We start from the raw sequence: 288,358 nt of genomic DNA on the forward strand, positions 1-288,358 counted from the left end.
AAAATTCCAAATAAACGCTCACGTTCTGGCCTTCTTTCTACTGGGGAAAAAAAATGGGATGTATTAAAAATGCTAGACATGACAAGATGTACTAACAGGTGCTTGGGTAAACCTTAGATTTCCTTCCATGATTTATTTCTACCAGCTAATGTGCCAATATTGCTGGAATTCAGCACAAAGTAGCCAAATTTGGACGAACAGAAGAAGCTACACAGAAGGAACAACGCTGGCTAGGAAGCTGGGCGATAGGAGAAGGACAGAGGTTATGAAATATCTTCCATATGAAGTGTGTGAACGTGTGTGTTCATGTATGGTGGCAGAGAGGAGCTGAGTTCTGTTTTTCCAGAGCTATAACCAAAGTGTATTCGCTCTCCTTGCGTGAGATCCTGTAACACTATAAGGTATAAATAGGTCTTGCAAAGTTAAGCAATATCAATGCATTCTCCCTAGCAGAACTGAGATAAAAATAACTTGGGTTTTGTGAAAAGGGAGGGAAGCTAATAAAAAATTTTAAAAACAAACAAACAATCTCTTTAGATGGTGACAAGAGTTGAAGAAGCTGAGGCTGATCGTGCAACCATGAACGCTTCAGCCTTCTCAGAATAGAAGCCTGCGCCTTCCCACTGAAAGTCCATTTGATGCAATGCAAATGGCAGCATTTCACTTTTGCAACTCCCCATTACTCCGAATGAAACTGAAGCTGCTTTGACCTTACTCTTTTAAACCTGAGCCTGAATGGAAAAGCAAATATTTTAAGAAATTGGCTGAAGGCTGACGGAGTTGGGAGCAGTAAACCGTGCTGGTGTAGCTCAGGGGGTGGGAACGTTTGCTTGCACACGTTACATACCATCACTTGTGTTTACATTATCTCCCATCTCTTTCCTTGAAATCCCTCCTGAGTCCCTGCACAGGTAAGACTGCCTGAGCACTCTCAGCGTGCCAACACTCTGTGGCACGGCGGTGTCACTCCCCAAAGGGATGCTTGTCCAAGGCATGGCTTTTGACAGTGGCATCTAAAACGAGAACCCTGTTGTGATTGCAAGTTCCAGCATCCTTTTGGTACCCCTTCCTACCACTCTGGGTACTCACCAGCTGTGTCGGGCGGAAAGCAGTGGATGCCATCAAGCTGCAGAGTAAAATAATTTCCCTTTACTTGGTGACAAGATCTTTGACTGGCACGGGGTTAAGCTGAGGAGATAATGAGTGGCTTTAGAAAAGGAGCTGAAGATACCACAGGTTCACAAATGACATTTTAATCAAGCCTTGAGAAATTTGCTAATTACATTCAACTGCACTTATAGGAAAAACAGGCGTTGTCAGGATTTTGTCGAGACAAGCACAAAATCTTTTTGGGTACACCACTGTTTATTATGAATACCTCAGTGTCATATTATCCAGGAAAGACACAGTGGGAAATCCTAGCAAAAGTCATATTTGCCGTTTTCTTTCCAACTTCACTTTGGAGTAAATTTGGTCACCAGTTTATTCTTCTTTTTTTCCCTTGCAGTATGTCTTTTCTATATTTAAGTATGTATAATGGATCTGCTAAAAAACATCAGAGACCATTAAGCCAGAGAAGCATGAAATCAAGTAGAAATTATTATTTTAATTCTATGCACTTGTGCATAACAGTATGAACATGGTGCCAAATAAACATTCATCAGGACCCCAGCTAGTACTCAAGACAGTAATCTGATTTTCAGTTTGGAAGCAGGAAATACATGCCTGCATACATTTCAAGAGAAATTTAGCTGCAAAAAACAGCTTGTACGTATTCTGACAGGCAAAAGAAAATGTCAATTACTCAATAGTAATTTTATTGTTAAAAAACTCTTCAAATGGCAGCACTGGGGCTTGACAGACAAGTACCAATCTGTAAACTTTGTTAATCATGGGTGTGATAAAGAAACAGAAGCTCGGTGTTCATTAACTTTGCTTGATCCTGCCTCATCATGAGCAGGTTCAGAGTCCCAATCTCACGTGTAATTTCTAAAGGGAATCTCCCGTTTAACTTGGTCTAGTTTGTGGCAGAGATCGTTGCTGAGTTACAGGCACAGGAAAACAAATGCCCTGATATGTACCATGTTCTGTACAGATGTTCTGCCTTGCATTGAACCTGCAGGAGTGGCAAATGTGGGGTAGGATACCAGACAGATGGAAAGTCTATTTAACTGGTGATGGACAACTGACCAAAGAGGAAGATTCTTTCCCCCTAGACCTGCTTAAGACTTGAAATTTCTGTTTTGGGATAACACAGAAGTTATGAGACACAGATGTTATCTAACTAGGAAATATAATGTTATCCTCTGTACCAGGACTAATCCTAAACTTGCTATAGGTGCATGTTATAGAAGAGTTTAGTCAAAAATTTTGAATAAGTTTTTCAGTCAACAGCTCTGATTTGCCACCATTCTCTGATTCTCCTGTTAATTAAGGTATCATGCTCAGGGCTTTGGCACACAATGAAGTCACCTTGTACCGTTTACCTTCCAGCAGCGTTGGTGGGCAGGCTCTAAGCCCTGCCATAACACAAATACAAGTCCATGTAATCTTTCTGTATAAAAGGCCAAGCTAATTTGAAATACCTGATTTGCCAGAAGCTAAGACAAGACATGCGGATAGTTGCCACAGGTCAGCTGTGCTTTCTTCTTTGTGTGTGTTGCTCTTAAGAAAGGTGCTTATTTAATACATTCACACTTCTGGGGGAAAAAAAAGTTACTCACCACTTGGATTCACTTGCTTTATGATGTAGCCACTGGAGCCATTGGCTGCTGTGAACACACAAACTCTGAATAGCCCTGTTTTGCAAAGCAATATGTAAATACACTATCAGGGGCATGTCCTGACTATAGGCTTTGTAGTCTACCAATATAGTACAAAGGACTGATTTGTTTAAGATTCAGACGTATGCCTGACTTCTTGCACTGTGTGCATCCTGTTCAACCCCAGTGATTTTGCTCTGCGTGTAAAATGAAATGTATTCATAAATGTGGAGAGACTGATGTTTACAGCAGTGATCACATGACAGGGAAGAAGCAAAAGATGCTTGACTCAATAATGATATGAAGACTTGAGGTCTTGTCTTCGGTGTCGTAGGGAGACGGGAACTGAAACATGTTAAACCCTCTCCCAGTTCCTTCACCATAAAACTGGTCTCTTCACTTGGCAATACGAAGCAACTTCTCAGACAATACTCATGAAACTTATACCGAGGTAAGAAGTGAAGTGTTTTCTCCTTCTGCTTCACCAAATACCCAGGAATAACAGTTTACTTACAGTTTAAACATTCAAGTGATTTTCAAGCTACAGAGTTTTTTACCAACAGCTGCCTCAATTATCCTAAAAATGTTCAAATGTGATCTGTAAAAGGAGTCCTTGCCTCAAAACAGAAACTTCTTGTACACTGAGCTAAGAATAGGTGAACATGCCTGTATGCTTTCTTAGCCCTGTCACATTGTGTTTGCAAGACATATCCATGAATAATAATTCTCACAGTAGAAATGGAATATATTAATCACAATTAGTCTTTTTTAAGTGCTGCTTCCTTGTCTCCATGGCCCACTCCGCCACTCTTGCTTTCTTTTATGGAGCAGCTTACAGAGCAACATGAGTTTCTTTGTGAAAATTCCTGGACTGCAAACATAGCTGATTTTAGCACTTAGGTGGCACTGAGGCTGAGCTGACGGACCTGGATGTGCCAGGCTGTGACTGCAGGGCTCGCGCTGCGTGGTCTGTCTGTGCAAAGGAGGAATTCCCTCTGCAGGGTTTTAGGGAGACGACCTCCAGTAGTAATGGATACGGGGCTGCTACTGCCTGGCTTATACTCCATCAATTCATTTTAAAGAAAGACCTCTTTTACAGGAAAAGAACTATGGTACTTTTAGAAAGATAAATAGACTAATGCTTATTACAAGCTAATATAGCTATTTCCTATCTGTTACAGTGTTTGAATGCCGTCACTAAAATGCAGGTCAGGGAGAAGGAAAGGGACCCGTGCTTTCTGGACAGGGATTGAAACCCAGGGGAAAAGGGCATTCCCCGAGGGTTTTAAGGGAACCTGCTGAGGAGAGTCTAATCTGGCCTCCCTGAATCCCAGCTTGGTGTTTGAGGCACTTAGCAATCTTTCTTCACTAGTCTCACTGCAACTTAAAAGGGCTCAGAGCACATGGGTAATTCCTGGGTATGTCAGCAACCCACTTACAGCTATTAATAAATTCAGTAGACAAAAGGTGGCAGAAGGTGGGAAAACAGAGTAGGCTATCAAAGTTCAGGTTTATAGAATAATGTCATGGCTTAACCCCAGCCAGCAGCTCAGCCCCACACAGACGCTGACTCACTTCCCACTGGTGGGATGGGGGAGAGAATCGGAAGGGTAAAGGTGAGAAAACTTGTGGGTTGAGATAAAGACAGTTTCATAGGCAAAGAAAAAGCCGCGTGCAAGCAAGCAAAGCAAACCCAGGAATTAGTTCCCCATGTCCCAGGGGCAGGCAGGTGTTCAGCCATCTCCAGGACAGCAGGGCTCCAGCACACGTAACAGTGATTTGGGAAGACAAACGCCATCAGTCCAAATGTGACCCCCTTCCTTCTTCTTCCCCAGCTTTATCTGCTGAGCATGATGTCCTATGGTCTGGAATATCCCTGGGATCAGTTGGGATCAGCTGTCCCAGCTGTGTCCCCTCCCAACTCCTTGTGCCCCCCCAGCCTCCTCGCTGGTGGGGTGGGCTGAGGAGCAGAAAAGCCCTTGGCTCTAGGTAAGCACTGCTCAGCAATAGCTAAAACATTCCTGAATTATCAACACTGTTCCAGCGCAAATCCAAAAGGTAGTCCCATACCAGCTACTGTGAAGAAATTAACTCTATCCGAGCCAAAACCAGCACAAGTAAGAAAATAAATAGTGAAAGCAACTGAAAAGGACAAAGTCCTCTCAAGTATTCTATGTCACTTGAGTATGATCTTGATGAGCATCCTTGAAGAGCAGAAGCTAGTCTAACAGGGAGAAAACTATAGCCTCTTCCTTCCCAGATAAATAATCCGATGTAGTAGATGACACATTATAACTGAAAGCTGAATATTTCAGCAGCTCCTCTTCCCGCTTTCCAGTGGTAGGTTCGTTTAATGGTCATAGTTTAATTCCATCAGACTAGAACTGCACTGGGCCATTCCCCTTCAGTGATAAGTGGAGAATAGTTCTCGTAGTTTCAGTGTAAAATGCAAAGTAAAGCATCACAGCCCACATGCTGCTTTTCAGCATGGAAATAAGTGGCTGTAAGAAAAGGATGAAACAATCTTTCCCTGCTTCCCTTGCTTTTCTGGCTTCTTGATGTTGTCTGTGCTGCCCTTTGCTCTGTCATCTCTCTCCCTGGCTCTCAGAAGAAGGAGGATACAGTGGCATACTAAAGAGCTGAAGGCAGTTAATGAATAACAAAATGGAGAGTGCACTTTCACAGACTCCGTAATTTCAGAAAATGCCTTACAGAAGTGTAAGGCATCTGAAATCCCCAAAGTTTCAATGGGGAAAAAGAGGCACATCTCTTCTCAGTTTGCACTGTGTGAGAAGGAGCTATGAATGCAGGAGGGTCTCCTGCCGGCATGACAGTGGTGACATCTTCCACAGCCCTCTGAGGAACAGCTTTCACCCCTGCTGTTTTGCTTTTAAGGCTACTTGGGTCATTTGGGACAGTTCCAGCCTTGGCCCTGCAACCCTTATGGTTTAGGTTCCTGACCCTGAGAGGAAGCCATAGCCCAGACCCCTACATCCAACCTCCTCACGCTGCGCATGGGAAGGCCAAAATACCTCAGCAAAACGAGCCAGAATATCCACAGCTGTGTGGAAAATCACCTGGAGTGGCTTCCTAGAGCTTCAAACCCCAAAGTCACCCAGGCCCTTCCCGCATCTCCATTCCTGACGCCTGCTCTGCCTGGGACTGCTTCTGCCGGCAGAGCAGCCAGCCTCCTGCCTCACCTCCTGCTGGATGAGCTGACCCACAAGAACTCTGGTCTCTAAACTAATAGGAATACTATAAATGTACCCTATTCTTCACTGCAGAAATTTGCTGATCCTGTATCTGTTTAGGTGATTGCCATCCATCAGATTTGCTTCAGAACCATGAATCTGCAAAATACACAACAAACTCATAGTCTAACTTAAATGCAAGTCATACAAGAGATAATAGTGTATGTGATTACCATCAAAAACACCAGGTAGGACATGGAATAGGGACTACTGGTAGTATGTTTAAAAATGTTGCATGATTTGAAGCATAATAAGGAAGAACTATGTAGAAAGCTTATTTGGAACAAGATAAGGAAAGAAACGTACAATATTGCCTTTTATTAATTTCTGGTAAGACTCCGGAATTTTTCTCAGCGCCATTCTTCTAAATAACAGGCTATATCACTCATTTGATGTGTACCGTACTCTCAGTGCTGTGTTGAAATCTTTCCCCTAAGACAGACAAGGCTTGATGCTGCAGGTGCTCTCTGAGCTCCCCTTGCCCCTGCTCACGGCCGGTGGTGGGTAGGAGAACGTACCCTTTTGCTCACCAGTACCCCAACCTAACAGAGGCAGTTTCTAGCAAAAGGAGTGTTTAGCTGATCAGATCAGAGACCACACAAATATCAAAAGAACCCGTACGCGAGCCAGAGGGGCACATTTCCAAAGACAAACCTGAAAGACAGAAGAAAGCAACTGTATGGATTAATTTAATACATTTCATGTGGGAGAAGACATCTCCGTGTGGCTTTGGTCCAACACGCCCCAGTTAAACCACCTGCAAGTTAGTCCTCACAGACAATATGCAGCAAGACTACAGCCTCCACAGTGTTGCTTTAATATGGAAGTGGAAAAGAAGAATATTCTGCAATTGTGTAAGCCTCTTCCCTGGCAGGGAGCTGGCTCGGGAGCCAACTGCTCCCAGCTTCACTGTTTCTCCTCTTGCAACGCGTTTCTTAGCCACTGGAATACCCTGTGACACCTGCACACCTCGCACCTCTGCACACACACTACAAAATTTTCATTTGATCTGTCAGGTAAGGAGCTTTGGGCTGGTCATAGGACAGCAATGCAGCTAACCATTCTGTCACTTAACTCCAGCAGCTTTTTCCATGTAATATTAGCATAGGTTTGGAAAAGAACTGACTGTGCATGAATTAGTGTCTCCGGATTCGTATGCCTGGAATGTATTATCTTCCTGGCACCGTTTGCTGTCTCTTGCAGAAGAGGATGGCAGAGACGAGAGGAAAAGTAAAGCAATAAAAAATTTCAAAGTCTCTAATTTATTTGGAGCTTTTCATACAGTTTCAGACAATAGCGAGTAGCCTTTAGTTCCTCCTGGGTTGCTATGGATTAGGAGTCTTTTAGTACTACCTCCTTAATCCTGGTGCTTATTAACACCCAGCTGGCCAGGGAAAAACAATGGAAGAGATGTTTTGGGGGTGATTGCTAGGATTTAAGATCTTTTGAACTGACTGTAAACTTCATTTTAGCCCTAATGTAACAAAGCCGTCAAAGTGAAGTATTGATTAAACTGCAACACTAGGCGGGCTGGAAAACTCAGTTTCAAGGTAAATCTCTGGCTATTTTTCACGGCAAACAAGACCTCCCTGACAGCACGCTGCCTCCCGTCAAGGGGCTGGTGACATGCCCAACCTTTGCTGCAGAAATCTTGTGGGCTGGCAGCAGCGGGAGAGCTGATGGCAGCCGGGGACCAGGCTGCATGCTATCTGCTGAGTGTTACCGGCTTAATTACAGTAAATGTCTGTGTTTGTTTACATGCTGAGATTTTTTTTTCCCCCTTTCTGCTGTTTTTCCTTTCTCTTCCACATCGCTGGCACCAGCTCCACTTCACTTCTAAATGTCTTTCCCCTGGATGATTCAGATTGCAATCTCTTTTGCTGGTTGTTTTTGTTGTGACCTCTTAATTTCCTGAATTTCTGACACATTATTTATTTCTTGTTGACATCTTGGAAAGAACAAAACAATAAAGAAAACAACAGAGAATGATGCTGGAGCTACATTTGTCTGTTGGTCTTCCTCTTCAGCCCCTAGTGCTCTTTGCAAAGGAGAACAGTATTATTCCCATTTGACGCCTTTCCCCCACCTCAGTTTTTGTATTTGGATTTCCTCTCCGTGACCTTGGAATTACTCAGCAGGCAGTACTGAGAGTTATACCTACAGTAACAAAAACCTCTTCTGCCTAACAACCTATTAGAAGAGGGCTAAAAATCTCTGCAAAATAACATTGTAGATTTCAAGTATTTATTTGGTTTTAACAGTTTTTATAATCTTCGAGATTATATTAACATGCAGGGGGTGAGCAGAGAGGTTCTGAAGTTTTTCTTCAAAAAAAGGAATCTTCAATTTCTTGCTTCTCTCCCTTGAACAAAAGCTAGTTTAATTTTTCTAAACGCAGAAGGAGTAGCTTGTGTGAATCTCCAGCGAGGAGTTGGGCACTGAAGTGATGAATTCCACCACGGTCCTTTGAAAACCCCAACTGCAGTGCTCAGCTCAGCCCTGTATGATTTGTCTTCACTAGGGCTTTTTAAAAGATATAATCTAAAGACATATGAGTAGATAAGAAGGGTGATTGATTGCAATGTTATTACTAATAATACTTTATGTTAAATTGCACTTTTTTTATCTGCCCTATGTCATTGTATGCTCCTGTTCATAAATTTTAAATCCATCTTTACATTTCATAGAGAATTTTAAATAGTCTGGTTCAGTAGTAAAATCTATTGAACAAAATTTAATCTATTGTGATCTTTCAGGTATAACACACTAAAAATTGTTTAACGTGATAACAAGGCTGTGCTGCAAGAAAACTTATTTAGAATATACAGAAGCAGCACAATCTCTGTGAATACTGGCTACTTTAATACCTAATTAAATTAGTTCATTTCTAATTTAAACATATTTCTGTCGTTACTTTTTCCCCTACTGACGTTACAAATGCTACATTCTTATCTCACCTAGTTTTTCTAATTTAATATGGATTTATTCTTCAGCAGTTCTTACATGATAACTGATCAACTAATTTCAAATTCTACTCAAGAAAGGCACATAAACAGGCATTAAAAACCACAGCTAACATTGTGAGATGGCAGTGAAAATTGTAATGGTGGAAACATAAATTCAGCCTAATTTTATTGTAATTCTACAGGAATACTTTTTTCAAAACATTGCATCAATTTCCAAATCCATTTGTTATTCATTATATCAGAGGATAATGAAACCATTTAATACACTATAGCCTGTCATATGTACTTCTCTTGGTATTTCATTTTAATTTAGCCGTACTTAGTAGACACTTAACTGATTGTCATTCTTAAATTTAATAGGCAAAATCTATCTTTATCTTGTTCTTTTCTATAGATTAATATTAATCTTACTCTAAGATAAGTTTCTACCATTAAAACAAAAAGGTTTTCTTGAAAAAATATTCTTGTCTAGCAGAATTATTTAGACCATGTGCTTGCTTGCTGGAAAAGGGCTGAAAATTTACTAAGTCCTCCAGCCTCCTGGAAAGGTATAGCTTGATAGAAGACAAAATGAGATGGACAAAATTAGCTCAAAGAAATGGGGTTATCCAGACCACCCTAAGACTGAGTTAAGATAACTGGTGGAAAAGAGAAGAGGGTCAGAAAAGAATGGAATAAAACTGGTGGCTTGGACACCAGGACTCATTAGATGACAAAATAAAGGCAATATTGAGGTTTCCACCCATTGCATCCTTGGAGCTTCCTTAGAAGTGAGGCTTTTGGCTGAGGATTAGAAAGGTGAACTGCAAGAAAAAAGCTGCATTTAAAAAGGACACTTGGAGATCACTAACTTCTGCGCTCGGTGTCAAACACCGAGGTGGTCTCTCGGCTGCCTTCTGCAGTGTGGGAGATGCAGGCACCGAAGCCTACCTCCAGAGCAGCCACAGCTGGCCACCAGCAAACACCAGCTGCGGAACCGTGCTCTAAAACCAGCGTTCTGCTCCAGATATTTCTATCCATACAGAATTTTTAATCCTTTTACTCTGGGTGCCTAATGGTTATAACTAGAGAAAACCAGCTTTGCATTTCAGAGCCTCTGAAAATACAGATGTTAACCCCCAGAGCATCCCCAATATCAGAGGGAGAGCTTTGGCCAGAGGATAACGTGTAAAGAGGGAAAACGCCAGTATTTCCCCTATCCTACCTCACCTCCTGACTATGAAAGAACCATCCAGAACTTCCATTTGAAGATGTCAACAACTTCAAGGTATTTTAAGAAGCTCCGAGATTTGCAGCTGAAGATTTGCATAGAATGACTTGCTTCCAGGCTCTGATTGTCAACATTAAAGCAGTTCTGGGTGAGAACTGAGGTGAAACTCTCGACACTTCTTCAGCGAGATTTGGGGATCGCAGGGTGAGAACCAGGGACGAGTGGACTGTCCCCAGACCTTGGCATGGCCATACGGTTCCTCACCCGGGCTGGAGAGGGGACCTGCAGAGGGACCTCACGAGGACACCGTCTGCGGGGCATGGAGGATGAACCATGGGATTTGTGTCAACTCTGCTTCATGCGTCCTTTTCTTTTTTTTGTCTGATTTCTTCTTTCTTATCTCTTCCTCTTTACCTTCTGTTTATTAAGAGCCTGGCTTAATCAACCCAGACTACATCTTTTGCAACGCTGCTGTGAGCCTGTGACCGATGAGACAGCTAAAAGCAATGCCTTGAACAGCCCGGTGCTACTACAAGTTTGCCAAATCTTGTAGTGGCTGATAAGAGTGTGCTCTGTGCTTGAGTTCCTCCAGCTGCTATTGTGAATTTTTAAATGAGTTTAGGAACGGTGGGGGAGTTCCAGGAGGCTGGGAAAAGCAAATGTTGTTCCAGTATTTAAAAGAGTAAAATGAGATGACCCTAGTAATTACAGGTTTGTCAGATTGATACTGGTCCTGGAATGGCTGATGTAGAACTCGATTAATAAAGGATTAACGGTAGAAATCTAATTAATGCCAATCAACGTGGGCTTAGGGAAAGCAGATCCTGTCAAAATTACTTTTTTGTGAATGAGATTACAAATTTTGTTGATAACCATAATAATGTTCATGTAATAGCCTTCTGTAAAGCGTTTGACTTGGTACTGCATGACACTGATTAAAAAAAATAGAGATACACAAAATAAATAGTTCACATAAAATGGATTAAAAATTGGCTGACAGGGCTCAGACTAATTCTAAGAAGTGATCTTTATTAGCTATGTATTTCTTCTTCTGATGACTCCATGAATTTCTTATCCCTTTGTTATTTTAGGCATCTTATTTATGATTTCAAAGGAAAAATTGTTGTTACCGAGCAAGCCTGCAAATCATAGTATCACAGAATAGAACGGTTTGGGTTGGAAGGGACCTTAAAGACCATCAAGCTCCAACCCCCTGCCATGGTCAGTGACACCTTCCACCGGACCAGGTTGCTCAAAGCCCCATCCATCCTGGCCTTGAACACTGCCAGGGATGGGGCAGCCACAGCTTCTCTGGGCAACCTGTTCCTGTGCCTCACCACCCTCGCAGGGAAGAATTTACTCCTTGTATCTAATCTAAGTAGACCTTCTTTCAGTTTAAAGCCATTACCCCTTGTCCTATCACTACCTGCCCCTGTAAAAAGTCCCTCTCCAGGTTTCTTGTAACCCCCCTTTAGATACTGGCAGGCTGCTCTAAGGTCTCCCCGGAGCCTTCTCTTCTCCAGCCTGAACAACCCCAACTCTCAGCCTGTCCTCATAGGAGAGGTGCTCCAGCCCTCTGATCATCTTCGTGGCCCTCCCCTGGACTCGCTCCAACAGGTCCACGTCCTCCTACTGTTGGGGGACCCAGATCTGGATGCAGTACTGCAGGTGGGGTCTCACCAGAGCGGAGTAGAGGGGCAGAATCAGATCCCTCAACCTGCTGTCACACTTCTTTTGATGCAGCCCGGGATGCGGTTGGCTTTCCGGGATGCAAAACGACTGTGGGTTTTGAAGAATGCTTAAAAAGAGGAGGACGAATCACCAATACAAAACTATATGGACTACCTCTTTGCATCCAGATTAAGAAACAGGCATCAACCATATGTAAAATCACACCTAGGAACAATGAAACTTCACTGATGTCAGGCTCGGCTCTGGGAAACAGTTTTTTTCTGAGAAAGCCATTAGGGATCATGGTGGCTAACCAAGCTGAACATGAGCTTCTGACATAGTAATGGGTAAGATTATGCTCCATACACCTTTTTTTTGTTTAATATAGATGACCACACCATGTTACTAACATAAATTACATTAATATATTAGCCAACCCCATCAGTGTTGCATTCCACCCTGGCTAATAAATGTCAGACCCTTGGCAGGGCTCCAGCTTGGGTTACACGTTCATAGTACGCTTGCTCTTATCTAACCCAGGGCTCTGTCTCCATCTTGTTCACGCGGTTCTGCTGAATCCCTTGTACCAGAGTTCATGATTGCTCACCCGCTGGGAGAATGGTGTGAGCTAATATTTTGGGGAGAAGAGACAGATTTCTACTATGAGATCAGTGATGTATGGACCAGGAAAACTCAAATGGGAATTAAGGGGCTGGTCTGCCCTAAGGGGCACTAAAGCAGCTAATAGTGTCATGCCCAGTTCTTGAATTCGCAGATGGGAAGGATGGGAGTAGTGAAAGGACCTCAAGGACGACTTGTGAAAAGATTTGGGATAGCTTGTCTCGATTAGATTAAACTCCTATAACCTCCAGCATGTCCATCAGTCCCATCTTATCTATGATTTATTGTAGCTGTAAATCCTTTAGTCTGTTCTGCAAGCTGATGACAGCCCTTATAGGAAGAGTGGGTTGCGAGCATTTTAACTTCATATTTGGCCAGTGGAAGCTCCATAAAAAGAAATATGTAGTCCTTAAAATGGAAAAGTTTGGACCGTCATGCAAGAAATCATTAAAGTTTTAATCACTCACTGTGAACAGGGAAGGCAGATATAAGAAGTACATTCTTCTAGTTTAGTAGTGGTTAGGAGTTTAAATCACTCTAGAAATATCGTCAATGCTTGTAGTTAAGGTGATTAACTGTTGGAGAATAGGTTGTGGCTGATTCTCTGTCAAATTTGAGACTGCAAGTTTTCCCGGATGATCTGCTCTAGTTCTCTCAAGAATTAATTCAGGAGAGTCTCATGGCCTGTGTTAGGCAAAGCACTGTAAATGCCCTCCAGCCTTTCAATCTGGGTCTGAAGTCAGGTTGCAGAAGAAAATCCATACCAAGTAGAGAAGCTATATTTGTGATGTGTCCTGTTTATTGGTTTCAGTGGGGCTTTAGGATGTTGGGGTTGTATTTGCTATGTTTATATTTACTGTTCTCATCTGTAGCCTTGAATTCTTTTACCTCCAAGATTTAGGTTCAGTAGCAAACAGTTCCAGATCATCTTAACTATCTTCTCATTTCCTCCAAAAGATTAATTATTAGCCTGTATTAAAAAAAAAAAAAAAGGCAGCAAACGGTGAGTTGTCTTTATAAATATCTCTTGAGCCCGAGATAAAGGAGATAAGGCTGTTAGGACACCTGATGTGTAGACCAATTAACGGATACTTTCCATTCATATGTTCTAATACAACATTTCTTCAGTATTTTAATAATCCTTAGGCATATGTTTGAGGTGGTTATTGCAATGAGATTAAGTCTGAGGTCCTTGAAACCCCCAATGATCTTTTACTTTTTGTGAGACAGTATTGTATTCTAATAATGTTAAAACCTTTTAATTCAGTGAAATAAATTTACTCAGAAATTAGTACAACAGAACTGTCACTTATCCTTTACCTGCAAGAGAGGAAATTAAAGCTGACTTTCCAGAGGATCTTACAGTAATGCTGGAGCTCTTTTGAAACTTTGGTCAAAAATATCATAGAGGCAGCTTAACTTTCTCTCAAGGATTTAAATCTCAGATTATATTGAATTGTTCCATAATAAAACATAAATAAATGAAAGTAGAGGATGAAAATCTGGCCTTGTTATAGTAAATAGGAGTTTCAGTATGTTCAGCACTATTTTACTCCCCATCCAGTGTGGGGGCATGCGTGAGATGCACTTAGAAAACCTTGGGGCTTGCAGAGGTGTTAGATGACTCGTTTTTGCAGAAATCCTATAGCTGCTGACTTTCCTTTAATAATGTCCTCTGTCTCGTGGCTACGTGATATCCCGCTCTCCAGCAGGACTCTTTATCAACAGATAGGCCTCAAGATTCTTGATAAAAGAACTGATTCCAAAGTACTTTCCATTAACACTGCAATTAAAATTTAGCAGACCAGAAGTATTAGAATAAAAAGCCAACTTTTGGTGTTGTTTAAGTTGGAGGGATCAAGTGGGAAAGCTCTAGCATAAGGTCTGAGAGACATTATATAGGAAATGGAAGTTTGGGCATTGCACTTTGAAAACTGTATCTCTCCTGAGGGTGGCTGATATTGAAGGAAAAGAATTTAGAAGAATGTGGCTCAAGTGATAAAATCCACATACCAAACTGCAAATTATTGCCTGTTTTCATTATTCACATTATGATTCCCAAAACACCATTTTTCTTGCTGCTTTAATTATTTTCTCCATCAACTCTTCTAAAGGTTCATTTGAGGCTTGTGAACCTAAGAAACTTTTTTAATAAAAAAAATAAATAATCAGAGAGCAAGATTGTTTTGCAGGACTGAGTCTCTCAGGTATTTCAAGCACCAGTGATAAACTCTACAAGTCCATCTGCAGCAAATGTGAATTTAGCCTGAGTCCAGGATAAGCACTAAACCCATCTGGAATTTGGTATAAAAACTGACAGTCGACTGAAACTAAGGTTGAACTCTCATTTTGGAATATCCTGCGTGTGAGAATCCATGTACCTTCAAACGGGAGTTCCTGATGGGACACAAGCAATGCTTCCTACTGCAAGAGCCGTGCTTGGAACCTGCCAGCACTTCTACAGCTGCAGATTAGAGAGTGGCCATCATCCCTTCCCGTGAATATGTTCCGATTTCTTTGGAGCCGAGTCATGCAATCCCTCTTGATTTCAATAGAAGTTGTGTGGCTGAAATTAATGTCAATAGGGGATATGCACAGGCATCGCGGGGAGAATAGACTTCATAGTGTGCTAATTAAAAAATATTCCCCTAAAGTACCTTTCCCTAGAACCCCACCCTTATAACCAATTTACTCTGCAGAATGATTAGCATACTAATAGCATTCCCTCCAGTTCACAAATAGGACTCCAGCTGAGAATACCCATTAAATGTAAAGTTATATAACCTGTGAGGTGCAATACAGGAAGTAAAACTTGTTAAAGGCTTCCTTTAGCATGAGTTCACTTTGCTACAGCTTTCTGCTTTTCAGTTTTATTTTTGAATATTCACGTAATAATAATTTCCAGGTGGAGAGTGCTCAATTCAATAACTGAGGGACTTCCATCATGCACTTCCTTCCTAAATTCATTTTTTAGTTTCTTTTAGACTTCTTTGTCTCTTTACCTGATTCTCCTTTACTCTTTCTTGCTTTTGTTTTAAAGTCTTCCCCTTCCCTTCTCTCTATGTTGTTATCTTTACTTTTCCTATTTTCTCACGACATCAAAGTGTCTATGTCATTATTCATCCCTTACAAGGAGCCATACTCTTTTGCTTCAGCGGGTTTCAGCACGGACTCAGTCCTGGAAGTGATTTCAACAGAGTGCTGAGAAATAAACTTAAAAAAGAGTAGGGCTCTGTGAAATTTCACTATCAGTGCTGCTTCCCAGGGAACTCCTACATTTTCTAATTGTTTTCCACACAAAACAAGAACCATTCATGAGAAATAAACTTCCATTTAAAAGAAAAAAGAAAGAAAAAAAAATAGAAGAAATGTCATTACCAGAACTGTGACATAGTTTGGCTCCAAACAATAAATATTTTGATATAGATGTTCTCCAATAACTTTCAAGCTACAGTTTTCCTGGATCCTGGTTTTATTCTCTATGGCTCAACTGGGATATCAGTAGCATCAGGATTTCACTCCAGGTTTCTCTTAGGAGCAGGACTGAGAAGAGTAGCTGTGCTACAAGAACAGGCATCTGTTTTGGAGGTTGTAGATGAGGCCCTCGGTCATGCCCCCTTTTTCAGTCACTAAGCTGATCACGAGGAGATGAAACGCTCAACATGGCCATCTCTGCAGCAGGCCAACCCATCCTGCCCTTGACAGCGAACCTCCAAGGGTCCAGACATTATCAACGCCTTGGCACACACAAGTGGAAAAGCAAAAAATGTTAGTACAAAATAAAAGAAGTATCTTGGGGAAGCATCACAATCTCTGAGAGCAAAACAGAATGGGACCACGTGAATAACATCTCTTCCAAAACCCCTGCCGGAGAATGACCTGATCTTTTTCCATAAGCTACTGTGATAGTTCTCCCTAGCAAAGCCATGGCTGTGAAAGTGGTTAAATGGGAGCTGGACGTGAGGAGGCAAGGCTCAACAAGAAACCACTTCTGTTTTTTCACATATAAGCTAGCTAGATAAGACAGGACTGTCCCAGGAAGTATGACAAGCTAAAGGATTATTTTCAGGCCAAGCCATGAAGCATAAATCAGGGATGATTAAAAAGCCTAACGTTCAGAAAGTAAGACATTTCCTTCCTTCAGGCATGAGGTAAAGGGAATCTATATTTAAAAATAAGTATGCAAACAGATATTTTTGTTAAATGGGTTTAAATTGTTCTAACTGATGTGAGGGCTGCGGCTTCCTTTGACAAGGACAGTGGAGACATGTCAGACTAAGGCAGAAATGTTGGTAGGGACCATCTAATAACCGGCTCACTGACGTGATGGCAATATCTTATTACTTGTGGTGAATAACAGTGTCAAAATACCTGCTTGCTGAATAATATAAATAGCATGGACTTACAAAATTCAAAATAGACTCAGGTTTGAAAATCCTTTTTTTTCTGCCAGGATCCCAAACACTTATAATCCTTTCCTCTTGATGCAGCACTGCTTTGAAAAACCTATGCGGCACTGTCTCTTGCCGTGGGGGCTAATATAGAAATAATCTACCTGTAATTAAAAAAGATAGATATCTTCCAGCTCAAAGATTACAGCTCATTACTTTCCTTGGTCTCATGTGAAAAGTAGTCTCATCTATCTTGTCAAAAAATGTAATCCAGGAGTCTTGCCCATTTGAAAAGCATAAAGGTTTTACAGGAGGACACTCAATAGGAAAAAGAGCTTGTGTTTGATAAGAGAGAGAGGGAGAGAAAGTTATGGCCTTCAATATGCCCTCACATTATGAGCAACCAGCCACGGCTCAGACTGATTGCGAGGAAGCAGATGACTGTGATTGCTTTGCCGTTAGTTCAATCCATGTTGTTCTGCAGAATATTTTAATAGCTGATATGATTTGTTGTGACTTTAATGCAAGCAAAAGTAGCAGCTGAAGCGAATTCAGGACTATGTGTCTGAACGGCTGCTGCATCCTTTGCTATGCTAACTCCTTGATTGAAAGAGCCATGTGGAGAGCAAGGGACGGGGAGGATCCTTCTTCACGGAAAACGGGTGGCACAGCACTTCTTTAATGTGCTGTAAGTGGAGAGTAGGAGCAACATGTCATTTTGCCAAGATAGCCTGGAAGAGCTCACTGTGGGCATCTTGTGTTTAAGGGATGTTGTGGTGAGTCACCCAAATTGCTTTAGTGTCTCATGAAATTGCGTCTTGTTGCAATTGCTAGCGAGACATGCAGGCAGGTTGTTCTGGAAGTTACCTAGTGCTTCTAGTTATCTAATACTTCCCGAAAGTATAGAACTGTTATTGATGGATTATTGAGAAGTTTAAAATATGAAATTCCAAACCAGAGATGGCTAATGAACATTTCAGTGCACACTCTATTTTACAATCTGTGGGTTAACTGTGGTTTCTAAACCAAACATCCACAAACTACTTGACATATGCTTCATCCATTGTGCATAGCCCCATTTAAAACAACAAAAAAAAACCATGCATGAAATGCTAGATAGTAAAGCAATCATAGGGGAAAAAACTCATCTTGGTCTGGCTCCCACGACACAGTTCATGTACTGGCAGTCTATTTTAAGTAAACACACACTGAAAGTTACTATGAAGGGCAGGGCAAAAAAGGTAAATCCTTTGACAGCTAAGGAGTGGAATCAAGTCCTCAAAATGGTGAAGATAAAGTAAAAGAGTCAAAATAAAAAATAAGAGAGAGTCAGACCTCAGTCAATCAGTTAATGGGAAAGATGTGTCCCTGAGGAAATCTGGGGAGTGGAAATAAGAATCTGTTACTAGAATATAGCAGGAGAGAGTAAAAAAAACTAAGAAAAACTTGCCTATTCTTTTACATGTTGAGGCAACTGTAAAATTTTTTTTGGTTAGCTTGTGCAACTCTGATCTGTTACTCCCGTGTGCCAGTCTTCTCCTCGCCCTTGCTGTGCTATACTGACATATCGCATTGTGCTTCGCATAATTGGAGCTATTTGAGCCTATTTTGAGCATCTTTAGCAAAGCAGAATATATGGGAAAATAAAGCAAGTACTGCTAAGGGAAGAACAGTTTCACATGAGATGCTCAAGAATTATATCCCTGTTAAGGTCTTGTGTAAGCTAGGGCAAAAGGTTGCAGTAGAATATGTGAAGCGAACCTACTGGAAACGTCTCCTGGGCACAAGGTACTTTAACGTGAACAGCTTAACACACATAAAAAGCTGTGTGCTCCTTAAACTGTTACCAGTCTTTAAATCTTGGGCTAGATAGTGCCCGAGTGGTCAATTCTTAAGCGTACAGCTTGGTAGCCTCTAATGTGGGAGTGCAGAACGTGTGTTAAAATGCAGATTGCAGATCCCCCTGCTTTCAGTGAAGACTATAGCAAGGTGTCTTTTTAACTTCTGATCTCAGCAGTATCTGTTCTCCATTCAGCAGAACACTTAGGGATGTGGTTTAGAAGGAATTAGAAAAATGGAAGACTTATTAGGGAAACCGATCTGTTATTAAGGTCTGTTTATACGTAATGAAAAGGGATAAAGTGACCAGACACTGAGTGAGCAGCATAGCTGAACTAAGGATGTTAAATGAATTTCCACAAAAATCTTGGTGAGACTCTTTGAAATACGCTATATTTAAGTGTATTTTACTTATATAAGTAACTGCTGCCTATTAACCCTATAAAGAAATGTCCCACAAGAAGATGAAGTAAAAACCCAAGATTTTTAGATCTCCCAAATATTTAGCCCAATTTTTAATAATTGCTTGCATCTGCAACAATTGTGGTGTTTTGGCCTTGAGTTTCCTACTAAGATGAAGTTGCAAACATGTAAAAAACATTATTTGTGGTGAAAAATATGGACATAGACTGTATAATGAAATGCAACATACATAGTGTAGGTAAAATAAAAAACCTGAAGCTGGTACAAAACAAGAAGTGAGAGTGGAAACTCTTACTGTTCTTTCACCTAATGATAAAATCTTTGCTGTGGAGCTCTAAAGTCATACTGAGATCAGGGGTTTGAACATCTTAATTCCTTACCGACTACCTGATCCAAAATGTTTTAATTCAGTAAAAGGCTTTCCATCAGCATCAACTTTCAATCTAGAATGAAAAGGCCCAAGATGTGAGTTTGAAATGCAGCCAGTTAGGCTTCCTAACTTGTTGTCATGCCAAGTTGAACATATTTTAGGGGAAAAAAAAGGCTCAAATGCTGTTTTCAATTCTATTTTATCCTTTACACTTCAAAGAGGTTCAATTAGATGTCCATTATGGTAGCAAACAATATGCCATTTTATCTATTGAGAACTTGACATATTTCATATGTTACCTTTTACCAACAATCAGAAGAATTCCATTTATTTATTTGTTGCTTAATTTCTTTTTCAGAAATTAACATATAATAATTAGTACTGCTCCTTCGTACCAAGTAAAACATTTTCTGTGCCAAGGTATTTCTGCTTTGTACTCTAATTAGAGAAAATTTGACTTGAACAAGAAGATAAGCAATCAATGTACTAAGTAGAGGAGCAGCTGTTATCAATATCCTATGTTTTCAAATAGATGGGGAAGCACAAGATGCCAGTGAGGTGATTACAGTGAATGGTTGCACAAGTGCACAATCTTTTGAGCTTTGTTGGTAGAGTGGGAAAGGTGACCTCTCTGGAAGATTCGATGCAGTTTTGTGGGTATTTGTACGCAGATCCTTCCAGGCTCGACAAAGATCCCCGGAGAAGGTATGTGATGTTGGCTGGGAAACACTGTGCCTTGGCAACCCCTCTCCTCTCCAGTCCTTGTTTATGAATTAACAGTGGAGTCTTTTTTTGGGGGGGAAAAAAAGGATTGTGAAGTAATGATTCAAAATAATGTGAAAGAACCCTTGCTGTTGCATAAAACATTTGTATTAAATTTGGAATGTGTGTGACTTGTTTGGCAGCGAGCATGGCAACACAGGATGCGGTTCTTTCCAAATCAGTTGGTGAGTCTCAGCTGTGGATAAGAAATTAAATGATGTCTTGAGGTGTTCTAAGTAAAAGCAAGTTTTCCTACTCATTACAAATACACTGCCTTAAAGCATACGTTATGAATCTTGTGTAACAGTATACATAAACTCTTTAAATGTTGGTAGTCTGTGAATCCATGGAAATCATGAAGAATTGTACAGAGATTCTTGCCTGCTTTCCCATAAAGGCAGTGATAGATGTGGTCTGGAAAATATTGCTGCTGAGCAATGCTTGTTCATAGACAGTCTCTTCTAACCAGGGTTTATCTAGTTTAAAAAAAAAAAAGGTAAATAATTTAAAATAATCCAGCGCAGGGATTTGCTAATTCACACTAAAAGTTTCTACACCTCCCATAACACTGTGAAACAAACCAAAGGGGAACTTAAACTGTCCTTAACTTATTATGTCTTTAAAGATATTTAAAGTTTTTGATTAAACATGAAAAAATAAATCAGCCCCACATTGCTACATTCATGAAGGTTATGTCCTGCACCCACAGAGTATAATGACTTTGCCCTACTGTAGACTGTCTTATTTTCTCTCATTTTCTTTTCCTAGTGATATTTTTTTCACCATTCAGAATCCCAGCCAGTTCACTTTCTTTCTCACCTTTACACTTGAAAATAAGATTTATGAATATTTGAAGCAACAAATTTTTAGTTTCCTTGGTGTATCCCGCCTCCCCTCTGTCTTTTGTGAATTTGATTATTACTGATCAGATAGGTATCATGCAGATGGAGAAATAAAAAGGTGGATTTTTTTTCTTTTGAGGATTCCCTAGGAAGGTCATAGTCTTTGAAATGTTATTGTTTGCTTCTAAGGGGGAAAGTGGGTGAGTTATCTGGGTAGCTGGTATGGATGTGGCTTGTTTCTATTTTTTTGCACTTTCAGAATGGGCAAACTATTTCTAAAATTTATGAAAGTGAGAGGAAGTGGTGACTATTTCAATAGTGCATTGAATATATAGCTGTGCCTATAACCAAACAGAGCTGAAGATTTGCAAGGAGATGCTCCATATAGTCTGCCCTGCTGATTGTGTTTTCATATGGTATTCTAGTCAGGCAAGTTAGTGTAGTAACCTGTTTGAATATGTAAACTAGCCTAGACTAATATATACTTTTTACATAATTATAGATCACAAAGGCTTATTTTTTTTGTCTTGAAAGACCATTGAGGTATGCTAGCATAGGTACGTGGCACTCCTAGCAGGATATTAGGATATGAAAGACAAAATGCCACCAACCGAAAAATGTCAAAATTCTATTAACAACATGTGACATCAGTCTGATGGAAACCATCATCTGTATTAGAGCAGATGGCATTGTTTTTCAAGACGCAATTAATATTTCACTGGTTTTTTGTATAGGCATAAAAGAGAAGGCTGTATTGTCTCTGTAAGATTTCATTTTTCTCTTGCGTCTGTTTTTCTTGGATTTGGCTGCTTTCATATTTCAGTGTACAATTTTGAGGCAAACAAAGTCTATAAACTGCATATGGAAGTAGTGATAAAAAATAAGCATGCTGTTTGCAGAGAATAATCCCTGCTGAATTATCGCCATATACCTTTGATTAGCAAGGCAGGCTCTGCTGGGATGAAATATGTGGAAAGTACTGTAATGTTGCATAGAGGGATGGGGATACGTGTGACACTTTTCAGACTTCTTCCCAGTTAAATATCCTTAAGTGCAAGATTATATCACTGCACCAGAAAACAGCAAGTCTTCATACGAAGAACACAAAGTCCGTGATTAATGATTATTTTGGACCAGATTGTGGATGGCTGAAAAACTTCTGCTCCTCCCCTCCCTCCTCCCTCTACACCCTCCTCCTCCCACTCCTGACTCCTGCCTCAGTTCTGTTACTAATTGTTAACAAGAATAATTAACTCCCTCGTACTTTTTCAAGTAGCCAAGTGATTTGCAAGGCGTTTGCTTGGGGTTGGCTTGATGCTTTTTTGGTATGGCTGCCAAAATGGAGGGAGAAAAAAAAAAAAGGTCATTTTGCCTACTGGCAGTTGGAGAGTTTAGCCAAAACCAGGCACAACTTCAGTAAGGCAAGAAGGATTTTTATTCAGGGGGTTTTTTGGGTTTTTTTAATTCATGAATCTTCTCTCCCACTGCATAAGCCCTGAATACAAATTTGTTTTATTGGCCATTTCACAGCTGTTGATTAAAATAGTTCATTACAAAACTGCAAATGTGCTTATTTGGAGGAGTTTCACTCAAAAGAATAGTCCAGTTTTCCCCCAAGTCAAATCCTGACAACAGATAGGGAATTAAATGACTCAGTGGTCAATTAAAATAACACATATGCAAAGTTTTTTCCAATGTAAAGACAGGGGAAGGAAGCAAACGAAAGGAGTGGTTAAAAGGTTAATTAAAGGTCAACTTGTGTCTTATAAAACATCAGGCACAGAAAAAAAAAGCAACAAAAAGCTTACAGAATAAAATAATAGCATAAAATTGATGATAAAAAGAAAAGAAGAAAAAGAAAGGAAGCTTGCAGTAGATATTAATATGAATAATAAAACATGTTTCAAATGCATGTGGAAGAAGAAACTAATAAAGTAGAGAGCCAGGCCTCCAGGAGACAGCAAAACAAATTTATTGACTGAGGAAGCAGCCCTTGATAAATAATTAAAGAAATTATTTGCTTCATTGTTCTCTGGGGAGCTCAAGGGACAGATGCTGGCAGATGCTATGTATCTTCATGGATGCTGAAGGCAGTGTGTCACGGAGGGCTTCCAGTATCCGTAGGGTGGAAGCGATGGAGTTGCAGCCAGGCACAACTTTTTGTAGTACTTGTGCGGGAATGGAAAGATGTACACAGAGAAAAAGAGGGAATGGGGGATATATATGTACATAAACTGAGGCTTTTTTCCTAGACTTCTGGCTGTGGCGCTCAGACATGGACACTGTTGAAGTAATACAGTCCAAGCCATTAAGTCAGACAAGTCAATTTGAAGCTTATGTCTCAGAGAAAAAATCCTTTCTTCATTTGTGGGAGCTAACAAGCAGAAACATGAAAAATAAAATCCTTGAGGACTGAAGCAGCTAGTAGTTTTTATCTGAATTAATAGCTTGGGGTAAAAGCAAGGATCCTTCATAGCCCTTCTTGACCTGCTAACTTTGAATTAAACTACATTTTGCTGTCACTGTGATTTAACTTTCTGCTCGTTGCCTCATGATTTAAGAATACACCTTTTCCCTGCTGAAAATACAGCTCATGAGAGGAACTTGGGTTTCAGCTCAGTTGCTTAACATGTTGATAGCAAAGTCTACACTATACTGACTTTTCTTACTTTTTGGGGAGTACTTGTTAAAAGACAATCTATTATATTCTAGTCTAAAAAGCCTTTGAAAGACAGGAAATAATGTACTGCTTGCAGAACTGGGGTTTTGAGATGTATTGAATTTGCTGTGTAAATGCACAGCCTTATTAGCTCCAAAAGAGAAATAGAAGGAGAGAGATTTTCATTGACAAATGATATCTTGGGTCATGAGTCAAGGGTGTCTTTAAGAACATATCTAACTTGAAGCACAGGAGTCGTTCCTGGGAAGAAATATTATACTTTCCTGAAAAGAAACCTCATTGTCTGCACGTCAGTCTGCAGAAAGACATGGAATTGGCACAGGAGGAAGAGATAAATTTAAGGGAAGGGTAAAGATTTTATTCTGTCCTTGTATGAAAATGTTAGAGTCTTCCTTTGCTCTTCAACCCTGCCTCCTCCTGGATCTCCTTTCTCTCAAAATCCACTTGCATTACTGCAGTTACGCCTGATGGGAAAACTATGGTATTATATCAGACAGTCAAGATCAGCCGTGCTAAACCATCAACAGAGAGGACATACAATGGTTTATGTGTCTCCCAGTATCTCTTCTTGTCTGTCCACACTCGTACACAGACAGAATGCATAAATTCAGTGTGGACCAAATAAATAGCTTTCACTACTGAAGGGTGAGCACGCAACTCATGAGTGGTGGAGCACGGCACCGAGATGAGCCAGGCATGTGTGCTCTTCTTCAGCAGTGGAAAATAAATTGATTCTGAACCTTTCACTGTGTCTGCTGTATTTCCCACTTCATCTGTCTGACAGTTTGTATTTCATCCAACAATGGGGACGTTCACCTCCCCGGGACTGTGCAACAGATCACGTAAAATCACGGTCACCCGTAAGCAAACTCTTCTGCTGCCTCAGATGTTCCTCCAACCCCAAGGAATCCCCAGGAGGCTTTTGTTCTCCATTTCACCTGCAAAACCTGCACTTTGTGTTAAGTCCTCCGGCCTGTGTCACTGTCACCAGTCCAAGCGGGGAAGCTGGTGACCCAGGGCTGGGAAGCATGAGTGGAAAAGGGAGCTGGTGCAACCCAAACAAAGCGAGATAGGCTGACATGGGAGATGTTTATGACTGGTAACGCACTTTGCAACCCTGGCAATCTACTGGGTTAGAGCACTAGCTATACCGGGAATAAAATATGTAGTGTAAAAGAGCCTTCTTGGACTGTGCTGCAATATCAGCGATACTGAAGATACACTATAAATCTCACTGAAGACCAACTAGAACACAATTGTTTCTTTTTTCAAAGATGCAATGTTTCACTGTTTGCTTTCATATCTTTCCGAGATGAAAGACAGACAAATCCAGCTCCTTTGGAAATGCCCTTTGTCACAGGAAGCTGAAGATGCCACCGTAGAGGAGAGGGTCAAGCCCTGGATGTTTTGCCTGAAGCAAACAAGATTGGACAGGACAAAAGTCCACCAGGGACACACCAACAAAACGGCTTGAGATGATAAAGAAATGAAAAATATTGGTGTTGTTTTTTTGAAAAAAAAAAGAAAAACCAACAAAACACATGTAATCTGAATTCTTGGAGCCTTGTAGAAGTTGCCAGCCTCAGGAGCCCACTGAGGTGGAGAAGCTTCCATCCCACTTCCACACCTCACTTACCACCCCCCTGTAATCAAGGGAACAGAAACTCTCCAGGAGCCTAATGAACCCTGAGGAGCCTTTCTCCTTCTCATTGACTTCTCACCAGTGAAGCTGGGTGAGTTAAACATCCCTCCTCCCTATGCTGTTCCATTTCATTTTCTTCTTTCTTATGTCTAATCCAACTCAATATCTACTATTTAATTTTAACAAGACAGTATAATGTTTCCTTTCAAAAATATCATTTTCTTTCGCAGCGCTTCATTACAAGATCTGAATTACTCGATCCCTTCCTTTTGTCTCTTTTGCTTGTTTTAGCCTCTTCCTTCCTCTCCTGTATTGATACTGGACAATAAAAAAACATACAAATACTTTTAAAAAACCTCACTCTTTCCATTTGTGCCTCACCCAGGGCAGTGCAGCTTTTCACTCCTGCTCATGTGAAGTGTCCAGATGTCACCTGAAAAAATCAAAAATATGAAGAAGAAGCTGTACAGCTACATTTAAGGCATTTTTTTAAACCGGTGAGCTGTGGGCCCAGAAAAACTGTAAACAACTGTACTGAAATTCTGCTGTTGCTGGCTTTGCTTTAAAACTGTAGATATTCGGGAGATTTTTCCACTCTGTCACTGAGCTGTTCAGCTACTCTAGTGACAAGCTCAGTAGGAAAAAAGCTCTGCAGCTAGATAGATGAGATGGAAATGTTGGCATCATTGCACTGTATTAAACAAGCTCTATGATTACACTCGCTAGAGTTCCTCTTTGAATTTAATGGAAAACTTTATATTGATGGAATGCCTGATTAATAGGGATTTATAATAGAAGCTCTGTTAATGTGGAAAGCATATAAATCTCATATATCTGTTTCTATTGCCCGTCTTTACTAGATTATTTTCATTTGGTTCAGGAGTTAACTCCAGTAGGAAACAACTTTTGTGAACAAAAATCCAATGGCCGTACCAAGAATGCAGCACCACAATTTGCCACTTTGTTAAATAGTTACTTAAAAAGCCCTTCAGATTAATTGCAGCTGCAGGAAAAAATCAGATTAAAACACATGTTTGTTCTCGGCTTTGGGAGGCTTCAGATTTAGCAGCTTCACTAATAGGTTACGGTGATAAAGGGTTTCTTCCTGACATTAATGCAGTACCCTGTCTCAACCTGAGTCTCTAAAGCCAGCTCAGGACGTGACACGGTATAAATTGTTTGAATCCTTAAGTCTTTTTCATGCTTTTTTTGCCCCCACAGCTTTTGTTATTGTAGAGCCATCCACGGATTTACGCTGGCATGAAACTGGTGTAAGAGGGTAGAAAATCAGGCCATTGTTTTGTGTCTGGACTCCTCCAGTTTTGCGTTTCCTCGGTCCCTCCTGGCCCCAGGAGCAGTGCTGGGATAGACCTGGGACCAGTTTGGACGGCTCCTGCTGCGGGGACACCTCGCGAGTCCTCAGTGCCCAAGCAAGCCAAGGTTGCTTGGGACCATCACTTTTTTACTTGGGGTAGATGGACGTTAGGGGCTCCTGATTTAATTAACATTCAAATCTAGTACTTGCACCTGAGGTACTTGATATATAGAAAGTCAATTCACCAGCCAGTATACATGAGCTATTTCATTTTCCAGCCATTTCTGCCTTCTAGATCTTAGATTCAATCTGATTTTATAAGGCTTATTGGAGCTTCTCTGCTTCATGCCAGATGAGGGCCAGATCCATACATATCTGAAAATACGGCTGATAGAATTCGAATGAAAAAAAATCAAACCCAAATTAATCAAGTTTTCAATTTCCAATTAATTACATATTTTATTGATAGGAACAGAAGGAATCCACATTCCTGTTAAAGCTTTTTGGTCTGGCATATTGGGGTATTGATCAAAGTTGCTGAGAGAAATGGTTGCCTTTGTGGGAGATTGCCTGAATAAAGATTTCAGTACTGGGCTCTCCAGCACTTAAAATGTTTCATTACTCAAGATCCTGGAGTATGAAGATTCTTGCAGCGGATGTGTTTTGCACTGAAATGTAATTGAAACATATATCCTGGGCAAGAGATGCCTTAGACTATGCTGAAATAAATACATTACATGGTAGACAGAGTTCATATTGAAATAGGTAAATGGCTTGCCTATTAAAACATGACATATTAAATCAGGTACCTCATTGTGAAGCCAGAATTCTAGGCAGTGCATTGCCATAAATTTATTTAAAAAAGACAATTTTGCACTGCAAAATTTAAAGCCAAAGTCTTACTTACATCAGATACAATGTTTGGAGCACAGTAAGACAGCATTGTCAAAGTGGAATCCTTCCAAATTGTTCCTCGATTAGGGTTTGCTTCCATGTCACTTGTTTAGTCAGACTGTTTTGCATGTGCAGCACATAAGGATAGTTGCAGCGTAAGAGGAAAAAGGTGTGACATGGAAAAGAAAGAAAGAAGGAAATGAATTTCTGAGTTTCACTCCTGAAAATATCTATAAATTGTATTTTGGCATTTGGGCTAGTTCTTAGAAACCTCTGTTTACTCAACTTTTCCTTTTCTGCAGATTAGTGCATAGCAGAAAACAAGTGTAGGACAATTACTCCAAATATTAAAAGTTTTTGCACTTAGTATAGGCACAAAAGAGATGGTGCTAATTTAAAAATTCAGCTCTCATCTTTATCTCAAATGCTGATGTCTTAAATTCTTCCAGTACAAATCCAGTCACTTTTCTTGCTCTAGTTTTAAAGGGTATATATAAGTGTCTAAATTAATATCCATTATTTCTTTTAAGTACTACTTAAGCAAGGTTGAGAGCAGTCTGAGGCAAACGCTTGAGTAAAATGGGTGTGTCCGTGTCAGTTAAAGTTAGTGTGTTTGCAAAGAGACGAAGGAGCATGCTGATTTATTCACATATATATCACAACAATCTTTTCTTTTCTTTTTCCATTACTAGATAGTGGTGCAGTGCAATATTTTGTATGTCAAAATAAGAAAATGTTCTATCCACATTCCCTTCCCCAGGGTTTGAGTCTGCCTGTCAACCAACCAGAAGACAGAGCTGATAATGGTAGAGATGCAGCAGAATTCCCTTCCCTGAAAATAACTGCATATGAATTCTTCATAGGAACAGTCCTCAAAATACCTGCAGGCTGGGACCTTGGTCCAGCACAGTACTTAGCAGCATGTCTTTGACTTCAGGTTCTACCTTCGTTTCACTACTCTCACCCATTTAAAAGAAGAAAAAGTAGTTTTCTTTCCTTTCTAAAATGCATTGAAATGCAGCCCCTGAAATTTCAAGCACAGATGATTTTTATCTATGCTGCTGGAGAAAAAAAGAGGCAGTGTTTTTCTTTACGGCTGGGGTTTTTTTCCCCTCCGCTTTGGCTTTGGCATGCAAATGATGTCCCAGCTGGATGAGCAGGCCAGCGAGGTCATTGGACCCCTGATCCCTGCTCACGCTGGCTGCGACTCCTGCGTCACCACCGCGGTTCCTCCCCAACGTGCCTTGCAGGGAAAGACTTTATGCTATAGGGCTAGTATTACTTCTCTGCAATCACAGACAAGAACGTTTTATTTTAATTAAAGACTCTATTTGAAAAAGAGTATTATAGTTTCCTCGGCTTGAACAACAGCAAAGCCACCGTAAATCCTCAGACAGATGGTAGACTGATGTAGAGAAGTGTTTGGAGACCCTCACTGGAAAGAGAGTGCAGCGCTTTTTGTGCCTTCCCTTCTGACCAATGAATCACAGCAACTGGGATCTGGATTTGTGAGCAAAACAGTGCGTGTTTGACCCAAAGTTTTGTGATTGACTTCTCCCAGCTGTTTGCTTGGGTCCTGCATAATAAGACAGATGCCAGTTGTTATGGAGAGAAATTTACGGTACTTGAAAAAAGAATATGAATCACAAAAGCCAGCGTTTAGATCTGTTATTTATGTCCCCCAGTGGGAGCTATTTCCCTCGGAGCTCTGCAGGTGGGACTCGATAGCAAGGTGAGTTTGGGATGGTGTGACAAGAGGAGCACCTTCTGTCATCTCTCGTGCATTTGGACAGCCCTCCTCTTTACCACATAAAGAAGTACGCTACCGGAGTTAAAAGGCAAGGTGGATTAAATGTGGAGAGTTGGACTGCTGATGGCAGCCCTGCAACAGATATAGTGACTACGGGCTGCAGACTCTATCTGAGTAATTGCAGAGTTCCCAAAGAGCGGTAATTAATAAAGATGATGAGTCAACATGGATCCTTTATGTTTTGTCTTTCTTTCCACAGGCCGGCAAGAATGACATAATGAACCATTAAATAATATCCATATCCCAGGACAGATTTGCTATTGAGGCATATTATCATAGCTCCACCGTAAATATTGGTTCTGTGTCAGTAGGAGCTTCTTATGCTGTCTTACAGGCTCACATTTCTCACGCCTGTCTAAGAGCAGGCTCTATTTCAGTGATGAACGAGGAAATTGTGATGGTAAACAAGTCTTTGATCTAGCAGAAAAAAAGATATTAAAAAGATTTTGCTGAAGTGGGGCTAATTCAAATTTGAACATTTCTAGCCATTAAAATAACTTATCTTGGAATTAAATGGACTTTCTGCTCTGTGATACCCTTGAACCAAAAGCAGTCGACTTCAAGAAAGTACAGCCAAAGAGTATGTATGGGCTTGATGAACAAATTACTGAGTAAAGCTGTTCAGCCCACATTATCCAATGTGATAGGCAGTGATTGTAGTGGTTTGATCTAAAGATCAGGGGGTTCTTTGTTCTCATGTATATTCCATAGTTTAGAAATTAGTTTTGGAGATGCTCAAATATTGTGTTCTGAATAAACAGCAACTGGTTGTTCCTATGCTGAAAATGTTATGGAGAGACTAAGAACTGGTTTTATCCCATTTTCAGTATCTAGAGAGAATATGCACAACAGTTAAGAAGAAAATGGTGATCTATGTAAGAGAAATGATGGAAGCTTTCTCCTGGGAAGGAGAATGGAAGAAAAATATGAAAAGAAAATGGAAAAGAAACAGTAATAGCTAGCTCAATAGTATGAGAGAATATTTTGCTGGTTTTAATGATTTTAAATTTTACTGTCGTTTCATGCCTGAAGAGTCTTGAATGTTTCGTTGCTGAACTCAGTTTTGCATTTCATCATTAATGTTGAAGGATAATTCCACTGTCTTTACTTTGTAAAGAGGATGAAGAAAAACTCTCTAGCTCCTGCTGGCTGGAAATCAATGACAGTTTTACCACTGATTTCACTGGAAGCAGGATCAAAGTTTATAATCATTTTTGTTGCTTTTATGGTTAATAAATATTATTTATTGCTGCAGTAGCGCTGCAGTAAGATCCCTAAAATAAGCTGTGAGATAGGAAAGGTAACATTGCCTTGCTCCCCCTAAGAAGTTGTAATAACAAGAGACAGGAGAGACAAGAAGGTAAAGTGGGATTTTGATGCAGGTAACCATAATGATGATGATTACGGACAAAAAAAAAAAGACAAAGACAGCCCTTGCTTGCCTGTTGCTGCCAGTGCCTAATACCTCAGAGATATCATTCAAAAAGAACAGTCCACTGGTATAAAATATATAGATGTTGTAATATAGTGTCAGGATTGCATGAGTAAGACTGAGTAATCTGCTGTCTGTCTGGTTCTAGCCCCTAAGTTAAAACTTACTGTCTGCTTTAACTTGCACATCGAATTTTTTTTTCCCTAGGCTTGCTGGAAGCATTATACATGCAACTCATGTCACTGGTCTGGCTCTGGGTTTTCTTTTCCTTCTACTGCATCATCTCTCATATTCTAGGGAAGATTATTTTGAGGTCCAAAACACATGACAGAAATCGTCTTCTGCTTCCTCCAGTCAGAATAAGTGCCATCCTCTAGCACTAACATGTATTCACTGCTTAAGCTTCTGGTTTTTTCCTCTACAAACTGGTGGAAATACCTGGGGGAGGTAAAGCAGCTCTGTAATAATCAAGGTTGCTCGGAGACATAGTGGTCGACCAGCCAGAGCTCCCTTCTGGGATCTGTCTCTACTGCTCCTAATGTCCCCCGACAGAAACATCGCTTTCCGTCTCTGTCTTTTTATTATTCAGTGGGCATCTTTTCAGGTACGAAATGCAAAGGGAATGCGTTGCTAGGTTGTAACTCATTTTCAGACCCAAATATCTGGTTTTAACCACGTATCGGCAAGATCTCTACACTTTTGCATGTACATGCTATGCAGATGTTAGACATTTTACTGTCTGTAGTGCATATTTAAAATCCCCTATTAAGTCCATAGCCAGAAGGACAGGCTGTCAACAGTTGAACTAATCGAACTTTCAGCTTTCACTGACATTTCTCTGAAGTTTGGGTCACCTTCATTTTAGATCAGGATTTAAGAGTTCTTTCCTATCCTGAATATAGCTCTGTTTAATTGCAAGTTGTGGCTGTTTGAAGTGGTTGGGAAATTATTTATGCCTGATAGCTGGGATTTCCTAAGAAGCGTAAGAAAGTTTGGCATTAAAATCTAATCAGACTTTAACAGAAACCAGGTACTTCAACACAATGAATAGTTCAAACTTACAGAAAATCCTACGGACTACAAACTAGGCTAACAGCTACCAAATGTGTGCACAGAGAGTTCTGCATCCTTCTGCAGATGCCATTGAAAAGATTGAGGTTGTTTTCCAAAATACACAGTGGAGGAAAACAAGCATATAAACATAATAATGGCAGTCTATGAAAAAATATAGCAAGGGAAATTTCTTTTCACTTTATTCCCAGCAAATGGGGAGAGTGTCAGTAGCTTTTTCCTCAACCCTCCAAGACTGAATTTTGCAGGGCTTTTTTCAAAATGTTCCATTCTTTGGTCCTAAAGGAATTCTTAATCAAGCAAAAATGACACTTGGATTTACAGCTTCTTCCCCCCTCCTCTTCCTACCCTGCTTGCTCTTCTTCCTCTTTCTGGATAACACCAAATTTATTCTGAGAAGCCTCAGAGAAAGGACTATGTCTGGTATTGGGATTTTTGTGGGGTTTCATACAGCATCCGTTTTCTGAGAGTGTTAAGGAAGTACCAGCAAGTTTGATGGCATCCACAGGCAAGACGTATATAAAAATTACTCAAAATGGATATGCTGATGTTGATGGCAATCATTTTGAATAGAAAAACTAAGGTCAGTGAAATAACTCAGCAGAATGGCTGCAATTTTTTATTACCCTCACAGTAAGGTATAATCTTAATTTCAAATGTGAAAGAACATATAGCAGTTAATGGTAAGGGTCTAATTCTTGCTCCATTAGTTTTACCTCACTGAGTTAACAGAAATCAGCTGATAATTTACCTTGTGATTCAGAGGCAGATATTCCCAATCTCTATCAATGTAAATGAGAGGACAATCAGGCTAAAAGTCTGGGGTTTTTTTCAGTAAATTGTTTCTACAACTATGATATACGTTTTCATTAATTGTGCTTGGAAGAAGAGCTCATGTGATAAAACATTCCTAGGGAGCCTTACTTACCTGTTCATCTTTTCAGGGTTTGAAAAATAGTCCCCTTCTATTTTCAAACAATATGCAGTAGTTCAATGTCACAGACAAATGTGCACTGCAATATTTAGACTTAAATTATAACATCCTGGAGTCCTAAATGGGGAGGAACATCCAGCGTGCTTCTGATTCATTTGAGGTATGATCTGAGTGCATCTATGCTGAATTTCTGATGAGTCTATACCCCTTCCAGGATACATGTATTTACAGGAGGTTGCATTAAGCCTTCAAACAGATTTTGTCTAAATCTTTGAATGGGTATTTTGATAGCCACTTAGGTGCTCCTGAAGAGCGAGTTGATGCTTTGGAGTAACCTAATCTGAAGCCAAAGAGAACTTACAGTACCAAATCTCCATCTGGTATAAATCAGTCGGGCTGCACGTAATTATCGTGATTTGTGCCAGCTCAAGACCCAGCATCCGAGTTTGAAATGCGAAGAACAAGAGCCTGGTCTGGTTGCGGGGGCTGCAGACCCTGACCGCGTAAATCCACGGAGCGGTCTGACCCCCACGGCCCGGGACGTCGCATCTGCTGAGCCTGCAGCGGGGCACGGTCCTGCCAACCCGGGGGAACCAGCCGAAACGAGTCCTCGGAACCGTGCTATTGCCATCGGCCTGGCGGGGAGTGCTCCAAACTGGGCGTCGGGAGCTGGGAGCTGGGCTCTTGCTGCTTCTGCCCTGGACCCCCTCACCGTCCCCGCCGCCCTTTTCACTCTTCTGCCGCTGTCTGGTCGGCTCCAATGAGCCTCCCGTGCACCCTTCTCAAATCTCTTCGTTGTCTTTTTCTACTTTTAAATTGATGGCTCATTTTTACTTGCTTCCCGAGGATAGGGAAAGTATCCTTTTCCTGACATACAGAATATCTGGTACTCCTTTAAACTCCTTTCTAGAGCATGCTCTCAAAGCCTGCCCTTCTGAATGCAGCACGGAACTGCGAGAGAAGGAAAAAGTGTGGAGGAAAGTGCTGAAAACTAATAGCCTGCGTTTGGGAAGATCTTGCAGGTACACGCCCTTGGTTTTTCCCCTCTATTATTGTTTTTTTCCCCTTATTATAGCAAGTCCAATGTTGCTGTTGCTGAATATAACTAACTTGGCATCCACTAATTGGTCTCCAAAATAACAAATGATTTTTTTTATAGACAACAACTTGTATAGACTTTGTAACTGCTAAACCTGAATGCACCGACTCATCAGAAAGATTGGAATTATATATGTTCATTGCAGAATCCTTAAACGCCTGCTTCCAGTTTCACTCCAAATGTGCATCTTCAAGTGCTATATTCCGCTTACATAGTACAAATATACAGTATCGCAAAAGGATGTTTATTTCCACAGTCCCTGGTCTGCAAACACTTACAGATACGTTCAAGTTCAGATCTATGACTACTCCCACTGGTTTGTAAAATTAAGCACGCGCATAAACGCTACCAACATCAGAGCCTTAATTTGTGTTCCTTTGAACTGGCAAGGGGCCCATCTTCTACGTAGCTTTAATTCCACTAGACAGTCTCTGTGCTCAGAGAAACACACTTTAAAAATGGAGTGTCTGTATTAACAAGCACTTCCATGAGCAATGAAACTAATGAAGCCTGCTTTCATATGGTTTTGTCTCTTGTAGTTGGATTCTCTGGTGCCTAATAAAGTGAGAACTCCATCAGAAGTTTTCCACACAAAGGAGGCATTCAAAACATCTCCTTCCTGTATAGGAGGAAAGGGACGGGACAAATGAAAGCATTTTGCCTCTTTTTTTCCCCCCTGTTTTCAATACAAAAGCAGTGTGTGTGCCTAACGCAGACTTTTCGTTTCTATTTTTGCAGAACTTGGAGAAATATCTTATTTTTGAGATGGATACACAATCACTAAAAATTGGTTAAAATTGGTCATGGAGCTCAAAAGCTATATGAGGGAGGACAGGACAGCGAGATGAGGTAGCTTCAATAGGTTTGGGGGTTTTTAGGCAAACGGGATTATAGTTTTAAAATTCTTGTCCGATTTCAAGGTGTATTAGGATGACAAAGGCATACGTGAAGAAAAGACCAATTTTCATTACAGTATCAGTAGTTTATATTTCTCTTCTAAGACAGGTGCAAGCAAAGTAAATAATTAATGGCCTCCAGTAAGTATTGTATGTAGTAGATATCATATAGTTACCAAGTATTCTTTGAGTCATACAAAACTGAACCCTGATGCCTGTTTTGTGGACAACCTGGGCTTCTCAGTCCCTTTCTCTGGTTTGTCTTATGGGGAGAACCATATAGAATGAAAAACCATAATTACAGAAAGCTGGGTAGGCATTTTCTAATGCAGAGTGCCCACATCAGTTGAGATTTCTGTTTCAAAATGCTCAGCAATAAGGCAGGACTGTTTGAGTTTGAGAAATGCTATTAGGCATATTCAATATTAACATCTCGGGCTCCAGCAGGAAACCTACAATTGATAAATAGACACTTCATTTGAACTTGGCACAACCTTCAGTCAGCTTTGCATAACTCTGGATGGTATTACAGATTGCGAACAGAGTAGAATACATTAAAGACAGACCAGGTGATATCAATTCAACAACTTGCTAATTTGAACATAAAATATTTCCCCACATATATGGGAGTAGGTTTAATTCAGGGATAAGTACAACACTTGGAGGTTCCATTATGTTTAGAGAGGCAATCGAAATGTAACCAAAAATCTCCCAGAAAAATATTTTGAGCTTGTTTCTCCCCTTTCTGTAATATACATTAATAACATATTTCAAAATTTTCCACTGTTTCTTAGCTGCTGCTTTACTTGCAAGGATTCAAATGTCTCAGAAAAGTCCTCTCCTTGTATGATTTGAAATATATTAAGTATTTTACTGGTATAAATCAATTAGGGCTTAACCCAAAGGCCACAGAAATCTTCCAGGATGTATTTTAAAATTTATATTATTATTTAATATGCATATTTTAATACTAATGGAAAGGCATCTGAGAGAAACTAATAGGAATTAATAGTTTAGATATAATTTCAAAACCCTGGATTGAGGTACTCTCTTAAATCAGAATCTTAATGCTAAGCTGTTATTTTGTATCAAACCCAAGACTGGTGACTATAGTGTACTGCGCCCAGTATTCTTTCTGTATCATGAAAGCATCAGTCTCAGCCCAGCAATTTTTCTTCTTTGTGAAAAATGCTCATATCTGGATCTCACCTGCCTCTTTAATATTAAGATATTACCCATCTGAAAAACTAGATTCATATCAAGTTATAGCATATGGAAAAAGTGAAGGGGAAGGAGAGGAATACACATGTCAGTTAATAGATGCAGAGAGGAGAGGTTATAGAAGGTGATGTTATCTATTAAAAGAACAAAGGAGGAGTGATATCCCTGAAAAGGCTGATGGAAAATCAATTCCATAACATGCCATTAGTCTGTTAATATCAGACAACTTAAGCCTGGAATCCTTGCTGTGGACATAATGCAATATTCAACATTTGGAATACGCCCTATACAGAAAGTAAATCAACCGACCTTTTTTTTTTCTTTTACCCCCCAAAGGGAACAGCTATAGGAATTAGGTGCTTTTGAGCCCACATAGCCCGTGTTTCAGACAAGCAAGGAAGTGGCAAAGGGAGGATTTCATAGCAGAAAGATCTGTTGGTCTATCAACAGATATTCAAATAAAGCTGGGAGCAGAGTTTTTCCCGATATGGGGGATTGTAAATCTTTGAGTGTTAGTGAAAGAATTTTCTGGGTGGAAGAAATAAATCCTTCCAGACCTCCATAAACCATGCAAAAGAGGCTTCTACCACTACACACTTGCTGTTAAATTTACAGTTTTAACAGGGCTTAATATAATCTATGGATGATGGTGGCTATAACCGAAAACTAAGTCAGTGCTTGGTAGCAGATGGGCACTGCTGTGCCTTGGCTGCACAGAAAGAGGACCCCACGCTCTCCTGTACCCCAGTGGGCAGTGACGGAGAAGAAGACCCCAAACCACCACGGCAGAATGACAACTGCTGCTACACAGTGACCCCAGAACCCCCAAATCAGAAACTGCAGGTAAGTCCCAGTTTGAATCACGCTGCCTATTTACAGCCGTGTCCCGACAAACCAGCTGAAAGACCTGGCTCCTTCCCGCGGGTCTTCCCAGTAAGCACATTTTTAACACAACCTGTGGCTTTTGAACCCAGGACGCCTTGATTTCATCTCTCCCCGCCACCCCCGCGTCTCGCTGGGTATTGCAGTAACTTTCATTTTTCCATCCTTCCCCGCGTCTCTCTGGAAAGGCAATTCATTTCCTAACGACGAATAATGGCTCTCAGAGTCCCAGCACACGCCAGCTGCTTGCAAAAATAGTCAAAATCTTGACAAGTGCTCACCAAAATGGATGAAAGGTAATGCATCTTCTTTACGACAGAGATTAACATTCAATGTATCCCACATATGCATATTTTCAAAAAGTTTAATGTATGCGGTATCTCTATATGACCCTTTCAAATACTTTTGCATGGAGCTGGACAGTATGCATGGTTTTTCCTTATGGTAAGCAAATTCTACGGATTTCCCAGTAGAGCAGCAAATTGTTCTTAACATATCTTGCTGAGTCTCTGGAAAAAAAGTGGGTAGTTTCTTAAGCTCCTCATGTTTTAGCCAGAATTTTAAGTTACACTAGCAGCCAGATAGGGCCTTACCTGCAAGTTTCTCTTTCTTTCTGGAGAAAGGGAAAAGTAATTATGTTTTAATGGCAAAAAAGAATATTATTTTCATATGTATTATAAGTTCACGGAGGCTCTCTGGCAGGAGCCAGGATAGAGTGCATGGGAAAGGTCTGCCACAACTCCAAGGGGAGTCCATCAGGGTCTGTTTTTATTAAGTTTAACACCAACTATATTTCTTATGGAGTTATTTTCCTCTCCAAGGATAATTTGTCAGAATCAGACAGGCTATTCATTTCTCCCCGCTTGTAAATACCCGGTGTGTGCTCCATCACCAGCACACTCTTCTGAAGTACAGGGGGACTCATAAAAACAAGCAAAGGTCTCATTAATAACTAAACCCTATTGGACTTTTTTGTTTTCCATACTAACGTTTAGAAATAGAATTATTGGCTCCCTCTTTATTTGTCATGCAATGCATTTTCATGCTCAGTCATCCACTTTGTACCACTTAATACCCTAATTCTGGATTACAGAACTAGAATATTAGGCACTATACACTCTTTACAGCAACCTCCTCCAGCTTCTGGATCCTTAGTGATGCTCTGAAAAAGCCTAGCACTTGGCTTTCATTTTCTGTATCTAGATGAGTTTTACTTCCCAAGGGGTTTAGGCAACAGATTCTGGGGATGCCAAATGTTCCCTGCCCTCCAAGCAGGAATTAATTCGCTCTTTAATTAAACAGATAAATAACAAACACATCTACCGCTGCGGCGTTTTACCTCTCATAGTCGTGGCTGTCAGCTTTCTGTCAGCATCTCGCGTTTAAAAACAACGTGCTTTCTCTGCTGACATGAGCCCACTGAGCTCCTCTCTTTTAATAGACTTCCAGTGACTTATGTTAGTCCAGACTGTGGCTGAACAAATTAATTGGTCCTTAGTTTGATGTAATACATGAGGTGAAATGCTGGTTTGGGATGAATAAGGAACATTAGTGAATGGTAGATTTTTTTAAAAGTCTTTATCATTCAGTATAATTTGTTTTTACTGTTAATAAAAGGATAGCTTAGTCGTCATCTACAGAAGGCAAAGCTTAACAAAATTCTTTTCCCCCAGAATTCACTGAAAACATACAACTAAGCCTCTATAATTCAGCTTGCAAGATAGAGCAACATTTTCCAAGGCTTCAATCCTGAAAAACACTTGTCCTTTCCTAGCTTTATATAATGAATTGTTTTCACTAGGAATGAAATGCTTGTCTCCATCAAAAGGATAAATTCCCTTCACTTTCACTGAGACTAATATTCACCCCAATCTGCAAAGGGATGGTAAAAGCGTGTGCAGGGTGTACATCTTCCAGATATCAGCCTAAACCGAGAGGACGCAAGGTCTAGATCTGCAGATCATTGCTCTTATGATTAAAACAAACATGTGAGCAAGATTTTTTAAGACAAAGGTGTTAATTTGGACTATACCTATGTGAACATAAGCTTAAATGTATGGGATCAAATAACTCAAATTTTTATCCAAGACTTACTTTTAGTTTCCCACTATCTTAATCCAAACAATATTGCAGTGTTAGCACTTACCTACCCACTCTGTCCCCACTGGAAATGGGGAGTAATTTTTGAGACAATCTTTTGAGAGAAAAAAAAATATTAAAATCCTCTGTACACAACATATCCTTCAGAAATACTGCTGAGTGCAAGACCGTAAGACAGTTTGGAAGCCAGGAGGTTAATCTGGTTTGTAGACATAGTCATGTGCTGGGACAGTAGGAATAAAGCTGATTAGAGAACCTTAACTGGCTACTATCTTAATTATGAGGGAGATTTGCCATTGACTCGAGTGTCCTTTGAATGCCGCTCTAAATTTATGATACAACACTGGCTATAAATGATACAAAACTAAACTGTCATAACATAAGTTTGATTTGAATACCCCGATCCTTTTGTTTGCTGATAAAGCTCTAGGTAAACTGTAGCACTGAGGAAATAAATAATAAATTATGACAATTAATAATTGATTACATTTCTTGGTCTCACCATTTCCCATTCAGTGACCTACCTGGCCTCCTCTAAGACTACAAAGATTACCCGCCAGCAAATGTCTTTTAATGGTTGCTTTTACCTCTTGTTTACTAGTATTGTTGACCTCATTCACATCCTATAATGTAATTTTAATGGTGACTTTGTAATCAAGGAGCGTGTGTCAGAGAGGACTGTAGCTAAGATTCCGAGCAACTCCGAAGCCTACAAAGCAGGCTTGCCTGAGTACATCCCTTTTCCCTCACACGAGGGGTACAAGTGGATTTAATATTAGCTAAAGCGCTAAACATGTTAAGCATCTAGAGTCTATTGATTACAATGGAATTCAGAGATACAAACGCGCTCTGAAAATTTTACCCATATGTGCCCCAAAAGGGGTTTACAGGAGGGGACTTATTCTGCTGCTGCGATGGGCACGAGGAAGGTACGGGAGAAGGCACCCGGGTTTTACAACCGCCAAGTCTGGATCTGCCCATAGGAACTGGCTGAGGCACACAGCCCAAATAACTCTGGCACAAGGGATTGACTTTACGGTGCTTTTTGGAGGCTGGCTGGGGGCAGATGATGCCCGATGTCACCACCTCTTCGCTGTGAAGTCAGCCCTAAACATTTTCTAAGCAAACCTGAAGTGACAGGCTGTACTATACAACAAATCAGTACTTGCTGTCATCCGGCCGTGGGGATTTGCATCTGAACAGAGAAGCCCTAAAGCTGAATCAAAACCTATCTTTCTTGCTTTGAACTCTGTGTGTTCAATTAAAGTTTTACTTTCAAAGCACAGGTTAAAAGGCTATTGTTTGGATATTCTTTTTTTTTCCCCCACTATGCACATGCTCTGCATAGTAGCCACTACCAACAGCAGTGAAAAACAAAGAAAACTTAGGACTCTGAGTAGTAATCTAAACATCAGGGTTTGTGTCATTCACAAATTGATAATAGGAACAATAATCTCAACTGTAAATTCAATTATTTGTGTTGTATTGATAGTTACTGTCATATACACCTAGGATGGGCAATGTTATCTATATGGGAATTTCCGGAAGAAAGTTGATAAGTAGTGAAGATTTGAACAAGAAAACCTTATGTCCATTTTCTTTTAAAAAGTTTACAAAATTATCTCCAAAGTCAGTGCACTGCAGCAATAAACTATTCTGAAATTAAATGATAGTCACCAAGAGAGAAATCTGGAATAAACACTACCCAGAAAGTGATTCAGTATTTGCAACAAAATTACATTTGTGAATTTATTTTTGCTGCTAAAAACTATTATGCTTGACAACTTGCTGTGGTTCTAATAAAAATACAGTTAAGGGAAATTTATGAGAATACAAATACTGTACACATTAGCAAGCTGAAGCAAACTTTCTTTTGAAAGGACTTGTGTATTCACATAGATATGTGTGTATATACATTGCTCATGTGACCCACATGCATCCATGCATATCTAATTATGATAACTTATACATATATATATATATCCTGAACTTCTGCAGAGTTGGCAACAATCCTTTGCAAATGCAAAAGTCCATGGATTTTAGCAACTTTCAGTGCTACTCATTGGATTTCTCTGGTCAGAGAAAATGAGAAATCAGGGGAAGGAGGCACCAGGGAGAAAATTACCCAAAGCCATGTTGTAGCATCGAGAAAAACATTAACAAAGCTGGCAAAAATTAGCAGAAATTGTTTCCAAATCCAACTGGCATCAGAGGCTTGGCAGAGCAAAGCTCAAGTTGATGTATGCAGGGGTTTCCATGTTAATCAACTCAATATAACCTTCAGCAATGTCTATTTCCATAGATATGTAAACAACTGTCTGGGAAATGGTATTGGTATTTTGGGAAGTGAGAAAATATCCCTAGTACTTAACCCCAGGGAAGGAGCAGCCAGGGTGAAATAGGAGGATGCTAAAATCAGGAAGGTCAGCGTTTTCTTAGCAAAGGAACGTCTGAAATATAGTCGTAGCTCCCAGGTCATACCAATAGCAGCATCCACTTCTGCAATGCCTTGTAGGCTTTGCTGCAGATCTTCTAATAAGAACTTTTGTGATTTAAGCTATTGAACTGCTGGCAATTAAAGTGAGTCAAAGTGAAAGCAGCCATTTCCTTCTGCTACTTATCATGCTGACCATTACTGTCTCATGCTTCCTTGGTAAATTTGGCTGAATCCATCCCTGTGTCTGCCTGTGTTGAATGGTTTTCCATTTTCTAGCACAGTGCAAATGAACAGTAACAAAGAAAACTGAGCAACGGGAGCATCACCATCTCTGGTAAGAAGGGGACAATGATCTTTACCCTTTAAGAACCTGCTCAGCCATTAGCAGGGTAAAATTGCCTTGTTCTCTTGGGAGTTCAGCTACCAGTAACTTCTAGAGCTTTCTAGCTCAGCCTGCTCAAACCTGATAAAACAAGCAGTTTTCCCTCTCAGGAGGAGATCTCCAGGAGGCCCTGTAATTCTCAGGGACCACAGTCTGCTCTTGGAGACCTGCTCTGGTCCTTCAGCGATGTGATCTAGCACACTGTGACAAGCAGTTGGGAATGCCATGCACAAAATCTCAGCAATTTAATTACAATCAAATTAGTTATTTAATCAAGATATCAGCTTGAAACAGAAAAAAAGTCTGTTTTTTCCTCTTCCTTCCCACACCTCAAGAATCAACTGATGAATACATAAAGTAACAAGGTGATAATAGCTGTTAGTTCCTGCTGTGCAGAAGCTTCGTTAAGCTTTTGCTGAACTCTGTTGGTATATCCCTTCATGCCATCCATCAACAGATAGCTTGAATCTGGTCTAGCTATTGATCAACCTGTTACTCTGATAGCTGAGCTAGTCAAAATCCCATATATTCATTCTCACCATTCCCCAGCAAAGGAAAGAAGTGCTTTTCTACCTTTTTCAGAGACTAGTTAGCTTCAGAATCTAAACTAGTTACCTGAATAACATCGGAGATGCAAGTGAAAACAGTGTTTTGAGGTCTCATGAGAAGTTTATGATCAAAAGGGGAAGAAACAAGATTTTTCTGGTCCCAGACCTGCGTCCTAACCAACAACCTATTCTTCCCTCTGACTCAGAAGGACAAAGTTTTAGCAGGAAGACAAAGCAATTCTTCTTTTTTTTTCAGTCTTAGGGTCATAAATCACTGAAGCATTTGGGAATGAACCACTAACCCAAACAAAATTCAACATTGTATTTTTGATAACTTTGTGGCTAAAGAAGCTGAGCTGCGACTCAGATATAGAACAAACTCCCCCTGACTCACACCATTCAGCTAATGCCTGTCCTCTACTTGCCTTCAGAGTCCCCAGAGGAAAGCCTTCTTCCCTTTTTCTCTAATCATCTCTGACGTGTAGTCAGCCAAGTGATCTGTGCAACCATGTCAGGGGTATTCTGAATTAGCCTCTTCACACACAGAGAAAAACAGATGGAGAAGCAAACACCTTGCTGCCCTGAGCAGTGGGTTATCATTTATGCCTGTGCTCAGTACGTACAAAATGCTGCCCTTCTGAGGCAGGTGTATTATTAAACACAGTTTTCACAGGTGCAAATGATTATACAAGGCACAAAGGAGGGGCTGCACGAGCAGCTGAATCTGCTCCTGCTTGCTGTAGCACAAAGAAGGTGGAGGGAATACTTGTTTTCTGCTTGACTTTATTATCTAAATTGCTTTATCAGGTGAACCAAAACACAAAGGAGAGAAAAAAATGGAACAGGTCAAACCGATTGATTTTTTTTCTTCACTCTTTCTCACCAAAGTGAAACACCCAGATGACTTCACTTGTGTGACATGCTTTGGAGGGCTAACATTCACAGTCCTGCTCCAGGAAGAATAACTGCTCTTCTTCCCTCTCCTGTGTCTCTACTTAAGCGATAGTTCATGCAGAATAAAGTGAAACAAATTTTCCATTTCTTTTCCTCTCTGAAGAAATTTAAACCTGATCTCACCTCTGAAAAGATTGCCCTAACCACCATCACCTGTGTGTCTCCAGGGCTCCCCACTCTGCTCCTCCTCTTGATGATTAGGCAAATGTAGACCACAAGGGCAGTAAGAACCAGGTGTTTTACTCTTGGTGGGGAAGCCGGCTGTACTTAAGAGAGATGAAGAGAAAGTTGCCTGACTACCAGCTTGCTAGGCTTCTACCTGGCATTGCTTTGGGAGAGAGTCCTTTTGTTTTGTTGTTTGGGGGTTTTTAAGAGCATCTAAGTGGGCTGCTACTCCAACTCCATCTTCTTCAATGGCAGCATCTGTAATTTCTCTTTCCTATTGATAGTACTTGTAGCCCATTTGCCTTATTCCACTCCTGCTCGCCTACTTTCTATCCTTACCATCTTAAGGTAATACCTTGGCTTAACACAGAGGCTGCGTGCATTTGAGTGGAGACTGCAGGCAGCAGGAGCTGACGTAGGTTTGCCTAAATGCCCTAGGGTTAAGGAGAACTGAGAAATGGTAATGTGGAAATGAGAAGAAGAACTGAACCGAGAGATGAAGATGGGTGGTTTTAAGGTGAGTGATGGTGCTGCCAAGCCCTGTGGCAGATGAACAGTGTCCTTCAGCTCCTTGGGGCATAAGTCATTGAGACAGAACAAGGGACTGGGTTAAAGAGCCTGAGTTACACGCTCCGCCTTTGAAGAAGCGGTCACAGATGCATCTGCATAAGCTCATGTGTCCAGCAAAATGCAGAGGCAGCTCTGAAACCGTGAGTCTGACTGCAGCAGTCCAGTTCTCTTGGGGTTTTTTTGGTGTTTTTTGTATTTTTGGCCTTGTTTCAATAACTAGCTGCACTGTGAGCTCCATTGATCTCAGGAACAATTTGCAACCAGATTAAATCTCTGCTAATGTAATTGGTGTAAATGCAAGCCTGGCCTAGCGTGTGTTGAAGGAAACGTGCTCAGCAGTGCTGCGTGTGGGCTGCTGGAGAGCACCCGGAGGAAGAAACATCTGTGCAGCTGTGAGCCACATCTGGGGCATGTGGAGGTGGGAGCTGCCACTGTTGTGTTTGGCTTCTTCCCTCACCTGCTGGAAGATGTTAAATATCTTGCTTTTGGTTTTGTCTTATAGCTCTTATACTGTTATGGCTTTTCTTTTCATTTTGTGTCACCTTTATGCCTGCCTTGACCGCGGTGAAGGGTATTGAACAATGATAGCGCACAGAGGGCTTCCAGAAGCACAGGTGGATGACTTCTGCTAAGCTGAGGAGAATTTTAATTAGTGTTTCTTTGTGATATTTCTGGTACTGTCTATGTAAATCTGACTGTTGAATCACACTGAGATCTCTCTGTGGCAACAGGGAACTCTGATCTTATGAGCACAAGATGTAAAAAGAGACACAGCAGAGCAAAAATCAGTTGTTTAGTATTGGGGTTTTTCCTGGCTCTCTGGAAAGAGAAAGATAAGCCCTACTTTGCTGTGTCACAGCGGGGTAGGAAGGAGTGGTCACAGAAGACAGAAGCTGTGCAGTTTCTGTCCGGCAGGAACGCTTCCCACGTGTCCCCTGGAAGGTGCTACTGGGGAGGAGAGCTAATCATGTCCTGAAAAATAGCCTAAGTTGCATTATCTGATCTTATCTTTAAAAAAAAAATATGTTTTTTAAAAGTCTAGTTCTGTGGTCCTCAGCTACTCAGTAAATTCTGTCATCTTTCCTTGGTTTTATGTATCGTGTATAGGCTTAAAAAAAAAAGTTATTACACTGCCACTACAGCAGTCACGGGCAGCATGAGAGCAGAAAGTGTGCAAGCTCTTTGTCTCATAGAAAAGAGCGGCAATACTTGGAGGACGTGAGGGAGGCATCTACATGTGCAGAGCTGCGCTATTCCCTTTCTCTTTTTCCTCCCTCTCGTCTCTTCACCTTCTGTTCAATCCTGAGCTCTCTTACTTGAGCAGAAGGCCCCCACGCAGTCGTTTCCAAACGCAGTAGCAGGGGTGGTGACTGTGCATTCGTGTGAGGAGCTGCAAAGCCCTGAGATGAACCCTTGCTCAGCTTTGTGCATGGTGTCTGCATTTGTTTCTAACTACAAATCCAGGAGTTCTCTGTTGTTAATCCTCTGGGACTTTAACCTGTGTTCTCTTAAAATTTGACTTTCAACCTCAGCTCGTGTTTTTGCTTATTAACAACATGATTATGGCTGTTTCTGCCTTTTTATTTAATTCATTTCTGTCCCCTGGAGTAGTCTTCCAGCATAGTTTGCAATGCAGAAAAAAAGCTTTGTTCACATCATAATCTCCTGTACAAATAGCACATTTCCAGTGCAGGGATGTCCAACCCAGCTCTCCAGCGCAGTGGCCCTGTGCACTACCAGAGGGGTAGCTATGAAACATCTACATCTGGTTTAACTGACAAGATTAATCCTCTGCTTCAGTCTAGCGTTGCATTTCATTTGAAAAATATCATCCAGATTTCCATACTATGCAAAAAAGCTTCACTTGATTGTATGTAAGTATACTAGACTGTATGTATGTATATTTTCTAAATATAGTGACTATTTTGTATGAACTGCTAGTAACTCCATCAGATAACTTTCCTGTGATAACCTCTAGCATAGGTGTTTTGCTTGAGTAGCAATGTGAGTAAGTATAGTGATGGATAAAATCAAAACATTATCAACCATTTATGAAGTTATCTGGAAAACCTTTGTTGTGGGGATGGGACGATGAGGATAGGCATCTGTATTATACATGTCACACCGTGAGGGCCTTCAGTGTGGGGGCTCTATGTGCTGGTACAAGGTAAATAACGTGGTTATTGGATTGAGAATGCAGGACCAGTTGGCCCAATGTTACTAGATTCTGTATGGGAACTCATTCAGTGCAGGTCTTCTCCCTTGCACTCATTTCAAGGGCACTGTTAGGAAATCTTCTCTTTATCCAAAACCAGAAAACATTACCTAGGAGTCGAAGACAGTTATGGGTCATATTAGCTGGCCATACTATGGGGACACAGGCTCTCCACGTGGAAAAATCTTTCACAGCAGACTGTTCAAGGAATATGGATAAGACATGTGGATGTTCTCCACATGTCCATTACCTTATGTGATATGTTAAATATTTGCTGCAGTATATTTGGCATTTTTTGCAAGTTTCCCCATATATCTTACAATTCAATATTTCCATTGGCTGGATGTTCACTGTAAACACATTAATCACCCTGAATTCTTCCCAGATCCAGTTGCAGGATATACACTATTCTGTAGAATTAATGTGTATTCAGATACAGAAGTGAAAAAAAGTAAGAACATTTAACTTTGATTAATTAAACTGTATTAATTTAACAGATGGTGTGTTCTGACACCCACCAGGCGTAGGCTTAGATTTGTGATACTTTAAAGAGGGATCACTGCCTCCATCTTGATATAAATTTTGAATCTCTAAACAGTCCACAGATGTTCAACTCGGCTTTTTTTTTCCATTTTGTTTTGTCTTCAACTTATGGTTGGTAAGGACTGATTCAGGCCTGGGACTTGCAGAGGTTTGACACTACTGCCTTATACACCTGAATCCTTGGTAAGGAACCACTATCTCATTGTATGCAAACAAATCTTGATCATTAAGTATCAACACAGAAGGATTTAGTGGTGAATCTCGTTTCTACTAGTAATGTACTAATTAGTGTAGGGAACCCCGGCTATACTTTGGTTATTTTGAGAGGAACCTTCTGAGAGTTCACATAGATTTCTTATTACAAAATTAATTTAGAAAGAAGCAAGACTTTATGTTTACAGTCTTTCTAGAGGGACTTTCATAACAGATGTTTTCTTCTTGCTGCTCACTTTGACTAACACCTATGCTTGTACACTGAAACACTGTGGGGTAAATCATATTTTACATTTAGGTATATGCTTCTGATTATGTCTGATACAGAAACAGATGGTGTCAGACTTCTCTAGGGTGCACTAATATCCCTTGTTTCTGATGACCTGTGCAACACTAAAAAATGAGCAGATTTTATTTAAGTCTCTCTCTCCTACTTTTCCCACTGCTGAAGCATCATCTAGTCAACGCCTATAATTACAGACTGTTAGGACTAGGCTTAGGCAGCCTGAAACCTGCCAAAACACTTATGATCTCCAGGAAGCAGAGTCTGCTCTTTGTTATTAGTCCTGATTGTAATGACTTGCATGGAGTAGATTTCATTGGTAAGATTTCTCTCACACACACACATACACCCTTCCTGTTCCATCAGGTTTCTAGAGGTTTTTTAGTATTTCTGTTTTGGCACAGAATTGGGACTAGCACTAGCTTGTGAGCACGTGTATTAGGTTACCTTGTAGGTTACCCAGTGTCGTGCTCTTCTACCACAGGTTTTCTGCTTGTCAGAAAAGATGTCGCCAAAATTGGCAGTTTATGTTACTCATCTATAATCGCTATTAACCTGAGTGCTCTGGGGAATCCAAGGCTCATAAGATGGCAGGTTCCTTGCACATTTACCATCCACCTTTGAGTAATGGATTCATTAACCACTTGTGTGTATTTGATAGAAAAACAAAGCAATGAAATAATGGTACGCTAGGGAGAATGTAAGGATAAAGCAATACACTTGCTTAAAACCATGGATTTGTAGTAAAGAACGATGTTATACATAGCAAAAATGCATTGGGGACCCTCGTGAGCTAGTACTCGTAAGCTTGTAAACTCACCTGGGTTTCCCGTGCCCGATCCTGCGGCACCTTCCCGCAGCCCCTGCTCGAGGGGCCGGTGTGACCTGCTCCTCCAGTTGCCCAGGATGGCATGTCTCAGCCTTCTTCACTTGCCATCTGCCTCTTACCTTTCTCATCCTGATGATGGGGGCACCTGGTGACAGTCCATGAACACCCTTTCCTCGTGGAGAAACATCTATTATCCCCTTTAATTAGTCCATTTCTGGCTTTAGGCTCCAGGCTGCTTCCCCTTTCTTTTCAGTCTCTTAAAACTCAGTGGCACTACTCAATACTTCTCATGATATATAAGTTATAAGCAGTACTAGCTTCTTTCAAGATTTATGACATTTAGCTTGCTTTGAGCTCTTCACAGAATTTACAAATGACATATAAACACAACAAAACTGATTTGTGAGCTGGGTCGTGCAATGCTCTACGCATGCTTTTTTTATATTTAGGAGAACCCTTGAGGGCCCCCTTTTGTACGCAGGAAAGCTGCTGAAATTCCGACTAACCCTGGCCCCCAGAGTTGCTTAGTAACTCTGAGTGGTTTCGCAGGCACAGCTTCCAAGTACCAACCTCGAAGTCAAGAACAGCCAAACCGTACCTCTAAAGCAACACACAGCTCTCAAATCGCTTCGGCTCAGTACCTTACAATAAAGTAGCAAATGTCACTTCTGAATTTCAGCCAATATTTATTTTGCGATTTATGTCCTGAAATGAATACGTACACACGTATATATCCAGCAAAGAGGGTGTTTACTTGTTTTCGCTTATGTTACTTTGGAAGGCATGTTGTGGAACTAAAAGCATTACCCTTATAAGCTGGAATTACAGTGGGGCAATGGGATTTGAGTGTATTAACATAGGCTAGATTCATAGAATAGGGTAGGGGAAAAAAAATTAATCATTTTAGAATTTGGTGATTTCTTCCTGGTACCTTCAAAGGTTAAACTTAAAGGAAGAAAGGGAAAAATGCCAACGTGGCAACACTGGTGGGAACAGAGGAAAAAGCTACAACAGAGGAAAGGCAAAAGAGAAAATGGACGGTGCTTAGCTTTTGTCAGAACTGGAATTAGCATCTGACGCAGATCTCATGTAAGTGAGAAAGGATCTCTCTGTAGGATTACTTAAAATTATTAGGATTAATTATCTGAAATGAGTAAGAAATTGTTGTGTAATGAAAACTCAGTGATGTACTTACTGGCTTAAAATTTTAGGCAGGTGAGGCAACAACACTGCTGAAGGTAGTTAGTCAGGAAGACCATAATAGAAATAATTCCAATTTTTTTGTGCATTTGTTGCTAAATAAAGACAGAAAATGGGAGCTAATAATTCAGACAACTCTATTGGGTAAGCTTGGGAATTGTGTCATTTCTTAACTAAACTCCTCCCATGCAGACAGCTAAATCACTCTGCATGGTTGCCAAAATCTGACAGCACCACATTGCTGTTCCTACTTTAAAATGCATCTTTTGCTGGATGTTAGACTGACAGGGATGCTATGAAGGCACTGCAAGGGGGAGAAATTAAACTATAAAGCCAAAATTCAACTTTTTAAGTATGCTATCTTGCATTATATACTTGTTTGAGCTAAAAAAAAAAGTATGTTTGAACCACATCAGTGTGTTTCTATTTTTTTATGAGGAAAGCTTTAAGAAATTTTTTTAATTATTTTTTTTTTTTTGTAGGAACCAAATTATTGATTCAGTAGGTGTCCTTTGTGCCAAAAGTGACCATTCACCACCAAGGGATGCAGGACAGGACTAAGCAGCCTTAGTCATGTGTAGGTATTTCTCTTGTCAGCATTCTCAGGTTACACTGCTCAAAGCAGTGCTGGGGAAAGCCAGGAGCTCCCTAAGGCAGCTGAACTCTGCAGAAGGTGGTGATACAGTACTATAGCTTCTTATGTTGCTTTGGATTTATAAAGAACGCAAACTGTGTCCCCCAGTTATGTGCACTGATCTTTAACAAGGACTGCGCTAAGGGTCTACGGCTATATATCAGTTTTTCAATATTAGTTAGATACGTCATATCTTGATGAATGAGAACTGTCAGAGCACTCGGTTGTTGGGTTGGAGTTTGTTGTTTGGTTTTCTCTGGGGTTTTTTAAAACAGCAAAAAGCAAGTTGAATGCTTCAGTCTCTATGCTATGGCAGCACAGTTTTAAACTAGGGAGATTTCGTCATTGTATCGCTACACAAAAGCACAGTCTGAGCAGCTCTCTTAGTACAGCTATTATTTTGTTTCTGATATTTACATGGCATGGCTATGAAAGCCCATAAAACTTGCAAAATACAGATATAAAACCCTCGATTGCTTGGAGCCCAAGCCAAGTTCCTATTTGGGTAATTGCATTCTGTCTATTTAAAATTCACATGTCAATTTTCAGTTTGATATCCATTGGACTCTTCTTCACTTTCTTGTACTAAACCATCTGCGCGCTTTTAGACAGTTACTGCCGTTTATCTTCCAGGTAGTTGCATTTCAGTCCCTGACGCGGGGGCTGGACGAGAGATGTCCAGGCTGCTTCAATGCCATCAGCAGTTAAAGTGGCTCCTCAACTGCCCGATGAAGACTACCTCGAGCCAGCTCTGCTCCTGCTGCCGCCCCGGCTGGGTACCAGCAGCTGCCCCTCTTCACCCGGGGGTCACCTCTGCCTCTGCAAAGTGACCTGATCTCTGCCAGTTCCACCACGAGAAATGGCTGAGATTTTTTTTTTTTGGCATCAACTCCCTTTAGAAACATGGCCTGGAAGGAGCCTTGTGCATTTTAAACTAAACTCTGCGCCTTGCTATGTTGGCAACTATAGCTTATAAAATTATGCTGTCCCATCCTAAGCCGTGGTAGGTTGTATTGCTCCCATTACTCCAATTGAAACGTTGTTCCAGACTCTTACTGTTTTAGTGGTGCAAACTGACCTCGGAAGGCCTGAAATGGCAATCAGCTTGCTTGCTTTTGGACTGCCTCCACCTCTGTATTTTAATATTCCAAGAGAATACGCTTAACACGGATATGAACTTTGCTGCAAAAGCAACGCATGGCTGAAAGGTCCCAAACAGCCTGGCGGAAAGGTCCCTGAATACTCGGTGGGGGAAGGGAAAAGAAAAGATATATTTTTCCCTTTTTTCCTGAACTTTCTGTGAAGCAGTCCAGTAAATGCTTTCTACCAGCTCCAGATAATTCATTACATGAAGGAGAAAAGTAAGATATAACCTCTATTTCTTGCTGAATATATTGCTGATGAACAGTTGCTGAAAAGCTCTGATGTACGATTACAGGGAGAAAGTCCTGGAGCCAACTGTAATTAAAGTTCTTTTGACATTATGGTAAATCCTTAGTAGTAGTGTTTTATTTCAGCCTTCTTTTACTTGCATGCCTGTAATGCCCGCTGGGTATGGGGGAGGAACCCTCCCATGTAAACTCTCTTGTATAATCTCCCTTTTTGTAATTAGCATGAGTCAACAATACTTGTAAGAATCTGCTCAAGCCACTCGATGCATGCTTAACTTTGTTTGTGCTGTCATCACTCAGAGTCCTTTTTAAACAGAAGATAATTATCAAGAAAACAAATACAGCTACATACCAAGATGCTGTGCCCTTGTTCCATTTGGCCATCTGAAAGCTGTGTCTGTAGTTTGTCTAACCATCGAGATTTCTGCTGTAAAACGTGGTCACCTCCCCGTTCTGCCTCTCCAACAGCTTTCCTTGTGTTGGATGAGTTGCCCTTAGTAGAGGTCTTTCTCCTTTAGCTACAGAGATAACCAAATTCTTTGATTAAAGCTAGCTGAGATGTACAATATAGTCAATAAGGATGTAATTCATCAAATGTAAGCCTCATTTATGTTTAAAATTTGCTGCAAATATTCTCTATTAGTAGTCTGTGTCTAGCAATACAAGTGCTGTAGTGTTTAAAGCTTTTGGTGCATGTAGTTTACTGGGTTTTAAGCTGCCCTTTTTTTTTTTGAAGTTGTAAACTGAGGAGAGAAAACTGTGCACCCCATTCACTCAGATAAGAAATTTAGAATCGTAGTCCAAAAAGAGGACCACATATCATCTTAATAATAATGGGTATGACATTTTCAGTGTTGTCTTCTCTATGATACCTATTTACCTTGCAATAAATCTTGGTTCTTAAATATTAACAGTGGGTATAAATACTGAAGATTTGCAGGCACTGAAATACCTGCAAAAACAAGTTACTAAGTGACATTCAGAGCACACTGTCAACTCCTCTTTCCAGGCCAGATAATTGTTTCCCACTTTTATAGCATTTGTAAAAATAAAGAAGTAAATATATATGAAAGAAACATGTAGTAAGATGGGAAAAATAGGAAGCAGCTCAGATAAAACTGCTGGTAGCAGATTTAGCAACCTGTTTCCTTCTGAAGGAAGTTCTTGTGCTCCCAAGAGCAGAGTTCAAAATAGGTGTTGCACCTTGGGACATAGAGCAGAGCAGTTCAGTGTGAGGAATTAGGGCCAACTGTCTCAAACACTGTTTCAACTGCTTGAATTTGTATTTCTTTAATTCTTGGATTACTGTGATATATACAACATACTAACGCTTCTATAGAATTAAAAATGTATTCAAAGGTTGCCTGTAATGTCTTGAGCTGGTGGCCCTGATGGAGCAGCTGCCCTATGCCAGAATATACTCTGTCCTGTTGTGAACAAACTAGAACCGGACAGAAAAATACCATAAGCTTTTTTTTCTGGAAGAAAATAAAATCATGAAATTGTCCCTGAATTTTTGTTTTATTTAGTTGAGGTCCATTTAAAAAAAAAAAAAAAACCAAAACAAAAAACACAAAACAAACCGATTAATGGCTACAGAATAGCTCATTTAAGCCCAGGCAAGCCAAGAAATACATGGATGAAGAGAAAATAAAGATTGGATTATTGTATGAACATTGCTTTTCAGCAAGGTAAAAGTGTAGTTAACAATGCTATTGCTAACTATCTGAAGGCTCATTTTGTGCCTTTTGCTGTGAACAAAACCCTCGAAAGGCAATTCAAAAGCCTGATATAGGAGACAATCATATCATAATTTCATCTGTAGGCTCAGTTAATGGCTTGTGATGATTGTATGTATTTCCACAGTGATGAGGATGTTTGTGTAGCGTATACAGCCATCACAAACCCCAGGCTGGAAGCGGATTGGCTTCCAGTTCCAAAACTGTAACTTTTATTTGCTGAGTTGGCAAGAGGGATAGCATTTGCAAAACCTGACCTGTCTTCGAAAACAGTCTCATGGCTGATGTGCACTGTTGGGAGCCTGAGTACAGCTCAGGAAGAATGAAAAGAACGTATTTGATGTCACTGGCACATTGGATCAAATTCTGTAAGGTTTAAATGCTGTTACCACTTTTTAATGAGATTATTTCGCTAGAGAAATATAAATAAAGAGAACAATCTGAAATATTTTGTCTGCCAAGGAACTAAGAAAAAGAGGAATGACTTATTAACTAATTTTGGTTATTTCTCAGTATTCAAAAAACATGCCAAAAAAATCTTAAAAATGAAAGCATCAACAAGATGTTGAAAACATATGTTTTCAATACGCTATATCTGAAAACTTTTCAGAGCCTGGATGCTTTTAGGTAGGTTAAAATACTGTGGAAGATAGTTATCCTGAGCTCTCCATAAAACAAAGGCCATTGAAATGGAAACACACCATCAGTAGCAATCAGTGATTTTCCAAATAGATTTGGATTGGAGCAAAAATGGTGCAAATATCTAAACTACACCAGACGTTTCTGGATAACTCTAACCTAATGGGGATGAATAACTGCAATGATAGGTAAGCACAAACATACTTTGAAAAACTTCACTTTAATTTGCTTATTTTGGCAAGTAAAATATAGTAATGGAACAAGTGTGTGCTCATCCCTTACTCAAAGTTAGCATTTCTTTCATTAAAATGTGGCATCTTATCTTCACACAGCAGTCAGGGCTTTCCTCCCATCTCCTTTTTTATGAAGCTGTTCTTTCATATATAGCTTTGAATTATTCCCTCTTTCACCATCAGAGTGGAGGTAATGAAATATGTCAAAAAGATGACTGGAGCCCAACAGGTCCTAACATAAGTTCTTTTGCTTCGCCATAGCAATATAACTTGAATACTGAAGAAACTTTCTTTTTTAAAGAAGATCTTTATTTTATTAAGAGGAGGAGTAGAGGATCAGATATCCCTTGATACTGTCAGTGCTCAATCCCATTGAATAGACCCTACAGACTTCTCTAATTATTCACAAAACATTTTGAGCAGATGTCCACAAAATGAATTATCTGCTGTCTGCCAAAAACTACTTCTGGCAGGCAGTGTATCAGGTAAATAAAACGAGAGGTTGAAAATATGAATAAAACATGAATACAACAGCTTAGGGCATTTTGATCCTCATAAATTCAGAAGCACCAATTGCATCTATAGGGGTGCAGAAGGTAGGGTAGGGCTACCATATGAAAATATGTTGAAAGGAGTCAACTTTGGAGGGAAATCTCAAGCATTTTCTCATGTTAGTGGTACCATCACTGTGCCAACTAACAGAAAACACTTTAGGGTATGGGATGGCAGCAGTTTTCAGCATCTACCACTGGAGACAGAGAATCTGGACTTCTAGCATCAGTCTGAGCCTTGTAAGTCATACGGGCCCGCATCTTGGATTCTTAAATTTAGCAGAAGTTGCAAATACCCGTAAGTCTTGCTGTTCTGCTACTGGCAAGGACATGCCTATATAATTTAGCATTAGTTTGAGAGTCCAATGAAAAATATTTGATCTCTTGCCCTTCCTACTAGGAATGTGCATGATGCTTTCCTAATTAAGGCAGGCTGTTCTACACCATTAAGATCATGAAAACATAGCCCCTACAAAAAGGCTGAACATGGCAATTAGTAAATTTGCAAATAGAAATCCTATTCAAGAAGTGAATTTTAGGTTTTGAAACAATCAGCCTGATGTTAGCACATATAGCCTGAGATCATATTTTTAAAAACCAGCTGTATGGCATTGTTTCAGGCAGTTTGATACAGAATCAAACCACAGAAAACTTCAATTATTCGAGAGGAAGGAAGTTCCCAAAGACTTTGTATCAAGTTAAGGTGTACTATATTCTGTACTCTTTCACTGAATAATAAAAACTTTATAGTACTTTAGGAACATGTATTGTCCTACATCCATACCAAAATTTTATCATGTTGGACAAAATGCACTCGTTTGCTGTTTCAGAGAAAGAACCCGTGAAGTGGGAATATTAGCAAGGATGGTAAATCTAAGAAGATCAAGAAATATGAATGAATAATTTTGGCATATGGAAAATGTTGCCACATAAGTGGTAGAAGAAAAGATGGGAGGACAGAATGATTTGAAAATTATGATTAAAAGAAATGAATGGGTAGGTAACTTCATAAATAATGGACCAGATTTATTCATGGTGGTTTCATTAAAAGTGATGATAAATTAATGCCAAGCAGAAGTCTGCTGCTTTGCAATAGTTTTGACCTATTCAGTGGAACCATTGTAGTTACTAATTCATACAGGATTATACATAATTGGGACGCCCAATTATAACAGTTGAGTTTCAGAAATGACAATGTTCTCTTTCCTTCAGGGATCTGTAATTTATTCCATTACCTTGAATTTGCGTTATGTAATATGCCAAAATAAAATTTGCAAATGTTCTCTAGTCCTGCTATCTTTGGTTCATACTGTATATGTGAAGGAAACATGTTGAGAGGATTAAAAATATGGGAAAGAATTACCATTTTAATACATTTGACTCCTCCATGAGGAGACAATAGAAGGTTTTCAGCCTCAGTAAATCTACTTTAATATATGTAAAGAGTTCTGAAAAAATTATTCTGTCCCATTGTCTTCATGAAAGCAATAGCAGCGTGGCCTGTGCTAGAAGGGCCAAGATCAGTTTATTTACCAAAGAAAGCCGATGGTTTATTTTGTTTTGCAGGGACAGCTTCCCTTACCATGTTTTATTCCATCAAAATATTTCCTTACTGCATTAATTCATGTGAAGTCTTATGCATAAACTGCTAGCCAAAGTATCTACACTTTCAAAAGTTTGGCTGATGCCGTGTTTCCATGCACTTTGAAATTTCCAACATGGAAGCCAATCTTAAATTTGGCTAATGTTTTTTTCTTTTTACATGTTGACTCTTGAAGCTGCGGAGATATTAGGATATTAAGTGTTTGAAGAAAGAATAATCTATTTATACAGAATCAATAAAGCGTTGCCACGGGAAACCTGAAGCTCTCAAAAGGAGGCTTCCTAGAATAGAGGATTTTCCAGGGGAGAGAATGGCTCATACACGTTTGGTTCTTTCTGACTGTTGCTGTCTCTTTGCCTTCATTCATGTGGTTCTCAGCCCTGCCTGCTTCAAGGGAGGAATTCTCCTCATGTAGATCACCAAGCGCCAGAAAGTGGAAAAATTACTTGCTAGAATGTCACGTGAATGGATAAAGGAGAGCTGTGTGGGCAGCACCGCAACTATCCAACTTATGGGAAAAGATGTGTAGAGGGGTTGCCTTTGGAGGAACTTCAAGTATGCTGAAGAATTTTGTATCGGGGTATGCTAGCTATGGGGTTACACAGCTAGCTTAAAGGGCAGAAAAGATGATGATATGGTTAGCTTGCTGGAACTCAGAGGAGAAAGACTGTTTTTTCTCATAGCTTTGTTTTCAGGATAACATTGCACACATTATTTCGTTTGTGCTTGGATGGTCTCAGCTATACAATGTGCATGAAAGTACGTTTATACATTTTTCCAGGGGTTGAGGAGGATATTAATATCTGTAATATGTGACAGTATTGTCTTCTGTTGCTACAGCAAACAGTTTGCCGTCAGCCTCTAAAAAATAACTGATGATAAATTGGAGCACTTTCCTATCGAATCACGCAGGATGTTTCATATGGGGTCAGCAAGCCTTGAGGCACCTAAGCGATACAATAAGTAGTTTTGTTCTAACCCTTTCTGTCTTCCTACAAAAGCAACATAGCTAGATTGTAAGCCCAGTGCAAGGACATGGTTTGTGCTACTGTGCATTTTGTGTAATACGAACTGAAGGTGCCAGTCGCGATGTCGCTGGCTCACTACTCTTGCTGCCTCTGAATTCAGTTTACAAAGAAATGAATTGGAACAAAGCCAAAGATAACCCTGAATGTCAGAAACGGTCTCTTTAAAGCGATTCTGGATGCACAGGCAGCCAAAGAAGTTCAGTCCCTCTTCAAAGTCATGATGCAAGTATTGTAATGCAGATTACATCGATTTGCTACCAGTTACTGACAGCTAGCAGGAATCTCCTAAAGATTCTCCACAGTACCCATAGAATAAAAAGCTCTCTGCACGAAAAGGAAGCTGTGTTTTCATGCAGATGATCCATCACAAAAATAGTATCAATGTTATCATATATGTAAGGCAAAATTCAATTTTGTATAATATATTTTATGACTATGACAGGATTCAGCTTATAGCATAAACAATACTTACGTTTAAGCACATAAGTAATTGCACTGACTCAAATGCATGCTTAAGTACTTGCTGGTTATTTTTTAGTAATTAATTTATTTCAGAGAGGCAACAGAAACACTGACTTGCAATATACCGACAGTAAGTTTGCTGTGGTTCCGAACTATCCTTGTGCAGAACTGGGATGGAGGTGTATGATGAATGAGAGTTGACAAGATTCTACAATAAATACTTGAAATACCAAAGCAATGACTACTGAAGCATAAAAGAAGTACTGTACCGGGCCATAATTCAAACCAGCATTCCATTTACAAATGTAATAAGAGTAATAGAAAATATTAACTTTCATAGGAAATTACAGTTTGTGTGCATAAGTGCATGTTTTTATGAAGTTCAGTTTCCTACAGGCTTTATGTTTCTGCATCAAAGTTACCAGCATAATTTTAGATTGCAGCTCCATTCAGTAATGTTAGGGCACTCTGTATACAGCGCTCACAAGGACTGCTTCCCACCGGGGACTCAGTTTTTACAAAGATGTCTATGTGTTTCAAGCTTAACCATAATACGAGCACTGTAAACTGCAGTGTGTGCTCATACCTTTTATTTGCCTGGAAAGGCACCCGCGAGCCTTTGGGACTGCGCCTGAGCAATGGCCATAGTCTTATACACAGATTTGCATACAGGAGGGATGTTCTCCAAAATCTGGTTCTGTACAGAGGAGGTGGAAGTGATTTAGATACAATTCGCTGTTTATCCAATGCCATAAAATATGCTCTGTCTTCTCTAGCTCCTCGTTATATGAGGACTAAGTGATGCAACGTGCAGCCTTCCTACAAACAGCGCACTTCGCTGCTGGGAAGAATTGCCTGAGTGGCAAAAGATGCTTCACTTTTTGAAGCTACAGATACAAGTTCAATGAGTGCTCATCACTAGGATCCGTTTCTTTCCTGTTACAGTGGATACAAATGGATATGAGTTTAAAAGATTTGCCAGCAATCACGGCTGAGACTAAAATGTGTGTCTTCCGAGTCCCTGGACAATACTGCAGCTCTTGTGGTTTTCTTCCTCCCTGATGAAACCTCACAGCCTAATAACCCTATCTCAAAAAAACCCAAGTGAACAAACAAACAAAAAAACCCTGAAATGAAAACAAAAGCAGTAAAGAAATCACATTATTCAACTGAAGTTTAATGCAAAATAAAAAAATAAAATGTGATTAAGAAGGGAAAAGGAAGAAATCTAAATCATTGTTCTGCTTCTTCCTTCCTCTTCAGGAACTTCTGCGTAATGTCTGAGTTCCACAGAGTTGTTTAAAATAACCATCATTAAAAAGTTGCTATCACATCTCTGACAGCTTTATTTTTTTGTGCTCATAGCCTATCAAAGTGAGAGCAAAACACTATGAGAAATCTCCTTTGTTTCCAGTTGCAGATCTGGGAGCAGAAAGTAGAGCTTGCTACAGCTGTAATTGCTGCCTTGGATTTCAACTGGCCACTTTCTAGCATTATTCACAAGACAGCTTTATTGCATTTTGAGATCTGATTATTAACTGTCACAAAAGCCTCGGTACCAAGAAGGAGGAGTGACATCCCCAAAGCTAAACACGGAGAAGCTGTCATCTAGGAGATGACATAGTTCTGATGTTCAAATATCACAGCTGTTTCTAGTGCCACCGCGGTGGTCTCTGGTCGCAGTATCGCTAAGAGATGTCAGAGACTTGACTGGTGCCGAAATGGAGGCGTGTGGCACCCAGGTGCCCGTACCGGCAAGGTGAAAGCATGTGTTTTCTCCGAGTCGTTTTAACTAGCTGTTGGCAGAAGAAATGTTACGGTTGCGTTTTACGTCTGATTTGAGTACGTGGAATAAAAGGAAGCCACAGGAGGAAGAGCTCTGCTTTATGAAGCAACCTGTAGCAATGTGCATTGTGGCACTTTGTCAGTGATGAGGACTGTTTTGCCTTATACCACGTAGCCCAGTTAGGACCACAAAAATTACCAGTGCTACTTGTTGAAACAGCTTGGTATTTCCTCGGATTTCCAAATTATTTTGTACAACTCTCCCATTTTATAATTTTTCATATTGCAAGAAGTCTTTGACTATCCAATGTTTTCTAATTTTCGTTAAAAATATTCAAATAATCTTTTTTTAATGCATCCACTTTTAAAAATTGCATATAAACCTAATAATTGTGATGTGGCTTAACTCCACTGAAAAGAGTGGGCACAAAAAAAAAATTAAGGTGACCAACTTAAAGCTCTCTATTCCACATAGAAGGCTTTCTTCAGTGTTTGTTCCTTGTACCATTTGTAATAGGCATTCCTTTTTTTTTTTTTCTGACAAATAACTACTGAGATAATGACTCAGAGAACAATTTTCAACTTTCTGAGTGGCAAAGACATTACAACAGGATTGGGTTCTCTAGCCTAACTGAAAGAAAGAATAATTTTTCCTCTACATTTTGCTGCCATTTTGCTCCATTGTAAATTATTCCATGTACTCCAGGTAAGCTCCACATAGCTAATCTGTTTTTCAAAATACATAGGTCTGAGTCTGTAAGGCTTCTGGCTCTGGAACACTATAGACTCCAGATGTGCTTCTGTGTGCAGAGCACTTGCATGACTTAAAATCCAAACAGGAGGTCCCTAATGCGATGGACCACATCTACAATTCTAATAGAGCTGTTCACTGTAATAGATTGGGGGAAATGAGGTAAAACATTATCACTAATCTTTGTGCTAACTGCATTAACTCTCAGGATATATTTATAAAGGCAAGGGAGGATATTACCAAAAAGATTTATCCAACAGTGAAGGGTTTTTTCCCCATTAACTAACTTCTAAGTTTCAAAGTTCTTGCAGTTTAATTGGGGATCTAAAGTGGAATCTAGGAGAAATAATGATGACTACACAAGCAATATGCTACTTTTTAGCACAGAATACAACTACTGTTTTGGGCTTGTAATTTAACCAACACAAAGAGAGAAAATTCAAATAAAATCAACTTTCACTGGCAAATGTGAAAAAGATAATAAGGAAATTTTGAACAAGCTATCAAAGGTTTAATCTGAATGCTATTGAGAAGAGCATAAATAAATGAAGCAAGAACAGATAGCCAACTAAAACCAAGTAGCCTTATAGAAGGTTAGGGGTTGTTTTTTCCAAGGAAAAGAAAGAATTTAATGTCTGAAATCAAAGTTAGACTCAATCAATACATTCAGGGCTCTTGAGAAATTTTGAAAATAGTTTCCTACTTGTAGTGATTTAGGGCAGTCAGGCATGTAAAAAGATTGAATCGGTTGTGAGAAATCAATGACCTTCCCCCCCCTAAGATTCCTACTGAAATGAAAACTTGCCAATTACAATGGGAGTTTTGATAAGGCCAGCAGGAGAAGGATGTTCCAGACTCCAAGAAACAGCATGTGAAATGTAGCATCTATTATTTCTTGTGTCATTAGGGTGTGAGACAGAGGCCTGCTGAACATCTTATCTTAAAACTCCAGAATACCTCTCCTGTGGCAGATTAGCAGTGGTGGTACAAAGCAAATAAGCGGAGCTTATGCATGCATGTGATAATCACTCTCCATCTACTGGCGACGTCTGCAGACATTTACCTCTCTGCTCAGCAGGTAACTGCAATGCTACTTCATTGCAGCCTTTCAAATCTCTTGCCAAAACTCCCTTTGGACGTAATGCGACAAAAAATATGACAATGGGTAAGTTTGCTTATGCTCTGAAACCACCATTTAACACGAGGATCGCTATTTTCTTACTCTTTCACCACGATGGTCTGCCTTTTGTTGCGCTAAGGGCTACGGGTACTGGTCCCCGTGGTTGTGTCTACACCAGCAGGCAGGGCAGATGAACAGGAGCAGGTCCGTAGCTGGTGTGGGGGATGTTTCTGGGGCTTTTTACTGCAAAACAGGGCCGGTCTCGTCCCATGGGCTGAATGCCTATTTCCTGATGGGGTGCATTAGGTGTGCTCTTGCGGGGCCATTTTCCAGTTTATTTTCATCTGAGAGGAACCAATTCGTGCAGTGCGAGAGTGCTCCGCGATGTGAAACGAGGCATGATATGGGGGGCAACGCGGGGATTCGCTTTGGTCAGCGCAGAAGGTAGGGACTGGCTCACAGGGTGGAAAGCACCAGGGTGGTCAGGTCAAAACAAGGAATGCAACGTACTGTAACACTGCACAGCCCTTTCCCAACCCTCCCCTCCTCTTCCACTGCCCTCTTCTTTCCAATTTGGAAATTTCAATTTGGGGCAGCATCCTTCCTTGGCTTGCTGCTATGGGCCACCTGCCAAAATATCTCTTGTAGGGATATGAAGAGCAACCAAGGTGTTGCAAGGCTGGGGACAAAGCTACGGGACCTCAACATAACCAGAGGTAGAGTGGACCCCCCCAGAAAACTGATTGCTGTGGCTTTGTGCAAGCACTTAGTAATTCCTCCTAAAGGGAAAGTGTATTCCCTCTTTCTCTTGCCTTCCAAGAGCAGTGTTTCAGAGAAAAGCCAAACAGCTGTGCTTACAGGATCTCACAGAGATTCCTAAAAGCTGATAATAAGGTTTGACAGTCATGTCATAATTGTTAACAATGGTATTGGAGATATGCCAACAACCTCACACTCTCTCACTGCTTCTCTGGGTGAGAGGAATTGCTCTATGGCTGTAAGTCTGCAAACCAAATTTGACATAAAGGGACGTTTCGTACAAGAGGAAATACAAAGCAATGTATTGTATTGTGCCAGATTACACAATAGCCTCGAAGGAGAAAGTAATGAAAGAGAAGAGACTACAGTGACACCACATTAATATTTGCTATTTCTGCTCTCTGTGCATTCAAACACATTGTGTAGTTAAAGCTTTCAGGAGCCCGATGGGACAGCCTGGTGTAAAGGTTTGGCGGTGGGCGTTTGGTATGGGCTGCTTGCTTACTGCTGGTAAAGCCAGGAGGGATTGATTCAAGTTTCCTGCTGAGATCTTACCCTATGAAAAGCCATTGCCTGTTCTCTGTTGCCAGCATACCATACAGAGAAAAGTTTCTAAAAATGTAATTTGGAGCTCCTTGCACTCCTCTCCTGTACAGCTATTTGTCCTGGTTAACATGCACCCAATAATGTAACTGTCAGAATAAATCACAGCAAATGATACTTTTCCATATGGGTGTCACGAATTTCAAAGCTCAAGGTTCTGGGATTTTTTCAGGCCAATGCAGAGGGCTAGTTCCTTCTGAAATTTGTTGACCCTCAGACAGCCATAACTCTTAGCAACCTTCACTGCAAAAGGAATCAAAATACAAATCAACACTATAAAAAGTGACATATGAGAACTATGTCCTTTTTGCCTGTGTTTGTAATTCCTTTTCAATGGCTCTATTAGAACTCATATAAGCAAACTCATGCAGATTTCTGCACGATCTGTTAATGATTATAGACTGTTGTTTACCTTATCATGGAAGCTGTCAATAGACCTAGTTAATGAGGTTTTTTTTTCTTGTCATGCGAATTTTAATTAACAGTTTATTAACTCACAATCCAATTCCCCAGAGGTCTCGGTAGAATTCAGGAAGATATATTATGCATATGCTCATGCTTTCTCCTAAATTTAGATAATTTCTGGTCCAGAATTATTACATCAATTTCACAGTGCTGCAGATACAGTTCTGACCACTCCAATTATCTGTCTACTCCAGAATATAGCAACCGTAACTTCAAACCATCATAAAGAAGTTTATTAATTTAGCTCCGCTGAGCGCCAACCATTTTACTGCAGTGCAACAGAAAGCTCTCTGCCACGTAAGAAACCTTTAGCTATTTTCCCTCTCAGCTTGGCTTTCTAAAAGGACTTTCTAAAATTTGCAAGGATGAACAGTGGGGCCAATTCAGAATCTGCATAGAAGCTTCCCTAAATCCCTGCAAGAACAAACAAGTGTTTAAGGCAAGAAGCTGCTATTTTCTGAGCCTCAGAAAAGTGAGGGTTGGCTAGGGACTGCAGCAGCACTACCGCTCTCTCTTTCTCATAATTTCTAAGGGCTGCGAATTTGTTTACACACTTACTGGTGTGTGCTGTTTCCCCTTGAGCAAGTATTTGCTGGTGACTCTGATAGCAATAGCTGAATATAAACTTCTGAGTTCACTCTTAACCATATTCTTCCCAAGATTTCTCACAGTCTTGATACCTTGAACATTGGATTCACCTGGATTTTGGTCAAACTGGTGTTGGTTGGACTTAAACTGACGGTTGTGCTGTGGGATCATATGGTCGGCTGGGATGCCCGACAGCCCTGGCAGGAAGGATCAGAGGCGCGGTAAAAAGAGATACCACAAAATAGAGAAATGCTAGTATCTAGTGACCAGCCTATCACGGAGTCCTCCTCCGTGGAGGAGCTGGGGAGCACTGACCTGAGCTGCTGCGGGTCCAAACCTGAGTAGGGGGAAGGAAGGGGAGAGGGAGCCACTAGCCCAGACAAAACGAGGTGCCCACCCCAGGAGAGCAAACGCCAGAGGCAGGGAGAGCTCCCCCAGGGTCGGTCAGCCTGGGACTGCAACACCTGGTTGTATGTAACTGGACCGATGTGCCTCCAGCACGGTTCTCGCTCTCCATCTTTCATATGCCAGAAAATCCCACAGGGATTTCCTCTGGCAGAAAGGCTCGGGTCTGGAATGCAAATATTCTCTTTCAGCAGGATTGCTTTGTCTGCAGCAAGAATGTTATTTTTCTATGGTCGGGATAGATTCTTTACTTACCAAAGTAATGAAGTAAAACAAAATTCCCTGAGATCATGGTAAGTCTGGCTGCTGCAGCAAACCCAGCTATTAAAAGTAAGCCTGCTTTGCAACTCCGATGTCCACTAGTTCTTTCAGATGTAAGGGTTCTGATGTGCTCTTTGAAAATGTTAGTTGTCATGAGTATTACGATACAATTATACCGATCGCTTGTCATTTTACATTACTGCTGGTCAAATATCTGAAACCCCAAATTCAAAGTCTGTCTCTGAATTACAGAAGACAGCTGCCAAAACCGGCGGCTTAAATATCATAACTTCATCAGCTGTGCCTCAGCCTACAGCAGATGCCAAGCCCGGAGGAAGCGCTCCCGCGGAGTCAGGCAGGAACGCTACAGCCAGCGTCGCGCTTTGGGGAGCTGTGGATCTCCCGAATACGTCCCGCTGAGGGTGCAGAGCCCTGTATAGTGAATGTGGACTAACTGGGAGCAGGTTTGGTTTTCTTTACCGTTTTGAGAAGTCATGCCCAAACCCCCAGCAGTCAGTGGAACCGACGATGAAAATCACTGACCTAGATTATCTGCTGAACGGGTGGAGGAGAAAAAAGGGCAACTCCTGTGCATCGCTCCCAACACAGCCAAAACTGACTTTAGGGAGACGTGTACATTGCCCAGGGCAAAGGCCACCCTCCATTTCACAGGAATATCAAACGTATTTTGAGGAGTCAGAAGGTCTTTTGCTGCACTGAAAATGAACTGTTGCAGTTCACGGGCTGATACTAGTGCAGATGTTCGAGGTTATGCAAGTGTAAAGATAGATTCCTGATCTTTAGGCAAAATACTCGTGACAAGGCAAAATGGAAACTGGGGAAAAAAATACAGCTTTTCTCAAGTGTAATAAGGAACCAATGTGAAGTAACCATTTGAAAACTGCTTCAAAGCCACTTAAGTCAATGAGAGTTTCCATTTTCCACTCATTTCAGTAGGCTTTTAATCAGGCCAATAAAGCAGAGACAAAAACAGACTGATGGAAATTAGAGAGGTGTGATCAAAACGTATGTATCCATTTGGAAATGGGATACAAAATGGACTTTTTACTTTATGCAATGTTTAACGTTCATGCTTTAGAAGACACTTATTTAGAACAACAGTCAGACTTTCTTTGGCAGAGAACAGAATAATCTAATAGGCTTTGCAGACTTCCATGGAATGCGAACTATAAAATACATCACCTATAAATTAAGGTTCAAAAGGTGACACAGAATCAGATTATTAAATAACAGCACCTTTCCCTAAGTTAACTGTTACAGTAAAATTTATTGCCAATCCGGCTACAACATCTGCACTACTAAAGGACTTGTTAAAGAAAAATGAAACTTGTCTTTCTGTCAAAGTCTGGAGAGGCTTAAACAGAAATTAATATCCGTAAGAAATCCTGGAACATTTTTGAAAAATTATCTGGCTGGCAATACCTGCTGCTTTCCAGAGAAAAAACCAATGTTTTAAAAGGCGTATTTCACAGTGCAGCTAAAACTTGCTCCACAGAAATGATGGTGCTTTGACACAATTACTTTCAAATTTTGTTACTGTTGTTAAGGTAAATTTATGCTAATCACACCTATTTCTAACAAAACAAATCTGAAACATTCTCTACGGAAACAGACCACAGGCTCTTGTATTCTCACAGAACATCACACATGTTGATGCTAAATATAAGGGGTATGGATGATCATGCAAAACGCTGTTCTTATGTGCAAGTTCAAGGTGACAATTCAAGACGGCTCTCTTTGGATCCGAAATTCTCTCTCCAGTACACGTTCTGGAGGAATACTGCCAGAGTAGGAATACTGCAGTTGAGATGATCTGCAAATGCACACATGGTGCCTAAACACTAATAATTTGAAAAATCAACCATGAAAATGGAGAAAGAGATACTGAAATACTGTACGTGCTCTTCTCTCTTGCTGTCTGTGAGGAAAAAATGTGTTTGTGTCTGTGCGTGGCAAATTTGTAATAGTGATTTCTGTGTAGCTATTTGTTTTTCAGAGCATCATTTTCCACGTGCCATCTAAAGACAAAAAACTTCCCTGCAAGTCTCAAAGACAAAGGTGTAGCCTTTATGAAACCATCTAGATTTTCATTTCAACGCTGACATAGAGGAAACATCTAAATTGCACATTATTCACAGTGGAAGCTACAGCAACAAGACAAACTAATTGTCCTTAATTCTCAACCCAGTGTGAATTTATTTATTTCCTTAATTTATTCATTTCCTCATTTTAAAATACAAAACCCAAACATTTTTCAGATTGCGAGGTTTATATTTGTTGACCACACAAAGTGAATAGCCAAATCCAAAAGTCCTTCAAGTAATGAAAAGATTAAGTTGGTTAAAATTCTGTGTATGATGTCTTAATTTTCACTTCCCAAATTTTAAATGAAATCACAAAGAAATTGCTCTTTAACCAGCCTGGCACCTGTTCAAGAAGATACCTTGGCTAGATAGGCTTAAAAGTATTTAAATTCCCATCTTGACATTTAACCACTAGCCTATTTTTTTCAATAAAATATCCAGCTGCTTACAGTTAAACATGCTAATGGCTTTTCTTTTCAAATTCTGGAATCCTCCAGTTCCTTTTAATTACCAGATTATAAGAGATTAGTAGTACCAAGACATTTAGTCACTTGATGGCATGCTGCTTCTCTTTTTATCACAGATATCTGATGCCTATAGTTTCTACTATTTGTGATAATAGACCATGGAAAAGAAAATAACCTATACTCTTAAATTTTTAAATCTGAATTCACTATTCTTCTCTGAAGGCACCTCACAGAGAACAGGGGTCTCTGGGCTGTTTTTCATTAGCCAGCAGGAGGCATGCATTTGATTACCAAGCAACATTAGACTTGCTAAGGCAGATGCCAGAATTCCTGGCTCAGGGTACGATGACAGCACTGCGTACACTGCTTGAAAACTTTAGCTTAAAATCGCAAGGCACAGAGAAGAGAACGTCAGTTATAAGGGAGCAGTCAACGGTGCGACAGGGCCAGGGATAGTTAAGTGCTCAGATGCCGAATTCATGACCTAGAAAAATAAACTTTGATTAGCCAGTAGTTGGTGGAGACCCAGAAACCAGGAAGGTGAGCATTCTGTTATTCAATGAAATCATTTCGTGAATTGTAAAAGATACAGGGAATAGATGGCATGAACTTCGCCAACAATGTACAGAGCACTCTTCATTCCTGTTCAATCAAACTGCGAGAAATTCATTCAAAGCATTTAAGGATCGTCAGGACTGCGAACAATGATTTCTGTTCATAATGCTTTGGTTGTTATGACACCTTCTGGCTGTGGATTTCAGCTAATTAGCAGTAATTACTTTATCCAGAGCATCTTTAGCTCTGGAGTGACTTCACATCTTTGAGGCCAGTTGGTTCAACAGTAAAGGTACCACCACCCAATTATCCCACAAGCACTTCTGCACATGGCAAGATCCAGTTCCGCTGTGCCCATAAGGACTGATGTCTCCGGGATCTTTTCTTCCCGGCATACGGACACGGGCAGAATGGAGGTGCTTCGTGGCTCTGGGATTTCAAACTTGCACAGTCTTCCAAGTGCCAGTAATGTAAGTCCCTCATGCATATTTGATTGCTGCCTTGGGTGGTAATATCCCTGCCTTTAATGTATGTGCACATTGTGCAGTTGCTGTGGGAACTGTAACTTTGAGGTTTCACGATTTAAAAAAAGAAATAATGTATTTATAGACTTTATTTATTTTGCTTATGAATCAACATGTTAATATTGATGCAATGGAAGAAGAAAGGAAAACAAACTTCTAAACAGAAAGCACAACATCAAACACTGATCTGTTTATTTTTCTCTTCTGCAAAGTTCCCATAACAGGCAAAACCGCAGCAACAGAAAGGGGAAAAATTATGAAACAAGAATCAGACAAAAGAGGAAGAAAGCAAGCTGCAGATAGCTGAGTAGTTGAATTAAGTTGTTGAGAGATCAAGTTTTACCAGTCGTAGATTACAAAGAGCTAGAAGATGCTGTGACGCGCTGCGGGCTCTTGCCGGGGGGGTCCCAGGTAGCTGCCCCAGGCACTTTGAAGCTCACCTAAGGCACCAGGTCAATTCAAGAGGCTGCTCTGGTAACGGCAACAGCGGTTTCTATGTTCAGCCATTGGGTTTTGGGCGGTCACAAAATGGGGAAGTCTGGGTTTGCTTGTAGGTTATAGGGTTGTCTGAGCTCCCTTGAGGGGTACGTGCTCTGAGGAGCCGACCCAGCATCTCCATCCCAGCCCAGCACTTCCCTCGTTGACCCTGGGAGCGTGGCTGATGGTGGAGGTGGTGCAATTACAGCTTCACCAGAGTGCAAGATAAAATCACAGATGTATTATCAAGGAGATGCGGCTGACGTTGGAGGTGGTGCAATTACAGCTTCACCAGAGTGCAAGATAAAATCACAGATATATTATTAAGGAGATAAGGAGAAAGGAGTCATCTCATAGGTGGCCCTATGGGGGGAGTCTGTTACTGGAAGTGAGATGCTTCTGTGGCCAAGCCGGCCAAGTAGAGCGCTGTGGTTAATTTACTGAGCCAGGTGACTGCAGAGAAGGATCCAGCATCGTCCCTCTCCACCTCTTAGAGCATGAGTGAGGTTTGGCCAGGCCAGTTTAGCGTTTCCCTCTCAGATGCGCTTTTTCTGCATTTGCATGGCATGAAGTATGGCCGCAGCAAATGCTTGATTTCAGTGAAATGCGAAAAGAAAGGAAACTTCTTTCCCTTCGTGGTTCCCGGTGGGCTGGGTGTGTGCCGGAGTGAAGGAGCCGGGCAGACGGCTGGGGAAGCAGCTCTTGGTGTGCGGATGAAGCGGCATGAATATGTATGAGACTCTAACGGGCTCACACCCGTAACCACGGTGCCTAAAGACCTAGGCGCCCCAGCTAATTGTTGCAACCGATTAACAAGTTGGAGTCCGCTACGTCCATGCTGTCCCATGCAGCTCGTTACAGGAGCAAGGAGCGAACTCGTCTGCAAAAGCTGCCTGGAGTTGGGGAGCGTTTGGGGTCCCCAGGCTCAGGGGTAGAGAAGGTCACAGCCAGGCTGGCATCATCCCCTGCTCTCCTTACTGTGGGACAGAGCCGTGCTGGGGCAGGCAGGGCTCCCCTGGTACCCCGGGGGCTGGCTGGCATTGCTCTTGGTCCTGGTGGTTTTATGCAGCAGCCCGAGCAAGTCTGAGTCTAATTCACTTTTCTCGCGTTTAATGCATGTGTCGGGGCAGCGTTCGCCGTGAGCGCCCAGGAGATGACTGGTGGTCCGAGCTGCCGCTTCGCAGGCAGCACAGAGCACATTAGACCTGGCAGCTGCCAATTATTTGTGGCATTTGAACAGACGTACCTCTTCACCACCTTTCCCTCTGCTCCGCCTTTCCTGAACGTGGGCTTGCTGGGTTTTTAACTGCACGGCCGCAGCGGTTTTCTGTGCCTCCTGTTCCCGTTTTATCCGCTTCTCCTTTTTTTTGACTTCAGTTAAAACTTTCCCTGTAGTTTCATGCAAAACATAATGAAGTTGTCTATCTGCAGCATTTCTATCCATCTTGCGTGAGTGTTGCGGCAGAGTTTGTGGGTACCTGTGGCATGTTGCAGTTTTCCCCTTTTTTTCCCCCACCATTTAAAATCCCTCTATCTGCGTCTTTGATTGTGTTCCCTTCTGCTTAGTCCTCCTGTTTTCTCCTCTGGGCCATTCTCCTTTGCTTTATCCCCTCATACTGCTCCGTCTTTCCCTTTGAGCACATTTGAACTCCATGGAAATGGAACTGGGTTTTGTCTCTGAGTTAATTATGTGATACATAAAAAAATATTCTGCTTTCCACTGATTCAGCAAAGATACATAGTAGATTTTTAACCTGGAATATTAAAGGATTTTTTTTTTTTAAGAAAGATTTTGCCATAAAGCTAAATACATTTAAAACACATAGCAATTCAAAGCAATAGTCATGCCTGAGATACTAATATTTACTTTTATTATAACACAGTTCTGTACAGAGAAGTTGGCAGAAAGAATTGTGTTGTAAGCACAAGAGTCTATCCTCTGCTTTCATGTATGATTACAGCTGATTTTGGTAGCATAGTTTTCTCTGGCAATGAAGCACTTAATAGTGGACTGAGATTTCTGAAAGGCTGACCCCATGCTATTTGTACCTACTTCATTTCCAGATGCAGTTACTAACGAATAAAGCCAGTTATAGGGTATATTATAACTTAATTCTCTGATTAATGACTTCGCTTCTGCTGGTAAATAAACTCCCTTTCCACTACAGAGGGACAATGTTGGAGCCAAAGGAAGGGGCAAGAGTATGTTGGCCTCTTCATCTGTTGATTATTAAGTTTTCTAGAAGGTAATTATTTTTCTTCTTCTGGGATCAATATAGTCTGGTGTCCATTTAATCTGTAGTCTGTAACTACAACATTTTATAAAAGGTGAAAAATGAGGAACCTGAAATGTTCCTACTAGGCTAAAAGAAAAGTGTGGGGCTGACTTTCAGTCTGTCACTATTCTCCACATGGATGCTACAGCTACTTTAGATAAGAACATTATTGCCACTGTGTTGAATGGATTTTATATGATGGTATAAATATGTCAATTAGTATTTCAATTAGCATCCATGACTAATCCTACCCACGCTGGGAAGTTGCAGTGTGCAAGTTTCTTACCAAAGGGTATGTTTTTGTTTCTTTGTTATTCAAGTGTAATGCCAGTTGACAACTTCAATAGTGGGGGATAGGACAGAAAATTATAAGCTTTCTTTTCAATGGAAGGTGAAGGATTGGCTAGAAGCATTTTAGCAGAGGGTGAGGTCTTAATTCTACCGTATTATATGAAATTCTATATTCTACTTCACATTATGCATCAACTCCTACAGACTTTCTTTTAAATAGTTGAATGCCCCAAAGTTTCTATGAGCTTTGTAAGGGATTTTGTCATAGAGCTTTGTTCTTATACTCTCTAGCTGATAGTATAGCTCCTCAAAAGGCTCATAAAAATAAAGTTATTCTTAACTGTGTTAACATACCATCCACACCATCACGTTCATCTACGGCAAGGCTATTTTGTACTGCCTTAACAGTGTAAATGGTCCTTTTTATTAAAAAAAAATAATAAAAAATCTGTAAGCAAATAAGGTGCTAAGATTTAATGTTGAAAATAATCTAGCCTTCAAATGTGACTAAAGCATACTAAAAAAAAAAAACCACAAAATTTGATTTTGGCAATCTGTTTTGATACATCATCTGGAAAGAAGGCATTTTTCTCTTTTTTCATTATTTCCTTTATGCCAGTAGAGGGCACAACTGTTTAAATCTCATTCATTTCATACACAGCATGCCATAATAAAGGCAATTTAAAAATTCATAAGAAAAAAATAATATACATCTATTTCCAATAATGAACATTTTGTGGACTTTGACTGCATTATCCAGGAACTGCTAATAGCAAAGAGAAGGCTATTTAAATTATTTTGCATTCCAGAACCGCAAGAGTGTTTTGTGTTGCTGTAGAGTTCACTATCAGAAAGCAATATTTTGGGCAATGGGATCAAGGGAACAAAAGATAAAGAGGTGGTAGTGCATGATTAGAATAAAATAAATAATAATGTAAAACTAAAAAACATTAATTAGCTGCTTTTAAATAGTAGGGATTGGAAGGTTTGGGATTTTTTTAATTCAGATTTTACACATAAACTTCGTAAACTTTATGTAAAAAAAACACCTCTGCAATGGGAAACCAAATCTTGGGGTAATTTTTCCTTGTATTATTCCATCTGACATCCATGTAATGGGAATGAGAGAGGACTGACTCAGTATAAACCATGGGCTTGAAAATGACAAAACAACAGTTCTACTTGTCATGCATATTTTATGATAATTTCATTCAGTGTTTATTTCTGGAAAGGCTTTGAAAAATCCTCAATTCAATAGATTAATAGCTTACCTGAAGTTGTAAAGGAAAAATTAATTAACAGGAGAAGTATCCAGTAGGACAAAGTTTAACAAAATACAGAAAAAATCAGTAACTTATTTTCTTCCACTTTCTGACCAACGTCTGTAAATTTTTGAAGATAGCTATGTGCAAGATTTCAGTGAGCAGAGAACCTAATATTGGATTTATTCTAACCCTGAAGTTAGAGATGTTATCTTCTAGCCAACCAGTACATTGCCGTCAAAAAAACTTTGACAAAATTATTGAAGAATGTGGGAAACTGCCAGCCATGGACAGAATCATTTTTGTGATAAGGTCACAAGAAGGATCAACATAGCTAAAGGTATCAAGACCCCACCAAACCATCCTAAGGAAGGTTCTGGCTGAATCATTCAGCCTGATGCCAGGAACTGAGCCAGAGACCCTTGGCTCTGCAGTGAGCTTAGAAGGGATAATAAGAATAATATATAGCCGGAGAGTGAGTAATGCATGTACTAGAAAAGAGCTAGCTTTAGCAGGGACTGTGCAAACTTTTCAAAGTAATTTTTTGAGTTTGTGAACCTTTTCCCTTCACAATATAAAAACGATTCCTTTTGTCTTGTCACTTGTTTTTGCTGATGTGCTGCAGATGAAGAGCAGATTTCCTAGTGCATGCAGTTACTCTTACAATATTCTGTGTAGCTAACCGAGCAGCAGGGTAAGTTAGAGTTAGCAACAGCATCCTTAATAAATGCGATTTCCAACATCTCCAAATTCCCTCAATCTTCAGATGTCTTTACAAGATAGAGCTACAATGACTTTCCAAATGTTAGCTTGAAAACAGTAAGAAACAGCTGTCTGGGCATCTCTTCCCTCCTGGAAATGCTTCTTATCAGTACAGTGACTGGCTTCAGCAGCAGGGTAGTCAGTCCTCCAGCCCCTCAGGATCAGCAGAGCATCCTCCTCTACCAGCTCCTTACAGACCCTGGGAAATGGGGACCAGCTGGGAAGATGAAGGAACAGTCAAGAAATGGCTTTACTCAGAGAGTCATGGACTACGGGAATGGTCTCCCTCTATCTGAAAGCAGCTCTCTGCTTACAGAGGGGATCTTGTCCAATTTCATAAGAATCATTCCTTTAGTTTCAAGCCATAAAATCCCATGTGCCCTGCAGGACTTTCTCCTTAAAAAACCATAATGGCTTACACCCTTTTTACTATTCCCTAACATTCACATTATAGAACATTTCATTTGAAATAAATAAAATTGTAAAGCATTGAAGGTAAAACAACTGGCAATTTGAAAAAAAAGATATAATTGTTGCTGATTAAAGCGTGTGACTTCCATTTGTATTTGGAGGTTGTTAGTTGCATGGCAATGCTGTCCTTAAGGATTTCCTACACGATTCCCACAATTTGGAGGGGGGGATTGGTAGTCTGTAATATTAGCACCCTGAATGCTCCCAGCATCTTCCTTTTTATTTTAGAATTCTCTAAAGATTTTAAAATTTGCTTTCAATTTGTTAAGCTCTACAGCTGCCCTCATGTTGAGATGCAGTAATGTTTTGGTTGGAGGTCACTGACATACTGTTTTCCTTATTGTTTCTATTCAAAGTGCATTTGCACAGGGTCATTTGTATTCATTACAGACACGGAGTTTTCCCATCAGGGTATTTCTAGATCTCAGAATTATTAGTACTTGATTTAGGACAGTATTCTTAACCTAGACAGGAATTAAAGCATATGTTTTCATAGAGACAAACATAAATACTGGCTGAAATACTTCACCAAATTTAAGCTCTTGGGGCACTTTTTTGTCTTGTTTATCTTTCAGGTATGCTGTTTTTCATTTTGTTTCTTCATAGGTCAGTGTTATTTATGTTCATTGTTTTATCTGGCTGCATCTAATCCTACTGACAAAGTTTAGGATTAAATGCACTTACCTTTTTTTTTCCCTGAGACATGTTTGGGATGCCTAAGCTAACTCATGAATGAAACTGCATTATATTAAAACCTGAACCTACTTCATCATATTAAAATTTAAAATGTCAGATGATTTTTAAAGTTCTACATCTAGAACTACGTTGCTGGAGCACCACTCCATGGATGCATGGAGGATGCTGTGTAAGAAATACTAGCTGATGGTTGATATGATGAAGATAGTTCCTAATATTTGCGTGTTGTGACTGCCATGAATTTCCCCCTCTAGAACTGAAAGCTTTGGAGATGACTAAAATTCAGCATCGCATTTGGAAACAGATATTGTACCATTGCAGAAATAACTTTAAAAATATGGATTCTTTTAAGTTCTTTTGAGTAGAATGAAAAATCACTGTCAGGCTAAGGAGAAGGGAAGGAGTAGCAGCCTGCTGTTTCCTCTACTCCCCCTTAGCATGATAGTGACAGTGATCACATTTCAGAGTGCTTTTAAGGAGTATTTGTTTGCTGGTCAAAAATTTACTGACCGCATCTTTACTGGCAATGGCTGCCTACGCTTGGGTTTCTGTCTGCTAACCCTTAACAGCAAACTCACAGTCATGGTTTGGATGCATTTATCCCCTGGGTGTGTTCACCTCTTCAAAAGTCAGTCTGAGCCCAGGAGAGGAGTCATTTCTCACCCTGAGAGAGCCCTCGTGCCGTGTGAGAGCTCCTCTGTACTCTAAACAAAGTATCTCATTTCTCTAATAAACTAAGCTGAGTTTTTGGTAGAATTAAAACCTCTAATCTAGAAAATGTTCTATATTTAGTAAACTGTTGAACAGTACATCAGGCAATTTGTTTGAACAAAGGGTGGCAGGAATATAATTTTGTATTTAATTCTATTTGATTAGGAAAGTCACACAGCCCATCATTTAGCTTTCAGGACAGCTATAAAACGTCTTTGCCTTCCGCTGAATTGCTAGCCAGGCCTCCAGGCATCAGGCTTGTTTCTGCTTAGCACTTCAGCTCAAGGTTGCCAGTTAATAGGTAATGATAAGAACCAATCCATTGCATTTTAATAGATATGACAAAATCAGGCACAAGTACTGCGAAAATAATTTGATATATAGGGAAGTAATCGTATTTTAATGCTTAGTAGCTGCAGATGTTCAGATTACTGTAATGCTATTAAAATGAGTATCTATTAATACGCAAATATTTCAATGACACAAAAAAGCAGTGCCAAACAAAAACCTGAAATAAAAACAAAAGTAAAATTGCCTGTTTATTGAAATTAGCCTTCAATCACTTACTCATTTCTAGTAGGCGAAAGGCTGTACATCTGAAAATACCATGCTCTCACCCTGTTCTCCCTCCCATAGTTCATAGATTGCTTTTATGCCTCCATCTACCTGTATGTGAAATCATTTCACCATTTTAATTTTCTCTCTCTGTGATTTCAAGATATTGTATATCAGTTTGCACTCACTGGGCACTTAACCTTCCTATTATCATTTTCTTTCTGTATCATGCTCCCCGGTACAATTGCACATAACTCACTTTTTTTTATCGGTTTTGTATTAGTCACTGTGGTCTGATGTAGGTCCTGCCTGCATTAAGGAAATTTGCATCCATATAACACCACCGCTGTGGTTATTACAGCGGCGTAAACCTTTAATGCATATAGTCTGTGTCAGGGCAAAGTGAGGCTTTCAGTGCTGCAGTTTAATCCAGTCACATAATTAATTTCCTTAATACAGACTGGTCCTCTCATTAGGCTCCCCCTCCCAGTCCTTCCTTCTTGCTGCTCCAAACACCGGTTACACTCTCCATTTGTTAGCACGAGCAGGAGCTCATGGAGACAATGAAATGGAAATTTTAAGATGCTGGTGATTTAATCAATCACATTTAATGCGAAAAGAAGTGTTAACATTGACTTCTGTGAAACTGGACTAGACCATTGCTGGATGCTTCTATAAACACTATCCTTTTTAACATAATGCCTCCTAGGCCTACGGAGAGCAGGACTGTACAAAAATGGTGACAAAATAGAGATGGCCATGGGCATGAGGAGCATGTCTGATATAGGTGTCAGCGTTGGGAACAGCAACGATGCGAGACGACTGTGGACCAAGCAGAAGAGTGAATGCAGCTTATCTCCTGACACCGCCACAGTAGGGAGTCTCCCTGCACTTTGAAGAACTGGCATGCTATCTTGTGATATACATATTCAAAATACCATTTAGTTACCACATTTGACCTCGGTCTTGAAAGAAATGCATAATCTATTAACTGTGCCTGCAGATCAAGGCCTCAGATAAGTTGATATCAATATTGGCTTAAGGAGAGAAGCATGTCTTAAAAATTAGAAAGATTACATTTACATTAAACACTTATCTTTAAATAAGATTCCCATAAGTATTACTGGAAAAAGTACATTTTCTACTCATTTAACTGCATCCTAAGCATCATCTATTTTGTCCGTATATTTTCATCGTTGACATTATTATGCCTGAAAGTGTGATTGGAAAAGGTGGGCTACTACAACCCACACATAGAAAGACAGAAAACTATATTTTCAACCATGGTTGTTTGGGGTTTTTTTAATATTCTACTGTCCAGTGGCTGTTTCAGATTAAATTAATTGATTTATCTACCTCCAAAGAAACTGATAGCAGTGATTGTCCGTGGTAAGACCAGGATAATGGTCCATCAGGTCCCATTGACTATATCCCATTCTGACAATGTCCTAGAGGTCTTTTGCAAAACAAATTCAGTTTAAGCCTGAGGTGAGTTAGTTGGTATTTCTGCCAGTGGTAAGAGAAAGTCTTCAAAAGCCAAAGCATCTAGGAGATAAGCAATGACTGATTTTCCTGGAGGAAATTATGGTGGATCTGAGTCTACTTGTTACTGGTGGCTAAATTCCCATCTAAAATTTGAAAAAAACAAGGATTGTCAAAACAGACAGTGACAACGGCAGTGCACAGAACAGTTATACAGGCAATCCATGTGCTGAAAATGTGAACATGGCAAGAGAAATATTACTTGAAAGTAGACAGAGCAATTATGGCAGTTGGCAGAGATTTGGGGGGGGGGGGTATAGTTAATGGGAGCAAGCGCTCAGCTGATAGTTTAGGTCTACACCAGCTGGCATCAGGATGGACAGGGTTAAGTTGGGTCTTCCAACTAATTTATTTATTAATTGGGAAGTTTAAATATCATATTCATTTACCTGCTTACACCCATGCTCATAAATTAAAGTAAGTTTTTTTCCATTTAATCTTTAGGAAGCATTAATTAGACAACACTAGAGTAGAAGCATCCTTGTTCTTCTCATATAATTTCCGAGACATGTCGGCAGTGATGTTTGAATGACAAGTGGAAATGAAAAAAATCATTAAGCTGGAAGTAGTGCGAGACTTGCAATTAAGTTATTATTGAACATGTATATTATTATAGTTGGTCCAGAAGCCCCAGATGGCAGAAGGGCATCGTAGTATCAGGTACTGTGTGAAAACATGCCATCTAGCCTCAGAGAATTTACCATCTACAAATTGATTATCTTCAGTTAAGTATACGGTGATACTGCATGTTTGCTGTGTTTTCTGAAATGAATACAGGAAAAGCACTTAAACCCCCACTGTTTCTACATGCCTGGGTTGCTATAAAAAAACTGAGGGAAAGAGTGCTTTTTGTCCCTTTTTACTTGTCATCTCAAAGATTAGAGTCATCTTTTAACCTCAAAAGCTCATGAAGTGCCTCTCTGACAAACTTAAAAAAGCATCTTTTACATGGTGTAACTTGATACCTATGATAGGATTTTGAAGTCCTTGACTTAACTGAAACTGAAAAAAATGTATTAGTTGGCCAGAGTAGTCAAAATGTGGGGCTGGGCTGGAGGTGACAAAGGACACCAGGGAAGGCAACCTGCAGAATGCATTTTAAAAATTTTAACAGCGCCTGTGGTCAGTCAAGCATAAAAATACAGGCTATCCTTCTCGTGCTGGTCTTGCACAGCTAAAGCTAATATTTCCAAGTGGAGAACTATGCCATAGGTCCATGACCTTGTCAGCTCTCATAAGCCCAAGTGAATCAGCTGTAGCGAATATGTGAACGGCAGACCTCTGAGGAAGCCAAATCTGCATTTTGGGCTTCACTCCTGGGTCCGTGCTCAGTCAATGCCCCGCAGAGGTGTCCACAGCCACTGTGCTCCTACCTGTGCTAGAGTTTTCTGTAAAACTAAGGCTTGACCCAAGTCCTAATACAAGATTTTGTGTAATAATAACAAAAGTTAATATTATTTTCCAGGCAAAAGCCCAAAATGAAGTTTTAGACATGTGATGGAGTTACCACGCTGTAATACATCACCTGAGCTGCAGTAACAGGCTGAATGCACGCTCCTGCTCCGTGCCAAAGCTGAGCTGAACCATATTAGTATGAGTATCAGTGCTTAGCTCATCAACAGTAACTCGTTAAATCACAGTTATTCTATCACCTCTACAAGTCCTATGTGATCGCACTCTGCCAATTAAAAATGCATCTTGTTTTTCTGAGGTAATTTATTTTTTGACATCCCTTCCTCAGACCAGTGCCACATTTCATTGCAGAAGTGACTACACTTCAGGGCTGGACATTCCGTAATTATCGACTCACACACGCATAGAAAAGCAAAGATGTCTCTTCAGGTCAGGGCTCCTACACTTAGTCTGGGTCAACAGATGCTGTGTCGAGTTTCTACTAGTCCCCAGAGGAGATGCCACCGTTTCCCAGCCGGCACATTTCGATAATTCACCGCAAAAACAGACAGAAAGGGAAACAGAGGTGGCAGCAACTTAAATCTTACTTGTCGAAGAAGCAAACTGTTTTCTTCTTGTCCTTCCTCCCCGTGCCCGGAGAGCTATGCATCACCGCCCCTGTCCGAGAGTCCTCTGTGCAGCAGAGGACACTCACCAAGTCCTTCTCCTCTCTTGCCATCGATGGCTTCCTCGCGGCCGCCAAGCCAAATCCATCCCTCGCGCAGCGGGTGAAGCGGAGTAGGCTAATGTGCACTTTATCGTAATGTATACTTCGCTGGGCTTTGGGATCCTGAAAGATAATAGAGGTTTCAGGAAACTTATTACTATTTTGTTATATAACCTGCCGGAGAAAGGGACTTATAGGAATTCTGCTCAGCCTTAATTACAGCACCACGGCTATAATACTGTGATCAGCTGGAGCCAGATTCAATAAAATCTCCATCCGGCTCCCGCACAAGAGAGACCTACGTGAACTCGATTCTTTTCCTGGGCTTCCAGCCCAGAAATTAGATGGAGTTTTTATTTAAGCTCTTCCCTGTCAACTTTCTTCGTCCAACACCGAGCCCGCTCAGCCTGACCAGGAGAGGGGCAGCCCGACCCGCCACCCCCTCGCTGCAGCACCGCGTTTTACCCCATTTTTTTATCCCCCCCCCCCCCCCCCCCCATTCCCGCCTCAGGCAGCGCGCCCACTTCACGCCGCCCCGGGGTGAATTCTGACTGGGCTTTCCCGGGCCTCTGAGGGAAACCGCCGCCGCCCTCCCCCTCCGCTCCCTGCCGCCACCAAGCCGCCTCAGCCCCGGCGCCGCCGGCTCCCTCAGGACCTGCCCCGGCTGGGCTGGGCCGGGCCGGGCTCGGCACGGCCCCCGGGCGGTGGGAGTGGGTGGGTAGGCGGGCGGGAGGCCGCTCCGTGCCCGCCCCGCCCCGCCGCCTGAAGCGCGGCGTTTCCCACCCCCCCAAAGCTCCAGAAGAAGGGAGCCGCAGGATTACGGCGGGTGGTTCGGCGGGGAAGGGTTCTGTGGCGAGGCTCGTGTTGGGCGGCGGGGGCGAAGCGGCTCACGGCTTGAGGTGGGGGCAACTTCGGGGAAGAAAGTTGGGTTGGGTGGGTCGGCGGTACTGCCGCCCCGGCGGGGTCGCGGCTGAGGGGAGCTCTGTGGTGAAGGGCTTCCCGCCAGAGCCGAGCCCAGCCGCCCGGCTCCCCTCAGCCCTCCCGCGCCGCGACCCGCGGGAGGGAAGGAAGGAAGGAAGGAGGGAAGGAACCGCGGCCACCGCCGTGTGTGGGGCCGCCTCCCGGGCGCCCAAGTTGGCGTCGCGGCGGGGAGAAGCGGGGCCGGGGTTGGGGGGGAGCGGGGCTGCGCCCCGGGCGCTGGCGGCGGCGAGCGCGGGGGAAGCGGCTCCAGCTGGGATCGCAGCCGGCATCGGCAGGCAGCTGAAGGGTGTTAGTTTAAATGCCACGGGGGGGGTGTCCCTGCCCGCTTTGGGGGAAAGAGCGGGGCTTGGCGTGCTGCCTCGCTGAACGCATCTCCGGTCCAGTGCAGAAAATAAGGCTCTTCCAGGTAAGGTCTAGCACGGGCGCTTCGTACGTGTTCCTGCACCACCGGTGCAAACGCACCGCTGCTATTCGCCTGCTTGATTTTTTTTTTTTTTTTCCCCCTACTAATTGCATTAGCGAGGCACCTCTCCTTCCTGCGTGCGCGGCGGGGAGCCGCTGTCCGACTTTTCTCCCCCCCCTCCTGCTGCCTCTCCTCCTCGGTTGCGAACGCTCCGCGAAACGTCCTTGGTGCCGGAGCCGCTTTCGGAGGGGTGGGAAAGCGGCCGAGGGCTGCGGGGATGGGCGCTGCTGGGGTCTGCCTGCTCGGCCTGGCCCGGCTGCACTGGGGCGTAAAAACTACTAAAAATCCGAATATTTGTATGCTTTTTTAATTTTCTTCCCCCTCCCCGGAAAATTTTTAAAGTGAGCCTGGAGTTACTCAAGTCCTAAAGCTGTGCTTCTCTGGCTTTGCTTTTAATTAACTACTAATAATTGTCTCAAATTTAAGAACGTGAGTACGTCAGCTTTTTCTTCTCTCTCTCTCTCTGGTGTCGGTGGGGATGCTAGCAAGTTGGTTTATAAAAAAACCAAACAAACAGCCCCCCCCCCCGCCACTCCAGTGAAGTCTTTTTGAAAAGCTTTTTCTTTTTCCTCTTGAATAATCATTTAGCACTTTCTGTGCGTCATTCGGGATCGTTCAGTTTCGACTAAATTCTGACAAAACCAGAACTTGCCCATCAGACGAGGGGGAAAAGATTGAGCTAGATGTGAAGTTTCTGTGGTATCTCTCTCGGGGTAGTGGGTGGTAATGTGGCTCGGCACAGCCGATGGCTCTGCTCTCCCTCTGTTCCTGTCGCTCTCTGCAATAGCCTCTCTGCAGGTTTTGTCTGCTCTGGTGTTGGTTCTTCAACTAGTGATTTGCCTCCTCTTTTGGAACTCTTTGATTTTTATTTATGATTCATACCTTACTGGGTCTGAGCTGCTGATGTCCCCAGTATCACAATGTGACCTTGTTGTCAATTAAGTATGGTGCCTGGCTGCGATTAACCTAAATCCAAGCACCATTTTGTTGTATGCGTCGGAGAGAGATCAGTCCATTTCTGATGTGAAATGATCCAGCAATAGCCTTGGGTGCTAACTGGTTAGTCATGATTACCTTACTGATGACATTCACACACACACACACACAAAATCACTAGCATACTGATTTTTAGCTGTCCTCAAAGTGCTTGTTTTATACAAGGGGAAATAATGTCAGTATTTTTATTACAAGTGCAAAAATGTAAAAATAAAAATCAAGACCTTATGAAGGATGAGCAAACTCTCCAAACTATTGACTGCGGTATTTTGCAAGAGAAACTTGAACTATAGCTTAAGCTGCGTGCCAAGTTTGTTCTTCAGTGATGTAATTATTTAGTCTAGATGGAAAGTTATGAACAAATTATTAAAATTAGTAATGGAAGTGCTAAACTAACTTTGAAGCATTCGAAATGTATTGCTACTCCTTGTGGAATTATTCCAGAAAGTTATTTATTATGCAAGAGACTTTCCATACTAATCTGACAAATGAATTTGTGAAAGCATTTGAAGAAAATGGTTTAGTGAAGGTGTATAATTCTTCCTAAAAATGCTGCTGACTTGTTGGGGCTGCAATTTAAAGGCATATTGATGCCCTGAGATTTTTCCCTGTGCTTTGAGCTCTCTGTCCTGCTACACAGGCACTTCTCTTACTCAGCAGGGCTCCTACGGGCTTTATAGTGTTTTTTTACTTCTCTGTATTACTCTTACTGTTGCCTTGCACTGGGAATGATCTACAGGCTTTGAGCTGAAAGCGTTGGTGTTTTCTGCGTATGTAAAGCAGTAGGAGGTGCCACTCGGGTCCGTGTTGTCAGAGCAGAGGATCTGCAAGTTGGCACTGGCATTTGCTATGGGATTTTTCCAGAGTTGGTTTTGCGGATGGTTGCTTAATGAATAGAACATCAGGTAGGGGTTGCCTAATTAATCTGCAACTTGGTGCCTTTTATGTTAAGGGAAGTAGAAATACTAGATTTTTTTGAAAGCCTGTGGGGTTCGGAGCTGCTGCGGAGCAGTGGCAAGCTCTGGCCCTGCACGTAATTCCTGTTGCTCTGGCAGTCATTCAGCTCCCATGCTGGTGACCTTAGTTAGGGTCTTGCACTGAAATCTGTGCATGTATCCAGTTGGCTGCACGCTTTGCAAATCCCTGGGCTTGGGGACTTAGATGTGTGAGTTATGGACCTACCAAAACAACTCGTTCTTTAAATTCCTAAAGAGCGAGTTGCTGTAGCTATGTAGTGATGCCATATTTTCATGTTACTTTTCTGTAATGTTTGTATTGGAGTTTCCCTCCGCAAATAAACATTTCCAACCACTCGTGCGGGGGGATGGTTTGGGGATTTTTTTATGAGCAAGACTCACTGTCTTTCATTCTGTGCCACATCTATATGTTCTTGTGGTATTGTAATGGGAAATTTCTGCAAATAGGTTCAATCTTTTTGCGTTTCTTCCTGGAAGAGACTGATTCTTACAAGTGACATAAGCCAGTAGTTTTACATGAGCATAAGTGATTATCAGGGTTTACTTTGATACTGGAAGACACAGATTAACTGCAATCTGTAAACAAGACTTTTCATGCATTTGAAATGATGAAAGGCACGGTGGTGTGGTGCTGCTGTCTGATGAGCCAGCAAGCCTACAGAGAGAGGGAAGAAGTTGTTAGTGAAGAGGAATGACTATGGCTGGTGGTGAGTATCCCTCCTGAGTACAAAGACGATTTTGGATGACTTGAGAAATGATTACAAGATGGGGCTTGATTTACTAGAAAATGCAAGGAAAATGGGAAGTCTGTTAATCTGTAAAGTTGTTTTTTGAGTGCATTAGTTTTTGTCCTTCTTGGTGCTGGCTTTGGCAGCTAGGTCTGTCTTGTTCTGATATCAAATATGTAACCTTCTAGTTCATATTTGGAAAATAGTGAACACTAGATTACAGTCAGCTGAGATGCATGGATTAAAGTTGAACACTACTGAAGTTAGAAGTGATAGGAAATGACTTACTCAAGGGACTTCAGTGATGAATGCGTTGCTTAAGCTCATGTTGTACGTGGGTGATGTCAAGATGGATTAAATGGCAAGATACTTTGAAATCGACTTTTGTTTAAAGAAGTTTAGAAACATTGTTTTGAGTCTTCAAAACTGTGCCACAGAAGCTGTCTCTGGAAATGGAGGAGCAGAAGACTTGCCTTGATGCTCATGCTCTGAAATGGTTACTCTGTTGCTGCTATCCTTGACAAAACATATCTGCAGTGACAATAAGTCCTTTCCTAGGTCTTTTTTGTTTTGCAGCTCTACAGCTTAAGTTTCCCTCAGAGGCAGCCTCTTTTAGCCAAATCACGAAAAGATCAGTCAGTGATTATCCCAATTAAAAACAATTAAAATGCAGAAACATGAAGTTGATAGAGTTGCAGTCTTCTCTTATCGTAATGTCTCCACCTTTGATTTAGTGAAGCTATTTAGAGTCATAGCTCTAACTTCTCAATGTAGATTTGAATATTCACATTTTATAGCATGTGGTGTAGGAGAATGCATTAGAGGAAAAAACTGAAGAATCATCAGTGATACCTTGTAATGTGCCTTAAGAGAGGAAGGAATTAGGTAAAGGCTGCAGGTTTGCATAAACTGAGAAGTACTTTCCCATTTACAGGTACTGATTCAGTGCTCAAAAGGCCACATTGTTCTCATGTGCATTGAGACAGAGGAAGAACAGATCAAAGTTGATGGCCTTTTAAATGAAAGTGTATCCAGGAGGGTACTGTTTGGATAACAGAAATTGGGGGGTGGGGAGGGGAGAGCTTTGACCACTGTCAGCTTAAATTTACTGTACATGGGTTTTGGTGGTTTTTAGTGTGCTGTCTAATACAAAGAAAAGAGGAGCTAATACAGAATGAAGGGAAGTGGCAGGAGTTCAAAAAATCTTAAGGATTCTCAGTCCCATACTTGGTTGAATGAAGAGAGAAGGTGGTCAGCTGGTGAAAAAAAGCAGATAGTTGGGTTTTTTTTGTCAGGCGAAAATATGCATGTTGAAATTTGGTCTGAGAAAAGATCAATTAAAATACAGCTCAGAATGTATATAGAATTGGCTTTATTTGAAAGAGCAGTTAGTTTTATACTCTTAAAGTTTCACTTTTTAAATGTAATAAATATTAATATTATTCCTTAAAATCAATGATACTTTCCTTTTGCATAGCTGATACAGGATTTTTTGCCAAACTACAAATTTTAAGTATTTTTCTCTTGAAAAATATATCTGTTGATCAATGTAAAGAATAATTAACTGGCAAAGTTGCTGCGTTTCCAGCTGAGTGAAACAGCAGTCAGAGCTACTGAAGTTGTGCTCAGCCCTGAACAATCACATCTGCAGCCTACTCATGCTCTCCTGGAGAAACTTCCATAGTGAGAATGGACGGTATTTGAAACCAGGACATGTATTTTAGTATTTTGTTAATCCTGATTGCACACAGGAGAAGCTTTGTGTTTGCAGCGTTTGACTGTGAATCATGAAGCATTTAAAATACGTACTGCAGAGCTACCAATATGGTGGGCCCCCAGAAAACGAGACACAGCGACATGAGCTGTAAAAGGATTTTGAACAAGTGCTTCAGATAATAGGAAGAGAAAACCAGAGATGACCAGATTGTCTGGGAGGTTTTTATTGATCAGTCAGTTATTGGGTGCTGGAAAATACAAGAATAAACCTCATTTTTTTTCCATGAGAGAGTTATACTGCTAACTCACACCCCAATGCACCAAACTTGGGCCAGCATTTCTTCTAACTGTGTTGCTCTGAGGTACTTTCACAGCAATAGGTTAGATTTTTTTTTTTCCTCCTTAAATAGTGGAAGTAAGCAAGCTGTTGTCAGAGAGGCTAATTCCAGACAGGCTGACATTTATGGTTATGAAGAGCATGCTTTTGAAATTTAACAGTTGAGTGAATTATCTTTCTTTTCCTGAGCTGTTATCTGCTTTATATCTTGTATCTGGAATTCTTGTAGCTGAACTCAAACACTGAACTCCCCCCCCCCCAACAACCCAACATCCAAACCCAAAACCCAACAACAAACCCCACCCCAAACCCAAACAAAAACTAAACATGACACATACCCCCCAAAAAAAACCAAACCCAAAACTGGTCCCTCAACATCAGATAACTTACTGTGCAATGCTAGTATGACTTTAGATGTATATGTATACAGGTGGGTGAAGCAACAGTGCAAAAAGATAGTGGAAGTTGTTTTCATTTCAAGGCTTATTCCTTCTGGTGTGCTGCTGTGATGGGCAGAGGGCAGGCATGAGGGTCTCTGTAATACAGTGCATATTATTTAAATTTCTGCCCTGCAGTTTGAGGGGGAAACACGCATTACAATAACAAGGAGTTAATAAATGTGAGTGTGAAGGAGCTTATAAAATCTTTGCGCAAGTGAAACCTGACTTAAAAGACAGTGCCACCAACCTCCCTGTCATCCAGGGGGACCATGTGCTGCCTAATATGTTGCAGTTCCAGCAGGCAAGGATGGAGCAAGACTCCTGTGCTGCACCTCTACCCAGGTGTGTGTCTGGTGGTGGCAGGTGTCTCTGCTTTTCTGATTGCAGCTTGTTTGCAGCAAAAGTCCAGAATGATTAAACTGGTCCAGCTGTTAAAAATTAGTTCCTCCATACTGTGTTTGAATGACAAAAACTAAAGCATTTTTTTACCATAGTAAGTCACTTGTGTAGTGCAGTGCCAGGGAAGCTGAGGAGTGAAGACCTGTTGTGCTCAAGTGAGGTGCGGTGGATGCAGCAAAAGAAGCACCAGAGGCGTTGGATATGGGCAGGTTTCATATCTTATTACTGTAGATCTATTCCTGTATGCTGTTTCTTTGCTTTTGAGATGTATAGTTGAGGAAAGGCGTGCTTGTACATTCAATTGTAATGGAGAAGTGAGAAATCTTGAATTTTGCTGTAGTTTTAAAACAGTAGTTTGAGCTTCATTGAAAATTGATGGTTAAACCCAGATTACTTTGCCATCTACATTTTAATCCAAGCAGTAATGGCCCACCCTGGCATTCATTGTTTTAAAAAATGCTCTTCTCCCTATTCCTGTCTTTTATGTACTGGGAAAAAAAAAAAATCATACTATTTCTCTAGCACTCCTGAAATCACAGTGCCATGTTTGTAATTTGGGGAGTGTGTTTCAGTTCAATAGGCCTTGACAATTCTGAAGAGTGTTATCGCTCAACATATTTAGGTCTTCTATGAAATTCAAAATATAATAAATTACAGCTGTTTGTAGCTGTAAACCTCTCTTTGGAGTAAATTGGTGGGGAAAATCAACGGGTTTTCCACAGTCTGGCTTAATGTAAAGCATGGCCAGCATCCCTTTTGCTTGTACTGAGGTCAGGACAATCATTTTTAGTGTATTGCGCTACTTGACTACATAAGGAGCAATCCTGTCTAATCCAATCCAGAGCAGGTCAGTAAATGATAAATTTTGTTTAGCTTGCAAGCATACTGATTTTCACAGTTCATTTACAGAAGAATCATGCATCTCTGCGTTTGAAGACGCTCCATTTGTTGAAGTCAGTGTCTCTTAGCATTCCCAGTAAAATGTGTGAGATGAAAAATACTGTTTTAATGGCATATTATTGTGGAGATATTTTACATGGAGAAACTGGGAAATCGGACTCGTATGGCTGATGCAGAAACCATCATTTACTTTTCCTGAATATAATCGAATGTTTTGACTTCATCCTAGCTTCTTAAGGCTTATTGCAGTCACCTGCATGTGTGTCTGTCTGTCCTGCGTATCTGTCTGTCCTGCTGGTTGAGGATAGTCTGTTTCTAAAACCATGAAAACAGGGTCTTTGCTACCACCTAAGCACTTAGTGGTGCCCTCACTGAGGGGGAGAGAAGCATCAGGGTGAGCTTGATGCTTATTAGATGTTGGAGCAGGTAGTAACCCTTGGTGGCCCTGATCTTGTAGGTGCAGGATAGCAACACTCTCCTGGGTGGTGGGGTGGTGTGTTGGTAGAACATATATGTGCACGATCATGTGCAGTTTTTACATCAAAAACTCATGACTGAAATGTCAGTGTTTACTGTGATGACTTTTTTTCTTTATTTAAATGGTAACTTTTTTGGTGCTTGTTGCTACAAGTGTAGTGCAGGTCCTTGTGTGTGTGAAGCTGAGGTTATGAGTGGGAGGAAAGTTCTCTTCAGCATCCTGGATTATTTAACATCTTAGGCAAGTATGGTGATGTAGGTTGTAAATGACAATAAAAAGAAAAGGCTGTATATGCATGTATGTTTTACTAGGGTAATTTATAAAGCAGAGTATGGGTTGATAGCATTTCTGCTAGGTCACTGTCTGACCACCAGTACCTCTTTCCCGCTGAAGTGCATTACACACTGGGGACATGCTGCTGGACAATTAAATAATAACAGTAAAATGTTCATTGCACTTTTTAAAAACAAATGCTCTGAAGAAACCGAGCATGGTAATCGAGCTATTAGAATATATGCTATCAAATATGTGCATGCACTTTTGAGTCCTCCCCTTCCATTATTAAGATTAGTAGAAGACCCTTTATATTCTCACCTTTACTATTTCAAATCTGAGCGTCCAAATGCCGTGGAAAGTAGTGGTGAACATTAACTTAGTCCTTCAAAAGTGTTAAGGAAAAATACATTTATCTTTCAGGTTAGTCTGAGTTTTCTGTGTGCAGTTAAATTTTGTTGCAGGAAATTATATTGTTCATTGCAATAAGACAGACCAGAGGGTGTTTTTTAATAATTCTAAATAATTGCTGCAATCGATATACAGTTTTAAAACAGCAGGATTTATAAATGTAATGGTATGAGTACTGTAGGATAATGATTATATAGGTAATTATTGCATATTATTGAAATGCCTTCAAACCTGCAGTGGGATTTTTCTGGCATTTCCACAGTTACAGGAGAGAGCTGTGTTAAGTAAGGATCTTCCCTAACTCGTGTTCGCAGTGGTTGTCTCCTTGACCATATGTTTCTGTTTGGAAGCTTACAGTTAGCTGGTGAGGAGGATTTCTCTGGGCTGTGACATAGTTCGAGCCCTGGAGTAGAAGCTTAGCAGTGATGCCAGGAGGAAACCTCACTTCTGCAGGTGGGGCAGGATCTTGGGGCTGTAGTAGGTGCATTTCTTTCTTGCTGTGAAGCAATTAAATCACATTGTACAGTTTCTTATTGTTGCTTACCTTGCAGAAACTAGGGCTTTCTTAAAACATGTTCATTAAAGAGGTCAGTACTGTACTAACTATTAGCATTTATTGAGGTGGTGGAACAGGACTTTGTTCCAACAATGCTTTGGCTTTTAAGTCCTTCCATCCACTCTTCTCTATCCCATCTCCTCTAAAATTTGGTCGCTTTGAATACTCGAGGAGGTGATAGTTGCAGAGAAACCAGAAGTGTATGAGAAGGAACAGCTGGTGCTCTTTGTTTCTTCTCCTGCTGCCAACCATGGCTGGTGAGAATAGCGAGTCAAGGGCATGGTCATGGAAGGGAGGCTGTTCTGGTGACAGCTGCCCTTCATCACAGGCTTTTGACTGCCCTGAACATCCAGAATGATGTAAAAAGAGTCCATTGCCAATCCACCATGGTGTTGGGATGCCCCGTTTCAAGACAGGTGCTCAAATCTGCTTGGGCAGAGTTGAGACTGAAGGGAAGGAGCAGAGCTGAATTCAGGCTGGAATCAGCCTTTTAATTTTCGTGGTGTGGGTTTTTTTGTTGTGGTTTTTATTTTTTTTTTTTTTTTAAGACTGGAGTATATGCCTGAATAATTGGTAGGCCACCGTTCCCATTTTGAATTACAAGGGCACATTATTATAAATACTTGCCCTTGAAACATATTTGAACTTATTAAGCACTAGTAATTTCTCTGTCACTTTGATCTGTACTGAATTTAAGTTTCACTTCATTGGTCCATACTGTGGAGCTGTTAACGATACCAGTTGTTTCCTTTTAACCTTGGGGTTTAGGAATCTATTGCCTTAGAGTTATTAAAAGGCAATTGGAAACATTTGCATTGAAAACATTTGTGCTGTGTCACAGGGGGATATATTTAAACATTGATTGATTGAAGTTACAACAAGAGAGTAGCCTTGCCACCTTTGAAAGTTGCCTGTTAAATAAGCCTTAGTTTTGAGCATTAGTACCGGCTTCTGGACCATTCAGGTCTGCATCTGGCTTTTTAGGAAAACTCCTAATATTTTTGTACATGAATTGGCATTTGTTACACACTAGTGCTGGCTCTAGCTCTTTCATTTCCATCTGTCATAGTTTTTGCTTGTGTTGACTAAATACATTGAGTGTGTTTTTTAACTGTGCAGGTAAACGTATGAAAATGAGTATCTGCTTTGGGTAGCCTAGGTGGAAAGGGTAGGTTTTGTAACTTTTCACTCCTTTCTTTTGTGTGAGGGCGCATGTAAATATGTGAATCAAATCACTTGTTACCATAATGGCTTGTAAAGAGTAATAAGTGTAATTTATTCAGGGTTTCTAAGTGCTTTCATGTAACTGTCCTTCCAATGAAGCTGAAACCACAAGATACAAGGAGCTGAAGCTTTCCCCGAGACCATGGATCAAGTCAGTAGGTAAATATTAATATCAGGTTATCTTTTCCAAACATGCTTTCCTATGTCTGAATCTTACAAGCTGGACGCTGTATATAGTAGTTTAAATCAATGGCAAATGCTGCTGAGCAATATACCTCCAGAAAGTTTAGTGGAAGCCCCATTGAAGGCTGTTAGTAGTAAGTTGATCAACTTATAGCAGAAGAGAGGGAATCAACAGCTAAATTAAGACAGACTCCTAACTTGATTGTTTTCATGTTTGTTGTCCCAGTCATGAGCAGAAGTACTTGCCTTAGGAAGTAATGTGTGGATTAACTGGTAGATAAAGTTTAAATTTTATGGAAGCTCTGGTAAAAGTCATACAGAGTATTATCTCTGTGCTTGATTGTGTCATTCCTTGTGTTTTCTTCTGTGGCCAACATCTTTTTAGTTTATGTAATTGGAAAACACTAAAAGTTAAAGGCAATGAGTTGGATATTTTGGGATCTTCGGGGAGACAATTTGCAAAGTACCCCAGTCCAGCTCTTCAGGTAGATACATGTGTTGAAAGGAAAGGATGACTGCCTACTGCTCTAAGTTTGGGTTACGATTGGGGTAATATTTGCTACTCCTTAAAAATGAGATCCTGAATATTAAGTTGACTGTAACTACTGGAGTGGGGGTGAGTACCAGTGAATGGAAATGGGGGAGAAGTCTGTGTTGCTGTGTTTACGAATGAAGTGAATGCTTAAAAGAGGAAATAAATGAGCAAATACGAAGAACTAAATACTGAAAATCCCTTTAAATGTTGAGTACTGAAATATGCAGAGATGTTTGCAACGTGTACATTGGCTGTATGGGGTTGGTAAATGTTTATCTTGTAGTCTGTGTAATGCTACTTATGGCAGATTACTTCAAACACGTGAAGGTCTCCTGCAATGATGGCTAAATTCTTAACCCTTCTTTTAAAAGAACTCACATGTAGCTTGCAAACTTTGAAGAGCTGTTTGGTCGTTATTTCATCTCTGCAGATGGGGAGACTTGAGGAGGTGAAGGAGGATGCCCATGATCAGTGGTGTAGTCAGGGGTGTTGTAAATTCCTGAGGTTCACTGCAACTTGTCACCCATCCTGCCTCCCAGGGGAACAAGGGGAAAATGGTGTGTTAATTACTCTCGTGATTATGAGTCGATATCTGTAGGTGGAACAGGGACCACCGCAGCACTTCATTTTAGTGCCAACTCTCTTCTACCCTCTTTCCCAAGAGCCTCTTATCCTCTGGCCAGACATGTCTAGTCACCCGGCAGGACATCCGTGCTTCCCTAGGGATGGAGGAGGAGCTGAGGAGGGTGGCCAGGGGAGGCTCTTGGGTCTCCTCTGAGGGAGAGGTGCGACACGATGCTGCTGAGCCTCTCTGCTGAACCATATGCTGGGATTTTTCTTTTTTTTTTTTTTTTTTTTTTTTTTTTTAAATAAAGCCTGGAATATTGAAATGGAGAAGCGTTTGATTCTTCACTTTAAGTGAATTGATTTCTTTGCTTTATCTGTTCTGTAACCTGATTTAAACCAGACAAACTAAACCAACTTTAACAGGGAGAGGTTTTATGTTTATCAGCCATATGGTGTACTGGGTTTTTAATGTATCAGTTTCTAGCTCTCAATTTTATCTTTAGAATTTTTCTTGCCTCTTTTTTTCCATTAAATTCGGAAGCAAGCTGCTGAGGTCAGGAGGTTGCAGATGATGCTGCCATATTAAAAAGGGGAGGGGGAGGAGTTTACAGTAGAAATGAGTTTTACCTGAAAATTTGTAAATTCATTAGTTGAGGCTGAGTTATGGTGGGAAATAAGCATTGCTACATGTGTCTTGGAGTTTTTGCCACTTCCAAGCAATGCTCAAGATGTAAGTTTTTAAGTCTCCTTTATGTGCAGTCGTTGGTTTACAGGATAAAAAGCAAAGCTAAAGCTTGCAGAAGAGAAGGAGGGTAAACAAAACTAATTTAGCAGCCAGGAAGGAAGGAAATAGGGTTAAGAATAGAGGTAATTTAAATAAATTGTTTAATCCCTTCTAGGTTTGAAAGACTTTGAGATAATGAGTAAAAACTTAGAGATGCCTAAGCGACTTGGCTGTTTCTGAGCTATAATCCATGAGTTAAGGGAGACATACAGAGGATCAAGTCACCTATCCCCTTAATAACCCTTTAATTTAGCCTGCATCAACTCTTTGACTTTGTTCACTGCAGGTCTGACAAATGGCTGTGCTGGCATCACCTAAGGAGTGAGTAAGTAGGCAAGGGTACAGGCTAAATCAGCATTGCTGCTGAAAAAGCATCCATGTAACTGAACCCTCAAATTTTGAAGTAAGTCTTTTGGGGGAAAACCAGAACTCTAGTTCCTAAGGTTTGTAGTCCTTCATGTGAGGTCTTCAACTGTGCGGTCTCTAGCATCTGTTGGAGCATTTAAGCGTACGTTTTTAGCAATGTGTACTTCCTCTGGGTAAAGATTTATTGATTCTACAGAGGTATTCTAGGTATTCGTTAGGTTTGTGTGCATGTCATTAGTGGTGTATGAAAAGCCTCTCTATGTATACTGAATATATGTATATATTCTACATGTATACTGAAGTTTTTTACACCAGAGAAAATATATGTTTTGTTGTTGTGGACTAAAGATCTCAGCATTCATACCGAAAGAAGATAGATGTATATATGTTTACTTGACCGAACGGCTCCCTGTTAAAACTGGTAGAAGGTGGCTGGCTAAATTCATGCTGAAAACTTTTTTTCTTTTTCTTCCACTAGGGTTGGGTTGGGTGACAGTTCATCCGGGCCTGTACTGGGACCAGTGCTGAAGCCTGCAGAAGCTGTGGAGCCTGGTGCTGCTGTATGCAGCCCTGATGAGCTCTGTTGCCATCGTTGCACAGCTGCAATGGAAGTGCACTTAAATGTCGTCTTCTTGATAGGATGAAGGGCAGCAGCTGCTCATGTGTAACACTTCACCCATTCTTGAACATTTACTTGTTCGTCTACTCTTGACTAAGCAAGAGTTAGCTTTTGTTCCAGAAGTAGCTAAATTAATGTAAACAGGATTTATTTTCCTCTTCTCCCCCTGCTTTTGAGGGTCTGTCTTCTCACATAGCACTATTCCTCTTGTTGCTTGTCTCGCATCTTTCCTGTTCTAAAAGCTCTGTTGAAATTACAGTGGAAAAAGTGATGAAGCCTTACAGAGAACTAGCAAATGATTTGTGGAATCAAATACAGTTACTGAAGTAGTTGCATATATAGGGTAGTTTTCCTTTTATAAGTTTAGCTTAATCTGTTTATAGATCTTGCAGTTTATCAATTTCTCACTGTAATTGTTGTAACTATTGGATTTTGAATCTAATGTTGACTATCTTTGCTATTGTTTTGCTAAAGAAACTAAAAATCTGTGTGGCTCTGGTAAGGAGCTATGTTTCTAATGCTTTAAAAGCTGTAGTTTAGTCTATTTGAGCATCCTTTTTCCTTGATAAGCTTAAAATGCAAACAGAACAGGTGTTATGTCTAACCATGCTATCCGTCCGTGACTGTTCCATGAAGTAGGGTTTCTTCCTTTCTCCTTTGGAGAATAACAAAAGATTGTGGGTTTTGCTTGGCATTTTGTTTTGTAATAAGTTCTTCCCTGCAGTGTAACTGTGGTTCACACACCAAAATCCAGATACTGGAAAGTTTCAGTATTTCATCAAGTGCACTTGTAGACCAGAAAGCCCTTCTGCAGATCTGTCCTTCTACAAAACAGCTGAAATAAGTGAATCTTCATCAAGAAACACACCATCTTCTTCAAAAGCACAGCCCTCAGGAGCTGCTGGTTGGAGAGGCAACTGGTCCCAGCCTCTCCGAGAGCTGGCCCCTATGCGTCTGCTGTGGGGAGTGCTGTGCCCTGACCTGGTGTTTGACGCCGCTGTTGTGTTTCCTCTGGAAGTGGTGATGGTGGCATTTGGTGCCTCTCCATAAGGCACTGGGGTCCAGAAAAGGATCATGGACTTCTCTTAGCTTTTTCCATGTTTCTTTTCAACAGCTTCCAAGAGGAGCGTAGTGTCTCTTTCATGTTCATTATTCATTCATTCAAGTCCCAGCTTTGATGCAATTTAATCTAGACTGTTGTAAGACTCTAAGCTTTTGACTTTGTCCCTATCCCGTCCCAAGAATATTCTTGACTGGGTCCATTGTGCGTTGGTTGGTTTCAGATGAAAAATCCGAACAACTTATTGTTAAAACTGTCCTCTGACTAGAGTAACTGCAGTATTTATACTCATTTCTACAAGTATTTCCAGATGACTGCAAAGCAGCTTCTTAGTAGTCAGGCTCCACTTAGAAACTGTGCAACAATCTCTTGCTCATACTGCCAAAGCTCAGAAGCTGGGCTTACTGTGCAGATGTCCCATATAATGCAGGGGAAACATCAAGGAAAATGAGTATGGCATTTACCTCCTCTACTAAACTGTACCTAGCTTTTAGTGGGTGGGTGGCTTGGGAAGGCGGAGGGGAAGGGGGCTTGGTTTTCTTGGCTTATTTCATTGGTAAGAGGGCAGAATGACAGTACTCAAGAGCCATCTGTCCCAAGTGTAACTTAACTTGAAAACTGTTTTGATATCACTTGCTGAATGTACTCCAGAGTTAAGAAAGTTGCATAAGCTTCTTATCTGAAGCTAAGCAGCTTAAGGAAGTTGCAAAGCTCCACCACCTCGCGCTTCCTGCTGTTGAGCTATTTTAACATAAAATCTTCTCTTCCCCCAGCATCTGAACATCCTAATGTTACAGATTTTGATAACTTGCATAGTTAACTGCTCATGCCTTCATGTTATCCTGAAAGAACAAAAAGCTCCCAGACCTTTCACATAGTTGTGATTTCAGAAAAAAAAAAATAAAAAATCAGAAAAAAAATTGGTAAAACATGTGAAACTGATAGAAAACAGTAGTAAGGTTAGGTGAGATTAAACCTGAAGTTTTCTCCCGTCTGCTTTCATTCTTAGATGGACTCTTGATCGCTTAATGCAGAGTAGGCATGAGTTCTGGTCTGAGTCATTTGATCCCCTTAACTCCTCCTCAGGTATCTGCTGCGTTTCTGGGAACCTCGGATACTGTCATGGTAGAAGTTTCCAGCTGCTCCCTGAAGCTTTTTACACTGTAGCGTGAAAAGAATTGCACGTAAGCCTCAAACATACAAATCACTAATAACATAGATGTAATTTCCCTTTTGTGTCCAAGGATGCTCTCTTTCCAGCAGATAACAGTCTACAGTGACATTTTTAAGAGAACCAGGCTTGGAATTTGTAGCTGATGCGTACAACATCATCCGGAAGGGGAAAACCATGTTTTATCTCTGTAGGTATCTTAGCAAAATAAGCAGAAGAAAATAATCTCCTTTATCCTTATGACCCTTTACAATACTGTAACAAAAGGAATCTTCTCCCAGCCCTTGGTTCACTGCAGCAGGGAGGGAAGAATCAGCATTTCCACCATGCTTTGAGAAAAATTTGAAGTGCATCAATCTGGGGAATAAGCACTGCAGACAGTTAACTGTCTGCAATTCTAATTTAGATATTACCTCAAATTCTGAATTTGTAAGGATTCAAATTTTTCCTTTCTGAAAGACTCAGTGACTTGTCCAATAAGCCTAGTTAAGGTCATAATGAACATACCATTCTTGGATTAATCTATCCCTATACTTCCTGGGAAGTAGTATTACATAGTGATGTGAATTAGCTAAATGGCACATGTGAAAAGTTTTTTGAGAGAGATACAAACGGGTATTGCAGCAGAGAGCTGTTCTTTTGTTGTGTTTTTTTTTTTTTAATTTGCACAAAAGAAATGTTAATGTTGCAGTGAGGCAACATGAATTTACACTTTACATGTATTAAATTTAACCCATAATGGACTTAGGGAAATATGCCATGTTACTCTTATGAACTGGGGAGTAGAAAAGTGCTAGTGTATATTTTTCTTCTCTTTTTGGCCCTAACCAGGTCAGGTTTTGCTTTGGCAACAGAAATAGCAATGAATTTTTTTCCCAGTCATCTTAGAACTGCCTTTTGCCATCACTTACTATCAAAGTCTCAGAGTTATGCAAAGTCATGCTCAATATTTGGGTGGATGTTCCGAGCAAACAGCCAACCCCAGTTACCTGGAGGAGGGTGCAACAAGCCTGATGGCATATGTATCTCTACAGCTGCTGCTCCTGGAGCTGGTTCCTCCCTCTGCCTCTGGCAGCGACAACCCGTGTCCTGCAGTGCTGGCTCCAGCCCCTGTTTGCTTTACAAATGCAGGCAACTATAATTCTGGGCACGCTTGTTATTTGTGTTATTTACCTGGTTCCTTTGCAAATCCTCCTGAGTCCTGAGTGATGTATTATTCTGATAAATTCCACAAGTTTTCTCTGCATTGTGTGGAGGACTTCTAAAAAAAAATACAACCCTTCGTTGTTTCACTGGGATATATTTTACATACCTTAGAATTTTCTAACTAAAAGAGGCTGGTACTTTTAGAAACAAAATCCCAGCAAGGCATTATCATCAGTTGACAAAGTTCTATTATGGTATTCTTCTTCTTGACTGTGTCCAATATTTGTAGATCCAATTAATATTATAGGAATGTGAAAGAAGTCTTGAAAGCCCCCTTTAACATTAGGCTTTGAAAAATCCTTCTTCTGGATTCATTGTGCATAGTCAGGTGAATTTAATGGCCTTGTTAGTCAAAAAAGGCTCCAAAAGCCTTTGTAGAATTAAAATTACTTTTTATGACTTAAAAAAATATGCATTGTAGGCACAGCTTCAAGTACTTTTGTACAAGATTTGTCGTAGATGAGTTTATACTTTGTGTTCTTGCTTTAATGATACCACTTAAAGCCAGGCATAATATGTTCTTTAACGCTCTGTTTCAGCATAAGTTTCAATTTTCACCTTCCCTCTCCTGTACAATGAAGGATGCAGAGGCGTCCCAAATATTTTAGTAATTGCAGCATCTTTCATGCCATGTCATAGATCTGACTATTCAAATTTCATATTTAACTTAGAATAACTCCTCCCTGCGCAGAAGAGTAAGAACCCATCTAATATATGTGTTGAGACACCCATGTACCCATTCTTCATAGAGGATCTTTCTTCTTAATGAGGGTAACTCCAGAAAAACAAAATGCAGAAGATCTTGATTTCTGTAGGAACATTTGGAAAATGCTGAGGGATGCTTCCCTAGGTCTTAGATGGTTAGGAAAAAGTATTCGGTAGGACTGTCCAGGAGCCTTTGCTGCTTTGGCTGTAGCACAGGAAAATACAAGCTCGGTGACGGATTGATGTAGCATGTCTCTGGTGCAGCTGTTCATAAAGGATTTCTGTGGTCTTCTGGCCTCTTCCTCCTTCAGTGGATCAAAACAAGGGTATGCTGTTAAAATATATAAACAGTTCCCACTCAGTGCTTTAAATAAAAGGTGGTAGTGAATTTTGCTAAAGGGAGTAAAGCAGCTTGGCTGCTTGTAGCCCACTGCTGAAGGGCTGAGCTTTCTGGTTCAGTGGGTTTATTGGTTCTTAAAGAATTATGAATTTAGTTTGATATCATTTCCTAGAAAAGCACTGGTCTGCAGTACACAATTTTTAGTGAGAGTAATGCCAAGTGCAGTAAGACATGAAGTGAACCTTGGCGATCCAAAAGAAAAACAGCATCTTCTGGGGTCTGGGGCTTGTTGCTACTTTCCTGTTAGACATGGTGGAATACAACTTTTCTTCTCTGAAGAAAAGGCAAAGTGATATTTGGGAAGTGGAGCTTTTTGGTTAGCAAAGCTCCAGGTGTAGGTTTTCTGAAGCTGTATTTCAAACTTGTTTTGGCACTGTGAATGATTTCAGAACAATATTATTATTACTAGGATGAAATAAAACTCCTGAACCCCCAAAATTATAATTGGGTTGTTTTTTTTCTGTATCCCCCTCCCTGATGCAAACTCCATGTGATCTCTCTGTATGATTCTTTTGCAGGTTTGTTTTCCTGCCAGGGCATTTTGTACCAACCTCCCTCCCCATCTTATTTTCCATGGTTTTCAAACCTCTTTCAGACAGATTTCCTAATTCAAATTTAGTTCCTAAGTCAAGAAATTGATTTTTCAGTACTTCAGATATTCTTAGGTTCATCGCCACTGAATGTTATCTCAGTGTAGCTTTCTGTTCCTTCCAGTTTTGTTTGGTTTTTTTAAACCAAAGCTGTCAAACTTATCCAGCAAAGCCAATGTAGTCTTTATCGCATCTAACCTTGTACTGATATTTAAAGAGATCTTGCTAAGTAATTTTCTGATATTTAAAGAGATCTTACTAAGTAATTTAAACACAGTTTTTTAATTTAAACACTGCTTTTTGTCAAGCTTTTTTTTTCTTTCTTTTTTTTTTTTTTGTCCTGAAAGTGAGGCCTTGTTACGTGGGAAGGATAAAAGAGGGGTTTCACAGTTGCTTGGCTAACAAGTCTAGTACTTTCTTTACTGCGTTTTGTGGCCATAGATCAACTGTGGTTGCAGGCATTAATCGTGGGATAGACCCTAGTATTCCTCTTTTAGGATCAGTGGAAGAAAACTCAGTTAAATTTTAACTTCTAGTATTCTGCTTTTTTTCAAATTACAGTCTTATGTTGAGACTCGGTGTCCTGCCTGGAGACATGAGTAACAAGGATACCTAAATAATAATTCTAATCTCTAGATTATGTGAAACTGAGATTACCTGCTGTCATTTCATTGTTCATCATGTTTTCTCCTTCTTCCACTTTACGTTCCATCTTAGGGGTCTAGGTGCTGTCCTCTTCCAGCAGTGAGTTAACAAAGCAAGTGTGTGTCTGAACTAATGCTAGAATTCATTTTGCAGTAATGAAGGGGAGCAGGGGTGTGCGGGGCAAAACAGAGAGAAAGTGAGGAGTGGGAAGAGGTAGGGAAGTGTTCTATTAGAATAAAAACAATAATTAAAAAAAAAAACCAAACGTATTCTGTGGTCTTAATAGTAACCATAAAATGGTTCAATTCTGTTAAACTGCACTGTCGTGTGCAAGCTGATCAGCCATACTAATCAACTGAACATCTGTAATGACTTTATATTCTCCAATGGGTATTATTTTGCCTGCTAGTTCAGTTTAAGTATTTTTTGTGTTATAATCTCTCTTTGGGGTTAATATCTCTGCTACTAGTTTGAAATTTGGCTGAAATGCAGTATTCAAGTTTTCAGGCAATACCTCATAGTTTCTTTTTTAAAAAACTTTGCACAAAAATACTTGAGCATTTTATTTCTATTCATAAGAGAGGAAAGTCTCTTGGGCTGAGTAACTTTTAAAGTGAAACTTCATAGACATCAATGCAGATTAAGCTCCCTTGGTCTCAAGTAGGAAGTAGAAGGGAAGAAAAGTACTGAAATGGGTTCAGCTATAACCATTCGGCTGTGACTTTGAGCTTTTCTTTCCTTTCACATCAGTGCTCTATGCTGCAGGGGATTATTTTCTTGCATGTGACTTCAACTGAGATAATCACAGACAGGATAGATTAAGGATACCTGTGGCCATATCTCCTGAAGCTCAGTTCCTTGCTAAATTTGTGAATTCTTCTATCTAGCTCCTCCATTCCCAGGCTATAGATACTTCAAAAGAGTAAGAAAAGGCTGGGAAGACTGTATATAAAATGTAAATTTCACCTTTTTAGCTTTTTTTTTGTCCTCCCTTGTTTATGTATATACTGGAAGCATTTATGCCATTTTGCCCTCTTGGTATGTTACTTCTTGGGAATTAATTTTTCTTTTACAATTAAACAGAGACAATACATCTTACCCATTGTGTGTCGGCTGTCAGGCTGTAAAAAAGCGTTGTGGCTGGAGTGTGTGGGGAAATGGGGCTGGTCCTTCAGCTTGCAGGGTGAGGTCTCAGCTTGGGACTGCAATGGTGCATTCCCCCGGTGCTGTTTTTGTCCATTATCTTCAACCACGTAAGATGGTTTGATGTGGGTTACTCCCTGTGAGTAGTTGCTTTGACGAGGAGCACTATGCGTGGCCCAGTGTTACACTTGGCTTCTCCATCACTGGAGGCAGTTTGAAGGATGCCTTGAGCTTTGGAACAGAGGACTCTTCAGAGGAGCCTGTTGTTGTTGGCTTCCTCACCCAAACTTCTCCATGTCTCAACAGCGAGTTGCATTTTCAATAACATCTGTCCAGTGCATCCATATTGGTTTAAAGACCGTTGTACTTGAAGATGTGTGCTGACTTTAAAAACAAGGATTTACTGCTAGTTCAGTGATGCATATGACGCTTCACCCTTGCCTACCGTGGCAAAAACTGTAGATGTCTAATAGCTAAAGAAGAAACAATAAAGGATCCCCTGTCTTCACCTGCAGGCTGCTGCTTCTGCTTATCTGGCCGGGAGGCAGAAAACAAACCTTTGGGGTCTGTCTCGGGTCGGCTTGCCTATAGGTCATCTCTTCCTCTTGGCTTGCTTCTGCTTGGAGGGAGAGAAAAGAAACCTGTGTGTGAGACTTAAGGAAGGAAGAGAAACTTTCCATTACTGCTCACATGGAGCAATGTGTCTCACCAGCAAGTTTGCATCAATTTTTATGTCAGTTTTGGTCTGGGGAGTTTCCCTCATCGGTATTGGTCAAGAAGAAAGAAATACATGGTGTAATAGTAAAACATTAAATTCACACCTTTAGTGTAAGTGTACAAATGTGCCAGAGGAGCTATGTAGGGGACAATCATTTGCTTTAAACTCATGTAATACAATTGCTTGGGTTTTTGATGTATTATCCACTGTAATAACTCCCTGCTAAGTTATGTACAAAGCTGAATTAGTGGTTAAAAAAAAAACAAACAACAAAACCAGTGCAGAAAACCTGGCCATCAGACCTCTGAAATGTAATGCAGGAAAGGCTGTCCTTTCTCACTGAGTAAATTGGCCAGAAAAGTCTGCATTAAAATGTATTATTAAAGACTTTAAAACATGAAATCTTGGAGACTTTTTCCATTTAAAAGCAAAGCTGAGTCCAAACTTTTGTGGAAAGCCACAAGGCCTGCGGTGATGTTCAGATGGGAGAGGTGCAGGTGGAGCCCAGGCACTTAGAGGCTCTTGTCCTCAAATCTCTGTTAGGAATTTTTTTCCTTTTCCATTGAAACAAAGAACAACTGTATTGCTTTTTCTGGAAAAAGCCTGGTTAATGCAATACACGGGTCACGTTTTAAGTTTTGGTTAGGTGTTTTAAGTAACTAAAGAGGTGGTCATGCATTGAGGATTTCTTGCCTGTATTGTTATGCATATGACAAAAATGCCATTAAAATTGAATAAAGTTTCTTGTAGGCACTTGAGCATTAATGAGACTTTTGGAAGGAGGAAAGGGGATGAGAAAGAAGGGATTTTTCTGCAATTGTTTGTTTAGTATACGTTATTAGATTGTTACATATTTTTTATATATATAGCTAGCTGTAAATATGTGTGTATACATATACACAGATAGCAACATGTTTTACTGTTTAACCTACAAAATCTCTTAAGTTTTTTTTCAAGCCCAGAGTGTACTGACTGTCAGCTATAAAGTTATGAGAAAACTCATTCTGTGTCTAATATGTTGTAGTTTAAATTCTCAGCTTAAGGAAAAGTTTAATGTGATAGAAATGTTGAGTTTCTGTACGGTCTCCTGTAGTGAGGGAGACCAGAAAGGCTAGAGTGTACATTTTGATGAGTATTTTTGGGACTAAGAGCAGTGGTATTTCTTACAGGGAGCTTTGTAAATCGGAGTACCTTATTTGTCGGGAGAAGTTAGTTAAACACGGGGGCCTGTTGGTGTAAATTTTGGTGCAGTCTGGTGTTGAGAGTATTTCTGTGGTGGTTTCTATGCTTTTGAGTTGCAGCACCCTGACAGAGTAGTATATTGTTAATGCTTTTTAAGTGGATTGACTACATTGCTGTTTTGTCTGGTGGCATTTAGTGGTCTGTCTATGGTTAGGTTTTTTGCTTGGGGTTTGTGTTGGATTTCTTGTTTTGTTTTTGCAAGTGCTTGAAGACAGTCTATTATTACTCTGTGGCACTTCTTTGCTCCCTAGATGCTTCAGTTCAGGTCAGTGGAACTGCCTGAATTTCAGTTACTGGGATTTGGAGCCCATCTCGAGGGTAGGATGAGTCTTGTTTGGTTTATGTAGATACTGCATTTCTGTATGGGAGAAATATGAGGGAGAACGGCATGTTCTGTTTAAAAAAAAATATATTTGAACTAGGTGGTATTACTGTGGTCAGTAGGATTATTGGAAATTCATCAGTCCTTAAATTTTTGATGAAGAGGGGACTACTGACAAATTGCTGTAGGTAACCCTCGGAGCCAGGTCAGCAAACGCCGATCAATATTTGTGGGGCTCCCTGTCCAGGTGAGGCAGTGCCCTGCGGGAGGTGGATGTTAATGCTGGCTGCAGCAAGGCAAGATGTACGGATCAACTTTATTCTGGCCTAGGAATATCAAAGTGAAATTAGCTATGCAATGCAAAGTGATGAGTTATATTTGGGCAACCATGCAGGATAAAAGAAGCTTTTGAAGTTACGATTTGTAGGCAATGGAACCAAAGGTGTTTTAAAAGAAATACTGTATTATTTGTATCTCACCAGAGACCACTCTCCCTATGTAATACAAAGGTTCCTTATATGGGAATGAGGACTGGCTAATAAAAGTAACCCTAACTGCCAAAGGTCAGTCTTATTTTCAGACTTAATGTTGGCTCATGAGCAACATCTCTTGCCATCTCAAGGCTAGCTGTGGTAATGCTCAGCAAGTACTCTGGCAGCCCTGGAGAGCAGGTAATGCAAATGCAGATATCGTAGTCATCGGAGTTATGAAAATAGAAATCAGGTAGTCGGGTCCCCCTTTTTTCCCCCCACTGCAGCTGCACAAGGCATAGTTCATCCAACTTCATATTTGATTTTTCCAATGGCTTTGATTTATTTATCATAATTCTAGAGCCTTAGATTATTTTTAAGTGATTTGTGACATCTTGTCATTTGGGTTCAAAGAATTTCTGACCTCTGGAAGTACCTGTCTTGGAACGCCTGGTTGAAGGTGATGACCCATATGTGTTATCAAAAGGGTGTCTGAAATTGGTAAGTTACAGGGGGAAAGCCTCAGGCATACAAATTATAGGAACAGGGGCGTGAAAATAACAGAGGAAATACTTTATTTGCGACAGGTCACTCTTCTGGGGGGAGGGGGGGAAGGCTTTTTGAAGTTGGTTATTGGTTTGAAATATTGTTATTCCAAGAAAGGAAGAATTAATAGAGTGCAGGTCATGTCATCAAGGGTGCACTGCAATTTTAACATTACAGTACATTAATCACAGGGGTTTGAAATGCAAGAGGCTGTTTTACTGATGTTGTATAGCATGAGTTGGGAAGGCATTTAATAATCTACTGAAGTATAGAGGAATGTATCTGTATAATGGTAATAAATGGAGGTATTTAAAGTAGCAGCAGAAGTTAGCTTTTGGCGATGACTGATGAATATATATTTTTAAATTTTAATAATGCTTTTAGGGAATTTCAAACTTTTCTTTGTGCTAAATAGACAAGATTCCTGTAGATAGAGAATTTTTACCAAGAAGTTGCAGCCTGAAAGTTTTGCTACACTGTAAAAAAGCTCTTTCTTCCTTTATTATTTGGAAGTACAGTTTTGGCACTGAAGATAAGATTTTTACTTGGAAACTGGAAGTGAGCTGGATAGTAAGTAGGGCACACAAAGTCCGTATGCAGATGAACACTGCAGCAAACCTACAAGTCTGCTCCTTGGGGCTCAAGAGCCATCCCTCAGCAGCAAGGACAGAATCCACACTTGCAACCGTATTGGGACTGTGCTCATGCTGTTTGAAATGAAATGTCTTGGCTGATGCCTGTGTAGTTAATATTGTCATAGCAGGTGTTTTGTTCAACAGGTGTCTTTATTCTATCCCTTCTGTGAGTAGAGGTCTTGTTTCTTTTTTTAATACTAGCAGCTCTGTAACTAAACTTTTCAAAATATTATGGAAAGAGAACATGAAATATCATTTTCGTTTGTTTCTGATAAACTGTCAGCCTGTCAGCTGCAAGCCATGATTGTCTGGACAGAAAAAGCAAATAGTATCAAGATAAGTTTTCAGGTCTCGAGTGAACTTCTGTGCAAATCTGTTTTGTCTCATCAGCTTTCATATTACATGAAGTAAGGTAGAAAAGAACAATATAATTCTGTTTTAACTTAATATCTATATTTTGAACTTGAAAAATTAACAGATCAGTGTAACATCTTCACTGTACCAACAAGAAAAATAGGCATAATTTAGTTTTTAATGACAGTAGTTAAACATACCATCAAACTGTGTTCGGACTAGGTCTTACATATATGTTGGGTCTGAAGTTGCTATTACTTAAAAGACCTAACGGATTTTAAATTGTATCACGTAATTGATTAAAAATGGAAAGACTTAAAAGAGATTCTGATAAACATTCCCCTGTAAACCTAGGGGAAAAATGCAAAGCTGGTTCTTTTGTGAAGCATTCCCATGGGTGTCCCAAAATTGATTGAGGTGGGCTGTCTCCGCAGGTGGTGCAAAGTAAAGACCTCTGGCTAGATTTGAAGAGGCTCTCAAATTGTTGATACAGAGTTGTGGAAGATGGTGGTCTTAAAATAAAGCAGGATTCCTGAGGACTGTAAGATAAATGTTATTCCTTAATTATTTTGGTTTTGCAACTTCATTGCTTTTAAGTCCCTGTGGTAAAAGGCTCAGCTGAGTTAAAGCTTTCTTTGGTGGATATAACTCTTAAATGGAAGAACTGCAGATACTGAGTTCAGTAAACCCTGTTGGTGTGTATTCAGTGACGAGTAAGAGGTATAAAGCAGAGATGCTCTGTGATGCTGTTTGTGGAAAGATTAGTATACAGGGAGAGTGGGCATTCAATTACTACAAATGTTCTTTGTTGACCTGTGTGGTCTCTGTACTGGTGAGATTTTGATCAAGTGCAAAGGGTGGATGGGCAGGTGAAGCAGGGGACTGTGGCTGAAAGTCAATAAATGCAGTGAGACAAGAGAAGCTGCAATAAAACTCTCCACAGAACAGTTGCTGGTTCTCCTATTTTAAGCTTTTATAAATTAATTGTGTTTAAAATGATGCTTCTAACTAAGTCTCTGCTAATGACACACTGGAGATGACTTTAATCCTACTTAGTGCTTAGTATGGTGAAGTTTCTCTAAAACTTTCTTCCTCCTTTTTGCGCTTACAGTCCAGCATCATCAGGATGATTTGTCTATTGCTGATACCCCTGTAGGGATGGGAAGGCTGAGGAAGAGCCACAGGCAGCCTTACAACTGCTACCTGCAAAGGCTGCTTCCTAATGAGTGGTGCTACCATGCAGCTGTGGAACAAAGATCTAATGAGACCCCAAAGGAGTCAGAGCAGCCACGATTATCCTTGGAGCACCATTTTAAACTTTTCTTTGGAACAAGCCATGGTATTGCTTAGCAAGTTTTTTTTTTTTAACTCTATTCTTTGCCATGCTTCTGTAGCTTTTAACTGGTCAATTCGTACTTATTTACAGTCTTTCAGATATGTTAGATGCATTTGCATTTCTTTCAGAAGTATGCTGCCAGTACTGGCTCTGTAATGTTCAATATTTCCTCTGGGTTTTGTTTTTTCAAAGCCTTTCCAATCTCTAACATTGAATTACTCGGATACCTTAATCTCTAGATTTGCCCATTGGATGATGTCAGAGTTGAATTAACTATTTCCTTCAAGTGACAGAAACCCCTTCTGAGTTCTCATCTTGAGCTGGCACCATGTCTGCGTCAGTGGAACAAATAACAGATATAAGGGGTTGTTGTTTTTTGTTTTTGTTTTTAATTTAAAAAAAAAAATTATGGTCAACTCTGGCATTGGATAGGTCTGCCTGTGACTTGATATTTCCATATACCTTTAGGACTTTTGAGTGGGATTCATCTCAACAGAGACAGATCCCTGTGAACGGGGCGATCTTGGTATAGGAGCAAAGTCGAGATTAGTTAGTATTAGAAAAAGACCAGCTTGATAAACTGTGTGCAAACGTAGTACTTTTACAGTGGTTTTGTTGTATTTCTTTGGGATTTTCAAAAGCCTACGATTGTAGCATTTATTTATTTGTTTATTTCACTGAGCATGGAAAAGTAAGTGTGTAGTTACCATACAAAGCTAGTATATTTTCATCGTGGCACTGCTTCCCATCGGTCTTAGAGTGTGGAAAATAAGAGGCAGAGGCTTGATTCAGTGATGTGGAAGATAAGTCTACCATGTAGGTATTCATCATTGAAACAAAGTATATTGGGTAGTTTTTCACAGCCAGTAATTTAATTTTGAGGGAAATGAGAAGTGGATATTCCTGTTCCTTCCTCCCAGCCCCTGGCCAAAAAAAAAAAAAAAAAAAAAAGGCTACTTGAAGTTGCTGAAGGGTATTCCACACTAATCAGTGTGTCTCGGTTTTATGATGCCATGTGGAGATGACTTTATCATTAACTAGAGTGTTACTCTCATAATTTATCAAGATGAGATTCTAATAATTCTTTCCCTTTGCAAAGATATGCTGACCTCTAGTGTTAGTACATCAGTTTATTTTCTGTTTTGTGGTTTGTGATCAATACAGAACAATAAGTTCTAGGTCTCTGTAGCTCTCCTGAGTTCCAGGAATTTCTGATTAATTTAGACTCAGTGACACTACAAATTCCTCCAGCTCATACTCAAAGTTTAACTTGAACTTGTCAGATTTGACAAGTTCCATTTCTATATATAGAAATAAAAATTCCACCTTTGGGGAACTACTGGTTTTTACACTTGACTCTGGGTAGTAAAAATTCAGGTCACTGAATAAAATTACTGACTCTTGAACCTTTCCCAAACTTTCTATTTCTTTCAGACTTTCTTGTCCATCACTTGCTATATTATATGATCTGAAAGTGCATGGGGTTTGGAAGGCAGGGAGCCCATGGTAGGTCTCATGCTTTGCAACCCTTCATGTTCGTATTGGCAGCACACTGGGATGGTGTCAGCAGAGAAAACCTCCTTTCAGCTTCTTTTCTTTAATGGGAAGGCTGTTGCTCAACAATGAACTGAGGAGAAACTTCAAGAATGTTATACTTTGGTATCTGCTTGGTGTTAAATGGGTGTGCATGTGAATTTGCATCTTCCTTTGTAAAGAACTGACATGTTATTGAGCATAAGGATACATTTATCTGGCTTAAAGCTATAAATTTGAACGCTACCAAGTGTCATGTTTTAAAAATGAAATTTTGGGGTATTCAGGAATAGAGCCTAGATTAGCACAGTCTTACAGAACAGAGAGAAAATGAAGCATTTAAAGCAACTTAAACCTTACAAGGTTAGCTAGCTGGTAACTACCATTCTCTCTTTTAGAGATTAAAATTTATTAAAATATAATGCAGGCAGAGGTTGGGATGTATTTTTATGATTTTATACCCACATATAAAACTTTTCAATTCTTTTAGCTTCTACCAAAGCACTTTTTTCTGGCCTGAAATGGATCTATCATTTTCTGCTTTGCCCAGAGCACTTAAGGAACAAAATCAAATTAATTTAGCTTCTCCATCATTTTTTTTTTCCTTCCTTGTTAGACTGCAAGAAAGCTGACATATAAGAGTGACCTACTTTAGTATTCCTATTCCACCTCCTTCCCTCTCCCCTTTCTGCCCTTCTGGCTATCCTCACTGCTCAGGGCAAACATTGCAGCTATAAAATCGCTAGTTTCTGTGGGCTAGGATGGTGATGCTTAGGCAGGATTTAGCATTGCAGCTGAAAACTGGGGCTGTCCCGAGATGTTCCTGTGCCAGGCTGGCGTGGCACTGGCGCAGCCGTGGCTTCTGATGGCTGTGGGAGCAGCTGGTCCTCCAGCAGCACGGCCGGGGCCGGAGCTGGGTGGGTGTTTGGTTCTCCTGCCTCTGGTCTCTGGCTGCCCACGGATAATGTTCCTTAGTGGAAGGCTTTGCAGATGGCCCTTGGAAACACAGGGTGGGGAGTGACCAAACCCAAGTTTTCCGTTTCAATAAAAAGTATTTTTCTCATTTTCCGTTTGGTTTTTGGTTTGGGGTTTTTTTTCTTAAAAAAAAAAAAAAAAAAAAAAAAAAGTCTTGAACTGCAGATCTGACACAAAACAGGTTTCTACCTTCCTTTATGTGATCTCTTCAGTATGTGCATCTGACCTCAGGTTTTTTTTGGCTCCAGGAAAGGAAGAATTACAGTGTCGCTTAAGCACTGTTGTGGGTTTTTTAACATGCATACTTACCAGAATTTATTGTGCTTACATGACTCCTTCTGGAAACCAACAATGTTTTAGTTGCATATGATAAACTTCTTCAGCTCTTAGTCTGTAAGAACTAGGTGTGGTTCCTCAAACTGTCTCATCCAGAGAGCTGCCTGGGGGTGGGATGTTTCCCCATCACTTTTCAGGTACTTGGGAATTGCTGTACCCCGTACCCCTACAGTAAGCTTCCCTCTTGTACCAGCTTTGCTGGCAGCAGATACCTGCTGAGCGATCAGTACTTATTACTTGATAGAAATGCACGTTTTTGGGTTTGCTTATTTTCTGTTTTAGAAACACATGAAAAAATCAGAAAGTGATACCTCTGACTGTACTGAGGAGAGGATTCCGCTGTCGGTGCTGCGTGCCTTGCTGCGAAAGCTGATCAGTGTACCCTGTGTGAGCCGGGATTGCAGGATGCCAAAAGATACAGTTCTTGTGGCAAAGGGCCATGCCATGTTTTTCTGGGGAGCTGAAATTCTCTTAGCAAATCATGGGGTGGGGTTGTATCAGAGTGTGTGATCTCTTTTTCTGGGGTGCTTAGCTTGAGATTCAGACACCTGATTTACAGAAGTATTATAAACTTTCAACTGTAATGTGAAATGCAGTTCACATGGAAAAATCAAGTTCGGACATCTCAGATTTGGTTCCTCAGAATTAATAGTTGTTTTCTTGACCTTAGTATTTCTGTGCATTGATCTGTAGATTAATTTCAGGAGGAACCATTTGGTTTGGTCTGGTCTGTGTACTGCAGAACCTCAAATTTTGCCGAGCTACCCTTGCTCTGAAGAAAGGATGCTGTGGAAGTGACACACACAAAGTATGAAGGCCACAGTTGTCGTACAACTTCAGAAAATTTACTGTAAAGCCTTTTTAGGAAAAAATACAAGTAAAAGAACAATGTCATACCTAGGCTAGTAGAATTTGGCAAACTGTTTATGATCTGGCTAGTAACAAATGTAGAAAGGGAAGCTAGCAAACAAGTCCATAGCATGTCATTACACCTGATGCACTTGAGTGCAGTGTGCTCACTGGTGGTTTTTTCGGTTGCTAGATCTTCCTCTTCAGACTTCTACAATGCTGTTATGCACATTGAGTACAGATCTAGTATGGAAAACAAACAAAAAGTAATGAGTTTGACATGATTTTAATTAAATCAGTTATTGTACGTGTTCAGATTGTTGCTAGCACAGTGATACAAGGCAAGTGCAATGCAAGCTGTTCTTGTAACAGATGCATTAAACTGCTGTACTTTGTGTATGATTGCACCTCATGTACTCTCTCTTTTCCTTTAAAACTACTGTTTCTTACAAATAAACGATTGCTGGAGATTGGTGAGAAGCAGGAACTACAGAATCAACTTACCCGTCAGTTCTGCTGCTGCTGAATTATCTAACACCTTATATACATACCTAAATGTGATACATGTATGAACCCTTCTGTGGGTGGTTAAGTCATAGGAAAAAAGAGGAACATTAGAGGGTCTGTCAACTTTGTATTTATTAAAAAGCGCATTAACAAGGAAGCCAGTTCAGAGGCATCATCATGGGATTCAATTTTATTTGTTCTTTTAACAGGTTAAACCTTGCCACCTGGACGACTAAACATATAGTTCACCTGAGACCGAACCAGAATTACTGAATTTAGGTGACTGAAGATGCTGCTTCTGTGGAAACAGCTGTTCCTGGTATCATTTGTTGGCTGTCTTGGAGGTAACAATATATAAGAATCTCCAATTTCCAGTTTAGAGCTATGCATAAGTCTCCAGATTCCAGATTTGAACTGCACTTGAGGAATAGAACCATGGAGGCTTTGAAATGCAAATGTCATGTAGAGTTTAGAAACCAAGCATGCAATACATACCTTAAATAATACAAAATACTAATGGTGAATTAATTAAAATAACCTTTTTCCTCCAAAGTTATTACATAAGGCTGTGCTTTCAAAGCAAGCAGAAGATATTTGAATACAGTAAGGATGTTATTAGTAATGCATGCATCGTGGGCATGCTGATTTAATAGCTGCAATATGTGTTTTTCTTTAACTGCAGACTTTAAATTCTTACTGTAACTGGGGATGATTACTGTAGCTTTTGTCAAAACTTTTTGTTTACTTTAGAATTGGTTTATTCATGAGGACTAGTGCTATGTTATCACTGCACCAATTTAGCAGTTCAGAAGTTTGCTTTTCCTACTCTGCCAGACAATAAACCAGCTAATTCTCAGTGTTTGGAACTTGGGCTGTTTTTCAGGTTCTCTCTCTCTCTCCTGCCACGTTAGCTCTTCTGAGTCGTTTTTCTTTACCTTATTGAGGTCAGTGCTCACAGCAGCAGCAGAAGTCACTTGCTTTTCTTGGTGATCTCTTCGTTCAGCACGTGTTCTGCTTGAGCATCCCTAGTAATGTCAAGGTGTGTGTGAAGGAGAGAGGAGAGGTTCCTGTTCTGTCCTCAGGGGTTGACTCTTGGTGACTTCAGTGCTCATTGGCATCGCCAGGGTTGCAAAGAGCAGGTATAGCTGATAGTGCCCAAATTACCTATGTGCATCCTTTTCAGAATGGTCAGTGCTGCTTTGAGAAGGAGGGTAGTATATATGCACATGCTTGAATTGAAACATGTAAAGCAAATGGTTTACAGCCCAGGTCTATTGTGACTAGATGTGTTTTCTTTGCAACAACTCTAACGCAGGGATGGATGGATGGAGAGAGACCTCGATGCTGTGGCTGGCCTGTGCAGTCACCTGGCTGTGATTACTTACTGATGCTGCGGTGTGTGCTGTGCCAGCCTCTTCTCTCATCCCCCTTCCTCTGGTAGCTGCTGCTTATGTTCTCGCTGCCCTCAGGAGGATTGAATTCCTGCATGATGTGCACAGAAATGTAACTGAGTAAGGTATATGGATTTAGCTTTATATGGAGACTCAGAAAGCCAGGATTTGCTTTCGGCTTAGGCAAAAACTTTGAAGAAAGGGAAGCCACGTTGTTAAACCAATCTGTAAAGTGAAAGGTGCTAATATTGTCTCTATCAAATCCAAATGCTCTTCTACAGAAAAAGAAAATCCCAAGAGACTTAAAAATAAAAATTATTTTTCCTGCAAGACTACTTTATGGATTGCTTTCTGAAAGAGGTCTTGGGCATTTCTGACACTGAAACAATCATAAAAGGCTTGCACAGAATTACTAGTTGAAATAGAGGGACTTTCCTTTTCTCCCCTTTAAACTGCTGGGAGCAAAGCTACCTTTTTAACAATACTGTATTACTGCTGGGTCCATGCTTTCCCTGTGTCAGTCTGGCCCACCCTGCTGCTGTGTCCTAAGCCAAGCAGTAAGTGTGACTCTCTTTGAGCCCGTGAAAATCCCAAAACAGTGAGGGAGAAGGCGTCAGGGAGCTGTTTCCCTACAGGAGGATTAGAGGTAGTGTGCTGTGGCATTGCTCGATGCCGCTGTTGTACTTCCAGCTCTTCTCTTTGAGCAGCAAACGTGCAGCAACAGTGCTGCGTGAGGCAGGAGTGTGAAGTTGTGAGCATCCTGTGTTAGCTAGAAAGTGGAGCCATCCCAGCCAGGGCTGTGCCCCTCTTTTGGGCTGCATCTGGAAATACCTGAAGTTGAAAGTGTGTTTGTGGTCTTAAAACTACTTGAAGGTTGTAAGTCCACTCTGTGCTACATCTCTGTTATTGTTGGGGAATTACTTCTAAGGCCAATTAGCTGCTGGTGCATCTGAATTGGCAAAATTTGACTTTATAAATGTCAGCAAAACAATTAATTGTTGCAGAATGTATGTAGGTGCTTCTGAACATCTCATATGTAACTTTGGGTTTCTGCTGACTGTTCAGTACAGTTGTTATTCAAAGGAGACATATTATTTGTTAATTTAAATATAGACTAAGCTAAACCATTTTTTGTTTTTGAAGTGATTCATTGATGTAGTGAAGGTTACTGTGGGGAAAAAAACAGGTAATATCCAAACTTTAAAAATCATTTGCTACCTAAAGATTTTTTCAAAGTGTAGTCTTGCTGCTTTTGATCTGCTGGATATTGGTCTTGTTATATTTACATTGCAATACTTAACTAAAATGTATGAATAATTTTCACGCAATAAATCACTTGTATTGGTGATTGGCATCATGCATGTTATTTGTAGTAGAAGGAATGATTTCATTATGTTCATGGTTATGTTAGTGTTAGATGAGTATTGATGCTAAAAAAAAAAGGGGGGGGCAGGTTTTTAATCTGTTAGAAGTAACTTCTTTAAGTTTTTCAGTTGATACAAGATAAGGCCTAATAACTTATCTTGCTGTAGGTTTTAGTTATATTTGTACAATTTAATAGTTATCCTTTGAATCGTAACAAATATCTGAGATACAACTAGTATAAGAGGGAAGGCTAAACCCCCCCAATATTTCAGTCATAGATAACACACTAAAATGTTCTTTTGAAAAACTACAATCATTCTCTACCCTTCTTGAAGTTGTATCTTTTTAAATTGCAAAGCATGCAAATCTTCTGCCTTGATGTGTTCAATTTAAATATGCCTTTTTTTTTTCTAAATGAAAAAAACCTTTGAGAAAATACATGTGGTAGCATTCAGACCCAGGAGGGTAGGCAACTCTTAAAGCACAGGATTCTCCTTGTCTCTCAGGCACTGCTGATGTGTTATGAGCAGTAGTAGGAGAAAGCTGTAAACATCCCTAGTTGGAGACTTGCAAACAACTACTTGGAGTGTGAGCTGCAACGCCTGTAGAACTGTTGGTGTGACACCCTCAAAGCTTTACTTCGATCACTTTGACCTTGGTAGTGGTTCATGTGGAGAAGTACATAACCTCCTTCTACAAGGATGAAAGATTTTTCACCCATCTGTTGAAGGACTTTTTTATCCTTTAATCTTTCTCACATTTTTATTTCATGTCATCTCAGTTCTTTTGGGTCACATTTAAAAGCAACTTAGATGAAAGCAAGTTTTGTTTTTGCTGCCTATGAGGAAGGATAGCCTTAAGGATCCAGAATGAATGGCAAGGTTTCTTATGTTAAACTGTATTAATACCAAGTGTACCAAATGACTTCCTGAAAAAAAAAAATCTAGTCATAAATGCATGGTTCTATGCAAATGTAACTGCAGAAAGAGACACAGTACGAAAGGGATGATATTAGCTGCAAATTAACCAATTCACATATCTCAAAGTTCAATATTTTCAATAGCTAAGTTGTCATTGACTATCGAGTTTGCTAATAGAGAAATTTATTCAGCTAATTACTAGTAGACTACTTAATTTCCAACGACCATTGCAGTAACAAGGAAAACTTTGCTAATATTTTGAAGTGCAAATGATTTCTGGTCTTGTGTAAGACTGTCCTCTTTCTGTGTTCATCCTGCTAGCCCTTCTTTGCATCTATTTCAGTTCATCTGCCTTCAATTAGGGTACTTCCCAAATGTCAGCTTAGTAGCCATGGGGAGTTGGTAGATTGGAAGACCAGCAAGAAGTCAAGGAAAAAGCTATTTTTCACATTGCCAAAAGCCAGATGGCTTGGTGGAGCAGGACTGCTTGGAAGCCTTGAGCCCCCATAATTGATGTATATATCCCTGACTTAACGTTGTTATATTGCTGTCATTGAGAATGTTGCTTGGAGTTACAGTCAGCACTTGCAGAGACAAGAGTTCGAGCCAGATGTAATTTGCTGAACAGCCCAAATTGAGCATTTCCAGCTGCCTAACCCATCTCACTTGAAACTCCGCAGAAGGTCTCAATCCTGACATACAGATCTTCTGCTATTTGGAGACTGGGCATGTGTTTAGCGCTAACATTACCTGTTTGCTTCAACTACTTGAATGTTTTTAGTGAACTGCGTGCTTCTAAAATCCATTTGGGAATCCTATAGTTGAATTTATTTCAGGCTGGATTTTAGTAAGACCACACTGTAAATGTAAAATAAGTTGTTAAACTGTTTTGAGAATATTACTTTTAACCTATCATTAAGATAGATCAGCAGGTATTCTGACTCTCTATAGAAAACAATTCTTGTGCTCTGCTTATAAGCAAAAAGACAGTTAAGACTTGTCTGCACTTCAGTGTTGTGAAATAACATCATAGCTACAGAAATGGAGATGCTGCTGATCTTGGCTTATAAACCTTGACATTCTCTGTCCTTACAGATAATGTATTTCAAACTAGTTCCCTTATTGCAGTGCCCTATATTGAATTGCTTTTTGTTTATCCTGTGTGAATCTTCACAGTTCATCAAAGTGGGGATGTGAGAGTATCTAATGAAAAAAAAAAAACAACAACAGGCCCTTGGGTTTTTGTTCGTTGATGTATGCTTATATCTGTATGATTAATGATCCTGTGGTCTTTTTGTCCATTTACCTTGGGGAGCAAAAAGGCGATTACTTAGCATTAAATATATATATATATGGAGTTTCAAAATGCCTACCTTGTTAGAAAAGGAATTTCAAAACACATACTTCAGTATTATTATGTTTGAAGTAGTTCTTCAGAGTAATTTAAAGATAAAAAGGAATAAAATATGCAAAACAACATGAACAGTTAAAGTGCAAAACTAAGCCATGATCTGTGGTGAAGTCATAAATTGATTCCAGGTGTGTTACAACTTCTCCAGACTCTTGTATAGACTTCCACCTGTCCTGGGTGACCCAGCTGATTTCACTTACTCTTTTGGTGAACTGCATAGCAGTGCCTTCGTTTCCAGAACGCAGGAGGATAAGTGTGCTGCAGACTGTGATGCACCGCAATTGCAGTGACTGATGAATATGGTGGACATTTACGATAATTAAGGCAAACACCTATCACGTAAGTGTGTAAACTGCTTCTCTGCAGTTTGTATGACAGCTAGCTTTTCTTGACACTCTTGCTAATTTTGGTTTCATTTTCCTGCCCCAGTTTATTGCACTGTTCAACTGGAGAGAAGGAGTAAGCTCTGTGGGGATTGCTGCCTCCATCAGCCCCAGCTGGCACAAGTACTCTGGGTTTCTTCACCCAGCCTTTCACAGCAGCACTGGTGCAAGCACAGGCATTAGTTTCTTTTGCTTTCTTATAATTTTCTACTGTTTTCAGCTGGTTTACACTGCTAAAACTGACTGCTGTGTTCTCCCTGGAAAGGTATCTTTTTAAAGCTTCTCCGGAGAATTAAGAGGAAAAACAACTTTTGAAGGGGAAAGAAAGGTATGAATAAAGAGAAAGTTCAAAGAAATGAAAGAATGAGAACTGTGTGTGTAAAAGCATAAAATTTTTGTTCTTCAGGAGATGAAAGGGCACATTTCAAACAGCGTGTCCAGGGCGAGACTGGTAGAATCTGCTTGGACTAACTTTTCTTGCTAAGCTTCTAATTTGTTGCCACCACAAACAGTGTATCTTAATGCTGTCTTGTCTGTGCTTTATCTAAATAGGGTAAACCAAAAAATTACGATTAAACTTTTCCCGCCAGCCATTATAAACCTTGGCAAAAAACAAGCAAACAAACAACAAAAAAAAAACAACAAAAAAACCCAGCCAAAAAATTATTGTAACATAACAGAAATTATTTGGACATTGAAGCCTGTTTCATATTCTGTCCCTTTACACTGAAATTTGCCAACAAAGAGGTTTTCCTTCTAATTCCTTATTTAATAGTCCATTTGAGTTTAAAACAATCATGTTATATGTATTTCTTTACGTCAATTCAGGTGGTTTCATTGTTTTCATTTTCTTTTTTTTTTTCTTTTTTCTCAGTTTAATACAGAAAAAACTCAGTTAAACCCTCAGGCTCAGCAATGTCATGTGTCAGATCCACAGCTGTCCTCTTTATTAGTATTAAGTTTAGTAGACTTTTGAAATTGGAAAGCATGATTCTTACTCTTTCTTTATTTTTTGAAGAGCATGAGAACAAACCTTCCATGTTCTTACTGATTTATTGTTGCTATTAAATCATGCCATGAGGAAAATAGAAATATCCTCTTCAGAGGAAAAGCTTGGCTCTCCACACCCGGAATACCATTTTATAAGGTGGTGGGTGACTTGCTTGGGCATGTGCAAAGGATGTCAGTCAGGTTCCTGTTCTGACCCTGCATCTTCTGTCCCATATTGATTTGGAGAGGCAAAAAGGGAATACTACTGAAAACGGTGTGATATGGGTCTACTTTTTAATATTATTGGACTTGCCCTGGACCGCAAGTATCAGGATGCTGTAAGATCAATGAGATGAGCGAATAATAGCCTGTTCATTCTAGCATCCAGTATAATTGGAGACAGGCTTGAATTTTTGTCAAATCCTTACTAGGCAGCTGATCTGGAAAGCTAGTGCCTTGCTCCTGTACCGGCTTTACAGATGCACTAGTACGTATGTCTTCCCATCATTCTGGGATATTTGGGGGGGGGGGGGGGGGATTGCTGCAGTAGGATCTGACCACAGTAACAAATGTGGTCTCAATCCGTGCTACCTTGCATTTTATATGTGCAGTCTGGTTCCCACCCAATATCCATGGGTGTATCTGTTATCTTCCTCTTGGTACCCGCTTATGTAGTGAGATGCTGTTTTCTTGCGGGTAAACATCTTTTGAAGGCACAAGAGTGCTTTATTTTGGCTTCAGTATTTCTTGAAAACAAAGAATGTACCAAACATCAACATGTTGATTTAATGTAGATGAGGAAATAACTCATGTGTTTCTGGTGAATTCTTGTATTGAAACTAATCCGATGTAGGAGTATATTTGCAGTCATAAATGTGTAATTCTTAGTGTAGGCTTCTTGGACATTGGCAGAATGCCAACAATACCTTCCCCAGTGCAAAACAGATATAGCTCTTAGAAAGTTGCAATAATTTTGATTTAGTCTTCGGTGAGGAGTTTCTGTATGGGTAAGAATCCATTTGGAGAAAAAAAATAAATAGCTATCATCACATACTACTATGACACTGCTCTTGTTAAAATTCAGTTTTCATTAAGAGTTACAGCATTCAGACAGAGCCAGTCTGTATCTTAATGCATAATGGTTTTGCATATTAATAGTAATATCCTTTTTTGTACATTATACATGTAAAGTCATAATGTTAAAATGCATCTATGCCAATAGTGACTGTCAGAATTGTTTAGCTTGGATGACTTGTATATTGCTAACAAGATTCATTACACTGATAGAAAATTCTGTTTGCTTATTGAATTAGTTATAAAATGAGGAACCAATCTTAGAGTTCTACTTTTCTATGAATTGTTTGATGTCGTGGGTGCTTCATACAGATCTGGTATCAGAAAACAGAGTTGCTGCTGTAAATCTGAGAAGACAGTCATTGTAGATATCCCTTTGCACTTAAACCCAACATACTATCAAGCCTAACTACTCCTCTGTTATGGTGAAAAAAGGATACAGCAAACAACCTGGTATGTAAGCTCTGGGAGGCAAGAAATTTGCCCTGCTGCAGGCACCTTCTGCCTGTAAACTGACAGATGGTGGTAGCTTACTGGAGACCCAGTTTCACCTCTTGCTATGAACCGGTGTAAATCTTGCCTCTGCCTTCTTGCTGCAACTCTTGCTTTGAATACAGCTATAGTTGTCTTGTACACTTGTGCCTTAGCATTGTGAGCTTTTCTGTTTTCAACCTACAAATGGAGCATGTTCATTTTGAGAAAGGCTTTTTAGGGCTGCTTTTCATTCTTCATCAATATTACAATAAGAAGGTGAGCAGCAATGGAGAATGATGCTAATCCATTCACTTGCAATTAAGCGAGGGAATGAATATAATCTCCTTCATCAGGATCCCATGTTTTTAATTTTTAGCTACATATAAACTTGAGGTGGTCCAAGTCAATGAAAAGACTGTCATTGACTTCATGGACTTCCTCCAAGTTCAGTGGATTTACAGGAGTCTGTATTTGATGATGGGTGTAGTCTTTATCAGTTGCAGTATTTAATTCCTTAAGTGTGGAAAATGCTGTGATATTAAAGCTCTTTTTGAAGTGAGACCTTAAATACCTCTGAAGAGTCTCCTTGATTTCTGCTTTGTCTTCTAAGCTGAAGAAAACCTTCTCTTGAAAAGCACCTACTTCTTGCTGCAGGTACTGTCTAACCTTAAAGCTGAATCCTCACCTCCAGGCAATTAATGCTTCATTTCAACAAGACAAATACTGTCTTTATCTTCATTAATTAAACTCATCACAGACTTTATGGACATTTGAATGGAGAAATTTTGGCTAGTGGCAATTCTAATTTTTTACATAAATTAACAAGAAGAAATTCTCAAGTGCTTTATCCTGCAATAAAATTTTCTTATTACAGATATTACTGAGCATGAAGGCTGTACATCTGTATTTATACAGTTCTTCTGCCTAGTGCTGTTTAAAGTATGGTAGAATAGAGCAAGTAATTCCAGTATATTGTTTGTAAAAAGTTATGGAGCTTGGATGCATTTAATAGTAACCCCTAGCAGAATACTCAAATCCACAGTCTAAATATTTATTTAATCAGAATGGTGATAACTCCCAGTGCCTTGGGACTTCTGTTCACCAAGTTTCTTGGTAGGTAGATCAGTGCCAAGTATTTCGTATATGGCTACTTACTGTATGACTACAGTCTCCTGTCTTGGAGAAAGTAGCTTTTGAAGGTACATAGCTGTTCCTTAGCACGTAGCATGCCTGCCATGTGATGAGGGTAGGACAGAAACCTCTCCACAGCCGTTTTTGGGGTTAGCATGGTACAACATTGGCAACGTGGAGTTTCAGAAGAAGAAAGGTCTTGGAAGTTGTTAGCTGGCTTCCACCCCAACATCAGGCAGCCCTCCCCTCCCATCCAGAGGTGGAATGAGGGGACACTAGGAGCTGCATTGAGGAGAGGCTGTCATCTGCTCTCTGCAGGCACGGATCCCTCTTTCTTCTCTCTTAAAGCGTCAGCTTATCTCTTCTTCCCTGTGCCCTGGCAGCAGCTATTAAAGTCATTCTTCTTTACTTGCTAGGCTGTCCCTACTGAAGAGATTAAAGCTTAGAGTTTGGCTGTTTTGCCTTTCTTTTGCTGGTTTGTGTAATGAAATGAAGATAAAGCTTTCACTCATTACCTGAATAGCTACCCTATTGTTTCTTCTGCCTTTTGATAGCAGACTAGACAGAAGTGTCCCAGGCTTGCTGTTCAGCCATCTCCATTGATTAAACTACCTTCTGAAGTATCTGTCATTGGCTGTTGCTGAAGAATAAATGATGACCAAGATGGATGAGTAATCTCATCTAGTGTGATGATTCCAGGTGTCTTGGGTGCTACCTTTAATCTTCTATTTCTTACCTACAAAATAGATCTAGTGGTGCTTGTTGCTTTATGAAGCCTGGAGGTATTCAGGTGAGTCATGCTATAGAAATACCAAGATGGGGAGGGGGAAACCCTTTTCTCTGCAAGCAGAAACTTAAAAGACATTGGGGAGGGGGAATGTAAGGGAAAAGGACTTTGGGAGAAGTTTGCTGTGCAGAACATAAGCTGTATCAGCCCCTTACTTGGGAAGCTCAGGACACTGCAGGGGAAAAAAAAGACAACCCACATACAAAAGTGGTTGTGAATGACAGTTGAAAAACAGGGAGGTACACTGTGGTTGAAATCTGAAGCTGAACAATTTGGCAGATGTTCAGGAAAGCAACAGAACTGAGAATAAATACTTCGGGGTTTATTTAAAAAAAGCCTTCCAGGAGAAACTGTTCTGATTTTGTTGTTCTTGATAATTATGTTCAAAATGAATGCTTTAGCTTTTAAATTTTTGATAATATCAAATATGCTGCTACTAGCCTCTTGGACAAAAGCTTGATTTTTGCCATAATCTTTCCATTTCTTGTTTAATAACAAATGGGATAATATTAGCCTTTAACTTTTCCAATACAGGGTGTACATATCAGTGATGAGATTTTGGGGATCAGTATTTATCAGGGATCAGAACACAATTTTCACACTTAGTTTTCAGTAAAAAAATAACACAAGGTTGTAAAGCAAAAGCCTAACCTCAACCATATTACTATACATGTTTGAAAACCTAAGCAAATAAAAGCTCATTTATATTCTTGTCTGATTAGCACAATCAGAACTTATTGATGCTAAAATGAACCAAATTTCCATAACTATAAACAGAATATTAAAATATAGCTGTTTAACGTAGCGTGATGTTTTTTCCTTCTTGGAGGGAACAAATAGTCACGACTTTCTTGTTGACTTTTTAGGAGTCTTGTAACAAAGTCAAAAGCATTTCAAACACATGCCTTTTGGCAGGAATGTAGACCTTTTTCTAGACACGTGCTGTTTGCTCTTTTGGAAGAGAAAGCAGAAGATGACACATAGGTGAGCGTGTGTGTGCTTGGTTATCCTTTACTCTTGCATAGTCCAGGGTCAGATGTTCAGGGACTGCAAACTCAGTGCAGAAACATAGAATTTGAACAGAGAAACCACTTTATTTGAACCAGTCACTGTAAGTATTTGTAGTATTTTCATCCAACAGAGGGGAACAGAAAACCTTAGTGAAGAAGGGCAGGTATGGAGTAACTTTATGCACTGATACACAGTGTATACTGAAGCCAACTGGATGTTTCCCTGCAGTGTAAAATGAGAAACCTGGAATAGCCTAGTGCATGGGGTGCAGGGCTGTGGGTTTTAAGGAGACCTGGGTTTGAATTGTGATGGCTGTGACCTTGTGCAGGTGACTTAGCAGTTCCCATTCAAATTGCAAGGAAAAAGCATAATGACCCTTGCAAGGGTCTATGTGAAAAGAGTCACAAAACAGACTTTCTGCACTGTTCTAAATACACATCGGGGTTTGTTCCCAGCTCCTAAGTGTCATTTTGTTAAGTACCGAGCGTGAGGAATCGGTGGATTAGCATTACTTTTGTTTAGTAGAGGCAATGGAGTATGTCAGGAGCTTATTTTAAACAAGCAGAAAATTTCACAACTCTTGCGCCACTCCTCGACCATCGCAGATTTGAGAGGCTCAAAATGCCACCTTGTCCCCAGTGATCTCCAAGTCACGGCTTGCACACAATGCATGTACTTTGCAAAATAATTCAGTGCATCTTTGGGTGCTCAGCAGCAAGAGGCAAAGAACTGCAAAGAAAAAAATGTAGTATTCATTTGCCTTTGGCAGTTGTTGTGCAATGAGAGCTTCAAAATGTTTTAAACCTGAATTAAAAACAGCTTAATTTGCATAGTTGAGGGTAAACGAGGGTTTTAAACTGATAGAGGGTAGATTTAGATTAGATGTAAGGCAGAAGTTCTTCACTGTGAGGGTGGTGAGGCACAGGAACAGGTTGCCCAGAGAAGCTGTGGCTGCCCCATCCCTGGCAGTGTTCAAGGCCAGGTTGGATGGGGCTTTGAGCAACCTGGTCCAGTGGAAGGTGTCCCTGACCATGGTGGGGGGGTTGGACTAGATGATCTTGAAGGTCCCTTCCAACCCAAACCATTCTATGATACTATGATAATTGGTATATATTTTATCCTGGTTGCTCATACACCTATTGATAACTCTGAAAGCAATATAGAAAATCCCCAAATAGTTCAACATTAGATTCAGTTAAGGATTCTCCCATACTGCAGAGGTGGCAGTTAAAGGTATTGCTATTGTAAACAACTGAATGGCAGATTTTCTGATACTGAAAATAACAGGGAAATCGCGACGCTAACAGCCTTAGTACCAGACATGGTATTTGATTCACACTGCCAATGTACCCCAACATAAATCTTGCAATGGCATCCTAAAGGACCTTCAAATCTGCTCCTTGGTCGTTTTTAGGATGCCTTTGCATAGCTTGGGAAGAGCTAAAAGTGCAAGTAAGAACCAGTCTTCTAAAGCTCTGCTGTATCTTCAAGAAATTTTTTAGCTAGTGCATTCCATATTACTTTCTGGTCTTTATGTTGCCAGAGATCATCCATCGGTAGAGACTTTATGAATTGGGTCTTTTAAGGTTTCATCACATTTCTCATTTTTAAGGTTCACTGTGTAGGGAGATCATATGGCATGTTATTTAATGAGTCAAGGCAGCTATGGGGATGTGTAATGGAAGGAAATACATTTTCCCTACGGTTTTCAAAATGTGAAGAAACATTTATCCTGTATCAACAGCTTAAAAATGGGACAGATTCATTCCTTCCCATGATATTTTGTGCTAGCTGGGAAGCGATTCCAGCAAGCTCTGATAAGAGACAGGGGTTTTTGAGATAAACTACTGACATTAATGGTGCCATGACTTTTTAGGGAGAGGGGGCAGTGTCACAGTTCTTTCTGCCTTCAAAAATTTGTAAGAATTGTCTTTGATTGCAGCTGTGGAAAAAAACTAAATCTGAATTTACTTACTAGCCTATGCAAAACTTCATTGCAGACCATGGACTGTAGTTTAAAGAAAGAAAATTATATGACTGAATCTATCTTTTTGTGTATATTTCATATATAAAATCTAAAGATTCATCTCAAATTCCGTACCTACATCTGTAGCACTGATGCACAGTGGGCATATTCCAGCTTTTACGAGAGTTTACAAGTGAGTGACAGTAGCGAGCAACATATTGGAAAATATTACTTCTGATTTTTTTTAAGTTTTTTGGATCTTAACTTGAGTTATTGTATTCTGTAAATAGTATCTGAAGAGAAAATGAAATTACATAAAAGCATAGAGTAAATGAGGGAGAAAAAGCAGTTGTTGCAGATCATAACCTTATCAGTTGGGGTGACAGTTTCAATTCCATTTGAGTTCTCTCCAGTTCCCATCCTTTTTATGTTGGATTAAGTAACAGTTTTTGTCGTCTTATTCCCATGGCAACCTTATCTTTTTTTTTTTTTTTTGATGTAAATCTGCTTGTCTCTTACTATCTTTCAAAGCTTGTGCATGAATAGCTTGTGAAGGAGGGGAGTATAGCGAGGAAAGAGAGCAGAGACTTTCTAGCATAGGAAATAAGGGAAAGAGTATTCTGGAGAGAGAGATATCTGTCTGTGTGTGTGTGTGTATATATAAATATAAAAATCTTCTTTTTACCCAAAGGTATTTATTATGTCTTTTTTTTAGTGTATTTTTTTCATGAACACGAAGATTTTCCCACTGTTTTAGTAGGTTGTCTGGGCGAAACTCTTGCAGAAAGTTGAAGGCCAGCCTACATGCCCAGCCAAAAATACAGACTTAATGACCTGCAACATTATGGCTTATATAACTTAAGAAAAGTGCCACTTTCAGTGAAGATAAGTCTCAACTTGCAGTGATTTTGCTCCTCATGTAACTTGGAATCTCTTAAGAGAAAGTTGGGTGCAAGCAGAGGTTTAGCTGGGTGCTGTGTTGACCCCCGGCTTTGTGTCCAGCCCTTCTGTCTGTTGGTCTGTGACTGGTGGCCCGGAGCTGGGAATATCCTGACCTGGGGAGGGTCTTTTGAATCCTCTGTATCACAGGGATGAGGCCCCAGGTCAGAGTGTAAAACCAGTTTGTACGAAAGGGTTCCCATCCCATTAGTGGTATCTGCTTGCCATTTTAAGGCATTAAATGAGATTGAAAAAAGCAGCTGTTGCTTCGTCTCTGTACATCTTTTTCTCATATTAAATATTTCACTTGATTGGACTTGCTTAATATAATAAGTGTCTGAAGTGCAATGGAAGATAGTTATGTAAATTGACCTGAATCAAAATTTTTCTTCCATAGCTGTAATGGAGATACTTTAACTCTGTGCTACCTTAATCCTGAGGGCCGCAGCTTGCTGTGAACCAGAGATGCAACCCAGTTGCGGTAGCGTTAGTACTGACACTAATAAATAAGGATCTTCTAGAACTGCAGTTTTGCATGCACCTTGTTGTTCACCTGCTTTTGGTTGTCCACCACCTTTTATTGGTAATTGCCAGAGTCCTGCTGAGAACAGCTTTGCTACCAAACGTTCTGCATGCATTCAAACATATTTATTGTCAGTGGGTGACGAATGGATTGTTTATTTATTAGCCCATTCATGTTTCATCCTCATAATCCCTCTTGTTCAGTCCTCTAGTAGCTATGTACATTTTGGCAATAATTGTTTTTGACTCCAGCGTTAATTTTGCTGACTTAGATACTCTTTGGAGGGCAATAATCTGCTGGAATTATTTAGCACGTGTAGTGTCTAGTTCTTAAGTTGTAAGGTTTTTTTGATGGTTTTCGTGGTGGGGTTTGGGGGGGTGGTTTTTGGGCGTGAAGGGGTTGCTTGGTTGTGGGGGTTTTTTAAGGCGTTTAAAAGCTGGAAGTTTTCTTTCAATCACAGAATATACATAAATATTAAACCAATATGATCAGTTATATTTTTAGATATTTAGACTTTATGCCTAAATTCTGAAATCTTTTTAACAGGAGTTTCTTGAAGTGCTAGCTTCACTTCTGTAGGTGCCAAAATTTTTAGTTATAAAAATTTGTACATTTCCTGCATGCCTCCTGCCTGGTAGAGCTCTAAACAAAGTGGTTTTGTTTTCATTCTTGCTGCCTTTTTTTTTTTTTTTTTTTAATGAGAAGTGGTGACTTTCCTTAGGATTTTTTCACTTTAGGACTGTTCTTAAGCCTCTGGAATATGGCTTATTTGTGAAAACAGAGTTTATAAAGCTTCTATTCCCTGAAAAATAAAAGCAAGTCATTGTTAGGGAAGAATTTCAGCCCATGTTTTGTTTGTCAGAATTACCCTAATTGGTCTTGTTAGCCCATTTTGCATACTACAGATACTATTAAGATAATACTTAAAAACATCTGCATTACATTAATACCACATTAAGCACCTGATCTAAAGCCCATTGAAGTTGATAGGAATGTTCAGTAGGACTTCAGTGCTTTGATCTTTCAACTGCAGTTTTACAACTTAAAAAATCAAACATAAAAAACGTTTCAGTCAACATAAATGCATCTGTGTTATCCGTGTCATACTTCACCCTTCATGGCTAATAAACTATTGGATTTTGAGCCTACTCAAACTGAAATAAATACTTAATAGTTCTGAATGCCTTTTACAGCAACAAGTTCTGAAATAGAAAAAATGGTGCTGCTAAAAGGCATGTAACAAGCACAGTTGTCTTGTGATGTACTGAATTATACTAACACTCAATGAATATAGAAATGTACATTAAATTTTAACTGTAAGTAACCCAGGGCTGCAACACATAAATGTCAGATTTAGGAGGGATTGAGAATAACTGTTTAAATGTCTTCACTGTGTATTTTCTTACTTTAAATGTAAGAAGATTACTTTTTCAGGGCTCCGATTTGCTGTCAACCTGCCTACTTTGCTTCCTGATGTTTATTGTTGGTATAGCTACTTGCTAAGCAAAGTAGGTATCTTAATACCAAAGTGATGGAACTTGCAGAGCTACTCTTATTACACTGCGTTGCTTCTGTCTTTATTTTTGTATCGATAATGTATTTACATAAGTGTTTCTAGTAGAATATGGTAGTGAGCGGTGACAGAGAGCACTGGCTGTGAATTGTGGGGAGTCTCATTTAATAACCAAGGAAATTCTCACTACTTACGAGAAGAGATGCAGTACCTGTTTTTTATTTTCCTGTTATTACCTCTCTCAGCCCTGTGCAGTGAAAGATCTTCTTTCTTTTTTATGAAACTGTATTTTTTCAGCCCATGGCTTTTTATTAAATTGTAGTTAACGATATACTTTTGAGGATTACATCACCCTACGCGGAGCAATTTGGCATAGGCTGGAGATCAATCTGCACATAGAGCATCTGTCACTTAATGATTCTGCTTAGATACCAACAAAAAGATTTGAGGTCCCACTGTGTTTTGGGGGTTTTCTTCTTATGTACATGTCTCAATCTATTAACCTCTCTTCAGTAACACTAGGATTGTATTTGTTTTATAAATGCAGTAGCAGAACAACAGATAGGTATTTCTGGGCAGTTGTTTTTCTCCACTCCTGCAGCTTCTGTTGTTGAATGGTCTGATGCTGAATTTATTAATCTATGCAGTTGCTTGCTCAGGTGTAATCCCTTGTTCAGCCACATTTATTCATCCACTGAAGGATATGCACATTGGTACATCATGGCATATTAAAGGTTTACTGCTGCCTGCCACAGCTGTCATCTCTTTGACCCTTCAGTAAACTAACAGTCTTCCACATAATTTTGCTTTCATTCACGTGTAATGCTATTACTGCAGAGGCAGACAGAATGCAATTCTCTAAAGATCTTGTCTCGTTCCCTTCTCTTCCAAGGAGGTTAATGTGCTCAAATGATCCCTGCATTTTCTTCTTTTGCCGTCTTACTGCAAGAAAAGCAAAGAAGAAAGTGCTCTGGATAATCTGTTTGCACTAGCTTTTGGGGGATGGAGCAAACTGGAAAGATGAACTAACCAGTTAGGTGGAAGCCCTCTTTTCCACTTTAATTTCACATGCCTTCATTTGTTTCCTTAGTACTTTTAATTTTTAGCTCTTTACTAAGAGGTTATACAGATTTTCTTTTTCTAATATCACTTACTATGGAAATAAACAAGTCAAAACCCCTTTACTCAAAACCAGCCAAGCCATGTTTAAATATTAATGATGTATGGGAATAACTTAAGACTGAAGCTTAATCAGTGTTTTTTCCATAGACATTTGTCATTTACAAGTGGTACCATTTCAAAAAAACAAACACACGCACCCCCCCACCAACTTCATATTAATGTTTGCATTATAATAGTACTTCGCAGGCAGTGTGGATAGCCTTGTGATCTTGCAGAGCTGATGGAGAGAATGAGAGCTTGTAGATGATGGGCTGAAACCAGTGTCTGGGGACATTATTCCAAACTCAGCATGTAAGGCAGCAGCTGTAATGTCATTGAGTGCAGTTTCTCTTTATGAACTTCCCATCATTGTAATGTCTAATGATTTGTATTTTCCTAGTGCTTTTATATTGATTGCTTCTACTGTATGTACTGCTATTTTACCCAGTAATGAAGTTAAACAATCAAATGAGTCAGTGATTTATTGGGTTTCTTGGTTTAGAGACTAGTTCTACACTGCCACAGCTTCTCATCTGCTCTCTGAACTCTTGTTCGCGATTTGCCAGTAGGCTTCCTCACTCGTTCCCCAAGTACCAGATAAGTGGGTTTGATTATTAATAATCTGATACTAACAGTTGTCTTGCATTTCCTTATCAATTGTTCATGCTCCTTTGCATTCAGCTATTTTTAAACCTTTGATTTCTTAATATGTGAATCTTTCTGGTTTTATTTCATATTCTCTTCAGAAGAATTTTTTTTGAATATTCAGTTGCTTTGGTTAACAAAATCTAGCATTTTTCTCCTCTCTTAATAACATATGCTACTCTTATTTACCCTTTCATCTTAGTGTATAACTAACTCTCTTGTTCGTTTCCATTTAAAAGTAACTATAGCCTCTCTTTAAGCTAGTTCTGTCTTATCTGTCCTGTATTTTTCTTTCTCCTAGCTTTTCTGATGGGGATTCAGTGGAATTACTATCTTGTTTCTTTCAGAAACCTTTTTTGCCTCATAATAAATCCTTCTTTACTGAAAAAAATTTTCTAGAGATTCCAATTCTGAGCTTTGTGTCTAAACTGTGGGCCCTAAACATACTTCCAGACTCCAGTATTTACTGACTCCATGGGAAGGGTAAAATCAATTTCTCACATCCCAGTGTCCGTGGGAAGATGATGTTGGTCTAGAGGCTGGAAAAGGGCTGCTATGCATTGCAACTGTTTTCGGTTGAAAGCAGGACACTTAGCCACACTGTGGTACTTGTCTGGCACACACCCTGAATTGCATTGATTTCTCATTATATAAGGTGTCCAAGTAGACCAAGTTAGAGCGAGTTCTTATCACAAATCATTGCTTTGTGTAATGAATTTAATTTATTCCAAGTCATGCTTGCAAAGGTCTCTTGTTCTTCCTCCACATGATGCAGTATCAGGTACCAATTCATTCTGAGCAAGACCAAATGCGATTTTATCATCTATTTACCCCTGTTTAATTGTGTAACGATTATTGTTCCTGTTTTTATAAACCAAAACATGGGATTTGTTATCTGCATGGGGATTACGCTGCTTGTTTTTTAAATGTCTGTCTATTATATCTGGGTCAGAGCAATGATTAATATTGAAAGAGAGGTTTTGTAACCAGACTGAAGCTCTGGCACCTGTCCTGAAAAGGCTGTTCTGCTTTTATACTCTGAGGGTATGAGGGGCAGAAGTAGATGTGTGGCAGAGCAAATGACATTTTGGCTTAATTGCAGCGGGTAGACTCTGTCTATAGTTCTGGTCAGGCTGACTAGTGTGTGTTTGTGAGCTGGTAGGAACGGAGCCGTGGTTTGGTAGGGTAGTGGGTAGCATTTACATTACTTTAGATTTGAGAAAATAAGCTGTGTCATAGGTTACTCATGTCTTTCTAAGATGAAAGATCAGAAGGAACTGTTAGATGAACTCTTTTGCTCTCCTGGATATTGCAATACAGTTTTACTCTGTAACCCTGGTATTAAACTGTTATCCAGTATGTAGTAACTTACTGCTTCTTCTGAACTGTCTGGAGTTTTAATTCTAACTTGACTCTATCTGGCTCCAGCCTTTGGATTTGTCCTACCTAAGAAATGATATCAGGAGAAGCTCCTGTGAAAAGGCGATAGGCAGGCGAGCGGCAGCGTGCTGCTGAGAGCTGCTGCAAAGCCAGCGCCAGCCTGGCAGGTCATGGTGGTGTTTACTCCTCTGGCATGCCTTTGCTCCGCTCTAAATGATTTCTTTATTGACTGCTGCGAGTCTGTTGATGGGAAGGTACAAGTGTAAGGAAGTTGCTTACAGTGAAAACATATTTCAGTGTAGATAAGTAGAATTGCTGCAGTGCGCCTTGCTGTGTGTGTTGGAGCAACTGCAAGTTGCTACTGCTCGTCAAGTTTCCTTAAATGTCCTACCAGGAGCATGAAGTCAGTGCTCAGCAAGAGCTGCCATGTGCTCGATGCCTGCTGCAGCTTGCTGTAGGTGTAAAATAATTTGGCACCTTCCACATTCAGGCTCTTGAAAACTAATTAAATATACTCAGCAGCACTTGAGGAAAGGAGAGGTTTCCAGATAAGACAAGAAACTGGCTGCTCTAATAGCAGAAAATTCTGGTACAAATCATCAACTACCTATACTGAGCAGCTCCAAAATGAGACCAGATGATCCTGAGATGGCCTTTAGGCTGTTCTGGTTGAATTGACTCTTAATCTTTGTCTTTGCTGTTTAAGAAACACCTCCATCAAATTCTGCTCCCTGAAGCTCCCCAGCTTCACTGCAGCATCTCCTTCTCCCTGTACCTTAGACATAGACAAGAAAATCCCTTTCTAGGTCTTCCCCTACACATGAAGGCTTACCAAGAGCACGCCCAAACTCTTGATTGCTCCCTGCGCTTGCTGTTTGTTGCTGTAATGCTCACCTAATGGAGCCTGGCATTGCTGTTGAGATGAGACAGTCTGTCATTGAGTTCAGACCCTGGCAGCAAAAACTATGAAATCCCTCTGGATTAAAAGAAAAGGGAGGAGACAGAGGAATTTAATTGATTGTAATTAATATCATGACCATAATTAAGGGGTAAGAGATTGGAAGAATGAGTTTCATGAGGCTGAGGATAAAGGGATTTTAAGAAAAGTTGGGGAATGTGGTGAGCCTGAGTGTTGATAAGGGTTGAGGTGGCTGGAACAGTTGGGGAAGCAAGGACTGAAGGGGAAGCTGTTGCGGAGAGGGGACAAGCATGAAAGTGCGTGAGGAATGGCAGAAACATGTAGGAACTGCATCTCTAAAGCATCCCAGACCCCATGAGAGACCACGGCATTGGGACTAGGGCTCTCTGGAGCTGGGGGTTTGTCCGGGTGGCTGCTTCGTGGGACCTGTGTTCATAACCTTCTTGGTGGCTTCTCTCCTGATAGCAAATGTCCCTTGGTGCCTTTCCCAGCTGCAGCATGTCCCCAGCCAACAGGAGCCAACGCACATTCCCATCCCAAGCCCTTGGTGCTAAAATCTTACTGGTTTGGTTTTTTTGCTCAGCCAATATTTGTGTTCTTAAGCAACCTTAACTCTGGCACTTTCTAACTCCAAATGATTGAGTTTGCAACCTTAGTATGTTCTTTTAATTTTATTAGGGACTACAGTAAAGTGTTTGCACAAGAATACTGAATTAGATTATGTAGTGGTTTTTAGCTTTTGAATAAATAATTTTTTTAAGAACTCGTGCTTGCACACAGGTTGGAGATACAGCTTCATGGGAAACTTTTTGTCATTTGGCTTTCATTTTCAGTATTCAAGAAGTGATTCTGCTGCTTGGACTGCACGATGTCCTGTGTCCTAGAGATCAAGTTATATTTTTTCATTTTTGCATTTTTATGTGAACCTAGCAATTTTTTGTTGTTTTAAACATCCACTGTCAGCATCATAATGATGTGTTTGGGGTTTTTTTTGGGTTTTTTTTGGGTTTTTTTTTGGTTTTTTTTTCCCCCTGCCTTATCTGTGGTAGAAATACTGGTTTTGCTTGTCAGGTGCAAATGACATCATAGCAAGAAATGCATTTCACTGCATCCTTGTTCCCTGAAGCCTGTAAGAAAGTAGCTACAGACCATCTGCTTTAGCCACTTTTGGCTACTGTAAAGGAAATGAACAAAATATATTCTGGTTTGCTTTGATGTGCTCCTGAACATCCACTACGCTACAAGTTTAGTGTTGCTGTATGGTGCCTGGATAGGAGTAGATCATTTTTCTTATCTATCCTGTCCTCCTGAGCCTGTTAATGTAGTCTAATCCTAGCTAGTAACCTAAGAGATTTATAGTCATAAATGTTTGCAGCAATTTTCCAGAATCTGTTTTATGCTGTGGCAATGTCTTTGTACTCGGCTAGATACTGCTGCAGTTGTAGTGGAGCACACAAGGAAGGGTGTATTACATCCCTGTTTCAGAAATGTTAGATTTGGACATCACAGAAGCAATTAATGTCAGTAGCGTATGCTATATTCAGGATACTAAGTCTGAGTTATTTTATTTGTCAAATGTGAAAATTCACTTACCTCTTTCTTAAAATTGTGATGTGAATAGTTAATACAGTAAAATAACTGTTCTTCCTCTACATGAACCAGGCAAATGTGCTACCATGAAAATGTATTACTTTTATTTCTGCCTCTCTGTTTTTCATCTACCAGTAACTCTGATAATAAAATTAAAAGTTTTAATTTCTTCTGAATTCCTCTGTAAATATTATTCTTGATACAGTATTAATTTCTATGCTTGCACTCTATTCCCTCTGTGGCTTATTTAAAGTAGGTTACTGAAATCACTTATGTAGAAATAGTCATCTTCTCTAAGTTCCCTTGTACTTGTTTTGTTAAACTTAAGGGTTGATGTGTAATGTACCTGACAAACCCATCTGGTTTTAGATTGAGAAACAGTATACTGGAGAATTACTAAAATAAAAAATAAAAATCCATTAGTGTTACTCTTCAGGATTCCCCAACATGTCAAGCTAAAAATACTGAAGAGCAGCTGGAGCTAGAGATAAAACCCAACCAATTCCAGAAAAGAAAATGGCACAGGTGATTTTGGCAGGGTAGGTCATGGGTTAAGGTTTGCTTTCTTCTTCTAGGCAGATTACTCTGGTATTGTAGCTCGTGGATGGGGAGAAGGCTTGTTTCATTGCACGTGCCTGCAGGCTGCCGAGCTGGTGGTAGAGGGACAGGCATAAACAGGTAAAGCGACTTCAGAGTTTTAATCACAGCAAGGAACGCAAGTCTCAGGGTTGCAGAGCTTTGGAGAGCCTGATCCTCAGAGAGGTGGTCCTCAGGTTGTGAAAGCTCGAGGCTTGCTCTGGAGAACTGGAGCAGCTCCATAAAGATGGTACAGTTTCCTCCAGGGGCCGTGTTTTTAATTAGCTGTGTTGGAGTTAACGGCCCTGCTTATGTTTGCAGCTCTACATAAACTTGTGCATTTCATATTATTTTGCTTAACCCAGGTAGGACACATAATTTGAGATGAGAATTATAAATATTTTGAAGGTCTGTGAATATTGGATTTTTATGCTGACTAACAAGTTAGTGTATTTTTACATGTGAAGCAGCAGCTGTGGCAAGACATCTGTTGATAAGACACTTAGTCATCTGCTATATCTGTTATTTGTCATCGTTACATCTGTTATAGTCCACATGGCCCTAATCAAAGCACTGGGGCTTTTTGCCAGGTGCTCCATACCAAGTGAGATGGAAGAGATGACAGATTTTGGTTACCCGTATCCTAGCAATACTTTCTGGTGACAACCCAACTATATTCTGTAATATTTGTGGGAGAATCTGTCCGTTTCTTTAAGGAAGGTGGCTGTTTTTAGAAAGATAAATGAGTGAAGTCAGTGACAGAAGAAAAATCCCATTGTCATCAGCATGTTCCCAGTGCTTCAAAAATGAACTGTTGCATGATGGTTTTCATTGATTTATTTATTTATTGAGGAAAGCCTTCTTAGAAACACTGCTACTTATTTAATAAATAAAAAAAACCCTTCAGGTAATTAGACCTAGATCTGGCAAAGCATTCAGCCATCTGTTTATTAAAACGTGAATAGCCTGTTGTTCTTCAGTACTAAACCTGCTTTGTGGTCACGAGCGGTTAGTGATGGAGGTGCTTTGTAGACTCTCAGGGTATTCTTAGGGTTTGTGTTAGGAAAGTGTTAGGGGGGCAAAATCTGTGTTGCATCTGAGAACTCGGCTGTAGGATAATTTCCTTGAGCAAACATCCTTCCCTCCTGAGATATTTCTCAAATTGCTTGAATTGCTTTGTTCAGTCCTGTGTTTGCCTTGAGTTGAGTGGTAATTCCCAGATAATATGAATTTATGGCAGGCATATTTTTGGAAATACCTATTGGAGAATTTTTCTTTCAAAACATGCATTTCCCTTTTAACACTATTTTTTCCAGTTCTTTCTGTGCATTTTTGTCAGTGTGAAGCGTGTTTAAAAAAAAAATTTCCCTGCTCATCAGATGTTGACTCAACTTTTATGCTGTTAATGTTCCTTTACTTTTTTCTTTCTTTTTTTTTTCCTTTCCTCTGCTGCCTCTGGTCTCTTCCTTCGGTTCCACACAGCCCACAAAAGCATCTCATCGCTCTCTGTCCCTCTTTCTCCCTCATTACTGCAGACTCTTCGGCTTTTTTCCATGCTGGTATCTCATGTTCACTGCACTCTGATACATCTGTGCCAATTTCGTTTTACCTTTTCCTCTTTGTGTTTATATAACACAGACTTTGTTGTATAATTTTAAAATTATTCTTGTTTAATTGGTGTAAGTGTATTTAATTCTTCCCTGTTTCATTTTTTTGCTGCACCCAAAGTGATTTAAGGGTAGGTGAAGAGTTTAAAAGTTTTGTAAGTAAGTTTTTGGTGCTGTTGTTCACTGCCAGCTGGCTCCAGCAGCCTGTTAACCCCTGCATGACTTGCTTGTTAGATGTTCTGCTTTTCATGCAATGGAAACAACTTGCAAGGGTCTCTTCCCTCACCTGCTCACTCTTCTATGTAGAAGTTTGCTGCATTTTATTAGCAATATTTCTATAGATGCAAGAAATGTGCTTAGATGGGCTTTGCTGAGTGAGACTAATGTAATGTGAGCAGAGACAGGAGCAGTTTTTCAAACTAAAAACTCAAAGTTGTCCAAGTAGTGCTTTGGGTGGTGAATAAAAAGTGCCTTGAGGTTGTTTCTGCTTTCCCTGTCCTTGGAGCCTTCAGGGCATGAAATGGCCAGGGCATTGGTGGCTGTTGGCAGCAGGGCTGGGTCTCAACCTGGAGGAGCAATGCTGCTGTTCCTGGCCTGAAGAAGTACACTCAGACAGAGAAACTGTGGAGCTGGTTCCCCAGTAGCCCGTGAATCTATTCTGGAGTGACAAATCACCCTGATTCTTTGCATACTTTGACTAATGTTCACTTTTGCACTGTTAATATTTTTATCCTTTCTTTACCTCCAAAAAGAATTGATGATTACAGAGATAATTTTTGGTCCTATCCCTCCCTTCCACCCCAGCATGGTTCTCCCAGGCTTGATCCAAAGCACAGGGAAGGCAGCACAAAGTCTCACTTGTTCCATATGCAGCTCTGTTGTGCTTTTTTTCTAAGTGCTCTATGTCTGCAGGCAGTGTGTTGGCATTAACAGGCCCTGTATCCAGCTATTCTGTTGAGCAGATACAAGTACTTTTAATAAACTTAAAACTATGCCAAGTGTACACTCAGTTTCTGGCATCTGTCTAAAGAAGTATAAAATACGTGGTCACAGAAATGCCTTGGTGTAGCCAATTTTGTGGTGGTGGGGAAGAAGGTTTGCTTATGCACGTAGGTGATTTAGGTGATGATGGTGAGGAGTTTTTTGTGTGGTTTTGTGTTTGGTTTTGTTTTTTAAAGAAACTAATTTGTGTTACTCTATTTTCTTCAGAAGTTGGCATTACCAACATAGGTATTACAACATGCTGAGGCTGTTATTTTTTTCTTAAGAGCTGAGAGTCTGGTATTTCATTTCTTTTTAATAATGTGACTTTTACCAGGGCGAGCGGGTTATGAATTAGTACTTCATTATGTGCTGACATCGAACAAAGTCCCCACTTCAGAATTACCTATTCAAGAAAACAGTTAAGATTTGGTTGTCTCACTCATTTAGATACTTGAACATCCTACCAGTACAGAATTATACATAAAGTACATTTAACAAGTTCTGCTGCTTTGAATAATAATGAGTCTAATGAAGTAATGGAATAAATATTTTTGTGGCTCTTAAGGGACAATTATGTTTGTAGAGCATGAACCCTTGTTCTGTAGTTATCAAAACATGGTAGAATTGCTAATAAACGTGTGTTGAGAATGAATATCAATTGATGTAATAAGATGCTTGGGTGTCACTGGGCTTAGAGTTGGAAACGCACTGAATCCTGCTCCTCTCCAGGGAGTGAATGTGTCCTGTGCATTAACTTCTTAATTTTACTTTTTTTTTAAGTTGGTATAACTTCTAGCAACCTCTACTAATTTTATGAAGATCCTGTATACGGATACGTGTGACCAGGGGTGAAACATCACTCAGGTTTCTTGGCACAGTGTGATATAACTCAATGCTGCCACAAGCTAGGAGTCGTGTCTGGAGCAGCTTTGCCATCAAAAATTCTCTGGATTTTTCATAACATGGTGTTCTATGTCTTTTCAAAGCACAGATGCAATATTTGATCTAATCTTGCATGATCTGTTTGCTTACCTTCCTTGATTATACAAGATTACAGAAACCAGATACATTTTTAAAAGGTATTTGCAGTGAACTGCAATGAATGCAGTCAACTGGCATGTGTTCTGCAGATGAAGATCAAATCTTTTATTCTTTCTCACGTGTTGACATCAGGTGAGAACAAGGTCTGCTTTACCTTCTACAGATGCTTCAGGTAGCATATTCTCTCCCCCCCCGCCCGTGAATTCACAAATCTGTATCTTTTAATAACTGTGGGTATCACATGAAATTTTATATGCTTCTGTTCCAAATGCATAAAGAGTTACTCTGGGGCAGAGGCAGTGGAAATGACGCTCATGTTACTTTTACTCCATATTTGAAGTCTTTCTTAGTAATGTGCTTGAGACTGAAAACTTAGCTTGTTAAATGGAAGGAGAGAACCTGATGGAATATGCAGTTTTCATATCCTTGCTGTTAGTATGTGCAAGAACACGTTTCATTGTTCTCCTTTGCAGGCAGAATGAAAGACTTTTCAATAAAGCTGAATTACATTTTCTTGCTCCATTTTATTGCAATGGCGTATGTATTTCAGCTGATGTAACTAAGTATTTGGTACTAAAGCAATGAGGCAAATACAGGTATTAGCAGGGGAAGGGAGAAGAAAATGCTGTTTCAGGAGTCAGAAAAGTCTCAGTTGCTAATTTTAAACTTTCTTCTATAAGGCAAACTATAAACAGGCAATAAAAGCATTTAATTTGCAAATTACACAGTTCTAGATTGGATTTAAGTTGGATTTTTTTTTTTCCTTGTGTAGTCAGGTTTTTGTAACATTTGTACCAAAATATTTTCAGCGTTACGATGAGAGACTTTGCCTGGTAGAGTTAAGTAATAAAGTTGCTCATTTCCTACCGGAATGGTAGCATTTGAGATGAAAGGAGATAAAAGTGGGGCATAATAAATGTAAGAAAGAAGTAAAAAGATGTAGGCAAGAGAAACTGATGAAAACATTTTATTTTGGTGACCAGTTTGAGAAAGTGTTAGAAGTTTTAAAAATCTGATGATGAATAAAACAATCTATACATCAAGAGGTAAAACGCAGAAGTACTTTATATATGTTGCTGCCCTTTTCTTTCAAACAAAACCGTGTGATATTGTCATCCCGTGGGGTGCTGAAAAGCGAGTCCTGTTCTGACTCATCGCTTCTCAAAGCCATCTTCTGTCCTGTTCTTATCTTCATTCTTTGTTTCCAGTAATATTTTATCTATTAAGACATTTCAGCAGGATAAAAGCCTCTGATTTTAGAGATACAAATTGATCTGTAAAAGTAAACAATCTTTTTCCATTATTTGTCCACCTTTTACAGTATTTTATTTACCCTGTCAGTTTTCTGAGAACTTGATGTTCCTTCCCAATGATTTCATGTAATAGCAAGTTTTGTTAGAAGATACAGCACTACTCCCTAGTGTTATTGTGGTTAGGATACTGACTTTATTAAAAAAAAAAAAACCAAAAACCAACAACAAAAAAACCCCCAAACTCTAAACAACAACAACAAAACCCTAACAAACAAACAAAAACCAAACCAAACAAAAAACCCCTGCTAATCTCTCTTGCTATTCTACTGAACATGGCTGGCTTTGACCTTTAATACTCTGACTATGCTACAGAGATGCCTGAAAACCAGACCAGAAACTTGTATACAAGCCGTGAGTACTTTCCAAGGCCAGAGGTTTGGACTTCATTGTATAATGCTAATAGAGAACTCTATTACTATTTCGCATGGTGATTTTTAATTATTTTCAAAGTGGTGCCAGACAATGTGTAAAGCAAGTATATAAGTGAATTAAGTGATCATAGTTCTGCAGCTGTGTGATTAGTCTGGTAGTTAAACCACTCTAGAAGGTAGGGTGGAGAGCTTCCTGCTAATTAGTGAAAAAATTATTCTTTTATTGTAGTATGGCTCATATTCTTCATTTTCTGATGGATTCTGAATTGCTTCTTGTTTCCCAAAAAACTATTCCCCTGTGACAGCAGTCTTCATCAGCAGTCAGTGATTAATAACTTCTGCAGTACAATATTGCAACAGATGAAACTGCAGAGCTGCAGTGGGTCCCCACTGGGTACCTGTGGGATAATGAGGACGTACCTTTTGGAATGCCTTGGCATGTCCCACAGGTCACGTCCCTTCGTGAGGTGCTGCCAGCCCAATCCCATTGTGCTCATACCATGTGTTGGACAGCACAAAGACAACCAAGTTTCTGAAGGTCTGTGTTTGCAATAAATGAATGCACGTGCTTAGAAAGCAGTGATAAACCATTTCATTTTAATTACAGAAATTATAAGATTTATGACTTTCAGTGATTGTGATGTAAGAGGGCAAAATTTGGTCTAAACTCATTTTATATGTAAAATAAATATTTTTTTTTTCTTTCTTTTTGGGTAAACCTTAAAATCCAAATTGCATAGCTCTTTTCATTCTAATACAGAGTAGTGTGTGTCCTCTGGGTGCTGTCAGCTCTTGGTTCTTCCTTTCATGACTCAGGGGAATTGTGTTAGGGGCGTCTAATGAATCTATATTGTCAGGGAGGGAAGAGAAAGATGCTCGAAAGGCCTGAAATGAATTGCAGGGCACACTGTTCTGATCTCTTGGTGAAATCGGTTTGGCTGTGGTTTTATGTGACTTCTGCGTGTTCAGTGGAAGGATCCAAACTTACTATGTGCATGAAAACATAGGCCCTGAGATGTACCTGCACAGAAACTCAGTTGGAAGGCTTAAAACAGCCCTTTTAAGAAACTTCTCTGAGCTTTATGTGCAGTAACTAAGAATAATACAACAATATCTTATTGCGGCATTAAATGTATCTTTTTAAAATGAAGCATTGAAATTCTAATCACTGTTGTTCAGTGTTCTGATTGTAACAGCTGTTGCTTTTCAATATTATAAAATATTACATTTTGGGAAATAGCTCCTGTTGGTCAACTCACTACTCCTATTACACTTAGTTATAAAGGTAGTCTTATTTTAAAGACTGTGTTAGTATCCTTTACAAGGTTATAAACAAACAGGTTTTTTTAAATTGTCTTCTCTTGGGTTTTATTATGGAAAAATACATTGCTTATTCATGGAAAAAATATTTCGTAGCTAGTACCTCAATCTTAGTTTGTATTGAATGTTACATCTAGCTTAATTTAAGGACATAATGAGGCCATACTTTCTTGGATCTTGAGTCACCAGTTAGAGGGAAGGTTAATTTAGATTTAGGATAAAATACTGTTGCTCTGAAATTTTGCATTTATATATACTTGGTAGCATTTGTTTCTCCTCTTACACAGTTTAAAAAGATCACAGAAGATCTGAAGCCAGGCAGAGCAGAGTGCTGGGCCAATACACGGAGGTGCAAAGCACTTGCCTTTGCCAGAGCTTAGCGATGTTACAAGGGATTCTGCTGCCGGGAGATGGTCGAGGGGTTTCTTTTCTGTTTGAAAAGATATATGTCCGTTTTCTGAATTGTAGCGTTCGCTACATATCAAGGTGCCACGCTTAGATCACTGGTCGGCCCGGACCAGGGAAAGAGACAGATAACACACACAGTGTGAGCGCCAACTTCTGCCTTTTATTGCGCAGTTAATTCCTTTTATACTAACAAGGGGAGGTGGGGTTACAGGTACATCACAAGGCTGCAACTAACCCTCTAACTTTCCGTGACATCGCGAGATCTTCCGAACGCCGAACCCTACACTGAATAGCTGTGTTATTAGCGTTATTTTACGGTTGGTTAGAGGAGCTCAGTAGGATCTTGATGCTATTTTCATCAGAGCCTTCATTTTGGAAGAAAGAGTGGCTTAAAGACCTATTTTTAAGTTACAGTTATGACTCCTTTTTGGTCATCAAAATTAGGGTAGCATAAACCTAGCATAAGAACAAAATTAGCCATAGGATCTGTTTAATTATGTTCTTGTAAATTAGTTCATTTCAGTCCTAATTCTGTCATCCTCCCTCATGTTGAACAGCCATTTCTTTTGCAACTGATTCACTGAAATCACTGAACTTAGTTGCCTACTAAGAGATTTGATATCAGGGTTTGAGAACTTGAAACTCCTGTGTATTTAGTCTTTTCTGTTTCGTAATATCCAGCTCACTTTTCTTTCAACAACAGATCTTGAAAACTCCAGGACGAAAATGAGAAGCGCGGTGTCAGTTCGAGAGGGACAGGGAGTCGTGCTGCTCTGCGGACCACCCCCCCGGGCGGGAGGTAAGGGACCTTCCAGGCTTTGTGCTTCAACTGGAGCCGATTGACCGTAAAGTGGAATATCTCCCTGGAAATGCAGGAGAGAGAGCAAGAATGAAACATGGGTTCTGAAGTAAATACAGAGAGAGAGAAAACAAAACCAAAAGAGGGGGAGGGAAGTACTTATGAGGATTTACTTTTATTTTGAAATCCCTTTCTAGCTCCTAGTAATTTCTGTGCACTTAACATGTCTGATTTTTATGATATTTCCAGTAATTAATTGAGTATCTTCTGGATAATTCTGCCCAATTTCACAATTGCCGAGCCTTGATGAATCTGGTTTTTCTCTATGGCTAGACAATTGCAAAGAGTATATTGTTGTCTTTAATTATGCTAGTATCTGCCTATTTTCTTGCAATCAAGACACTTGATAGTGTAATGTAATGATGCTGGCATAATTTACAACACTGCTGTCTCAAGGGCGGAGAGAAATCCGGATGTGTGGATTCTTGGTGGACCAAAAGTGGCAAGTACGTTTTTATCATTCCTTCTGCATCTTCAGTCTTTGACTAATTGCTATTAAGCCTCAAGTAATATTTGAAAGTAACTGGTTTTATTTGTTTTTAATTGATATGGAGTCTCATTATTGAAGGGCTGTGATGTTAAACATTAGATTTGATTGCAAAGACAAGGTAATATAAGCTAAAGATTGGATACAATAATATAGGTATTGCGGCTTCTTAAATTTGGCAGAGTCCAAGCAGACACAGCCATAAAATGGCAATTTTACAACTGTCTGAGCTTGCAGAATTTTTCTCTTTCTAAACCGATACATACTCTTAAATCATCTTTATAGCCTTACAACAGCTTTGTCTTCTCAGCTGCTGAGAAAATGGGTCATTCTCCCAGCTATCTATAAGAATTAGAATGATTAAATTTTGCTTCTATATGCAGTCCAAAGTCAGAATTACCCCAGCCATTTTGACTCTTATCCCTTGCATGGGTATACACCTAGAGGTGATTGCCAAACTGACTACAACTCTGCCTGACTTTTGCAATGTTTAAGTGTGAGGTGTCAAACAGGAGGTGATACAAAACATGCTTATATTGCTAAGAATGGTGGTTTAAATCAGCACTTTGAAGAGGTGAGAATTTCTTTTGCAGTCAGCAGATGGGATATGATTGACACCCCCCACCACCACCACTAATTGTGTTATTCATGCAAAAGAAGAGAGCGGAGGGCTCCCTGAATTATCAAATGGAATTGAGAGTTGGTACCAGAATTATTTAAAATCCTTGGATTTGTTTGAGAGTTGGAGGATTAACTGTTAAAGTTTTCAGGAGACATGGAGTAAGGTGGAAAAAAATCCTTCCTCTTCTTTCTTCACTAAAATAAACCTATAGCACAGTGACATCAAGCATACAGTGCCTCTAGATCTGGCACAGTAGGATGCAGGTTGGTAAGTCTTAGATAAAGTATCTATCCATTAAGCAGAAATAGTTTTTTAGGAATAGCAAGGATGGTTTAGGAACAGCTGACCTGGCCTGCAGGCTCTGAGGGCTGTTCAGCCCTTTGCAGATTGGTGATCTGATTATTTTATTATTTTTTCTTTGATGTTGTATTTGTCGCACTGAGCTATCAAATAATTTCAGACAATACTAATCCTTAAAACCTTCTCAAATACCTTGTTTTCTCCTCCCCTTTAGCCTGCAAAATACTGTTCTTTTGTGTTCTGTCATGTCGTGCAATTTCTAAGTTCTTGCTAGCTTAATTGCACTTATTTCTTGCATTCTCTGTAAGGAGTCTTCAAGAGGAGACTTGATTAAATTGTGATTATTCTTCCATATACAGCATTCCAGTTACAATAGAAACCAATGTTCATCCCAAAAGAAATACCAGTTCATAGTATGGGAAAAGGAAATTGCTTCCCTTCTACAATTTGGCATATTTTTTTCTTTGCTTATCTTAGCCACAGATATTTACATAAGTAATACGAATATGCCCTTTCAATGGGGAGCAAATTATTCATGCAGTTAATGGTACTTTTGTCCTTTTGAAGTTTGCAGTTCCAGTTCCATCAGGGTATGGACATCTACAATTTAAACCAACAATGAAACTCAATTTAACTTCGTGCACATAGGCTTATATGCTGAGCTTGTATTTTAGCTTCATTTCTGTGATGGCTGTTGGTGTACAGGGGGAGGAAGATGATGGTCAGTATTTCCAGTTGAGGGTGCACAGATCAGTTTCATATTTCTGTCATTAAACATGAGCTATATCACAAACTGCTCTAATATCTTCTTCAGAGTTAGTGCATTTTCAGTTTTTGGCATTCCGGTTTTTTTAAGCAGTCTTGTTTGAGATTTACTGAATGGGAGATTCAATAAATGACTGGCTTTGTGTGTGAAGGCTTCCCCCCCAGTATTTTACTAATTCAGCTGGGTTTTATGTTAGCTAATGTAAGTTGTATTGTAATTGAGCAGTGATTTTTGGATAATTAAGATGGTCATCTGTCATCGTTCTGCATGACCATACTTCTGTATATAATTTTAATTCTGTTACAGGGAACCTGTTAAAATACCCTGTTTTTCCACAAATGAGTAAATCATCTCACCCACATACTCAAGAGATAAAATGACATCTGCTGCTATCTTTTTCAGTTGTTACAACCATTAAATTCTACTGAACTCTCTACAGCTATTTTGACTGTTACTGTTATGTCTTTGATGGTTTTAAAGGACTGTTGATATAACAAACATCTCAACATACAAAACTTAATATTGGACACACTTAACATGCAGCAGCTTAAAAAACATTCATGCAATGCTAATTTTTTTCCATTCTGCCAAGAATGGAAAAGGCTAGACATACGGAGATCTAAAAATTATTTTTCTCTACTATTGATTTTGTTCCAAAATTGGTATCTAAGGAGTGACAAAGCCCTGAGTAAAGCAAATCCGCAAGTTCCTTTAGGGTTTTACCTACTGTTACTACTGTTTGTGTATCTTGATTATCATGTTTCTTGTCTTCTGCTTTTATTTCTGTTTGCTAGATGTTTGTGATTTATGTTTGTTTAGTACAGTCCGTTCTACTAATCTGACATTGATTTTGGATTTATGAGGTATATTCTGCTCTTCGGGAGAGCAGGAAGCAATGAGGCGCAGTCCTTCTGTGTTGTCTGTGGTGATTTCAGGGCTGTTTTATACACAGAGAAAAAGAGGATTTTTACTGGTAGAAGTAAAGGCTTGCTTGATGGTTATTCAGACATTTCAAAGAATTCAGGCTTGCCTGGAAAAACTAGGCATTAGTTTTATGTTGGTGGATATACTCTCTGTTACCTTGTTACTATGTTGAATATGACCATAACCCATGAGATCTTAAGTAAATGGCAAGAAAGTTGTGGAGCCAACAAGCTGTTGCTTGGAAATTGCAAGGAAATTCTACTTGTCTTATCACATGAAGCTAATCACGAACATATGTGTTCCTATTTCATGCAATATGGCAAGGATATTTCTACGTATATAAAGCAGCAAGAATATGTCTCACTGTTATACCCTGATAAATGGAGACTTAGTTGATAATTGAGACCGTATTTGAAGGATAGGGATCAATTTAGCTTACAGCATGTTATTTTAAAGTTGTGACATGCTGATATGAAATGATACTAGATCATGGAAAAATAGATCCCAATTCATTGCTCACTGTTTGGTATGACAAATCATTCAGTGAATAATGTCATGTCTGTTGCAAATTAGTATTTAGACTGGCAAATTTTTGCTCTTATCTCTTGTATTGCCATTTGGAGACCTGCAAGTTCCAGCAAGACTGTGCTTCATGAATAGCATGGCATGGAAGGTATCTCCATATGCCAGAAATATTTTGATGCTTTGATTATTTCTTTTCCACAACTCTTGAATGTCAGCATGCTATTTTTCGGGCAACTGTAAATTGAATTAGTTTTACTTATTTGGCTTTGGAAACATTTCATACCCTTAAAGCAAAGCAAAACCAGACTGATAGAACTTGAGAATACCGTTTCTTTTCTACTGCCCATCAGTGTGTCTTCAGTAGGTGCAAAGCATCCTGGTTTTGCACCTTTACTTTTTGCTTTTGTTTCAGGTTCTGGATGACACTCATCTGGGCATGAGCAATAAATCATACTTGCAGTAGGCACATTATGATGTTTTTACACAAAAATGCATTCTAAGGAGAATAGTATGTTGAATATTGTAAAAGCAATTGCCTTAAAAATGGCTCCATAGTGTTCTCGAGCTGTTCTCAATCTGCCAAAGAGAAATGGTATTTTTATTTAAAAATACATTTTGCAATAGTCCTGCTGGTGTCATCATCATCATCTGCACAAATTTCAGCTGACGGTTTGAAATCAAATGGTACCTGAGAGACACTTATATTTGTCCATATGAGGGACAATAATACATGTTCACAGCTGGATTTTACAATGATTTCTATCTGTCAGAGCATTATTTTCACCACCAGTAACAAACGAATGCTACAGAGTACCCTCTCTGTTCTGCACTCAATCAAATGTAGTCTTTCTAAAGCACTTTTTCTTTTGATAAACCTGTGTTACAGGCTGAAGTAAACCAGACTAAAATTAGTATATCCTTATTTATATATTTGTGCAACATCTGCAGCTACTTTCTAGTACGTGTTTTTAAGCTAGCATGGAGGCGTACAACTGGCTGAACAAGCTTTTAGCAAAAGATTCATTATTCCAGTTTGGGAAAGGACAAACTGGACAAGCAGGGTATCACTCCAAATTCTTACAGAACGTTTTGTTAAATCCGTGTTCCATTATGCACATCAATGACACTGAACATATGAATATATTTGTATTTCTGTTTTATTTCTTAGATATTTGGTCTTCTGTTCCTTTTCTAAGTCTTAGTTTGAGATATATCTAGATCATGAAGAATAGTTTCATAGCCAGGTCATCAGTAGAGCATAAAGCCTGAAAACATCTATGATCTAGTAATATTACCTCTTGTAAGTTTTGCACTACATCTTGAATACCCACTGCAAAATGACTATGGGAATATTGCAGCTTTTTATAATTTCATTTTTAAGGAAAGACTCTAGCCTTCAATCATTCATATATATATAAAATTATTTTTTTTAGGCAGCACTCCCAAGTATACAAATCAGAGAACAAAAAAGTATCTTTAAATCTCAGTATTTTAAAGCTAGATTATTCTTTTCATTAGTGGGGTGGGAGAGAGCATGTCAGAACCTATAGTCTACAGTGCAGGGTACAGCTTCACTTATAGCCCAAGGAGGAGTTTTGCGTAAGATTGGATCAGCTCCTGCTGGCTGCAGTACATTTGGCTTCCACTATATATTCATTAAGAGTTGCGTACGTATAAGCAGTAGCATATATAATGTGGGCTGTTGTGGGAGAGAGCAAGAGTAGAGCAGACTTCTGTGGGAATAATACTGCATAAGTTTCATTGGCAAAACGTACGTGGATGCTCTAGAAAACCTTGAAAAACTAGGGGATGTGCACTTTATTGCTGATACCTGCTCTCATTAGCCCTCTTTCCTGAACCTGAATAAACTGAAAGAGGTAGCAATATGGGATAAGAGTCTTCTAATGGGAAAGTATGTCTCTTGGTGGTGGGGTATTTGTTGGAAGATGGGGGGGATGGAAATAAAGAGGGAGAGGTAGATTAGGAAGAACCAATTGCAAGAAAAAAGTTCAGTTGGAGCCTGTTCACTTAGCTAGTCCCGGGTATCTCAGGTATGCCTTGGTGAAAAAGAGGAGAAGTTTGGAGAAAATAACTGGGTTTGGCCCTCTACCAAGATTATTTTTATCCCTAAATTGTTACCGTGGGGTTTTTCTCCTCTAGCTCTTTGTTATCTTCTCTATTAAAATATTTGAGTTGTTCTTTGGAAACAGGATAATTGATTAGGAAGAGGCAGGAGGGAGATGGCTGCAGTCCCAGAACACAGTCATAGCTGATCATTACACTCTTAACAAGAGTCCTAAAAGTAATTTTTGGGTTTTTTCACAGGGTTTTACCAAGTCCCTTCTCCTAAATGGGTGCAAGACTACCGAATGAAATTTGTCACTAATTACTACTTCCACCTGTAAACATTAGTATGTTCCTTTGAAAATTTACTCTTGGGTATTTCCATTAGTTTCCCTTAGTTTATCGCCCTAATATTTAACATTCAGAAGAAATCAGATGTGGTTTAGTTGAGCAATAAACTAAACTATCATCTTTTTATCCTCAAAATTATTATAGGCAGGAAGCAATTTAAAATACTTTCAACTATTGAAAAAGCACAACAGAGTTGTTAGAAATGCTCTGAGCAATTAAATGTAAAGTTCTAGGGAGGTGATTAAGAGAACAATTTGTCATTTGAAATAGATATGGCTAATGGGTATGTATTTAAATATTGCTTCCTAAAGCAGTTTCTTACTTTTCTGCATACTTCCAGAGTACGAACAATTTGATCAGACCTTGTACACTTTGAATGACACAGCTAGTCTGAAACAATTAGTTCAGAAATGTGATAAAGAGAAACTAATCCATCATCCTGCACAGCTGCAGGGGAAGTGAAATTGGGTTTTTATTCAGCATTGGAGCCCAAATGTAGAAAAGCATTTTGTTAGACTTTCCCATTAGCGTCCGGATTTCCTTTGGAGCACTAAGGAACATTTAACCTGCCAGTTAAGGAGCACTTTTATATTACAAGGTCATGTTCAGTTTGAAATTTAACACTAGCTAATGGTCAAATCCCACGTGTGACAAGAGGAGGGGGGAAGAAAAGACAGACATCAGGCAGGGCCATATTGCTGAGCTGCTTTTCCAGTGGATGTGCTGTTTGGAAATGTGCTTACTGTGAGGGTTTGGGGTTGGTTTGTTTTTTCTTTTTGGTGGTATTAATAAAGAAGTAATGCTGCCAGTCTTGAACATCTGTGTTTCCCAAGGATGAGCTTAGAAGTGTTTACATTTTAATTACAGTGGCGTGCTTTGCTTTTGACACTGCTTTGAAAGACTTAGAAAAACTCTACAAATTGTCGAGTATAAAGAAAGAGAGACCTTAGTGGACTATTTTACATCAGCAGAGCTTGTCACCTGTGGCAGCTGTGCAAAGGTAACCAGCTAGTTTGTGTGATGACTACTTGACCACTCTATGGTTGTGGTTTAGGTGGGGGGCAGTAGAGAAAAATACAATTCATGCTGCAACTACGTTTAACGATTTGCATCTTTTTTAACATCACGCTAGTTCATTTTGAAATCAGAAAATGACTGGACTCTTACCATATTCCATTTAAAATTGAAAATTAGGTGTTAGCCTGAAGTAGGAACCTTGCAATTTCAGCTAAAACATTTCAATGTTCTCATTAAATGTGTAGATTGAAATTGCAAGATATTACATAGGTCTCTGGCACTGCTCTTGTTGTTTTGGGTTATTCCATACACAGAAGTTGCATGCCTAATTACCTGCACAGCATGCTGAAAATTGATCTTTTATATTTTATCTACAAAATAATTCACCTTTTATGCCAAAAAGATTAATGGTATACATTAGTTTCAAATCAGGGTGTTTCCATTATATTCTGGAATAAAATTAGTTTCTCAGGATACGTTCTTCGCTTTTTGTAGCTGGACTCAGATTCCCACCATGCAATTCACGTTTCTGTGTTCAGCCAAAAGAAGAAAGTTACCCTAAAGAGTTCAAGGGGAGTTTCAGATGTGTTCATAAACAGCTCCAAACTTTTTTCCCCAAGTTGGGAAAATGTTACAACTATTTTAACTGGATACTCATTGTCTCACCTTACTCCTGATAGCAACAAAAAGTAAACCACCAACCTACAGTTTATAGATATACTGTACTCTGAAGCGTGACTGCAGCTTTTATAAACAGGTAAAGACTTCTGCATTATTAGTGGTATAACTACGTGCATGCAAACAATTCAGGATGTGCCTGGGAAATACACAGTCTGAGTTTTGTTTTGGTTTTCTTTTTCCCAGCTGAATATACTTAGGACAGTTTTTCAGTTTCTGGGCATTTAATGTGCTCAAGAATATACTGTAAAACCCTAAAATTATGTACAATTTAATTCCAATAAAATTCTGAAGAGTTTTTTCATTGTCAAAAAGATACCACTTTTGACAGTGGCACCTAAAGAGATTATAATAACCCAGTTTAGGTATAAATTAGGGGATCCCATGTTGGAGTACATAAACACCTTGTCTTATGCCTACAGTGCATAAGATTTTTATTTGTAAAACAACTTTCAATGTTTGCCAAAAAATGAGAAAATGTGATTCATTTTATGGCAGAGATAAAGTATTACCTCCTGGTTTTTTTGTTTTGGGTTGGTTTGTTTATTTGTTTTTCTTTGCTAAAGGCTAGGCTCCAAGCATAGCCTTGCAGTTGGTTGTGCTGGTTTGCCAAAGGAAGGACAGACTACTTGAGGTGGTGAACTAAGTGGAATAAAGTAGCTAGAGTTTGCCCAAGTAAGGAAAGAAAAGTAGTTAATGAGAAGTTTGAAAGTAGCATATGTAAGATAAAATGCATTATATCCCTGCGGGCACTCGCATCCACAAGTACAGTGACCTAAACTCATAGCAGTGTAATCCTCTAAAGATTAGGCTGCAGTGAACTAAGGACAGCTTACGTCTAGGTTAAGAGCATCCTCTGGGAATTTAATGCACTTTTACCTCATGCAGATTAATTTCCTACTTTTAAATAACTTGTTTGCACTTTCCTAGGGGTTCCTGTGCAGACAGACGTACAGAGCTGTCCTCGGCCATGTTGACAAATGGACATTTCTGTGTGTGACTGCCCCACAATACTGTCCCTGATGTGCTGTGAGAGCTTACTCCTTCCTGAGTGATGTTCATCCACAAAGCAAGAGACTTTTCTCCACTTTGTGTCATTTCATCACAGTTTGAGCTGAAACTGGGCCAAATGACAAACTAATTGGTTTCTTCCTTAATTATGGAATCTGTCATTATCCTCTCAAAATCAGTCTTACTTTTCCATTACTTCTACTCGTAACACTAAGGTAGATAATTCAAAATAGCTGGTTGTTAACAAATTTCCATGTCTTTAATTGCAGTTTCTGTCATTGCTAAATTTTGTCTGATTACTTTCTTGCAAAGGCTTCTTTTAAAAGCCAAATACCATCCTGTGGGTTAGGCAGAGTGCCAGTTGAAGACCAAAAATACCAGGATATTTCAGTTTCCTGTTATATCTCTATTACAGGATATTTTAAAATCTGAATTGGAGAACTGCATGAAATAGTACAGATTTGGATAGCAATAATTGACATGAAACTTCTTTTCTTTAAAAAACAAAATGTAAAACCTCTAACTTCTGTTCAGTCAGCTTGATGCACTCAAAATCACATATTTTCATTTCTTTTAAGAATTATTTATGTAAACATCTGCTTCACTAATTGAAATCCAATCAGTTTTGAACATAAGTTTAAATCTATTTCAGAACAATACTGTTCATATCATTTACTTTCGGCTATTTTAGAAATCCCACTTGAGTGTGAATTGTGGGGAATTAATAGTGGATACATATTAAGCAGGTGTAGAGGAGCGATGGTCCAGAACAAAAGGAGCAAGAGATGACCTACAGAATTTGTGCATTTAGTGGGTGAAATAAACTTTATGAATTGTCGTTCTCCTTTCGGTCAAAAGTCTATATGCCTCCCCCCTGCCCTGCCATGTTTGCTTTGCCGGCTTCCTGAATTCATTTATGGTTTTGGATTTCCACAACTACTGTTGTCTCTTAAATTCTGTTTACAAGAAATAAAATTGCCCTGGCTCTATTCAGTGGTCTCCCACTGATGTATTGCAGCCTCTCTTAGAGGAAATGTGTCATATAATTAAAAGGAATCTTTTCAAAAGCAGCTCAAGGCCTAACTTTGAACTCAGTTAAAAACCACTAAATGTGCAGGGCTTACGCCCTTATGTTCCTTTAGCAACATTAATTTTTTTCTTACACGGCAAGGAAAGATACTTTTTTTTTTTTGAGGCTCATAGGTTACAGGAAATGACTATGGTAGACCTCAAAGGCTATGCTGATTTAATTGTTGAATTTTGTACAAATTTAAGTTTAAAAATGACAGGCAGTTTTATAAGCAATTTTTAATTGAACACTTAGGTGCACAAAGTGCCTAGAACAGTATGAGCATGCTGAGTGTGTTGTGGCTTGTAGACTGCACAGTAAATAATAATCAAATAATGCAAAATAAAGAGAAGCAGCCAACCAAGATGTAGTAAACAAATAAAAATTGAGTAATAACTGTAATTTCCAATACCTTATCCATGTATAGTCGCCAAATAAGGAGAAAATGCATTGGAAAGCAAAGGCTTAGATCTCTGAGGAAGCCCAGGAGAGACATATTACTTCCATTTGTAACAGAAAATCAACTGAAAACTTGTAATTGACAGAAAGGGAGTGAGTTTATGTCCCTTGAGGTGCCCTAGGATCAGCAACAGGCAAATGGTGTAAACATAATAAATCACAGAACAAGTTGTTTAATATGAATTTTTTTTTGGAAAATAAGAATACAATTTTGTAAAGTACAATAAATATAAAATGAGATATTGGCTGTGGGGCACTGGTAAAGAAACACCCTGCTCCTTTTTTTAAGAGAGTCGATGAAAATATATGTTGAATAGGAAATTAGGTTTCCAGGAGTACTTATTCATAGGCTGTTGAAGGATCCAATTAAACTGGAATACACTTTGCGTGGCTTTCATAATCATAATGACTGATTTCAATGAGTTTACTCTTGACTTAACCCAATATAATAGGAACGAAATCAAGCTGCTTATTTTCCTGCTGTGTATCCAGATATGTCCATCCCCTTTGAATGTTTTGAATAATGTCTTTTTTCCTATTATTTTATTCTGAAAAAATAAAAAATAAAAAATTTTGAGCTAAGGAAAACAAGTAGCTCAATAAATACCAGAACCAATAAAGCCTGGCTTCCCACACTTTTGTGTCTTGTGGATGTCTGAGTTTGATGTAGAGCTGAAAATGTAAATTATTTTTTTTTTCCTTACAGTTCCTGAATTGATACCTAATTTGGTCTACAGCCTCTCCCTCAGCCTTGTGAACACTCTCTTCATCCAGCTGCTCTGTAGAAATGGAATTATGCTTTATTTTCTGGTCTTTCCTATTTAGCAAGACCATAAAATCTTTGCTCTCAAAGAGGTAGTAGTCCCCTTCAACCTCTTCGGGTGTACTCTTTTTTTCCTTTTTAAAAAGTATTTTTTATTTTATTTTTTCTATTTGAAGTGGCTGGTAGGTATTGAATAGTGCCAGATCACAGGCAGGATGGTACACAGCTGCACCCACCCTGCTGTGCAGTGCTTACTCAACAAGCCCTCTCAATTCAACAGTAAACCATTGTCCCCTACATCTTGGTATTTGTATTGTAAGATGGGAGGATAGCTGTACAGAATATTTTGTTGTTGACTGTATAAATATTCTTTGGCTTGTGTATGAGACTCTTGTGGCACTTCTCAAAAGTCTTACTGAAGTCAATCTAGATTATAGGGTCTTACTTCTCACAGCACTAACGACCCTATCTTTTCTTGGCAAATCCTCGTTGGCCTTCCTTATAATAAACTAATAACACTGCTTGTGTTACGTAGGAAGGAACTTTCAGTGAAAGCCACTGTTTCACCTGAGGAGACACTCTGCAAGTCCAGAAGGGTAGATGACTGTTTTGAACAACAAGTATTTCCAAATATGACAAAAGTATAACTCTTGAGAAAAGTACTGAGACTGTTAATTGTTCATACACACTGCTCCTGCAAAATTATGTTAATGGAAGGAGTTTATAAACACAATTATGATAAGCCATTTCATTTGATGCCCATTTTGCATTAGCCAGTCCCTAAATATTTTAATAATTTCATTTATTGAAATGTTTTTTCATCTGCACAATCTTACCTTACGCTTAATTGTCCTGTTGGCTTAGCGCTTTCCTGGGTGCATATTCATACTCAGCTGTAAGGGTTGTGAAAATGCCTGTCCTCCACTTCGTGACTGCATCCAAATTTATGCACTTTCAAATTAAACCTGTGCAAAAAAGGATGATCTCCATTTTGTAGGGGCAGTGCGAATGCTACAAGATATTTTACATGAAGGAAGGTCAATCAACCTATAATCGCCTCTAATTAGCACTTGCAGAAGCTGTAATCTTTTTATAAACTTTCAGCTGAGCGGCACTTGGGTGAAAAATTATTTCTTGCCTGGAAAACCATTAAAAATTAATTTCCTTTGATTCTCTGGGATATAAATGAGACAAGCACATGTCCTCGCACAGGAAGGGGCTTTTGCCAATTAAAATTGGACATGCAGAGCTCAGAGTGGTGTTCAGAAAAAAACGAATTCTAATGCAGTTTTTGCCAAATCTTATAGTTTATCTCTTGAAGTGTGGTTTTCCTTTCAAATGACCATAATGAATGGTTGTGAGAGCTACTTTGCCATATCATACAGAGATTTTTGTTTTTAGTGGAGTTTTTACAGATTTTTGTATGAAAAAAGTAGTTTTGCCGCGTGGTGAGCCCTACTGCGAATTTATGCTTCTTTTGACATTCCTTTCACTTGCATGCTCCTGTGCTCTTTCTATCTGCTAAGTATCTAGCTGAGTTAAGTATCTACTGAATGAATAATGTTTATGTTTTAGCAATGTTTGGTCTCATTTTTGCTGTCTGCTCCTATTTCCATGCATACGAAGTCTTGGGGGGAAAAAAAAAAGTAGATAAAAATTATTCTTGTGTAAACCACTTTGAATTCTTTTCACATTTTTCTTCTGCTGGAGGAGATATGGCCTTAGTAAAAAAATGGGTTTGTTAGTTTCTGGTACTTTTTAAAATTTAGTTTTTCTCAGTCATTGGCACTCTGGTCCTGTCTGTTACATAATACAGTATTGTATATAATGCGTTACAAAATACAGTAATAAAATAAACTTATTTTCAAAGAAAAAAATGTGAAAAACACTGCCAAACATCTTTACTTCTTTTTTTATTACCAACTAGAATTATCATTTGCTTGGATCTTCAATGAATATCCGTCATTTGTACAAGAGGACAGTCGGCGATTTGTGTCTCAAGAGACCGGTCACCTCTACATAGCCAAAGTCGAGCCGTCAGATGTAGGAAATTACACCTGTGTTGTAACCAGCACTGTGACCAACAGCCAAGTTCTTGGGTCGCCAACTCCTCTAGTACTGCGGACGGACGGTATGACTACCCTTCTACACCATGAATAAATAACGCGTCTAGTCATCAGTGAATGTTTTTTGTCTCATACAATGTAACCTTTCATGCATTCTCAGAATATTGATTGCTTTATAAGAAGATAAAGTATTTTGCATTACATGTTCCTCTTCCTCTCCTAAGTCTGACGGTGATTTCACTGGTAGGTCGCTATGCTTCTCTTTATAAATGGAGCGTGTGAGAAATAAACTTGATTTTGATTTTAATGTGATGTAATGCTAAAGAGAGAAAAAAGGCTTTAAAAATTAAAAATTACCTTTTTTCAATCGTCTCATACAGGTGTGATGGGAGAATATGAACCCAAAATAGAAGTTCAGTTTCCTGAGACACTTCCTGCAGCTAAAGGCTCAACTGTGAAGCTAGAATGCTTTGCACTGGGAAAGTAAGTTTTTGACTTCACCAATACTGAAAGTTGACGCACGTTAGGGTTCATCTGCACAAGAGAGGTGGAGTTCTGGCAGTTGTTTTGGTGGTGTTTTTTAAAGACCCCTTTTTGATCATCACAACTACTGCCTTGGAATAAGAGGGCAAAGAGTCTTGGAGTAATTTTTTATTTTGTTCAGAATTAAAACATATATGTTGGCAATACAGGAATTTACATTTCATTTCAAATTATCTTGAATAAGATCAGTGCAGTTTTGCATATATCCTTTGACCTAGTTCTGCTTTCTCTGTGTAGAAGAAAATGTTGTTGACGTCTGTGAGAATTTTGTGTGAATCTTACTGTTAAATGTACTTGATGCTTTCATAATATTGTTCTTTCTTTATAGCTGAAATAAAGATTAAAATGCATTTCTCTTCTGAATGATATTTCACACACAATTGATATCTTTTCTCTTTCACAAATGATCTGAGAATGCATTTATGTTTCTGTAAATGTATTTACTTACCACTTTGCGGTTTATTTGCAGACAGCTTTGTCAGGTGTTCATAATTTTAAGTGCCAGATTGATAACTTAATCACATGCTATTGCTTTGGTTCCCCAGCTAGGTGAGTGAAAGTTTTAAAATCAGAGAACAAATGGCTGTTGTAGGATGGGATTTTCAAAATACTTGCCTTGATTCTCCTTCCATGGAAATCATTGGTAGATCTCACCTGTCTTCAGGGGAAGCCAGTGCTGATTTATAAAACATTTTACAATCGTTGGACATGCACACAGACATTCATGAAAAACTTGGTACCACAAGTTACAGTGCATGAAACAGAACAGTACATGCGAATCAGTTGTCATAGTGTCTGACCATCTGTCATCTACAGTACGGATACCACTTTTAACACAAGCTTTTACTCACCTCTGAGTTTTACTGTATATTATTTAAAGTTTCTAGTTTTGACAGTCAAATACTTTAGCCAAAGCTGTTTAATATCCCATTATTTTCTTTTTAGCCCTGTGCCTCAGATTAACTGGAGAAGAACTGACGGTCTGCCGTTTCCAAGTAAAATAAAGCTGCGGAAATCCAACGGCATGATTGAAATACCTAATTTCCAGCAGGAGGATGCAGGACTATATGAATGTATTACTGAAAACTCCAGAGGAAAAAACATTGCAAGAGGACGTCTCACTTACTATGGTAGGAAACTTTCTTCCTTCTTTTCTCCTACCCTTCTTTCTACGTGAAATATAAACCACTCTTGGGTACTTTGGGGTTTATAGCTCCTGCAATACCATCAAGCGTTTGTGCTTAAAAATCTGTGGCTATTCACAGAGGATGAGAACTTGTGCACCAGGTTTTTGTGTAACACTTGTAATAAATGTCCAGGCTCAAAAGGGTTGCTAAGAGTAGTGTAGAAGGTGCTTGTGCTTATTTTTCTGTGACGGAAATACTTTTTTTTAAACAATTCTTATTGTTCCATTGGTGAAACCTTAGATTTTCAGTCAATTGGATTTATTTTGGGGTTCATTTAGGCCTCACATTTACAGGAAATACAAATTTTATCTTGCTTTAGGAAGAGATTACTGATGGATATTGTCAATCCTTTGCTTTCAAAATGGCCAATTTTATTTTAAAATGAGAGAATATAATCCAGCATAGGAAATGAAATAATATGAAATTTAATAGCTGGAAACAGACAGAGTCTCTTGTGCATTTAAGGGTATAGAGTGAAATGAGTATCAGCAAAGCACACTGGTGGTGTTTTAAAGCTAGTGTGATTTGCAACAACGTGGTAATTGACAATTTTTGTTAAAGCCAGATCTCAGCAAATGTAATTTTCTTTAGGTAAATGGCAATTTAAAGAGTGTTTCAGACTGTGCTTTGGAATGCTTTTCCTCATGTAGGAATATTTGAGCAAAGATTTTTTTTTTTTTTTTAAGTTGTATGAAAAAGCATAGAGCATAGCTACTGTGCAACTTCAAGCAAATGTTCTTTCTGTTTACTGCTTCTGTATGGGAAGCTGCTGATTACTGGAACACATAGAGTGCTGCAATGTAGATTTTAGTCAATGGAGATTTTAATTTTAAGGCATAACGGGTTTTATAAGGAGGAAGGAAAAGAGACTTTTCCCCCTCTCAACTTCCAAATTAATAGTTACAATGAATCATTACACCATCATTGGAAATGTTCAAGATCAGGTTGGATAGGGGAGTTTGAGCAACCTGAGTTTTCCATATACTAGTTGTAATTAGGACTTTTTGAGAAATCCTATGAATAACATAGGGCAAAAGATCTAAGATGCTTCATCTGCCAGTGTCATCTGTCATTCCAAACTTGGCACTATGCATCCGATTTTATGAAGTGACTTTTTTTTGCTACTTGAAAGTTTCAAACAAGTTGTGGTTTGTGTATCAGTTTGGCTCAGTAGTCCTACTCCAGTTTTAAATCAGGGCAGTTATAAGACACGTCAATGTAGACTACATCCAAAATCGAGTAGATTTGTCCATTAGTTCTTGTAATGTAATTACAATAGTGGGCAATCTTGAGATATTTGACCTGCTTCCCAGGTTTTGTTTTGCTCATTAAAGGACACAGAGCTGAAACAAAGGATGTTGCTAATCAATAAAAGCAAGTGAGTTGCAGTTTTGCAACAAGTAAATCAGCGTGAACATTTTCATTACAAATCCAGAAAGGGATTTGAACCTTCAAATAGAGTTCATACTCCAGTATAAATGTCTGGCCATATTAGATTCATCCCTAATATGGATGTTCAGACTAAAAAGAATAATGAGACCTGTAGCGGCATTAATGGCACTCCAACTGTTTCATTTCATTTGTTCTGCCTAATGAAACCCATTCTGCAGAATTAAGTAGATTACTTAAATCTTTCTTGTTTTGTTACTTGCTTTACTGTTGCAAATAGAATGCCAACAAATCTGTGTTCAGGATAGGATCATTTTAACACTTTTTGATAATTTGAAGGGTTTTCATTCTGTTTGTGGATCAATAACATTCTATAACCAAAGATAATATCTTCCTGTGGCTTGCCACTGCGTCTGATATCAAAGCTCAGAAATCTCTCTGGTAAAGAAATCTAACATTGTTCTAATATTCTTCCAATAAAAGATGGATATTTAAGGAAGTTGTTCTAAAAGCAGGTGAGGATTTGGGGGAAATTAATGCACTACACTGAAGACTTAGAATAAAAGAAATCTATCTGCCAGAAAGTACCAACTCTGGCAAAGATGACTCAGATCTGTGTGGTAATGTTAGTGGATGTTGGCTGCTGTTAAAATATTTTATTGGTAGAAGTGTAAGATGTGTCTGCTAATCATATATAGAAAAATATATGCGTTACAAATGGACAGGATCCTTTTTATTTTAAAAGTTAAAACATTTATTTTTCTCTTCTCAAAAGAATGAAGCACGTTTCTGGCTTACACAAGAAAGAGTATAACAAGAATTGACTGGAAAATAGAAGGTTTTCCTTTCTTTGCAGATTTTAAAGGTTCTTTGTAAATGAAACATAAAGATAGACCTAAACAAAAGCTTGAAACATTTCATTGCTCTGCTATGAAATGAAACACTCTTATTCTCCTGAGCTGAAACTGTAAAATTTGAATTCTGAAAATTGGGTTTTTCAGTGTGTAAATGGTTTGATTACAAAAAAAGATCAGTTATGTTTTCTGTGTATCCTGCCTCGTCTTCCAATAATGAATTAGTCTTGAAACCACAAAGCACTTGAACATAGGCTCAACTGTAATTGTATCCATAGTCATTTTCTCAAGAATGCTTATAAATTTGGTATAGAAATTCTGTGCACATCTTTAACTCTCTTTATTAAAAATAGAATCACTCTGTTTAATTTCATTGTGGGTTTTCAATATAAGTCTCAACCCATAGTTGAAGTCAATAATTAAAATAGATACTCTAAAACAGATATTTTGGGTTCTTTCATAACATTACTAACAGACTATTAATCTTCCTTTTTTCTCAAGAAGGATTTTCTGAAGAAAAGCCCAACACCAAATGTTCAGTTTTTTGTCCTTTGTACAGTTCCAACATTTGTTTAATGCCAGTTTTCTCCTCAGGGGAGTTCAGAATGTGCTAAAAATAGGACGAGATTATCTAAGTTTGATTTAATATAAAACCTGGATATATAAATAATTTGCTTCCACTTTATTAGCATATTTGTTTGTCATCATTATTAGCCCTTTCCATAAAGTGATAATAGAAGAAGAAAGAATCCACGAAGACGTTCCACGGCATGGATAAATTGGAAGAGATGAAACAATTACATTTTTTTATTTTAAGATGCAATTAAACATGTAACATGGTAGAGATATGTAAATCAATTAATTTAAAGTATAATTGAAGAAAATGCATTCTTAATTAGCATATGCCGATTTAATGGAACTCATGCTTGATAGTACCAAGGTAAAATGTTTAACAGGGAGAAAAAACTCTGCTGCTGTTCTCCTTTTGCTCTGCAGTGGTGGTCTGTAGTAGCAAAGGCAAACCCCCAGTAATACATAGACTCTACGTAATCTGTCAGCATATCAAAAAATACTTCTCTATTTTGTTAATTACTTTGGTAATAACGTACTACCAAAATGATACTCAAGCTACAGTATTCATGTATGTGGAAGAGCCTCACTGTTTAAAGCTTTTAGTCTGATAGCCTGATTCTATCTTGTTCACGGAGGTGTCTTCAAAACATTAGCTACGAACCTATAAATGACTAAATACCGTCAAGCAGTTGTTGAGTTTGACCAACCTGGAGTTTAATTGTTGATGCTGTCTAATAATTTAATTGCCTTGCTACAGAGACAAGTTGTTCATCTTTTTTATATACTAAAACTTTCCCCAATGATGTAGCAATTACCTGTTGCTTGAGAGCATTTTTAGTTTTGCATGGAAGTCAAATAATGGACATATTCAGGGATGCCTTAGATGCTTCTCTGGGCCCAGTTGTTTTATCAGAAAAAGAGTTATTCATGTGTAAAGTCACTTGGAGTTTTGAGATAATAAGGTTCATTGCTGCGGTAGGCATCAGTATGAGTGTCATAGCCTGACTTTCAGATACACTACCTAGAAGAATGAAGTTTACATTATCTGGTTGTTTTTCTTCCCAGTACGCTTCACAGCTGCTTTCTCTTGAACTATGGAAAGTTCGTTTTGACTCTGATTTAGTGTCCAACTGCTGAGCTATCCAAAGGTATTTTCAAAGGAGGTTTCCAGCCCAGCTTTCAGACTGTAAATTTCAAAGTAAAGATATGTGTATAAGCAGATCGCATCTTGTGTGCAAGCCCTAATTAGAGACTGTCGTGGAAGAGCTTCCCATAGTCTTCTGCCTCTAAGCAGAGGTACGGCAGACCTTTACTTTCTGGGAAAGCACAGTGTCTAGACAAAAGTCATGGGCCTGAAGTTCTGCCTTTCCTTCATGCTGTTCCCATGGCTTACAGAATTAGAAGGAGATTTTTATTAGAGTCTCCTATTCTGAAGGAAATAATATATAGAAATTCGTATTGACATACATTGTGCATGGTATCCCACAAATTATTTGCAAATGAGATCTCGGCACAGCTTCTGAAAAGTGTTAACTTCTTCAGCCATTGCTTCCAAGAGCTTCATTGGAGTCACTCATTCCAGTTGGTCTTCATTTGCATCAAAACTCAGAACAGTCATCGCAAAAAGTTCCTTAAAAATCTAAAAAAAAACGGTTATCACTTTCCTTATGGCCTACAGGGATGCCCTAGAGTGTAATGAAGCAACAGTTGTTTTCTTCAGGAAGACCTGCCTGGACTAATTAGCTGGAAGAAAAGGGTGATCGTAGCCACCAAAAAGACCAAGTCTTCTCACTGAGATAAATTTTATGAAATTACACACTTGCATCACTTCTTGCCTGTGGGACCATGAGTCTTGCAAGGAATATTTTAAGCAAAAACAACTGAAGCAAAACAGTCTGGTGCTTTTCCAAGTGACTGACCATGAGGCTGATGGCTAACCTTCTTTAGAAAATCAGTTACCTACAAGTATTTTGTCCTAAGGGAATTTTATATGAATCTTTCATGAAGATTGCACAGCAAGTTCCTAAGAATTCTTAATATTACCACACAATACGGATTCCTGTCACAGTCTCAAACCCTGCACTACAAACTCCATTCCAATTAACTTCCAACCTCTCAACTTACAGGAGGACATGGGGTTTTTTTCATCTCAGTGAAAGTATGTTGCTTATTTGCCTATTCCTTGTTTAAGGAGGAAGGAGTGGTGTCTCCTCAGGAAGATCCAAGTTACGCACCGAGCCAATGCAGTAGCTCCATGAGAGAATGAGGCTTTGTTACCAAGTCATTAGTCTTCCTTCAAGAGCACAGATGTGGCGGTGGAACCAGGTGTTCTAAACAGGTATCATTTGTCTGGCATTGACTAAACCTCAAGAGGAATAAAGCCATATATACAGAATCATTTAGGTAGTCAGGCAGAGCTGAATAAAAAAGGTAGTGTTGGGCTTGGAAAGTCATGCTTATCTTTTGAGAGGATATGTAAATCTACTGTTACGTGACCTCCTGTGTGCACTTTTCTCAGCTGCTGCAATGTGGACCATCTTTACCTTGGCCAAGATTCAGAGTATGCAGTGGAATATTCCCAGCTGGAATTGCCCCTGTTTAGCTGCCTTTTCAGTTTTGAACCGGTCAGTTGAATTGTTCTTTTTCAAAGAGTTTGTAATACTTTTACAGCCTTTTTTAAAGACTTTGAGATGTGGCAGATTGAAAGGTGTATTTTTCTTTCCGCTGAATTCCTTCATGAGTAATTTGAAGAGAAAAAGAGCCTTCTTCAAGGAAATCACTAAAGTCTACATCAACACTTTTGCGAATGAACAAGCACCATAAATTTCTCAGATTGTGGCTTAGGAAGCTCTGTTCTGTTCATTTCTGATTTGAGTGGTTGTCTTGCTCCCATGCTTTCCAAAAAGACATAGTTTATCATATCTACCGTGGAGACTTGGGAAACCCTCCTGTGGAGACTGTCTGACATGAAGAATCTTAAAATGAAGATCTGTAGTGTAGACAATGTTTTTCTTATTAATGGAATTGAATCCAAGATCTTGAACTCGAAAATAGACTATATTTAATCTACTTTCAAGTGGAGATATGCAGCAGATGTGAAATATTGCACATGTATGGATCCATCAATAATTCAAGTACTGTTGCTTGTTGCATAAATATTTAGGTATGCAAAGTGCACGAAGCATGCTGACGTGGAGTCCTGAGCTTTCATCCCTTTGACACAGGTGGGGTAAATACACCAAATGACAATGTGAGATAAAGCAATGACTCTTTCTTGAACTCCAGTGTTGTAACATTAACTTCCAAGATTTAACCAAAATTAATATCAGTAAGATAGTACATTTGTCTGACGCGAAGATAAGGTTATCCTGTCTTTCAGAGCTGACCTTGATAAAGAGAGTGTAAAAAAAAAAAATATCATCTCCAAATCAGTGAAAGGCATTTAACCTCACAGGGTATAAGGGACGTGCAAAACAAAAGAAGTAACAAGAGGGTTTCAGTGTCAGCAAATACTGGTTGAATTCCAAAACCTCCTAAGTTAGTATCTCAATGAATACATTTTAGTAAGTTCTTCTGTGAGAAGTTAATCCTAAGTATGTATACATAAATCATAAATAGTATTAATCCTTGTTGCCATAAAAGTATGGTAGTGTATATGATCGTGTTGAGATCTTATCACTGCATTGCAGAATGTATGATGGAGAGAAAATTTGTATGCTAGAAAAGAGTGAATCTTTTTTAAAGAGATTAATACCAACCCTCAGCCAAACGTTGGTCTTGCTGGTCTCGTGCCTATGGCAATGGAACAGGTTCAGCTCTCAGCTGTGCTGCAGACTTCCCTTGTGGCCATCAGCAAGTCATTAATTTCCCTGGTCTGAATTAATTGTTGGTGTAACTCCATTGTAGTAGGAAGTTCAACAGGAATTAATCTGACCTTCTGTGCTTCCAAAACTCATCTATTAAATAATAATATTTTCCTGTATCACCAGGGATTTATTTTTTTCCCTAGTTGTTTTGATATGAGAGTGTTATGAGATTTTCCTAAATTACCAATTTAGGAAAATCTTTACGGTAATCAAATTGACTCTGGAAAATTCTTTTGCCCTTAGCTATATATTTGCAACCAAGTTTCACCCTACTTTTTATCTGTTTTCTCCATATGCAATGTCCAGAATTTTTTTTTCTTGGAGAAATAGCATATATTGAGATGATAAACTTTCTAGTTAATTGAATAAATTCAAAGAAAATTCACATGAATTAGCTATAAAACAGTGTTGTGCTCTTGTGTGAAATAGCACTAAAGGAATAAACTAATGCTGTCTTCCATGCAGTGATGTTTATTTGCCAAGTGAGCGTGCTTTTTTTTAACCTATGAAAGCTGTAACAGATGTTTTTAACTCTATCTCTACAGTTTTAATTGTATGTTAGGTAATTCTGAAGGATGTATGGTATTAATACATCAAAATTTCATTTAAAAATTAGTGATTTGGGGGGACTTTCAGGCCATATTCCTGTTTGCATCACCCAAATGCTGTGCTAAGACTAATGCTTTCAAAAACAGTCTTGTATATCCATGTATTCATCCAGTTCAGTACTGACTAGCATTAGAAAACAATTTAAATGGTATTTGGAACTAAAGCTGACATACCATTACATTTTTTTTGAGGACTTAAAGGATTCTCTTCAGCATTAATTTGATGATTTAGCTACATCAATTATTTAATTCCAGTGTCACTACTAATTTCTTTATCTTACATTTACCTCAATTTCAAAGTTGTGTTGTTTAATCATGAGTGATTTTAATACTGGTTTCACCAGTTCAGCTTTAGTGATCTGTAATCTCAATTTTCTTTTGGTTTACTGCTTGTAATAAAAATGTGTAAAAGGAACAGTGAGTATATTGTTTCGTTAGGTGACCTGAAGCACAACCAGTGAGAACCTCTGTTGGTACAAACCAGTCTACGCAGAAAACTGATGAGTGCCATGCAAGTTAACCCTTTAATTCTCATATGGAACCGTAACTTGTTAGGGTCTTTGTTGTTGATGTGTATTTCATCTGCAGCAAAACCTCACTGGATCCAGATGATAAAAGATATTGAAGTTGCTGTAGAGGACACATTATACTGGGATTGCAGAGCAAGTGGGAAGCCCAAACCATCATATAGGTGGCTGAAGAATGGAGACCAACTGTCAATGGAGGTAACATTCTATTTTGAAAACATGATGCTATGTAAAATCAATAGTACTTCCTATAAGTATGAGAATTCGCAAAGTCCATGTAATTAGTCAAGAGAAATATTTGATACTGGTTTTCATATGTTTGTCAGGAGCATCCAGATGGAAGCTTCAAAAGCTGCAATACCAGAAACAGAGACAAATTATGTTGTACAAAAATAGCCCAGCTAAAAGCAGATTTAAAAGCGATGATAGAAGCATAGAAATAAGTATGTAAAGAAAGACTGGAGAAGGAAGCTTAATTAAAGTTATACATTAAGAACCATAAATGAGGGATAGAGAACTTAAATTATTTTGTTATACTTGCTATTGGCATTTCATTAAAGGTAATAAGAAAACATATTTAAACTTCTCAACAAAAAAAAGACAAAAATCCTGAAAATTCGTAGGGTCACCATTACTTGATGCAATGTATGAAATACAAAGCAAATACCTATGTTACATTGCTGTTTAATACAATTCTTAAAGTAAATGAATGGAAAGTAATGCATTTGTTGACAGGGAAAAGAGTTTGTACTTCGAAGGTGAGATACTTGGTCTCCCAGATCAGAAACGCATCTGATACCCATATTGATTTTAAATCTCACTGCTTCGTTAAGAAAACTGCCCAGTTCAGGTTATCAGGAATATAAACTATGGGCACTAGCCCATCGCAGGAAGCATTTTGCCCTGGGCCAATGCGTTGTGCTCAACGCTGGCACTCAGAGTTGAAGAAGAAAGAGCAACTGCTAAAGTGAATTCAGTGGATGGCTATGAAAAATGATCTAAGCACTGAAAAACATTTCTTACCATTCAGAGCGTTATAGTTACATGCTCACTAAAAGGAATGGTAGTGTTTTGTGGACAGGTTAAATGAGGGAGTACAAAATCTCATCTCAGTGATTTAAGAGCATTGTTACCGTATCATACAAAGTCACTGAGGTAATGTACTTTTTTTACCTCAGTAAGTACAAAAATATCTTCTCTCATTCACTGTTCCCACGTCTCCACTTTTGAGTATTGGTGTGTCCAGCCTTTTGGCATGGTTTCAGAGCATAAGCATGACAGACTGGAAATGTTTAAGGACTGTAAACTACAGGACTAACTCTTTGAAAGCCGGCACTGAGGACATGTCAGAAGAGGAGTTCTCTGTGTATAGTGATCAGTTGTCTTGAGCTCCTTGACTGCAAGAACTCTTCTTCATGCTGGGTCTCCTCCACAAAAATCTGCTGGGGTTGTTCCGCTTAGCTGCCCTTCTCCATAAACAAATGTCTTATAGGGAAGAGTAAGAAGAGCAGCTTGGGATGCTAGAGAGAGGATCAAGACGTGGAGACTCAGGCTTGTTCCTCTTTGGGATTGTTTTAACTGGCTGAGCTCCTTGCAGTAAACTGGGAGGGGACCTGTCAAGGAAGGAGCTGAGCTGCCCATAGATAGCCGGAGTCACGCTGCAGTGGGGCCAACTGGAAGTGCATGTCCTTAGGAAAAGGCAGAGAGTGAATACCATTGCATTAGGCCTGGTACGCTATTTCCAGATCAAAAAAAAATTAAATCAATCAGAAAACATTTTAGAGAAAATAGTTTGTTCTTTTGTCCGTTATTGTTTCTCTGTTTTTTCCCAAAGGAGAAGCTCCTTTGGTTTTGTCTTTTGTCACTGGTTCCTTTTTCTCACCAGTTCCTGCCACTCCGTCCTCTAATTAGTCACTTTTTACCATAATTGATGTAGCTTTCCAAGAATAAGTAAGGTGAGAAGATCCCTATACTTCAGTAGCTTTGTCGGCTCTAAGGCACTTAAATATGTGTCTTCCATTTAACGACTGTTGGAATTTTTTCTGCATAGTATTACAGAGAGCTCATTAGCAAATGGCATGTGTGAAATCTCTAAATAATACGAAATGCCAGTGCCATCTGTATAGTTTGGATACTCTGGGCTGTCGTGAGGAGCCTAGTATGATTTTGTCCATATTTCTGGGGAAATATGAGGGTATTTGAGATTGCAAAGCCTCTATGAAACTGAGCAAGTTTGAAGAATCAATTTCATATGCTGTGTTGGCAAGTCTCTCTATTTGATCATTGTTGCCATACCATGATGCGGTCATGTCACTTATTTTAGAAATATTCTCATGATTATGCTGTTACATTTACCCCATTTATTGTATTTATGCTGTCCTATTTATATTTCTTACTTATTTTAAATTTTTCACAGGAAATATATCATCAATAAAGATATTTTTCTTAATATTCAGGGAAGGATCCAAATTGAAAATGGTGCACTTACAATATCAAATCTAAATCTGACAGATTCTGGCAGATACCAATGCATAGCTGAAAATAAACATGGTGTCATCTCTTCGAGTGCAGACCTCAGGGTTGTAGGTAAGATTTTTTTCCTTTTTCAGGAAAACACAAGCCTCATTCTCCCTCTCCACACCCCCTCCACCTACCTCGTATTCCACCTCGTCATGATCTCAAATTTAACTCCCTCAGGTGCTATCACCGAAATAAACATTTTTGTCGACCTAATATCTTTTATCTGCAGTGCCGAGGAGTTGACTCATCTGCTTCCAGAGGATTTACAGTCCAATCATTCATTGCTTTAAAACAGAACACGGCTAAATTATTCATTAGCGGAAGAGCAGAGACGGGGGCTTGGACACAGGCCTGAAGATTAAAACAGCTCACGTGGTCCGGAGGCAGCACTGGCTCCGCACCCCCGTCAGCTGCACTCCCCTTCTGCGCCGGTTCCAGAGCTCCCAGGGGAGCCGTGTCGTTTAAAAGCGACAGGCTGCTCTTGTGTGCCGCCTTTCTTGATCGAGGGGATGAGGGATTGTCATTTGGTCGTTCAGACAGCGCGTGCTTGAGTCTAAAATAGCGACAACTGGTTGTTTGAGGGAGACGCTGGGCTTGCGACTGCCTTACACGCTCGTATGCTTGTGCGATTTCTACCTCTAGCGTAGACTGATTTCAAAACAGCCTTGTAAGAGCGGCGTGGTTTGGGGACGTGAGTTATTTCCTTTCTGTTGTTAAGGTTACAGTCGATCAGCAGACTGCTCTCTCAGTCTTGGTCTCCTAAAATGCTGAATTGCCTCTCAAAGTTCAGTGTTAGTATAGGAAGAAGCCATGTGCCTTTACTTAACTCTTAGCAAATGCAAAGGATACCCATTCAGAGTGAGGTGCGCTGTAATTCTATGTCATCTAACATACCTGATCCAACGTGCGTTCTCGCACAAAACTAGAAGCCAACCAGTTCCTTGAGCTTTAATGAGACTGACGGTGTTGACTGCCCTCCCTGAACTTAGACAAGTCATGTATGCTCACATTCAGCGAAGTGTAAAGTCAGGCATGTCCTTAAAGCTCATTGGGTTCACTGAGCTTCAGCTCAGATCAAGTCAGTGTGATCTTCTGTGCATGCTTCCTTAGGTGACGTACTCTGCACGGCTGAGACCTTTACTTTTGTACCAGTATATGGAGGAGAAATGCATGATTGTCCAGTAGAAAGATCACGTTGAATTAACTAATTCATGCTTTTAATTATGTTTGGAAGCTGAGAAGTGTCATGTAAGTGCTAAATAGCAGTATCATTAATATGATTAAAGGTGCTTTACTTCACTCTTATTATCCCTTCTGTTTCAGCTTCTGCTCCAGATTTTTCTAAGAATCCAATGAAGAAACTGATCCAGGTTCAAATAGGCAGTACAGTTACTTTTGAATGCAAACCCAAAGCTTCCCCTAAGGCCAAATGCTCCTGGAAGAAGGGAGGTGAGCAGCTACACGAAAATGAAAGGTATCAAGTTACATTGGTTTATTTGTTTTACTCTTACAAAAAGTGTGTTTATGTCTTTTTTATGCAATAGTGTCATCTGTAGATTGAAATAGTCATGAAGTATTTCTGAAGCCTGTCTAGCTGGGGCCATTGTTTGGTTGGTTTTTAATTGTTGTTGTATCTAAGCACTGAGAGTACATGCATATTGCTTTCTTTAAGGTCAAGGGCCAGGTTTTATATTCAGTTTAATGTAGAGTTTGGCCTGATTTAGAACCAGGTACTGATCAAAAACTGGAAATACAAAGCTTACAAAACAGTACTTAAAGCCTTTAACAAAATACTCTGAATATGCTGGCAAGGAGGCAGATGAAGCATTTTACAGCCATGGTGATAATGTGGATGAGGGGGACAAAAAAGGAGATTTAAAAAAAAAAAAAAAAAAAAATCCAGTTGGTAAAAGTTAATAATTGGTAGGTCCAGAATAGCACTCTTACCATTCTAATGTTCTGATTTTTTACCATTCCAGTACTGTGTTTGTTTATATGGGAAAAGTTATTGCAAAGATGACTCAAAATTGTAGGTCACACACACACAGACACATACAGAAAAAAGAAATATGCAAGGTTTCTCAGGTGATTGGAAGATGGACCTCATAAACCCAAACACTTGAGCTGAATGGTGACATATGAAAATCAATATTGGCAAATGTGTGATACGCTTCGGAAAGAAAAAGTAAAACACTAAAACCACTTGTATCTAAGTGTTATAAATTAACTGGGAACACTTAGGAAAGTGACACAAGCGTCAAACGTGCTCAGTGTGCATTATCAGTTAAATAATAGAGCAGTGATATGTATGGGGCAGAACAGAAAATAACTTTTAAAATTTTGTTAATGCCGTTATAAAAATTCATTCCCTTGGACACTGTGTTAAGTGCTGGTCATCTCTCAGTAGTTAGGGGTAGATGATGGATGGGTGATGAATATACTTACAAGCGTGACTAATGGATCTGTAGTCAGTTCAGCCATTGAAAAGATTAAGATTGTATGACTTCAGGAAGAACTAAGAGGTTTGTGAAAGAAAATGAGATGTGTACTCATTATGAATGTACTTGTTCATACATATACTTAATGTCATGTGCATGTTGTTCAGCTGAAAACAGGAAAACGAAAATAGACTTTCAGATTCTTTTCAAGCAACTATGAACTTTTATCTACCAGTAATAATATGTTGCCATTTTTTTAGTGTTTACATGATAGTGAATGTGTTTTGGTGTTAGTAATTCTCTGTGGAGAGTTTGTGATTCACCTATATCCTCAGCTATTGACTTCCAACAACATGTAAACCTTTTTTCCAGCAATGACCATTGAAGCATTATTGAATTAGTCATAAACTAAAATTGCCCAAGTCTACTGATTAAACTGTATAATCAAACTATACAGAAGCGTGTGTCTCTGCACTCTGGAGCAGCCGGTTGCTTTACATCTCTCCAACGCTAGGGACTACTGCTTTTTCAAGCTTTCTGTTTTACATTTCAATATTTGCGTAGACTGAGAGTTTCAGGTAGTGAACTGGGACAGGAAAAAAACCCCTTGGATGAAAGGTATAGTTAAGATAGTTACAGATGTGAGTTAACATGAAACTGGGCAGTTTGATACTTAGGACATTCCAGCTGCAGCACTTGAGCACTCTGTACAGGCTGTAAAAACTCTTGGGAGCAGAATAACTGTTTGGGAGTTTAGTCTGCCCTGAGGTCAGCCTTTCTGCAGCTAGTTAATTGCTGGACTATCTGAGTTAGATACAGACTGTATTGACAGCAACAGCCACAGAAGGTCATAGGGTTTGCCTGGGAGCAGTGAGGACCGGATGACTACGAGTGTTCCTCTTGCAACGCTCTGGTATCGCCCTGTACTTTGCAGGGTAATTCAGGGACGGCGGAATCATGGAAGTGGCCAAAAGTCCAGACATGAGACTGAGGAAACTGAATGTTTTGGTTTTGAAGGATTGCCATGGCAGTGTGTCGTGTTTATATGAATGTATCCCTCCTCCTCTAGGACTTTGTGTTAGGTCGTACAAAGCTTAGCCTGTCATTGGGAAGCTATTTCTGAGCCAGCTGAAATTCTTGTAGTGCTATTTCTGTAATACACAATGTTGTTGTTTGTATTTTGAAATTTCTAAATGCAGACGATGCTACCAGATAGATCAAAACTTTGAGAGGCTGCAATTGAGACCGTTATTTGCTCCATCGTAAGGTTAGAGCTCTCTCCTTTTACCCAAAAGGTTTGGACACTTGCTGTCATCTTGATCTGTGCAGCTCTGGCTCTTTTTTCACAGGGACCGTGATGGTTTTCATGTGTTCTAGTGTTAAGTGTTGTCAAATGTGGCAATTTGGCAGAATATTAGGCATCTGTCATTATAGAGCTTGACACGGTACCACAGACTCACTAGCTGGCTGCATGCCTGCAAGCAAGCAAGCAAAATCTCATTCGGAATAACACTAGTTGGTTTTTCTTTCTATGTGAAACCTCCCATTGTCTTGTAATGACGTAGTATCACATTGATAAGTAAGTCCGTAACACAGGGCCACCAATGATCTCTAAAACTTGAGTGAAACCTGTTTCTTTTTGATGTTACTCATTTGTTCGTATTTTTATGGTCACTTTTGTAAAGCATGTACATAAATGCATAGCACTTGATAGTCTCCATTTAGGAAAATTCCTAGTTTTTGTCCCTGTACCATTTCCATAAAAAGGCAGGCAGGAAGAATGCTATCGTTCTTGTTTCTGCTTGTCTCTTGTTGGAGCTGCCTGTCACCAGCCTTCAGATAACCTGTGTAGGTTTGATTCATGATACTGAAATCTACCAGGCACGGCTGGACCTTGCAGGGCTCCACACAAGTCCAAGAGAAGAGCCTTCCAGCCACCACTTTTGCATTGCTTTGTGAGCTCTCTGTCTGAATAGACATCAGATCTAGTCTTAATGGTTGCTTTGGATTGCCCTTCAAAAGCAGTACCCACCAATTTCATTTGTGGTTATGGTACCAGGCTAAAGAAAGCAATGTTCAGTTTCTGAAAATGTATTGATCATGCATGATGCTGCCTGCTTAGATTTATGAACATAAATTATGGCTTTCAGTTCTGCGAAGTGCAGGTGTTTCCAAAATATGGCCCAAAGTGTCTCCTCCTATATTTTTGACCACACACTGCAAATGGCTTACAGTAGAAACATAACAACAAGCCAATAATCCTGAATTAATCTAAATGAAGTACACTTGCCTTCAGAGAAAAGCAGAAATGTGATTCTTTGCAGAAAGCACTAGAGTTCATTACTGTCTGCTATGAATAATTGTAATTCATGAATTTCTTGCAGTTCTACAATTCTTGCAATTCAGGAAAGTGTTTCCAATTAGCAGTACATTTTTCAACCATTAACTACATTTCTATTGGAGAAGTCTGTTTGGGGGGATGGGGTGGGGGGGTGTCTTTTTTAATTGCAGGAAAAGGAAGGAATGAGTTTCCAAAAGGGCTAATGCTGGCCACAGAAGTCCAGCATGCACTTTACCTGGGAGAGGTAGGGGAGGCATAATGAGCTTAATTACATTTGGAGCTCAGACCTATGGTAGGGTTCAGGTTCACAGAGCGCTCCTTAGGAGAGACAGACAGAGATTGAGTGTGAGATGGAGAGTGACGTTCCCCTCCCTTACAGTTGCCATTTGCTTGTAAAAAGCAAGAGGGAAATCACAGTCTTCAAAGAGTGCAGCAAGTTATTTTGTCTCTGTGAGTCAGTCCCTGCAAGGGAACAGCTCTTGCACTGTATCCCACATGGATAAATAGATGTATAGTTTCCCAAATCTGTTTGCCCTTGAGTAGTTAAAAACCATATTCTTATTGATATTGGTAAGTCTGCTTGTGGTATGGTGGAGTTACTCTGCGTTGGTAGAGAACAGGGACAGTGTAATGGTTTTTTTTCATGTAAACATAACAAATGTTGGAGTGTGTCCTCTTGTGAGGATGTGCCAGCACACTCCACCAGCACTCTGGTATAGATACCGTGGTTAGACCATGCTAGTTTGGGAAGGCTTTCTGGAAGGCTTAGAGGGCAAATATGGCTTAGCGTGATGGTGGACCTAGTCCTTAATGTCAGCTGTAAAAGTGAAAATGTCGCATAAGATCCAGCAACATGGATCGAATCAGTATGTTTTAAGAAAATTCCCATTTGAATAATAAAAATAATAAAAATGAAGCACAAATATTGCATTACTTCAATGTACTCACAGTATTTTGTTGTAAAAGAACTTACATTCTGGTGTACGTACTGACCACATTAATTCAGTAAAGTCTGAAAGATTTTCATTTTGATGGCACTGTTGCTTGTATTCTTTATTTTTAAATGGTGCTGCCTTTTCAGTATGTAGAAGATTTGGATAATGACTCAGTAGATTTTAATTAAATGAGCTGAATGTGATATGTCTTGTGGAGGGAAGAAAATAGAATTCAAAATGGATTCACAAGCTCTGGACTGAGAAGCCGCTCAATGTTGAAGAATACAATCTTCCTTCTTGTTAGTTTTGCAAAATATGTGGGTTTTTTGGTGGTTGTTTTTTTTTTTTTTAGAATATCTTGAATAAAGAGAGGTAGACAGTAAAGAGCAGTGGAATACTGAGAGAAGTGAAAGCATAGGGATCACTGTAGAACATGCGGAAGGACAGACAGGAAATGGGAATTAAATTAATTGGGTATTGAAGGAAGATAATGCTTCCCACCAGAATGCAGTTTTGGACCTTTGAGATAAATGATTTTGGGTGATGTAATGAGCATAATAATCAAGAATTAGCAAGAATTTGCTTGGTTTTAATGACTGCTAGATCAGGTACTGAGGGTACCTGATTACCTGGCACAGGTAATTTTTCACCCTATATTATGGTTATAGTGTGTACCACCACACTGGGAGCAGCTTGTACTTACTCAGGCTGTTCCTTGACAACCATCTCATTATAAGGCCTTTAAAAATTTTCTCTAAAGTGTACTTTATCTGCAGTCATTAAGCCACAACTAGGTTTTGTTTATTCCAAAGTAATGTGGAGCAGCTGCTACTGATAGCAGGCCATAGCCCCTTGAGTCTCCAGGTAGAGAAAGCAGAGGATGGAAACTGTAGTTGCCTTCATGTACCTTCTTCTGTGTTGAAAAGCTGGCCTGAAACACCTCCACCTCCAGGTGAATGTGCTTTTATTTTTCCTTTATCCTTCAAAAAAGGAGGATTAGTTGTTTAACCAAGATTAAATTCACTTGATATTTGTTTAACTCATCAAAACCAGAAGACATACCAAAATATGCTGCAACCTAGATAACCCCTTTAAAGATTTCTTTATATGTTTTATGAATGTATATGATTTGTAATTGATATATAGTACTAGACAACTGCTACATGTTGTCTGTAGTGGGTCCTGTGGTCCTGGCTCAAATACCTGACTGGAAACAGATTAATACAAAGGATTTTGAGATCGTATGGAGCAGCATTTCACTTGTAAACAAATCTTCCTTTATTCCTAGATGTTTCTAGATTTACCAAGACTAGAAAAAGATGAAAAGGTGCTGCAAACTTCAGCTTCACTAAAAGACATTCCAGTGCAGTTGTCTTTAAAAATCTCCAGTTTCAGCATCTTTAACTGTGGTGATGTCAAACTAAGGAGGAAAGAAAAGAGGAGAAATAATTCCTGATAAAATGTTGCATGATTCTTAGAAGTGTCAGTTACTCATTTTATCTTCTCTACGGTTTGAATTAAGTATTTTTATTTCATTTTGCGCTACAGTTTGAAATGCCGTGATGTGGAAAGTAATGCAGTTACTTACCAGTGCTTCAATAGGAGCTTTTTTTTTTTTGCTGCCTTTCTTGTTAATTAATCTGGTTTAATTTAGTTGGAATTTGATTGATATACAAAAAGGCAGTTTTGACCCACTTTTCCACTGTTCCTTTGTACTGAAGTGTTATGAACTGGAAAGCAATATGTTTATGTTTATTATCATATCAATAAGGATCTAAAATAGTTGACTTCTGCTGAATAATCTGACAAAAAAGGCAGTGATTACTTCATTTGATTATGTCTGTTATTTCAGTAGTAAAGTATTGTCGCAGGAAGATGAGAAAAATCTGCATTCATTAACGGTTTCATTAATGACACTAAATTTCAGGTCTTGAATCTTAAATTTGTGGTCTTGGATCCTGAGGCATATTCTGGCCCTTAGTCATGTGTATATGGTTGTACTGCACCAACACTTCAATTTAACAGGATTTTGGTTGGTAAGGTAAAACTATGCAAACCTCCAGATGATGCTGTCCCAGTTCTCTGAGCAAGTTGATGTGGGGACAGTGAATGCAGAATAGCTTGATTATTCTTACACTACAGATGCTGAAGTTGACAGATCTCAGACTGGCATCCTGGAGCACCACTTGTCCTCCAGTCCCAGATGATACTTGTTTCAGTATCTGAAATGTGAAAATTTGGTTGCAGTCTGTAAGAATACTAAAATAATTTATCAGTATGGGAAGTGCATGCACTTACTTCACAGTTGGATTTCTCCACGGTCAGTTATGACTAAGATAACTAATAACAAATTCTAATGTCATGTATAAAATTTGACAGATGGGGCAGAATTGATGGAGACTTTAACCCCACTGAAGTCCCTCAGCTGTCTAGAAGATCTGTAATGCCAAATACATGCTCCTAGTTTGGGTGGGACAGGAGGACTCTCATAGTTTTACCAACATGGGTCTCTCAAGTCAAGAACCCTGAAGTCCTGAAGTTGGTTAATCTCTCTCCCCGTTCTGTTGACCTCAAAGAGCATGGGCATGAGTTAAGACATTTGGCTGTTGTAGGTATGTTTAGTTGGGTTGTTTCGGGGTTTTTTATGCCATCCCTTTGACTATTGGAAAAAAAGAATCTTCTCAAAGATGAATTTCCCACAATTTTGCTCAGGACTTAGAGATGATGATTTCGTCAATGATGTTTTGATCTGAGAACCAAACAGGTCCTAAATCAGTCTCCTGTTGTGCAAATGGGTATGTGCCAAAGCATTATTCTGCCAATTATGTCTATTTTACAGGGCTAAAAGTTTCTGCCACTTGCCAGTGCCTCAAAAGCGTGCAGCTTGTGGAAAATGGCATTCACTTTGAAAATTGCTGGCCTTCAACAAAATGTATTGGAAAAACACTTGTAGATCCAGGGAATGCCAAAGGATGTGTTATTTTTCTGTATTTAGAGATCCAGATCACTTCCTGGCAGCGGGCCAGCCACAGTACATTTGTTTTATAACAGTATGTGAATATCTAATAATTTTAAGGATACTAAAAGCTTCAGTTTGTATAATGCTTCAGCAGGAAGGGGTAGAGCTATTCCTGGGTTTAGTGTTTTCATAGGCTGTGCTGCATTTACTGTTTTGTAATTGAAAAAGTAAACCATTTCTCTTTTTAATTTACCAGTAAAGATTTTATTTTGACAATAATTTTTTTCTAGAATTGATTTGTTTGGTTGGTTTTTTTTTTAATAATTATATCTTGGTTTTAATAAGCCTATTGCTTAATTATTTTAGGCAAGCTAGACTTGCAGATAGCTCAGAGCACTCTGAATGTGATTTGTTTTAATTAAACAATGGACATTTTCTGGTTTATATCCCGATCCTATTTTTTCCTTTATTTGATCTCAGGCTTTGTCAACAGTGTTGGGTTTTCATTTGCGTTTGCATTTTTTCTACTGGAAACTGCTTCAAAGGAGCTGATGCGATACAAGCCTTTGCAAAATATACAGATAGCTAGAAGGTCCAACATCTCAATAGCTTGCTTTCAACCATAATTGATACATTTTAACACCTTTTATTGATGTCATTGTAATTCCCTATAAAACGTATTAATCACTTCTTTAACGCATTTAAAATACCTATAAACCCTATTGCAAGACTTAGTTACAAATGTTCCATCTAATATAAAGCGCAGCCAAATATTAGTTCTGAATTTTCAAAAAAAACCCAAGTTAATAAGCCTCAGGGAGGTCAGCTGTGCTGACACTGATGAAGCACACCCTCCTTACAAATATGCCTCAAACACTGCCACATTGGCTTAGGTACCTCGGTACACTTTGGAAGACTTGAAAGATGGTTACCTCCAGATGTAAACTGATTAAACTGTCTGTCTATTTATAACTCCTTTCTCCCCCATTTAAGATGCTTTTGTCTGTCATTCTAACAAAGTGACTTGTTACCACTTAAAATTTGCATCTGTTAATGTCATTATTGTGTCACCTTTGCCCAAAGGAAATGTATTTCAGCTGCAGCAATGAGTGTTGCAACACCTTTTATAAGAAAATATAAATTGCAGTTGAGAATAATTAAGAAAAACAATTAAAAGTGGTGCTTATTTCTAGAGTGTGTTTCATTGTAGAGCTGTGTAATAGCAGTGCAGCTGTGGAAGGAATCCAGACTCCTGCTTTCAGACACGTAAATGCAGTCTCCATGTGGCCTTGAGGATTAGGTGGATTTGGTAGTAAGGGAAAGGAGCAGCATAACTACAGAGCCATGATAGACTCCCACTGCCGTGGTCTGTGGTTAGTGAACATGGTTTTGGAGGATCAGAGGAGTTAAGGGTGAAGGTAAAGGTCACTGAACCCATCAAACTCCAGAGTTGCATTCTGCTGCCCTTATTTACCAACTTAAATATTCTCTGAAATAATGGATTCACATGCATTGCTTGGAAAAAAAAAAAAAGGCAAAAAAACACCAACCAAAAATATTGTAACACTGTATTATTTATAATATAAATCAATATAAATAATTAATGACAGTGCAGCTTACTGAAGCATATACCTTTTATGGGCCAACTTTTATTTCGGCAGTGCAAGTACATCTAAGGTGGTGCATTCACCAGGTGTGTCTTAGCCGTGCCTGCTTTCAGTTCTAAAAGTCTTTACTGACTTGCCCTGCAACTGCTGCAGCGGTTTCAAGCTTGCATGATCCTTCATAAGCCACCATAGCACATGTGGGGTTTCACACGGAGAATTGCTCATGCTGAGCTTTTAGATACAGTGTGTGAATGCCAGAAAAGCAAGGAACCTGTTTTTTCAAGTGAGCATCCTGCTTATCCCATGCTTGGGACGAGTTTTGAGAAGAAAGGCAGTGATCCCAGTTCCCACCTAACAGCAGACTTCCCCATCTACTTTTTGTAATACGTATTTAACTTTAGAGAACTAAATCTAAGTTGGGACAAATGAAGTTCCATTAATACTAATTTGCCTCAAGTATGTTAAAAATAAAAAGAGTAGCACAGGTAGGTATTTAATGAATTTTTTAATGAATAAAGCAGCAGGTTAATAAATGAAGTACATACAACTGAGAAGGCAAAATCCTCATGACTCCTCTGAGAAAGGGAAGATAGCAATGTTAAGTTTCATGACATTTGCTGCCTTCTCAGCTGATACTTACTCTGACAACTGTGTAAGACTTCAGCTAATGTGGTTAGAGGTTCCTGTGGAGTGTTAATGTTGTTTGCTGTTCTTTTGATTCTGTGTAGCTAGATGTGGGTGTTTGGGGCATTTCCAAAATACCTTCTAGCTAAAGGTGCTTAGGGAGCCGACAAAATAGCCTCGCTGTGATTCATTTGGTGCCTTTGAAATGGAGTGATGGGATCTGAGAAAGAAGCTCTGAAGCTTTTTGATTTCGGCGTATCAGGATGATGTCTACTTTTTTGTTAATTATTTTGGATATTTTTATATACAGTTAGTTGTACAGCTGCTCCAGGTTATCTTAGGGAAGACTTGGTAGGAGGCCCTGCATCTAAGGATATGACAGATGGGAGGACTAGAAATAGGGAAAGAGGGAGTCAAATTAGCCTTACCTTTACCTCCCTCCAGGGCTGTTGTCTAGGATGTCATCTCTGCTGTTGGGATGCTGGTGCTCTTCAGTCTATAGCAGTACTGTGGGTCGTCTTTTGTCCACATCTTTTATAAGTGTCTTTCTGGTTTGTTCCATGCTGTCTGTCCGTTAGGCATGGCTCTCACTGGTGGAATTTGTGTGGGGTGGAGGAATTTTCTTTCCTTCAAGTCCTTTCGTAAAGCATACCTCTACTACGTCTGCAGGTCACCCCTGCTCAGCGTAGGGGATAAACTGAGACAGAAGTCTGCAGCGGTGTGAAGTCTCAGTTTGCTTTCTATACAAGTACTGAGTTTCTACTTGCATGGGCTGACTTCTACTCTAGAGAGTCAGTTGTGCAAATGAGCTACTGACTTCAATGCAGTTGGTGTTAGGATTCTGTCTATGAATCCTGAAAAGTGCAAAATGTGGATTGCTTATGAAAACTCCTATTGCATCATCATAATAATGACACACAGTTATTTCAAAGTTTCCATGCAAGACTGCATGAGGCAAACAATGTAATACAGTTGAAAATTATTCTAGTTTCAGTTGGTGCATCTGACAAACATGGTGTTAATGTGGGATTTCTCTCTCACACACACACACACGTACATAGGCATACATACGTGTCTGAAACATTGGTTCTACTGGTGTCCAAAATGGTGAGTAATATACGGATGGGTTCACATTTGTTGTATATTGTCAGTGTATGGCCACAAAATTTTCAAGCATCAGGTTGGTAATTGATGCAGTTTGATATATCTAAGGGTAACAGTATGAGTATTAAAGCATTTTGTTTACAAACCAGTGCTGCAACTTTTAAAATCTCGTCATAATTTTTTAGAATCATGTTATTAAAGGATGGAGAACTAAGAATAACCAATGTGACCAAAGTTGATGCTGGAAGCTACACATGCCTGGCAACAAACCAGTTTGGAACAGCCAGTGGCTCAACAAACTTAATAGTTACAGGTAGGTGAGCTGGAATGGGGTCACCTGTGAGGCCATGTAAATCGAATTGCAAACCCTGCAACGGAAACCTGCAACAATGTGGAGTCTGAGTTTGCTTATTGAAAAAATACTAAAAGTGGTAGAAAGTAGGGTGAGAGAAGTTATATATTTAACAAAATGCAAAGATAAAAGGATATTTGTTATAGTTCTTTTATTAGTAGAGAGGAAAGAGACTGAGGGATTTTCTGCCTTTGACAAAGATATTTCTCAGATGTGAGGAAGTTCTGAACACTTTCCTCCTTTCTCTCACTTATCTAAATACTAATAGTACAATTCTGCTTTTAAGTCTGGGGTTTTTTTTGAACTTGTTGAGAAAAAAAAAACCAACATGGCAATCAAAAAAATATTTGAGGTAATTTTATATTCCAGTCCAAAATCTGTTTAGCCCTAAGGAACTATACGCTGTTTGCTTACAGAAAAAGATGTGGTAGAAACTACAGCTGCAGGAGCATTCAGGGACTCCAAGGGCAGTAAAATATAAAGTTTTTCAAAAGTGAATTTTATATGTAATTGTTGTTAAAAGGGTTCTTGCTCCTTCCTCTAAGTCATCCATTACTAGCTGCTGTCTAAGATACTGGATTAAAAGGACTAGTAGTCTGTGGAGTTTATCTGAAGAATGTCTTTTCTCATGATGTTCTTTTTTAAAGATTGGAATATCTGAAAGATTTTTCCAAACTCAGAATTATCTAATACCTTACTGCATTACATATCCTATATATCTCATAGAGCCAAACAGAATTATTTTGTTCAGTGAATTAACAGCTTCATATTTTCTGTCTGTGGTCCTAAATGATTCATGTCCCTTTATATACAAATAATAGAATTATATACAAAGGATTTCTAGAATTAAATTTTATTTCCGCAGTATTTACAGTACTTGAAATTTTTCTCCATTAATGTTATTCTGGAATAACAAGCAGCTGTTCTTAATGACACTATTTATGTTCTATATGATATATGGACATAAATATCCAATGCATTCTACCCTATGTGGATTTCCTCTAGTTTCCAGATTTTATTAGCTCCTTCTCTCACTCCCACCTCTTAATCTTCCCGGTGGCTGCTACTACAGCTTTCTGCTCCGAAACATGAGTGTTATTGCTGAGAACCACACACGCTCTTGAATGGTAATTTCATTGCTGTGGGTTGCAGTGCATTTAGCTCTGTAAAGTATATTGGCCTGTACACAGCAGGTGAAAATTTACCTTTTCAGTGTCGAGTAGCTCCCACTGGTAAATGTGCACGGGCACAATGCTCCAATGAGAGGGGTCGGGCAGCAGCGTTTATAGTCCAGCTGCATAATTTGAAGTGACTGTCATTAATCATATTTGAAGAATGTGGTAGAATATTAGTAGCAAGCAAAGCTCAGCAATACAGGAATCCAATAACTGATACTTCTGCTCTCAACAGAGCCAACAAGGATTACTTTGGCACCCTCCAACATGGATGTCACTGTCGGAGAAAGCGTCATCTTGCCTTGCCAGGTTCAGCATGATCCTATACTGGACATCAGCTTCACCTGGTATTTTAATGGAACGCTCACCGATTTCAAGAAAGACGCTTCTCATTTTGAGAAGGTTGGAGGGGTAAGTTGCAAACGCCTTCACTTCATTTGCCTTATAGATGTATGCAGCACAGACAGGCTTACTTTTTTCTTTTTTCAACATGGTAAAAATAGGATGCTGCTTCTCTTTTGGGCCTGTAGAATTTTCTTCTATGTTGGAGGGAAATTATTCATTGAGCTAGCTTGGTGCCCATTGCTTGCCCGTTGTTCAGATGCCTTGTGTTTTAGATCTGAAGTATTGGAAGTGTGTACCTCCGTTTCCACATCTGTCCCCACGTGATTTTCCCCAAGGTCACATGAAACTCAGCAATGACAGATTAAGAAACTTGGTGCAGACTTTGTGGGCTTCAGCCTAAAGCTGAACAAAACCATCCCATCTTTCCTGATTTTTCCGGCACTTGCGTCCCTAGCGTATCCCTCAATGTTCTGCCTGAGCATCTCCTCATTAAATATTTCCTACGCAAGATGCAGAGATGCTGCTGGGGTGGGCATGATGACATTGATGGTTTTTAGAATTTAGCCTTCTGATCAAAACATGAAAAGTAAAGTATTAAGACAGATGACAGATGTATCAAGAGAATGAAATCAATTACAGCAAAAGGGTCTTATTACAGTGCAAGCCATGGCCAAGTGATAAGAAAACAAGCAGCTGAGCATCGGCATGAAACTGGCCATCATAAGCCTTCATAAAGTTTCCTTTCACATACTCTTGCCAGATATCTTGCCCTAGAGGAATAGCTGTGGGTTAGACACTGCTGCCTGTGAAACTGTGAAATTTCAGCACCTAACTTTTTTCTTTTTGCCTGTAAAACCTTGAAAGATTTAGCATTTAATCAGTAGGCACCAAACACACAGATTGTTCTGCAGTTTGCAATTGATTAAATATAAGTGCATGTGGAGATGATGAGATTTCCTTGTAGGAGCCATGAGATATTCATATATCATGTACATTTTCACAGAAATGTTTTGAGAATTACGAACTGACCATCTGTCATGCTGTAATGGGAATGCTCCGTTTCATAGCCCGTTACCTTCCAGTACTGCTACATGGACTTTATTTATTTAGTAATATTTCCCCCCAGCTGTACTCTGGTTGTATATACAAATAGTAATATTAGAAAGGAAAGGTTAAAACCATACAAAAACCTGAATCTGACAGTTTCACTGGCTCAATTAAGGCTTCATAAGCTGATTGGGAAATGCAGTATCTTTTGTCACTAAAAATTTCAGCTTTTTCCTAAAACAAACACAGGCATAATTCCAAATCAAAGCCTTGTTTAGGTGTCGTTTTCTTTTTTTCCTCAGAGGAAAAAAGCATCAAAAAAGATTTTTTTCACAAAAAATCCTCAGTCAGTGCTGAAGAAAAATCCAGGGGGAGTATTGGCTAACTCAGAACTCTGAATCTAGAACATTTTGCTTGGAAATTTGTCGTAAGGTACAGAATCAGGGGGGTTTATGGAATATAGACATTCATGGTTTGTTTTTGTTTAAAAACTTATTTGTGTAAAGAGGGATTGGAGCTCTTTGGCAGAAAACTTGATAGGTTACCAAGAGATCCACGAAAATATTTTATGGGCTTTGTATCACATTAAGGTCAGTGGAATAATATCATCTGTAGTTATATGCGGGTCATGGTAAGTAAATAAGCATAAATATGTTCTAAGCCTTCCCATGGTTGCAGTGTGTATTTGTTAAATGAATATATCTGTGCAAAAACAACTTTAGCTTTCTTGGTTGTAAACATGGCGAAAAGAAAATAATTTTTTGATGGATAGATTTCTATGTAATGATGTCTTGGAAGTCCCTGTCACGCATGCCTGAGGTCTCTGACATGTAGTAGTTATTGGGAATGTTATGGGACCACCACCTGGTCTTCCAGATGGTTAGAAAAATATAGGATGTAACACTGTCTTGCTGCTCTTTTTTTTTTTTTCTTTTCTTTTTTTTTTTTTTGGTTAGACAGATGATTTCTACAGAGTATAGCAAACCAAGTAGATTCCAAAATTTTGAACAGATTGACTCTAAACTGTTTCGGGTATCACCTGCTTATAGAGCCCAGCAATGGCTGAGATTGTTATGCAGTCAGGAGAAGCAAAAGCAATTTCAGCAGCTGTTCATACTGCATGGACTACTCTTTATTTGTATTCTGGGTAGCATGGAGAAAGGAAGGTGATCTTACTGTCACCTGGACTTGTCCATGCTGACAAAGATTTAATCTGGCTAGGCAAGAATGTGAATACTGCTGATGGTCTGCAGAGCTATAGGAGGTGAGAGGGCCTTCTACGTTGCAGTTTTTTGCTGCTGCAGGTTTCTGTGTTCTCCCCAGTACTTTGGGATTCTTCCCCAAAATAATTTAAATGCAGGGTTAATATTTTGGTGGGATTTATTTCAAGTAAAATTATTCTATTTGACAGTCCCCTTGGTCGAGATGTTTTAAATTTAGTTTGCTAAAGTAAGTTTATGTAGAACATGATTTGCTTGTGAATATGTATTGCTGTTGTTGGTCATTCCCTGAATATCCACTTCCAATCTAGTAGATGGATTTTAGATTGCCTTTGACTCAACTTCTAATGTGTTGTAGGCAGTCAGTGCTGAATTGTCCTGCAAATGCTTGCATCTGTGCTTTCATAGAAGACCAGGCATTGTGTTTACACGGACATGGAAGGGAATCAGGCAGAATTGTTTTCAGCTTTTGTTAAATAAAAAAAGTGAGATATCGTAATGCTGAAATAATGGGTGTGAATGTGAACCAAAGAAAAATGGTTGGAAAGGTGGTTAATTTTTTTCCGAAGACTAAACTAAACTCCAGAATTGTGTCTTCTCCTTTCTCCCAAACTACTGTGTGCCCAAGAATCAGTCATGTGGCCAGAGTAGCTGAAAATATCCACAAAACAGGGTTCTGTCCTCAAATGAAACACTGCTTCTCCAGAAAATCTAAAAAGAAAAAAAAAGAAAAAAAAACAAAACCCAAAAAGTTTTAAAAACTGAAATCTGACTGAGAGATTTTTCTCCTGGAAAATATGATGTGAACTAGGTTAAAGCAGTAATTCAGCTGACACAAAGAGGAGATTTTTTTGAAGTGACACTGGCTACCAAAGGTTTAGTATCAAGCTCTCTGCTCAGTGATGCAGAAATCAAATAGTATATGAGGAGCCCTAACATGAGATGAAGTCACAGTTATTACTCAAGTTTTATGTATGTTTCCCTTGATTCAGGAGATCAACCATATGCTTTGACATGAGAGAGACCAATGGGAAAAAAAATGACCAAAGATGATATATTCAATGAAGAACAAAGAATAGAACTTAGACTTGTAAAATGGGGAATTTAGCTTGAAATGTACAACCTTTAAATGAAAGTGTGCTCACAATAACCTGTAGAACGGACCAAATTCAGCTTTGTTGTTTACATATTTGAACTCCTTAAAAATCTGTGATAACTAGACTTATAAATTCTATCTAGAAATCAATTTGGTTAATGGCCATAGAAACCATGTTTTTTCTTCCTTAGGGCTTTGAGACAAATGGTTGGTCATAGGGCACTGACTTTCTTCGTGGTTCCTAATAGCAGTCAGGAGGTATGTTCCCAGTGCAACCTAACCATGTTGTGGCTTACTTCTCCTGTAAAAGAGGGACACTACCTCATGTTTATTAGGAAAATGCTTACAGACAATTACCATGGAGCAGCTGATGGGTAATAACTTGCTATCCTGCAGGCTGTCTGCCAATGCAATTTTTGAGCAACTTTACCTTCAACATTTTTGGTTGATTTATTTTCCATTTACAAATACAATCTTAATATTAAATTACAAGGTAGTACATTTACGTTAATAATAACTTTGAATTTCAACAGAGTGCATCAGGAGATTTAATGATTAGAAACATACAGCTGAAACATAGTGGAAAATACGTTTGTATGGTGAAGACAGAAGTGGATAGCGTAGCATCTGCGGCAGACCTTATCGTACGAGGTAAATTCCAGCTTCAGTTACCATGAATCATATTTTCTAACTTTTTTATATTGTAGATTACAGAAACAACTGATGTTGTAGATTGTAAAACCAATTCATGACTTGAATTATGTGATGAATGACTGTGACTTGAATTATGTCATTCTGCTTTGCAGTTAGGGAGAATTTTAGCTCAATTTTTGGATGAAGCCTAATTTTTCCCAGAACAATTAAGAGCTGGAGGGTATAATATTGACTTCACATCTTTTCTCACTGACAGTCCTTCCAGTCACCGACGAGAGGGAACTCGGTACTGGCAGCTGTGAGCGAGTCGTGAGTTGCTGCCTCTGCAAACTGAACAGTTGGGGTTGGTGATGCCAGAATCCTTCCTGTGAAATGGGCTACTGCTGCCAGAGCATAGGATAGGCTTTGTCCTACGGACACACTGGAGTTTAAAGCATTTAATGCAGGCTTATTCCTTTTCCTCCAGAGCTGGAATGTTCACAGTTAAGCCAGAACTGTAGCTTTCTTTGCTGATGATACAGCCACATTTATTGCAAGAGAAAAAGCTTTGATCTAGAAAAGCGTATTATGTGATCAACACTTACTCAATATATTTTAAAATATGCCAGATATTTTCTAATTGTCGATGTGCTGTTAGTTATTTCAACCCCCTTTGCTGGTACAGATGAGACAAAACCCAGCATTTTTGCCAGGATGCCCAGAGTCAGGATTTTCCAGAAGGCAGCAGAAAGCTTGCCTGACTGAATTGCTGCTCGGGGTACTGATCAGATGTGGTGCTGAAAAATTGCTACAGTGCATTGTACAATAAAACAGCTGTAGATAACAAATTGGCAGACTACAGAGATGTATTAGTAGATTAAAAGAGGACATTGAGGACTAAAGTAAAAGACATTGGAAAGATAGAGGGATCATGCTGAACAAAGGTTCTTGAAAAAAAACAAAACCCTGTCAGCTGTGCTGTAGTTCAGAGTATTTCACAATTAGATTATCAAAGTTTAGTGAATGTAAAACAATAATTACAAGTGTTCTTATTCCAAGCTGAATTGTTTTCTTCCTCCCACAGCGCTGATAAAATGAGAATCCATACTGCTGTGTTAGTGATTTCCAAGGTACTGGCTTTACAAAACACCAGGTAATTTTCAATCTGATTCTAGGCTCACCTGGGCCCCCCGAACATGTGAAAGTGGATGAAATAACTGATACCACAGCTCAGATCTCCTGGCAAGAAGGCACAGATAATCACAGCCCAGTAACCACTTACACCATACAAGCAAGGACACCCTTTTCAGTTGGCTGGCAGCGAGTTACAACAGGTAAAACACAATTCTTGTTACAGACTCTGTTGAAACATTTTTGACCAGGGACACCATGTTCTTAGTTTCCTTTTTAAATTTCTTTTTGTTTTTAATAGTTCCAGATGTGATCGATGGAAAAACATTCACAACTACAGTAGTGGATTTAAATCCTTGGGTTGAATATGAATTTCGTGTAGTTGCCAGTAACAAAATAGGAGGTGGAGAACCTAGTTTACCCTCAGAAAAAGTAAGAACTGAAGAGGCAGGTTAGTGGGTTCTTCTATTTGTTTTTAATTTAAGAATCTTGAATATTAACAGAAAAGGAGCATTCATACCCTTGGTTCCTTGCAAACAAGCTTGGAATTGCAGTTGAATATAAAAGCCTATAAGTAGTTTGTTCATGATTTTTCCATTTAGCTGCGGGACAGTTTGTGTTGCATTACTGAGCATCACAGAAGCATAACATCTAAATACATTTAAACTGTATTTAGTATGCCAGAGTCTGTCAGATCAGGCAGTGCTGCAGAGTCTGAAGGTATTAATGAATGGAGAGAGGTTAATTTTGACAGGTGTTTTTTTTCATTACTAGTGTTTGATGAGTGTATACCTTCTATGTAACAAGCATGTGGCTCGGAACACTACATGAATTAAAACCCCAGGATTTTACTTGGAATAAGGCCATTGCCCAATACACCTGCATAAGTTAACCCTCTCAAAAAAAAAAAAAAAAAGGCACGCCTCCAATTGTTCAAGCATTAGCATACACGCGAGCTAGTGAGATTCTTCAAGCGCTCAGAAAAGCATCAGCCTGCCCCAGTGATGGAAAGCAGCAAGGTGAATGCAGGACAGGGCTGGGGCTTCCCATGACTGCCCACCCCGCCTCAAAAGCATTGACCTTGATTTGCAAAAGCAATACGAATACAACCGGGTTAGCTTCAGAGCATGAGGTTAATGTTATATGATGTCGTCTCTTGTATCTACACTGCGTAGACAGCTATACGTTTCCTTTTCACAGTTCCTGAAATTCCCCCATCTGAAGTCAGTGGGGGAGGAGGCAGCAGGTCTGAACTGGTCATAACATGGGATGTAAGTTTTCTGGCAAGCAATTTTCTTCAGAGAATGATTGTTTTCATTCAAACGCTTCTTAAAAGATTAATTTCCCTGGCTGCAGCAGCTTCTCATCTAGGATGTATATGTGCTCAGTAACATTCTGTAATGTGAGCTATGCACGTTTGCCTTCCCTCTTTCGCTTTCATGTGTTACTGTGCTAGATGGCAATCAGTAGGAAATTTAGTTAATTTGTCTGAGATTGCTTCTGTTCTCACACAAATGCTAACACTAAAACGGGGGCAGGGGAGAGGAAGGGGTTATTGCTCAAAGGTTGAGCCAAAGAATTATGCTTTTCAGTGCAAATTTGCAGTTCTTGCTTTCCTACCATTAACTCTGGATGCATGTGCCAGCCAATACAAACAATCAGATACTACTTTATATTATGTATCCCCTTTTTAATGAGTTAAAAAATGTTAACAATCTGTTACTAACATTGACTGCTCCGTGTGGCTATCTAATCATAATCACTGTGGTATGAGCCACTGTACAAAGGTAGTATCAGGCTTCTGTAATAGTTGTTGACTAAGCAATTACTCTTTTTTTAATGAACTATGGATTGTGAAATTGGAAAAAAAATTGTATTTACTGAAGAGTGTCTCAAAACAGTGGAAAACAAAGAATATACCTGAAAGTTGTTTTCTTCTTGAAGTGCAGACCTTAAAAATAGGTTCGAAGGAACACGTTTTGCTCTGCTTTACCAGAGTTAATTTGCTGATGTAATGATCCCAAATGCAGTACCAGAACGTGGTTGCAATCATGTATGTTAGTCTGTCAGTACTTTATTCCTGCAAAACATGCCCAGTGCTGTATGTAGTATCACAGACTTCTGTCGTCTGTTGCTTTTCCCACAGCCCATCCCTGAAGAATTACAAAACGGAGAAGGATTTGGCTATGTTGTTGCTTTCCGCCCCTTTGGCACCACAACGTGGATCCAGACCGTGGTCACCTCTCCTGACACACCAAGATACGTCTTCAGGAATGAAAGCATCTTGCCCTTTTCACCATATGAAGTCAAAGTTGGCGTCTATAACAATAAAGGAGAAGGGCCGTTTAGTTCAGTAACCACAGTTTTTTCAGCTGAAGAAGGTATGTGACTGTGTTATCTCCAGATTGAGTCCATTACCTCCAGATATTTAACATGAGATGTTTCATCAGAGACTATAGCAACAGACAGTTAATAGAAATGAGATCACTTTGAACATGGATGTGCTTATTTCCACAGTCACCAATGCTGCTGATCATCTCTCATTTATTGATTTCTGAATACAGAGCCTAGCACAGCACCCGCTGGTGTATCCGCAACGAGTCTGTCATCCTCGGTCATCGAGGTCTCCTGGACAGCCATTCCTTGGAAGATGAGTAGTGGAAGGTTACTGGGCTACGAGGTAAGCTCATTTAAAATACGCTCCCATTTGTAAAGGGCCGTGAGCCAGAAGGGTCATGCAGGCTGCAGCACAAATTCCTGACAGATTACCACATATCTTGCTTTCTTCCTGCCCCACCTACAACCCAGAAGAAGGGTATTTTCTTCTAAGGATCTTTGAAAACAAAGAACAGAGAATGAAATTGTGTTTTGCTTCCTGTGCTGATAGTCATGTGTCTGTCTAACAGTATTTTCAAACTGACATTTCAGAATTACATTTACCTCCCAAGAAACTATTTTTGTAAGGTACAGTTTTCTGAGTTTAACTTGTTCACTTCTTAGATGAAGTAATGGTTTTCCTCTTGTCATTTTTAAAATCAAGCAAGATCTAATATTTTAGTTTCCTTTTTCCTACAATCACACTAAAAAGAGCAGTAAGCGTGAAAAGCAGATGGAGAAGATTTTATTTTTTTTTTTACACAGTAAGCATATTTTTGAAATTTCGATGTATTTCTGCCTTTTTCATCTGAGAAAAAAATGCACTTAAAAGAGTCAAATGCAGTGGGTGAACAGTCCACTCCATGCAAGATTTTAAATGGTTTTGGTTTATATCTACTAGGTTAGGTACTGGCATAATGGTGAAAAAGAAGAATCGTCAAACAGAGTAAAAGCTGCAGGGAATGAGACATCAGTAAGAATAACGGGTTTGAAGAGCAACTTAGCATACTACACAGCTGTCCGTGCTTATAACAGTGCTGGAGCAGGTCCCTTTAGTGCCACGGTAAATGCTACCACAAAAAAGACACGTAAGTATCTTGAATTTAAAGTGGGGAGAGACATAATGGTGTGTTAGCACTTGCAGGGAAATGAAAAATAGGCGCATTACTGGGAATCACAATATGCGTAAGTGACCTAAATTTTCATACAGACTAGAGGAGTCACACAATTAATTCGAGTATAGATCTTCCATTTTCTACCCTCTGCTAGTTTAGCAGGATGAGTAAGTAAAAGTCAACTATGCCAGTGGAGCTGAAGATACATAATTTCTGCATAGAACCTTTATTATTCTTCTAGTAACTGGAAGAATTTTAAAAGAAAAAATTGTTATTTGGAAGGAAAAAACAAAGTCTTGTTGAATTTTTCAGGGTTTTATAACATAAATGTTCTAAGTTCTCTGGGGCACAGCCTTTGAAATGCAATGATCCTCATACAATTGATGCAAAACAATCCTTCATGTCCATTGCTTCCCCTTGAACAAACTGCACAAGAGGCCGCTTTACTATTAAAAAGAGAAATTAAGCTGGAGAACAGATTGTCAAAGGCTGCACTAATTTTTCTACAAATGGAAATATTTTTAGTATGGTCTTACATTGTAATACAACTCAGAATCAGGGTCACTGATCTTGAAGTATTTCTGTCAGACTTGCAAGAATGTACAATTAAATCTGTCTGAAAGGTCAAATTCCCTGGAATAGTCATTAACATCATTCTACCAAAAGTAGTTGCATCATCAATATTATGAAATAAGCTAGTTTATCAGAAATTATTATATGCAGAAATGAGCATTAACACTCTGTCACTGAGGACTGAACCAACTCAGATTAAATTATATTTGCTAGAGTTTAAATTTATTACATACATAGTTACCATGAATTGGCTGATATGAAGTAACTCACTGCCTGTAGCCTGTACCTGGCATGTGGTGAATAGTTTTCTCTAATTAATCATCTGTGTGGCTGCTCACAAGAGGTTGTGCCAGTCTGGTCAGCACAGCGATTTTTTTCAGTCCTTTTTTTTAGTGACCGCCTGCCTTTGGGATGTGTGAAGGAGAAACAGACAAGCACCTTGATCCCACTGATTTGAACAGGATCTGGTCAGGCCCTTAGTCAAGATCTATGCTACTTGGAATAATTAAAAATTAGTTGTACTATGTCCATGTATCTTGCTGGTGAATAAAGAGAGCAAAAACATTGCAGTACAGTATGATGTCAATCTGAAAGATTTTGCTAACTACTAGTTGAATTGACCAAGACAAATAATTCTCTATACTGCTACAGTAGAAACCGATTTTTCATTCAAATGCATGATTTTTAATCAATCCCAATTTCTACCTTAACTTGAATATTTGTGATTGATGTGTTTTTCACTGTGAAGGATTTCTGTGCATGTTGCATTTACCTTCACCCACATGATCTACAAGATGCTTCTTAGTAACTATTACCTATATCAAGAAACACAAATACCTAAGTTCACCTGGCAGTATATTTCAAGACTGAAAACTCAGTCTTTGACCATTAAAGTATCTTTGCTTTTATATTTGAAATACTCATGTTCGTAGCCCAAAATAAGAAGTATGGTTTTGTTTCATAAAATATTGCTATATAAAATAGTAAGTAACTGGCAAAGACTTGCCTAAGTTTATAAGGCAAGATGTTACAATTAATTCACATTTAGAAAGCCTTAAAATAAAACCAAATGTTCTGTCCATCAGTTCTAATTCAGAGAAATACTAGTGTATATGACCAACTTTAAGCATCTGAGGAGTCTCAGAGAAATCAACGTAGCTTTTTACATGCTTAGCACTGGACGTGTACTTACGTGATGTGGTGGCTCAGGATCTGACCTATTTACAAATTAAGTTCTGCAGTTCTGAACACTGAAGATTACTGGAGATTTTGGTGTCTGAAGTGAATTGGAGCCTTCTGACTCACTTCCATAAGTCAAGTGATAGATAGAGGCTTACAGTTTTTATATATAATTACTCTTCATTTTTTTAGATGTTATATTAGTATTTTGTTGTGGATTTAAAAGAATGACTCATATCTTTTGAAATTCAGCTTTAATATCTCAGTGTGAAAACCACTCATGTATGCTGTAATACTTAATTCTCAGGAGCAAAATACTCTCCTCTTACACTTACAAAAAGTAGCTATTAGTGCATCAGGTTAAATCCTGTTTATTATATAGAACAAGGCAAATACTGCAAAAAACCCCCACCTGTGAGTGGTTGTTTGACTTTAGAATAATTCTTTGAAGTCTCGCTCTTCCATTTTGGTGTCTAATCAGGTGGGGTTTGATCTGACTGCTCGTGGAAAGTAGAGAGCTACCTGTGTGAAAGAGTTTACAAATAAGAGGGGGGAAAAGAGAGAGAAAAAAAAACCGTAAGCACATGCGTAGGAGTGCTTAAAACCAGTGTTAGTGTTTAATATGGAACCTTCAGCATCAAAGCGTCCACCTAAGCAGCAGTTGCCTCCACTAGGTGACAGCAACAGTAAATTGTTTTCCTTAAGACATTTAGAAAAGATTTTAATCGTTGATTGTGTCACTGCATGACCCATTTTCTGGGGAACAAACTTGAGGCATCTTAAGAGGTTTGTACTTACCTGCACCTTCCCTGAAAGCTTGGCAGTTTTCAAGATATATTAAAGCGTACAGCCAAAAGCATACTACTCCTTTTGAAAGTAACAGTCTCAGATTGTTAATGAACAAAAAAAACCCAGTAGATTTACTTGGCCAAAGCCCACTATTGTTCCAGTTGCAGATACAGAAATGGTACAGACTGCATTTCAAAACCACGCCTTAAGTTAAAAGAACAACAACAACAAAATCTGTCAAATATTTTTACATTATAAACACATTAAAGTAAATCAGCATAGCATGTAGAGTTGAATATTCACAAAGACTAAATTTGTCTAACATAATATATTGTAAAGTTTTTTTGCTTATTCTTGGCAATATACTAAAATTAGAAATTGTCTGTTACCATCATTAGTTTCATTAGAGTTTGTTCTAATTGATCATCCATGTCCTAAGACACGTGCTTTTGTCTGGCTGTATTTAATGGAGGACCATCAATAGATAACGCAACTTCAGAAATAACATTTATGTGCTGTTCTATTTTTCCTTCCTTCTGTTTTTCCAGTTTAGTCTCTGAAACTTAAAGTGTACAAACAACAAGGCTGCATTTGAGTTGCTTTTGCATCTAACATGTAATGACAGTCCATTACCTGAGCTATTATTTCCTACTGTAGAATAAATCACTAATGCCAATTAAAGTCATGCTTCTATTATGTATTTGAAGCACCCAGTCAACCGCCAGGAAACGTTGTGTGGAATGTCACCGACTCCAGAGTAATCCTCAGCTGGGAGGAAGTAAGAGCTATGGAGAACGAGTCTGAGGTGACTGGGTATAAGGTAAGTGAAAACAGACCAGAAAAATATCTGAAAACAATCCACGGTTTGCTTTTTCTTGTCTAATTGCAAGGCAGTAAGCTCAGAGGATGCACAATACCACATCTAAACCATTTCAGTAGCGTCTCCTTTTTATGGATTTTAAATCATAGTCTAACAATGTCTCATAAACCATGGTCCTTTTACCATTAATCATACACTAAATGCCTTCTCCTCCTCATGCAAAGCCAGGAGCTGCAGGCATTGCTGCCAGCTTTTGGGATCCCACTTTCCCAGGCGCATAACACTGTGTGTTAAAACATGTATAACACTTATCACATATAAATGTATAACACTTATTGAAACATACAACATTTTGCAAGAAACCAAATAATCGAAGATTTAGCTGATAGAGTTTCCATTGCTGGCCAGGTATATTTATCAGTGCCACCTATATCAAACTGATATTCTTAACCCTTCTTCTTACCTACTGTGGGACATGTTCACTGTCTTGATAGAAATTATGTTGCTACATCTATCTACTCTAAATCTGATCAGCGCACAAATGTACAAGTGTTTAAATATATCTTTCTTGAGTGTATTTAAGAGAATAGCTGAGGATGTTCTTGATGAGCTGTGTACAGCTGGATCCCACATGATATATTCCTGCATAAAAGATTTACGCTGAAGATCTGACTATGCAGTGTTCTGACTTGTATTGGCAAGAAATACATGTTTACAGTTTAGATAAGACACCTAGTTTCATAGACAGTAGCTGACCTAAAAACATACCATGTGGAGTTGCAAACTGCATACTCTGTCTCCCACAACAATTTCAGGTTCCCCTGTGGATAACCAACATTGCTAAGTACACAAAGATAAGCTGAATTTTGATAAAGCTTGTTAATTTTACTGAAGTAAAGCACTTAGGGGGTCGTTTTTATCCCAGAAGGCAAGGGCAGTACGGTTAACAAAAGTTGGTTTGCCCCGAAGAGAAGAACCAACAAAGGACACTGAAAATGCCAGAGCAGCCATAGCACGGTCGCTGTGGAAGCAAGCCATGCAGCTGTGTCCCTCCGAGAGCATTTTATAGCAATGTACAGCATTACAGAGCATGTCTCCAGGGCAGCAATGTGTGTGTAATTCCAATAGCTTTGCTTTTTTTTTTTCCATTTCATCATTATTGCTGTTATTCTGGGGGAGTTGGGATTGCTGGTTTTTGCAATGGGAAACTCCCAAGCTTACCTGCTAGTCAGATTTGTGAAACTTGGCCAGGTGAATGTGCTGGATCCACGTATTTTTTTAAACTCTGCCAGGACATACCTCTCTCTAGGCCTAGCCGTGCCACGGGCACTAGGGACCCTTTGGGCTCGTCAAGACTTCAGGACAGAAGAGAGGCTGATGTTGCTCTTAAATCCCTCCTCTTGCCTGATCATCTTGAGCAGCGGGCTGTGACATTCAGATGCAGCTCCCATTCTTTAAAACATAGGACACCAAATGCAGTTAAGTTTCATGACAGAACGATCACACAGCACTTACAGAACATCTTCCAACATAGTCACTACTTTTGATTAGTTCTCTCCTTCCCAAACTACCTATTGGCATAAGAAGCTGATCTAGATGACAGATTCCAGATGGTGGCATAATTCATAGAACAATATATTAAGACACTCAACGGAATATATTATTCATTTGTTATCGTTATACATTGTGCCATTTTAGATTAAAGCTAGAATAAAAGAGCTTGACTGATGCTACCTTTTTTCTTTGCATGTAATTCTGCCCTATAGTAGTAACCAAAAATCAGATCTCTTCTCTCATCCCCTCTTTCTAAAGACTGAAACCTTGTTCCTAAGAAACACAAAAAACTGCTGCTCAGGTCCTAGTGGAAGAAATGACACACTACAGCTCTTTGCTTGTGTTGCAGGTTTTGTACAGGACCAGCAGTCAGACCAACATGAACGTGCTGAACACGGACAAGACAACCGCTGAGCTTCTGCTCCAGTTTAACGAAGACTACATTATAGAAGTAAAAGCAACAACTGAAGGCGGAGATGGCACTAGCAGCGATCAGATCCTGATACCCAGACTAGCTAGTAGGTTGAAGCTGAATCACTGTTATTTTGTCACGTGCTTGTATGGGGTCCTTAACCAATACCAGAACCTCCTTCATACCGGCCACAACATAAAAAGACATGCCTCTGCCTTGGTGTAGTGAATCATTACTAAAATTGCAGTTGACACCCAGCAGTTGTCACAGCCTGTCTTTGCAAGAACTGAGTCCTTATTGATGGGGAGAAAAAAAGAATTAATACTTGTATGTTGTATGGTAATAAGGTAATAAAAAGAAAAGCAATTAACAGTCTTCATGCCCTTATGCATGACAAACTTCATTCTATTGAACTGGTAAATTACCATGTAAATTGGTATTAAAAACATTAGATTTTTCTACCTTTCCCCCTTTTTTTATTATTATCTTGAAAGTAAAGAACATTCATACAGTTTCAGCATTTTGCAAGGCATTTCAGTAGTTTTAAAATACTTACTGTACTTTTGTAAATTTTCATTGCTTGTCAGAACTAAAAGTTTACAATAATTTTTGCTTAGCATCTAGGAAGAGTAATAATTTGGCACAGCAGATACTCATGCTTTCATTTAATTCTGACCTTTTTTATTTGTCACAGGTATGGATGCAAGAGGTTCTGGTCCATCAGTCTTGAATATCTTCAGTGTATCCAGCTTCTTACCAACAATATTTTCCTTGACTCTTAATTCAGTGTTGTGATGATACATTTTCATTTGCTGGGGGAAAAAAAAAAAAAAAGAAAAAAATCAGTTACTACAGAAAAGTGCTTTTTTTAAAAAAACTGCAGTGGTTAATGCATGTTTTTCTTCTATCCTGACGTGTTTTTAAATTCTTTATATTTCACTGTAGGTTGAAGTAAAAATATCATGTAAAGTTTAGCAAATCCTTTAAAAAGGAATCTAAAATGCCTTAATACTTGAACCAAAGGAGTTTACATATTACGTACTTAAGATACAACGTAGAGAGAGGGAGAGCAATGGCACTATGATCATAGTTACGAGGAACAGCTTAGCTCAGTGAGAAACTCCATTTTTGCAGTGACACTGAATTTTTTTTGGTATGTTCTGCATTGTTACAATAACATCATTTGACATACGAAAGAAGAAATCAGAGACATGGCGTTTCAATTGGATGATAACACATCGACCAAGCAGTCGTTCTTAAGCCAGTGTGTCATAATCCAGTAGGTTTGGATCAGTTTTCTTACTGCCCTTTATACAAGTTACTCTAAATCTAGCAAGAAATCAAAGGCGGAAGGTAGAGAAAAGTCACAGTATGGACATCAGTTTTGCACAGTCCACGTTGGGGTGTCCAAGGGGCAGGGCTTCCACTACAACTCTTTAAGAAATGATTTCACAGCCCTGTTTCAGAGGCGGCTGTCTGTTTTATCGCAGTGTATGTAAGTTTATGTACCTTTTCAAAGCCTAACCTTCCTCTCTAGCAATAGATTTTGAAGTTAATTTCCTTATATCTATATTTCTTAACCAGGTTCTTTATTCATAACCAAATTCTCTCATGTTCAGGATCATTTTTACTGCCCTTCTCTGAACTCCTGTCAGTGTGTTTCACTAACAAACAAAAGTGCCCAGCTGTAAGCATTACTGAAATGCAGTTGCACCATGGCCTTATGAAAAGGGACTACTACCACCTCCCTCCCTTGTGATGTGGTGCTTCCAAATATGCTGCCCCAAATTACCTTGCTCTTCTGTCCGCTGCACTGTAAACTCATCCTTAATTCAGTGTTACGTTCATAACTCTCCTTCCTTCTGCTCTTTAACCAATTTAAAACTATTTCACCTGGTCTTGCACTCTAATGCACCCTGTTACTGTCACATGATTCTGATAAGTTTATGTCAATACTATAGGTCATAATAAAAAAATACACAAAGACACTTCAGGCTTGCTATTATAGAGAAATCTCCACTTTCTTTCATAGCAATATATTAAAGATACATTAAACCTGGTACATTTGACTTCTATAGTTGTGAATTTAGTCAAATCAGCCTTTTAGACACCTCTTAGAGAGCTGCCTATATGCACAGTAGAGGAAGTGTTCATGTGACATTAAAGCATATCCTTTTAAAGACTTTTTTTTTTTTCAGTCTCACAGTATTATTACAGTACACAGAACTATAAAGGGAGAGAACCAGGATTAATGAAATTATGGTAGCACTGTAGAAAAGATACCTTGATATGCATTCAAATAGCAAATTACCTTATTAGTATCGCATCCAGATGAAAATATGTGCTAACTGTTGAAGTAAGCAAGATCTGTATATACTGTACATACATAGTTATAAATGGCTAGTTGCTTTTCAATGTGGCTAACCAGTGATGTTTTCAGACACTTGCAAATGGGGGGGGGGGGGAGATGGAAAAACAGGTGTTACTAGTAAGTATATAGTTATGTTTCATGCAACAAAGGGTGACTCTTTCTATTCTTGTTTCACAAAGTTCTAGTCCATGTTCCTGTATTGCCATTTTCATGTGATTACACTGTATTATTTAATTTCTAGTTATATATCTCCATGAGATATGTACTGAGTACCTTGTTTCATATTGAAAAGTTTGAAATTTATCCTTAAACTTCCAGTTGTGTGTGTATCCTATGGTTATCTGTATGCATTTTTTTCTATTACTCTAATAAAATATTTATTACATTGAGGGATACTAGAATATTTCAAAGTATTATTGCTTGTTCATATTATATATTTGCACACATGGGGATTTACTGCATCTAAAAATGATATTTACTGCAGCTTCATGATATTTCTGCTAACTGGCACTTCTTGGCAGGATAGGAGTGGTTTCCCGCAAAGTAGCTTTGCTGCCAAAAGACTAAAATCCCAACCCCTATACCCAGGCCTATTTCTACAGAAAGCAGGGCAGGAGAGAGAAGAGGAGCAAGGACATCAATACATCCTGGTCTTGCCCTGTAGGAGTCAGACATGCGTGGGACAGGGACCCGAGGTTGTGCTCGAGCTTCTGAGCTCTGCCTCTGCCCACAGGTTAGCAGCACAATAGACAAAAAGCTACCTCCCTTTCCCTGGCTTCGTTTCCCATCTATCCCATTAGGCTGTTTTTTCTAAAATGGAAAAAAAAAAAAAAGTAATTATATTGAAGAAGAGTTTGTTCTTCATAGTAATTTATTTAGTATATCACTATTTAGCATTAAATAGCATGGCCTTGTTTCCCCTGCAAATTGCCTATTCCTTACATACTGCAGCTTCCCATAAAGCCCAAGACTCTCTAGCACTAAAACCTTCTCGCTGGGAACACAGACAAAACAGAACTATATATTTTAAGCTTTTAAAGCATGCCTTCTACCTACATTAATAGGGAGGTGGTCCAGACGCTGCAGTAAGGGTTAATAATAATCCCAACACATTTACAAGTACACACAAGAGGCAAGACTGTCACATTTTCCCTTTCAGATGGTTGTACATGGACATGGGCCTTGCTCTGTATTTCCCCCAGTGTTAAGATTAGCCTTCCTTTAAACTGACCTCTGTTTGTTCATCATGTTAACTCAGTTAATATTAATGTTTATTTGCGGTAATAAAACCGACTCGATTCTCCAGGGAGAATTGGAAAAAATAAGTTGTTACCAGGAAAGTATTGGAAGAAAAGGTGAAGAGCCAGTAAGTGATAAGGTGAGAGGTCCCGGAGCCAGCCTACCTCTTGCAGGCTCTTCCAGAGCATCTTCTGTGACCAAGTTTAGCAATTCAGTCCTGGGGAGAAAAAAAAAAAAAAAAAAAAAAAAAAGAAAAAAAAAGTAAAAATCAAGGGTAATGAAAAATACTAATAATGTTGCTTACATGACTGGAACTGCAGATGGTGGGGAAGGTATTTCTGCCATTCCACTTTCACTGGCACTTACACCAAAAGTAATCAGCACTTTGTCACTTACAATTGCTGCTATTTGAAATCCAGTAAGAAAGGAGGCTTGAGTCATAGTTTTTAGGCAAACGCTATTGTAAAGTGTATGGATTTTAATACCCTATCCAAAAACGCGGCTGTTCGGTAACGCTGACGGCTACCGAAGAGCAAAGCCCAAACCTGGAGGGAGGCAGAGGAGGAGCAGGGGGGAGCGCGGAAGGTGACACCCCCACGGAGGGACGAGCCCGGCCTTTCTCCGGCTGCCCACGGCGTGTGGGGTGAGAGGTGGGGGCTGCGAGGGGGCGAGAACCCCACAGAGACTTCAGGGGGTTCTCGGGAAACGCTTGGTGCAACGCAAAACTGGGCGACTCCCCGGGGTTTTCTGGACACTCGAACAGTGGCTGTGGAAAGGAGAAAGGGGACAAGAGCCCTGCCACCAGCTGGATACGCACACCAAAGAAAAAGGAATTTGATACAGCTTAAAAAAATAAAATGTTTGAACTGCGTGTGCCTCCTCTGGAAGCTGTAACGGCTTTTGCTGGAAGGCGGTACCGGAGGCGACAGGAGTGCTGTGGTTTGGGATTTGGAGGTCTGGAGGGCGAGGGCTGTTGGTTGGGTTATTTTAGGCACGGGTTTAAAGCTTCTCACCCTGTACCGCTATTCCCCCAAGGTCTGCTTTCTGAAGGGTTTCTTGTGCCACCCGAGTAACGTTGTTTTTTTCATTCTTTCCTGGCAACTGTTTATACAAGGGGACTTGACTCCTCCTGTGCTTCTAAAGCCGGAATTTCTCAGAGGCAGCTACTATAAGAATTAAAAAAAAACCTTTTTCTTTGGACAGTTTACTCTGTCGGATATGTTGCGAACGTGCAGGATCCTCTATGAATACAAAATGAGTTAAAAACTAATATCACTTTAGCCCTAAGAAACACTGGAGATCTCCATTTTCTACTTAATTTGCCTTTCACTGGTGGAATGCAGACGTGGGCAGTGCCTGTCAGGTTATATCTGTTATGTCTTAATAACAGGCAATAAAGCAAGCTGTCCTGTATGAGGGAGTGCATTAATCTGACAGCTTGCTGTCTGAAATAAATAACAATGGAATATTGTGAAAATAAAATGAGTTTGTAAACAGGCACTCGCTCTCTTAGGAAAAACAACCTCCTCGATTGTTTTATGCTAATGCCTTGAACTCCTGAAAAAGCAATAAAAAAGGATATGTTTAGCAGAAATACAACTGAATGCTGCCTGCTTGATAAAAAGACACACTACTTTTCTTTAATTCTGGTGCATACATCGCACAACCTTGCAACATGATGGGGGGGAGATGGTACACCACTTAACTGTATCTCTAGCTATCAGTCTTATCCGCTTAGAAAAGAGCTTTTCTGCGAAGACTCTTCACAGTTCAGAGCCGCCTCCCCGGTGTGCGTACAGCTTGGGCCTCACCAGGAAGCGGGACACACAGCTTATAAAAAAAAGGATAGACATTTGTCTTTTTCCAAGCTTAACACCTATTTCAACAGGCGCAGCAAGCAGAGGCTGCCTGCGCCCTGCGCGTATGGGAGCTGTTTCTCAGACGCGCTATTCATGCCTCACCTTTGGCTTGGAAGTCTTTTCCCGAGGTCACCTAAGGATGCCGACACCTCGTTAGCATCAGTGGGACCCCTGATGCCAGTAGCATCCCTGGCTGCGGGATGAGGAGATGCAGACAGACGGTCCCTTGGCCGCCCTCCCGAAGACCGGCGCGTCCCCCCACGCTGTCCTTGGCAGCGGGCATCCTCTCCGGGACCGACCTTCGGTCCTGCCTCTCGGCCGGTCTTAAATCAGCCGCAGCCGGTGCAAAACTGAGTCGCAGGTAGCGTCTCATCACTGCCAGAGGAATACGGCTATCTCTAGGAGACACCCTCAGAGTACCCGTGCGTGCCTGTGCATAAGTACGCTTCCCACAAATACAGGTAGTTGGCAGACTAAAATAACCCTAGCCTGACACCAGTTCTGAGTCTGTTTTCACATTTTCTTCTTGCAGACCATGGCTGTGTCTTGCCAGGCCTCTTAGCTCTGTCCTGCCTCTCATTAGGTGCACGAAAAAGTTCCCCTCCCCAACAGTCTGATATTTCGACAAACAGACACTCGCCTTTCCTTTATGGGTCCTCTACGCCAGCTTTAACTGCCACGTTGCAGTGTTTGCGATGGCACTTATTGTAACTCGTACCATGCTCTTCATTTGCTTTGGTTTTGAACTCTCTCTGTTTTGAGACTTTTCAGTTTGTGCATGAGAGTGTTTCAGCATTAGAATTTCACAAGACCTTCATGTGCATCTTTCCTTTGTTTTTTCCTATCTCTAAGGGTCAAGAAAACTTGATAAACTCATTTGGTATCAAATTTCTTTTCTTGAGCTCCTTGCTGAACCTTTTGAGGTCAAGAAGTATCTTTGAAAGTCTCTTTTTCTTTTTTTTTTAAATGCACAAATGCAGGAGACATGCCAGTAACCCCATGTAGCATTACTAAGACACTTCCTTCCCAATGTACCTAAGATTATTTTCTTACCCTTTAAGAGCATAATTAGTCCTGTGAGGTCTGGACCACGCCTGGTCTCTGCGCTGTGCCCTTCATTCCATCCCAGCGATTAATTCCCTTTGGGTGGGAGAACATCACGGCATTGGCAAATGCTGAAAGAGGAAGAATCAAAAGCATCCCGTTAGGAGCCAGCAGAAAGGATGCAACTTCAAGATGTTCATTAATTCAGCCCATGATAATTTAAATGCAAAGCAACTCCTAGGACAGGGGGACATCCCAGAATTGTCCATCAGGAAAGAGGAACTTTTGAGAGAGTCCAGCTCCTTGCTGCCCGCTCAGCCTCTCAAACCCCGCACTCCTCGGGATGCAGAATGACCCAGATGCAAGAGAAGAAGGGACACAGAGTCGTTCCCCCCCTCCACTGCCAGCTGAGGGTGCAGGATTGGAATCCTCCAGCAGCACAAGGGGAAGGTTTGCGTGCCCTTGGTCAAAGGTGGGACCTAAAACCAGCTACCAAAACATCTGGCCATTAATAAAAATGCTTCCTTTGAATAAAAGCGACCAGCAGCTGTGCTCCGGACTGACTCCCCGCTCTCCCCGAGCGCTTAACACAGCATCCTCCTGCTCCAGACCTCAGGGGGGGCTTGGTGGTCTCCCCACCATGCCCCAGAGTTACCACACACCGAGGCAGGTACTTCAAAGCACACGTAGGGACTTATTTTTAGACACTCTGAACTCATTGCTCTGCAGCCCTAAGTAGAAGTGCAGATTGTTTTTTTTTTTTTTTTTTTTTTTTTTTTTGTCACCTCCAGGGAAGGTGCTGCAAATGCTCCCCATGCCAATTAATTCAGAAAGAGTATCAATAGGCAGGAAAGGTGTTCATTGGGATTGCTCTCCCGGTGATTTCATTTTAGGGGATCTTTCCGTTTTATGCTGGAACACAAGCAATGACCTGTTACATCAGCTCAAGACATAAAAAGAAACGAGTCAGAGGAAAGAAGGGAAAGCCCTCTCTTTCATGCCCTTTATGATAAAAATAATAAATCATTTTCCCAACTGAGGACCTGTAAAGGAGTCTATCAAACAGGACACATGTTTAACAAGAATTTCTCTCATTAGCACTCCAAGGAGGGCCATGGTTAAAGCAGACAAATAATTTACTTTTTGTCACGCTTCCTAACATTGCCACCAAACTGAGGCATTTAAAGTTAACACTTGTCACAACACTAATTATCTATTTGAACAGCAGAGCTCTCGGCTGATTGAATGAGTTCTTCTGCAGTGAGAACAGAGCATTTCATCAGCTGCATCTGATCATCATTAGTTTTTGGATATAGGATGTAAATCGACTATAACGACAGAAAATAAGGCTTCGGTACCTTTACAGCAGCTTCACATGAGACAGACGGGAACTCTTCCGCAGCAGCCAAAAGCTTCTGCTCACGTACTGGAAAACAATGTCTTGGGGTTTTGTGTTGCCTTGGAAACATGAAAAATAAAGTGCCATTAATTACCTATTTTCAAGCAACTGGAGTATCCAGTGCTGAGGGCCTGATCCAAGGCTAATGAAACCCTTACCCCAATTTCAGCAGACTTTGACTGATCGATCAGCCCTTCTAAACAAGGAGAGGACCGAGGCAGAAAAAAGCTCAGCCAAATTTTACTTCTGACCACGTTTCCAGAAGATTTACCAGAATGCTTCGGGCAAACGCTCAAAGTGGTGGTTCGCAGTGGTTCCTTCTTGCCTTCACATCCATGACTTTGTTAACATTGTCATCTGTTTATTTTTTAAAATACACGTCCTCCTTTTTCAAAGAGGTACTAGCAGATAAACATCCATGCAAACATACATCAATCCCACGTATACATTTTCTCCATATAGGAAATGATGCTAGTAGTCCTGGTCATGGGCAGAGAAGCATCAGTTCAGCCAGACATCCTGCTATCATTCTTTCTGCCCAAAATACTGCCAAGTAACGATGTCTCCACTATTATATCTTCTGTATAATCATTTTTAACTGTTAATTAAACATTTTTTAACTACAGACTGCTTGCTTCTTTTCCTCCCATTAGTAGTGGTGCTTTAATCCCAATTATAAATCTCTCTGAAACAGGTGAAGACTAGAATCAACCTCCTGTGGGAGTTTGAAGCTGTCTCCTAAAGTTTTCTTTTGGAAAGACTGTTCACCTCCCCTGCCAGCACAGCACAAAGCAATCAGCTCAAAGTCCAGCCACAAAGGTATGGAAGGATAAAAATAATTCCAGTAAAATCTTCTTAATTTTCTCCAGGAATCCTTCTCATTTATGAACTATACAAAGTGTCCCTTCTCTTTCATTTACAATGAATATTAATCTTTGTCTATCAACCCAAGCATAATTTTAGAGTATTTTCCACTCATTCATATTCACAAGGTTGACCATCATCGCTAAAGAGCTTTGATTATCTGGTTTCGGATTTGGGCTGGGTGTTAACACAGCAGTACTTGACAACGCTGAAAGTATTTCATTAAACAGACGCTGGAACGGGGTGAAGTCCCCTGTGCCGCACAGCCCGTTCAAAGACGAGCACGCACTGACAAGCTGGAGAAACGTCAGAGCCTGAGACTCCGAGACCACCAGCATTTGCGGCCGCGGTGGTCACGCCGTGCAGCGGGCAGAGAACGAGCCCGTGGCCCGGCCAAACGCGGAGCACACGGGGGCTTCTGCACCCAGGGGACCTGGCACCCGTCCCCAGCCGCTTCCCCGGGGCGTAGCAGGGACACGGCGAAGCCGTATTGGCCCCCAGCTCCCCGCAATGGGCACATCTCGTCCCCTCCAAACACACCGACCCCTTCTCGTCTCCGTGGGCACGACCAAGCCCCAGCCTCGCCTTCACAGCACTTGGTACTAAAAAGGGCACAGTTCGGCCACAAAACCAAAGCTGACTTCACCGCTTAACCCCAGGAGCCTGACTCATCTAATTCCAGCCATACCTACAGCTTTTCCATCATATGTATACGCTCCTATAGTCACAGAATCGTTTAGGTTGGAAAAGACCTTTAAGAGCGTCGAGTCCAACCATTCACCTAGCACTGCCAAGTCCACCACTAAACCATGTCCCTACGAGGTTCTCTGCCCCACGGCCGTTGGCACAAGCATATACGATGTTCAAGACCCATTTCAGTGCTTGTAGGCAAAATTTATCAGCAGCGTTTCAAACTGCCTCCTCCACTTAGGAGGCTAATGAGCAAAATACACCGGAGACAGTGACTTCTCCCAGGTCTCTCACTGCCGCCTCCCCACCTGAGCTGCTTTGCCTCTCAGCATACTTCTAAAGCAGCATAATTAACATTTTAAGAAAAGTAATCCACCAGGAACATCCATTTGTTGAGAAAATCATCTATAGCCAGGCTCAAACGGTTCCTTTTCTTAACAGACGCGGTTCAACAACTACAGCCAAAAGGGATGGGATCGGGCACTGGTGATGGTCCCCACCGTTGAGTGTGTGTGTGCTGGGGGAAAGATCCAGCCCCGCAGCCACCCCACATCTGGCCGTACCCCGTCCCTCCACCACAGCCCAGGGGATGGGATTTGGAGATCCTGCCCACGGCACAGGGACGGGACGCAGCCACCTCCCAGGCTGCTGGAAAAGCACCGGTTCCATCTTGTAACACTATGCAAACACGGCAAATGCTATTTTTACATTGGGTCCCAGCTATTTTAAGCAAAAATGTACTTTGCAAGACACCGAAAGACAACCTTTTCTTTTAGTTAGCCATCCGTTTCTAAATGAGCTGTTTACATCGGTGATTTTAAATTTTCTTTTCTTTCTCCAATTTTCCTCAGGAATAATGCCATTGGCAATCTCCATGAATCTCTTTTGACTCTTTTTGAAGGTTAAGCTGACTGCAAGAAAGCTGGATCAAAGGGAAATGAAAACTTTATTCCAGAAGCACAGAAATATTTACATAACACAAGATAAGCTAGAACTCCTCATTTCTACCATGTAGACACGCTTGTAAAAAGCGTATAAAAATAGGCCGGTTTTAGTTCAATTGGGGAGGGGAGGAGAAGAGATATTTTATAGCTCATGTAAGAGAAGAGAGACAAGGCTGGCTATCAGCACAGTTTGTAATGCATCTAATTGAAAAGATCCAGAGTTTTCAGGGTTTCCTGCCTGAAGGAGAAGAATCTCCCAGAGCCATTTTGATGCACAAGAGGAAAGAGAATCAAGCATCCCACTGCAGCCTGGAGCTCACGGCTCCTCCGAGCAGCAACCCAAGGACTGTGAGGAGCCTGGCTAAATAAGCGAAAGGTTCAAACGTCAAATGACAAAGCTGACTATTGATTAGGAAAAAACTGCCAGAAACAATCGGACTGACGCTGGCAGCTCTCGGAAAGCAAGACAAGAGCTTTATTTCACCCTCCTCTTCTGAGCTGCTCTCTGAGCTCCTCAGCTGTGACCACAAATTTTGGCAGCAGCCTACTAATAGGACTGATGAGAGATAATACAAATTGACTAAGGGTTGGTCATTGCAGAGCAATAATAAAAATGAGATGAGAGACATTTTTTCACAACATATTTCTCAAGAATTGGTCTCTCTTTGGCCAGCTCTAGTAAATTCAGAATAATGGGAAGTTCAATAGACTTATCAAGATTTGTTCTAATGAGTTCATCATCTCTCCTCACCGATGCGCTGGAACCAAACCCATAAATGTTTCGATATCAAACACCCACTTCTGCCTGCCCTCAGAGGAGCAGAGCTATCTGTTCTGCAGTTAATTAGCTATCCTCTAGGAAGAAACGAGAAAGGCCATGCTTTAAATTAGACCCATCTGGTAAAAGCTTTCTTGAAAAGATGAGACTTATGTCATGTTTTGGAGCTATCAAAGGCAGAGGTTTCCCAGCAGAGGCCATCTGTCCCAGACAACTGCTGCCAGTTCTCAAGATTATCAATTAGTCCGTAATGATTGTTTCTATGACAAAGGTGATTGAAGGGTCAGGAGGTTGATCTCCGAATACAAACATCATGGTGGAGTCTAATAAAAGCCCAGGTACCGAGATGAGGAGCGGGGCATCGCTTCCCAGCACCTCCCTTTCCTTCAGGGAAATCACGGGACTCTTGCTCCTCTTTGAGTTCATGTAGGAACCGAGACGCTGCTGCTTGTGGCCGCTTTCCTACTTAATTGGAGTATGCGCTAGAAAGCGTGGGACAGATTCAGGTCCCTCCCCCCTGCCCAAGGGGTTTTAACCCAGTATCTCTGATTTTCTTGAAGCCTCGTGGATTAGAACCCTCCCTTACGCCTACCTGAACTCCCAGCTGCATGTTCAGGATGAAAGCCCAGCTTTTAAAGAAGAAAGCACCGTGATTTCTAGACCCAGATAATGTGCTAACTAGGCTCCGTTACATACAGCCCATGGCACGGCCTCAGCCACAGCTTCAAGACTAAATTGCCACAAACCGCACTTCCCAAATCTCAGAGGAGTCTCAGGCCGCAGCCAGGCTTGGATCTGTTTCCCCCCCCCCCTATTCTATGTAGTTTCAATTCTTTTTGAACGTGCCACATGCTCTATTCTCGGGTCACAGCGCAGCTGAAGTGCAGTCACACGAGTCCTGCCGCTACTGAAGCAGCTTCTGTCTCACTGCTCTTATCGGGGCAGCACAGGGCTGGGACCAGCTTGCAAGGAGAGAAATTGCTTACATAATTTATGATGTCTCTTGTTGTCAAAATAACCAGACAAGCTTAAAAATATAAGCAGACGCCGTGAGGAACAATATGCTTAAAATGTTGAATTATATGGTAGTGGCATAGAATGGGAAATACCTCAAATTAGGAGAATAAAAATGTAAGGTATTAGAGAAACACCAAACATATTCTATATTTCACCCATCAATAATGCATCATACATTGCTTTAAAGACAGAAGATGATGATGGCCAGTGGCTCAAGGAAGATATCTGAAGTGCCAAATAGACATTACTGCAGCAAGTGGACTCCGCTGGTGGAATGTCACACCTGTAACCTCCAGGGAAGGGACCTGCCAGACAGCTGCTCTGCATGGGCTTTCCAGGCATTTTTCATTAGGGATAAGGAAAAAAGCATTCAGACATCTACTTCTCTATATGTGCAGAACACCTAAGTTATGTGAGCTTACGGTAACTCATATGCAGAGAAAATGGACGCACAAATGGAGATGCCAAAAGGCGCTTCAGCATCGTTGTTCCCAAAGGGAAAATCCTCCTCTGCACACCTACGGCAGGGCAGGACTCCTGGCTCCCAACTTCAGGATCTAGTCGCTTAATTAGATGAGGACAAATATATAAAGTATATACACCAAAAACTGAAGGAGCAGAGGGCTGTTTTCTAGACACCAGCAGCAGAGAAGAGGCCGATTGCCAGGTTGCAGATGGACACCACACATTTTAGAAATTAAGCTATAAGTTGTAGGGTTTGGGGTTTTTTTACCACATCAGTTGGATTTCTGTCTGTGGGAAACTTTTCCTCAGAGAGGCTCTTTTCATAGAAACAGCAGGGCATGGAGCGGTAACAGCGTGAAATGAGAGATCTTGAAAAGCAGCGCCGTTCTGCAGGAAGCCCTGCATTTGCATGTTAAGCTACATCTATTCCCTGAATGCTCAGACACATGAAAGCAACCCCAGATTTTTAGTCAGCAGCAGATCTTTTAGCTTCAGCCTGAATTTAAAGGTCATGCATGTTTAGAGCTTTTTTTTTTTTTTCCTGGCACTTAGCTGGAGCAGCGTTACACGGCTCTCCTTCGGAAGAGAGGTGAGAAAAGTGCCGGCTCAGCCGCGCCGGGACGTCGGGGTCACAATCTCGTCTGTAGCAACAGTGTCTGACGTTGGCTCCCGTGCCCACTGACGGTGGCCCCGATACACTGGGATGTTGTATGAGAGACACTTCTCTGGTATTGGTGACCTTAACAAGAGCTTTTTAGCACTTGTCGGGGCTCTGACAGCTGAATCTTTTCAGGCATGGAAATGCGGCGCGAGTGGAAAGCAACTGAACGAAACCCACTGTCCTTTTCACAAAACAGTCCCGAGGGACGTTCGACACAAACTCAATTTTAACCTTTCTCATCTTCAGAAATAAGACCTATTTTTGATGAGGCTGAAGGTTTCCTACCTGACATGGCAATTCTGCCCCTTGGCTTTACACCGTGCAGCTGGAGAGGCAGGCAGGGCTAACACCCACCGTCTCCCTCCCACCACCCTCGGCAGTACCACCTCACCGCCAGCCAGGGCTGCAAGGCACGGATGCTCAGCTGTGCTTCTCGCTCCTCCTCATCCTCCCGTGACAGCCTGACGAACGGTCGAGCATTGCGAGGTTGTCATCAACACCACCGAGCTCCCCAGTATGCCGATTCCTCCCTTTCTTCGGCATTCAGGAGCAGGTGAAGTCGGAGATAAAGAATAAAATTATGACCCTTGTCATTGTCTTCCAAATGAGAAACATTCATGTGGCAGCGTATTTGAATATTCAGGAAAGGGGCAGGCCTACACACTGGATTTACTGACATAAATGTTGGTCTCAACCATTGAATTCCTGGTGCTGATGAAGGTTGCAGAAAAACTATATGTTTGCAGAATGGCTAAGAGGCGAGGGCTTGCTTTCGCCTGCCAATATATAAAGGACTCAAATGACTGTTGGTTTGTTTGGGTTTGTGATTAGATTGGTATGGCTTATGCCGAAGTATACTGCTGATATACATGAGCAATTAAAGAGCAATAGAAGCTAAGATCTTTGGATTCACCTGAAATGCACTGGGGAGCCAGCAGGGAAGGACCCCTGGAGAGACTTATTCAACCCCAGAAAGGAGCGGATACCCTCCAGAGGGCTATTATTTCAGTTCTTTTGGACTGATCATTTATCTCGCACCCGCTGGCAAGGCAGCACATGGTCCCGTCCCCTCTGGAGGTGGAGCACAGCTTCTGAAGCCACAAAGAAGGGAGCAGACAGAAGTACGGACAGCTCTCATCTCACACCCCCCATCAACACTGACGGCAGAGGCAAAACCTTCTCATACTTCCCAGCACAACCGCATACAGTGGGACTTAAAAAGACCTGTTTCAAGACGCCCTCCTTCCCCTCCCTCTTCTTTCTCTCAAGGTACTGAGAAGCGGTTTCTCATGTAACTGAAGGAAAGTGCCTAACCTCAGAAGAACGTTATTTCAAAGATGAGCACGCCTTACTCAGAAATCCTGGATGTACTTGTTCAGCGCTTCATTGAAGGGTGAGTTCGGGTCTGACAGCAGCTACTCTCGGGGGTACCGCCAGCGTTACGCGGGGGCAGCGGGTAGGTACGGCTGGTGTCACCGAGCCAGCAGACTTGCTTAGCAAGGCAAAACATTCGCCTGGGGCTTCGGAAGACTCAGGTTCTGGCCTCCCGGTTCCCTTGCACGAATGCATTTATGCTTTGCTCTGTTGCCTCCGCTAGCGCTGACGGTGCTGAGGCAGCCGGTGTGCAGAGAGCACTACTTATCCTGATGATGAACGTGACAAAATTGCTTGGGGGTTTGGGGGTTTTGTAGCTGCTTGTTTGTCTGTATCTAGGCAAGTCCCTTGTCTTACACTCAGAGTAAGTTTTCTGTTACTTTCTGCCTGTAAGCCTCCTACCCAAAGGCATCTTCTTCCAGTATTGCAGTCCCTGGGGCATGGGGCAGTGATAATATTTGACACTGTGAAGTCTCGGAGGTTTGCTCCAGCACCCAGTACCAGAAAGCCCTCTCAGCCCCAAAACACCTTGAAAGATTCCGTGTGTCTGCCTCCAAGAGTCCCACTCTCCATCCGCCGTACAGCACAGAACCACAGGCTGGATCAGACCACATGCTGAGGACGGAGGAAGAGGAAAAGATATTCTCCTTTTCCCTCTCTCCCTTCAACAAACCCACACCCGGTTATTGTGCTGGCTTAGAGCATCTGATGCTACTTTGCACCCACCTCTCACCTGGTCCTTGGGCAAATCATCAATCTGTTACCATTCTGGGACTCAAATGCTACCAGTGCGTACCACTCAACTTACCCAGCACTCTTCTCCTTTTCAACTATATCCTATCTGTGCACGTTGCGTTAAGTTACCCGAGCTTTACTGCTACGTTTAGGGTACAGAGCAGAAGTCACATAAAGCAGCAGCATCCCTGTAAGGCAAAACTGATCTTACATACAGGGTGGAAACATTTGTAGCTCACAATGGCCACCCGAAATGGGGGTTACATAAAATTGCAGATAGTACAAAAAAATTTCAAAATAGAGGAAAAAGTTCTGACACACCTATAAAATGGAAATATTGCATATTACTTTTAAATGCGTTATTTTACGAGAAATGTGGTCATACTGCATTTAAATGTGTAACTATCTCAGGATTCAGCACATCAGTGGAAAATTTTCACGGTCAAGATAAAAAAAAATTAAAAAAGCTTTGAATCAGAGTTGCTCACCTTTAGCATGCTCATTTGGGGTCTGCTCAGGCTTTCAGGCACAAACAGCTCCATATCTTACAACACGTTAACGGCATGGTTAGGGAAGACTGCCTTTGGAAAAAGGAGCGAGAAAAAAGAAGCTGAAGCACTGCAGAGACTCAGTATTTGGGGAATACTGAGGAGTCACTAAGGCTCAACACTGTATAACCAGCAAACAAACCATCACCAGGAGTCATTAATCTATTACAGAAGCTTAAAAAAACCTCACAAACTGAACCAGCACTCCTATACATTAGTCTGAGACCACTAAAATATTTGCACATCCTTGATTTTCTATGGCAATTTTGTACCATTGGTTTAAACCACCATTTATCATTTGGAATGAAAACACCAAAATTCAATAGCCTTTAACAAAGGACCCACTAAGCCTTAGGTTGAAAGTAACTGCTGTCCGGCTGTTTGAAAGGCAGGGATCATCCAAACCTTAGCTGACATGCTCCCACCTAAAGAAATGAAGATGTCCCATGCAGACACATGGGGCTTCATTCTGAAAACAGGTAAGGAAACCGTGGCCACGTCCCTAAGCTGGCTTCCCTATGGGGTACCGCCGTGCACGTGAAGTGTAAAGTCATGCTACAAAACGTGCATAACTATGAATGTTCTTAGGCCAACAGTTTTCACTGTGTAGCACTGTAATATGGGAGCAGCTTAGAAATGTTTTGTGTATGAAAATGCAAAGCAAGCACTTGCTATCTTAGGACTGATGTTCTTACGAACAAGTTATTGACAATATCTACTTCTGTTAGTACAAGTTCAAAGCCCACAGATAAAGCCTTGGCTCATCATAGAAATATGGGAACTGCTTTTATAATTAGGATTTTTTTTATTATTCTCATTGCAGGCTATTAGGCTGAGGGTCCACATTTGTAATTCATGTTTATAATTCAATTATTTACATAATGGACAAAAAATGTAAAAGCAAATAAGATATAAAGTAGAAATATGTGTGGTTTCTTATTACAGTAAAAGACGACAACTTCAAAACGTAGCTTTAAAAATGAAGGCCAACATTATTTCTAGATGCACAGCTTTTAATGGTCTCAAAACACACACTCAAAACTAAATCAATGATAAGCAAATGCTGGAGATACGTAACATTCTGGACTAATATACACGCAAGACAACAGCCTGAATTGGGTATTCTTGCCCTGAAACCGTAATGCCTTTGTACAGTTACAGAGAAGTTAGAGCACAACATCTCTGACTCCTTTTTCTATACCCACAATGGGCAAAAGAAAGCCCAGCCCACAAAAAGGGCTATTCTGTGACCATCCACATTATCTTTAACATATGTAAAGCTGGACCAAAAAAAAAAAAAGGGGGGGGGGAGAGAAAAATGAAGGCTGATGTGTAGTGTGTTTCATATTTCAGTCTTAACTCTGTCTTCTCATCATGCATGCATTGTTAAATGGAGTAACGCATGGGGCTGAAAATTACCAAGCAGGTGTTTAAAAGACATCTGTAAGCAGTTCTGCTATAGTCTAATTAGTGTTCTAATACATATTACAGTGCAGAGTCATCATTATTTCCTCTTCATTAGCTGCTGATATATAACACATCTTAAAAAAAGTCTAACCCATTTTCTTTTTTTAAATATTAAAATAAAAAGCTTATTTCTCCCATTAACATAACAAAGACAATAGGAATATGATTAATGCGTGCCAACTAAACTATGTGCATTAAACATTAAAAACCAATGCACCATCTCAGCCTAATGTGCATTTACAAATTATAAAACATGCTTGCCAATATTAACATTTCTAACAAATGCAATGTTGTTTAGGAAGAAAACCACAGAAAAATAAATTATCTTTTTGTAGCTGCTGATCCCTATTCCTATTCTTCGGAAAGAGAGACACCACCAAGTCCACCAGAACACATCCAAATTATTCAAGGCATGGCCTGACCTGGTGGGCAGAGAGCTACAGGATATATCTATCTTGTAGTCACTCCTGTGAGAGCAATCTGTGTCAGCTCTACACAGTTTTAAATTAGTTTTGGCTAGCGATTGCACTCCCTCTGCCCAAGCATACAGCTGTAGGATGGAGAAATTGCTAAAACACTGCCGTTCCTCTCAGCTTCTCAGATGGACTTCGCAACCGCGCTGAGCTCAGCCCCGCTGCAGCGGAACCGCTCGCAGCATCCCAGCCAGCTACTGCGAAGCTAATGCGTGTCTAAACTACGGTCATGGCAACACAGAAACACCTTTAGAGCTCAGATCTGCCAAATATTGATGTGCGTCCTCAGGAGCACTTCTGTCCGTTAGACAGACTTGATACCTCACCCCACTGGGATAACTTGTGCCGAGGACAAGGCTGTCTCCAAGCCTGCGGTCCAAGTTTCCTTGCATTTCAGAAGCTTAACAGCTACCAAAGTGAAAGAGATTCAAGTGCTCCCTTCCTAGAAATCTTCTGACATCTGCCAAGAAAATCCATCCCAGAAACCTCTGTATTTACCTTAATAATCCCCACCCAGCTGGCAAGCTGACCTGTGCAGCTGAGCTTCTCTCCCAGCCGACATTAAAGTCGTTGGCTATAGGTGAACCCAGTGGTACAGCACATTTGGTTGTTCATGTCAAACAACTGGGGCTATGGTCACTTACCCTCTCCTGCTGTCAAGCACATACCCTAGAGAGACCTTACGATAATTTGGGCGATTGAGCGATACGTCAAGGACCCAGCTTCTCCCATGCTTGCGCAGACCGGGTACCCGCAGAAGAGCACTAAGAGATACCAAGGTCTCGCTAAAATAAGACATTCCCTTTCCTGTCTCAAAATTCAATTCTCCAACAAACGTTGAAAATTAAAACGAACTCACCAGAGGGGACAGCAGCCAAGGAAGGTACATTTTTATGCCTGTTTCGCCTTTGGCAGCAGTCCTTTAATTACAGCACGTGGCAAGTCTTCAGCAACTTGCCAATTAAGCCTGATCCCCCAAACTCAACTTAAAGCTTCTCTGCAGTTCTGTTCTCCACCTTCTCCGAAAGAGCAGCAACAGATGCTTCACAAACTGATCCCTTATGAAATGTAACACCAAGTCTATAATGAGGTTTTACTGCAACAACAACAGACTTTACTCTTCCTCTAGAGATCTACAGAAATCTGGTCAATTTTTAGAACTCAAGCTTTGGGGAGCAAAAAAAAAACCAAAGTAGACTCTAGTCATGAAGCTGATAGAAGCGGCAGAGACATCAGGGCTGTGGGGCCGTGCCTTCTCGCCTCCTGCTCCGCACCCAGCATCCAGGCAGACACAGATTTAGACCTTGAACTAAAAGGCAGTGGGTGAATTCACACCCTGCTGAAGCTCACCGGTGCCTCACCAGTGACCTGGCACCACGGTGTCACTCTGTCCTCATAGAGGACGAGCCAGGTCCATGTCAACACCATCAAGTGGCTGGAAATAGCCCCAGGATTTGCTAGGGACGTTTCTGTCCGTGACAAAAGGACACAGTTTCCTTGGGTTGCCCGAGCACATCACCTTCAGCCAAGATGAGAGAAGGTGCTCACCTGGGGCTGGCTCCTTGCCGAGGAACACGGCAGCTCACAGCACGTCGTAAGGCTACGGGCACGCACCGACAGGGAGTCCGAGTCCCCTGTTCCCATGATGGGGCGAGAAGAGGGATTTGCCAGCAATCTCTGCAGAGCCAAGGCGGGACCGATTCCCCTCCGAGGACTCTCATGTCTCAGCAGAGCCACGCTTCGTTGCAACGTTACAGAGCGCCGCATTTCAAAAGCACCACGCAAATACAAGTCAACAAGCGCTGCGACTGATGCTACGGGTAGGTAAGGCTTAATATGCCTTCACCTTAAAGACAGGGAATCAGCAGCAAATAGGTTAAACAATTTAGCACAGGTTGTTCAATAAATCAGTCGCAGAGCCTGGGTTGGAATCCAGAGATATTGTCTTCTGCTATCGTTTTGATTTAACTTTGCTAGAAGCACCTTAATTACTTTGTTTTGTTGTTACAGGCAAAAACTCGAGCATAGGAAATAGTATAAAGCACTGCTGAAAAGAAAGCTTGATGGGATTTTGTCTCCCTTGCTGCAAATACCCAGGACAAAGAGCAAAAGGTTGAAAGTAGATGGGCCGCTGACTTTTCTTGGTTTGTTTTTACATGGTTTTTTCTCCTTATTTTTATTATTAGCCAAGAACACTCTGAAGTTTCCAAAGGAAAAGGGTAATGGTGTCAAGAAAATTTAACATCTATCTGAGATTAATGCAATGCAGCTCTATTAGCTTTAGGTCAGCTTCTTTTTTTTTTTTTTTAAAGACATGTTTACATCTCAGCTTAAAGAAACTATCGAACCACATATAACGAGTGGTGTGCTATACCTCGAGGCATATTAAAGTAGCCAAGCAGCACAGTAGTTTGATAACGTCTTAATGCACCATGGACATTGCATTTGATTTCATATATTGATCACTCTGTATACAATTAGTTGAGTAAGTGCAAGTTTACAATTGGTGCTGCTCCTTACTCTTGTTTTCTGTAGTGAATAAAACTGACTGAAGCGTAAGCGTGGGAAAGCAATCACGTTTCCTGACCTTAGAAGTGACATCCATCCGCAGTAATGAAGCACAAAGGCTTTTTAAAATCATGCAGAAAAGCAGTCCATTGGAGTTACGCTGACTGGTCTCTCACCTATGATTTAAACAGATTATAAATGGATGCTTAAAGAAATACGATTCTTAAATATTTTTTTTTAATTAAGGTTAACCTCCAGTTTTAAGGGAGTCAGAGAGTGACTACTTGCTTAATTTCAGTTCCAGACACTTCTATATTTGACAAGTAAAAACTGCAAAAATGTTTAATATGTTTAAAGGCAATAATAAAGTTTTTCTTCCTCTTTTGTCTGATTAAAGGTTGCAGATGTTTATATTGTTCATTACTCAACAGATATAGGTAAATGTCTTATCACTGAGATTTCTGAAGATGTTATTTTGACATGTCCGCTCGGACCAACACCCACTTAGCTCATCAGGAAGTAACTGTAAAATCAATTATTTCAACAGCTATTTCTGCAGCCTAAAGTGTAATTACCCATGAAATGTTCATGTTTTTCAGGATAGCCGAAATTTATCATTTATGCTTAACCTGGACTTTTTTTTTTCTCTCCACACATCCAAGAGCAGCAAAGCGATGCTTGGAAGTGCAGACAGAAAACAGCAGATGCTGGTGAGCTGGTTCTCACCTATTCTGCACCAGTTAAAACATTGCTTTAACATGTAGGAAGGTGTGGTGGAGCACGGGCAGATCTTCCAGACGCAAACTGAAATGAGAATTAGATCCCTACCAGTAAAAGACCCTTGTCCCCTAGGTAACGCCTTCTTTTTCCCCCCCTTCTTCCACCTTTTCTCTGCTTCTTGTCCCACTACCAGAGCTTGTGTCTGCACATTAGGAGGTTTCCGAGTGATTTCTGTGAACACCTGTAGGGAGCCAGCTCCCACCTCGATGAACACATGCTTTCACAGCATCAGCTCCACACCAGCAAGTTACCACCTGCCAGACTTCAAGGACACGGAATGGGGCTGGGTTTTCAAAAGCTCTCTACATCCACTGCACAGAGCTGTGTCAAAAAGTTTGCTCCAGTTATGGATGCTGGATACTAACAACAACTCTAAACATAATAATTAGTTCATCTATCTCCGACTTACAGTAGCCTTTGTGTAAAAGTATTTAACAGTTGAATAACTTTAATTTTTTTTTTAGCTCTATGTAAAACAGGCAACATCAGTATAATCCTTAGAATCTAATAACAATTCCATCAGTGTAAAATCATTATCCTTAGGCAAGAAGGAAACCAATTATGATGTTGGCTGAAAAATCGAGGGTGAAAAGTTGTAGTACATATTAAACTTGAGGCTGGAAAAGTTGTAGTACATATTAAAATGGTTACTACAAAATTTGTGCACCCAGGCTAACAAATGCTAATATGTTCCTTTGTTACCTTCTAATTTATATGATTCATGTAAGCCCGCAGCAAGAGAAACTTGTTTTAAAATTCATCTACATTAAAAAATAGCAATGCAATGAATTGTAAAGTTATTAGCATTCATGTCTGGTTGTGTTATTAAGCTGTACACATCAAATCTGGTAGTACAAGTACAGAAATGTCATAATGAAGTAGAACAGCATTTAATCAGAAGAATTTCTAAAGGTCATCAGAGCATCATATAAATTCATCCATGCATGACAGCAATATGAAATAAATAACTGAAAGAACACAATAAGAATAAACTCCAATCTTTGAGCTTTGTTTCCAATAGTAGAAGAATTAGCCAAATTTCATGCCGAGAGAACAGCTAACAAAAAATACTGAATTCTGTAGCTTTAATTAATGAAAGACTAATACGACACAGATAAGGAATTTTACACGAGGGAGCTAACAAGGTATGTACGCTGATAGCTTCCTATGAACAGCTGATCTCGTACATCTCCGTAAAACTGAAAAGAAGTGTTCAGTTCAGTTTTTTCTTCCTCATTAGCCAGATGAGCCCTCAATGATTCCGTTTAAATAACCAATGATTTGTTAATATTTTTGCACTCATAACAACAGTTTGAGTGCTTTAGGACACGTATTATAGGCCCAATGCTTGGCAGCTCCAAACATTGGAGCCATTTTAATATTTCATGTTAACGTAGTGACACAGTCTCCATTTTCCTCGCCGGGCGCCGTGATGCTCCGGTACGGTCCGAGCAGATGCGGCGGTCACCCAGGGCCAGGCTCTGGTACCCGTAGTCGTGTTCAGCAGCTCCTCGCTCTGCGCAAAACCTAATTGATTTCACTGGGACACTTCCCAGAATAAAGTTCAATTCACAGTGATTAAAGGCCCCAGGATTTGGCTCGGAAGGTGCACTCACATCGTCGCGGATGGTGATACACAAGTGGCACATAAGTGCAGGGAGACAGGCTAAATAACTAATTCATCAAAGACTGTTTCTGAAGCCCTGCATGTACCCATGGCTTTCACCTAATTAGTTGCCTCGGACACAAAAAGAAGAGGCCCTTTGTTTCGAGCTGGTCTCCAGCCCCGAGCACTGCCGGCACAGGAGCTGGAGGGGCGCGGTGGGCGGTGAGCCCCGTTTCCCTTCTCTGAGCGGCCACTTTTGGGCAGGATCAGGAGCACTGCACTGGGGACCTAATCCTTTATTCTGTTTGAACAGCATCACTGATACGTTTTAATGATGAGGATTTTTTTTTTTTTAATGGTAGTTCTTTGTCAGAATTCAAGCAAACCATATTCCTGGTACTGCAATAACAGTTATCTGTGCTGGCAAAGAGAAGAGAAAGCAGATAAAGCGCTTTACCGCTTCCACGTATTTCAGCTGGCCAAACCTCCAAGCACCGAGAAGCCTATGAAATGGATCTCTGGGCTTTCTTAGCCTAATTGCAAAAGGGAATTTCTTACAAAGCTGCCACTTCTCTCCTGCTGGACCTGTAAATCCTCTGAGTTCATGTGCGTGCCCATGTCTGTGTTGGCCCTTTCCCTTTGAAAGGAGCACTGACAGTCATGGATGACTTAGGATTTGGCACTATAGCAGAAACAAAATAGAGATACTATATATTTCTACAATGACAAGCCAGCTGGATTATCTGTGTGATTTTGTGCACTACCAAGAGGAAAAAAGAACATACTACTCTATATTTCAAACTAATTTGGAGAATCCACCATAGTCCCCACCAGAGAAGTGCCTGCTCATCAAATTAGGTTTTTCAGCCCGGTTTCCAGTACCTTCTCGTCTCCATCCTCCTCCCCAGTGCCTGTGCTGGTGCCCTTGGCATAGGGCAGTGGGGACTGAACCTACAGCCTCAGACTTCGATTCCCGTCACCAGAGCAATTCCTACACTGCGTAACAATACCAAAATCTCACACGCTGGGTCATAACACTAAAATCTTAATCTGTACGTCATCCATCTACTAAGGCAGGACATGACACACAAGAAGAGGACGTTACACTATCATTTTCCATCTCCTTATTTCACATGTTCCCTCTAGGCCTCATCAAGAGAATAATTTCTTTTTTGTTGTTTTTGAATTCCAATAAATGACTGCAAAAACCAACAGACAACTCCAGGGGCCAAGTACGGTCTCATGCATCATTTTCTTTTTTTTTTTCCCAATTCATTAGTGTCTGTGCTAAATGAAAGAATTTATAACCACACTCAGGTTTCCTGAGAAATCATCCTAGCAGCATGTTTACTGAATCAGCAGGAAAAACGAATAAACAAAAAGAAATCAGAAAAGAAAAAGCAGTATCTAAATGAAAGCTAGAGAAGCTGAAAAGAACCATGAGATTATAATCTTAAATTAAAACCGCAGTGAGGGTAATATAAAAGATATTCTAATCACTACATCCAATTAAATGAAGTAAATCACTAAAGCATGTTAAGTGCCTTAACTATTATAATAATTAAGAATCAAACAGAAATCAAGCATCTTTGGAAGACTGATGATGCACATTAGTGAACAAGGAACGCTGTTTCCCATTCAAACACAGAGGCAGAGCAGAAAACACAGGAGATTTCCCCCTGCCTAAAGCCAGCATGGGTGTGAAGGCGGGCGTCCCACGTGGAAATCCCCGCGGTCTCTCCCCCACAGCGCCAACGATGTCCTGCTCCCGCAGGAGCCCCTCGCTCCTGAGATGGGGAATGGCATCTTACGCCTCTGCCCCGCAGGGAAAGCAGGGAAAAGCAGGAAAAAGCCGTGCCGTGCTTCCTAGAAAGCCACGTCTCTTGCAGAGGACTCCCACGGACGTCTGCAACCTCTTCTGCTTCTCAGCTCCGGACAGCCGCTCTCCTCCGCTTCCTCCTCCCCGAGGAGATACGCAAACAGAAGTCTGATGAGAAGTTCCATGAAAAATATTATACTTAAACTGCGATGCTCTAGGCAAACACTGCTTTGTACATTTTATGGTCTCACTGTCTGAAGCTCCAAAGCAAACGTATGAATTAGAATCACAGAATGGTTTGGGTTGGAAGGGACCTTAAAGATCACCTAGTCCAAGCCCCCTGCCATGGGCAGGGACACTTTCCACTAGACGAGGTTGCTCGGAGCCCCATCCAACCTGACCTTGAAAGTTTCCAGGGACCTGCCACCTCCCTGGGCAACCTGGGCCGGTGCTCCACCACCCTCATCCATCCCTCTTTTTAGTTTAAAATCATTATCCCTTGTCCTATCAGCACAGGTTCCTCCAATGTAGAACGGCACCCTATGGCTCAGTGACGGCATTACCAAACGCTTCTGTAAGAATGTGTATTATTGTCCGAATCAGTACACATTTAACATCTCTCCAGCGCTGGAACATTCTGGCCCTACCACCGTGATAAATTACAGCACAGCCATTCAGATAAGAATCTGCGGTTCATGTACAACTCCTCATTAAATTAAAGACAGTCATCTTCCTATTCTAAATCAGTCTGTGGCCGTGCACGGGTGATAGATATTTTAATTAGTAAAATTAGCAACCAAGAAGTACAATTTAGACACAAGATTTATCTGCAAATCATAATTCCCCAACTTTTCTGCAAGAGCCGGAGCTAAGCTTTTGGAATACAAAACATTGATATTGCGCTAGACTAAAACAGCAGCACGCACACAGACCTCACTGATGACTCCTCTACTTCCAGAGAGGTTTCAATAAATCTTTTTTTTTTTTTTTTTTAAAGTCAGAGCATCCCTGCTTATACAAGACCCATTTTTATGAAATTCCACATAGCTGGGGTTTCCTTGCCTTCAGAAAGCTATGCTAAATATTGCAGGATAGTTGAAATTAGTGAACTCAAATTTCTAGACAAAATGTACTCATATTTGGAAAGAATAGCTACAGACAGAATCAAGGGAGGGAAACTTGTCCTACCGGAATTCTCTGCTGCACAAAGACACCCCGAATCGCAGTAGGACGTTGTCGTGAGATGCAGTGAGCACAGCAAAGGAGGGATCATTTGCACTGTGTTTTCTCCTTGTTTTGCTAATGCCATAGCTCTGATGATTATAAATAATCCAGATAGTTTATTTAGCCACATCACTCTGCACTTCAGGGAGGAGGAATAGCATTTGAAGGGCTAACACATACTGGATTTTAAGGGCCTGTAAGTAATTACTTTTAACAGTTCTCCCACCATTTTTACTTTGCACATCCCTTTTGCTTGGCAAAAGTTTGCAAATGAAAATCGCGCTAAGAAAAACCAAAACTGAACAAAAGCAACAGTGAGTTTCGTTCCCATTCTTCTTCATATTTGTTTTCCCTGTAAGAAGAATGCATTGAAGTGCTCAGTGTGAGGTTTCATATGTTGCAATTTTATCTCAGGAAAGTAATCTCTCCCACACCGCATTGTGTGAAAAGGAAGAGAATACAACAGTAACGTGGTTTTTTTTCATTCTTACAACTTCTTTATTGCCAGCAAGTAAATACAATTACACGTTGTGCACAACAATACATGCTAAAACTATAAAATATCTGCAGTATATCTAAGTCTATTTGAGAACTGTCAAGCCTCCAATTTGGTAAAGAAGAAGAAAAGAGAAAACTATTAATGAAGAACGGGCTGTTTTGGCAACAGGAAAGAGCTCAGATAGGAATGTGAGCAATCTGCAACCTGCAAAGGCCAGTCCACCACTTAGCCAGTACCAAAAGTTTTATTAACAGGCTGTAACGCTCCCTACTCTGCAATTGCATTTGCAATATTACTTTTAAGAAGCTCATTTACACCAAGTCCAGCCCATAATCACTTTTGTGCCTTGAACCATAGAACTGTTAAAATTTTACAATATTAGACTAAGTATAGGTATTTCGTTGGTGAGACTGATCCTTGAATTCTTCCCTTTACTACATTCCCAAAGCACAACCTGCTCCAGTCCCAGTGCTGAGAGGTCCTGGCAGCCTTCAGCTCTCCCAGAAATCAGCAGATTCCCCCCCAAAATGGTACTTATGTCCTGACTACAAACTGCTGGCACTCTCACCCACCACCCCCAAGCCACCGCGTCCCCTGAAAGCAAACGTTCCCAGCCCGGCCAGCGATGCTGACCACTGTTCCCACCACGATGGGCTCTAGTTTTTTGGCCCCTGCGCAAATACCAGATGAAACGCAAAAGGCTGTTCAACGCAGTCAGGAGCACAACCTTGCAAAACTCAGCTGAGTACTAACATGATCTGATTTGAGCCACAAGGGAGGATGAACCCACTGAGATGGTATGAAAAATCCAGCGCTAGAGCTTGCTTCAGCCCCCCCCACCCCGTGGTGAAAGGGTTTAACTAAGGCCTGCCAGCTAAAACCAGCGAGCATTAGACTCATTTCCCAGCGGAGATGGATGTATCGAGACGTTATCAAACCGTGTGCTGTTTTCAGCTGTAGCTTTCAGGCCAGGCTCACACCAAAATATAGTCCCACTGAGGGGATTTGCAGTATGATGCTACATTAAAAAAACGCAAGTTAAAGACAAAAAGCAACAATAACAAAGTAACGACATTAATCCAAAAAGGCTCAGTAGAGAAATCCCTTCAAAATAGATACTTTTATCTACAATCCAGTTCAAACTTTCTCAATTTTAGCACAAAACATTGCAAACTACATTGGAAAAAAAAACAGAACCCCAGAGACAGCCTTGCCCTTCAGTGCTTGTGCCACGCCACGACTGAGTCTCCGCTTTAATAGGAGGCTGCTTTTTTTTTTGGGGGGGGGGGGGGGGGGGGTTACTCCTGGGGAGCTCCCCAACTACCTGCAGCTCCTCCACTTGGCCAAAGCGATGCTTCAGTCCCTCCTGCCCTTTCAGACCCCACAACCACTGCAGTGCGTGAATTCAGCTTCAGACCCGCTCCTGCGGGTGATTTTTCATCTCCGACGGGCCCCCTCTCACAACCCGCCTCTTCCATTATCTGTATCATGTAAGTCTTCAAACTCTCATCCCCAAAGATTTAACCAGCCTCCCAGGTCTTTCAAACAGTTCCTCACTCAAGAGCCTTCACTTATCTGTGGAAATATTTTACCTTTCACCATATAAAGCTTAGATTTTTTTCTGTGTTTGAACTTCAGTCTGCTTTATTTTATCTTCTAATATACCTCAGTGTCTTTTACAGTTCCTGGTTATATTATTATGCATTTGAGCAAGTCTCCCCTAAGGAATGACCTTATCTATAGGTATTAAAGCCTGACAGCTTTCAGCTGTTCTTTTACTGCTAGATTTATTCTTTGGGCTGGGGAGGGGGAAGGCCAGGTTCAGTGGATAACCAGTAAATATCTACTGAGATCTCCCTGCCCAGATTTAACCCTTTTCACAGGCTCTGCCTATAGCATCTTAGACAATTGCTCTGTCTTTTCTTTCTGTAAATTATCTCATGAAAGAAAAATTTGCATCTCTAGCAGTATTTTGGAGGTCTGGCATTTCAGAAATGAGGATTGCTTCCCCAAATGCAGAACAGGAGGATTTGATCAGAGCAGTGGTCTGCATGCATGATTGCTCTCCCATGTCAGACACACTGACCAACCGCTTCAAATAAAGATGCCAACAACACAGAAGGCAGCGACTGGCCCCCTAAATGTGCTTCCATTAAGAGTTAACTTAAAAAATGTTATTTTCCATCCAGTTTTTCAGCTCGTCAAAAATATATCCTTATTAATGGAATTCTAGATGTTCTCATTACATATTCTGCTTTTTAAGCACAGTAAATTGTGATCCTGAATGCTGCCTAGTGACAGTAAGTTCTTTAGGGTTCTTGTATACAGCACTGCTCTTCCCATTAAATTTCCAATAAAGTATTTCCATTTTTATATCTGAAATCCCAGAAATGGCACTAGAGAAACCTAGCATTTAACTCTTAAATTTAATACAAACTATTTCACTCAGCATGAAAGCATTTTAAAATTACTCCAGTGCAGACTGTGGTTCACTGTTGTACTTGGTGAGCTTAGTATGTCCATGGCAACTGATGAATATTACTGCTGCTACCGCTATAAATAACAAGCCTATTTGGCAAAGTCTAGGATGTAAATATTAAATCCAAGCACAAAGGCAATTTGCTGTTCCTTCTTTTGCTCCCTTCTGAGTTAGGAACCTACACTTGCACATCGGTAGATTATTTCCAAATAGATCTGCAGGTGTCACAATATTGCAGAAACTAGCAATTTTGATTGATGTTGCTTTCAACAAGAATCACACGTCTGGGGTCAGGCGCAGGAGCGATGCTGCATAACGCCAGGCTGGCTGTGGCAGCAACACTCCCTTTGAACCACGGGCGCTCCCTGGTCCCAGCACCGAGACGGTACAAACAAAAAGCACATCTTTTTGGAGAACCATCAAAACTTGTGGCCATTTGTGGCTTCATTTTCAGAAAGTTAAAGGCAGTCTCTCACCTGCAGTAGCATATGTGCAACTGGGTCACTATTTTACATGTGCAAATTAGGCATGCAAATGGAGATAATACCCTTTTCAACAGATGGTACCACTGACCGTGAGCCCCTGTTTGGAAACACACTTCTTTGGAAGGAGTGCCAGAAACTATACACATGATTAGGAGAAGTGAGTGCAGTTACATTGCCCGGTGTATTTGGGAAGTCATGTACTGTCAAATCTCTACACAATTCTCTGCTCCTCTTGGCCACTTTCCCACTCCCGGCGAGGGAGAGGGGGACATCCCTGCTATCTGCCCACGCAACGATGCTGGGATCGAGCATGGCAGGAGCGCTCTGTAATTGGGCTCCGGCTAGCTGGGGACGGTGGCAGCGTGCCACGGTTCCTCCCCATGAGCCTGGTGGCCGCTCGGTGGGGCACGGACGGACAGCAGACCTGTCACCTCCCCGGCGGTGCCCTCCGCACCGCTGCAGCCAAGCTCTGGCAGGGATGCTAATTGCTTTTGAACTGCCAACTTCGTATGAAGAATTCAGATGAACTGCAGAAGCACTTTGCCTCGGCCGCCTTCCTGGGCTCGGCCAGGAATGCCCCTGGCTGCTGCTGCTGGCAGCTACTGCGTCCCTCAGGTAGTTAGGCTGTTGTCTCAACTGCGAAGTGGCAACTCTCTGCTAAGGGGTGGTCAGAAGCAGCGTCCTAAATCATCTCACGGTTGCTGTTCTGCCCTCGCTGCCCATCAGGCTGGCTTGCCTCCCACCTCTGGGACCTGGAGGCTCTGGAGAGGTGGCCCACTGACCTGCCTGTGTTTCACGGGCATGGCAAGCGAGGCGTTGGGGAGCAAGCCTGAGCCTAGATCCAGGTCTGCAGCAAATGCAACGTCCTCCTACCCAACCCCGCTTTCCCCAGACACCCACTCTCAACAGCACTTAAAAGGGGATCGATGTGTTGTGTCCTACCCGGCGCTCACCTTCCTGCCATTCCACCAAAACACCAACAAGTCACTGGGACACTGCAGCCCCGCAGCTCTGCCGCACTAAGTTACTCCAGGGTCCACGCCAAGGCACCAGCCAGCTACGCCTTGTTCAAACGCATGTTCAAATATCCTCTGACACAGCATCAGAAAAATCAGCGTTGAAACCACTTGATTCGGAAGGAAAACAGTAGCATCAGCACAGACCTACCTCCACCCAGGAATTTGCTTTTAGTCATATTAGCTAAATCTCGTCTTATTAGCCACAATGGCCTGCATTGAGGTGTACCACTCTTGACATTTCAGATGTGAGTAAACAAGGTAAACACGAGTGTGGGAGAAATAAATGGGAATGTTACAGAATTGCTGCTCAGACGCAGTGCTAAACCCTCCGGCACTGAATGCTACAATTCTTTGTCATAAACACATCAATTACAGTGTTTATACCAAAGCTCTCAATAAATTATACTATTAATATAAAAGTGACAGCTGTCATGCAACACACACAGCAATGCCACAGTTTTGAAGCCTACAACAAAAATAGGGGGTTTGATTCTGCAAAACTCAGGTTCCTGCTCAGGCAAACAGTTGATTAAATTCAATGAAACTACTCTGCTACATAAATAAAGACCTCAGAATCAGTGCCAAAATCATGATAGTAATGCAATTTAAGTACATTTTTCTCAAGCAACTTAACTAATTCTTAAGATAATAATAACAACAAGTAAGTAAACTGTAGATGTGAGCAACTATGGATTTTTCAGCGTAGGTAATAGAACATTAACAACAGCAGAATCACCGTGAAGTTCACTAGACCCGTCTGTAACCTGGACGGGTTAAGCCACTTTCAATGTTGGGATCAAACCCCTTTGACTTCAGCTGGTCTTACAGCCAGACACTCAGAGAGCGAAGTGGGGTCCCTTACTCTTGAAAGCGAAGCCTCAGAAACTAATAAATTTAGACTTTTGTCCCTGTAGGTGAAGAATGCTCTTAAGAAAACTCTCGGACGCGTGATGAGCTGGCTGGAGACCACAGTGATAGCTGCAGCCGCAACCTTACAGAAACACGCCTCGAACCGAAGGCAAGCAGGCGATATTTAACCTCCTCGCCACGCGCGCAGGGGCTCACGCAATGCGCTCATGGAAGTTCTCTTTAAGAGACCGTCCAGCACCCAAGAGCAGTCAGCTCACACCGCAAGCTAGGTCTCCCCGATGCAACTGCAGTATACGTATGGTTGTGTATCCATGCAAATAATTTTAAACAATTGAGCCATTAAACTCTGTATTTACCACCTACAGTCAAGCAATGAGACTATGTCCATGATTTCTTGGAGGATAATTCATTACGGGCTGTAACTGCTGGTTTGCCACTGGGACAATGTGTTGGAAAGGCATAAGCTCTGGGTTTCTTTATAAATCTTAAAGCTGACAGCTTTAAAAAACAAAAGCCAAAGTATTACACTAATTTATTTTAAAGACTTTAGAAAAAAGCTACTTTTTCACAAAGGTAATTGGATGGACACGGAAATACAGACTTTTCTTGCAATGATTCCTCTATAAACTGCCTCAGTGGAATGGATGGGACAGTTCAGGAATTCAGACTCTGTTCTGCATGACCAAGGGTAACAATTTCTGGGAGATGGCTGGGGCAGTTGGCCCTGGGAAATCCAATACAAATGCAGATATTGGGGTGAAGAAGAGGTGAAAGTATTCATTCTAAAAAAGGAAAGAGCAACTAAAGCCCACCATGAAAAATATACATGAAAAGCATTTTAATTTGCACATTCAGGTGGTAAGCCTCTTCCCTACGTAGTATAAACAGGGGTAAAAAGAAAAAAGAAATTCATCCACATTTAACACCAACTTAATTTCTTGTAGAATTTCTTACTAGAATAATTTATTCTCATTGAAAAATCTGCTCATAGGAACCTATGTACTGCCAAAAGCTGAAAGAAGCTGTTCTTCAGCTTCTTCTCCAAGGTAAATCCTTGCAGTAACCAAGCATTCTAAGAAAAGAAAACTCTGAGCTGAGATTTCACTCAGGAGAAGCTCCTGCTGGGCTGGCTGTCACCTACAGGTGCTGTGTTGCAGGCGAGTTAAAGCCGAACAATCAATGCAGTATTTCCATGTTTCCAGACTCTCTTCTACCGAGAGTGGAAGACTGGAGGTGGCCTATAGCACAGCCATGGAAAACATGAGATCTATTCCTTCATTTAATTACAATTAAATGTAATAAATCTAAAGAAAACTCACTCGCATACACCAGGCGGTTATAGGCTCAATGTGAGGATGTGCTTTCTACAAAGGCTTAAATTCCGTTGCACTCAACTAAGCTGCGACGCTTAAATCCTCCTCTGAATCTTGCCCTGGGCCATTATAAATGCGCAAACAGATGCAGAATGAGACTTTCCACAGTGGAAACACCTCTCAAGAGCCTAACCACCTTCCAAACAGCTTTGCATTTTGTTTACTGAGTTTTATTGTCCCTGCTTCCCGAGTGCCTGCTTTTAAAATCTCTGCTGCTTCCTCTACTGTTGCTAATTTTACCGGTTTGGGCTATTTTAAGTTTCTTTCCGCCAACGACTGTCTTTGAATTCTCTATTAATGCCAAAATGTTCACATCATAACCCCACGGACATTCCCAAATCAGTAGTTTTTAAAATCTTTTCCATTCTACTGCGTACATGCCGCTGGTTTCACCCTTCCTCTTCACCCCACCAGGACCCATTCTGCTGGGGTCTGGGTGCAGTAAGGACTCCGCTGAGTTATTTTGCAAGCCTTCTTTTATCTCCAAGTTTCTGAGAGCATAGGAAAGTCGTCCAGAGAAAAGATATTTTACTGCCACAGACACTAAGGAGAATCAATTTATCTTTGTTCTTATCTGTAGCCTTATCTGCAAGAAAATACCAGCCCAATATTTCAATATACTGCTGCCAGTTCTCATTGTCTGGATTAAACACTGCCATTTTTCCATAAATTGCCACACTTCAAATATTTTATTGCCAATTTTGGAAATGGAAAGTTCCCGTTGTTTAAAAAAAGATCACCCATGCAGTACTAGAGGGAATCATTGCTTTATCAACTGAACCAAAACAAGTGCGAGAGAGAAATTCCCATCGTCAGAAGCACCTGCAGCAGAAACCTCAAAGGCCAAATTCAAACCATCTCCATCAGTTCATAATTGTCTTTCTCCCCTAAATTACAGGGACAATGGCAGGAAGGAATTCATGAAGGCAAGAGGTGACTCAATGGGAGTTAAATCTGGATTTAGCTGGATTTGACCCTGCCACACAGTACGCTGGTGTCCCAGCCTCAGCCCCACCAGCACGCCTTGCCCCAGGACCCCTCGGCTCCCCTCTGAGGGCAGCCCCCTCCCTGTCCTCCAAAAAAGCGGCAGCACAGAGGAGACAACCAGGCTCTCCCAGGGCTGCAAACTTCACTTTTCCAGCATCTGCATCCCGAATAGGTCTGCATGTTGTCTTATGGAGGAACACCAACCCCAACGCTGGCTTTCAAAGAAGGAGAACTTGACAGGGAAGGAGGACCCAGGAGCAGACGCAGCTGCAAATACCATAACCCATCGGATGTGCAAATTCTCCAAGCTGGGTGTGAACTCGCTAACCCCATGCTCAGGCAATTAGTTGTTTTGATGTAAATGTTCTAATCATAGCTGCTGCTGCTACCTCCAATTATTGGAGTTTGTTTCTGTTTACATGATATTTACTTAACTGTATAGGGCTATTAAGCACTTGCACCCAATTAAAAGCTGAATCATTCACTGGATAATTCACAGGCACTGACCAAGCTGCTCCACTCACGAGCTGGCAGAGCACCGGGACTGTCACTATTTGCCACAACAATTCTGCTTTCCCTTACAGCTGGGGAAGGAGACCATAGCACCTGTCCCAGCACAGCACTCGCAAACGTTGCTTTGCATTTCCAAACCGTACAAGTGTTTTCTGATCTCTGCGCCGTCGATTCTGAAATTGTTTTACACCCCATAAATTCCATAATGTGCCAAAGTAAAGATCTACAAACCGTCATCATTTAGGATGATATACATTTAATTTCAGCCAATAAAACTGCTAGCACTTACTAGGGCGCCTTTCCTAGAAAACAACTCGGTGTCATCTAAACAGCGTGTCTCCTGCCTGCAGCTTTCATACAGCACGGAGCCGGGGGAAATGGGGTCAAATCTGATCACAGGAAAACACAAATTCTGTCAAGGCAGTAGAGCTGCAGCTGCTCACGCTGAGCAGCCTGAACCAGCACAGGCAGTGCTGGATCCGTGCAGCTCCGGCCAGGCTGCCCTGCGGAATAAAGCAAAGTCAGAAAGGTCTGAGGCAAATGTCCAAGCCAGACTTTTTTTTTTTCTTTTCATGGTGTGAGTGAATTAACATGCTGACAGTTCATGGTGTCTTCTGAGCTCGTGCTGTCAGCCTGCTCACTACCTTGTCTGAAGCAGGTAGAAAAACTTGGGTACAAGTGCTATTTGGACCTTTCATCTTTAAAATCTGAAAGGTGCTCCCGTTTCTTATTTCCCCTAGATGCCTTGTTATCATTTCTCGCTGCTGTCCTCACGACCAGTGGTCTCCACGTGGCGTGGACGTCGGGGTTCTAATCCAGCTGATGATGTGGAGGCTGCAAAAGCCGTGCCCTGTGCCAGGACAGGAAATTATTAGGAAAAATTTCTTTACTGAAAGGGTTGTCAGGCATTGGAACAGGCTGCCCAGGGAAGTGGTGGAGTCACCATCCCTGGAGGTATTCAAAAAGCACGTAGACAAGGAACTTCAGGACATGGTTTAGTGGTCATGGTTGATGGTTGAACCCGATGATCTTAAAGCTTTTTTCCAGCATAAATGCTTCTATGATTCTGTGACATGGCAGCACAGACATGGGCTGCAGAAAAGCCAGATACACACACTCCAGCCCTGTGGACTCAACAGACCCTAAAAGCCTCCCACATCCAGGACCTACACAGGAGGCAGATCCTCTGTCCGGACCCTGTCCAACTCCCAGGCTTGCCATAGGAACAGCACAGCAGGGAGGAGGTAGGACTGCAGGACGTGGACATCAGCCTACTGCTACAGGCATCAGAAACAGCGAAGAGCTGAGCTGCACGGGCTACCAGGCCAACAGCAAACGCTGCTATAGCTGTTATAAAGGAAAAAAACCCAACCAGACCCTGATGTACGAATGAATGGCACCAATGCATGAACGCATAACGAAATAAAGCACAAAATCCACACCACGTGTCCTCATGCCCTGCTACCTTGCCCTTTCTCTTCTCCGGAGTAGCCATTTTATGCAGTTTCCCTCCTTCCAGCACACTTTTATACCTTTCCAGCCTAACTTGCAGTCAAATTTATTTCCATAAATTCACTGAACTGTAGATTACTTTACAGTAAAACGTTTCCTTTGCTAGCTAATGTCTCCCATGTGTTTGAGTATTTAAAGCCACTTTCAAGCATGCTTTGCTATCTCTCCTTAGCATGCGCAGCAAAGTCCCTACCCAGGATTTTCAGTGTGGAAGAGTCTAGCATGCAAAGAAGCTAAACAGAGAAATACTGTCACCAAAGAGGGGAGAAAAAAAAAAAAAAAAAAAGAAATAAAGAAGAGAAAAGCTGACAAGAAGAAAAACTGACACTGGAAAAATGCCAGCCCTGTACAGTCAATCTTCTGGTTGGCAGCAGAAATGCCATTAAGTGCAAAGGGAAGAGAGTCTCTGATGACAGATGTATGCACAGGCTTAACACAGGGTTGATTAAAAAATAAACAACTATAAAAAAAGTCACATTTCTCTCTACTTAGTGCTAGTAACAATCTATTGCAATTCACAGACATGACTGTGTAGAAGTTTATAGCACGCAGTCAAAGAGAGCCCTTTCCCAACCCCACAGATCAGAAAAGATATGTAAAACCATCCAGCCCAAAACACTTGGTTTTCTTCAACTTTAGCTTTTTTCCCCTCTCTGGGGCAAATCCTCCTCTTGGTACCAAACTCAAAGAAAACTTTTTGCGAGAGCGGGTCCAGCCTTGGCAATTTTGGTAGCTCTGGGCAGCAGCCAGGATGCAGAGGTGCTCCTCCACCACGAGCATCCCATTGGGTGCATCACCCTCATCCCAGTTCTGCCCATGGCAACTTGCCAGCAATGGATCAACTGGCACTGGAGAGTCCTAAGAGAGCACCCATTTCGTGCATCTCTGCCTGAGCTCTTTACCTCTAGGGAAAAAGCAGACCTTGGTCATTTTGCCACACAGTTGGCAGAAAGGTTCTTCATTTATTAGTATCACTCTATGCAGCTGTACCTCTAAAAATTTCTTTGCTACAGAAAGGGGAACTGTTTTCAAAAAGGCCATTCAAATAAACTCAATTTTAGGGTCTTTTCCTGATGATTATGATACTTAACTTCTTTTCAGAAATACCCGTATGAACTAAGGTCTTAAGTGTTAAAAGCAATGTGGACTCATTAAATGATTTCAAACAAATGGGACTGGAAAATTAAGCTTTTAAATGCTAGCTATATAAAAGTATTTAGAAGTCTAAGGATGCAGATAGTCACCTAGTAGGATTTTTATTCTATGTGCATCTGTCAGTATTTAAATATCTATGAAAACTGGCCCACTGCCACATTTTAGAAATAGGAATATGCAGCAAGATCTTTAAACGAGTTTAGATACCCAACTTCCATACATTCTGCCCACGGCACCTAAATCATCATGTGGTTTTGAAATGTTTATCTTCCAGCTAAACAGTATCAGTTGTCTGAAAACCATAAACGCAACAAATATCTGCCATGGTAAATTACCCAACCAGTACAGCTAGTGCCCAGACACATGATTAAGTTGCCATGGATTAACAAGCAACTACATTTCACTAAGCTGCCTGTACCAACACTTTTAGCCGAATGCAAATTAAGAAAAATGTGTTAGCATAAATGTATCTCACTGGGGTACGAGCCTGTATTTGTCATGGGCAGAGGACACAGGCAATCAGTTATTGCGGCTCAGTGGAGCCACACTAACTCTCCAGGACTTTGCTTGGGAGCTCCAACAGCTACATCAGGGGGATCCAGAAACCAGAAAGCTATACCCAAGAGTGGCAAAATTCTTTCAGGAGACCGAGGAAGAGTCATCACTGGTGCCTAATATCAGGCTTGGCAAAAGGCAGAGGAGCAATCAGTGATGCTCTTGCCTTTTGGCAGCAACCCGGAGCAGGCAGCTCCTCTCCAGCAAAGCCCCGCAAGCCCAGACTCCACAGCAGGCGGCGAGAGCAGCCTCACAGCTGGATGGGGAAGGAGTCAATATCATACATTAAATAAACCAAAGCAGCCTGGTAATAATGCGCTAAAAATAACTGAGTAAGCACATTGCTTCTAAAACTCTGCACTCCTTGCCAAGTCTTTACCAGAGTAGGACACGCATTCCTCCCCCTTCCCAGGCATCTAAATAGATATTGCAGGGAATTAAAAAAATAGGTGACACAAATTCCCTGTGGGAGGAGGAAAAAAAAAAAATCCCCTATAGATTCACCTGTGTTTTTCTCAGAAGCAGCTGGTGCTTGCCACTGCAAGGGAAAGGAGGTCTTACATGGTATTGCAATGTTTTTGTTCCTATTCCACTATGTCAATATTATGTCTTTGATTCATTTATTGCACCTGGTATAAAAGCCCAGCTTCTGACCTTAGCCAAAAAGGGTGGCCACATTATTCTTATGTTGTTTTCTGCACATCACTTTATAAATGAAGGACACAAGCCTTTCTTGAGGCAACTCCTTTTCTTACTTTGTTTTTCTCTTCATCTAAAATAAAAGACATTATTGGCAAAATGTATTCGTACAGGTTTTTGTCAACAGAGACCTATAGTTAGAGCTGGCTGGGTGAGAAAAAATTGGGTTCTTCAAAAAATATTCATATTTTAATGACTGCTTTGATTCTGCATGAGGATGGGATGAGGCCAGAGGAGCCCAATGCCCAGCAGCTCCCACCCAGCAGGAAGGCGAAGGCAGAGGTTTGTGTCCCCAGCCCTAAGAGGAGGTGCAAGCAGAGCTCCCCAAAACCGCTCCCCCTACCAGGGCACGGATTCAGAATTGCTCTGCCACATAATTACCTCCCTATGCCAACTCATCCATTCCCCACAATCAATGACTAACGCAAAGCAAGACCATTCCAACGGCACAGAGGGACACCAGTCCACAAAGGGCAGCGAGGTGGGAGCAGGACTCTCCTCTCCACCCACAATCTTGGTAAAAAAAAATGATTTTGACTCTTATGATTTGCCTCCTGCCCCTCCCTTTACCTTCCCCCTTTTCCCTACAAATCTCATCAAAGTGTTTCTGAGCAGCTGTGGCTGCAATAGTGATCCCAAACCACGAAGACACAGTCAACCGTGTGAATTGATAGAAGAGCCGACATCACACGTCCAAAGGGGAAAGCAAATCTCATTGCATGTTATCCAAGTAGTGCACGGGCAAAGCCGAAGTTTTTAAGTCAAGCTTCAGCTTAGAAGTAACTCTAAGTACAGAAAACATTAAAAAAAAACCACCACCAAAAAAAACCCACCAAACCAAACCAAAAGAAAAGAAAAAAAAAAAAAAAACACCACAGGAGAAAGCTTTTGTTTTGGGCAAGAGAGGGATTTTAAACCAAGAGACAGTTAGTTTCCAGAATAGACACTAATATCTCAAAACTGCCCAGAGGCAGAACAAACAAAACCAATTCTTTGCTGGCATTTGGGACACTTGGATGCTACTTGCCCTGGGTACTTAATTTAATATAAAACAAATCACCCTGGAGCAACAAACAGAAAATTTGCTAGTAAACAAGACAGCTCTAATTATTTAACAGTGGAATCCAGAATAATTAAGCCACAGTATCCAGAGCAGCTAAAAGCTAATTATATACGCAAATATCCAAAATATTTCAGCTATCTTTTGAAAAACAGGAAAACCAGGCTGTCTAATTTCAAGACCAGAGAGTAGCCAGCATCTCCAAAGACAAGCCTTTGGGGTGATGCATCTTTGCCTTTCCCGGTGGCTGGCGAGGACTTGGACTCCTTCCCCGGAGGCACTGGCAGGCAGCTGCCCATCGGAGCAGCTGGTCTCCCTCCAGGCACGTTGCTGGCAGCTGTGGGGACTCTGCTCTGAATTCCCTGCCCTCGCTTTCTCCCTGGGATGCTGCCAGGTCCACCCTGCCGCACCAGCAATTCATTCCCCTGCCCAAACGCCCACCTCGCTGCTCGTGTTGGGTCCAGGCTCGGAGACAGAGGGCTCAGCGCACACAAAGCATTCCCTGCACAGGGTTTTGGGAAGCTACGGAGGTTTGGGGACTTCAGGGGTATGGGATGGAGAAGTTGGCACGGGGAGGGACAGTACCGCCTTTAGGCAGGCACCTGGGAGGCTGGCGACTCATCTGCATGGCAGAGAGCTTGGAGGCCATGGCATGTCATCAGGCAATTTTGGCAGCTCAAGGGAGAGATTTGACAAATGCCAGGAACATGTTAGATGCCGAGAAAGGTCAAGGCTGCCGCCTGCGGTCCAGGGTAAAGCAGCCGTTTCTCTTGATGTGGGGGAGTGTGGCACTCGGCAACATAAAGCTCCCAAAGATGCCAGAATCAAGAGATGGTTGATGAGATTGAGCTCCGTTTGGTACCTTAGTGTCTCGCTACCCTGCCACATGGGTAATGCTAAATGCTACGTGCTCATGAGAAAATTGCAGGCAGAGCATCTAGGGATAATGCTTTGCTCTCACAGAGGGCTGGGCTCTACCTGTAAATCAGCTGGGGTTGGGTGCCTGAACCTCAACAAGGATTTGGGACTCAGTTCCTCAACTGTAACAACAACACACGCCCACCCCCCCGCCTCCGATTTCAATTTCTGCAGTAGTCTGGGCTCTGATCAGCTAACGACACCAGTTTCGTGTTAGTGTCACTCCCGGGACATCACTGTGAGCCTCAGAGCCGCAGGTGGGAATAGCAGGGCTCTCGGAAACGCGGCCGCTCGGGGGCAAAACAGCTGCTAAGGAGCACATCTGGCTCTGGATCTCCACCTCATCCTGCATCCTGCTGATCAGCAGCGATCACAGCAGCTGTGCAGATGTTTTTAGGTATCTGGGCCCTGTGCCAAATCCACGTACTGACCTTTGAACAACAGCTATTTTTCCCCGTGACTGTGCTCAGAGCATCAGCCTCCACTGAAACCATCAGTCTCAGACGTGATGATTCAGTCTCCGTTTCCCTTCAGACTTCATCATTACAAGGTCATCAAGCACAGCATGGTTTAAAACACAGCCACCAGAGTTCTTACGAATATCAAGCAGTTTTGATATCTTTCCGCAACACTTCAGTCTGGCTGCTGATTAACTCTCACTTTATATTTAAAATCTCCCTTACCAAAAGAATGTCTGGGGTGGTGTATGAAAGCTGAATGACACGACTACAATAACAGTCAAATGGATGTTGCATGGGTAAAACAGGATGGCTGCAGAAAGACCAAGGGGTAAAATGAAATACTTGAGAAAAGTATTAAAAAAAATGAATGAAGCCCCCAAATTATGGGGATTTTAGCTAAATGCTTTTCAATTTCTTTAAATTCGCCTCTTGGCTTTAGACTACTGTCGTGGTTTAACCCCAGCCAGCAACTAAGCACCACGCAGCCGCTCACTCACTCCCCCCCCACCCGGTGGGATGGGGGAGAAAATCAGGAAAAGAAGTAAAACTCCTGGGTTGAGATAAGAACGGTTTAATAGAACAGAAAAGAAGAAACTAATAATGATAATGATAACACTAATAAAATGACAGCAGTAGTAATAAAAGGATTGAAATGTACAAATGATGCGCAGGGCAATTGCTCACCACCCGCCGACCGACACCCAGCCAGTCCCCGAGCGGCGAATCCCTGCCCCCCCCTTCCCAGTTCCTAAACTAGATGGGACGTCACATGGTATGGAATACACCGTTGGCCAGTTTGGGTCAGGTGCCCTGGCTGGGCATGAGAAGCTGAAAAATCCTTGACTATAGTCTAAACACTACTGAGCAACAACTGAAAACATCAGTGTTATCAGCATTCTTCACATACTGAACTCAAAACATAGCACTGTACCAGCTGCTAGGAAGACACTTAATTCTATCCCAGCTGAAACCAGGACAACTACCTTGGCCAGATTTTTGCCTATTGTGAGAGTTAGAAACATGCTTAAAAATAATACTGAGCTCCTCACCCAATCACTTGAGTCAGAGAACATGGAAGTTGAGAAAGTACAAGGTATTGTACAGCTCAGACTTACATTATGGAAGTTGTTAGTGCAACTGCCAACTGTATGGCCCATTTCACTGGCTCCCCTACACCAAAGGAAAGTCACCAAAGGTTATCACCACCTCTCCTCCGTTCGCTTCCACCAGCAGCCACACTTTGACCAAATCCACTGACTTTCTGCCAAAAGCCTTCTTCCCTCTCCTCTTTTTTAAACTCTCGCTTTAGATCACTGCAACCTCTTTCTGGCAAACCTCCAGGCTTTTCATGTCCCCCTGCAGGAGCATATGCCAAGCAGAGTAGCCAAAATACCTTTTGTTCTTCTGTTGGATTCGAGTCCCTTTTTGAACCAGTTTTAAACTGTCTTCGCGACACGCAGCGCAGATAAGCCTGCCAATGTGGCAGATCCTCCGTATCTATTGCTTTTCCCATAACATACTGAGTGCTCTCCCATCCTTGCCCCACATCCCACTTCCACGCAGGACCGGGACCACACCTGCACCATGCAATGCGCTGCAAAGACATGGCTCTGCACCTCTTGGCATTGCTCTTGGTGTGCCCAGGGACCTCCAGCCCTTCCTTTGGGCCCTTCCTTACAGCTCACGCCATTTCCACAGCTGTTTCCCCTTCTGAGCCCACAAAACATTTATATCCGTGGTCTGTCAGGCTCTGTGCAGGCTGGTAGAATTACCAGCAACTCAAGGGTTAGAGACATCGCTTCTCTTAGGCTGGGCTGTTCACGGCTGCGATACGTTGTTGTGCTGAGCTTATTTTAGCTATCCACATTCCTGCTGAAAATTGTTCGAGCTGACTTACTTATTATTTGAGTTGTTAATTTTACAGTTTTATTAAGTGACTCTGAATGAATGCCATTAAGGCACATGGTAGTTTGGTTGATTGAATGATTGATTTTACACAGTTGTCTTCTTCCTGCACTCCTAAGTACTTTTCTTTGCGATTAACAAACCTCACCATTTTGCTGTTCCACTTCATAGCTCCCTGGCTCATTCTCAGCTTCTCTTTTTTACACGTTCTTTAAGGGGCAAAGATCCTGCTTAGCCATCTCTAACCAAAAAGCCACACACAAAAAAAAAAAAGGCAAAAAAAAGCAATGTATAAGAGATCAGAAGGTTACACACCCTTTTAGGAGTTGGTGAGGATGCAGGCTGTGACGGGTCCTTCCTTCGTCAAACTTAGCATCTAGGAATTGTGTGAGATTTATCTGCTCGTCGCAGGTTTGCACAGAGAAAAGGAGGCTGGAGGTCAAGAAGGAGCCTTTTTTTTTTTTTTTTTTTTGAGTGATGCTATTTGGGGTTATTTTTTATTGTAGTTTTTAGGGGGCTTCCTGGGGTTTCCAGACCTGGTAGGAGAGGTGGGGACAGTAACCACTGCTCCAGCTTCATCCCCTACCTGTCTGGAGTTTTGTATTTTTGTGCAATATAAGCCAGGGGCAAACTAAGAAACAAACCACAAACGAAACAAATCTTGAGGTAGGATGCCCCAAATTGTTTCATTTTTAGTAAGGCAATTTACTTTGGTAAATATTACAAAGCTGTTATTACAGAGCACCAAAGATCCTAAGAGAGAGAGAGAGATGATTTAAAGTATCCTGCTAAAACTAAATGCAAATGGAAGACAAGGTTCAAGAACAAACAACAAAGGTCACAAGTTTTTGTTAACATATTGCTGATGCAAACAAAAGATCAAGGAAAGCAAAACATACAAGTGTTTTTCAGAAACAAATATCCAAAAGCTTTCTCATTCTGTAACAATTTGGCATTTTGGACTCTTTCTTCCTGAAATGGGACAAAAAATTCAAAATCTTGACATTCAGCAGAACTCAGCTGCAATGTTCCATCTGGATTATTGCTGAGATTATTATTTTTTAATTATCTTAATAAAAATAAAACAAATTGAGTACCTATTCTAAAGACAAAGTTACTTTGATCCAAAAAAGGTATCGCAGAAAAACAAGGTATGCCAAGTCCTGAGCCTGAGGCATACAGAAGATGCAGCAAGCTTTTGGCAAGATGAAAGTACAGCAGAGAAGCACTTGCTTTAAAATAATCCTTAAAATAGAAGAGGCACAAGATGATATCCCATAAAGAAGTGAAAGATTGGAGGGCTGCATGATCACCTGTTTGGAGACTGCAGAAAGCAATCAAAAGTTACATGTACATTAGAAAACTTTCACTGCTGATCCAAAAAAAAAAAAAAAGAGAGAGAGAGAGAAACGAGTATTGTGAAAAAATTTGCCCTCAAGTCCTGAGAGAATTTAAGGTAGAACAAGCTGGTACTCTTGGACTAAGACAAATAAGGCAGTTCATATTGCTTTTCAATTATTTTAGGCTGAGGATCACAATGGGGAAAAGGAAAAACATCAAGCAGAGTTAAGAGCAGAGGACAGAGAATAGTAGAAGATTTTCAAAATGCCTTGGGTGGCTGCAGCCACGAGCCTCTCTGCCTTAACGCCCAAACCCCACAGCTGAAATCTTCCTTACTCCCTTCCAGATTTAAAGTAGTAACAGGGTTTGGTCCCAGGAGGGGAAAGGGACACTAGGCAAAGCTTGCGCAGCTCCAGATGGGAGGCTGGGTTTGTGGGGAGAGGTGGTGGTGTCACCACCGAGCAGATGATACAGCTGGAGAAAACGAAGAAGCCTCTGGGGACCCAGCCCTGCGCTGGTTCCTTGGGGTCAAGAGCCAGAAACTAAGACCCACTCAGCCAATTATCTTGACTAACATTTCTGTAACGCAAGAAACATCGTCATCCACAGCCATGAGGCTCCAGACAGTATTTAGCCTCCCCCGAATCTAGAATGTGAACTTAGCACAACTTCCCTCACGCAGACTGGATCCAGGATGGACTCGGCTGCCTCAGGCGATCCATTGCACAACTCAGGTTTTAGCCACCTGGGTACTCCCCGGGGGTTCGCAGCCCAGAGTTACTCGCCCAAAAGAATACACAAGCCACGTACAGGGACAGCTGGGAACCAAAAATGTCACCTGCAGGAGCTGGCTGCTAAGGCAGGGGGAAACGCCGAGCGGGGAGATGGGTTTAGATGTTGGGTGTGGAGAGCACGGAGCCAAGCCCTTCATTCAGGAGACGCGGGTCTGAGACAACTCCTCATATCACGGAGCAAAGAGCTTTCTTTAAAACATGAGAAGAGGGAGAGGGATCAACAGTGTGCTACAACGGAGGCGAGACAGGACAGCACAGCTGCCTTCATCTAATAGCTCGGCAATTTGGGCTCCATTCTCTCTTCTCTGCTGCTGGACTCAAAACATCTTCCGTTTTCCAAAAGACAGCCCTAGCTGCCAGCCTGCAGGCTGTGCTGAAGCTGTTCTGCTTTGTACAGGATAACTGAAGATTTGTTGTGCCATTCAGAGTGATTTTTATTTTTTTTTTATCATCATCATCGTCTGGCCCCTCTGAAGAGCATTCATCCAGGAAAGGAGAGAGGCATGACGTCCCAATCCATGCTCCAGTGATTATTTAAGTACATCAAACACTCATTAGATAAGGTAAATCAACAAATGTTCACCAGGGCATGGACTAGAGAGGAGGAAGGAAATCAAACTATTAATTCAAAGGGCAAGAGGAGCATTTCTGAGCCAAATACAAAGTCTTCTATGGGAGAAAAGCAGCAGCACTGATGAAGAGGAAGAAAGGAGAGGCAGGAGATGTGATAAATTCTAAGATTAAAATAGGAAAGAGAAGAGTTGTGAAGAGAAATGAAAGGGAGAATAAGGAGTCTGAGTGTGTTGGAGTGGAAAAAACAAGTAAATAGAGACAAGGTGATAAGGTCAGCCGGAGTGACAAGCACCTTGGCAGCTCCATTGAGTGGGACAGGGAGGTTGACACAGTGGGTGTTTCTGAGAAGCGGTCCCTGTCATTCAAGCATAAGGGGAAGAGCAGGTTGCACAGATATGGGCAGAAAGAAAAGACCAGAATTTCTGAGAAATGGTACCATTTGCATGGACTAACAAGGCACGGAAACAGAAAGAAGGGACAAAGCGCAGGTGAAGGAGAGCAGCATTCATGGACCCAGTGGTGCGGGACGCTGCAGCGGGATGGTGGGATGCTCTTGCCTCCTCCCTCATCCAACACCAAACCCAAAACACACAGCAATGCCTGCGTGTCTCTTCTGACTAGCAACAGCTCCAGAGGAGAGAGTTTAGTGTTTGTTATGTTAAGTTTACGACAGCGTTAAGACAGCAAGAGAGAGGCTATACGTGGGATTACGTTGATCCAGTTTACCCAGGTCCCCACGTCGGATAGACTTGATGGTTTGAAAGCAAACTTGCTTTCCTGGCAAACCTTTCAAATCTTGTTTTGGTCTAATCCTGTTCTAACAGAATTTCCTTCTCCTATCTTCTGATTATACTCCTTCTCCCATAAAGACTCTGCACAAGTACAGTCCTACTAATAAGGCATAATTTTTACAGCATGCATAACCCAGTACAGTATTGAACTGCTCCATCACAGTAATTACTGCAACAATAATGCTTGATCTAGTTGAACAAAATCTACATACGTTCACTAGGAACAGAAGTTACAGCTGCTAGAAGCCAGACGCATAAAAGCAGCATTAGAAAAAAATACAGATTTGTGGAGGGGAAAAAAACCAACCACACCTACTGTTGCAAATTTACCCATGTACCAATCTATTTTCGCCTCTAAGCTGAAACAGGTTTTTGTTTGGCGACTGACACATATTTGAGTCACAGCTGAGGGAAGAGAATAATACCCACCTGCTGTCATATTGTTCTCCAGCTGATTGTCCTCTTGATCTGTAGTGCTCGCATTCGCAACAGGGAGTACAGAGAGAGGAAAAGGGGGTTTGACAGACAGGAGAGATGTGCTGGAGAGTATAGTCAAAAATGCGCAAAACGGCATAATCAGCAAAGTGAAGATCAGGGTGTTTGTGGGAGGGGAAAAAAAGCAAGGCCAGGTGCAGAAATACAGATAATTAATGAAACAGTCTCCTCCTGTAACAAGAAGCCTCCAGGGCGAGCGGTCTTGGCACAGCCAAGGGTGTCCCACACTCAAGGATGCGGCACAGGTACCCGTGGGCAGAGGGGGCTCAGGCTGTGGTACAACCCTGATTTTCTTTGAAAAGAACAATTCTCTACCAAAGCCCACAACAGCTCTACGGTCTAAGACAGATTGCCCCAAAAAATCACATGCAATCTACCGTTTCGGCCTGTCCCCCAGCACAGCTGAGGCAATGTCTTCCCAGCGCATTTTTGCCCTGTGCATAATAATACAATAACAAATATCCTGTCATTGCAAACGCCATATCCTCAGCAGTTAGCAAAATGGAAACAAAAAATCATTCCAATTGTAACACTTCAACTTGCTTAGTATAAAAAAATAAAATAAAAATGGCTTATGTACATTTTAACTCAATGTTTTAATAGCAATTCCAACACAAATGGCTTTAGTAACCAGACAAGCCTATTATTTCACAGCATTTTTAAAAGCTCATGAGCTGTGATTCTTTAGCAGGTACCCTGCAAGAGCTACTTTTCCTTTCACTGGCCTGCAGTCCCTTTCTGTAGAACCCCAATTACTTTGCTGCTATCTATTCTGGACACCAAAACAGAATATACAGTTTACAGACACCATCTCAAACAAAGCAGTGAACAGAAGTTACATGGAATCAGGCTGTGACAGTACAGAAAGCCTGAATCCGAGCAGTTCTCACTCAAAATCAGCGCTTTTTTTTTTTCTTTTTCCCCCATTAAGGATTTTCATAGACTTGCTCCAGCCAACCTTCCTATTACCTGCATACAGAAATAGTCATACAGCTGACAGCTGAAAGACATGTCCATGCAGGTCCTGTGGAAGGAGAGCTCCAGGCTCAGCTCGGAGCGGGAGATGCTCGGGACTCCCTGTGCATCCTGTCATCCTCACTGCAGGACGGTGAAGGGATGAGGGTGCAGCACGTTCTTAGATCTACTCTCTCATGCCGGCTGACATCTTCCCATAGCTGCTGTACATCAGCAGCCCTAAAACCACGACAGCCCTTCTGCCAGTCACACGATATAGTCCTAACGTGGGAAAACACCTAGATGCTCACAAACTACTTGGGAAGCGAGGGCCAACCGTTTGCCTGTGGTCAAGTACCCAAATGAGAGCTTATCTACTGAAGCGAGACACAGCTCCTACAGTAAAGACCTTTCCACTTAAATTTGCAAGATAAATTAAAGTCTGACAAATGCAAAAAAAAAATAAATTTAAGCCAGATTTTTCAAGTGTGATCAAGCTCTTAATATTGCTGTTTGGACAGTCCTACCATGTTGCCAGCACTGGGAGTTTGCAGCTGCCCCAGCACTCATGGGTGCTCGTTGTAACTACCTTCGTCTTCAAAGAAAGTCTTTGAGCTACATTTTTACAGTTTAGTTGTTTGTACAAATGAAGTGCTTTTTGAAATGCCCATGATCCCCCTGGGATCCAGGCTGCTGATCCACTCACATGGAGCCTTGCCTGAGTGTGAGTTGAGGATTGTGCCAAGGCTGCACTGCAGCCCTGCTGCAGCCCAGTGCCCCGCATCCCCGTTGCTGTCACACCCAGAGACCCCCCCCCGTGTCAAAACCAGGTGAGTTTAAAAAAATGAAATGTAAATTTTGTGTTATCCGTGACAGACTGGGGACGCTCTGACAAAAGTCCAGGCTTAATTACAATGTTTCAGTTCATCCTGGTCTCTCTAATGAGGATGACTCATTAACATATACAGTCGAACTCAGGTTTCCCTACCCCGTAGCACATCGCAATCTTACGCTGATCCGTTACCTGCTGCATAGAGTCTCATTAAGTATGACATAGATTTGTTACGTTGCTGAGCTGGCTGTAAATTGAACTTGTCATAGTGAAGTGCATGTTTTCCAGTTCTTCATCTCTTTGGTTCCTGTTGCTATAGTGACCATCAGAAATCAGAGCAAAAAAGGCAAAGAGAAAGAAGAACCTTTCTCTGTTTAAATAGTACCTTCCATCTATAACATTGGCAGTATTCTTTCATTCCAGTTTTGTTACTTGTTAGGATAACTATACAAAAGAACTTAGCTCTTCCAGATTTCAGGGTCTCATCCAAATCTGCTGAAGTCAAAGGCAGTCTTTTCAACGGCTTCGAGGAGCTCTAGATCAGGCCTATACTGCCTAAAAGATGAATTCAATACAGATTTGCAGCACTTTGCAGTTCATGTTAGCTTAAAATCCCCGGTATAGGTATATGCTGATGTCCTGCTTAGAACAGCAACTGATGCTACGAGCAGAACGGGACATATGTACATACCTGCCTACCTCAGCCTCGTGGATACAGCCAATGTTGAATCTCACTTATCACATCCCCTTTTCATCTCCAGGATTTATGTACCAACTCTCTTTGTTTAAAAGAGAGAATAAGTGCTCCTCGATATTGGGCATTAGTGCTAAAAGACAAAAGTAAGCCAAGCTTTGAGTGACAGGCCTTAGGTACTGTCTGACCAGAGAGACATGAACACTAAAACATATATTACAGCCTCAACACAGAATATGCATGTGACTGATGAAGTCGACATATTTAGCACCAGAAGCGTGTAAGGCTAGATGTTTGGTGCAGGGATCTGCTGTTACTGCTGAAAATGGGGAAGACACTAGGAACCATATACTGCTTTCACTGAGACGTAAACCTGAAGCAGCTTAAAAAAAACCTCAGTGCACCAGTTAACTACAGGTACACAATTCCTGAACAGGAGCAGGTGACCGTTTAACAGTGATAACTGCTCATTAGCAGTAATGCTGTATTAAACTTAAATCCTGCCTGTACTCAGACTTCTCCTGTCTACCCAGTGGGGATCTGCACGGATTACGTACCCACTGCAAGCCACCACGCTCAGCTAAGCCTTAGTTTATTTTAGCTATGCCATTTCTACCTTTAGATATCTTGTCACGTGAAAATGTACAGCTAAATATGTTGATGAATTGTAATTAGTACTATCTCGTAGAGCAGTGGTACTTAAACAGCAGCACATATAATTTATGGTAAATGAGCTATTTTTAAGCAGTACATAAAGACAGACTGCTCCTGCATGTGAGCTGGTGCAGAAGCTGCACTCCCACTGCCACTCGAGGAAAGGGCAGGAAAGCCTAAATCTGAAGGCCATGAGGGCTGTGGCAAGAGACTTCTGTACTGAATAAAAGGTAACTATTGCACACACGAAATTAATAGCCTTGAATCCTGCTACTCCTTGGACCACTGGTACTGCAGTTTTGCTCCTGTGTATAAGAACCAGAGTCAGTCCTACAAGCAGGTCAAGACTTTTCAGAGACTGAACACAGAAGAGTTTTGAGGATGGAGTTTGCATGCAAATCACAGCTACATCTGTATCTCTCCATAAAGACCCACTTTCCTGTAAGTAAGAAAAAGCCCCTTGGTGTCATCACTCATCAAACACGGCGCTGGCAGCAGTGCCATTAGCGGGAACACAGCACCCACAACAGCACGGCAGGACAGCTGCAATGTCATTCCAAAAACAATGATGAACAACAACGTCAGACAGAAGAAATTTGACCAAAAGCTGCTAATGCATCATAATAAAACAAACAAAGACAAAAAAAAATCCCCACCAGGCGGCAGCTGCCGGCTGCTGCCGAGAAGCTTGTGGAGAAGAGCCGTTTCGTGGGCACTGGTGAGGGACGATGACCCACCAGCACAGCAATTTGCTGGGCAGCCGGCAGTGCCGGCCAGGAGCATCAGCCCCGGCCAAGGATGGAAACCCTTCAGCCTGAGGGATGAAACACCCCTCAACTCTAACAAGAAACCTCGCAGGATTTACGGAAATATTTCAAAACAGACATCAAGGCGGCAACTTTCAGCGGACCAAACGTGACTCAAGTCTGTCAGACTTCCACCAGTTCTGGCATCTCTCTAAAAACACTCTAGAGCTGTCAAGCTTCGAGCACCTCTCTTCTGCTGGATAATTTCATCAGGGATGCTGAGGAGCTTTTCATGGTATTTGGACCACTGCCAAAAATTACCTAAAGTACATTTAAACATTTTCCCCCTTCTAAGAGGCTGCAGAGCTTTCTTGTGCTATTTATCATTGTTTTGTCAGGAAATTGGGATTTGGACAGCATTGTCTTTCTATAAGAAGGGCAGGCAGGGAAAGAAATTCTGACCAGCTCCAACTGGCTTGGTGTCCCGCTAGTGCTAGACTGTAAGGAAACCCAGGGCAATGTTTTTCTGCAGTTTTACTGACCTCAGGTGACGATTTCAAAATTACTTACATGCCCAAGGAACATAACGTCTATATTCAAAACAAGTGAAGCAGGATCCAGGAGTCTTAATTTTGATATAGCTAGACTTGGTCTAGGTTTAGAACCACTGCTGTCTACCTGGTTTGATTAGAAAGATGTGGGTTTTAACCACATAAAAGCAAAGCTCTAACAGACCTGTAGCATGAACTTCTTACAACATAAGAGCACTCTCCCTGTTATGACTTTTGCCTGTCCAGGCACCAGCACCTCCTGGCTTTTATAGCAGCGTAACTGGTCAAAGTGTAAAAGAGTTTTGAAAGTGTACCTATCTATAATGATATAATTCACTCAGCAAGACCTTTATGAACAGGCAAAGCTGTCGGGATCATGTTTGAAAGTGAAACTTAAAAGTTGTATCAGCACCCTCTGTAGCTGGGCAACTCGGGTGCTCTCGGCTGCATATGCACAGATTCCTATTCACACTTTAACTTGACGCCTGAAAGAAAAGGTACCGGAGTTACCCTTTGGCTCATATATCAACTACGTGCTTCTGCAAACTTGATGCTACCCGCTGCTCGTTGCAACAACAGCTTATACTTCTACCCCAGAGGCTCCCACGCTCGCTCTGCCGATGCTCCAGCCCAGAACATAACTGCAGACGGAAACGTTTCTGAGTCATGTTCAAAGTGCTCCATCTCTATCAACATCTGTCTGTTTTAAAGTCCATGTTTAAATGCTTTGGGAGACAAAATCATATACTCAAATTCACTTGCTAATGAGCCTTCCACTTCCCCAAATCCCGCCTACAGTAAATGCAAGCCATCAACATAACACCCTGCAATTTACCCACACTTGCATTTTATGGAAATATTAAAAATGAAATGCCAAACAGATGTTCAACAGACCTGTTATGATAAGAAAACAAATTAGAAATAGAAGTTATAAAACTAATGTCTTCTTAAGGGAGAAAATGCAAAGAGCTTGAAATTTGATGTTGGCATAAGTAAAAATTTGGAAATTAAAAGTTTTAACTTTTTAAAAATAGGTCAGAATCACAATTTTGAGTGTGCCACAAAGAAAAACAACTGGTTTCTCGGCTGACAGCAGGTGGCAGCAGGATTCCCACTGCAAATTCCAGATTTAGAATGACATCCCCTACATCATATTTGAATACTCTCATCTGTGCCCTAAGGTTGTGTGATAAGTGGGCTGACAGAAACAAAACTGGGTTGAATACATCTTCATTTACACAATTGCAATCCACTTAGCTGCCAATGTAAGTTTATAATGTGAGAGTTGAAAATAGTTGGTGTTTAACATCTATGAGTAGCATCACTTTTTTCCACTATAAGCCCAGAGTTTGCATCATACATTCAAAACTATATGTTGCTGTTACATCACAGCCCTCACTGTACATGGTCCAAGAAACACAGGCTGGGCATCTAGTGATGAAATATTTTCATGACATATCAAGAAAACGTCGATAAAAATTTCTAGAAAATATATGAAGCTGCATTCTGTCAACCTCAACCCAAACAATTGCAGTTAATCCAGGGAATCGTTTGGCAAAGGGATGTGCAGGCAACCACTGAAATGTGCCTGATCTAGAATCACATGCTGGTCAGACTGGCTCCCTTAGGGCTGATCAGAAAAAGGAAGAAAAAATGATTATTGATGATACAAGGTTTTGAAACATGTAGCTAAAGGAAACCATATTTGCAACAGTATTCTTACTTATCACAGCATGCTACTCACTGCACAAGACATAGACATCAAGCTGCTGAGTGAGCTGACTACAATAAGGCAGTCTGCTAAAATCCAGTGTGTATGCCCCAAGGAGAGTTTTAATGCTACAAATTTCAAAAGCTCAGAGTCTGGACTCAGCTCTGCTCCCCTGGAATCCAATGCTAACACTTCCTCTGATGTTAACATGGGAAGAAGCAAAAGAAAGCTAATGCAGAGAGTTTCTGACTATTCCAGCCTACACACAGGTAGTCCAGATTAGTTCGGCACAATAATCTGAAGCTGCAGTTAAAGAAAAACAAGACCAAAGTGCTTTAAAATATCAGATGTGTGGTTTTTTCTTTTCTTTTTTTTTTCCCCCTTCTTATTTTTATAGTTAGCTTGTTTCCAAAGCTTATCCTTCAAAGCTGCTTGAAGTAGGGAGGAATTGTAGCGCTAATGGGAGTTGAATGGGTCTGGATGGATGGAGGAGGAGAAATGAAAGGACAACGAACACAGAAAAGGAGGGTTGGCAGTCACGGCCAAGACAGCCGATTGTGGCAAAGCTGACAGAAGCTGCTGGCTGAACGCAAAGGTTGTGAGCATGACCCAAAGCCCACCGCAGCCAGGAGTAATCACGGGGTTTGAATGAAGCCCACAAAGAATAGAAAATCCGGGGAGCAGAAGGCCAGAGGGCACTAGCTCTCACCACGGGGTCACTTGGGAGACTTCTCTGCCAAAGCGTCATGAACTCAGCCCTGACCGGCTCTTTGCTTTTCTCACTGCAGCTTACAGAACAAGAAAGGCACAGCCTCCTGCTCCTCCTTGCCTGCAGGAACCATCCCCATTGCCACGGAAAAGGGGGTGATTTCCACCCAAAACCTGGGTGCCAGCAGAGTCCAGCACGCCGGGCAAGCAAGGCTGGGAGCTTTATTCAACTCCTGTTTTTTATCTCCATGTGGTTCCTCCTTCCTGCCTCTCTGAAATTCAGAAACATTCACCATGAGACAGACCTTGCTCCAACCAAAGGTATCTTGCCACGCTAACAGCAGACCCAGAATAGGAGTTTTTTAGAAGCCCAGCTGAGGCTCCACTCTGCAAGTCCAACTCTTGACATACAACCCCCAGACCCTAAGCAAACAAAAATCATTTAGAAGAGGCAGTTACCCCAGTCTGAGTTATCTTCTGGCTCCAGCAGCCGTAGTGACCCCCATGTTGGGAACAGCCTGGCTACTCCAGTTTGCTTTTTGGCAGGTTTTGGTCCAGTAGGGCAAATGGCAGCAAATTTAGCTCAAGGAGTCTTGTTTGCTGCCACATCTGAGCATCACCTGGCTCCACTGATATACCAATCCAAAAGTACCTTACAACAAGGAAGGAGACAGATTCCAAGGTGCAGAGGCTGTTAACCCTAATCCTATTGCTCTCTTGTATTTTACAAAAAACAAAAGAAAATATTTGAAATTACTTCATCCTATGAAGGATTTCTCTTTTTTTAAAGTATTTGTTTGTAGGCTTAAATAAAAGAAAAATTCCACCAAGGTGAGAGGCAATTCTCTCTGTCCCCTGTCACCCTGCTTTTAAAGGATGAGATACAAGTCATTAATATTACAGTGACTTAGCAATTCATTTACACAGTTTTACTGCTTTGGACACAACACAGCCGAGTTCCAAGCCTGATGAAATATTGTTATCCACATAATTCATTTTGTGCAGCTTCAGCAAGGTTTTTGGATTTGTGGCTGTTCCCATTTGAGGTTGAAATTGAATTGAGAATACATGTGTAAGCCACATGGATGAGGCAAGTCTGACTATCAAGGAAGTGTCAATTAAATTCACCTTCCAGTCTGAAATAAAAGCCTGATGCAAAGGCCTTGAAAAGAGTCCCCATTGTCATATCAGTTGAAGACAACAGAAATAACTCAAGCCAGAGGTGAACACAAGCTTATTTCAATACACGATAATAAAATTTCAATCTATTTTATTAACAGTGTGAATGTTGATTGCTGTGCATAGTAATGGGATATAGCATAGCAATTTATGTTTTTTCCTTTGGTAACACATACTTAATAAGGATGTTATTGATTAAACATAAATTAGCAACTCGCTGATTAACTTATCCCTCATTTTTCCATTTCTATTATAGCAAAGGCCATGTAAGCAATTTAGGAATTTAGATATTGCTATGAAGTTGCATCAAACTGACAAACAGACTGTCCTGGTTTTGGCTGAGATAGAGTTAATTTTCTTCCTAGTAGCTGGTACAGTGTTATGTTTTGGGTTCAGTATGAGAAGAATGTTGATAACACAGGGATGTTTTCAGTTGTTGCCAAGTAGTGTTTATACCAAGTCAAGGATTTTTCGGCTTCTCATGTCCACCCAGCAAGAAGGCTGGAGGGGCACAAGAAGTTGGGAGGGGACACAGCCAGGACAGCTGACCCAAACTGGCCAAAGGGGGTATTCCATACCGTGTGACGTCATGCCCAGTATATAAACTGGGGGGACTTGGCCCGTGGGGGTTTGCCGCTGGGAACTAACTGGGCATCCGTTGGTGAGTGGTGAGCAATTGCATTGTGCATCACTTGTATATTCTAAGCCTGTAATTATTACTGTCATTTTAATATTGTTATTATTATCATTATTACTTTCTTCCCTTCTGTTCTATTAAACTGTTCTTACCTCAACCTACAAGTTTTACTTTTTTTTTCCCCCAATTCTCTCCCCCATCCCACTGAGTGGAGCGGGGAGTGAGTGAGCTGCTGCGTGGTGCTTAGCTGCTGACCGATACACTCTCTTGGAGAAACAGATGCAAGGCTCTTAGTGGTATGGCATTCCTATTATGTAACATTTGCAAATTTATTTCTTTTTTTTTTTCCATGGGCAACACTTTTGGGGTTACGTATTTTATCAAGCCAATATGAAAAAATCACTATGTGCAAGCAGAAGCTGCTTTTCTACCGATGAGTATTACGGTGCTGGAGTTTCAGTTTGCTCAGCAATCCCTATAGTTTTGATGCTTCTCTCAACCTTTTCAGCACACACAATATAACTACTCTCCACGCCCTTGTAAGACTTCTGGTGACTGCAACTTCCAGCTAGTTCTGGACCATACCTTGATATGGGGCACCCCGCCACGTGAGTGTACAGAGACGCAGGACAAATTATAACCCTTAAAAAAAGTTTTGAAACTCCACCTTTTTAAAAGCCATTTACTTCACAAACTTAAGACTATTATGACCAGTCCTCTAAAGAACTGTCTCTGAAAACATATTAGATCTTTATCTTGCATCAATTGTCCAAACTGTTCATGTACCGAAGGTGTCGGAGAGCATCCTCCACACAGGCACACAGTTTGGCTTTACCATTTAATCCTCCCACAGCAGCACCAAGTCCTGCCTCCATGAGATGCAAACCCACGCCACGGCTCTGCCATCACATCCCCACAGGAACGCTCACAAGAAGCTGGGACTCTTGGGGGAAAAGACTGCACATTGACTGAAAAGAACTGCCTGCCTTTAATGAGACAGTTTGGGGAAAGAGAATTGAAATTATGACAATAATTTCATACAAAGCTCCTTTTGCTTCTATGCTAGATTGTAATCAACCTACTGTAGTATTATCTCTTTAATTCAGTGTTTCTAACCCATCAACAAAAGTTTTCTTTCAGAATATTACTAAAAAGATACCAGGAAAGGTTGATAAAAAGATACCCAGGTGGCTGCTGGGGTTTTCTTTGTTCCTGAACAGCTTCACCAACTATCTCCCTCACAAAACTCATGAAGAAAACCACCCACCGTCTTGACTTGATGATGGTGGTTGGAAATAGCCACTTAGCAATAAGTGAGGGTTTCTCTTGCTAACACCTGGCTAAAATAGCAGCGTGGAGAGGGCCAGGCTGAGGCTACATGGGGAGCATAATGAAAGGTCATTCGTCAGGAAACTGCAGTTTCCTGCTTTGCTGTTACCAAGATCTTTCAAGTCTCTTTCTGTATCTGGTCCTCAAGAAAGCCTGCAGCAGTTTGCCCTGAAGTAGGACCCAGGCGAAGGGGTGCAAAATGTCTTTATGGGGTTGAGTTCCCTCTCAGTGTTGTTTTAACACACTAACGATCCCTTTACATGTTTTTAATGTAAGAGAGATGACATCAGCTGAAGCAGGAAGCTAAAAAAATCAATTAATTAATCTCATAACCAGGCAAATTGCCTCTGGTGCTGGCTGCAAGGGCCGGTGTGGCTGGGGGAAGTCACAGCAGCTAGTCCTGCTTTCTCAGTGTGAATCACTGACTACCCACAGTTTTGTGAGTCCAAAGAAGCTGGCAAACTGTTTCTGCTCCACAGTCCTACCTGGTGATCCCTTCTCAGCACAAACAGGACTACCGGAGATGAGCCTCCAGGGCCCAGAAGTGTTAAGTACTTCCTAGAGACACAGCAGATGCGGCAGCTAATGAGGTTTTGGACAAGACCTACTTCTGCGGGGAAAAAAAATAAAGAAAGGAAATGTTATTTAGTTTCCGTCTTATGGGGAAGGAGGAAGTAGGAATATGGACTTCTGGAAAAAGATTGCCCGATTTCTGGAACCGTGGTGGTGGATTTTCCAAGGCAGAACCAGGCACAGAAAGTGTTGCTCCCAGTTAGCTGCAGATGCAAATTACCTGCTAATATACCATCTAAAACCGCATGGAACGTAACTTCTTGTTGGCATAAACCTCTCAGGGCAAACTAGAGGCTGGGATAAAGTTTCTAGCCCTAATTCCATCCATTTTTTGCAAAGGAGCTGTCCTACACCCTCCATCACTGGGATCAAAAGACAAACTGAAAAATGCAAAGCTTCCTTCTTTATTTCTTATGTGCTGTTTTAAACATAACGTACCGGATTTCTAATCAGATAACGGAGCAGTGCAGAGTGGCCCAGAGTTACAGCAACTCAGCCGATGGGCAAGAACTTGTTCGTCTGCTCATAGGTCCATTCTCCACAGCCACAGCCTAAAAGACATTCTTCTTTTTCTTTCTAGCAAGCATATGTAAAGGAGACTTCCTATACTAGAAAAAAGTACATATACTATGCTTACCTGGAAACTGTACAATCAGGTCAGTGGTCATAAATTTTCCTCAAAGCAAGAAAGGCTGTCCATAAGTACGCAGATGACTGATATTTGTACCCAGAAAGCCACTTTAGCTACTTCTGGATGAGTAACAAGCTACAGAACATCACTATTTCAAGGATCAACAAAGCCTCTAAGTGTAAATGCTACGTATTTCATATCAACTTGAGTACATTTCAGAAATTCACAGCTATAAAAAAAAATCTGAGCATCCCTTACAGTTTCTGAGCATCCCCTAACAGTGTCTGTTGCTTGATTCTCAGTTCTGACTCTGACTTTCAATATATCTGGATTTTTGTACATTTTCAGAAGCTTTCATTTTGTTCGCACAAGCATCCGAGTCCATACACCCTTTCCGGAACATGCTATTCTGTATACTCCTTACACAAGTACACATTTTAAAGCACACTTTGAGCACATTGGGAACTGGCTGGGAATAATTAAAAAAACCAAAAGAATACTGTGAGCTGTTCTACATAAAAATGTGAGTCAAACGGGCATATCGTATTTAAAGCTACACATCTATTCCAGAAGAGTTATTTCATCCACATTTCAGAGCTAAGTATCTGTAGCAATATTGAGTAAGAAAGTATGTAGAGAAACAATTCAGAATATAACTAAGATACGAACCTTGAAAATATCACATCAGATTAGGCTCGCTTGAATGAGGAAGATGATTTGGGGATCAGGTTTCTAGCAAAATTTCAATACATTGGCTATAATGAGGGCTTGATTTGTTTTCAGGATTCACTTAGCCATAAAGGATATCCCACAGTGGGATAGAGCCGGTGAAATGACTGTGACCATCCCCTCACAAGCGTTTTGAAAGAAAGAGAGAAAGGATGAAGCGTGTTGGGGATTGGAGCCATCATATTCAGGGTTATTCTAACTTTGACGTGGGAAAGTAGTTCTGGAAGCCTAAAAATAGCTTAAAATCACATTCCCTCCCTACCTACTCCCTGGGCTATTCTTCTGAGAGATGCACCTATAGGTCAGAAATCGCATTTCTCACTAATTGACCTAGGAACTGCAGGACAGCTGGGCTGACATCCCATCTGAAAATAAAAATACTTCAAAGTCAGCTACTCTTGCATGAGATGCACAAATCTGAGGATTAGGCTGCAGGGCTAGCAGGAGTTAGATGAATGAAAAATTATACTTAAAGAACTGCAGAACAGGGTGACCAGAAACTTCCTGGCAGAATATTTTTTTGTTGGATAATTCTGACTAATCAAAACAGAAGTACCATAGAAACATGTCAGAATTCACATCTTGTTTAAAAACTGCAACGAGCTATTTACTAGTGTTGTAATACAACATTTCAACACATCTGAACAGAATGCTGCAATTTTCAATTCCGAAAATATATCATCAAGATTTTTAAACTCTGGGATAATATCAACCAAAAAGGCAACGCTGGGGAAAACCAGTACAGGTTCCTGCATCTTCACTGGCCTGAAATAAAGCTAGAGTTTGAAGATAATTTGGTTTTCAGGAGGCAAATAGTGTCATTGTATGGGAAAAGCATGCAGAATTATAGCTTTTTTCATATTCTGGGAAGTCCAATTTCCATCCAGCACTTCTGAGGTACAGGTGGGAATGTAAACATCCATAGGAAGTAGATGCCGTGAGCAAAAATACAATATGTCGTTGCAATTGCCTTTTCTGACCTGACTTACATTAAAGCCTTGAGTAAGAAAACCATTTTTTGCCTGTGTGTAACTAACACGCAAAATCATTGTGCGCTACTAAAGCATTTGCATGCCTTCAAATGATTTCCTGGTTGGAATCTAAACTCAATTTGCTTTACAAAACCAACTGTAGCCATTCCAATATAATCATCACTAAAGCTACAAATACCACTTTGAAAGAAACCCTGCTGGAAACGTAGTAATCAAATCACAGGCAGCCCCGTCTGCGTGCCTGGACAGACTGCAGAAAACTCTGCTAAAAGGTCTGACCACACGAGCATTTGTCTTAACGGCCACGTAATGCCCCGCTGGGTAGGTAAGGTGTTGCTACAGCCTCTCAACCTCGGCTAGTTCATTAAACTACGTACATGGTTATGCTACGGAGAAAGGTGCACTCAGCAGCAGAGTTCATTTAACGCCTTGCGCACTCCATTTGGGTTGTTAAATAAAGGGAACTCAACACCAGCTCCCTTACCCTGAAACTCGCATCTCATTTGCTTCTCCTTTGTATGCAACAAGGCTCTAATCTGCTGCCCTTCCTCCTCCTACGGAGAGATTGAAGCAGCAGAGGCACAAAGGTTCAACTCCCACTTGTAGGACCGGTGGGGTGTTTTCAGATTCCCTGACATTTAGTGCTCTGAATGAGGAAGATAAAGGACGAGTATCGAATGGTGCCAATAAACGCAATACACCAGATGGAAAAGGATGAAACAGTATATGCCGAAGTTAAAGACTGTATCATACGAGGGAACAGAGTTACGGCTGCACAGAGTAACCCAAATAGCAGATATAAGTTTTTCTGCTCCAAAAAGGACTGAAATCTTTGCACTAAAGGAACTTGCATAATTTGGAGTTACATCCACATCTGCATCTCTCTATTTTTATCTTAAAAATATAGGCTTGTTCACAGTAAGGAACTTTCTGCAAAATTTTCATTTTGTTGCTTTAACCTGACTATACACAGTGGTTCCTCTCACCTTCTCAGCGCACACAGTTAGATAACGTGTATTACGTACCCTGTTTTACAGCTTCTTTTCCTTTATTTTGTTATAAGCATCTGAATTCCAAACACTGGAGTGTTTTGCTCTTCAGATTAACTACATACCTGAATGACGCCTGCACAGTAGTATAATTTCAGCTTTTCATCCCAACAACCCTCTGGTAATATAAATCCCATAACATCATTCTGAGGTAAGTTAATTGCAGTCTTGAATTCAAAATGCCTACTTCATGTTCTTAACTTTTGAGTCAATAATTCCTTTGGACTACATATCATCTTGTCATTTAGTTAGGCTGGTGGATAGACACATGACAGAGCCCACATTTTCTGTAAACCTTTTGCCTTTCACTGGGAGTGATTTAACACTTGTATATTTGTGTTTAATTTGCACATTCTGACCTGCAGCGATGGAGATATTTGATCACTCCAGCAGTAGCTGCTTATGTAAAGAGTATTTTTTGTTCTGTTTTAACATATACTAATAATGATATCTATGCCAGCACTTCCCCAAGAGTTTTTAAGAAAAAGTCAGATTCACCATCATCTTTTCCACAACTGGGATATGCAGACATAGATACAGGATTTTTCAACAATATTTACACTCAAACCAGGCCTCTAGGATCAGGAATGTATTTTTAAATTTTAATTCTCTCCACAAAGCATGCTGAATTTTGCAATAGGAGAATAAAGATGTTAACACAGTGCCCATTTTTAAAGGACTTGAAAATGTCAACCTGTGCTGTACTGCGCAGCCTGTGGGGGGAAAACTTGCTGGGTTTCTCCACAACCGTTCACAATTATTAACTGCTATGTGGAAGGAAAAGAATCTTTAAAATATTGCAAAAACTATGCATGGTAGAGCCAAAAGGAGGAGCAATTGAAATGAGTATTCATTACACGCATAAGATGACATCAGTGTACAAAACCTATTCCCTCAAAGGGTCTGGGGACAAGAAGTCCCACTTCCATGGCTGTACATGTTGACTCTCCTTTTTCTCAGGGCTTTTGCTCTTGTATGCAAGTTGGCAGTTATTCTGTAAAATACTGTTTTTAGAAAACTTGAAGCTTTTTTTCTAATCCTTATACGCAACACTTCCAGTTTCTTCCCAATCCTTAACACACTTCTACATAATATGTATAGCCGCAAAAAAGATTTTTAGTGGGGGTGTATAGAAAGGAATTAGATGACAGGAATCTTTTCTGTTTCTGTAACTCACGACAAATGGGCACTCTACCAAGTGATGGAGGAAAAGCTAAATACTCCCCAGAGAAACCTGGAGGTTGATATGGACTCAAGTTAACATGAAAGGCAATGCGAGTCAAGAAGTAGCAAAGTTTTTCTTGAAGGGTGCCAAGAAAATAGGTAGGCAATTTATATTTTCTTTTATAGAGATATATTGAAAAAAAAAAAGATAAAGCCTAGGGAACAGGCCAGAACAACACAAGCAATAATGTATCAGAAACTGACAGAAAGGAAGATAAAAGTATCTGGCACAAAACGATGTCACGTTTAAGGACCTTACTTACCCCTGCCACAATGTCACATTAGACATTACCCTAGAAGACCTCACTTTGTCTAGAAACTACAGATTTCCCTAGATGATCTCATCTGTAAATGTCTGTGCAGGTACGAAGGGGAAGAGAAATTAAATTGGTTTACCAGCGTTATTGTCCTCTCATTGAGAGTGGTCTCAAAACCAGCAGATTTTACAAGAAAATTCCATCATGCCCGGGACAATTTAACACAGGCATTGTCTATCAGGACCCTTTTCATTGCTATGACATGCCTTAAATGAGTCATATACAACAACATTTTCTATTTAAAACTCTAAATAATATCCCTATATGCCATATATGAATTTCTTTTCTTCCTCACAAACAGTTTAACTATATAGTTTCACAGAAACATGTTTGCCAGTAAGCAAACAAAAGCTTACCTCTGAAACCAACCTATAATTTTAAGGACGCAAAGAGAAAAGATTAATTTTGGCACATTAACGGATGGGTGCAGAGTTTTTGTCACTAAAATGAGTTGTTTTTATACTATTTCTCCATCCTAATTATAAACTGCCAAGAGACTGAAGTGAATTACAGTGCTATGATCAGCAGCTTTGACCTTTTTGCCTTTTCGGTACTTCTGTTAAGTCAGTTAACTGAGAGAGCAAAATTAGAACGAAGACTGACACTGGAGTAAACACCAGAAAAGCAGTGAAAATGGTGGGAAATTACCATTCTCCCTTCTCTTTGCAGCATTAAGAGCAGAGTCTTATTCTCAGCTGAAACCTTAGTCTGCTAAATTAGGCAGAGGTTTGGAAAAGAATGTTCTGATTGTTAATCATGAACTCCGCTGTAATCTTCTGCAAGGCAGCTCTAACCTCCTCAATCAGCAGCCTTTTCTTACTTAATTACATGATTTTAAGTACCGCTAAGGAGGTGCTGTCAGATTTACATTGGAGTTCTCTTAGATATTACCACTGTAGTCATGGTGATGATATATAGAAATGGACAAAATGCCAGAGACCGGAGAAAATGTCAGAGTTATAGTACACCCACTCTTGCTCCTTGCCTAGAATTTACTCAGTATTTTTCACTTGGCTTGAAAGATTACCTTACTCAGTATATTAATATACCAAAATAACAGGATTAATAGTCTATGTGTAATCTTATTGCTAAACATATCTACCAGGGCAATTCTCACCTCTAAGCGTAACTCGTAACTGTTTGGGAGACCCACAACACAGGACACACACGAGAAAAGGGCAGCAGTGTGTGCAGGAGATGGGGTGAGACGGGGTACAGTCGGTGTCTCATTCCCTCTGCAAACACAGCAAGCCTGCAGAAACAGCTTTGCTTTGCAGAAACAAATCTTCCATGCTGGCAGTTGGCTATTCTGGCCTGGGAGCAAGGTCCCATTATTCTGAGCCCTGAATGCTGCCTTCAGGCTACTAATTATTCCATCCTCAGATGCAGAAAATTATTACCACCTGCATATTTATAACCAGGGGAAGGAAAATCAGTGGCAGTGGGGAAAGTAAATTATAAATATTTGTTAATATAGTAAGCTCTCGCCAAACCTTCATTCTCTCCAAATATTCTGCCTACCAGCATCCATTTTACAAGACCCTTACTATTGGTGAGCAGTACACTTTGATACCATTAAACTCATCACCACCTACATAATTTCCTAACAGAAAGGCTACAGCATCATGCTCCGTACTCGTTCCCCCAGGAGGTTGCTCAGCTCAGCTCTTTGTGGCTTGGTGGAACACTCCGACTGTTATTTAGCCAGGTTTCCCCCCAGAGAAGCTTCCTTCATTTAGACCAAAGCAAACATGCTTTTTTAAGTTGAGGCTACATGACAGCAACCAGCAACAGAACCGAGCTCCTGATTTACAGATGCTAGCTAAGGTAAATTTCCTTGATTAGCTCCAGAGTTAGTGTAAACACTCTCCAAAGACAACGGGGTTCTTAATTCACGCCACCTGTAGATCTCATCTTCAGCTACTAGAATTACCCAAGTTGAATAAATGGATGATGAACTACCATCTTGGGTTTATTTCCCTTTTATTACTAGTTCCCACAAAGTTTGACTTCTATTTCCGTAGCGCAGTTCTCCACAGTTCACACGTGTAAAAGGGCGGCTTGTGCCACGATAGCATCTGAGAGCTCCGAGACAGGGAGAGGGCTCCGCTGCAGTAGGCTCAATATGAACTGTGTGCTCCCTATTACAGGGATACGGTTATGAGCACATCATTCCTCACCGTACATGAATATAGCTGAAATTCTTATCTTTATAGAGTAAGGAGGTCAGCATTTACTACTGCATGCGCAGGCGGCACACAGTACTACAGGCGTAGTTCATCTGTTCATAATTTTTATAGTCTGCAATACATTTCAGATTGAAACATTGCCATCTTTACAGGGGTCACGTGGACAATTTTTCTTACGCTGTTCCAAATAGATTTTTGTTGTGTTTTCTTTCCTCATTTTGCAATGAACAAAGGTATAGGACACCCCGAGGAAACATGAAACTGGAGGCAATCAGTTCTCAGATTCAAGGGCTAACAACTCTTCTGTGTTCTCAGAAAAAAATTAGAGGATATAAATCAAGAACAGAGCCAGGAATTAGAAAAGGCCACATCAGCTAGAAAAAGAGATCCTATAAGCGGTGTAGGAGCAGTTACCAAGGTAAAGCAGTTGTAGATAATAATGTCCTATCCATCTACATTTATCACTGTACAGAGGTATTCTGGTACAGAAAGTAACTACCTGTGCTCAAGCTACAGAGTTCACAGTACATAATATGTGACACAGCCACATAATGGACCTTATGGGAATAGGGGCTGAAATCCCATTTCCTGGCTGGGCCATGGTTGTTGGTCCTGATGTCTCTTTCCTTCATCCTGCTGATCGCTGATAAGTATTTGCTTATTACAACTATCTTGTCAGTCACAAAGGCCATCACTGCAAGTTAATAATGTACCATTCTGCTGGATCGATATCTTTACAGATTCTCCTGTCCCTGATACAGAAAAGTTATTAGAAAGATTAGACTGCTTGAGCTCAATTCATTCATTTTGTAATGCAGGTGGCTTCTGCGGGCTCACTCCAGGGACAATCTAGTCTGTTGTGAATAGACACAATGAGAAACAGCTTGAGAATATGATCACGGCACAAATGAGAGTGAGTGGCTTTTTTTTCTTTTTTTTTTTTTTTTCCCCTTCTAAGATTAACAATGAAATCAAAGCAACAATTACAAAGATAACTGTTAACCACCAGCAAGCTTTGTGCATAAAATCAAATTTCATTACAAAGTCCTTTTTATACGTGGGAGTCATGGCTACGTTCTTGTTTTTGTCTGCCCATGAACTAGCAGAGCTGTTGTGACCAACTAAGATGCTTCAGCTATAGCACCTGATTTAGTGGGAAATAGTAAAGTGTTCTTTGTAGAAATTCTTGAGTTTGGCATTTATTCCTACATCAAGTCAAAATAAGAACATGCTAATTATTATTCGTCTATATGATTCATATATTTATTTCTCCTAATATGTCTTGGTTGGTGTTGGTGGATGGATGAAACCCTTGCTAGCAACCTTCCGCTAGTTGAACAGCCAGCTGTCATCTTTTACATTGCATGGTGCTACGGGGATCAGAAAGACAGCAACTTTGCTTTTCTTATAAGAAAGTATTATATAAGAAAAGTGAAATAACATTAGCATACATTATACACTTCCTCAAATATTTACCAATAATATTGCAAATACCCAGTAGCTGTCTCCAGCGTTGTGCTGGGTTTAAAGACCCATCTCAGCATTATCCCCTGCTCTGTGTGGAGCGTTTATCTGCTATTGACATGACTGGATTTCATTAAAGAAGGCCAAGAGGTATTAAAGATCTCCAGAGGGTTTGCTGCTTCACCTAGGACCGCTGCACTCCTCTCTTCAATGAAGTCATTACTGCGTATCATTTCCTCGTCCATAATCATTTTCTAGCAACCACAACACCCCATTGTATTGGGTTGATACACGGCCCTCTGAAATTTCAGAGCATCGCTAGGGTTTTGAAATTAGGAGCAATTCCCCTGAAATACAAGAAATGTTGCTGGCAAGTAAAAAGGTTGAAGAGTCACCATGATACAGGATTTAGTCAGGACATCTCAAAAATGACTGAATCCACCTACAGTTAAATTTCTCAGTTAGTAGATTCCTGTATTTAATTTTGCATAACCAAACAACTTGTCTTTACAACTGACAAAATCCTAATGAGATGTTCCAGGTAGGATTAGAAATAAAAGGTCACTGAGAAACAAAAAATGAAGCTTACTACTTTGCTTCTCTGTAATGTATTAAAATATCATTAAAGAATGTATTTATAATTTGATGGTTTTAATCTTAGAACATCATTAAGACTTTCAAATTTCATCTTTGCCACTTTTCCTAGAGGACTTGTTGGAAGACTAGAGATCTTTTTACAAGTGATTTTTTTCATACTTTTAATAAATAGAAAATAAATTGCTGAATCTTTCAGTAAGAAAAAATTCTTATTTATCCAAATCAGCTATTTAGAAGAGCATGAAATATCTTTATCTCTCTCATCTATTTAGGATTAAGATCCATTTGTGATCACAATACTCTAACATCTGTCATCTAGGGAAAGAAAAGACATGATTTCTCTGGACAAAATGGTAATACTTTTTAAAAATCAAGTTATTTTATATATCAAGAAGAAAACCAGGCATAACTTTTTTTTTTTTTTTTGCAAAGCACATTGAGCTTAGTAACATGTTAGTTTCTAATTTCTTCTGTTTTACAAATTTCTTGATAGTTCTACCTATTTAAATTGTGCTCTGTTTACAAAAACAGAAACCAGACTTCTGTGGGTGGGAAGGGGGAATTGGGAAAATGTTTTAATGTTTTAAATCAAAATTAAATCAAATCCTGGAAGATAAAAAGCATCCACATTCCAGAAATCTGCAGCAGTGGCAATAGATTATCTCTTATTCCATAAAATCACATTACATTAAAAAGCAAGACTAATAAAATGAACTCTTTAAAATTCCATTTTAAATAAATAAACTATGCAGTGGTTTTAGTGTATAGTTATCAACAGTAGCCCAGCATTCACGACACCACAGGAAAGATGCTTCTGAAGGAAAGGGTTTGAAACATCCTCAGATTTAAATATCAGAAGACCTTAGTAACAACAGAAAAAACTGCAACTGCTGCTGTAAAGTTGAAAATATTAGAAATCTTATGTTTAATCATCTATAAATCTAAAATAAAAGCAGGACTGATGACCTATCAGCCACCAGCCTACATACTCCAGATTAGAAATATTTCTATTGAGCTCATTTTGTCAGCAAGAACAGAAAAGAAATTATAGTCTATTTGAAGAATTCTCCAACTAAACTACAGCCTTTCAGTGCTTCATATTCAATAGGCCACAATAAGTTAACAAAGTGGGATCAATATTTTGTTAAATTATCTCATTTAAGAAATTATAATGCGAGATCCACTCTAAGTGGTCTGCTACCTTCTTCTGCTTCTGGAAACTAGTCTCTACCAGATAGGTACCAAACAAACATCAAACAACACATGCAAAGGACTGTGGAAAAATAATGTATCACAAACACAGACCGATGCAATGCTCATTAAGTTAATAGAGATTCCAGTTCCTGCAACTACACTGATCTACATGGCAGGTCTATGTCAAATGGTTTAGCTTTTCTCTTGCCATCTCCTCTTGTTACATCTCTTTGATAATACATCAGCCCTCTTCAATTCTCAACCCTTCTCAGTTTATGCTGCAGTTTTGTTTAGCAGGAATATGAAAGCAGTTTTAAATAGTAACGTGAAATGCTTATTAAAAAAAAAACAACAAAACACCCCGCCCCATAGGTCCATCCCATGAGCAAGTTCCGTGGGAAATCTTGTCAAAAATCACATTTGGCATATTATTAATTTAACATGATCAGCTTTCAATGGTGCACATTAACTACTCTTCCTAAGAAAAAGAAGGAAAAACTTCATTCACTCCAATAGGAGGGAACTCAAATCTGAAATTCACTGCTGATCTCTCACAAACCTTGGCGAGAGCTGACATCAAGGTCCATCCTTTATTTCTTGCTTTGAGCCCTCCTGACGTTACTCATGGCCATCTCACTGAACGCTGCCCCCCATTCTCTACAGACCAACAGCATAATAAAAATTCAATGCAAAAGGCTGTACAAAACACCTCCCCCTGCACTCCTGGTAGCACAGATCACAACATACTCTCCAGTGCTATCCGTACGAGGAAGACTGTAATGTGCCACCCCAAGAAAGGTGATGCTTTCGCTCTGACCTTTAGCAACAGCAGAGAATAGGGTAAGCGGAAAATGGGTAATACTTGGAGCTTCTGTAGGAATATGCTTATGGGTTTATAGCACGGGAGGCAAACAAGAAAACACTTTTCACATGATCCAGAAGGCCAGGAAAATTTACAGAGGTCTTCACTCCTAGGAGAGTTCATTCACACCGCATCCTGCTCAGTCCATGCTCCCGCATCCAGGGGAAGCTCTCCGATGCCGTGGGAGAGCAGAGCTCTGCTGCTCCCCCTTCCCTACACCTTAGCCTGAGCTATGTAAACATTCTGTGTTTAGACATAATTACCAGGGTCACCAGAGAGCAGGAGGTACACGGGATCTTAAACCTGCACAGGTGCACAGACCAGCACTTAACCTGGACAGTTTTTCTCTTTTGGGGTATATGCTTATTGTTTTAAAGACTGTAAATAACCTCACAGTTAATTCAGGAATTGCTGAATAGGAAAGTGTCTGCTTACCCATGAAAAATGGAAGTAATTTGCCAGCACCATCATTCATTCCCATGGTGGAAAGAGCGTGTTCCTTGGGAGGCAATAAAAATCCCACCAAAACCACTACCTCAGCATCTTTGCTCTAGGATTGTCAATTTATGAGCAATAAAGTGTCATCCATACTTTAGTAAGTGGGTTTAGGTCCACTCACATTAGACTGCAAGTTTTTGGGGCCAAGTGTGATCATTTTGCTGTCTGTACAATGTCGAAAAGGGAGAAACTCTGCCTGTGTCAGCCTGCTTGGTCAACTCAGATTGATTACACAGAAGGAAAGAGTAGCAAGGAACTGCTGCCAAATGTTAAACCCCATTTCATCATTTGCTTGTTTTCATAAAATACTTCTATTCACTTCCAAACATGTTCATGTGAGCATGAACAAACGTAGAGATGGAAGCTCGATGCACATAAAGCCTTTCCACTCTAATAGGTGGGTCCACGCAGCAGTGGCAATTTGCAGCAGACAGCAGTGCAACATCTCAGCCAGGCATAGGGCATATTAATCAAGCGAGACTTCTAAGAGAGAACACCTTCTGTATAAATCAAGCACATGTTCATGCAAAAATGTCAATACATTAAGGGAAAAGAAAAAAAGAAAAAGCTTCCCCCTCTGTGCATGAAGTTTGAAATAAAAATCCAGCAAGTCTAACTTTCCCTGGTTTATGAGTTTCAGCTTTCCTCCCTTGTTCAAAGCAGAACCTGTACCATGAGACTTGTGATCTGTGAACACACTGTGAACGCTCACATTGTGAGTTAACACAACGCTCCAGCTGGGGGGAAGAAACAAATCAGTTTAGCATTTTTATATTTTTAAATCACTTGCCTGCCAATGTTCTCTTCCCTCTCTGCTCATTTCATATTAAAGCTTTATTGCTGTTCAGCTCCTGCTTTTATTTGTTAATATTCCAGTAATCAAATTACAAAAGAGGAAAAAATAGCATGCCATTTAGGTGGCTAATCACACAGCCTGAATGTCAACTTGTAACACTGGCATACCTATAGAAAGGCAGTTTGTGGCTGATCTGGAGACAGCTGATGTTGATGGAAACAGCGCCCAGTGTAAGTCAAGCACATGGTGAGCAACCAGAATGTTTAACTAAATGTTTATCATGCAAATGTGAATATCAAACATATTAATGGGCAATTTTAGTCGCCCAGCAGCAAAGAGTTAAGTTCAGCTACAAAATTGTTTACTTCATGTAATTTTTCTCGATCTTCTCTCCTTGGCTAAACTATCAAGTGACACTACGGTTGGCTAAGGAGTCAATTTCTTTGCTGGTGTAAACGCATGCTCCTCTGCAATTTTCAAAGGAGTAGTTCAATTTACACCAGCAGGGAGTTGGAATTTGTCTCAATTTTAAGTGGGTCAGGCTGATGTGCTTCCCTATGTCTGATGACAATTGAGCATCTGCTGTATATGTATGAGACAAGAAGACACTACCTTAAACAGACAGGACTTCCACCACAGAGGAGACACCACAGCTGGAACACACCAAAGCATAAAACCCACTGACTGCACGAACTACTTTGCCTGGCACAAGATTTAGCAGATAAATGGTTTTTAGGCATAATATCCTACAAATGTTAATGTTTAAATTAGATTATTTTTTTTTTCCTGTGATCTTGATTGGGCAGCAGATGTTTTGGAAGATACCAGGAATCACATACAAAGACTGTACCCAAGAAACAGTCTGCTATTGTACCAGGATAAGGAGAACATTCTTGAGATTGAGACATTAGGTCAAAACTTTTACCTGACTTTGATAAACACCCCCTGCAGAGGTTTTAATGCGATATTCTACTAGTATTCAAGAAGGTACGAGTCAATCAAGGCAAATCATGAAAGGCAGAGCAACATCGATTTGTAGAGTCCTGAGTTCACTCTACAAGTGCCAAGCCCAGACCTAGAAGACTGGGAAAGGAACACCATAGCTGGGAAAACTTCAAGCTGTCTCAAGGATCTGAGTTTATTTGCCCACGTCCACATATGGAGCTGATGGGTAGACCTAAATTGGGGCTTGTTTCAGCTACACAATTGTGAAATTAGCCGAGAAACCTGCACAGTGCCCCACTATGTGTCTTAAGCACATCCTTATTCTCCTTATGCATCAGCTTTCCTAGACCTGAGATGGGAACAATCATGTCCAAGCTTTTCATCCATTGTCCCTTTTGTCTATTTAGATGGCATTTCCTTTGGGACAAGACAATAACTTGGGTTTGTAGAGTACCCAGTACAGTGACACATGTGGTGTGATAACACAAGCATAACGTAGCTAAATAAAAACCAAAATGTACCAGAAAGTCACACAGGCTGATCATATCTTTTTCATAAGCTTTTACTCATCCTGTTTGTTAAAAATGAAGAGCCAGAGGATAGTATTAAAACCGCAGAAAGTACAAATATAGGTGAAAATCCAATAAATCTTCTAATTGCCCTGCTATTTAGTTTTTAGTAAATAGATGCAATGATCCTTCTTTCATCATCTGTTGATTGACAGTAGCCAAAGCAGATGTGATTTGGTTTGTAAATACTTCTGGCAGAACTGACAGAGCTACACAAATAATGAGCATTGCAGTGAAGCAAAGCAGGTCATTCTTTCCTTTAAGAATGATCAAGAATTTTGAGCTATTTAAATGCTGACATATGAAAAGTTGATGCACTGAAGACCTGCACAGAAGCAAACTGCTTCAGAGATTTTCTGTAGAAGTTTTATATTACTGGAGCTAATCACCAAAGAACCAAAAGCACTGTGGAGGCTATTGGATTTAGAAAACATCTATGAGCAAAACTGGCAGGCTATCCAGTGAGATGCGCTTCAAGCTTTGAAGTGGTTCAGTCCATTTGGAATTTCATTACCAGGTGTAGAAATATTAATGATACCATTTTAAAAGCTGTTTTAAAAGATCTATACTTGCTGGATACTCCCAAATAACATTTCTATTAATAACAACTTCTGATATTGTATGCTCAAGAAAACTATAAAAGTCTCTTAGAACCTGCAGAGGGAAGTAAAGAGTCTCTTTTTAGCCCAAAGACACTCTCCAGAAAAAAATTTCACAGTAAGCAAGAGTATAAAGAGGGACCTACATTTAGAGAATGAGTATGCAGCTCCCCTCCTTCTTTAAAGGAAAGAAGCTATTCTCACTTTTTCTCCCTCAGGACGGTTTTTTAACATTATTTTTATAAATTAACTACTTGCACATCATTCTTCAGCCTCCTCTGGGCTCCTGAGCAGTAACAGTGAACGGTAACATGGTGCACATAACACAACACTTTGTTCCTCTGTTTGCCTCAGATTTACTTCATTTTGTATCTTACAGTTGCAGGCATCTTTGGAAGACCTCGCAGGCAAGAAGCTGCCTATAAACAGGAGAGGTTGGTAGTGCCAAGCAAGAGACTCTACCTTCTCCAACAAAAAAAAAAGGCAAACACAATTCCAAGCCATTGATCAAAGATCACTCAAGAGTCTTCTCATTAGGTGCAAACCGCAACACACTTTTCAAATGCGAGGTTCTCTGTACACCGGTATCCACTTCCACGCAAATACTAATAGACACCACGTTGCTGGATTGTGAATTTTTTTAAGGAGTTAGTGGGAAGAGGTAAGAATTTAGTTTAAATTCCAAATTTCAGTAGTAGCTGTATCTCATTCAACATAGCAACTGGGCATCCCATATTCAAGCTAAGGACATACACAATAGGAATGTGTTTGAATTCCAACTGGTTTCAGGGGCATATTGCAATATGTGGAGCTGAACAGATGGATGCCTGAATTTCAGCTGGATTCTGTATTTACATGACCCCCGTGCAAAGTCAGTCCCTTTATTCACACACACAGAGCACACTGCTACAGAGAAACAGATCACCTTTTTGTTGGCAAAGATGCATCTTGCAGGGGAAAAAAAAAATTCTACCAGCTTTATAGACCACTAACAACATAAATAATTTCATATATCTGCTCGGTCTCACACGAGGATTGTTTCACACCACCACTTAAGCCACCCACTCAACCACTTCACGACTTCCCCTCTCATTCATGCAAAAAGCAGCCCCTAGCCACCTTTCATTGAATCAGGAGTCTGTGCTCTTTGCCATGGTTTTTTTTCTTTGTGTTTCTAAGCAATTCCTTGTTGTCAATCGGTATGTTTGTTCTTCAGCTAAACTTTACTTTCTCATGCCTGGGTCAGTCTCGTTTTGATCTGTCAGCATGATTTCCACAGTCCACTATGGCATCTCACTTCCACTGCTTGCCACTCATTTGCATTTTAGCTGCCTTTGCCATCTGAAACGTCGCCTTCCTGACACACCGAGCTCCTCTCTGTGCTTCTATCTATTGTACACAATTTCTACAAAGAACATAACACAGGGCCAGTATTTCTGTTAACCCAAAAAGCAATTCCTTCTGTACCCATAGCCTTCACATCCCAACAGCAAGTAATCTACAGCTTTCTGAAGGCCTGAGACTGATATCAAAATCTTAGTTTTCAAAAAACCTTCCAGCAGGGATGGAAAGGGAAGAACAAGAGGTATGTTTTAAAAATGCCCAAAATGCAGCAGTAATCTTCATGGTCACACAGGGATGATTTAACTTCAATTTTCTCACCAATCCCAGTGAATATATTTTGAATATAGGACAGATGCACAAAAGGCAGCTCCACTGTGGACTTATTAATCTATTTTGTAAAGAAAAAACATCTAGAAAATAGTCCTGCAGGAAGAGATTAGAGAGCAAATCCCAGACTCTTTAGGGAAGCAAGGCAGCCTGTCTGGTGATACATTGTCTGCTGCAGCTTTATCTAGAGAACAATCTTGCAGAAAATGCTGCACTATGCATTGCTCACCACTATACATCGTGGTAATTTAAGGCACTTTTCCAAGTAGGGGCCATCATTTTTGTCCTACAGAACTATTTATAAATAAAGTTGATGTTTGTCAAACCTCTGACTCCTGTTACAAAACTCGCAACTGTGGTTTTCTTCCATTAAACATCCAGAGACTTACTGCTGAATAAAACTTCACCATATATTTGAAATGCAGTTCTATAAACGTCAACATAATGGAATATAGGATAGAAGTCAATTCACTGTGAGATACTCAGGTTCAGGTGGGTTTCTGGCTGTGCAATCCCCCTTCCCTCCTGCCAAGCACAATGTCAGTGAATTTGCTCTGTATGAGAAATAGCCTATATATTTATTTATACTGTTATTTATTATTAAATATTACTGAACAGTGTTTTTTTCAAAAAGGACCTAAATTGTTACCCGGGACTTCATTTTCTTTTCTCCATTAAAATTTAATGCTATGATCAGAAAATAACTTTTTTTCCCTTTAATAACTCCTGCATGACAGACAGCCAATCTCTAATGATACCAGATCCTTGCAGTACATACTGGGGACCAGGAGGGGAAAAAAAAAAAAAAAAATATTATGAGACAAATCATGCATTATGGAATCAATACAACATGCTATATCCAACCATTTTTTTTCCTGAAGACAAGAAAGCCCTCTATCAATTTTAATCTGCAAAAGAAGAAATCTGCAGTGGGACTGTCTGAATAATCACAACCTTAATTACAGTGAGCGAATATAACGAGGGTAACCACAATACATTAAGAAAAATCCTCTAAAATGCTAATGAATCTTCATGTTTTAATTTTAGCAAGTCATGTACAGGAAAAGTCATGAAGTTACACAGAACTTAGGTGTACTGCAAAGCCAGGCTGGGCTCTACGAGTGCATTTATGCCGCTTTCAGTGTTTTGTCAAAATGACACAGTGACAAATGAAGGTGTTTGCTCATCCGCTAGAGTACTGCAAGATGCTACTTCTTTGCTTCACAAGAGTTCATGCAAACACGTACACCACACAATATACACAGAGATGGCCAAGACGACAGTGGAGGACAAGGGATGACACATACAAACAACCGCAGACCACTCAGCATCATAGCAGCTCTGTCATACCGGTCACCTGCCTTTCCCTCCCTCAGTATCATGTGTCGAGACTTGAACATGTCAATTGAGCAAAACGGACAAGAGCTAAGGGGGGTGGGGGTGTTGTGTTGTGCTACACGTGCACGCATTTGGGAAGGACGGACTCAAACACTCCCCTGGTCTCATTCGGGTAATCGCCACCACCAGCCTGCGTGTCCTAGCCTGAGTCAAACAAGGTTCAGGTAGATGTTTCCTCTTTTAGGGGAAACAAATCACTGCATTAGCTTCCTACTTCATTTTGAATGAGGACAAATAAATGATTGGCATCTGTCAGATAACAGGCCAAGATGATTGATACTGAACATTATATTTATTTTCCAATAACGGGAAATATCCACATTCATTTTGTGTGAAGTAAATCTTCTTGCTAGAAGAAAAATGATCCCTTAAGAATATGTACCATGTACATTTCATATTGTTTTGACTCACTGAACAGCTGCAGAGAAACGTAAGGTGTTGTTACTGCGTGCCAATGGCTCTGTCTCCAGAACTTGAAGCCAAACCTGCGGATCTACAGAGCAACGCAGTTGGTGGTACGGTCCACCCAAGCACCCATTCAGTACCCGTTTCAGGGATTTTATTTTCTAGTGTTAATTCTATGACCCAAATGCCTGTTAGCAGTTAAAGTTCTTCTGGCTTTGTTTCATTCAAAAGGAATTTGAAGCTTTTGCACTTGGAAACAGCTGTGCAACGTGAGCCGAAGCATGGTAGATGGGGACCATCCAAAGATCTTCAGGAGTGCACTCCTGGTCCCTTTTGGACTAGATCAAAACTTGAACAAGAAAAACATACCCCTTGGACACAGCTGGGTATAGTACTGCTTGGGTTTCAGGTCATGATTCCCTGTGTTGAGTTAGACAGCCAGGCTCCTCATCCACTGCAAAGGTCTGAATTAGTAGCTGCAGAACAATATCCAGTAAATCAATATGCAACCACTGAGAGGGAGCAGAGTGCAAAATCACAGCAATGCTGATTTAGATGAAATTAGGAATGTCACAGAGCTGTGTCCTCAACACTGACCCATTCGGCCCTGTCTAGATGGAAGCACTTCCAACACATGCAAAGAAGCCGATCTTCAAGAAGAAATGCAGGAGTTTTAAAGACCAAAACCACAGCACCTGTGAAATTTGGCTGCTCCTATGTGCAGAGAGCTGGCATACTAAAGCTTACCAGATAAATCCCACTGCTGATACCGAAGTCTCTCTTCCACCCACCACTCCAGACCTGGCCTCTGCTTTCCTCTGGGGAAAATCTACTGAGGTCAAACCCAGGCTGAAGAAAGAGAATTTGCTTTCTTAATATATGTTATCATGAAGTAGCTAATGCACAGGGGTTCCCAAAACTAAAAAACAACCAACACTGCCCACCCCTCCACCCTTCGCTTTTTTGCTGTGCATGCAACTGTAGGGTCTACTAATAACACACTGAATCAGTCTCAAGGGTGAAGTTACCCGAGAAGCACAGAAACGTTAGACTCAAATGAATACCTTCACAGCTCCTGAAACACTGACAAAATAGATCAGAGAAAACGTTTCTGCAATCCAGCACTGTGCAAAGCACAGGACACAGCCTCACTTTGTGCTGAGGTTTCTGTGGAGGATGAGGATGCACCTTCAGCAGCATCAGGGGAACAGCGTGGGAGGAAAGCTGCTCAGAACAGCAGCATCCCTGGTTTTCCCCATCTCTCAAGTTTCTGCCTTTTTTTTTTTTTTTAAGCTGGACCATATATTTTTATCCAGGAGGAAAAAAACACCAACATTTTTGAAACAACTTCTGAGCTATTGGATTTTAATTCTTCCCAATCCGTAAAAAAATAATTGCATTCAAAGGATCTCTGATGGCCTGTGGAGGCTTGGCTGACAAAAAGTTCTGCCACTACTTACTTTAAAAGAAATTCAGGTTTGTTAGTATGGAGAACACAATTAAAATGCACAGCAGTCCTTCTCTAATAGCATGTAAAAGACTTCAGTAGGATTGTTTGACTGTGAACTCTGCATTTTCCCTAAAACCCTCTCTCTATTCACATCATTAAAATGTTTTTAGAAACTCTGAATAAACAACACAAAGGGCTTTTTTATTGCATGTAACTGAAATACAGGACAAACAAACAAATCTAAATTTCAACAGGTAAAGCATCTCCAGATTTCCATAACAGATGATACAGATAATAAAGGCATTCATAAGCCTTTGTTGGTCTAAGGCAGGAAATGGTGGCAGCACCTTGTTTATAGGGTTGATGAATCAGATGGAGCGCTTCCCTGCTTTTGTCTCTCTGCTAATCACCTGTTAATGGAGACTACTTACTTTATTGGTATAAAAAACGCCTTGAAGTATGTTTTCTAGGCAAAAAGCCCAGTACTCTAATTAATACCTTGACACGATCACTGATTAATGATACTGGTTTGGGGCTGTTGCACAAAGGTTTTTTTACTCGACTTTTCCTAAAATCGGGAAAATTAATGATGTTATCATTGGTATAGGAAGCTCCAACCCTGAAAACACTTTGTGATGGAGAACACGCGCAACACAACTGCTGTGGAGATTGCGAAGAAGGAGAGGGGATACCATTGTCGTGGTTTAACCCCAGCCAGCAACTAAGCACCACGCAGCCGCTCACTCACTTCCCCCCCATCCAGTGGGATGGGGGAGAAAATCAGGAAAAGAAGTAAAACTCCTGGGTTGAGATAAGAACGGTTTAATAGAACAGAAAAGAAGAAACTAATAATGATAATGATAACACTAATAAAATGACAACAGTAAGTAATAAAAGGATTGAAATGTACAAATGATGCACAGGGCAATTGCTCACCACCCGCCGACCGACACCCAGCCAGTCCCCGAGCGGCCAAAAAAAAAACTGCCTCCCCCCCCTTCCCAGTTCCTAAACTAGATGGGACGTCACATGGTATGGAATACACCGTTGGCCAGTTTGGGTCAGGTGCCCTGGCTGGGCATGAGAAGCTGAAAATCCTTGACTATAGTCTAAACACTACTGAGCAACAACTGAAAACATCAGTGTTATCAACATTCTTCACATACTGAACTCAAAACATAGCACTGTACCAGCTACTAGGAAGACAGTTAACTCCATCCCGGCTGAAACCAGGACAGTATCCACCCCTTATTCTATACCATTGACGTCATGCTCAGTTCCCATACCTTTAGTTACATTCTGATCAATCATCACCACCTTTCCATCCCTTTGAGACATATGAACAATGATATATATATATATATAAAAGTATATACACACAGAGATATCAGTTCTTTAGTTCATGGGTTACGTTCATAAAATGTTTGAGTTCATTTAGTTTCCGACTCTGGGCTCTATCTGTCATACCAGTCTGTCTGGGCAGGAGGGATGGTGCAAAGTCCTCTCAGTCGGTAGAGCAGAATTGGTATAGGAAGCTCCAACCCTGAAAACACTTTGTGATGGAGAACACGCGCAACACAACTGCTGTGGAGATTGCGAAGAAGGAGAGGGGATACCATGCAGGGCGCGTTCTGGAGAAACAACCTCATTACTAATGCTGTGAATCTTTCCCACAGGCTTGGAGAAGATCACATTTTTTTCCTCCATCTTCTACTAGCTATATTTTGCAAGAAATCTCCTCCCCCCCCCCCCCCCCCCCCCGATAGGGGAAGCTGGAGAACAGATATATTTTTTAAAAGTCTCAAACCCCTGATTTACGTTAGTCGATACACTTGCTTCTTGAAGTGCAGAAGGAAGCTAATAAAACTAAAATCTACATTAAGCACCAATTTGTTTCTATGGTTTAATGCTGCAGGAAATCACAAACTGCTAAACCCTTTAGGTACGTCAGAATCCACTCTGTAGAGCACAATTCATTATCTGGTTACAAAAATTATGCAAAACCCAGGATATAAGGCTTGTAAAGAAGTTATGGGAAGATCAGCTGATAATTACTTGTCCGGGAGCTGCTGTGGGTGCTGTCATCACACCAGTGTTGAATGTAAGAGGCTTTGGTCCCCTAATCTCCACTGAAGACAGTTTAAGCCACCGGTTCGCACCGGCAAGGCGGCTCTCGCCACGCACACCGCAGCGAGGCACGGGTCGGTCTGTATGAAACGTTCCCTTTCTTGCACCTCCTCCTGCCACATCCGTGTCTCTGTTCTTACGTCAGTTCTGTTCTTAACATCCATCTGTTCGGCACAGATCAACGCAAAAGCACTGCAAAAATCACTCTGAAAAATCTCCCGCTCTGCCAAACGCAGCAGGACCAAGCGGGTCCCACCAGGATGAGGATCTCAGGGGCTCTCCCGAGTCCAGCCCCCACGGAAGGACATGGGGACAGGCCCTCTCTCTGCCACCAGCACATACACTAACCCAGCACAGGCACGCTGCCTGCCGGTGGCATAGCCTGGTCTCAAAGCCGTAGGTAGACCGGAGAAGCCCGAAAGCAGACTTTCCAAGCGCCTGCAGCTGGACTCCACCAGGAGAGCCTGTACCAAACACAGCTGTGCTCTCCCCACGCCACCAGTTTCGATCCCAGCTCGGGGAACTTTGGCATTTTACACGATGGGGAAATTTGAAGTGCTCCAGTATCCTGGAGCTACCATAAAAGCTTATTAAATTATTAATAAGCAAAATTAAAACATGCAGGAGCAACTATTGTGCCTCTGGGAGCTGGGACCAGAGGCATCTGCAGCTTTTACAGGTTCTCCTTGTGCCCGGGTTGTCTGGATGCTGCAGTCCTTACAAAGAGGCAAAGCTCCCACTGTACAAAAAGCATTTTGCTTGGTAAGGACAAAGAAACAGCGTGCAGTTGCCCAGCATCGGCGCCTATTCTAGCCAAACAGCTCCCTTCCAATTTTCTATCCCTTTGATAACATGTGAGGCTTTATTCAGGGGTTGAATACATTCAGCAGTGTTATTTGCCGATGTTGTTATTCAGTCCTATAGATGGTTGCATTGTTGCATGAAAATACTGTTCATTTTCAACCCGAAGAGCACACAAGGGGAAAAGCAGATCCCGCACTATGGAAAAGACTGTTGCTATGTAGTAGGAAGATAGAGGGTGGAGAGAACATCTAACTCATAATTTAATTAATATGCTGAAGCCTCTGCTTAGTCCTGTGCCCCTTCTCTAGCCCCGTTCAACTCTTTGAAACAAGGAGAGTGGGGGTACAAAAAACGCAGGACCTTTTCCCTTCAGCCTCTTAGCCCTGGCAGTATTCTCTTCATCAGAGGCAAACCGTATGGTGCAGAGGGAAGGATCTCCCCGTTAAATCTCTTGATACCAGTCATCAGTTGTAGAAAAACATTCTCCAATAGCACCTGCAGTTTGTCCTGATAGTCGGAGCAGCTTTGCCTGCCAAAAGCACACATGCTAGATGTTTCTACCAGAAGGAGAACAGTATCAGATAAGGCACTTCCTCTAACGACATTTCGATAAACAAAAGTGTAAAGAATAAATGTAAAATATAATCAGCCCTTGTTCTTTATTTGCCTTGAAAAATTAAGAGGAGCCAGGGCAACTATAACTAAAAATCACTACCGAAGGACTTCTCTGCAATTAGAAGCTATACCCGTAAACGAGGCCAGTATAGAGACATTTATGCCACAGAGGATTGTTTGCTGTTATGACTCATGACACTTGTCCAAGCGAGATAAGCAACACCACCAAATGACTTCTGTGCCAGAGTAAATAGGAGCATTACAGGGACTTTGATGGTGCATTGTGCCAGAAAGCAATTGGAAGCCTACAGACACAACAGTATCAGCAATACTTAAGACACAGGCTAAATTTTCCTGTACGTAAAATGAGACACGCTCTGTGTCTCTCTCCACAACACATTATTGCACCTTGAGAAATTTTCAAGAATTACAAGTTTCAGTAACTATCTATTAGTCCTTATCTAAATTTTCATTCTATTACAAACGCTGCTGTAGCGTGCTCTCATCTTGCATCTTAATCAGAAGAGAGATCTGCCTACTTTATTTACACGGTGGTCTAATATCGCAACATATGAGCAGCATATTCAGATACTTGAATTATCATGTTCATGGTAGGTGTAGTACAGTTCTTAGAGGGAAAAATAACTGTGAATTCTCCCCTTTCACTCTGCAAAAAGAAAGCAACAGATGGCAGTGAGAGGAGGGCAATAACAAATCAGTCCTTTGGCCTTCCTGCAGTTCTTATATCCTCCTTGGAGACAGTCTCACAAGATACACATAATGAATGAATAGCAGGGTGCTATCATCATCCTTCTGTTTTCCCATTTTCCTAGCTACTTGTTACACTGCAAAGAGCTTCTGCACCTGGAACCACAGACATCCTAGCATCTTTTTATCTTCAACAGATCTTGGAGCATCTAGACTTGTACTGTAGCTTTGCAGAAATGTATTTCCCTAGAGAAAGAAGAGCTGCAAACCAATATGTGTAGGTAAGGACTTGATTAGCTCAGAAGCTCTTCAGAATACAGAACTTTTTCTACCCCTCTGAGACCAAAGAACCTGCATTTGGGACAGGCAGGATGCCTATCCTCGTTCGGATGCTGCGACTGGCCCGTTCAATTACCCAGAAAACAAGCCGGCTAAGAGCCTGCTTCCATCTAGATGCACAATGTAGCTCTTTGGAGCCATTTCCTATTTTCACTCAAGTACAGCATCACATCTGTACTGTGGGGTTCGACTTTGTAGTTACTCTCAGGGTTTTAAATTGCTCCTCATAAGAGCATTAGCTCCCCATTGGGATATCTCATCAAAAAACATGAATGCTCGAAGATAAATGCTGTGAATAAATAACATCACAATTTTCTTAGGCACCAAAATGACAATACTAACATGGAAAGCTGTAAAACTCTTTTTTACAGCTACGATTTTTGTTCATTTAAGTCTTTTTGTCTTAGAAATTATCCAGAAAGAGAGACTTTGGACCCCCTCTCTTTAGTTTAACTGCAGTAACAATGAAAATATGCATAGCCCTTTTCCTCCCACTGCCTTTACGTACTTCAGTGAGCACAATAATATCAAATGTGTTGCTTGAGAAATTAATGTCAACATTTTAGCTTTGGAGTCTAACTTATTTGATCTAAACTTTGAACAATTTGGCTTTGATCCTAAGAATCTGCTGAGCAACTACGAATCCCACAGAAATCAACAAATGTAGGCTGAGTACCACCTCGATAGCAGATGCTCTCAATAAAAGGAAATGTCATAATGTTGGCTAGTGTCTCAAAACAGTTCTGTCCTCCCAGAAGCATCACTTCCATGTTATGATATACTGCCAGCAAGTACAATTTTGCTCAAGTCTCCTTTTGTCTCTGTAAAACAGCAGCTGCAAAGACAGCGCCTGCAGCACGTACAGGAGAGACGTATATTTAGTTTTCTGTTCTTTGCATTGGGTTCATTTTGCTTATAGGGCTGGTGGAAGCATTCATCAGAAGTGGAAGCATTCACAATGCTTTGCAATTGGTCTCTTCATAGTTGTACAGCTACCACTGACAAAACATTTGGACATTCAATTACTTCTTGTGTAGTACGAAGAACATGATTCCAAGTTAAAGGAGTTTGCTCTGGGCAAGGTGGAGAATATCATTATTTGCACAAACCGCTGCAATGATCTGATTATAGCCGGTGCTGGTGTGTTGCTATTGTTCAGTTAAGTTAAAGCTTTTACTTTTTCATTTCTGCTATTGGTGGCTAAGTAGATTGATTATGTATGAGATGAAAGAGCATGTAGGAGTATGCTAATGCTGACGTTAAGAGTACACTTTTATCTTGCAGCATTAAGTGAATGGAGGAAAGAATGACAGAATTGGCTGCTGTGAGCTCAAAAAAGGTTCCTTTTTTTTTTTTTTTTTTTTTTTTTGTCAGAGTCATGGAAGTTTGTAACTCACCTCAAACGTTCACAACAGACAACTCGAACTCAATTCCAGTGTCCAGGGTACAGCACCAGGGAGCACTGAGAACTCGCAGTAGCTATACCACAGTACATACAGTCGAAGGCTCCCTTTTTTGCTTTGCTTTTGTGTTTACAGATGGGATAGTATAAATAAGCCACAGTAAAAATTAAAGTCAAGTCCCATTGCTGAGACTATGAACATTCATAAACTCATTTGATTCCAGCTGAGACGCCAATTCTCCATATGCTTCCCCACTTGCCTCACCAGAGCTAATGGGACTCATCCTAACAGAGAAAACCTAATAAACACATGGAGCATTAACATGTTTTCTCTGCATAGACCTTTCCATGAGACCTGGGCAATATATTTGCAATGAATTCTTGAAGATTTTCATGTATCTTTATACAATCGCTCCAATTAAAAGAAGGTCTTGGCTTCATGAAAAAACAAAACAAAACACTTTCCATATTCTGAAATAACAACAGCATTTCTACTCATAATTTTTAACTAGAAGGTCTGTGTGGAAAAACAAGAAATTAAATGTATTGTTTCCTGAGTTTTCCGTTACCACCCGGAGGCTCTCGAGTTCCCACCCACACCAAGTAGCTATATACCACAGCAAAACTGAAGGGCAGGCATTTGGACAAGGTCTGCTGGAATCCTCCCACCACTTTGTTCTCCTCCAATAATTCAGTCATCATAAAACTAGGTACGAGGCCATTTATCACAGGAATGTAGTTGCTTACATCTTTTTTTAAAGTTCAAAGCAGTAAGAACTAACAGGGAATATAGAGGTTTGTTTTTCAACAAGGCGTTAGAAACGTTATATTGTACTCTAGCAATTTATTTGTAATGGCAGAGAGAGGAGAACTTCACCCAAGTATGCAGCAGCTCTCTGGAGTTAGTCTGAATGCTGTGCAGGCACATAGCAGAGACTGCTGCAGGACTGCAGCCTCCACCACCTTTTGGTTAAACTTCAACAGCAGGTTTGTGCTGATATCCCAAGATAAGTATCATAAAAATCATTTGCTGATATTGAGAATTGAGCCGCATTTGTAATCACATCAAATAGATGTTTGATAAAGCATAATACAATAGAGATACTTTATCTCTTGACAATAACTAGAGAAATTTTAAGCGCAACCATAATTACATGAGCTTTTCTTTCAACCTAAGATACCCCCAAAAATTCATATGATTATTTTTTTTTTATCTACCACCTTTCCAAGGAAAGGAGTCTGGTTTAAGTTGCAAAGAAACAAAAGCCATTATCTCTAAGCAAAAAATATCTGCATCCATACAAAGCTTGCTTTAAAATACTTTACAGCTGTGAAACTGCAGAGATCACACTGACCGATGTTACTTTGTGGTTTCTGTTGCGCATTATAATCTGAACACTCTCTTGTCTTCTGATAAAACTTTAAATTTTCTGAAGCAAGAACTCCTTTTTTGCTCTATCTTTGAAGCTCCTTAGAATGTAAGGTCTGTGACTGGAACTCAAAATACAACACTAACATAAATAAAAACACTTTGTCTGAACTGTTAAACTGCCGAAGTAAACCTCTTGTTTTCAAGCATCTCCCAGACACAGTAAATGAGCTGAATCAGCTGATTCTTGACAAGTTAATGTTCTGCTGGTGGTGGGGTTTAAAACAAAAAGAAGTTATATCCATTCTGCTTATATATCAGTACCACTTGCTATGCTCAAGTTTTGGCTTTCTGTTAGTATTTTCTGACAAATGTAATATGTATGATAGAAGATGGAATCTCTTCCTTGGGTTTCAACTAGCACAGAGGGCACAAGAGATGCAAAACACGCTCACACTGATGGAAATGCATGAGTTATATCAGAGGACGTGAAAGTTCAAGGTTATAAGAAACCTGCAGAAAGCCATTTGATAAAGGACATAAACTAAGCAAACGAGGAATATGAAATAAGGAATTAAATTTTAGGAAGCAAAATGCAATTTATTTGGAAAAGCATTCTCTAGTGATGGGATGAATCACCGGAGAATATTTTACCTACAAATAAACAGAGAGGTAATAAATTTGCAAATACTGGTCTCTGCAGACTTACCACTGACAGTGGAGCTTACAGCAGGGAATCTAATCAGCTGTTGTAAACAAAGATACTGGAATTCATTCATTAAAACTTGTGAAGTTAATATGTAGTGTTGGGCGTGGAAAAAAAAATGCTTATGGAGTCATTTCATTGGCTTCATCTGGGTTTGGATTCATGCACATGCATATTCAACTGCAATAAGCACTTCTCATTTTGTTATTTAGATTGTATATCTTGATAAAGCTTTTCTCAGCCATCACTAGAGGGAACACTTGGAAGCGTTTTTTCCCTTTGATTGCAGAATACATCCCTCACACCCATTTGAAAGCCAAGCCCAGGTCCCAAAAGATGCTAAGACAACCATGAAATCTGAAGACTCTTGCTTCTCGCTGGTGTTTGTCATGTTAAATTTCTCTACCTCATTCCACCTCCCCAGCTAGGAGACCATTAATGACGCAAGATTTAAATTAAAAGAAACAAAGAAATTGGGCCCTCACGCTGTTTCATGCTTCTGCAGCGATGCCAATTCCCCTGTATTTATGCAACGCTCTGCCCAAGAGTGGCTCACAAGGCTGACTTCTTGCTCCTGCTGCCAGCAAAGAATTATTGTGCATGGTATTTTATTTCTAAATGTGAACCACAATGCTCCCATAGCTCAGGAGCTGAAGCTTTAAAATAAAGTAAAAATAAATAAAAAAGACAACAAATAAAAAAATGGCAGGGATTTGTTTTGTTGGTTTGCAGGAGAGGCAGTGATATTAGCATCAGCTCCCGCTACAGCCTTTCAGTGCACCGCAGGGTGCATGCTTTAAACTTGTGGTTAATACCCTGCCCTTCAGAAGACTTTAGCCTTCAAGACCGGTAGCACGGGCAGGCTCTGCATGTCCTTTCTGTAGTTTTTCTCCTTGGTAAGTGCTAGGTTTCATGCACAGTCACTCACTGGGTGTCCGTTTCTCTCCAACACCTCTCAGCAAGGGCATCCAAGCTCCTCACCTATTGACCAGCGCTTGTCAGCAAATCACACGCTGCACACACAGCCCCGAGGAACCGCGAACGGCGAGACGGGGACTGCAGAAATGGCATGACAAGCTTGGAAAGAGGCTTCCCACCCGCCTGCTCCTTCCCCAGAGGGTTTTGTCTCTGACAGTGGGGCTGGCAAGGTGCCCACAGGAATTGCCAAGCTCAGACATGTCAGAAAAAGAAAGCAATGCTAATGAGCATTTTAACGCCGCGGAAACGAACAAAGCAATGTAAAGAGCTAAGAGCTAAAAGCTAAACAAACTCCTATATAATTAGTTAGAGCAGGGCAAAATACCCTGCCCTATATTGGGGAAAACACAAGAGCCTATTAATCTCTCACACACGAGCCTCGCAATTCCTGAAAGCACAGCTAACTGGGCTCTGGTCACAACCCAGCACCCCAAGGCCACCCCACCAGCAACATGGATTATTTTGGGTTGGGGGTCGGGGTATTTTTAAGACAACTCACTCCGCTGCATTGCACCAAGCAGAGAGCCAATTTCGACTTCGGCCAACTCAGCCCACTTCCATGGGCAAACCACTACTTAAAACGCCCCGCTTTCTCCCCCCAGTTGATTACAAACGTCATCAGCTCCTCGTGCCACGCCATATACCCCAAAAGCAGCTCAGAAGAGGCTGAAGGCTGCAGTACAGCCGAGGTGCGGGCATGGGGCACACAGGGCCCAGAGCTCTGCTCCCCAGCCCACGGGCACTCCAAGTTTTGCTTCTCTTCCTTCAAGTTGGTTCTCTCCCTTCAAGTTGGTTCTCTCCCCTCGGTAGAGTGCTGCGAGGATGAATTAGTTAAGGCGGGTGCGGTGCCAGAGACCGTAAAATGTTATCGCTTCGCAGTTCGCAAGGAGCGTTACAAATTACACAAGTTTCAGAAGTAAATTTCTAAGGCCAACTATTCAGGGAAGCGTAAAACTGGTCTGACCAAAAGGAGCCCGCTGGATTTCTAAGGGAGGTTAGATTCAGACTAGATATAAGGAAGAAATTTTGTACGATGAGGGTGGTGAAACCCTGGCCCAGGTTGCCCAGAGAGGTGGCAGATGCCCCGTCCCTGGAAACATTCAAGGTCAGGTTGGACGGGGCTCCGAGCAACCTGGTCGAGTTGAAGATGTCCCTGCCCATGGCAGGGGGGTTGGACTAGATGAACTTCAAAAGTCCCTTCCAACCCAAACCATTCCGTGATTCTATAATTCGCACCAGCCGAATCCTCGTCCCTTTCCTTCTGCTGGCGCGCTCGCCCTCATCCTGCCCCACACCTCCTCAGTGCTGAAATTTAACCAGGCAACCACTCTTAATGCATGGATTTATGTGTTTTAATTATAAGGCAATAGCATAACAGAAGCCATTTTTTTGCTAGCTACAAACTTATTTCCCTGCTAGGGTTGCTCCTGATTTATATCAGGATGGTTGGAGAATCACGCCCCATTGACCACATGACAAATGAACTTGTTCAGACTACAGGCATGACAGCACAGAAAGCTTGTAGAAAACAAAAAAAAAGTTATTACATTTGTAAAAATGAATAAAATTAGATCACATTCAAATATTGCTCATGAAAACGTGAAGCAGTAATACTGCGTGGAGATCAAGAAAATATACAGAATAAATGAAAAAATAATTCTTGTGTATCCAAACGCTGCTACAGCATCAAGGTTGTGTCTGTAGAGAATATAATCTAATTCACCTGCTTTCATTTGTGTGATCTTTCACATTTCAAAAGAAAACAACAGATGAAAAATTCAATACTGCATTTACTTTATAAAAGTGAAGAAAAGGTCATTTATTGGCCTTTTTCATTATTAATATCTGTCTAGGCTTATATTTTAAATACAAAGAGTCTTTGCAACAGCCATTTACATTCACGGCCTCTAAGTAGTTTTACAAGTGGTCTCAAATACATCTTCTAAGTTGAAACAAATCTCATCCTTTCAAATTAATCACGCTTGTTTCAGCTTTTTGCAAGAGAGGAAAAAAAAAAAAAGAACACTATCATAACACAAGGCAGCTTTTCCAGAACTCTACACAGTAAAAAGAGTTGAACTGAAGCAACTGAGATGGCAAAGGCAATACTGAATCCAGTAGAAAGAACAATTTGGGGACTGAGGTCATATTCTAGAGCCTTTGAAAAACTTCATTATCAATTATTTCAACTGGCATTTAATGAATTAAGGGGTTTTTTTAATCCAATCCAAATGTTACTGAAGTTAACAGAAATGGTCCTCACTACCACAAAAGAGTCTGGATCAAGTAGAAGGGGAAAAAAAAAAAAAAAAAGGACAGAAAGAAACCACACTGATTTTCAAGCCTAAATGTTTGCCTCACCTTTCCTCCCCCAGCCCGAGCAAGTTTGAACCTTTAGCATACCATTATTGCCCAGGTAGCACATTCTGCAATGATCCTATTTTCATTTCTCAGTGTGTATTCTTCCTGTTTGTAGTACTGAATTCAGCATTGCAGCTGAGAGAAACAGTACACACAACAAAGTTTTGTTAGATGTTAGCCCATACTATGGCCTTACTAGTCAGAAAATCTTATGAAACTGTTTAAAAATCCACGAGTGTGATGGGAAAGCCCTCTCCCTCCAGGGGTGGTTGCTCAGTACCATAAAATGTGTCATACAGCTCAGATGCTTGTGATAAACTCAAATTATAGAGGTAACAACATGATGTGGGAAATGGGAAGGCAATCACCCTTCTTGTAAATAGTCATGCTAGCACAGGGCAAGTTAGGGAGAAATAAGGGGAAATGAAAGAGGGGAGAAAAAGATAGAATGGTCAGCAGCAGCAGAAATAAAAGTCCCCCATCCTATAGGAATAATTCAGTAATAAGATTTAATTTCCAAAATACCTATTTACATGAATGCATTGAAAGACACGTGTTCCACCTCAGATCTGGTTTTTATTTTAGAGAGATTTCCCAGGAATTTTGCACAGATATGATTCATCACAACATACATACTACTGAAATAATTCCTTGTATAATTCTGCCAAGCACAATCATAAATCTGACAAACTGCAGGACTCATGTATGCATATCTTCCAAAATAAAGTAATATAAAAAGAAACTGTGGACTTCTAGGAGCTGGTTCAATAAAATACTCCTCCTTTTTGGAACACAGTGCAGCCATGCAGCAACCAGTTGAATATCTGTGGGGTTTTCTATATATATAAATTTTTGCATGGGATTCGCATTCACATCCATGATTTCCAAAGACAGTCTCATTAAGCAGCGTGCAAAAAGAATGAGGCCACTTTGATGTATAAACCTTCTGAATATTAGAACATTGTACATACTGTCATTTTAATATGGAACCAGCATTTGCTAATGGATGTTTATACATTCATGTTATATTAGACCAGTCCATAACGTAAGTGAAAAATAAACTCCAGATTACACACTCCACACACTATTATAACAATATAAGCCAAATTTCTTACAAGAGATTTGGAATCAGATAGAAGTTAGCAGTTTTGAATTTGCAAGATAACTGAAGATGGAAAGACTAAAGCATAACCTCCCTAACAGAACTTTAGCGCCTATTAAAGAAACACAGAATACGACCTGAAAGACGTGCCATGTTACTGTAACTTTGTTTGCATCGAAGTAGGTGGGTGTTTTCTTTTACCTTTGCAAATTCCAAGTGCAGAGACTATTTAATTCTCACTCAGCTCTTCTTTACACTAGCATATTTTTAGATGATGGACAAACATGAAAGAAAAAAGTTAATAAAACTTTGCCCAAGTCAAGTTAAAAAAAAATGACATTTTTTTTCTGACTCTAGAACAACAACAAAAAAACCCCAACCAACCAACAAACAGGGGAATTTATGCTCACTTTGTTACTAAGTCGAAGAAAGTGAAAGCTGATCAGTAATGAATTGGTGGGTCACCTACACCGAAATAAACTTTTACCTCCAAAATATATGCATTATCATAATACTAACTGCTTACCTAAATGGAAGATTTCCTAAGGTTATAAATTAAGGCCTACATCATAAAGAATTACAATCAGTAAAAATTCTGCCTTTGACTTTCATGAGCATAAGATTACATTCTAAAAAAAAATCACTAAATTTATTATAAGACCATTGCCAGAAATGTCACTACTGAGTATACCACAATGCATAAGAAGTGCCTTTAGCTGGGCACTAAAGTTTGCCACTGAAGGTAGTCAGGTACTTTTGTGGAAACTAATATTATTTTCCTCTTTAAATAACTTGATCAAAACAAGTGGAGCGAGTCGTAACATAAAATACACATTATGTTGGATGAGGAGTCAAAATCATGCCCTTTCAGAAAATTAAAATCTGGTTTGGATCTGCATATCTTGTCAGGTAATTTGCTCAGTCAGATAAAATCTTCTCTAGATATGTTTTTTTGCTCATTGCCTTTCTAGTAAATCAATCCTTGTAATAGAACATAAAACCTAATCATTATCCAGATGAGTCCCTACTTATCAGGTCATTTGATGACACGCTGCCTAAACGAATCTCATTTATAAAGTCTTCTCTTGTCCTTTCAATGCCAAGATTCATGGCTGACATGCCCAAATGTGCAGCATTCGTAATTAGCAGAAGTTGTGTACCAAAACGATTCCTAGATAAATGGAAGAACAGGGAAATGTACCTTGTGCAACTGATCCATACATCATGAAAGAAATCGTTATTGTTTGTGCTGCTATTATCTACTCAATGGCAATAAACTTAAGTACAAGACTCCTCTGTTACATCAGACATTTTCATGTCTCGAGGACAGTAACGGCAGAAAGTCACCACCTCTCACCGTTGGCTCTTTTGGACAAGACCTTCCTCAAGGACAAGAACATCAAATACCAGTGGGGGAAGAACTCCCAACCGGTAGTTTATTGAACCATTTTTTCCCTTCTCCTGTTGGTGAACTGCCCATGCATAGGTTGCCATGTTCTCAGGGGGATTCATCATTCAAAATATTTCACCTATTTCAGCAACAAATGAATTTTGATCCATCGATAATTTTCAAATGACAAATATTCACAGCCAAGGTCTGTTCTATGTTTGTAAGAGCTCCAAGTCACACGAGACAGGACTCGCCTCATCTACCGTCAGTCATCTAAAAAGCAAGGGGTATAGTGCAAAGTAGCAGTTAAATTCCTCTCCAGTTCATATATGCCCTCAGCAGTTTTCTCCAGTAGCGATTCATCACATCTTGAAGACAGACAGCAAAAGCACGTAGGGAATCTCCCCCTTCAGGGGTTCCTCTTTCTCCATTACTCAGAGGAAGCCTAGATGGCTAGCTTTGCCCAGATGCCTACATTTTGGACAGCTAAAAGCTAAGCAAGATGAATTCCAACAATATAATTTTCCTCCTTGCTAACAATCTCGCATAATGAACAAATACAATGAAAAATACCGTAGTCAGATGTAAAATTTATTCCTTACTCAAAGTCCAGAAACGTAACAATTATATCTGCCCTGCAGGAGCAAAGGGGCTCACTCCAGAGCTCAAATTGCTTCCAGGCATTACAGTCAGAGCTACAACTATATTCTACTGATTCATCAAGTAGGTAGGAAGAAAAATCCTTCTTCCTTTAAATTTCACTTTTATGGAATACGACTGCTGTAAATAAAGATTACTGTTTCTGACGATACCAAAAACGGTAATGCGCGTGTAGGTCTTTGAATACAATTGGGGCAGAATTTTTCAACCTTCCTACAACCTGAATTTGCTGCAAGCATAACTGATTAGAGCATAATTCCTTACGCATTCCCACTTACACAAACCCTATTCGTATGCTTTTCCAGAAGCACTTTGGGTACAATTTCTTTTTACCAAGGAAAAGGCATTAACAGAATTCTAACCTAGAAGTGGTTTATTTAGCAGATGGTGCCACTCCCTTCCTTGTCCAGTTGTATTGGTTTTATGTGGCAAGGTTTTGGTAGCGAGGGGGGTTACAGGGGTGGCTTCTGTAAGAAGCTGCTGGAAGCTTCCCCTGTGTTCGAGAGAGAGCGAGCCCACACCAGTCGGCTCTGAGACGGACCCGCCGCCGGCCAAGGCCGAGCCAATCAGTGATAGTGGTAACGCCTCTGGGATAACATTTTTAAGAAGGAAAAAAGTTGGGAGAGTGAGAAACAGCCGCGGGAGAGAGGAGTGAGAACATGTAAGAGAAACAAGCCTGCGGACACCAAGGTCAGTGAAGAAGGAGGGGGAGGAGATGCTCCAGGCGCCGGAGCGAAGGTTCCCCTGCAGCCCGTGGTGAAGACCCTGGTGAGGCAGGCTGTCCCCTTGCAGTCCCGGGAGGTCCACGGTGGAGCAGATCTCCACCTGCAGCCCGGGGAGGACCCCACGCCGGAGCAGGTGGGTTCCCGAAGGAGGCTGTGACCCCGTGGGAACCCCGCGCTGGAGCAGGTTCCTGGCAGGACCTGCGGATCTGCGGAGAGAGGAGCCCGTGGAGCAGGTTTTCTGGCAGGACTTGTGACCCCGTGGGGGACCCGCGCTGGAGCAGTGTGCTCCTGAAGGACTGCACACCGTGGAAAGGACCCACGCTGGAGCAGTTCGTGAAGAGCTGCAGCCCGTGGGAATGGCCCACGTTGGAGAAGTTCGTGGAGGACTGACCCCGTGGGTGGGACCCCACGCTGGAGCGGGGGAAGAGTGTGATCAGCCCTCACCCTGAGGAGGTGAAGCGGCAGAAAATAACGTGTGATGACCGTAAACCCCATCCCTGTCCCCCTTGTGCCGCTGGGGGGGCTTGGTGGAGAAATCCGGGAGTGAAGTTGTGCCCGGGAAGAAGGGAGGGGTGGTGGGAAGGTGTTCTGAGATTTCGTTTTATTCTCTCATTACCTTACTCTGGCTGATCTGTAATAAATTGAGCTAATTTTCCCTAAGCTGAGTCTGTTTTGCCCGTGACGGTAATTAGTGAATGATCTCTCCTGTCCTTATCTCGACCCGCAAGTTTTTGTTATATTTTTCTCTCCCCTGTCCAGCTGAGGATGGGGGAGTGATAGAACGGCTTTGGTGGGCACCTGGCATCCAGCCAGAGTCAACCCATCACACCAGCTGCGCAGAACTAATCTACAATACATCATTTCATTTAAAAAAAAACAGAAATTCTTTGTCCTGGGGATAAAATATCACTTTTAGAAAACCTAACATGTTATTAAGAAACTCTTCACATCAACAGATATTGCCATGCATGTCTTGTCTTAGATTTGCCATCAAGATGAAGCACCTCTGATAAATATTCCTAAGGGGAGTCTTTCCATCCTTATTTTAATGCCGTTTTAGCGTTGCCTTTAGAGATGCAGAGATGATGATATTTACTCAGCCATTTCACCTTTCCCCTCTACTTCTGTGAGTGGCTCTGATAAATACTAGTAATTTCAAGATTTAATTTTGAGCCACTCCTCCCCTAACAAAAATGTTAATGTCATCATCTACCCAAGGGAGAAGATTTTTGCAACAATATTATCTCTTTCTTTTCTGAGACAGAAAGGCTGTTTGCACATTGATAGCAAAGTCTGTTTAGTGTTTTATTATGCACAATGGAAAAATATTAAATAGATCAATAGGAAAATGAAGCTGTTGCAACTTGATCTCCATGGAGTGAGAAAAAAATGCTGGGGAAATAAGAATTATTAGGAAAAAAGAAAATTAAATTTACACATTTGAGATAATAAGGCATGTCGCTTATCCTCAATGGTTCCTCTAATCTAGCTTTACTTAATTGCATTCTTTGTAAAGACATATTGTTTCACTTCTTTCCCCGATGGATCTTTTTTGTTGGGGGAGTATATAGTGTAATTACTAGCTCCCAGCATTATCTCTACTTTTATTATAAAATGTCATGAATCTCAAAAGAAAAATTTCATGCACTATATAATGTCAATCATCTGTCTTTATGAGATGGAACAGTATTCACTTTGTTCAAAATGGTTTTTAAGGGGGGGGACACACACACTCTCTTTCATGTACAGTCATTTTTTTAAAAGCTATATTCCAATCTGCTTAGCATAAGAGCACAGTCACAGTTATGATCACCCACTTTAAAGGAGATTTGTGTGCGTCAATAACAGCTTTTAAGTCAGGATGTACAGGCAGAGTCATGCTGGCGAAGAAACAGGAGAGCAAATTTTAATATTTTCCCAAACTGCAAAGCTCCATTTTCATTTTAGAATCTTTGTAATTAAAATCAAAGCCACTGTTGCTGTGCAGCATCTGAATTTTACTTTGGAAGATTTGACACTTTCTTCCATTGTTATTTCACTTACCAAAGAAATTTCAAAAAGAAAGCTAGCACCTGCAATAGCTCTTCCACCTTTAACCCCCCAAACCAGCAAAGGCTTATTATGTTTATAGGGCATCTGACCGTACGTGGTATTATCCATTACATGACACAGGGGAAAGGAGGTGACAGAGAAATGAAGGAGCAGCTTTTATTTAGCCAAGGGGCAGTGCTAACATCCACACGCAGGGCTTGGCTACCCTCCAAAACTCTCTATTGTTTAGTAAATATTTCTGGAAATGCTGTTTGGCTTCAGATAGCTTGATCCTGTAATCTATACTCAACTAAAACTCCCACTGAAGCCATGACATTTTGTAACAAAAATGCATCAATCATTGGGAGTGCTACATTTACACATTGACTAAAATGGGTCCTGAAATGTCACCGAAAAGACAGAAATCTCCCAAGCCAAAACAAGAGAGCAAAAAGATAATAGGTTGTAACAAACTGATATCACAGTGGAAATATTTTGGTCTCGACTCTGTGTTCTTTTGAACGGGATAAAATCACCCCAATCTAATGAAGCTAATGGAATAGCGGCAACTTCATTAGAATATCATGTATTTTTTTGAATATTCAAAAAATAAGAGAAATATCTATTCACAACAGTGTTAATTATTGATATTGTAAAAATCTATGCTTGCCACATACTTATTGTCGTGGTTTAACCCCAACCAGCAACGAAGCACCACACAGCCGCTCACTCACTCCCCCCAGTGGGATGCATATGCATGCATAATTCATATTATTTATTGTAATTTGTTATAATTCATTTACTTGTATTATTTAAATATATTTCTGAATGTATTTGCTGGGGATTGTATGCAGAGCCCAGAACGACACCCGCGGAACGCTGAAGTCGACTGATTTCAACTAAGATTCTGCTACAGTCGTCGTTACATTCCTGTACCGAAGAGGACACTTTGATAAGTTTTTCTACATACGAGTTCTTCTGGGCCTGCGTTATCATAATCAGAAGCTGTAATTTTCACATTTTTAACCACATATTACTATGGAAAACAGCTTCATTTTAAGAGCTCTCTGGGATTTTCTACATGCCTCAGAAATTTTAATGCCATTCCAGGTCCTGGAAAACTATTTACATGTTCTTCTATTTACTGCTCTGTAAAACTGGTTGTTAAATACATTGCAGACCTGAACCTTTAAGTCAGAGTGAGCTTATTCAGTGAGTGTTGACTGTGTATTGCAACACATGTTATGCAAGATCACACTTGTGCTCCAATTAGCACCAAACCCTCCTTAAGAGAGGTTCTGAAAACAGAGAAGACAACCAGGGCATAAGCAGCTCTGAAATGGTCTGCCAACAGTTAATAGGTTTCACATATCAGCACATTATTTGAAAGGGTGGAATTATTATTTTTTTGTTCTTGAGCACCCATATGATATGGTTTAAAAAAAAAAAAAAAAAAAAGACGACAGCCCATGTCTTTGGATACAAGACACTGAAACTCTCCAATGATCAAATTCAAATCTGGTGGGAAGCTTACCATTTGTAAATTAGCATTTGGGATTTTATCCTAAGC

General features: G+C 40.4%; 1 protein-coding gene and 2 long non-coding RNA genes across 5 annotated transcripts; 1 reads left to right on the top strand and 2 right to left on the bottom strand.

Annotated features, from left to right (window-relative positions):
- The first annotated feature begins 80,110 nt into the window (after positions 1-80,110).
- Positions 80,111-195,731, top strand: CNTN3 (contactin 3). The gene is made up of 21 exons (XM_075052631.1): positions 80,111-80,152; positions 110,139-110,273; positions 139,826-139,921; positions 152,945-153,148; positions 153,464-153,566; positions 154,572-154,756; positions 162,692-162,828; positions 165,087-165,216; positions 166,474-166,624; positions 177,344-177,471; positions 178,921-179,096; positions 182,927-183,044; positions 184,202-184,360; positions 184,459-184,608; positions 185,358-185,428; positions 186,304-186,538; positions 186,722-186,837; positions 187,435-187,621; positions 190,897-191,009; positions 192,913-193,081; positions 193,670-195,731. The coding sequence occupies exons 2-21, from the start codon at positions 110,219-110,221 to the stop codon at positions 193,768-193,770; spliced, it is 2,784 nt and encodes a 927-aa protein (XP_074908732.1). The 5' UTR covers positions 80,111-80,152; positions 110,139-110,218; the 3' UTR covers positions 193,771-195,731.
- LOC142042566 (uncharacterized) lies at positions 184,615-196,985 on the bottom strand. Of its 2 annotated transcripts, none has more exons than XR_012653802.1 (5): positions 196,750-196,985; positions 193,652-193,787; positions 192,309-192,461; positions 189,813-189,922; positions 184,615-186,990 (listed from the first exon to the last, which is right to left on the bottom strand). It is a non-coding gene; the product is annotated as an uncharacterized LOC142042566 (long non-coding RNA). The 2 variants fall into 2 exon arrangements; XR_012653801.1 differs by having other exon boundaries at positions 192,305-192,461.
- Positions 196,986-198,315: 1,330 nt separating this feature from the next.
- Positions 198,316-202,763, bottom strand: LOC142042567 (uncharacterized). 2 transcript variants are annotated; one of them, XR_012653804.1, is made up of 3 exons: positions 200,847-202,763; positions 199,498-199,619; positions 198,316-198,415 (listed from the first exon to the last, which is right to left on the bottom strand). It is a non-coding gene; the product is annotated as an uncharacterized LOC142042567 (long non-coding RNA). The 2 variants fall into 2 exon arrangements; XR_012653803.1 differs by lacking the exon at positions 198,316-198,415 and adding an exon at positions 198,553-198,819.
- Between the last annotated feature and the right edge of the window lie 85,595 nt (positions 202,764-288,358).

This window comes from Buteo buteo, chromosome 21, assembly GCF_964188355.1.
Source record: "Buteo buteo chromosome 21, bButBut1.hap1.1, whole genome shotgun sequence".
Taxonomy (NCBI): domain Eukaryota; kingdom Metazoa; phylum Chordata; class Aves; order Accipitriformes; family Accipitridae; genus Buteo; species Buteo buteo.

What these genes read in the sequence shown, in the direction of transcription:
- CNTN3 (XM_075052631.1), top strand. Translation starts at nt 110,219, where the DNA reads ATGCTGCTTCTGTGGAAACAGCTGTTCCTGGTATCATTTGTTGGCTGT. An exon ending in CAGCTACACGAAAATGAAAG is followed by an intron (nt 166,625 to 177,343) that starts GTATCAAGTTAC and finishes ATAATTTTTTAG; the next exon opens with AATCATGTTATTAAAGGATG. An exon ending in AACAAACTTAATAGTTACAG is followed by an intron (nt 177,472 to 178,920) that starts GTAGGTGAGCTG and finishes TGCTCTCAACAG; the next exon opens with AGCCAACAAGGATTACTTTG.